The sequence below is a fragment of the Phymastichus coffea genome, unplaced genomic scaffold (assembly GCF_024137745.1).
Source record: "Phymastichus coffea isolate CEN01 unplaced genomic scaffold, Cenicafe_Pcof_1.1 PCOF00002, whole genome shotgun sequence".
Lineage (NCBI taxonomy): Eukaryota > Metazoa > Arthropoda > Insecta > Hymenoptera > Eulophidae > Phymastichus > Phymastichus coffea.
Genome location: NW_026706813.1, coordinates 14,738,680 through 15,027,037, shown reverse-complemented (window position 1 = coordinate 15,027,037; position 288,358 = coordinate 14,738,680). Strand labels below are relative to the sequence as shown.

The 288,358-nt window shown below is 37.7% G+C and overlaps 4 protein-coding genes across 8 annotated transcripts; 3 read left to right on the top strand and 1 right to left on the bottom strand.

The window, feature by feature from the left end:
• Positions 1–40,967: 40,967 nt before the first annotated feature.
• On the bottom strand, positions 40,968–41,672 carry LOC131663100 (uncharacterized). The gene is made up of 2 exons (XM_058933200.1): positions 41,370–41,672; positions 40,968–41,303 (listed from the first exon to the last, which is right to left on the bottom strand). Exons 1-2 carry the CDS (start codon positions 41,670–41,672, stop codon positions 40,968–40,970), a joined length of 639 nt encoding a protein of 212 aa, XP_058789183.1.
• An 8,465-nt stretch (positions 41,673–50,137) lies between these two features.
• LOC131663286 (proteasomal ubiquitin receptor ADRM1-like) lies at positions 50,138–278,384 on the top strand. Of its 2 annotated transcripts, XM_058933610.1 has the most exons (5): positions 50,140–50,534; positions 50,608–50,724; positions 194,793–195,129; positions 195,190–195,323; positions 277,831–278,382. In XM_058933610.1, the coding sequence occupies exons 1-5, from the start codon at positions 50,334–50,336 to the stop codon at positions 278,251–278,253; spliced, it is 1,212 nt and encodes a 403-aa protein (XP_058789593.1). In that variant the 5' UTR covers positions 50,140–50,333; the 3' UTR covers positions 278,254–278,382. The 2 variants fall into 2 exon arrangements, with proteins under 2 accessions (XP_058789590.1, XP_058789593.1); XM_058933607.1 differs by having other exon boundaries at positions 50,138–50,534; positions 194,793–195,323; positions 277,831–278,384.
• LOC131663291 (uncharacterized) lies at positions 51,076–62,515 on the top strand. Of its 3 annotated transcripts, XM_058933635.1 has the most exons (3): positions 51,076–51,118; positions 59,893–61,109; positions 61,209–62,515. In XM_058933635.1, the coding sequence occupies exons 2-3, from the start codon at positions 60,689–60,691 to the stop codon at positions 61,688–61,690; spliced, it is 903 nt and encodes a 300-aa protein (XP_058789618.1). In that variant the 5' UTR covers positions 51,076–51,118; positions 59,893–60,688; the 3' UTR covers positions 61,691–62,515. The 3 variants fall into 3 exon arrangements, with proteins under 3 accessions (XP_058789618.1, XP_058789599.1, XP_058789609.1); XM_058933616.1 differs by having other exon boundaries at positions 59,893–62,515; XM_058933626.1 differs by lacking the exon at positions 51,076–51,118 and adding an exon at positions 52,535–52,624 and having other exon boundaries at positions 59,893–62,515.
• On the top strand, positions 91,533–101,513 carry LOC131663305 (uncharacterized). 2 transcript variants are annotated; one of them, XM_058933647.1, is made up of 2 exons: positions 91,533–91,622; positions 98,891–101,513. In XM_058933647.1, exon 2 carries the CDS (start codon positions 99,687–99,689, stop codon positions 100,686–100,688), a length of 1,002 nt encoding a protein of 333 aa, XP_058789630.1. In that variant the 5' UTR covers positions 91,533–91,622; positions 98,891–99,686; the 3' UTR covers positions 100,689–101,513. The 2 variants fall into 2 exon arrangements, with proteins under 2 accessions (XP_058789630.1, XP_058789641.1); XM_058933658.1 differs by lacking the exon at positions 91,533–91,622 and having other exon boundaries at positions 97,724–100,107; positions 100,207–101,513.
• Positions 278,385–288,358: the final 9,974 nt, after the last annotated feature.

The following is a 288,358-nucleotide window of genomic DNA, read 5'->3' as shown; positions in this document are numbered from 1 at the left end:
CTGCCCGGCGATCCTAAAAAAACAAAAAACGAAACGGGAAAACTGCTGCGCGCGCACTTACCGGTGCAACGATTGTCGGTCTCACTGCAGATCCTCCGTCACCGCTACCGATTCGCGATCATCCTACTCGCGCACGCGTCGCGCCCTCCCCACAAGGGATGCCATGTAACGGAATTATTTAAGCCGACTATTCAAGGGAATATTTTGCTCGCGGCCGTCCGCACAGTATTTATCAAAAGGAGGGCTCGGGAGGCACGAATGCTCCCACGACTGAATGGCACACCGAGCGTGTGTGCCAATCGCGCACGAATTAAAGGAAAGTCGGGAAAACGAACGGGTTGACGCAAAATTTATTAATACGACACAATAAAAGAAAGTAAAAGAAAAAGAACACAAATTAATAAGTGGACGGAGCACGCACGCTTCGTCTCACAAATCGGCAAAACTCGCTAATCCGCTTAATCCGCTCAATCGGATTATCGGCAATCACTGCCCGATAATTCGACTAAGCCTATTCGCTCGCGAATGCACCCGCGACCTCAAAACCCGGCAACGGGGGCCGGCATCACTGCCCGACCTGCACCGTTGCACCCGTGAACACCCCCGGACATGCAAGAGAGCGAGGGAAGGAGAGAGAGAGAGAGAGAGAAAAACCGGCACCGACCTCGCCGACGGAGACTGCAACAAAGCTGGCCGCGCCCGGCCACCGGCTACCGCTCGCTACTGCTGCTACCGCTGCTCCCCGCTGTTGTTGCTGTTGTTGACAACCGGCCGCTGCCACCCCTAGTTGCTGCCGCCGTCGACCGCTGTTGCCAACCGGCCACTGCTACTCGCTGCTGCCGCTGCCGTCGGCTGTTCCCCAGCCGCTCGCCGAACGCGCGCGCGCCGGCGATACGGGCTTCGCCGTTACCCGCGCACACCGGTGCTGGGCGGCAAGGCTTGGCTGGGCGCGTTCCAGCCACTCACTCCACGCACAAGAAAAATTACCACCGATGCGCGCCCAGACACCGGATGCGCATCCTCAAACAAAACGACGACGAAGCACCGCACCGCTTCCAAAACCAACGGAAAAAACAACAAAATCGGCGACGAATGAAAAACAACGCGCGCACGCGATCGGCCAGCCCAAACGATACTGCCGATTTCCCCCCCGGTCGCGCACGCGTCGGATGCGTGCGTAGCCCGCGCTCTCCCCATCCCGCTCGCTCTCCCGCATGACGATCCTGGCAACGGATCGTCGCCTCGTCGGCCGCCTCCAGCTTCGCCAATGCCCGTTCGCCGCACCTCAAACAGAGAAAATGTAGGCATGAGAGTGTATACAAATACACCCTCAGCCCGGGCGCAACGAAAGGACGAGAGAGAGACAAAGGAGAAGCCGGCAAGCCGAAATTCTCCGTCACAACTGAACCACCATGAATATCTGTTATCGAGTCGTTACCGTTGGAATTAATACTACGTTGCAATAATAGATTTGATAATATATCATTTTTAAGTCTTTGGTTTGACAATAATATTTCTATTTCGTATTTTAAATCTAAAGATAAAAAAGAACTACTTGATGCCGATGATATTCTCTGTTTACTTTTGGATTTGATGCAAGTAATATATGTATTTTTTAAATTTTCTGTTACATTTGCCGATAATAACACTACTTCCAAACAATTAGTGCAATAATAGTGAGAAGTAATATGTTCTTCTTGTGTAGAAACACATTTTGACATCATGTATTTTGATAAACTTACATTACTGAATTCATTTCCAGCAAGAACTTTTACCATATCGCAAATTATTATTTTTCCTTCATCCTTAAGGCCTAATTTTAACGAAACTGCCAAAATAAGAACCATTACGTCGCGTACTTTTAAATTTGACTGAGGAAACATTATTTGATCAAATAACACATCTCTTTCATTTTTTCTATCGTCATTATTGATATCAAATTCACTATCTTCATCTATTTCACTTTCATCTGTGCTAATGGCGTACGTTACTTCATCATCCGAAACATCATTATCGTTTTCATTATGAGCTTGCAAAACATCATTTTCAATATTCAAATTTTCATCTTGATTATTATCTGAATAATCTTCATTGTTGGCATAAATTTCAAGTTGCAACGTATCCGACAATGATGGGTCATTTGATAAATTAGGTTCAATGTTAGATAAGTTTTCGCTGGAAGCTGCACCTGTAATGAAAAAATGTCATTTAAAAAAAAGAAAAGATTAATATCGTTTTATACATACATATAATTACAAACAGTAAAACGTTTCTTTTGAAAATACATCCGCTATAGCTATTCCTGTTAAAACAACGTTTTCAAACTGAAAATGAAAACCGCTTTAGGTGTTTCTTTGAATTCCACAAATATTTATTAAAACGTATTAAAGTGGAATCGATTTCAATCCGTTTCAATATTGTTTATCCTAATTATCTCGCTGAAATGTTAAACCTACCAATTTATTTTCATTGGATTTGCGAAGCTGATTGACTTAATAAGGAATATTAAATGTGAAACGTATTGAAAAGATTAGGATTCTAGCAAGCATTAATCGGGATATATTCTATATACTTTCATAACTTTTAGTAGGAATTAGTAGAATTCGGTAACAGAAACTAAACAAAGATTGAATTTTTAATTCGGTTCAATGATCTTCTTTTAGTCAGGAGGGTCCATAATTGCAAAACTCAATAAAATTATTAAATTTGCCAATTTTTATCAAGTATACTAGACATAAAAGATCAATTTTATAATATTATAGTAACTTTATATATCCTCGACTTTGACTAATTTACATATTATTATAATATTCTGCAATATCCATTTATTCAAAAACATTACAAGAGAACGTAAATATAGCCGAATTGGCTAAACTAGCTTATTTTAACTTTATTGTCATTTATGAATTTGAATGTCGATACTCTATCTTACTCAATATTTCTGTTACATGTATTCTAGTTATGTATAATATAGTTGGCTTCTGTATATGCAAGATAAAATAATCCACTGCTAATTGCACCGTTTAAAAGGCATTTTTGTAACTGCAATGATTTAACAACTCAATTATATATTTATAGTATAAATGGTTATATGGATTTTAGGGTACAACACTAATTCAAGTTGGCATATGCAATTTGATCATTCAGTTCAATTAAATAGGCATTCAAATTCAACCTTGTGTCGAATTAGGACGCAGAATTAAAAAAAATGAAACCTAATGATGACGATAGTGGCGGTATATATCATTCATACTTAAAATTTTAAACTCTATATAATATAATCAAATGATATTGCAACGATTACCGAAAATCGTTAGACTCGAGCGAGGTTAATGAGCGGCTAAACGAGAGGAGCCGCGTTCGGTTCGCGAGAGAGAGAGCGCGTGGGGGCAATGACCGGGAGGGGAGGGTCAGACCGGCAGTATGACTGTGTCACTCAGTCGGCCTACATTGTCGCTAACCTTTTTCTCCGTGCCTTTAACGCGTTTTCGTTTGGTGGTGCTCAAGCGAACGGCGTGACTTGTGTGCGTGGGTGCAGCAGCAGCAGAAATAGTAGCAATAGCAGCAACAGCAACAACAGCAGTAGCAGCGACAGCAGCAACAACAACAGCAGCAACAGTAATCGCGGCGGTGTAGCGAGCAGCGAAGCGGCGTTCCAGCAATTGGTTGTTCGGATACGGTTGGCCACCGTATCCTCATCGTTCTCGTGGTAGGTGCACCTTCCCCCCTTTTATTGTTGTAATTGGCGTGCGATCCCGCGCAGCGTGCGCGAGGAAATTAGTTGTTGCATGCGAGCGGTTAGTTCGCGGTAGTTGCGGTTCTCTCTTTCTCTCTCATTTAGCGTGTGTTGTCATCCGCGCAAGCGTGCGCAAGTCTCTCGGCAAAACCCCCGTGTAATTGAAACGGTTAAATAAAGTGAATATTAATCTTTATTAAATCTAGCAGTCGTTATTGTGTCTTTCCTTTGTCCGGAGGTCGCGTATATATTTGTTTACAGTTGATTCGAATTCGCCGGTAGCGTAGCACGAATCACGCGAATACCGGTAGACGGGAATCGTCAACTTAGGTTCCAGCGGCGGCCGCACGAGCGCTACTAGCAAGGGCGACAGCGCCGCCAAGCGGTGAGTTGGGGGAACCCAACTCGGAATAGTGAAGAGACTCTGCGCAGGCGCACTCTGAGGCAAGGTAGGTTGCTGTGCTTTGAGCACAGAGATAACAAGGCGTCGTTTAGTAATTATAAAGGTACGTTTAAGAGATTGTAGACTAAACGGCAGCCTGTTACAATATATATATATAAAATTTAAAAAACTGAGGTTTGATATTGTCAGTTTTCATATTAATGAATATATCCATGGTTTTTTTATACATATATTGTATTTATAAAATTCTTTATAATATATAGCTTAGATAGTTATTTTAAAAAACTATGAACTGTATATAAAAACGTGAACTAACTAAATAAAAGCATTTTAGAACCCACACTTGCAATCCATATTTATATAATTTTAAATGTCAGCACATATATCTAATTTTTTTTGTATTTAAATTAATAGTAGTAAAATAGCTTTTGAGTGTAAATAAAAATAATATATATATATGAATATATGTATAATTTCAATATATATATATATATATATATATATAATTTATATTATTAATAATATAAAATAAATTTTACGCGTTCCATATATATATATATATACATGCTTATATATTACAGTTTGTGCATATTATACTTAAAAGTTAATTTTTCCTTTAGTTATCAAGTTTTAATTCAGAATAAGTTACTCGAAATAAAATTTGTCATCGTATCTAGCAAATATTATTGTATGTCAATTTTAACTATATATCGATCTATTGTATATATACACATAATTATTAAACTGGAAATCAAATTATATATTATACAAATAATTGCAGGAGTTCATTAAAATTGTATTAAATTTTACTGAGTGAATTATCTGGAACTAAAAATTTTCAGAATTCATTTCAATGATGATTTTATAATAAAATTAAGACTCACTGATAAGTGACAACTCGCGCGAGTCGAGTTTGTCCCGTACGAAGGCTCTTTTAACAGCCGAGCGGCCTTAGACTCGGGCGGTAGTCAGGCTTTCGGGCACCCCGGCCCGTTCCCGCGTCGATAATGAAAGCCGTGTTCATTATAATTTGACACTCGATATCGTTTTTGTGAAATAAATAATTGAACGTTTATGACGTTCTTCAGTTATTTATTAAAAGCAAAATTGTAATAGCGACGCTCTTTAATATAGTGGGGAAGCATATGGATACACTTATAGATGTTTACAATTATAATATTTATTCTAGTCTCTTTTATAACATAAATAAATTAAGCAGAATAGAGATATATATATCCTCAGACGCGTAATTTTCGCGTTGCGATATCTAGTATTTTTTTTTGGTTACATAAAAATATAATAGTATTACTCACTTCGTATTATTATAGTAAATATAATTTGGTCGAAATTATTATTCGGTTCGTGATATGGCCAATCACCTTTCCTTTCAATCTGATCAGATTCGATCGGTCCAATATGTTTTTACAATGCTGTAGTGACGCGCAAGACAATGATAGTTGCTATGATTTTACTCGTCTAAAATCTTCTTTATCCAATAACGTAGTAACACGCAAAATAAAAATGATAATTCCTGTGATTTTCTGTTTATGCAAAATTATTGAAGCAATCGCACTCGATACTGCTAATTTTTTATTATAACTCAAAACAATTAAAACAACTCAGACTTTTATTATAGTTTTAGTTTCAGTAGGAGAAGAATATGCGGCCTTCTTAATTGAGCGCTCGCTTCTAACTGACTAATTCTGCTTCCTCTGCTTTCGCTGGTTTATTATATAGCCTTTGCCCTAGCATACCGTCTCTCTCTCGCGTATACGCTTCGGATGTTTACGCTTCTCGTGGCGGGTCGTCTTACCTAGCTAAGCACGCTGACTGCAGCATGCAGTCCCAGCATGCTGGCTCAGCGTGAATCAGCCTCTACCGCTCATTCCCACCGAGTCGCGCACACGAATACTGCTAGCTACGCTATGTCCGAGCGGAAATCCCGAGAACAAGGTTTTATTCGATAGTATATATTTGTAACATAATAAGACGTCACGTAACACTCACCATCATTCCTTACAGCAGCATCCAACTCTCCTACTCGAGCTTAGCTACAGGTTTATAATCTGGCATAAACATTTGTTTATATCGTTTACGGTATTGAGGGTTTTCTTCAGTACTGCTAGTACTTTCCGAATGACTATTACTACTACTACTTGACATGTTTGATAAATATATTTGTTATCAAAATTATATGAGGCAGCTAAACTCTTCTTTTTTAAATAAACTCTAATTTAAATAGTAGTTAGCACGGATTGCCGGTATATATATAATTCTAAGAAGCTCGGCCGGTTGTACGATATACAGTATATATATATATATATCTTTACACTATACAGCATAATCTATCAGTCCGTGCGCCGCGCATGCATAATGCACAGCTGCCAGACAAAAAATAACAAAGATGGCGTCAAATCGTATAAGTCGTTAACGTGATCGAATAGTGCACACTGTCTCATGGAAGTTCTTTTCATCAGAGATTGTATTATTATTAACATAAATTTATTTTAATTATATTGCTGTGATTGGTATACAACTGTGTAACTACTGTGTACAAGTACGAGGTGTGATCAAAAAGTAAGGTGAATTTTGAAATTTAGCGGGCTACGTCCGTTCGATCTTCGACTTTTTTATTTGGTTATGTCGGTACACTCGTCTAGAACATACGTTCCAAATTTCAGCTTTATACTATGTTTGGTTTGTTTGTGAGAGGCATCAAGGTTAGAAGTGTTTTGCGTGCTCCACGATTTGCTGCTGTCTAAAAACATGGATCAAAGAGTTTGCATTAAATTTTGTGTGAAAAATGGAATCAAATGTTCTAAAACACTTGAAATGCTGAAAGTGGCATACGGTGAGTCTACTTTAAGCCAAAAAAATGTTTACAAGTGGTATAAACTCTTCCAAGAAGGCCGAGAAGACACCGACGACGAACCTCGTTCTGGACGCCCCAGCACATCAACAACTGATGAGAATGTTGAAATAGTGAAGAAAATAGTGTTGGGAAATCGTCGAATTACCATTAGAGAAATTGCTGATGATATTGGCATCTCATTTGGTTCGTGCCAATCAATTTTGACGAGTGTTTTAGACATGAGACGTGTGTCAGCCAAGTTTGTTCCGAAATTGCTTAATTTCGACCAAAAGAAACGTCGCATGAGCATCGCCCAAAAGCTACTGAATGACGTCAACGATGATCCAGATTTACTCAACAGGATTATAACAGGTGACGAAACATGGGTATACGGTTATGACGTCGAGACTAAGACTCAATCGTCCCAGTGGAGGCATTCTGGATCACCAAGACCAAAAAAAGCACGCCAAGTTCGATCAAATGTAAAGGTTTTGCTTACAGTTTTCTTTGACTGCAGGGGCGTGGTGCATCATGAGTTCTTGCCACAGGGTAGAACAGTAAATAAGGAATATTACGTGCAAGTTATGCGCAAAGCAATCCGCCAGAAACGTCCGAATTTGTGGAAAAATAAAAATTGGCTTTTGCACCATGATAACGCCCCTGCTCATACATCGTTGCTTGTGCGCGAATTTTTGTCTAAAACCAACACAGTAACGATGCCACAGGCACCGTATTCCCCAGATCTGGCCCCCTGTGACATCTTCTTGTTCCCAAAACTGAAGAGGCCCATGAAAGGACGGCGTTTTGCCACGATTGAGGAGATAAAGACGGCATCGAAGGATGAACTAAACAAGATCACAAAAAATGATTTTTTGAAATGCTTTGAGGATTGGAAAAAGCGTTGGTACAAGTGCATTATATCCGAGGAGGATTACTTTGAAGGAGATAAAATAAAAATTGATGAATAAATAAATATTTTTTGAGAAAAATAAAAATTCACCTTACTTTTTAATCACACCTCGTATAGTGGTACATACAAATTTTGACATGGATATACTTTTACAAAAACAGAAATGGGCTTATGTGAGATACAAAGAAGGCACTCACAAAGATAAATTTGATATTATTTCTAATGAGAGAATAGATCATAATTTTGAATACAAACCTTTCAATAAAAGAATTAAATATTTTACAACAGATCCTAGTGGTGGTTTAGTTAAAAGTCAAATTTTTTACTATGAACGTAAGAATGAAACCTAAGTCTTAGTCCATTATCTATATACAAACACAATAAAGCACCCTAGCTGGCTTCCTTAATATAATACTGCTCAATGGCAATTGAAATTATTTTTATTTTTAATATAATTTTCTAATAATTAATTAACAGATACAAAAGAGTTGGTTGAAGAAAAAGTTGCCAATGCAAGTAGAAAAGATTTAGCTGTAAAAGCAGTTGAAACTGCATCAGAAGATGATTCGAACCATCATAGAAAAGTAACCAATGAAACAGCTGTGGCTGCTAAAATGAAAGAAAAGGTAAAATAATTATAAGTTATACCTCCCTTATATAACATCAAGTTCTTATTTTAAGCATCTCCTTTTGTGAGTGATATTATAATAAGAAATTTATTTTAATTATATTTCAAGGAAAACCATCGGGGGAAATATGCTAAACTTTTAATGGTAGAAAAAGACAAGCTGAATAACATTTTGAATGACAATAAGGTATTATTTATATTCTTTGATTGTAAATTCACTTACGCTTTGAATTATGTAGCAAAGTGAAAAATTGTTGTAAACTCATCGAATAACTTCTTAAATATGGATAGCCGTGAAAATTATCAAGATATTTGGCAAAAATGTCTAAAAATTCTATGCGTTGAAAACAGTCTGAAGAAACTTTTGTAAACAAGCGATTAATATGAATTAATTGTTAGTTACGTTTTGTGTGAAATTGGATTATTACTTAGTAAAATTTCTTAATAACCGACTATACGATGTTGCTGCAAACGATAAACAATTTTTTAAATTTTATATTATTGTAGATCATGCTGGAGCTTTTTTAAATAATATAACAACGAAAAAGATGCCATAACTTGAAAAAAAATCCACTTTTATTCATTTCAATCTCCGCAATTTGCACAATTGGAGTATATGGTTGATATATTTTATTGTTGGTTAGATAACAATTAAGACTGGTGGTGAGGATAATATCAATTTTGATGCTGCACCAAGTCAATTGAAAAGAAAACTTGAAATGTGCAGTAGTAACAGTAGCTTAATGCTACCAAAAATTCCAAGAATAAAAATAAAACATGTGTTAGATTTAAAGCCGTGAACTTCACACGATAGTAATAAAACAGATATCTCTACAAAAGTACCTACTAGAATTGAAAAAGAATCTTTACCTGATATTATTGAACCTTCACTTTTTGCTAGTGATAGTAATAGTAATTCTTCACTTGATCTTGAGGGAACATCTTTAAAAAGCAAGCTAAAGAGTGATAAAAAATCTGAAGATGTATTAATAATCGTAAATATCTTATAATCAATACCGTGCTAAACAAGGTTTGTTAAAAACGGTTAAAATGATTTCAAAACGAAATTTAATCAATTTTTATAGACTGAATTTTAATTCAACAGTTGTTAATCGTTTTCAATTAACCTTTATGCCACCTTATAAAACGTGTGTGACGTACATGTGTGGTTGTGGGTGCATGTGCATGTATATTATATGCAAGTACGCGTGTATTAATAAATTATGTTTTTCTTTTTTATAAATGGGTCATTTTAACCGATTAACGTCCAAAATGTCAAAATTTCTTGCACGTTTTCAAAGTGATTTTTTCCTATGTAATTGGCGTTGAAAAAATTCTTGAACCACATATTCTGATGTAAAATTGCATGCTCTTTCAGAATCCGTTGCCAGAATCATGATAAAACTCACAGGAAAAGAGATATGCTCGATTGAAACATAAAAAACACCTAACTTTTCGAAAAAAAAAATTTTTAGGATTTTTTTTCGAAGTGTTACGGTGAAAATATCACCTTGCGACCGTGATCAAAGGTGATCATGGGATTTGAAGTTTAACAGGGAATTTTTTTGTTTACCTTGAACCATCGCTTCTTTACAAAATGGCAGAAAAAACGAATTTTTTTTTTTTTCAATCTTCATCAACTTTTTTCTCAAAATCTATGGTCTTTAGAAAAAAATTCATAAAAACAAAAATGCCTTAGAATCGCTTGAGGAACATTCTCAAATTTTTTCAGAATTTTTTGAGACAATTTTTGATTTTCCGGGAAACTTGGGAAATGGAATTTTCAAAAATGTCTCCAAAAATTCTGAAAAAATATTAGGATGTTTCTCGAGTGATTCTAAGACATTTTTGTTCTTATGAATTTTTTTCTAAAGTCCATAGATTTTGAGAAAAAAGTTGATGAAGATTGAAAAAATAAAAATTCGTTTCGGCCGCTATGTTCTAAAAACCTATTGGTAAAAAACGATTTCTGTGCAAATTTTAGGAACATTTTTTTACTCTTAGCGTTACCCAGAGACTACGGCGTGGACGTGGTAAAATTCTGTCTCCTTTGGGGTGCTTTTTTCCCGTGAGTCCCCTTGCCTCTCACGTCTCGGGGTGCTTGTTTTCCGTGAGTTCCCTTGCCTCTCACGTCTCGGGGTGCTTGTTTTTCGTGAGTCCCCTTGCCTCTCACGTCTCGGGGTGCTTGTTTTTCGTGAGTCCCCTTGCCTCTCACGTCTCGGGGTGCTTGTTTTCCGTGAGTCCCCTTGCCTCTCACTTATTCATACTTTTAGCTGTGCTTTTTTAGCCAACATTTATTGCAAAATTTAAATTACATGTTTTGCAGAAAATTTTTGTTCTTATTGGACAGTTTCCATTCGAACAAATCCTCAATTTGTCACTATTACTTATTAACTGGAGGTCAAAGTATGAATTCTTAAAAATCTCGCGAATTCAGTGGTTAAACAAAACAAACGAAAGGTTAACCCCAGGTAACTTTCAACGGTGCTCTTTAATTTGTCCTTGAACCTCATTTTCAAGGTTATTTTGAGGTCAACCTCATTTTTTTTAATGGGTACCCCTATTTTTTATGACGGAATCGAAAAAAGTGAAGACTCTCACGTATGGATGAGTTGAGGTTTGAGGTTAATGTGACCTCTAGGTGTCAGATGAAGGTTAAACTGTGGCTTTGTAATAGTACCGGGATTTTAGTGGTACAAGGAAGCAAATAAAGGTCATGGAAACCCCCATTTTCGACAGCGGCAATCGAAAGAGCGGAAAATTTCACATCCAAATATCTACTTAGATCATAAGTCAAGGGCGAACTTAAAGTTTAAGGTCAGTCGAAGGTCATCCAAACTTAAAGACGCCCTAAAATTTTTTAAAGTTTTTTTCATAATGGAGAAGGGTATTTATTTAGTAATTGCCCATCGGAGATCCGTGACCTTGAATTTAACCTTCAACCTCATTATCAAGGTTTTTTCAAGATCAATTTTTTTTACTTATAGCGTTACCCAGGAACAACGACGTGGACGTAGTAAAATCTGTCCCTTTGGGGTACTTTATTTTCGTGAGTTCCCCTCGCTTCTCACGATCGGGGTGCTTGATTTTCGTGAGTTCCCCTCGCCTATCAACAATGATTTTTTACGCTTATTTTCTTAATAACTTGATTAGCCGGTTAAACTTTTTAAGGTTACTATCCCATACCTATTCATTGAAAATCCACTAACAATTTCACTTGGTTCTATCCTTAGGAAATGTACTATGCCTAACTTTATCGTTTTGAGCTTATTCTTCGGGACAATTGCATTTTCAAAAATTAATATTTAAAAAAGCAACATAATTGAAAAGATTTTACCATTCGAAAATCTCCATAAAGCATTAGTGCATTAGTCGGACTGTAGTTGAACTTTTTTGTAAAAGTACTCAAATTATAATTTTCATTTTTTGAAAACATTTATTTGGGTTGCAAACTTTTTGTTTTTAATTCTGATTGATTTTTGAGTAAATTTCGATTCGCTGACTTAAAATGGAACGCCTCACTGAACGAGAAAGAATATCACTTCTTATGATGAGAGGCTGGGGTGGAGTAGAAAGATCTTACAGGGCAGTGAGAAATCTTTTTAATGAGACATTTCGGGTTAATAGAACTCCAATTGCTGTGTCTACTGTTCAGAATACTATTTCAAGGTTTGTAAAATTTGGCCATGTCAGAAATCTACCTAAGTCAGGCAGACCACGCTCAGCAAGAAATGAAGAGAATTTATTAAATGTTCTATTATCATTCACTGAAAATCCACATAATTCCATCCGCAGAGTTGCTCAAGAGCATGACATAAGTACATTGTCCGTACATATCATTTTAAAAACAGCAAAATTCCATCCGTTTAAAGTACACCTGGTTCACAAGTTGAATGAAGACGATTTCGATCGTCGTGTTGAGTTTTGTGAAGATATGATGGCACGCATAATTGAAAATCCAAATCTTCCATCAAACATAGTTTTCTCTGATGAAGCAACTTTTCAACTTGACGGAACATTAAATCGACATAATTGCAGGTACTGGACTGCGGAAAATCCACACTGGATGCGAGAAGATAAATCGCAATATCCGCAGGAGTTGAATGTTTGGGCTGGAATAGTGAATAATCGAATCATAGGGCCATTCTTTATTGATGGTAACTTAAACGCTCAAAATTATGAAGAGATGCTTCGTAATCAAATAGTTCCAACAATTAGAGAAATAGCCGGAGACAACTTCGAAAATACATGGTATCAGCAGGATGGTGCTGCAGCTCACTGTGGACGTTCGAATTTACTTAGATGAGGTGTTTGATAATCGGTGGATAGGAAGGAGAGGCACAATTGAATGGCCAGCTAGGTCCCCCGATTTGACGCCTTTAGATTATTTCTATTGGGGTTATCTAAAGGATCGGGTATACAAATCTAAACCCCAAAACTTGGACGAATTACGTCAAAGGATCATAGACGAATCAGCTCTCATTCCCACTGAAATGATCCAAAATGCTGTTGATGCTTTTTACCACCGATTAGCTTACTGTCAAGAAGTGAACGGTGAACAATTCGAGCACTTAAAATAAGATGTGCTGATGTAAGATAAATCATACGTGAGAGGCGAGGGGAACTCACGAAAATCACGCACCCCGATCGTGAGAAGCGAGGGGAACTCACGAAAATCAAGCACCCCGATCGTGAGAGGCGAGGGGAACTCACGAAAATCAAGCACCCCGATGGTGAGAGGCGAGGGGAACTCACGAAAATCAAGCACCCCGATCGTGAGAGGCGAGGGGAACTCACGAAAATCAAGCACCCCGATCGTGAGAGGCGAGGGGAACTCGCGAAAATAAAGTACCCCAAAGGGACAGATTTTACTACGTCCACGTCGTTGTTCCTGGGTAACGCTAAAAGTAAAAAAAATTGATCTTGAAAAAATCTTGATAATGAGGTTGAAGGTTAAATTCAAGGTCACGGATCTCCGATGGACAATTACTAAATAAATACCCTTCTCCATTATGAAAAAAACTTTAAAAAATTTTAGGGCGTCTTTAAGTTTGGATGACCTTCGACTGACCTTAAACTTTAAGTTCGCCCTTGACTTATGATCTAAGTAGATATTTGGATGTGAAATTTTCCGCTCTTTCGATTGCCGCTGTCGAAAATGGGGGTTTCCATGACCTTTATTTGCTTCCTTGTACCACTAAAATCCCGGTACTATTACAAAGCCACAGTTTAACCTTCATCTGACCCCTAGAGGTCACATTAACCTCAAACCTCAACTCATCCATACGTGAGAGTCTTCACTTTTTTCGATTCCGCCATAAAAAATAGGGGTACCCATTAAAAAAATGAGGTTGACCTCAAAATAACCTTGAAAATGAGGTTCAAGGACAAATTAAAGAGCACCGTTGAAAGTTACCTGGGGTTAACCTTTCGTTTGTTTTGTTTAACCACTGAATTCGCGAGATTTTTAAGAATTCATACTTTGACCTCCAGTTGACCTCTAAGGGTTACCTCAACCTCATACCTCAATACATATCTGGACGTAAAATTTTCCGCTCTTTCCGATTCCGCAATAAAAAATAGGGGTTTCCATTTAAAAAAATGAGGTTGACCTCAAAATAACCTTGAAAATGAGGTTCGAGGTCAAATCCAAGGTTACCATCGGATTCCTCGTAAAAAGTTACTTCAAGAACAACCTTCATCCGGTTAAACAAATAACCGGCTTAGAAAATTTCTCAGGTGTATCGTTACTTTTTGGACACCCTGTATAGGTGAAAAGCTTGCGGAAAAGGTATTTCAATTTTAGATTTAGCCTCTGCGCTGTATCTTTTTGAAATAGATAGAGGATTGACACCTGCTGCAGTTGAAGCTATTGAGACAGGCTTCGAATCCATGATAGTAATGAAATTTATGCCACTGTTTACGTCGTGCTTCACCACATATGTCCCTCTTGGAGCTTTCTTATCAAGCACATTTTTTTCTTTGACTCGATTATCTCTGATAGTACCAGTGCATATCAAACGCAATTTCTTCAAATGTAATACCAAATCCATATTCGTGAAGAAGTTGTCAAAGTACAGAAGAAATTGAGAAATTTTGTTATAACTTATTATTTGAAAAAATGGTTGTAATAAATATAATACTACTCGTGAACCTAAAACACATTTAGATAACTTATCTCCAATTTGAGAATTCTTGCCGCAATAAAGATCCAAATTCAGTAGATAGCCGTCCGAAGTACACAAGCCCCAAAATTTCAGACCAAATTTTATCGGTTTTCCTCGAATAAATTGTTTCAAAACAGTTTTTGAATAGGATTTGGCCATCATCTCATCAACGGATAGAGCAGTTCTCCATATTCCGAATTTCATGATGTTATTTTGAAAAAGTTTCAGTAGAGAACGAACGCGCCATCCTCGATCATTTGAATCTTTGTCTTTGTTTTTTGAAAACTTCAATTTAGATTTTGTGATTTCAAATTGTTGGTGAGACATTGCAGAAGAAACTACTTCATTAGATAATTACGGATCAGATGACCAGTAATCTCTCTGTGATTTTCTGGGATTGAATGTAGAAAAAATAACTATTCCAATAAAAGTATCAAGATCTTTCAATTTCAGATCATAACCATTGTCTTTACCCGCATCAATAATATATTTTTTCATTTCAATAGAAAAAAAGGTTTCAAACAATTGAAAAGGTTCGCTCCTACGTATTTTCTTTTTTTGCGATTCGGACAATAATACTTTACTTCACAAGAATCAGGGTGTAAATTTCACCCTCAATCCAAGTGAATTCATGACCTTTTTCAAGTTTATCTTGTTTTTCAGAATAATTTGCACGAGCTTTATTGTAAGTGATATTGAGTATTTCATGTTCGCAATCTGAATCAAAATCGGAACCAGAATCATCGGAACCTGAATAGTCAGGATCCGTAATCAATACGTTGCGTTCTGAATCACTATCTGAAGAATCTGATTCATATTCAGAAGATCTTACACGTTTCCGCGACATAATATATGAAATGAATGAATTCGTTTATTTATCACTCATCCGTATGTACAAAAACACGAAAGAAGAGAACAAAAAAAGACGAATATTCATGAATACATAAGACCAAAAATTACGCTTATCTGCCGAAATGAAATGGAAATAAAGGATGAAATTTTTGTCGGAATCTATAAGTCTTTGAAAAAAAAATGAAAATAAGTTAGAATCATTCCAGCAATATTAAAATTTTTTCCGAGTTTTCGTAGACAGAACGTTTTTTTACCAATAGGTTTTCAAAACATCGGCCGAAACGAATTTTTATTTTTTCGACTTTATCAATTTTTTTCTCGAAATCTATGGACTTTAGAGAAAAATTCATAAAAACAAAAATGTCTCAGAATCACTCGAGGAACATTCTCAAATTTTTTCAGAATTTTTTGAGACAATTTTTGATTTTCCGGGAAACTTGGGAAATGGGATTTTCAAAAATGTCTCAAAAAATTCTGAAAAAATTTGACAATATTTCTCAAGCGATTCTAAGGCATTTTTGTTCTTATGAATTTTTTTCTAAAGTCCATAGATTTTGAGAAAAAAATTGATGAAGATTGAAAAAAAAAATTCGTTTTTTCCGCCATTTTGTAAAGAAGCGATGGTTCAAGGTAAACAAAAAAATTCCCTGTTAAACTTCAAATCCCATGATCACCTTTGATAACGGTCGCAAGGTGATATTTTCACCGTAACACTTCGAAAAAAAATCCTAAAAATTTTTTTTTTCGAAAATTTAGGTAATTTTTATGTTTCAATCGAGCATATCTCTTTTTCTGTGAGTTTTATCATGATTCTGGCACCGGATTCTGAAAGAGCATGCAATTTTACATCAGAATATGTGGTTCAAGAATTTTTTCAACGCCAATTACATAGGAAAAAATCACTTTGAAAACGTGCAAGAAATTTTGACATTTTGGACGTTAATGGGTTACGTTTAGGGATTTTTAACTTTTTGTTGTGTATGAAGGGCGGGTGTTCAGACAATCCTACCAACGATATATATCTATTTATAATCCGATTAGCGGTCCGATTTGGTTTCTTTTTAACAGTAAAGTTTTTAATATTTTTTTCTTATGTAAAAAAATCACCCAGCAATTCGGCTGTATTTCACAGCCAAATGTATTAAATTCCTGGAATACCGATTGTACTTATATGTATATACTTACTTATTTTACAGGATGACAATACAAAAAGAGCAACTGCCAAAGGCAAAGGCTCATTAATAATGACGGAAAAAATTAGAAAGCTTGAAAGAGAAATTAAAAAAATGACTGCAAAATATGATATCTTAATGAAAAAAGTAACAAATTTAGAAATGGAAAATGAGAGATACAAATCTCTAAACTTTGACTTGCAATCGCAAGTGCTTGATAAGCTAAGTGAACAGTTTGGTAAGCATACAATTTTGATTATGTTAATAGATCGATACTGCAGTTTGTTTGAACGTAATACTATTAAAACAAAGTACGTTTTACTTTTCCATAAAATTTGAGAAATATAGTAAAAATGTAAGTCGCTAATTAACAATCAATAACAAAATTAGTTTTTCGAGCTACGACAATGATTCTTTTTCAGCAAGATTGATCTTTTTGAAGAAGAAAAGATCTCTTGTCATACTTTCGTAAAATGCATACTTTAAAATTTAATAATACTGAATGTTAATAATGTTTAAAAATGTATAATTTTTTAAATATTATTTTTGTAACTGAATGATATTATGACTTTTCTATTTAAAACAGTTCGGCTTGTGGCAGGGAATTTCGGGGGTGTTGACCGCGCTCCGAGTTCTTTCGCCACAAGGCCTGTTTGGCTCTACCCCCGATTATTTAGGGCGCCAGACCGTCGGCTGATTACGGCGATCGTCGGGGGTAAGACCAGTAGGGTTGTCGCGTATCCCGGTTTGCTTAACGGCGACTGCGCAGAGTGGGCAAACGGGGGATACACGTTGTATCCTTACTTCAGGTCTTGCTGTCCAACTCTCGATTCCAATTTTTCTCCTTAAATAGGGTATGTCGGCAGCTCAGGTGATGGCTCCTTGATTCAGGTCGTGAATACGTTCGAAATCGCGCGTATGTTACCTATCGAGTGACCCGAAAATATAGCGAATTAGTGATACCCGATTATGACCGCTCGCGGCTGAAAATCACTAACATACAGTAGAGGTGGGATATCAAAGTAAATTATATGTACATAGATAATTAATTACTTTATTGATATTTTAATAATTTACAAGTAAGAGGTCGGAGTGAATAGGGTCGGTAAAAATCTGAATAACTATAAATCCGTAAGGATACAATTTAATCGGAACGTTAATGATTTTCCGGTCGGTCTTCGGTTAACAAAGAGAGAGGGTCAGCGCAAATAACTCAGTCACGAATTTCCTTTGTCTGATCTTACCGCTCACACTCGGTTCATAAAATGGCGGAAAGGTCAGCGCGAATATCCTCGATCTCAATTTTCATGGGTTAATCCTAACGCTCACATTCGGTTTGCGAAATGGCGGGAAGGTCAACACAAATAGCTAATCAAGACAATTTTATTCGATTAAATCTACGTTCGTAATGAATAACTAACGAAAGGTCAGCGCGAATCCTAACTCGCAATTTTTATTCGTAACATCTAACACTCAATAAAAGTTAACGAAAGGTCAGCGCGAATACTAAATCGCAATTTTCTTTCGTAAAACCGAACACTTAATAACTAGTTAACGAAAGGTCAGCGCGAATCCTAAATCGCAATTTTCTTTCGTAAACCGAACTCTCAATAACTAGTTAACGAAAGGTCAGCGCGAATCCCAAATCGCAATTTTCTTTCGTAAACCGAACACTTAATAACTAGTTAACGAAAGGTCAGCGCGAATCCTAAATCGCAATTTTCTTTCGTAAACCGAACACTCACTTTATATCTACGGAATGGCGGACAGGTCAGCACGATCCGATAGGCACCGGCGTTGACGGATCCACGCGTCGCGACGACCTACGGCACTGAACGATTTATTCCCGCACTCCGCGATTAGATAATAATGAGTGGCACTTTGCCTACTTACAATTTCTTTCCTGTGGTATTGGCAAACAAAATTGGCAAAATATCTGTAAAGGCGTGTAGCGCTAATAATTCGGCAGCGAGATTAGTTGATAGAGAGGCTCCTTCTATCTAGATATCCAGTGGCAAAATGGACGAGAATCGGCTTCTCGCGGTCAAAGATCGCTTTTCTTCTCCTCTTTCCGAGAAGAAATGTTATTATTGGTCGGTATGCTAATTCGGATATCGGTAGCGCCCTCCGAATATTTTATTATTGGTCCGTATGTAAATTAGAAGGATACAGCGCCCTCCTTAACTCTCCTACTTTCGTCGTTATTTATCCTCTCTCACCCCCACTAAGGTAGCTATCGTTAGTTGTTGGAAAAGATCTACCCCTACTCTTATCTATTTGTCTATCCGGACGGAAATCAAATTTTATTCTAATTTGCTCATTGGTCGTGACGTCACTAGCGAATTTTGTCAGAAGTTCGAATTCGGTCAGTTAAATTATTATTTAAATCTAAAGGGGGTAGTTGTCGCTCGCTATCATAATAGGGGTGTCGGTCGCGTGCGAATTTTACAATTCGATATTTGTTCCACGCTCATTATTTTCTAATTTATAATTTTAATTTTATTGTCAGAGATATGTATATAATATACGCCGTTTCATTTGTAGCGCCCTCATCTTCGCATTTGCATATTATTCTATCTATTATTTTATATCGTCTGTCTCGCTCGCTCTTGTTTCATCTATTTCGCTCGCTCTGTCTCGCTCGCTCTGTCTCAGTCTGTCTCGCTCGCTCGCTCTCAGTCTATATTGGCGCTTCAAGATGGCCGCTCAGTTCCTAGCGCGTACTCCTCGTGTTCTTCTGCCGGTTGTTGGAGCGCCTCCTGGGGCGCTCCCGTGTCGGTTCTGTGATGTTCCCCCGGGTGTTTGTGTGTGTGGTTGCTGATATTCGTGTGTGTGGCGCTCAGGATGTCGCCGATGGTGTTCGGCAGCTCGACACAGCTGATTGCCGGCTGCCACTTCATCGGCGATTTTCTGCTCGCCCCAGGAGTGTCAGTGCCTCGGGAGTGTTAGTGTTGGTGTCTGGGAGTGTAACGGATCTGCATGTGTCATCAACATGCATTTCCGTTGCATTTCCCAGTCAAGTTTTGCATTTTTCTTTTGCCGGTCGGCAACACGTGGTCGGGAGTGTATGTGAGTGAGTGTGTGCGTGCGCTCTCTTTTTCTGTGGTGCGCTCCTTTTTTTTCTGTCTGCTTTTTGAGCGTCCGTCGGATCGCGTTAGACAAGTTTGTTTCATCCATATCTCCGGCGTCGTCGTTCGGACATAAAAAAGAGTAATTGTTCGGTATAGGGCGCGTTTAACTTTATTTTATACAACCGGTTACGGGGCGGCAAGGGACGGGGATGGCCTTTCTGAGGTGTTGCAAATAATGCAGCACTCAGGAAAGGCCTTGTAAAGTACCGCATTACAGGCTTTAAAGAAAAATTTGTTTACAATATTTGTTTAGACAATTGGATTTTGCCGACGTTTCCCCAATTTCATAAAAAGCAGAATATGTTGCGGACACGCGACATTGAAACAAAGTATTTTTCGTAACCGAAATAATACTATAATTATACAAATTTATTTAGGTAATTAAAATTTTCGAATCACATTACTATAGTACATTAATTAACTAGTGCAGAAAAGTAGATACTTATCTCGTGTGATATGAATATACGCTCGAGCAAACAAAAATTATATTGTTCTTGTAAGATCCTACAGTAATTTCAATATAGACATTAGTCTCGGTTTTGAGTTTACTGCAAAAGGCTAGCAAAATTTGAATCATATACCTTTGAAGTACTTTAATGAAACCATGTTTCAAGTTTATAAACCGATTCTCATTTTTATTTCTCTTAACTGATATAATTTCTAAAAAAGTATGTAAATCTAATCATCTTGATCAATTATCGAATTTTAATCGTTGTAGGATTTTATAAGATACTAAAATATTGTTCTATATACTAGTGTCGAGGATGTTTGACATCCGGGAGCTAGTCCACGTCAAATTAATAGAAATAGGCAATTATCGACATTTTGGCATAATCTAGTAGTCTAATTCAGTGTTAATTTTTTTGTCAATTCCTTAGTCATTCACCCGTTCTTGAATAAATTGACAGGGTAAATAACTGAGATATAAAAAAATTATAGAGTGAGAATAATGGATTCGATGAAGCATTTTCTTATAAATTTATGTAAAAATATTTTTTAAATTGAATATGTATTATTTTTTTATCAAAAATATTATAAATTTGTTAGTTGGATATGTGGACTCTTTTAAGCATTAAGTTCGCATACATTTACAATATAGATTTTTTATACTTTTGAATCGATGTACACGGAGCAGACCATAAAATACCATTGTACATTTTACTGAATGAAAACTAGTTGATATTCATATAGATATACTAGGTAAATACAATGCAATAAAATATTGAAAAAGAATTTATATTTTCAGTCAATCTTCTCAAGAAGAATGAAAAGTACATGTTCCCGTTCTACTTATCTACATTTTGGGAAATCCAGATAGTAATAAGCATTTATCTGTATTTTATACATATTTTCTATTATAGTTTTGGTGGTTTATCGTTACATTTTTAGCGTGTGGTATATTCATATAATAGCTTTTTCTTTACACGTAAAATTGGAATGCTAAATGCGAATTTATTAATATATTGGCTATTCTGAATAGCCATAAAAGCCAATATATTATATAGCATAATAATTTAATAATTGCATATTGTTCCTTTCCACTCAAAAAAAAAATTCAGATAAATCGAAAGGACATTTTTTGCTCAAAGATAAACTAATGCTGATTTTTATTCTTTTGACATTTAGCATTTCAACATTGCATGGATGAACTGACATTTTATTTCATGCATCCATTTATAATCAACCTTCTAATTATAATTTTTATATATGGTTTCACATTTTTATTTCATTCTTAGCTGCTCTATTACAAAAAGTATTTAAATATATGCATGATACGTTTGTATATGAATTGTAATATAACTCGGTAAGGCATCTATATTAATCAAAAGTTATAAATTCATATAATCACGTAATACATTCAACTGTCAATGATCAGGTAAAGTAATATGCTTTGTGCTGGATTAGGGATTTTCAAACTATCATTTGATCTTTATAACTATCGCAATAAGTCTTAGGTTAGAATTCGAGCGGATTAAAACAGCCAATATAATGAATGTATAAATTCTAAAAAAATATATAATTTAATTTTATATTTTTATCTTAATATTGATACAATACAATGACAGCATGAAATCCAAGTTTTTTTCATACATAGTGCCACATATTGCTTGCATGCAAAATTAGTGCATTTTAATCAATAGTATCTGGCAGATGGCATAATCGATTGAAAATGATCTGAAAATTTATAGATTTGTTTATATCGTTGTTTATTTAAAAAAAAATGAAGATTCCATATTTTTATATAAAACTGTTTTAATACGTCAGAATATATCTTAATTATTTTGCATTTTCTTAAATGGTACATTAATAATAAACATTGAACTATGGTCAAGTAATACGTAGTAAACATCTTTCTTCGCATAGAATAACCTTTAGTCTTATTTTGATTAATAAATGCATAATATTCGTGTTATCAATTATGGTTATTTATTTGCAATTTTAAATTCAATTTCACATACTTATCCTGTGATTTATACATTTTGTGTATGTATATAGTTTTTGAAATTGAGTAAAGAATGTTTGCTATATGGTTACTATCGTTATCATAGTTTTTAATGATAATTATGCTTTTAGCAATCGAAAAGCAAATTGGTGATGCTTCTTTTAATAAGGTAGGAGGAAGTATTAGCCATGATATGAACTATGCTCCAGTCGGATATGAGTATAAAAGAACTAATGAGGTAAAATATTGTGAACGTATTTTATTGATATTGTTATTGTTATTGTTATTGTTATTACTTCAAGAACTACGTCCACGTGGAACGCTGCAGAGGTAAACTAAGTACCTGTACGCATTAGTCTTGGTTCCCTATAGTCATGAATATGCAGACTCACCTTTTCTATCATTTTTTTTAAATGATGTAGGAGGATAAAGTTGAACACAATCATGACTGGACCTACAGTTTAAGGTGGAATCCGAACCACCGGAATCACAGTAACACACATATGAAAATTTCATTTCTGAAAATCTTCACATATCCGGGGCTCGAACCCGCGACCTCTTACACAGAAGCCTGGGCTCTTACCCACTGAGCCACCGTGACCCCAAACCGCTTAATGTATTATTATCTTAATTGAAATTTACTTAATATAATAGATACATATTGGAAGAGGCAAAAACATTAGTACAGAAATGTACAGTAATTTAATGTTTAAATCTAAAACACCATATCAACATGTATCAAACATCTTAAGATCGCTATTCACAATGGAAGTATTGATAGCTAGTACTATCACTGGAAGGGTTAGTTATAGAACATTAGCAAACAAAAAGGATAAAGGGAAAGCTACCGAAAAATCAAAGCCAAATGCTTTGAACCCATCTAAGCTACTGATTTGTAAAGGTAAAATTTGTATTTTTTCGAATAATTTAAATTTAAATTGTTTTTTATTGTCGTATTTCCTGTGAATTGATGCCAAGAAACCTTTTTCTTTTTAATGTATTTTTTAATGTTAAAAAAGGACATTTTCAGATTTGTCTTTATATGTAATATTACATTTTTTGTATGAAATTCAGATTTTTACGAACATTAGATTGAAAATGAATTGTATGAAAATCCCACATGATCGAAACTAATCTGACAGTAATATATATTTAATTAGTATATATTGTCAAATATTTGATCGATACTTGTTTCAGTAGCCAACTTTTTGTGAATTTGAACGATGAAGATAAAACAGATGAAGAAATAGATAGTGACGATCTAATCACTGACGAGGATACTGATCCTCTTGCTGTGTTACCGCCATATCCTAGTTTTTTAGAAAAACAAAGGTCCGGCATATAAAGATCAACATGAAAGTCTCTCTATAAGCAAAGCTGGATTATTGGAAAAAAATAATAAAAATTCAGATAATCAAATAGAAACGATATAGTAGATACGGATATAAAAATAGATAAACCTCTTATTTTATTAACTATTTATTTTATATAATAAAGACAATTTTATATAATAAAAACACGAACCTTTTACATTTATTAAGTCTAAATTTCTAAATCCACAATCGGTATTAAAGTCGATTATAAAGGAATAAAAATCATTTATATGGATTAAACCGGATTGGTAATCCATTTTCAGTCTAAATTTGAACACCCAAAATCAGTATTAAAGTCGATTATATGTGCCATTTCTAATACAGATAAAAAAGCATTGAAAAATATTGATATATTCATAAAAATAGTATTAAAAGCGATTCAGAGGGATAAGATTCATATTCAGTATCAATACGATTCAATGATATTTAATTGCAATTCATTTGAATACTGTCACTTCTATGCTCTTTTGTCAATCAATTTTAATTGTTATTTTCAGGATTCAGAATTAGACTTAAAGATCAATGTCCTTGTTTTAGCAGGGTACACTGGTCATAGTTTTCGCAGAACATCTGCAACAGTATTAACTGATGCTGGTACAGGTATGGTTGAACTGCAAAGACATGGTGGATGGAAATCCAGTACGGTAGCTTATGGCTATATTGAGCAGTCAATCAATAATAAAAGAAACACTTTTAACAAAATAAGTAGTGGAATCACTACTAAACAGAAGGACAGTTCAAGTGAACTAAAATTTATTGACCCTAGTATGCCATCTACTTCCAAACATATAGGTTCACTTATTTATAAGGATCACATGACTTATCAAAAGAAATGTCATTTTAGAGTCCCAGTTGAAGATAGAACTAATTTAGTAGATCCTCAATATTCAACTTATAATAATTATTCAAAAGAAAAGATAACACAAGTAATTCATATTGAGCCTTCGATGGATGAAATATCAAATGTAGCCCATCGAAGAGAACCACAAGAAATTCAACTTGAACCTTCGATGGATGAAATATCAAATTTAGCCCATCGAAGAGAACTACAAATATCTCAACATGAACCTTCGAAGAATAAAAAATCAAATTTAGCCCATCGAAGAGAACCATAAATATCTCAACATGAGCCTTCGAAGAATGAAAAATCAAATGTAGCTAATTCTCATACAGAACAGATGGTACATGATAATCTCATGGTCACTGCAAAAATGGATCCTAATGTGCCAAAGCAAGTTTTTTATGATCCAGATATAGGGCTGTATATATTGGAAGATCCTGAAGATAAATGTAGTAAAACCTTCAATTTTAATCACTGCACTGTTACAATCAATGGGACAACTACGACATTTAATAGAAATAAAGGGGTACATCAGGCTGTTCAAACAGATGATTAAATTTTTTCTTAATTCAAGATTTATCTAGGTTACAACATTTATTTTTTTATATGTATAATTAATCTATATGACATTATTAAAGTTTAAGAATTTTAATTAAATATTTTGTGTACTAATTTTGTGTTTCTATATATCATTGATGTATTCTATCAAACTGAGCAATAAAACTATAATAATTAAGCTTTTGTTCTTATATTAGTGTATCTCATAGCCGTGTCTAAATTAGTAAACTAGCATTTCTGCACCAAATACATACGATATTTTATGCCATAACAACCTAAAAATAAGCTACGAAGTTATGATTTTTAAGTTACAGTGGCATAAATTCATTATTTCACGGTTTAATAATGATTCACTTAGGTCACGGAGAAGCGTGGCTTAAGTGCGGATTTAGGTCACGCAGTGCTATAAAAATATTAATATTAGAAGGATTACTAATATAAGGAAGACTTTAGACATTAATGTGGGAAAGAACCAAAGATTATTAATAAAATAGACTCGACGTGAGGGAGTGTTGGAAATATGTAAAGGCGTCTCGCCTATTTTGCTCTGCGCATGTGCGTGACTGCACGTCTCGCTCTCTCTTGGCGGCTAGCGGCGTTGCCGCTCAATTCGTTCTAGTCTCTTCCGTGACGCGGACGCCAAAGGCTTTCTCTTGAATAAAGCATTTCTTTTCTACAACTGTTTATTCACTTATTCTGCCTGCTTTACCCTTCCTTGCCAAAAATTGTATTACGCGATTTCTCCTAATGAAAGTCTTAACGCTCTGAAATTTCATGTAGGATAATTTTGTCGTGGCTTTATGCTAATTATTTGCTGAAGGGAATATTCCTCTGACTTGAAAGGAAATTTAATTACTTTTATATTATTCTTTATAAAAATATAAAAGTCGTTCTAGGACAGATAGCCTTATGAAAATTTTCTACTTTGTATCATACTTGACGAGTTTTATTTCCGTCGCTCAAAGATTCTCAAATCTCAATAAAAATTCGCTCTCTTCCTCTTTCCCTTTTATTTCAACTCTACTTTGAATATAAAATTTTTTAATCTCTACGTATGCTGCCAGTATTTTGATTACTCGTACTACTTCAGTCTACAGAAGTTTTAAAACAAACACGGCTTCATTAGTATACTTCGGGGAGCATGTGAGAGTGCATTCACAGTACAGCGCTAGAAACCAAATATGTATATGTCTGTACATGCACCTGCTAGCTACTGTCTCCTAGAAAAATTATTGGTTTCATAACAAATTTTACGCAGGTATATTAAAATCGCTTATAAAATATTTTAATTCTTCAAGGTATATGACGTCCATTGGATGGGCAATAATGGTACAGTACGCTGGCCAGTAAGACCTCCTGATTTGAACCCATTGGACTACTTTTACTGGGGGACATCTAAAGAAGCAGTTTATCACAATGGCGGTCTCAACGGCCCAAATGAAATGATTCAAAGAATCCAACATTACGCCCAGCATCTAGAACCCGAAAAAATACATGCAGCTACACATCAGATAAGACGTAGAGCTATTTTTTGTATTCAGCAACAGGGGGGGGCATTTCGAACAATGCTTGGATGGTGATGATGGTGGTAATGGTGATGATGATGTTGTTGAGGAGGAGGACGAGAATGGTGATGATGTTGATTGCAATGATGAAAATGGAGAAGATGATGATGATGATATGAACAACGATGTTGAAAATGATGGCAGCGAAGACGGTGAGGCTGATGATAGTATGGATGAAGATGATGATGACGTTGGCAACGATCCGGATTGGGAGATATGAATTTACATGTTTTTTATATTTTTTCTTTTCTACTAAGGTTTTACTAAAAACTAGTCAGCCTAATAGTAGACGAAATTCGAATAATTCGATAAAACGTTATACTCTGTGTAAATAAAGATGATTTGTTATATAAATCTGTTTTTTCAATCATCTCCCTTAGCTGTTTTGGTTGTTCTCAATACAGGCCTCAATTATTTAAATTTTCATACACCACTGAGTTCATCACAAACAGTTATGGATAAGTGGACTTATGAAATTTTTTTCTAGAATTAAGGTAATTAAATAAATAATTAAAAAGAAGAGTGATAATTTACTCGTTTAACTTCTAAAACTGGAATTAAGACAAATAATTGTGGGTGAGGTGACAGAATGTCAACTGACGAAAGGTCAAATAAGCGTAGGGTTGTGAGACCGTTCTCGTTATTCTACCTTTTTTTCCACTCTCGTCCTTCCTTTCCCGTATTTCCCAAAACATCGACTACGTCTAACTCTTGATCATTGACATTTATACCACAGCTTACCTTTAGCCTGTTGCATTACCTGTTCCGCCCGTTGCTTTTGTATTTTCAATATTATCTTCATGTCTTCTATGGCTAAACCAGGCCACACTGTGCTCCTTTACCTTTCTACCAAAGTCCATGTTTGACTCTGACTCTTCTATCAAGCAGCACTGAGCACATCGGCCCTTCACACAAATCTCTATATGTCTGACACACTTCTGAGACCGCTTTTTCTTCCGAGTCGTTGCTCTACCTTCCCATCTTCTTAAACTATGCTCGCTCCGCCCTATTTTTTGAGACTCCGTTTCGACTAACTCTTTCTCCAAGTCAGAATGGCCTCGTCCGCTCTCTTTTCCAAACCCAACTTCGTCTAACTCTATTTCAAACTTGCATTGGACAGATCCGTCCTCTTTTTGCTATGTTTGATATAATTTCTAGTTAGCAATATGGTCGTCTGGGGTCATTTTCACGCCCTTGCTCCGTCGGACCCATTCCTAAGACACTACTATGACCGCCTTATCTTGTCCCCAAGTCGCCTGCTGTTATTGCTCCTCGTTAACTGTCAATCCAAGTTAACACTATGCTCGATTGGCCTTTTCCAGAGAAGAAATGTGCTCGACCACCTTCTTATTCGAGCCCCACTTAGCCTGACCCTTTTCCAAGGCCACCCCCTGCTCGTCTAGCCTACAACTAGCGCCCTCGCTTTTATGTGCCGTTATTCCCAGTCAGCACTGCGTTTGCCTAAGCGTTTTTCCGTATCCTCACTCCGACTGACCCCTTACTAAAGCAGCACTGGGCTCCTTCACCAATTTTTTCGAGTCCGCACTGCTTGAATCTTTTGCTAGGCCTCCCCATGTTCAACTGGCTACAATCTATGCCAACCGCTTCGTCTGCCGTTTTTTCCATTCAGCACAACGCATCTGCACTCTTTTCTACGGACTCGGACACGGACATAGCCCTGTGCTCGTCTACGCTTCTGAACGCTACCCTCCCACTCGTCCGTCCATTTTCACCCAGCCCTCAGCTTGTCTGCCCTTTTAGACATGGCGCTTAAGCGTCCGCCCTATTTCACACAGCCCTCCACTCGTCCGCGCTATTTCACCCAGCCCTTGGCTCGTCTGCCCTTGAGGATGCAGCTGTCTGCTCGTCCGTCCTATTTCACACAGCCCTCCGCTCGTGTGCCCTATTTCACCCAGCCCTCTGCCCGTCCGTCTTTTTATACTATGCCCTCCGCTCGTCCATCTTATTACACCTTGCCCTCCGTTCGTCCGTCTTATTTCGACGAATCCCTTCCACCGTCCATCTAATTTCGACGTAGCCCTCTGTTCGTCTGCCCTTTATGACGCAGCCCTCCGCCCGTCTTCCCCATTTTACACAGCCCTCCGCTCGTCTGTCCTGTTTTAACATAGCCCTCTGATCGTCTGCCCTTTTGGACGCAGCCCTCCCTCGTCCGTCTTATTTTACACAGCCCTCCGTTCGTCAGTCTTGTTTTAACATAGCCCTCTAGTAGTATAGCAATGTATGTTCCAGCACACCTGCGGGGGGGTCTGTAACCCTTTGACCCCACCGGGCTTAACCCTTTGGACCCCCTGGCTTAACCATTTCATGTTAATAATAATTATTATTGTTAACAATTATTATTAACAATATTCGTGGGGGGGTCCCTTGGTTTAACCCTTTGATTCCCTGGCCTCTATCCCTTCCATGTTAATTATTATTATTAATGTTAATAACTGTTTATAATTTTTGAGGAAGGTTTCTAGGGCTCCTAGTCCCTAGGGCTCCTAGTCCCTAGGGACCCTATACCTAGTGCTTTCAGTCTAATTAAATTTAAATGTTTTTTTTTTAAAGTTATAAATATATATTATTAACAATTACTTGCTACATTGAGAATGAAACGAATAGAAAATAGCGACGATTTTTTGAAAAAAATGAAGAGACAGACCGGAGAATCGAACCGGAGTCCTCTGGGTTGGCAGGCTAGCGTTCTATCACTAGAGCCAATGCCACATGTACCTTAGAGGATGCATATTGTGTATATTAGCTACACACGCATACATTTGGTATAGGGCCCGAGCGTGCGGAGGAGGAGGGAAGCGCATGCTGTCTATAGTTCTGGCCTGATAGGGATGCGCTACTATAGTAGTATTAAATGTATGCTCTCTCTCTAGCTCTGACTCAGCGTGGTCCACAGTGCGAGGAGGAGGGGAGCGCATGATCAGCTATGCTTACTAACTACTCTATTATCTTAAGTTGATTATGTCTATCATAAATGTAGATCACAGCTGGTTTGAGGGTGATCAAGCTTCTCCACTACTTTCAGAAAGAGAGAGCATCTATGCTTACTACGTTCCCTCTTATCTTATGTTGCCTATGACTATCGCAAATGCAGATCATAGACGGTTTAAGGATGGTCAAACAAAACTCATTAGCGCGGACGCGTGACCTGCGTTTAATGTGTTTTTTGCGGATGACCATAAAGTCAGCGGGACGTCAAGATTTATAGTTTTTAGAAAGTGACAAACTTTCTAGCCTACATGGGGTGGGAAAGGGTACACTAAACGTCCTATCTCACTCAAAGAATGTCTACGTTCGTGTGTAGCGTTACATATATTGTAGAAAATTCGTACCTGATAATAGTGTGAGTGTTCAGTAGGATTTTCGTTGGTCAGTCTTAAAGGAAACTTCGAGCTGTTCACAGTGAAGTGCTAATTGTTTATTATTTAAACATTAGTAAGTTTTTATATTTTTTATAAAGTTCATTAATAAAAAATAAAAACAACAACAATGGAAAATATCATCAAAGCGTGTGAGTTTTTAGAAACTGTAAGTATAATTTTAAATAATTTAAAAATAATTAAAATAACTTTTAGAATTTTTTAATAATATTATTATTCAATTTCAGCTTACTATTCCTACCATGCAGAACGTAGCAAAAGAGCCGTTATATCGACTCTTAATTTTAATATTAATAACTGTAAGTATTTTTTTCTCATATATTTATTTATTTATTTATTATCATTTATTTTCAGTTGCAACGATTTGTGGAGGAGAGCAGTCCTCAAGGACTGCAAATCAGAGAAATAAAAGCTACGGTTCAACAAGTAAGTATTATTATAAAATTATAACAATTTATATTTTTTATTAATATTTAATTGTCTTATCTCTTTTCAGTGGATCAAGGAATCTATGGCGGCCAGAATGATGGCGCATCAAGTCGCGTATCAAATTGACAAGATTGTCAATGATCGCGTCAAGGCAAAGTTAGAGCAACATAAGCGTGCGGACGCTATGAGGAGGCAGCAAGAATCCGCTCGATTGGAGCGGAAACGGAAAGCCGACTTAGCTAAAGCGGAGCAAGACGAACTTGCTGCGAAAGTTAAGCGAAGGCTTTCAGCATAAACAAGATTGCTGCACCATCAACAACAGCCATGGTGAATCAAGGTAATGTGCCATTTTCGAGGATGTCAACGTCATCTGCGTCGATGACATTATCATCGTCATCAGCAACGTCGAGGTCAACATCACCAGCGACGTCAACAGCAACCTCATCTCAGCAACATCCGCAGGCTGTCAAAGAGGAGATGATACCCAAATCGATAAACCACTCGATTTAACTACTAATGTAAGTAATTACGTTATAGAAAGAATTAATAAATTTAAATTAAAAATAATAATTAAAAAATTTTTTTACAGAAAAAAATTCCGTTGGTAAAAAACGTTGAGTGTGTTCGACGGAAAGTAATTTTGATTCCGGCTCAACCAACAATGAGGAAGCCGACTCGCCCCTCTAAGGTCGTCGGATCAAAAAAAATTAAATAACAATAATATTAAAAAGAAAAAAAAATTGTATTTTTAATTTTATAAAAAAAGTAATAAATTAAACTAAAATAAAAAATTAATAATGTTTTAATTTACTTAGGATCTACCAGTGCCCCACCCCCATTCACCTATTCCACTCACCTACCTACTCTCACCCACTCACCCACCAACATTCACCTAAATAGGTTGGTAAGGTAGGATGCTGTAGAAGTTGGTAGGGTATTTAGTAAGCTGTATAATGGTCTCTCTCATTCTCCTTCTATAGTAGGGAGGATAGTAAGCTTATGCTGACTAAGTTCTCAGAGAGGGGGTAGCGTCTCTAACTTGCTAGGTGCGTACGCCGTTTCGTGTGGATGCTTCTCTCTCTCTCTTTATGATTATAGGTAGTTTGTATTAAATTCTAGCAATATATATATTTTATTTTCTTTTTATTGAAAATCATCGTGTACATTGAGGTCTTGTTAATTTTAAACTAATTTTTTAACATCACCACTAATTGGATTATATTGTACAATACGATCGTGTAATATTAAGCAGTAGGTTGCAGTATCTTCAGGAAAATCGGTCCGAGTTTCAAATTCTAGGCGAACATCGACTGGAGCACTTTTTAATGTTTCATTTTGTTTGGAGCAGTCTATAACTATTAACGGCACTTTATTAATGAAATCCTTTTTATTGAGTAACGGCTCGTTTTCTTTACCATAGTACGCGTTTTGAAAATTAGTATACATATCGTAGAGAACAGCAAACTGATTTTGATTGATATTTAAATTGAAATTTCCATACGGATAACATTGTGAATTGAGAAATAGCTTCACATTACTAATATTACAATGATCAAAATTACTAGAATTAACACTTGCTGAACTTTTACGTTTAGTTTGAAAAGCTAAAATAATAAAGCGAGGCTTTTCCAATTGATTGGAAGTCTTAACACTCCAAACATGCTTTGATGTACGAGGTAATTTTGGATATTCATACATTTCCCAAGTACGATAACTCATTGTAATTGCACGATCTCGTCCGATCTGATTGAGTAATTTGATTTTTTCTTTGTCTGCAACCATCACATATGGCATCAACCGTTCAACCTTAGTTAAAGTAATTTTTGTTTTTTCTAAAGCAGCAGGATTGCCTATTGGAGCACACAAAATAGCATTGAAATCATCTCTTGATCTTGTGAGAATAAGTTCATGCTTGACATTGACTACAATTTTCCGATAATCTTCAGCAAAGCCCATCAACGTACTGAGAGGTATAGTAACATCAAAAATCCTAGAGCATTACATATTAAAACTTCATTGTTATCACCATTCCAACCGGCATTTTCAGCGATAGAGCTCTGACATGGATTGAGTGAAAGCCAATTTTTCATGAGAGTTGTTAAGCCTACATTTTTCACTTTATCAATTTCAATAGCATTTATTTCATATCGTTTTTCCTCGAACAAATGACAGAGGGCGTTGTTGACTAATAAAGTGTTCTCCACTGGCGTAGTACCGTCCGGCTTGGTTAACCTACCTCAAATATGAATCATACTGCGCGATGGAAGCAGAGATAAATCTTGATGTTGAATTGCTATATGAATTTCATCGCTATTATTGAAATATGATAATGAATAAGGCTGATGCGCATGAACTTCATAATGAGCTATAGACTCATCGAAAGCGACAGTTGAATGAATGTCTAGAATTTCCTCCATATTGTTGTTGTTGTTTTATACAACACACTAATATGCACAATATTTTCTTCCACGATTTTCGACGACTTCTAGTCTCAAGCTTTTCAGGAATTGAATGTTCTGAGGTGTGAGCGGTCTGATAGCTCGCTGTTGACTGGTTGCTGTTCGACATTTTTGTCTTTTAATATAGCCTCGGCCGCTCTTTATATTGTAAATGATACCCATTACTAAGATATGGTCTTTATATGCACTCGCACTGTGATGACTTCTCCTCGAAAGTTAACTAGGTTTCCGTCTTGATCAACTATACGAATTTGAAAATGATCAATGCTCCTCACAGCGACTGGAAGGTAAATGACGTGAGAGGGAACTTCTATAATCTTATATCCAGATGGGACTGCTGGGAAAAATTCATGTATAGTATGTACTTTGCGATCGTTTATGTAAGAGCCTGTAGTAATATTACACTCTACACATAAAGCATTGACTTTGAGTATAGTGACGGGTAAGTCAGAACTATGTGTTTCGTTTTCAACGAGCGTGCGATTAGTGAAGCCTAAAATTGATCCAATAGAATCTTCTGGTTCAAAATGTATTTTTTGACTGCACTGAATGACACTACGTAAAGAATTATTATTTGGTTTTAGGCTAAACGATATACCTTTAGGTGCTAATTCGTCTATGAGAAAGCTTTCAATATCTTCTATTTCGTAGCTACCAGTCGGTAAAGTGATAGCTCCTTGACCTTCAATGTAAAATTTATTACAACCAACGTCAATGTTTGGTATTGAATTAAATGTCAAAAGCTCAACTAGACCAAGAACGTATTTTTTGTTTGCTATCAATTCGATCGGTGGAAAATAATATGATTCGAGTACGGATGATGTTCCCGAGAGACTCAATGTTAGTGTATTCTCCATGACAGATTCATATCAAATGACAGTCATTCTTTGAATGAGTATTTTATATACTAGTCGTCTTTTCTATAGTTTGTTTAAAAGAAATTTGAGACAAAGATGGCCGCAATTATATGTATTAAAATCTTGATATCTAATATAAGTATACATGATTCTATTAACTTTAAGATAAAGCAATAGATCTATAGGCGGCTGTAGATTACCAAACCTATCAAAATACATAACCTCATCGCCTTTCTTTTTATATGCTACCCAATGGGTACCTGGCCCCCGTTTATTATCCAAATTTACAATAGTTGTCTCTTGATATCGAGGCCTATCGGTCGGTAGAGCATCACGCATAAAAACACCTCGAAAATTTGCAATTTCTAGTATTTTAGCATATTTTCTTATATCATGATCTGTCAGTGCTCGATTAGGTAAAGTTATGTCGAGCTTTTTTTTTTTAAACCTTTTCCACTTGAATATGGTTTCAGATGAAGACCATAACCTTTACGATGTGGTTTCAAATAAAGTCCTTTACCAATAGCAATAGCTTCCATAGTTTTATTGTGTCTATGAGCTTCTTTCAATTCATTTTGAGCGGCCTTAGCACTGTTAACGGCTTTTGCTATTGAAGCAGCTCCTCCAGCTAAAGCTCCAGTGGCGCTCAAAGCGGCAAATAATGGAATTAAAAAAGGAAGAGCTCCACCCACTTTACTAGGAATTGGTAGAATACGAGGAATATTTATTTTTCTTCTTCCTCCAGCCTTCTTCACAGCTTCTTTAGCGCCTTTTATAGCCGAACGAATGACAAAGAGTGATTTATTACTAGGTACAACACTTCTCGAGGCAGCGTTAATAATTTTTTTCAATGCAATTGATAGATTTTTACTTTTTACATGTGTCTTTCATCGCTGTCGTTGTTGTTGGCGATTTTTTAATCCCTTACCTCGTTTCTTTCCTCGTTTTAAAATTTTAACACCCATACCAAGTGTACTTTTAACTTTCATTATGTTGGCTACAGCAAATGCAGCAACTTTCTCACCAAAACTACTATCTTTCGCTTGCACTCTATCCCAGGCTTGTTTAGCTAGAATTTTGTCGGCTTCGTTTCTCGCCTCAATGTTCTCTCGATTTTAAGAATAAGCAATATCGTGATCTTTACAAGCAGCGTCTAGCGGATTTTTTCCGGGATCACCACGAGCAAGGCGGTTTTTCAATTTAGTTCCCGGCCCGCAATACTGATAATCAGGCAAATGAGCTTCGAATGGTAAGTTATTAATGATCTTATTCACTAAGCCAGCACTACCAGTCTTTCTTTTGTGATAAATGATCATACCTCATCAGAAGACAAAGTCTTAATGAAACTGAAAAATATATAAACAGTCTTTTTATAGTTAGTAGTCTCATTCGTCCTTCGATCGGTGATTAGAAAACAATATGGACTTCAAAGAGCAACCACTTAAGTTGCAAGTCATAAATTTTGATAATGTGGTTGAGACGGAAAAACGAGAAAAAAGTCATGGTGAACTACTGCCTGACAGTATACGAGCAGTTTTCTGTGGTCCTAGTAACTGTGGGATAACTAACTGTTTGCTAACACTAATTACACATCCTAATGGACTTAGATTTGAAAACATTTATGTTTATTCAAAGTCCCTCAATCAACCAAAGTATAAGATTTTAAAAGATTTATTGGAACCGATTGATGCTATACAGTATTATGCATTCAGCGAGCATGAAGCAGTTGTTTTACCGGATAAAGCTAATCCAAATTCCATCATGATTTTTGACGATATAGCCACTAAAAAGCAGGAAAACGTGAGAGCATTCTTCTGTATGGGAAGACATAAAAAACTAGATAGTTTCTATCTCTGTCAATCATACGCTCGCATACCGAAGCATCTCATTCGAGATAATGTGAATTTACTAGTTTTGTTTCGACAAGATGACGTGAATATTAAACATATTTATAACGATCATGTTAACTCAGATATGACTTTTGAGAAGTTTAAAGCAATTTGTTCAAAATGTTGGAGAGACGATAATCATGGATTTATAGTTATTGATAGAGATAGACCAATCAATCATGGACGGTATAGAAAAGGATTCGATTCTTTTGCTATAAATATAACGGAGTGAACGAATGAAGATTATTTAACTTTAGAAATTGCAAGCGTCAACATGGCTAATTTTGAAAAAGAAAAGAAGATGCTCGAGCAATTATCTGAGGCTCGTGATGCCATCAGACGTAAGTATCAACTAATAAACCGTGACAAAGCTGATTTAGAAAATACATTGAATGAAACTTTTAAACCTATGGTTGATCCATTGAAGAAACTTGTGGAGGTAGCTATTGATAAAACTAACGATAATACTAAACAGGAAACGAACAAGGAGAAGAAAATTACGTTCGATAAAGTTTTCAAGTCAAAAACAACAGCTGACACTCCCTATAAATCTCGATATTTCAATAGTACTGTTAATGACTTAAATTCAACATTACATCCGCTTGATTCTACATTTGAATCCGCTATGTCTATTACTGATGATGGTGATGAAGAAGAATTTAGCAAGACTAGTGAATCAACACTTGATAGAACTGCAATAAATTTAGACAATGTTAGTTCAAAACAACAAAAACAGCTATTGGATGACTCGATTGTAGGAAACTATATTCGACTATTGCATGAACCGCAACAGAAAAGTAATTTAGACAAGACATTTGGCGTTCGCTTGCATGAAAATACATATGTCATAGGCAATTCTCCCATTTCTTTCCAAAACGATAATGTGACTGTGAATGCTAAAGCATTCAGCAAGACGCCTAAATTAATGGAACTTCTCTTTTGTAAAGAACCTAATTCTAAATTAATCAGTTCAACAGATATTGAAAATTATATAAAAATTCTTGAAATCACTAACGCTCATCGTAAGAGATATGAAACAAATGGAGAATATCGCAATAAGCGTGTAAATAAATTTAAAAAGGATATTGGTCCAAATTTATCTTTAAGTGGTAGTGCTAAGAAGCGAAAATTGACTATTGATGGAAGAGGTCTTTTTCCTAACTATAAAATAGCAAGAAAAGGAACATTATTTGATTATGTATATTGGGATGATCCAAACGACCTCGTTGATCGATTGAGATTGCTTATCGCCCAACAAACCGATGGTAATCCTAGTCATATTAATGAAATTCATTCAATCATTGAAGAATTACGTGAAGCTGGCTATATATATTAAGACAATTCTAAATATTCCTCAGTAATAAAATATGTGTTGATGTGTTTGGACGTACATTGAAAAAAAAGGAGGGTAATCAAGGTCCTCCTGGTATAGGGTATAATATCACTAAAGACGGACAATACGACGCGAATGACAAAAGAATTTGTTATATAGCCGATCCTCAGGAGAGTAACGATGCTGTAAACTTACGAACGTTGCAAAAAACTATTGAAGCTAACGTCGCTACGCTTACGACTACGATAAATAATCTGCAAAAAACTAGTAAAGCTAACGTCGATACGCTTACGACTCCAATAAATAATCTTAGAAAATCTTTAAATATAATAAGAACACAATTACGATCGTATGGAGAAGCGATTCAATATTTACAAACAAATAATTATAATGATAATAAGGAGAAAGAAATAAGGATTACGCCGTCTGACTTTTCATTCAATTATAACAAATAGATTGAAAAAATAAAACATCAAAGAGTGGTGGATGAGTTACATAAACCAGACGTCGAAACTATCCTCGTCGAAAAGTCGATATACGTGGAATAGATGAGACGTGGCAAGCTGATCTTGTTGAGATGCAAAGCTATTCTAGAGAGAATAAAGGTTTTCGCTATCTATTAACTATTATAGATACGTTCTCTAAATATGCTTGGGGAGTTCCAGTAAAACAGAAAACTGCTACAGATGTCACGAACGCAATGGTGTCTGTATTAAAAAAGGGACGCATTCCTAAAAATCTCCAAGTGGATAGAGGCAAAGAGTTCTACAATACAAATTTTCAAAGTTTAATGAAAAAATATAAAATAAACCTTTATTCTACTTATAGCAATCTTAAAGCATCAATTTGTGAACGTTTAAATCGAACACTAAAAAATATTATGTGGAAAAAATTCAATTTAATAGGAAATTATAAGTGGATTGACTTTCTCCCCAGTTTAATAGAATCTTATAATAATCATAAACATCGTACAATAAATATGAAGCCTAAAGACGTGACTAAAGAAAATGAAATGCAGGTCTTGACACGATTCTCTTACGATCAACGTCTTTTCAAAAAACCGAAATTCCAGGTAGGAGATAAAGTGCGAGTAAGCAAGTCTAAACACGTTTTTGAAAAAGGATATACGCCTAATTGGTATACAGAAATTTTTACTATTCATCGTATTTCGAGAACTAAACCTGTAACATATCACCTACTAGATTATCAAGAAAATCCCATTGTTGGAGGTTTTTATGAGCAAGAACTACAGAAAGCTATGTATCCTGATATTTATCTTGTAGAAAAAATTCTCAGAAGACGGGGTAATGAAGTCTATGTAAAATGGCTTGGCTTTGATAATACTCACAATTCTTGGATAAATAAGGAGACTATACAACAATGAATTACAAATATAAATTTATATGTATCTAGCTTGTATTTAAATAAATAATTGTTTTCATTTATAAATATTACATTGTTTTTTTTTATTTTAAGGATAAGAGCCCCAACCTTCGCTCTTACCTGTGAGGTACTTCCATTTTTTATATTCGACACTAGTGAGTCCATTAAGACAAGTCGAAACCTGCTTTAATAGAAACACTAATGACTCATTTACCTCTCCAGAATATAAATTTATATAATACAATCTTTATTGAGATCTAATAAGATATACAAATACATTTACTTAATATTAAATTGAAATCGATCACATCCATAATATTGAATAAATAATGCATATTTTTGTACTCTATCAGAAAGATAAATAAAAAGATCCAAATGATGAATTATCGCTCTTGACATTCGGTCCGGTAGAACAATTTCGAACTCACAATCAAGTTCAAGAATAATTCGAGATTCATCTTGTCTCATGAATGTTATTAAATAATTCTCATCTTCATGCAATTCATAATGACTTTTTTCAGGAAGTATATCGAAAAGCTTCATTCCAATGTTATTCAACATTTCAAAATTCATCTTGCTGTAGGTAAAGAAATCTAGAATGTTACATATTCTTCTTCTAATACTACTTCTACTACTACTACTTCTACTACTGCTATCACTGCTGTTTGTACTGTTACTGCTGCTGCTGCTACTGCTGCTGCTGCTGCTACTGCTGCTGCTGCTTTGCTCCCAAATACCTTTTCTAGAGTCTTTTTCTTCGTATGGAAGATGATGTATTTTAACATTCTTCGCAAACCATACATGCTTAGAAGAGGAGTGAGATCTCCTGTTGTCTCTTATAGCTGGCATGGCTAAGCTTCTACTACTACTACTACTACTACTTCTTCTTCTTACCAATGCTTCGAACAGAATGGTATTCCTATTAACATCTTATCGATATTTTTAGAATATAACCCCACTACTTCGCTTTTCGAGCCGCCGAAATCCCTCCCCTCTCTTTCTTATTTTTTGTTAGGGAATGGTGAGAGCCCCAACCATCGCTCTCACCTGTGAGGTGCTTCCACTACTAACATTGCTTATGAGACCTTTACACTAAGTCGAAACTCAGCAGAAAGAACGCATAAGTAATTACTTCAACCTCTCCAAAAAAAAAAAAAAAGGATTTGAAGGAATAATTAAATTAGGATTAAAGAGATAATTAAAATTTTAAATATAAATTTATTTACTATTTATACATTTACATATTATGCTAGATTAATTTTTAAATTCAAAATTCGAGCCTTCTCGATGGTAAATAAACAACTCCTTTCTTTCCATAGTCTCGAATAATTTTTTCAGCATATCTTCATCTTTTTCTAACGCTAAGCTTACTCGCTTACACGCTTACAACGTTGTAATACAAAAAAAAGAGAAAAAGAAAAAAAGAAAAAGTTGAGAAAGGGAAAAGTGACACGTACTACACTCACACACACACACTCGATTTTGCGAACAAAGGAGGCGTTGACGCACCATTGAGGCGATCGTGCAACAACCGTCCAATGCCGTTAAAAAGCGCACCGTTGAGGAGATCACTAAAATTGCCTACGAAAGGCAATGAGGTTTTTCGACACCTCGGAAAGGCGCGAATAAGGACTGCACTGGGCAGGACGTGTTTAGGTTAACGAATCTCATACATTAATGTGCTCGTTGTACACTCGATTTATCACACAATTCTTTGAGCGGCAACTCGGAAAAATGAGTCGAAAGGGTTGCGCAATACGTTGATTTGCGCCTTTGTGAGGGCTACTGGGGTAATACCGAAAGGTCCTCGATTGCAAGGCGAACCCGTGCGGTTTTACCGCTGTCAGTACGAGTACTACTTTCTTTTCGCGGCAATTCTCACGAGACCGGAAAAGTACTGTCACATAGCGTCATTAAACTGTCTCGCTCATGCGAACTCACCCATGCGCATTCACTCTGGCGCACGCACACACATACAAATTCCGTCACAACGGAACATACTCCCGGCAATAGCTGCGGAACAAAGACTCCAAATGACGCAGAAGATAGGATGATAAAAGGAGGATCGAATCAGAAGACCTTAAAAAGCAGAAGCGAAGTTAACATGAACCCTCGCTAGGGTACTCGCTCGCAGTTTATCTTAAACAAAAAAAAACAAACGAAACTAACTTCTAAATTAACGCTGGAGTAATTTCCGTTGGAGTGATTATCTCCACAGTGATCACAAAATTGACTAGCACGGAGTGCCTACAAGCTAAAGACTAGTTTCCGTTGGAGGGACTGGTCTGATGATCAGAATATCACAGATCGTGCCGTACGGAAGTGAACACATAAATTTACGTAATTGGAAGAAGACAGAGACGCGTGACATTGCGTGTATAAATGCCGCTCGCTGTCTTGATCTTCGCAACTCGAACGATGCCATCACTCCCAGGACACACCTCCGATAACAACACCCAGCGGCCATCTGGAGCAGCTGGTCACGTCGTCCATGAGGATTACCACCGAACCCAGTTTGAGTTCAGCAGTGGATTCGTGCCACTTCTGTCGAGTCTGGAGTTCATGGAGATACTCCTTATGCCATTTGTTTCAGAAATCCTGTCGGGCTTTGATGACGAAGTTGTAGGTCGACAGCCCATTATCTGGAACTGAAAGAACCAATTTTTCAGGTAACACATTAAAAGGTCGTCCGATCATTAGATGAGCAGGAGTTATTGCCAATGGATCATTGGGGTCCGAAGAAAGGGTATAGAGAGGACGAGATTTGAGAACCTCTTCAATCTCAATCAAAAGAGTGTTAATCTGCTCATAAGTGAGCAATTGATCTTTAAGAACTCTTTTGAAATGATGTTTGAAGCTCTTCACTGCAGCCTCCCATAAACCACCGAAATAAGGAGATAGAGGCGGATTGAAATGCCATTCAATCTGTTTAAAAAGAGCATAATCACCGATAGCTTCTTTGAACTAAGGAGTCTCAAAAAGGTCATAGACTTCTCGGAGTTCCCTAGCTGCACCAACGAAGTTGGTACCGTTATCCGAATACACATGCTCAGGAACTCCTCGACGACTAATAAACCTCCGAAACGCCGCTAAAAAGCCCTCGGTAGACAAATCGGTGGCCAGCTCAAGATGAACGGCTTTAGAAGCCAGACAGACAAAAACACATCCGTACGTCTTGAGAGTAGACTTGTTCCGGAACATTTTCTCTTTAATGAAAATGGGCCCGGAGAAGTCGACACCAGTATGACAGAATGCTGGTGACTCGTTCACTCTAGCCTTGGGTAAATCCGCCATGGCAGCATGAACAAGTTTGGGCTTGTTTCGGATACAAATCAAACACTTTCGAACCACATGCCGGACTTGATTCTTCCCATTCAAAATCTAGAATTTGCTCCGAAGAGCGTATAAGGTATTCTGAATTCCGGAATGAAGTTTCGAAAGATGACAGCGTCGAATGATCAAGTCTGTCACGTGATGTTTGGAAGGCAACAACAAAGGATGTTTTTGATCGAAAGGGATGTCAGATCTTTTGAGACGACCCCCGATCTGAAGTAGGCTTTCCTCGTCAACGAACGGATGAAGATATTGAAACGATGGTGAAAATTTCGAAGAAGAGGGAGTCTGATTGGTTTGGAAACGCTCGAAATTCGAGAACCTGGAGTAAATGTCTTCACCAGATCTTTGGATGAGAAGGCAAACGGCCTTCTTAACTCCAGGGACTTCAGTCAACGAGGGTGCAATTGATGGACGCCAATCAGACTCTGGGAATTTCAACCACGTGGGGTCAGACTTCCAAAGAGAATTTTGATGAAATTTGTTCGGAAGTTGACCCCAAGATAACGCGTCCGCAGGATTGTCCTCAGACCGGACGTGTCTCCACGAAACCTGATCGCTGATAGTTTGAATGTCAGCCACCCGGTTGGATTCAAACGTCCGCAGGAGATGAGGTGCCTTTCGTAGCCAACAAAGTACGATGGCGGAGTCCGACCATAGTGTCACTGACGAGACTGGAAAGTCAAGCTGGTTTTTGACTTCGGTATAGAGTCGCTTCAAGATAGAAGGCGCGCAAAGCTCTAACCGTGGGATGGTAATTCCTGTTAACGAAGCAACACGTCACTTGCTGGCGATAAGTCGAATTAGAACGTTTCCTTCTGAATCGACGGATCTCGCGAACAGACAAGCCCCATAACCATGGTTGCAAGCGTTACAGAATCCGTGAAGATCGATTTTGATGTGATTCGGAAGGACCAGTTGTCGAGAGAAAGATACTTCCTGCAGAATAGGAAGTTGAAGAGCGAAAGAATGCCATTTAGTATGGACGTCTTGAGGGAGGGACTCGTCCCAGGTCACTTTCGCCTTCCAGCAGTCTTGGATGAGGACCTTGGCATACAAAGTGACTGGTCCTAAAAGTTCAAGAGGATCGAAGATTTTTGAAAGCTCGGATAAGAGTTGTCGTTTGGTAGTGACAGTATGAAGCCTGATTTGAATCACGGAATACTGTATCAGATCATCTTGGGAATTCCAAACGACTCCCAAGGTTTTCTGAACAGTCTCTTTCTTGACTAGGCAATCGAGATCGAAGTTCCTGTGATCTAAAGAGCTCACAGCCTGGGGATGATTCGATGCCTACTTCCTTATAAGGAAACCTCCTCGCTTAAGTAGAGCGATGATTTCATCGCGGATAGCGGTGATTTCCTCAAGGGAGTCGGCTCCAGAGATAAAGTCATCGACATAGAAGTCGTGCAAGAGAAGCTTACTTGCACGAGGAAAGTCGTGGACCTCATCTCTAGCTAACTGTTGGATGGCACGGATTGCCAAGAAAGGAGTTGCTGACACGCCAAAAGTGACGGTATTTAGCTGAAAAACCCGAAGCTTACCTTGGTGATATCACACCACCCGTTAAAACTTCCTATCGTCTGGATGAACCAAAATTTGCCGGTACATTTTCTCAATGTCCCCGGTGATGACATACCGATGGGTTCTAATTCGTAAAATTTGCTCGAAGATGGTTTTCTGAACAGTAGGACCCACCATGAGCGTGTTGTTGAGAGAAAGACCGGTGGAAGACTTAGAGGAAGCATCAAATACGACTCGAACCTTTGTAGTCTCGCTGGACTCTTTGATCACGGCGTGGTGGAAGAGATAATAACCACCATCAAGATCGGCTTCATCACACAAAGTCATGTGACCTAAGGAGATGTATTCCTCCATGACCTTGGTGTATTCAGCCTTTAAGGAAGGATGGGAAGCAAACTTTCTCTCTAACGCATGAAAACGTCTGAGAGCTTGTTGCTTGTTGTTGTGTCCCAAGTCGAACTGGTTGTCTCGAAAAGGAAGACGCACCACGTATCGACCATTGGGATCGCGTTTGATGTGTGCAACATAGTGCTGCTCACACGCGACTTCATCGCGAGACTTGACCGGCTCATGATCCAAGTCTTCAATGATCCAAAAACGTTCAATAAGTTTGTCCAACTTGACCACATTACAGAACCCATAATTGGACGGGGCGGGGTTACTAATATCTCCTGCGATGATCCAGCCCAACAGAGTTTTTTGCAACACGATGGTGGACTTCTCGTGATGAAGTTTGAGTTGACCTATTGCTAACACAGAAAGGGTTGTGCTAGCGGCCAAGAGAAGGTCTATTCGACTCGGAATGTGGAAACGAGGATCGGCCAACCGAAGGTTATCAGGAATGGCAAAAAGATGACGTGGAAACAAATCGTTAGGAATTAAATCAGAAATATTGGGGACGACCAAACGCGTTACTTGCTGTTGAAAGTCTGTGTGTTTGGATCTGAACACTAGCTTCACCTGATGTTGTGCAGCGGTGCTCAGACCATCCACAGCTCCAATGTTCACTGAACATTTTTGTTTTGGTAATTTGAGAAGATCGACAAAATTCTTCGAAATGAGATTCACCGTAGAACACGAATCTAATAAGGCTCGCGCCGTGGTGAATCCCTTCTCAGAATTTTGGGCCTTGACGACGGCCGTTGTTAATAATTGGCACTCGGGAGAAAAAGCGACAGATGTGATCGAAGGGTAAGCTAGTCACAATGTCTCAGTAGACTTGGAGAGCTGAGGATTTTTCTGACTAGAAGCCCTTGGAAAATGAAGAAGCGTATGGTGTTTTTGATGACACTTCTTGGAACGCCCTTCGCTTTTGCGAGGATGATCATGGGCGACAAGGCAATTACGGCAAATATTATTGAATTTAGCGAATTTGAACCTGTCAGATGGGCTCAATCCTTCAAACTCTGGGCACTTGAAGAGACGATGATTGCCCTTACATCGCGTACAACTAGAAGACGAAGAAGAAGATGACGATCCGCCAGAGGAAGCGGCACTAGTCATGAAGCTACGGCTGGTGCGGGGTTTCTTTGCTTTGGACGGAACGGCTGCATTTGCCTTCCGTTTCTGGTTTTCAGAGTGGGACTCAGATGACTCTAAGGATTGTAAATCAAATATACAGCCCTGAAGAAACATAAAGAGTTCATCTGCTGTTGGCAGTTTTTCAATTACCAGACGGCTTTGCCATTCCTTCTGGGTGGATTGGGGTAGAGCACGTTCTACTAAGCGGACAACAAATTCATCGCCGGAACACCCACCTAATCTCTTAAGGATGTGGTAATGCTGCCGAGTTCTATCGAGCAACATAGAGAGATTATCGGCGGTGGCAGTTGAGACTTTTGGAAGGGAAATGATGGCATCCAAATGCTGGTTGATCACGATCCTTTTATGATCATATGAATCCAGCAGAGTCTGCCAGGCCTCAACATAATCCTCCTCACTAGGGTTGAAGTGCTTGATTTTCTTAAGCGCCCTTCCCGTGAGAGATCCGAAAAGAAGACCGCACTTGACCGCATCGCTGATGTCGACGCGAGAGTGCACGAGAGCGATGAATTTACTCTTATAGTGAGCCCAAGCTTCACTTTTTCCATCAAAAGAAGGTATCTGGACCTGAGGAAGTTTGGGAAGATCATGTCGTTCTGTAATAGTTATGTTGCTAGCGTTCAGAGTTGAACTGGCTAGCGCATTGCTGACTACCGGTTGAAGCTTCGCAACAGAGGAAACGACGCTGAAGAAGATGGATTCAATTTCATCAAACAAGGTAAGCTGAGCATTAGAGGAATCCAACACAAACAGTTCGTCTGTGTACCTCACCATGTCTTTGTATAAAGCTGAGATGAGATCAAGTCTTGCCTTTGCACTAAGATGATCTACTTGGACGCTCTGTAAATACGATTGCAATTTCCTGACTTGCCTTTCAAACGCTTGAATTCTTTGCGCAATATAGGCGGATCTCGCCTGGACGTCTGTTATTTTGGATTATAGAGAAAAAAAATAAAAATATACGCGAAAACCTAAAGAAGAACCCGTAAAGAGAGAGAAAAAATAAAGAATTCGCAACTTGCGGTTTAAATGAACGTTGATGGACGTAACCGCTGTTACGCCTGAAGAAATATAGATTTATTGACGTTAGAAACGAGAAAAGAAAGCGATCAAAAGAAACATCTATCTCACCAACTCTTCGGCCAGCCAGGTGATGAGGCGTCCTTTGGTGGGAGTGATGGTTGGTCGTAGTGCTGGACAGCTGATGTCTGCAGCGCGAAGCAAGTAAAGCACTGGCACAGTCTTTTGGCGCGCAACTTGTCCAAAACGGTTCGCGCACACAAACAATCACTCGCGCACACGTCAATTTCCAAGACAAAGAAATTCGTGAGATTTTACAACCTCACCGGAGGCACCATGAATAATTTTGAGAAGCTATCATGCCCTAGATGGCATTGACGCTGATTTTTATTTGAAAGGGAAGGGTAATTAAATGATTAAAACAATCCTTTTTTTGATTGGAAAAAGCTTAAAGGCATAAAAAATCCATATTTAATAAAAGAAAAAAAAGCGAGATACAACGTTGTAATACAAAAAAAAGAGAAAAAGAAAAAAAGAAAAAGTTGAGAAAGGGTTGCGCAATACTTTGATTTGCGTCTTTGTGAGAGCTACTGGGGTAATACCGAAAAGTCCTTGATTGCAAGGCGAACACGTGCGGTTTTACCGGTATCAGCACGAGTACTACTTTCTTTTCGCGATAATTCTCACGAGACCGGAAAAGTACTGTCACATAGCGTCGTTAAACTGTCGCGCTCATGCGAACTCACCCATGCGCATTCACTCTGGCGCACGCACACACATACAAATTCCGTCACAACGGAACATGTTTTATATTAAACGTCGGGCTTATGATTTTGCTGTATTATGGATTAAGTTATTCCTTTTTTAAGTGATAACTATGGTCTATAAATCATAAGAATAAGAATAATAATAATTTTTTGGTAAGAGCACTTTTATTCTATATTTTGCTCACACCAAAAAAAAAGTAAAACAAAAAATTAATTTTTTAGTAAAAGCACTTTCATTCTGCATGATATTATATATATATATATATATATATATATATATATATATATATATATATATATATATATATATATCCCTTCAATATTTCCATAGTATGCAATGGTGCCATCAGTTTTCTTGTAGAAATAAACTGTACAGCGCTAGAAGCGTTATTTGTTGAGATTTCTATGAAAGATTACCAAGTTTTTCGATTATTTTACTCCTCTGGCGCATTTCACGTTGAGCAGGAAGGAAAAAAATGGAACAAAAATGTCAAAGAAAACGGCATACGGGGATCCCGTTGGAATTAAAATCTGAGCTGCTCGGTTTAAGAAATGGCAGCAGCATTTGTGCAAAAATATTCAAACTCCCATTACGTGAAATTAGGTGACAATGAACTTTTACCCTTTGCGCTTAAACGGTGATTTTACTGAGAAAATTGATAGCACCATCGTATCCTACGTCAAAAAATACGTGGAAAACATGTATCGTCTTACTGGAAATAATTTTCGGTCGTCTTTACAGAAAGCAGTAAAGAAATACATTCAATACATGCCAATTGCAATATGTAATTTATTGTGTATAAAATATTCGCTTACCTTATTTTTGTCGCTTCAATATATTGTGTTCATAGCTCTAGCAATGAAATTTTGAATATGCTTTATTCCACTGACTAGTTTTATTCATTCACATTCTTATTATAACGTATCATTATGATAATAAATCAAAAATTACTCATTAACGCTTTTTCGAAATGTTTGTTCTGCATCACATTTTTATAATTATCTCATGAAATAATTTTCCCATTCACCTTGATTAAACTTGCTAAACATTCCTCGCCAGCATCGAATAAGTAGCAATTGGAATTAACTATTACCATTGGCTCTTATTAAACTTACCAGTTCTCCTAGAAGTTGCCATTATTTAATAAATAAGAGTCAATTGGATTAGACTCTTCCCATTGACGCTGATTCGACTTCTCGACGATAACATATTCAGTGCGATTTTTTCCAATAAGAATCAACCGGCTTTACCACTTCTCATTGGCACTGGTTCGCCTTACCGATAGCCTCGGAGTATTGATTTTTTGTCGAATGAGTTGCAATCGGGAGTGCACTGTTCCCATTTGAATGAGCCATTTGGATGAGCCATTTTCAATAGAAGTGAATAGATTTTTTGTGTCAGGGCCCTGCTAAAACAAGGACATTCAACCGGATTGAAAATCTAATCCGCTTCGAATGTATGTGATATTCGTATCACTTATAAATAAAATAATTCGAACTCTCGTAAACTAGCTAATGAGTAAGAATTTGTTTCCGATGATTTTACTCCAATTGTCAAGAGAATAGATAATGAATCAAATATAATAAATAAGTAAATCAAATATACATAAGTAATTGCAATATATCGAGGAAAGTCAGACAATGCCCTAGTTTCTTATGGTGCGAATTGTCCCATAAGCAGAGCTAAAGTCTTTCTTTGATAGGATATAATTCGGCCCAAGTTTCTTATAGCGCGAGATGTTCTATAAGTCGAGCTCAAATTATAAGGAAAGGATAGTCTTGCTTAGTTAATCACAATGAGAGAAAGAACTTAGGTGTTAATCCAAGTTTATTCAGACTCATGCGCTCACCTTGCAAGGCTAGAAGTGAATGATTCTAGCCTGTGCAAAGGTGGGCCTATTTATACATAGATTTTCCCGCTTATTATTGCAGGAGAGATTTCATCGAAAATTCGAGAGACATTCGCGAATTTTGAGAAATGATTTTTCTTAATTTACAAGTAAATAACCATTAATATTAAGTTTTTAACACATGTAAATTTTACAGAATTAGTTATTTGTTGATTTTATACAATGTACAATTATCGCCAATAGTGTCGTCAAAAGTTATTAACTAATAAAGTTAATTAACGTGATATTACATTATTTACAATAGAAATTTATTAAAATTACATATAACTTTATAGTTGATTAATTTTGGAAGTATTTTCCAAAATTAATTATTTAAATTAATTAATATCATTTGAATTATGACTAATTTTTCATATTTGTAACGGTTTTCTTCTAATCTTAATATGCGATCATCAGATTAGTTATCTAAGATTTCTAAATCATAAAATTATCATTATCAAGTATTAACTTAATATTTTCGTTTTATATATAGCTTATTGTTGAAATAAATTATTAATTGTTTATTTATTAATAACAGTTGTTATTTAGCTGTTATTAATGAAACCAATTCTTACTCATGTTCTATGCTTATTCATTTTACATATAAATTATTTATATTTTTCTAATATTTCATATGTTAATAAATAAATTAACTTTACATATTGATATTCATTATTAATTTATAATTGAATGAGATATTGTGGATCTGCATGTTAAAATCTATATAATCGATACTTTGTTATATTCAAATTATCTATAATTAACATATTTTTCTCAACATTATGGATCATTATATCTATGTCTATTATTTGTGACGTCACGTTGTTTGTTTTGACTCGACTCTTATTTGTATACAGTCGCGTAAACAGTGAGGTAGCGCCGCTTAATGTATTGTTTTGACTAAACAGATAAATACGTTAGACTAGTTGCAGTGATTTAATAAACAGCTCATATATAGGACCGTTACATAGCCCCCTCTTGAGACTGAATGATTTCTGATAAGAAGTCTCATGAATGAGTTCCTTATGAGCTTTTTATTATATATGTGTTTTAAAATTTATATTGAGGGAGGATCCAGAAATTGACTCAAAGTGGATTGGATTTTCAATCCGGTTGAATGTCCTTGTTTTAACAGGAGGTTATCAATCGTCATTTTGACAAACAAGATCGAGGATTGAAAACCATCGACTTTTATTCCAATTATTTTTAATAGTTTCCAATGGGACTTTTTCAGTTATCAAATTCTCATCACTGATCAGTCTGATCTTAACAGTAACGTGCCGTAGTTGGTGGGGTGGAAAGTATGGGCGCCATTTTGTGTTTGGCCGTGATTCAACAGTAATAGCCCATAACAATTTTTTACTTTTAATTATTGATGTAATTCATTTATCTCCAATTTTATCATAGGTTCTGTTAGCTCATTTAACGAACTAACGATATGTCCACGAATGATTTTTTTAAAAATACATTTTTTTCGATTTTACCGCAACTTTTATTAAGTGCTAGGACTCAACATCTGAGTTTTGTTTGACTTTTTTTAAATAGTTTTTTAAGGACGAACTAACAAATGGTATTAAAGGATGTGACTAACTTTTTTATGAACTATCTAGCGGTGTAATTAGTTTATCGATTATCTTAAAAAACTCATTCTCGGTGCTATCTTTTAAGACATGTTTCCTGATATTCATATATTTCTAAGTTATTGGCTTTACAGTAACGTACTTTTATGTATTTTGAAAAGTAGTAAATAGTAAATTCGTGACATTGTATTTTAATCTTTGAATAGTAATTTAATCATTCGGTAATTAATGATTATATAAGTACACGTGATATATGTTCTTAGTTATCTGGAAAACTGTTTATTTGAATCTACTGTAAAGATGTCGACTAGTGCTCTTTTTGGTAATAGTGCTGTTCGTAACGCCAGTAAAAACCTTGTCGAATTTAAAGCTGGAAAGATGATAATGAAAGGTAAAATAGTTTATCCAGACAGTAGGAAAGGTCAACTTTATGTTTATCAGTCAGATGATTCTCTTATGCATTTTTGCTGGAAAGATAGGTCCACTGGTGTTGTTGAGGATGTAAGTATCAGGCATTTTTTCTCTATTTCTAATTATTTAATACTGTTATCCTATTTTTATAATACTATTTCAGGATCTCATAATATTTCCTGATGACTGTGAATTCAAATATGTATCACAATGTAAAACTGGCAGAGTCTATCTTCTAAAATTTAAATCTTCGAGTAGAAAATTTTTTTTCTGGTTACAGGTATAAACTGTCTAATTCATGCAATTATTTGTTTTAAATTTATTATTATTTTCTATTTTGTAATACAGTTTGTATATATTTTACTATTATTATAATTATTTATACACTAAGATATTATTCAAACAGTGTTCACATACTTGACTAGCAAATGGTTGTCAAAAATTTAATGTTAATTATTATCAATTGATAATTATATGTGCAGGTAAAGGCTATAGCTATCAATTTATAGAATTAGTTTTGGTACCTATATATATATATATATATATATATATATATATATATACACACACACACACACACATGGACATAAAAATTGATGAATGATGTTTTGTCAAAGGTTATGAATAAATGCTTAATCATTAACACTTTTTGATAAACAGACACATATTGTTTGGTGAGTATAAAAGTATTATTAATTATAGTTCTTGAGTTTTTAAATTTCATTATATATAGGCAATTTTGACCTAACATTATTTATAGATTAATGGAGAAAGTAGCTCAGAAATTGTTATGTATAAACTTATAAATCTAACACTAACCTATCACTGTTGAACTGTTTAACTATGATAATTTTCAGGATTAGTTTGTTATGTGTATTTTTGAAAATATCTTATTTTTATATAGGTAGAAATTCATAATAAGATTTAGTTTATATATATCACTAAAATTTGTATTCAATTTAACACGTTAGATAAGAATAGACATTTTAGCTAATACTGTTTACTAATTCTAAATTTCAATTGTGCAGACCAACTCAGTTATAATCTGATATATCACTATTTAACATAGTCATGGACTGTGAATATAAGAATCTTGTTTAAAAATTCTATGCTGATTCAACTTTGAATTATCTCATAAATCAGATCTAATTGTGCTTTAATTTTGTTATGACATTGATCGAAATCATGATTTTCAACCCTATGCAAATTACAACCAAATTTGAAGTAAAGTTAGAGTTGATGAAGAATGAAATATAATATAATAATGATTAAAATGATTACAAATAAGTTTACAACTAATGTTACATAATAAATCTAATATATGTGTAAATATCATTAAATTAGGATAATGTAAAATACCATGCCAAAGAGTATATTAAACTTTTAAATAAATTTTCTTCTGGGATAATCTTTGATTAATGAAGAGCATTTGAAATTTTACATATTAATGAGCTTTTATCATGGGGAATCATCTTGAACATTTTTTTATATTTCAGTAATTGATATTAAATGAAATTTAACATTTTAATTTTACATATCACTGCTCCTATCAAACATGCTTTAAGTGATCATTTCTTGTTTTCATTCAGTAACATTCAGTTTCATGTTTAAATCAAATCAAATTATTAAATATAGTGGTATTAAATTATTAAATATATTATTAAATCGAAATAAAAGAAATCTAATATATATATGTAAATCAAGTCTATGCTTTGAAATGATTACTTTTTCCTGATAGCCAGCTGAAAATTTACACATGATTTATCATATGATCAATAAGGATTTGACCCTTTTGAATATTGATTATGTGAAGAATCATGATACAGCTCATATTGACCCATTTGAAAGTTGATCATATGAAGAATGATATAATGGATGATTTTCTAGAAGCATAAAATATAAAATAAATATATAATTGTAAATATAATAAGTATTAAATGAAAACTTTATTTACAGTAAATGTAATAAATAATGTTATTTCATAAAAAATAATCAATTTAAATATTTCTTATCTATGAAACAATTAAATAATTCTTTTTGGTTGCTGGACTACGATGAGATACCTGTTTAATCGTATGTCAAATGTATTATGTTAATATGTTAAAATGCAGTCTAATTACAACTTTTTTAAGGGGACAAACTTACGTTGGAATGCTGTCAAATTTGTTCTGTTATGAGAGGTAAAACATTGCATCATATAGAATTTTTAAAATAAAAATAACGTATTTTATACACAGTTATATTGTAGAGTCTATGATGATTTTACAGTGAAAACTATAGTTTTTTATAATTATTCAAAGAATTGTTTAATTATGTTTATTTATTTCAACACACTTTAGTCTCCTTAATAAACAAAATTCTAATACTCTGTGAACGTAACAAATGTTGTTAATTGTTTGGGATAAAATAACTTATACTGTATAAACACTGAATAAACTTTATGAGGTGAATACTTAAGGAAATACAGGAAATGATCTTAAACAAATAGTATCGTACAGAAAAAAGTCACATGATTTGTTACGTGATAAATCACGTGTCATTTTTTCGTGATAAATCATGTGATTTATTATGTAATATCACATAATTATTAGCTGAATCCAGGAAGACAGAAATGGTATGTGATTTGTTCCGTGGTCACATAATTAATTTCTAGGTCCCGATAGATGTAGAGCTACGTGATTTCACATGATTTTTCACGTGATATATGATTATTGGTCCTCGGGAGATGGAACTTTTGAAGTAGATGTATTTTCCTTATTTTCTTGTTTTCTGCCTATATGTACAACGCTTTATAATCCCTGATCCTGACACTCCTATTTCGATGTTTAAGCGTAAGAAGTATATTTGTTTACTTGACACGTATAAAAGCGGGTTAAGTACTGTCCGAAGTTTAGTCTGTTTTGCTGAGCCTAATGCGACCAGGTACATAGCGTGTACTGATTGCGATTGTTGTTATTCAAGTTGAAGAAATAAAATTATTATATTATCTTATCAATAACAATTCTATCGTTATTTATTTCAGCCTATTTAACAAAACATTAAAAGGAACGATACCCTTTTCATCTACCGGGACACAGTAAATAATTATGTGATATCACGTGAAATCACGTAGCCTTTCCATCTACCGGAACCTAGAAATGAATTATGTGATATCATCAAGGAGGCTTGGGCGCTTGCAAATAAAATTATGAATATTCCTGAAATTTTGAGAATATATAAATAAAATATCCTAGATTTATTTGCGACAAAGAAGTACTACGGTTGACGAATTAAATTTTGAGAAAAATGCAAATGAAATTAATATGTAACGTTATGGGACTCTCAGCGCCGGATTTAACTTTCAAAGGCCCATGGCCACGAATGATGTGGGGGCTTATGCAAGGGATTAAAAAATCAAAAATATTTCAGTTATAGTGAATATTAATAGTAGGTAAACCAGAGGGGCCTCAACTCAGAGGGGTATCAGCTCACTGAGTTGAAGCGTGTGAGTTGAGGTGTGTGCATGTTGAACTCAGCACTGTCACCTCACCTTCCTCCCCTCCCTTACTAAGCGGCCTGTGCATTGTCGACTCACCTCCTCCTCCTCCTACTGAATTATACCGGTGCGTATATACGCACTCCCCCCTCCCCTACTGAGTTGATCTGATGGCGTGCGTTCTCCCCCCCTGCTCTGCACTACCACTACCACTACCAATACCACTACCACTACCACTACCAATACCACTACCACTACCACTACCAATACCAATACCACTACCACTACCACTACCACTACCAATACCACTACCACTACCACTACCACTACCAATACCAATACCACTACCACTACCACTACCACTACCACTACCACTACCACTACACCGGTTGTTGTTAATCCAGCTCAAGACTCAACAGTTCGCTGGAACGACATCAATAGTGCGTTCAAAGGCAGAATAAAGACTGGTGTGATAACCAAACTGAAACATCTGGATTTAAATGCGTTTTTGAGGCATGCCAAACCATTATTCCATGCTCAAATTAAGGAGACCTTGAAGAAACATAGTTCTTTAAAAGTTAATGCCGTACTGGATGCCGAGTATGCAGTCGAAAAGAATAATTGCGATGAAAAGCTCGATGTGAAGCATTTCAATACGAAGATGGCGCCGATATACCTAACCACAGACATAGACGAGTGGTTCGTCGAAAACGTTTTACAACCAATTAGTAAGAGCACGGAAGAATTTCAAGAGCAAGACTCAGGCTGGTCTCTTCGCGTTATATTAAACTTAACCGTAAATATCAGCAAGTACAATCCTATGAGGACTGGTTCTTACGTTGAATTGCCCAAACCTATTAAAAGAAAGAGAGCCTGTGTGAACGTGCGGAACAACGACAACGAATGCTTTAAATGGGCCATCCTTTTGGCGTTACATCCAGTCGCAAGGAATGCATGCCGTGTCACTGCCTATACTGCTCATCAAGATAAATATAATTTCAAAGACCTATCATTTCCGGTGCACCCGAAAGAAATCGTGAAATTTGAAAAGCAAAACAACGTTTCAGTGAACGTGTACTTTTTAAATTTGAATAATGGGTCCTACGATGTATTGCCGCAACATTTGACCGATGAGAAAAAAGACAGGCACGTGAATCTTCTTCTAGTGGCAAATTATTATATCGATGTGAATGCCGATGTGAATGAAGAGCAGCTTTGGAACGAAGAACGTTTGGATAAAAGACTTATCTGGATTGATGTATCGACAGTTGTCATTTCGCAAATGTAAGTCGTACATATCCGATCGTTGCTTGCACTATTTTCTAACTAAAGAGAGATTGAAAACGCACGAGATCGACTGTAAAAATGTTAATATGTGTAAAATTGTGCTTTCCAGTGGCAAGGATAAATATTTACAATTTGAAAACTTTAAAAATGAGTGCGCGGTACCGTTCGTCGTGTACGCCGATTTTGAGAGTCTCTTGGAAGCGGTGTCCAACGACGAGCGGATCTATCAACGTCACAAACCGTACAGCGTTGGCTTTTCCGTCAAGTGTAGCTACGATGACTCTCTTTCGCGTTATCGAAGCTACAGACAGAAAACCGTCGATGACGTTGGTCCGGCCAAGTGGTTCGTTCGCAATTTTCACGATTTGGCTAAGTATCTGCACGAGTTGTACAGAAGCCCGCAGCCTATGGAAAATTTAACGTTCCAAGAGGCATTTAGCTTTCTTCGTGCTACGCTATGTCATATATGTAATAGGCCTTTTGTTGAGAAAAAAGATACAAAAGTTCGCGATTATTGTCACTTTACAGGAAAGTATCGTGGAGCTGCTCACAGCACGTGTAATATTGCTTATCAAGAATCGAGAACTATACCCGTTTTTTTTCACAATCTCAGCGGATACGATGCGCATCTATTTATCCGGGAAATCGCGAACGAATTTCCCGGTCGAGTGAGCCTCATTCCTCAAACCAAGGAAAAATACATATCTTTTACGAAGTACTAATCTTTCAAATCAGCGAAATTTTGCGCTGTTTGCGACAGCAGCGACCATACGATACGCAATGGCCCGAATGTGACATGCAGGCGTTGCAATGAAATCGGTCACTCAGTAAAATATTGCCCAAACGCGGACGAAACGAAAGAATGTAGATTTGCAATGTGTACAATCTGTAAAGAAAAAGGTCATGAAGCCAATAATTGTGAATTGGCAAGAATCCTGGTTAGCTATAGTAAGAATAATAGAAGTAACGATAATAAAATCAGTTCAAATACAAATTCTAGTGACGATAAACGCAGAAATGGAAATTTTAATCACGATAACGGACCTTCACGATTCAATAATTTTGGGAAAAGAAATAATAACACTAAGTGTGATTATTGCCACATGAATAATCATATAATTGACAATTGTTTGAAATTGACAGCTTTAGAAAGAAACGCAAAAACTACTAGTATTTGTACTTATTGCAAGGAATCAGGTCATAAAGTCGAATCATGTCCAATTATAAAATCACTAGAAAATAACCAAGAAAAATTTTGTACAATTTGTAAACGTACCGATCATACAGAGTCGACTTGTTTTAGACGTAATAATCAGGGAAACGAATAGATTCTTCCGAACATGAGTGCACGGAGGAAATAAATAAAAAGTCACTCGCTGCAGAATTAGGAGACGAAAAAACGACAACACGAAACATGGACATTAATGACCAAAATGAAACTCACGCATTAAATTTAATAGGACAATATGAGTCGCAAACCAAAACGGAAAAAAATAATAAAGTATGCCTCCAAAATGATAAACAAAAAAAACTTTATAATGAATATAATGACAATATAGAACTTACAAATATTATTGAAACTAAAATGTCAATGTATTTCCTAAAATTAAAAAATTTGTTACAATACATACAGGTACCGAATCCATTTTCGGGTGTTAATTTTAATTTACTTATAGATAGCGGAGCTCTAATCAATATCATAAAAAGCGATTGTATACCATCAAACGCTATTTTGGACTCAGAAAAAATTTCATTATCCGGTATTACTGATAAAACAATTCAAACATTAGGTTTGATAAAAATAACAATTAATGGGTTGTTAATTGATTTTCATATTGTACAAAGAGAATTTTCAATCCCTTATGACGGCATTCTTGGCATACCTGTTCTGAAAGAAAATAAGTTAAGATTAGATGAAGGTTATTTGGAAATAAATAGTAAGAAAATAAAACTTGTATCAATACCGTTGACTCAAATGAACTCAATCGTTTGTACCGAAAACAAAAAGAAAGAGGAATCAAGGATAACAGAAGAACAAAAGGGATTTTTAAGTCAAATTTTACATGGCATTAATAAGGAAAATAAAACAAAAAAAGAAAAAGAAAAACACTACGAAGAATCGAAAATCTTTGAGGAAAATAACAAATTTCATCCACTAGAAAGAGAAAATATACTAGAAGACCCCGAATCTGTTACATTTCCTTGCACAACAACGGATAAAATAAATAACGAAACAATGACTGTAAAGGATTTAAAAGTAGAACGCGAGATCGAAAGTTGTAAAAACTCATTACTAATACCTTTTTCTTCCAAGGGAATAACGAACTTGGAAGCTGAATTAGAGAAAGACCCTTCCAAAATAGAACACATGATTACCGATATAAATGTAGCAATGAGTACTGATGAAATGACTAACACAAAGGATGATTATGCAGACAATTATGATTATAAACAATTTATATCGGTTATAAAAAAAAATATAGGAATAGAATTCCCTTCGGAAAATACTGTTTCAGAAGAAATCCAAACATATCAATATTTATCTTTCGACTTAGAAAACTTTCCAAGCAGTATTGAACTAACGGAAAATATAGATTTCAATGTCAATGAAAATGAAATTTTATACGCGGGTAGCATAAACTTTTTAGGAGAGGAACAAAATAAAATTGAAGAAAATCAATTAAGCCACAAGGAAAGAGTATACATACGCTTCAAGGGGTTTGAACAAAACAGAACAGAATTATATGACTTATGAAAGAGAGGCTCTTGCAATAATTTTCGCTATTAAAACATTTAGAACATACTTATTCGGAAATAAATTTACGGTAGTAACGGACCACAAACCTCTACTTTTTTAAAATCGGCTGATAATAATAGTAGAGTACAAAAATGGCGACTAAAACTAGTTGATTACGATTTTGACATAATTTATCGCCCAGGCAAAGAAAACTGTCCAGCTGACTGTTTATCGCGGATTGCGGTAGAACCAAAAATTTGTGTTATGACACGAGCACAAAGAAAAAGAACCTTAGAAGAGGTAGTACAGACAAAATCATTAAATATTGACAAAAAGGAACAAATTACAAATCACGCATGCATTCAGGAAAAGAGCAAACGGAAACATACATACAAATCCAACAATATAGATAAAAAATGTATCAAAAATAGTAGCATTAATAATGATTATAATAGAGGTCATGTCATTTATAGCAAAAGTTCTATACAACTTCGTAATGATAACATTATCCATTTAATCTCTGAAAAACATGAGGGGCTGGACAAAAATACGAGTAACATACTTGCAGAGAAAAATTTGAAAATAAACAAAAATTTATCCAGTAATAATTTGGAAACATTAAACTATGGTAAACGAAAAATATTTATCTTGTGCCTGAACACTGCCGCAGCGACGGAAACAGTAAAACAAAATTTAGCCGAATTGTTCAAAAATTTGAAAAGACTTCTATTACAAAATAAGATCTCTATGCTGACTATTTCAAAAAACATTGATATAAGAAACATACAATGGTCAGAAATAGAAGAAATCATAAATGATACTTTCATAGGAACTAATATCAAGACTATTGTATGTATGAATCATGTTGAATATATATGTGAGTTAGACCAGAGAAATAAAATTTTTGAAATATATTATTCTTCGAGATTAGGAGGTCATTCGGGAGTGAATCGAACTTACAATAGAATTAAAGATAAATACTGTTGGGAAAACCTAAAGAACGACATACAAAAAAGAATTTCCATGTGTATAGAATGTCAAAGAAACAAATTAAAACGTAAACCTACACGACAACCAATGATTATAACAGATACACCTTTCAAAACTTTTGATAAAGTTGCCATGGATATAATGGGGCCATTTGATATTACAAAAAGTAATAATTGGTACATACTTTCAATTCAAGACCAACTTTCAAAATTTATCATATTAGTAGCATTAAAAGACCAAACAGCAGAAGCTGTAAGCGAAGCTTTTATAAAATGGTTTATTTGTACTTTCGGAACTCCAAAAATAGTACTAACGGACAGAGCACAAAACTTCAGAAGCAAAATGTTAAAACAAATTGCCAAAAGATTTCATTTCGAAAAAATTGAAACAACGTCGTTTTCACCTCAATCTAATAGATCTGTCGAAAGAGCTAACCATCCGCTTTGCGAATACATCAAACAATTTACATTACAAAAATGTGATTGGGACGAACTACTAGAGTTGGCCCAATTCAACTACAACACCAGCGTACACACTAGTCACAATTTCACACCACATGAATTAGTTTTTGCTTTTCCAGCTAAACTACCATCTAGTGTACCATTAAAAGAATCCGAACAATTACCAACTTTTAATGGATACCTAGAGAATTTAATAAAAAACATGAATATAATATTACACATGGCTAGAGAAAATCTAATAACCTCAAAACAAAAATCAAAAAATTATTATGACCGATTTACAAATCCAGTAAATTTAAAAATTGGAGATAAAGTATGGTTCATGAAAGAACCAAGACCGGGGAAATTAGAGAAAAATAAATATTTAGGACCTTTTGAAGTATTAAAAATAACTGAAAAAGGCAGTGTTGTAATCGATTACAATGGAAAACCAAAAACAATTCATGCCAATAAATTAAGCGTAGCAAAACAAGCATAGTAATCTTATTCTATTTCCAGGAAACACAATGGCGCAAAAATCAATGACTATCTTAATCATAATCACCTCCTTCTCAACAAGCAAAGGACTTATTGGCTCCAATTGCGGCTCAACGAACCCTACCATTACAACATATTCACTCTTGGATGCAGGGGAATGCAACTTTCAAGAAATTCAAGTAAATAGCACACAAGCCACTATCGAACTATTACAAAAAACGGAATTCAAATCAATGAAAATCATACAATGTAAAATAGAAATAAGGTGAACAATTTTTCATTGCGGTATGTTTAGTCATTTAGGCCCAACCGAAAATGCAATCCAAGAATACATTTACGAAATATCACACGACAACTGTAAAGCTATACATGATACGGGTATTTTTAAATATGATAATGCACACACAATAGCCGACCTAAGGATTAACTCGACAAAAAGTGTAGGTTTAGATCTAGCAGGAAACGTTAAGGGAAAAACTTGTTCAGGGGCAGCCTACGCCGACCGATTTGGTACGTGGAGCGATGTTCTCGTACAGGGACTTATAAAAATAACCTTGTTAGAAAGCTATGCAGCAGTCGAATTAAACAATGATAGATTAAGATTAAATTCGGGTACAGTATGTAAGTTTTCGGACCAACATTGTATCGATATGGAAGGGGGTTACACTTTTTGGTCATTACTACCGCACGAGGACTGTTTCGAGAATCAATACGATATACTGTATAGAGGAACGGTCACTAAAATAAGCTCACCCGATCATGAAACGATTTTTAGCATAAGTACGAAGTATCCTTTGCATTGTCAACTAGAGGGAACATGAGTTTTTGCAACAGAATCTTAATCACAACTGAACATCCAAAACTTTTTATATATGAACGAACCCAATTCAATATTTTGTACGACAATGATATTCAAACGAAGCAAGGGATACTTAGCTATGATCTATTCACGTATTTCAATAGCAAATTTGTGTATGTAAAGAAACATTTCAGGGTCGAAATAAAAAGCCTCTATATAGATATATTGCAACAAAAATGTGAATTGGAAAGGAAAGTCCTATATAACTCCTTATCCCTGGCGTCCCTCTCACCAGATGAAATTGCGTACAACATCATGGAGAAGCCCGGGTACATAGCTCGCCTGGCAGGGGAAGCCGTTCATATTATACAATGTACGCCTACAGAAGTTCAACTATTTCATACAGACAAATGTTTCTCGCAACTTCCAGTCATTTCAAGTAACGAAATATTTTACCTCACACCAAAAACACACATCTTAATGAAAACAGGAACAGAAATAAACTGTAACACAATCATTTCCCAATACTACAAAATAGGAAACGAATGGATAAATTTGATACCAACACCGAGAGGAACAACCAACGCAGTTCTAACCTTGAAACCGACCACCAAAATAACATGGAAACCGACGGAACTAGAATCATTGGCGACCAGTGGGATCTACTCCCAAGAAGACCTACATAAACTACAAAATCACATCTTCTTGCCCATGGAGAAAGCATCACTCCTCAACCTAATCGCGAGAAGTATGCGAGGCGACGAAAGTGTAGAGGGAGGATTAGTATCAAACCTAATACTGACAGAACAAACACTAACCAACATCGCTGGAAGCACATGGAACAAGTTCATCACCAAACTAACTAAATTTGGTTCTATAAGTTCTGCCATCATAATGATCGCCATTATATTTCAATACGGTAAAAGTTTAATCAATGTAATAATCAGAGGCTACACTCTACACTCTATATATGGAATTTCTGCATATTTGCTAGGAGCCATATTTAGTTCAATAACATAATTACTGGTGGCACTGAACAAACCACTGCTCAAACAGAGAAACCAAACTCCATTAAAAGATGAAAAATATGCATTGGATGAAATAATAATAGACAAACAAAAAAATGAGAACCCACAAGCAATAACCCCATTCACGAATCAGACCTCAAATACCACACCCCCCGTCCCTACTCCTAAAGAAATTTCCACCAGAAAGAAGCAACATATTCCAATTTTCACATTAGAATCACATTAGTTAAAAACACAAATCTGTTATATATATACATATCGAATCCTGAAATGAAGCTCTACTATACCACGATACGGAGTATTATTGTTCGCGTAGCATTAAAAGTACTATTAAGGCAAAATTAAAGCATATTCAATTGATTGCCGAATAACCAAGAGTAATGTACATTTATTTATTTATTCTGTTTGTTTTGCGTTGATATCACACCGATATACAATGATCTAGCCACGGAGGTGTTACGTCCTGAGACGTAAATATTTCTTCATTTTGATTTCATCAGCAATCGATTGAAAACGAAATAATGTATAAACGACGAACGGCATTTTCACGAAATACAAACTCAGCGAAATTAAAAGATAAGTAGTCCGAAAATTTGGGGCGCCCGACATTTTGATTTTCTGATTACTCAACACATTAATACGGGCCGAAGAGTCAATATAAAAACAGAGACTCGACTTTTCGGCAGCGGATTCGCGACGCGCGACTACTCAATAGCATTAAAATTTGTTAAAGTTCTTATGAGCTAATTCGCGAAGCGCGACGGCCGAATAATGTACAATTTACCTATTGTTATTTTTTTGAGAAATCATTTCTGTCTTTGAATAAATAAATAATTACTTGAATCGAGTGTTCGTGCATCATTACCGACCGACCTCACATATACTTCATCGAGATAGAGCTAAGCAGCCAATTTAACTCGAAATAATAACCCAGGTAAGTTCCTGTCACTATAATAATTTCTAATAAATAAATGATCATACATATTCTAAAACTACACGTCACGGCTACGTAGTCGCGACATAACACCGATGTGGCAGCGGCTCAGGGGAAGGCACGCGGAAGAGAGAGAGAGGCGAACAGGGCGAGCGAACTCAACGGTCAACTCGTCCGTCACAACATTAAGATTTAATAAATTTGCAAAAAAATTTTCGCAACGTGCAAATAACGTTATTAATTTTAAACAATCTCATTTAGTCTTAAGAGGCCCTCAAATACCGACAAACCCTGTTTTACCGTCTTTTCAAGGTTTTTCGAGTTTTTTTCAAAACATTTCACAAAGTTTCGAAAGATATTTATTTATTTATTTACCAGAGTATATATATATTAATTACATAGTCGCAATAAACATACATACATTACACAACTAATAAATTGTGTAATCCAGTAGAGGAAATAGTATTCCTTTGTTAACTTCAGCCATTCGATCAATTTCTAAAGGAATATATTTTGTAATGTTCTCATCGGGTGATGATTCCGGTTCTGAATGTAATGCTTTTAAAAATGTTATTGGTTTAAAGCCCTTAATGAAGGGTTTATAGGAGTCAACATTGTTTATATCTAGTATAGTTTTATTAGTTGTTATATTATATGATTCAGTGAATTTGTTGGTTATCTTAATTGTTTACCATTTCTTCAGTTGGTCTGTTTAGTATTTTTTTATAATTGTAAATGGTCATTCTAAAGTGTGATCTATTATTATGTAGGTTACAATTACCTTGAGCACATATACAGGGTATCTCATTTTAAAGGAACCACCCCGAAATTTTCGACGGTTGGCGTTGTACAAAAAAATTGTTCAGACAACACTTGTTTGGGACAATGGGGGCAACCTTTCTGTGAAATCCGATATGACCTTGAGATTCATTTTCAATGTCATTTGAAGGTCAATGTCATTTTTTGAATAGGAACCCATACTTTTGATCCCGGATTCGAAAAGAGCGGAAAAATCTACGTTCAGATAATGTATTATGTGTGAGGTGCGGTTAACCCCCCCCCCCCCTCGCCTAAGGTCATGTAGGGGTCAAATTTATGATTTTCTTCGTCTATGCACAGGGATGATCGGGCAAGAGTAGGGTTGATTATAATAACCCAATAACTTGGTAACCCGAATCATTTAGCAAAGAGAGAAACGTCGACCCCGAATACGCAGAAATCATCGTTGCAATATGATGCCGAACAACGATGATCCATGAATTCTCGTCGTTTTAGCAATGGTTGATTTGGATCATCATATCTCGTTGCGTGAAATTCAGAGACGTACTGGAATCCCAAGATTAACAGCCCCTAGATTTTTGATCACATAACTTTGACTCAAGCTTTGATGCCAGATGATCTCCGCCACAGACTGGAATTCTGCAATTGGGCACAAGCAAGGATTCGTGAAGATCCTGAATTTTTCAGATACGTCATGTTTTCGGACGAAGCTACATTTCATGGTAATGGGCAACTTAATTGCCATAATAGACATTATTGGTCTATCCAGAACCCTCATTGGGTACATCATGTTAATAATCAGCATAGATGGGGCCTCGTAGTTTGGTGTGGTATAATAAATGGTTATCTGATAGGACCTTATTTTTTCGATGGGAATGTCAACGGAGCAGCATATCTTGATTTCCTGCAGAATGAATTACCAGAATTATTGGAAGATGTGGACTTGGAAACCAGAAGACGATTATGGCTTCAACAGGATGGTGCACCGTGTCATCGGTCACTAATGGTTCGTCACCAACGATACCGAAGACGATGGATAGGCATTGGTAGTGTCATTACTGAGTGGTGTCCAAGATCACCAGATCTGACAAGTCCAGATTTCTTTTTATAGGGCTATTTGAAAAATGTTGTTTAAGCACAGCAACCAACAACACGGCAAGATATGATGTAACGCATCATACAAGCTTGCAGAGCTATTCCGCGTCACGTTGAAAATTTTGATCGTAGAATTCAACACTGCATAAATTTGAACGGGGGTATTTTTGAACATCTTATAAGATAAATGTTTGTGTTACAATCTTGACCATAACTCTATCTGTAGTTAACGTCTTGTCTTGATCGGCTGAGCATTCCCACCTTGCCTTCATTGGCTGGGTAATCAATACCTTGCCTTCACTGGCTGGGTAATCAATACCTTGCCTTCATTGGCTGGGTAATCAATACCTTGCCTTCACTGGCTGGATAATCAATACCTTGCCTTCACTGGCTGGGTAATCAATACCTTGCCTTCATTGGCTGGGTAATCGATACCTTACCTTCATTGGCTGGGTAATCAATACCTTGTCTTCAATGGCCGGGTAATCGATACCTTGCCTCCACTGGCTGGGTAATCAATACCTTGCCTTCATTGGCTGGGTAATCGATACCTTACCTTCATTGGTTGGGTAATCAATACCTTGTCTTCAGTGGCCGGGTAATCGATACCTTGCCTTCACTGGCTGGGTAATAAATACCTTATTAACTTCACCCTTTCCCCGGTGGGATGGGGGGGTGAACCGCTCCCCCAACATAATACTTTATCTAAACGTAGAATTTCCCGCTCTCTTCGAATCCGGGATAAAAAATGGGGGTCCTTATTCAAAATATTTCTCTGTTATTGGGTTATTGGAGTTACTGGGGTTATCGAGTTATTGGGTATTGGTGTTATTGGGTTATTACAATTAACTTTACCCTTGCCCGATCATCCCTGTGCATAGATGAAGAAAATCATAAATTTGACTCCTACATGACCTTTGGCGAGGGGGGGGGGGGGGTTAACCGCCGCACCCCACACATAATACGTTATCTAAACGTAGAATTTTCCGCCCTTTCCGAATCCGGGATCAAAAATATGGGTTCCTATTCAAAAAATGACTTTGACCTTCAAATGACCTTGAAAATAAATCTCAAGGTCAAATCGGATTTTACAGAAAGTTTGCCCCCATTGTCCCAAACAACTATTGTCTGAACAATTTTTTTGTACAACGCCAACCGTCGAAAATTTCGGGGTGGTTCCTTTAAAATGGGACACCTTGTATAAATAAATAAATATACAAATAAATAAATAGTAATAAATTAATAAAATATATATAATAAAATAGTATTTTACTAGGTGATTTCAACTCTCATAATGAGTAATGGAATTGTAACAACACAGATAACAATGGGAAAAATCTACACGATCAAGCTGAAAAATATAATCTGTATTTACACAATGCTAACACATTAACATGATTGAACATAAGTAATAATACTAAATCCAATATAGATCTTGTCTTTACTACAATGAACATAGCACATAACTTAACGTTACTAGTTTCTGATGATTCGTTGGGCTCTGGTCATTTTCCTATTTTCATAGAATACGACACTGAAAAAAGTATTATTACCAGAAAACATTTTAAATACAGTCTAAATGCATAAATTGGAGCGATGCTCGCGAATTACTTGAAAATGATTACAGTAAGTTTATTATGAGAGAATTTGATGAATTACAACCTTTAGAAAAGTATGATTTCTTTGTCAATATAGTTAAAGATTCAATAGCCAAATGTACGCCTAAAAGAAAAATAGTAAATAAAAACAAGCATCGAAATCCTATTCCGTGGTGGGACGCTGAATGTGACCGTATTAAGCGGCTTAGACAGGCTGCATACAAAAAGTGGGAATTTTCAAAACTTGATTCAGACTAGATTGAATATAAGGGACGGAGAGCATTAGCCAATAGAACGTTTAAACTTAAACAATGGGTAACTAGCTAGAATTTGCAGAAAAAATAAATTTTAATGTTAATTTAAGTTGCACATGGTGTACCGCGAAGTTACTCAAAAATAAATCGATAAAAGTCAATCTTTTAAGCCGTGAAGAGTTTAACAAAAAGACTGAAAAGATTGAAACGATGTTGGATAATATGTGTCCAGAATGGGTAGAAATTGACCCTAATAATATATACCTGAGGCTTCTGACAATGCTTTTTCGACAAGGCATTTAGTTACGCTGAATTCAATAGAGCGTTGAATTCAAACGGTAATAAATCGGCACCGGGTATGGATGGTATAAATTACGAAGTTCTGAATAATCTCCCTATTAAATATCATTTAATTTTATTAGATATTCTGAATGAATTATATGCGAATATATGTGAATATATGTGTTAATCCGAAAAGTTGGATTAACACATAAGAGGTGTGTTCAAAAAGTAAGGTGACTTCAAATTTCACGGGCAACGTACTTTCGATTATCGATTTTTTTGTTTTGTTATGTTGGTACACTCTTCCTGAACATCTGTACCAAGTTTCAAGTGTATAGCATTTTTTGTTTGGTTGTGAGAGGCGTAAAGGTTATAAGTGTTTTGCGTGCTCAGCGATTTCTTGCTATCGAAAAATATGGATCAAAGGATTTGCATCAAATTTTGTATAAAATATAAAATAAAGTGCTCCGAAACACTTGAAATGTTGACGGTGGCATACGGTGAAACTGTTCTGAGTAAAAAAAATGTTTACAAGTGGTATAAACTCTTCCAAGATGGCCGGGAAGATGCCAATGACGAGCCTCGTTCTGGACGCCCAAGCACGTCAACAACTGATGAAAACGTTCAAGCAGTGAAGAAAATTGTTCTGGAAAATCGTCGAATCACTATCAGAGAAGTTGCTGAGGATGTTAGTATATCGCTTGGCTCGTGACATGAAATTTTTTCTAACGTTTTGGGCATGAGACGTGTGTCAGTAAAGTTTGTTCCGAAATTGCTAAATTTTGACCAAAAGAACCGTCGCATGAGCATCGCTCAAGAACTGTTGAATGACGTTAACGACGACCCAGATTTACTCAAAAGGGTCATAACTGGTGACGAATCATGGGTATATGGTTATGATATCGAAACCAAAGTCCAATCGTCCCAATGGAATCCCAGATGAGCCAAGACTGAAAAAAGCACGCCAAGTTCGATCAAATGTCAAAGTTTTGCTCACTGTTTTCTTCGATTACCATGGCGTGGTGCATCAGGAGTTCTTACCATATGGACGTACGGTCAATAAACAGTATTTTCTTGAAGTTATGCGCCGTTTGCGAGAAGCAATACGAAGAAAACGCCCAGAATTGTGGAAAAACAATTCATGGCTTTTGCATCACGATAATGCCCCTGCTCACTCATCTTTGCTTGTGAGAGATTTTTTGGCCAAAAACAACACCACAATTATGCCTCAGCCACCATATTCACCGGATTTGGCCCCATTTGACTTTTTCTTCTTCCCAAAACTAAAGAGACCTATGAAAGGACGGAGATTTGCAACGATTGAAGAGATAAAGACTGTATCGCTGGAAGAGCTCAAGGCTATACCGAAAAGTGCTTATGAGAAGTGCTTTGAGGATTGGAAAAACCGTTGGCATAAGTGTATTGTATCTGAGGGGGATTACTTTGAATGGGACAACATAAATATTGATAAATAAATAAATATTTTTTCTTAAAAATACAAAGTCACCTTACTTTTTGAACACACCTCGTATATTCACTTCGTGGAAAAACTAAGTGGTAAAGGTCTGAGACCTTTAGCTTTAACGTCTTGTATACGTCAGGTTTTTGAACTCATGGTATCAAATAGGTACCGCTGGTGGGTGGAGCGTAATAACGTTTTACCTGCTAGTCAAACGGGATTTAGAAAGGTTCTATCGTATGCTGACAACCTAACTACGTTTAAACTTGAGGTGGAGGATGCATTAGATAAAAATGAGCACGTACTCGCGGTCTTTCTTGACGTTAGCAATATGTTTAATGAAGTGCACAGTTCCGTATTAATGCCTAAACTTGCTGATGCTGGATGCTCTACTAAAGTATTGAAATTCATCAAATTCCTTACTCATGTACGATTAATTTACTCTGAAAACAACGAAAATGTCCCTCGAATTATTTACAAAGGTGTTCCTCAAGGAGGGGTCTTGAGCCTCCTACTGTATTTGCTTTATGCAGCAGGTATTTTTATAGAACTAGGAATTGATATCAAAGTATTACAATTTGCTGATGATGTTGTAATTTATCTCAGAACAAAAGATCCTCAAGCTGGTAGGATTATCTTAGAAAAAGCACTAGTGCAGATTGTAAATGGCCTTAGATTAATTGGTTTGGACGCAGCTCCTGAAAAGACAAACTATGCTCATTTTAATAAAGACGACATCTACCCTGGTGAATCCGAAATAACAATATCTAATGAAAACGTTGTTTCCTCTCGTGATACTAAGCTTCTAGGCATTTATTTTCATTACCAGTTAAACTTCAACAAACACATACGATATGTCCTAGAAAAAGCCAATCGCACTCTAAACATTGTTAAGTTCTTGAGATGTATATGGCGGGGTGCTCATCCTGAAACCCTTTTAGTATTCTACAAAAGTATTGTCAGGACAATTGTTGACTACGGATCCTTTATATATTATCCTACAAAAAAGGGTATTAAAGATAAGCTGGAAAAACTGCAGTATTCAGCAATCAGAATGGCTTTAAGGATGAGAATGAGCACACCAATCAATATACTGCTAGGTGAATCTGAATTGATTATGTTACAGCTAAAGGCAAATAGCGTTGATCAGTCAATATCTAGAAATACAATTAAAAAGTTTGTGCCTGCTATAATCACTGATCATAGGAAAAAACTCAATGTACTTAAGCAATGCATTAGAAGTGTGGTTCGTGTTGAGCATTTAATACTTACAAATGAATTACCAAGTACAATATATACAATTATGACCATTCTATTATGAAAAGACACATTAGCACTAATATGGAAATAGGATACAGTTTGCTAAACAGTGACAAACCTTGTGATGTTCGTATCACTTATAAATAATAATAATTCGAACTCTCGTATCTAGCTAATGAGTAAGAATTTGTTTCTAATAGTTTTACTTTACTTGTCAATAAAAGAAATAGATAAATCAAATGTACTTTAATAATAATAAATAAATCAAATATATATAAATAAGTACAATGTTTCAGGGTAAGTCAGACGATGCCCTAGTTTCTTATAGTGTGAATTGTCCCATAAGCAGAGCAGTAGTATAGCAATGTATGTTCCAGCACATCTGCGGGGGGTCTGTAACCCTTTGACCCCACCGGGCTTACCCCTTTGGCCCCCTGGCTTAACCCTTTCATGTTAATAATAATTATTATTGTTAACAATTATTATTAACAATATTCGTGGGGGGTCCCTTGGTTTAACCCTTTGATTCCCTGGCCTCTATCCCTTCCATGTTAATTATTATTATTAATGTTAATAATTGTTTATAATTTTTGAGGAAGGTTTCTAGGGCTCCTAGTCCCTAGGGACCCTATACCTAGTGCCTTCAGTGTAATTAAATTTAAATGTTTTTTTGTTTTTTTTAAAAAGTTATAAATATATATTATTGACAATTTACTTGCTACATTGAGAATGAAACGAATAGAAAATAGCGAAGATTTTTTGAAAAAAATGAAGAGACAGACCGGAGAATCGAAACGGAGTCCTCTGGGTTGGCAGGCTAGCATTCTACCACTAGAGTCAATGCCACATGTACCTTAATGGATGCATATTGTGTATATTAGCTACACACGCATACATTTGGTATAGGGCCCGAGCGTGCGGAGGAGGAGGGGAGCGCACGCTGTCTATAGTTCTGGCCTGATGGGGATGCGCTACTATAGTAGTAAACGTATGCTCTCTCTTTCTTTCTCTCTCTCTCTCTCCTACGCTCTGACTCAGCGTGGACCACAGTGCGTGGAGGAGGAGGGGAGCGCATGCTGTCTATAGTTCTGGCCTGATGGGGATGCGCTACTATAGTATTAGTAAACGTGCGCTCTCTCTCTTTCTCTCTCTCTCTCTCTCTCTCTCTCTCTCTCTCTCTCTCTCTCCTACGCTCTAGCTAAACGTAGACCATGGTGCGCGGAGGTGAGCGTATGCTGTCTATAGTCAATACGTGCTTTCTCCACGAAGGGAACTGTTTTCGTGAGAATGCTAGAGACTACGAATGCCACCTCGACTCCACCGCTCGACTGACACCTCCTTGAGATGTTTCTCCTAAACATCTCTGCTAGGAGAGAACCTTATTCGCATCCATTCACCCTTTCTTACAATCGTTATGATTATTTTACTATTTAAATAAGCACACATTTATTATTTATTTAATATTTATTATTTTTAATTATACATTGAATAGAGTACACTTTGTCTATAATCTTTATGTTCAGTGTCTGACATAGCTATTTTTAAATATTCAGTTGAATTTTTATATGAATTATAGTCATCTGTAAATCTTTCGACTGTGTCAATACCTTTTTATTTTGCTTGTTTTTGTCTTTCCATCATCCAATCGTGTATCTTTTGTGTATTTACTGCAGCACATACTATATTCTCGCGATTTTGACTATGATATATGCATGATGGTTTAAATTCAAGATTTAAATCTTCCAATCGCGGACATCTCATTTCAGTTTCGATATCTAAAATATTTCTGTAATTAAAAAAAAAAAAAAAAACTAATTAAATTCGAATTTAGAATTTTGTACTATTGTATATTATTTGAACCTACTTTTCAGGAATAATTTTTTTGAGCCATTGCTTCTTTTGTAATCCTTTCACATAAATATTTCTACAATTATGTAAATGACTGCGTATAGTACAATTTAAAAAATTATATGGTAAAATACCATTTCTCCATAATATACCTATAAAATTGATTATATTAAATATTTCAAATAAAATCAATGTTAATTAACGATAATAAAAATAAATACCATGATGATGTAATTCCAACCACTTATTAACACTTTGATATTCAATAGACAATTTGAGCCAATGATATGGAGGTTTAAAAAGTAGTACTGTAGGTGAAGTATTAGTACATACTGATAAATTGGCAAACTCCTTACAAATAAAAATATTATTAAGACTCTGAAAGCCTTGAATATCTAAAATATAGTCCATCTTAGAGTATAAATCCCATTATTCTCTATGATATGTGTGCTGAATCGTATCTCAAAGCAATAATGACTATATTTTTATTCTGAAGATCTATATATAAACCCTTTAATACGAAATTAATAAGTTAGATGGTGCTACAGTCGGTTCACCCCCACTCTTTCGTTTGAGCTAATCCTTCCATATACTACCACAGCGCCCACACTTTGTAGGCAGCGCCCTCAGTTTGCTGACAGCGCCCTCACTTAACCTTTAAAAGTAGCTTTGGCCTAGCAAAAGAGCGCAATAAATCTCGAGACAGCCTGCGAGCTAAGCTTGCCTTACCTTACGCCATTTGCAAGTAGTTCCTCAGTAGTTAGTTGAATCCTTATTGATTTGTTAAACAAATCAATATGTTAAACAAATCAATATTCATTACCAACTGAGAACAAGTTCATTTTAGAGCTGTTCACTACCTTTTCCATCCTTTCATCATAATAATCCTTTATACAACTATAGACAAGTGTCTGTACAAGACAATAAAACTAGATAACTAACAACATGACTTCTATCGCCTATTTTGAAGAAACAATTAAAAATTTATGGAAAGCTTATAATCATTCGGACGATTTAGATATAGACGATTGTATTAGATGGAGAAATCTAACAGTTAATGCTATAATTTCAATTAATGAATTTATGAAACGATCTGATTTAAGTAGAGCAATTCGACAAAGGTGTCAAACTTGTGCTTTTCATTTGAATTCTAGTGAAGTCAATTTAAGTAAAACTATAAAAGTTGGTGGAAGTATACAACCATTAACAGCTATTCAGGATGAAATTCTAGGAGATGGAGTTGTTTGGAGACCAATTCATTCAGCCTTTGAAAATCGAATTAGTACAGTCTGTATAGTTAATCAACATCATTTAGATATAAAAACATTTCTAGTTGCCGCAAATCAACTATTACAAATTAAAATACCTCAATTTCTTGCTATCCATAATAACTTAAAAATAAATACAGAAATGGCATCACAATTTATCATAAAGAAAAATCAAGAAGAAGATATTCAAATCAAGTATTTCAATACAGAAAATGTTTGCATTTATAAGACTACTGATCTTGATAGATGGTTTCAAAATAATGTTAAAGATATTATACTTAAAGAAATCGAAGAATTTCAAGAGAGAGACTCAGGCTGGTTGTTAAAAACTATTGTTGGTCTCACTATTAATATAAATAAGTATAATCCATTTAAACCATACTCGTATATACCATTACCGTCAAGCATAGATAATAAAAGAGCCTGTGTTAATGTAAAAAATGAAGACAATGAATGTTTTAAATGGGCTATACTTTCATGCCTTCATCCAGTTGCAAGAAATCCAAACAGAGTAATTAAGTACAAGCCCTATGAGAATGAACTGAATTTTGATGGTATAAGCTTCCCTGTAAAAATAAAAAGTATTCCTAAATTTGAAAAGTTGAATAATTTAAGTGTAAATTTATATATACTAAAAAAATATGGATCGAAATATGAAGTCTCACCGTGCTATATAACGAAATTAAAACAAACTAAACATGTGAACTTACTCTTAATACAAAACGAATAGATTGATGAAAATGAGACTAATAGACCACGAATATCAATAGATGATGAAAAATTCAAATTAGAAACTCACTACGTATGGATTAAAACTTTATCTGCTCTCCTTCGTAGACAAGTCACTCAACATACTGAAAAAATTTATCTTTGCGAACGTTGCCTTCATTATTTTACTAACAAGGAAAATTTGAAATCTCATGAAGTTGACTGTTCCAAAATAAATAAGTGTCGGATTAATTTACCTGACGATGCTACTTTAGAATTTAAAAATTTTAAACATAAAGAGGAAGTTCCATTTATTATAGACGCGGATTTTGAATGTCTGTTAAAACCTATAGAAGTTCCGAATAGAAATCTCAATGTTAAGAGACAGTTTCCAAGAACATGAAGCCTATAGCATTGGATTATATGTAAAATGCCGTTATGATGATAGTAAGTCGATATATAAGTCATATAGAAAAAAATTAAATAAAGACGAATCACCAGCATCATGGTTTATAAAGCAATTGAAGTCCCTAGTGACTGAGTGAGAAAAGATATATAATAATGCTATAAAAATGGATTTATCATTTATTAATGAACAGACATTTAAAACGGCAAGAAGATGTCATATTTGCAACCAATATTTTCAAGATAACCAAAAACGAGTTCGTGATCATTGTCATTTAACAGGAAAATTTAGAGGTGCAGCTCACAATCATTGCAATTTGAATTATAAAAATGCTGCTTTCATACCAGTCGTATTTCATAACTTTACAGGCTATGACTCACATTTTATTGTAACAGAAATTGCTACTAACTCAGAATTTGAAGGAAAGATCTCTGTTCTCGCTGAAAACAAGGAGCGATACATATCCTTCACAAAAGAAGTTGCAAACAGTCGAATTAGCTTTCGTTTCATTGATTCCTTTCGATTTATGCCTACATCTCTAGATAAATTAGCATATTATTTACCTCAGCTAGATATTGTACTGAGAGAATTTCAGAAAGATAATTACACTTTAGAACAGATTAATTTACTCAAAAGAAAAGGAGTTTTCCCATATGAATACATACAAAATTTAAATAGACTAACTGAGACAGAGTTACCATCTATTGAAAAATTTCATAGTCAATTAACAGATAGTGATATTCTTACTGAAGAATATAAGCATGCTCAAAACGTATGGAATATTTTCGGTAGTATTTGGAAGAAAATAGATTTAGGAATGTATTCTGATCTCTATCTAAAAACTGATGTACTTTTACTAGCTGATATTTTTGAGAATTTTCGATCAACCTGTAAGAATGCATATGATCCCGATCCTGCTCATTATTACACTACTCCTGGATTAACATGGGACGCGATGTTAAAATATACAAATATGAAGCTTAACTATTAACAGATATAGATATGGTTTTATTCATTCAAAAAGGTATTCGTGGAGGTATTAGTCAATGCTGCAATAGATTTTCAAAAGCAAACAATAAATATATGGGTGAAGAATTCAATAAGGATGAGTCAAACAAATTTTTAATGTATTATGACGTAAACAACCTTTATGGTTGGGCTATGACTCAATCACTACCATTTGAGGGCTTCAAATGGGTTTCAAATGTGGATATGTCAAATTTTTTCAATATCTCTGATGATAGCGACGTAGGCTATATTTTAGAAGTAGATCTAGAGTATCCACAAGAGCTGCATGATGAACATAAAGACCTACCTCTTTGTCCTGAACATACTAAACCACCCGGATCAAAACAGAAAAAACTTTTGACAACGCTTTATGATAAAGAACGATACGTTATTCATTATAGAGCGTTAAAACAAGCTCTCAAATATGGACTAAAACTCAAAAAGATATATAGAGCGTTAGAATTCAAACAAAAACAATGGCTGAAACCATATGTTTATTTAAATACTGAAAAAAGAAAGCAAGCTAAAAATGAGTTTGAAAAATTATTTTACAAGCTTATGATTAATGCAGTATATGGAAAAACAATGGAAGACGAAAGAAAACGAATAGATGTCAAACTGATCAATCAATGGGGTGGTAGATATGGCGCTGAAGCTCGAATTGCCCAACCAAATTTCCATAGTAGTTCCATCTTTCATGAAAATTTAGCTGCTATTCAATTATCGTGGACAACTATCAGTATTAAAAAACCTATATACATCGGTCTATGTGTATTAGATCTTTCAAAAACATTAGTCTATGACTTTCATTATGGTTACATGAAGCAACGAATTGGTGAAAAATATAAATTACTTTATACTGATACTGACAGCCTCATTTATGAAATTCAAGATGTCGATATGTATGAGATCATGAAAGTAGACATTGATAAATTTGACACATCGGACTATCCAGCTGATAATCAATTTGGAATGCCTCTAGCTAACAAAAAAGTTCTTGGTGTTATGAAGGATGAGTGCAATGCTGCTATTATGAGGGAGTACATTGGGTTATGAAGTAAACTATACAGTATTGAAATAATAAATAAGGATCCCTTGAAAACGGCAAAAGGAGTGAAAAAACATACAGTAAAAAATACAATAAATCACTCAGATTATCGAAGGTGTTTAAACGAAATGGAAATTATTAAACGTACTCAATGTAATATTCGATCTAAATTACATCAAGTATTAACAGAGAGAGAGGAAAAGATAGCACTAAGCCCTCATGATGATAAACGATGTATTTTTGATAATAATCCGGACACACTTCCATGGGGGCATTATAAAACTCTCGAAATTGCTGAAATGAAAGAAAGAGTTGAACAGCTACGAAGAAAGAGGTATAGAGAAGAAGACGAAGTGATAGAACAAAATAGTAATATGAAAAGATTCAGATTTGAAGAAAATAATTCTAGAGGGCAGTACTAGCGAAAGAATTCTACTCCTTCGACTTAGATGACTAGTAATGGAGAGGGAGAAACAATGGATATCTGAGTCTACACAGTGGGAGAATGGTTTTAGATGAAGAATCATGAGAGAGGGGAGACTGAAAGAGAGGGAAGCGGCGACGGCGGCTTGAGCTTTAAGAGTGGGGATGCCACTTATAAAACTAAGAGCTCACTCTTGTTCGAAATAGTTGCTCAGCTCTCACTCAAGCAACAGTCTTACCTCTAATACGTCTTCCACTAACTATTGAAACAAGTAAGATATTTAAATAATTTTAGTTTATTAATACCTTAGTAATAAATAAATAAATAATTAATTCTTTGATTTTTTATTTTACAGAATGGATTTCTCAGCAATAAATAAAATTTCCAAGACGACTTTCCTTCCTCGGAAGGCGATGTCCCAACTAACATCGAACACATTATATCAAGTTACTAAAGTTAGATCATTAACAACGAAATATGGATTTAGCGTTGTTATTACAATTGATGACGAATTTGATGTGTTCCTGCCTAAAAGGGTTAACATAGTACTCGAAAAAGATGAAGAAATGTTGAACAACCTACATCAGACTAGTGAGAAGGATGAGTTATTTATTGACCATATTGTCGGTTCAAACTTCGAATTTAAACATAATTGTATTTTCAACGAATAGTAATTAAATGTATTATAATACTAATGTAAATAGCTACACTATGAATCATAAAAAAAAGAAAATATATCTAATTAAATAGTCTTCGTTCCTTTATTTAACTATCCTCTTATTTCCTTTTGTGGAGAGGTAAAAAAAAGTTCTTAATGTAGCCCTTTCCATTGAATTTTATCTCAATGTAAAGGTGACTCATGAGCGTTGATTCGAAAGGAAGTACCTCACAGGTGAGAGCGAAGGTTGGGGCTCTCGCTATTCCTATAATTAACCTTAAGTTCCGATAGAGGGCTGTCATTCGAGTTCTAATATATTTATAAGAAGAATGCATAGTTTGCTTTACCATCATTCAGTGAGAAGAAATAGCTATAGCAAGACTATCCTCTTGTGGTTCATCATGGCGCCTATTAGAAGAAACAAGAAGAGCATTCGCGCTTCGAAGTATGTATGGTTCTCAGATAAAATTCAAATTCATCATTTTCCTATTGAAGACAAAGACTCGAGAAAAGGAGTGTGGGAGCAGCTTGCACGAGTTCGAGAACTCTTCCAACGTCGTATTATGCAACTAAGTAGTATAATATCGCGAGCACTATTTAAAAAACGTATAATAATGATGAATCATATTCTTGAACCTATATTAAAAAATCATTGTATAGTATATACACTTAAAAAACTAAAAATCTAAGTGGAGGTGGAAGAAGCAGCAAGCGGAGGTGGAAGCAGTAGCAAGTGGAGGGAGGCGGCCGTGCCGGCTAGAAAAAGTATAGGTGGGGTAAAGGTCTTAAGAGAGAGAGAGAAGAGCTCGGAAAACGTCATTCTGTTAGAAGAATCATTACCAGTAGTATCCACTTCCTTCTCCACTATTCTCAAGTCTTCGATAGCAAGATGGACTTAGAAATGTTAAATAAAATTGCTATGAAGCCCTTTGATCCACTACCGGAGAAAAATCATTATGAACTTGAAGAAAATCATTGTTATTTAGTAACAAACTTTAAGGAAGAAGATAACACTCGAATCATTCTCGAGCTCGATTGTGAATTCCAACTTATTTTACCAGATCGAATTTCAAGAGCCATCATGAAACATTATGATCTTTATATATTACTTTCAGATCATGTACAAAAATATTGTTTACAGATTGAATATCATAGCGCTGGTAGATTCCAATTTATTATTTAATGTAACATCAATGTATCTTTATTTCAATAAAGTATGTACAATAAATTTATTATAAAATATATTGTGGAGAGGTAAATGAGTCACAGGTGTTTCTACTAAAGCAGGTTTCAACTTGTTCTAATGGACTCACAAGTGATGATGCTCAAATGGAATTACCTCACAGGTGAGAGCGAAGGTTGGGGCTCTTACCATTAAAATAAACAAAAATTATTTATTATTATTGTGATATTTATTTGAATAAAATTTACTTTACATAAACGTCTTTATTCTTTCATACGTATAAAGTCTTATCTATCCATGAATTGTGCGAATTGTCGAATTCCAACCATTTAACGTATACTTGATTACCACGTTTCCTTAAAACTTTTTCAATGAGATATACATCAGGATACATAGTTTTCTGTAGTTCTTGCTCGTAAAAACCTCCAACAATTGGATTGCCTTTATAATCTCTTAAATGATAAGTGATAGGCTTTGTCTTCACAACTCGTTGAATAGTAAAAATCTCAGTAGACCAGTTAGGAGTGTATCCTTTTTCGAAAACGTGTTTAGACTTGCTCACACGTACTTTATCGCCTACTTGAAATTTAGGGCTCTTAACGAAAAGACGTCGGTCGTAAGAGAGTTGTCTCAACACCTGCATTTCATTCTCTTTAGTTACGTCTTTTGGCTTCATTTCTATCGTACGATGTTTTCGATTATTGTAAGATTTCAATAAATCAGCTAGAATGTTGATCCATTTGTAATTTCCTTGAAGACTGAATTTTTTCCACATGACATTTTTTAGCGTGCGATTGAAACGTTCACAAATAGTTGCCTTAAGATTGCTATAGGTTGAATATAGATTTATTTTATACTTTGTCATTAGTCTTTGAAAATTTGAATTGTAGAATTCTTTGCTACAATCCACATGTAGATTTCTAGGAGTGCGTCCTTTTTTTAATATAGACTTCATTGCATAAGCAACATCTACACCAGTTTTTTGTTTCACAATAACTGCCCAAGCGTACTTTGAAAATATATCAATGACAGTTAATAGATATCGAAAGCCTTTGTTCTCTCTCGAGTAGCCTTGCATCTCTACAAGATCAGCTTGCCATGTCTCATCTATTCCGCGTACATCAACTTTTCTACGGGGATAGTTTCGACGTGATGGTTTATGTAACTCATCCACCACTCTTTGATGTTTCATTTTAAAGTTTTTTTTAAAATGTCAAACGGTCCAACAGTTTTTAAAATGTCAAACGGTCCAATAGTTTTTTCTTTCTCTTTATGATTACTAATATTATCTTTTTCTAACTGCGCAATAACTACTCGATGCTTTACTAATTCTAATCTTATTGTATCCAATGATTTTGAGAGATCATTTATCATACTCGTAAGCGTAGTAACGTTAGCTTCACTAGTTTTTCGCAACGTTCGTAAGTTTACAGCATCGTTACTCTCCTGAGGATCGGCTATATAACAAATTCTTTTGTCATTCGCGTCGTATTGTCCGTCTTCAGTGATATTATACCCTATACCAGGAGGACCTCTATTATCCTCCTTTTTTTTATTCAATATACGTCCAAACACATCAACACTCATTTTATTACTGACAAGGAAACCCCCCCAACCCGACCTCACCGATTTCAATAATCTTTTGATATGTTATAGTTCATCAAAAAATAAGACATACGTATTTTTTTTATCGGCGGAAAAACACTTTGAGGGGGTGAAAACAACCCTCAAAGTTCACCCCCAAAAATAGATTTTCCAATGTATCTCAGCATCTAATTGATATTTTACGAATATTATTTATAAACTACTCCCTTAAAGTTGAAAAACCACCCTTAAAAAATTGTTTTCAATACATTACAGGTGGTGTTGATAATTTAGTGTAAAATACGTTAAGCATCATTTATACTGTACAAACACAACTATCTCGTGCAGTTTCGACCACAAGGGTTGCAACCCCTAATTTCTGTCATCGAAATTTTTACCTTCTTTGTACCTATTTTTGAAGAAAAGTTCATAATGAGCTTAAAAAAATTAGAAAAAATTTTACCATGGATAGAATAAGAAAAAAAATTTACTTCTCATTTTTAAAACCACCCCTAATTTCGAAAAACCACCCCCAAAAAATTGTTTCCAATACATTACAGGTCCTGTTGATAATTTACTGTAAAATACGTTGCTCATCACTTATAATGCACAAACACATTTATCTCGTGCAGTTTCGACCACGAGGGTTGCAACCCCTAATTTATGTCATCGAAATTTTTACCTTCTCCATTCCTATTTTTGAAAAAAAGTTCATAATGAGCTTAAAAAATTGGAAAAATTATTATCGTGGATAGAATACGAAAAATATTTACCAATTCAAGATTATATCACCCAACAAGACCCAGAACTGGGACAACGTTTTTCCAAAGTATTTTGTTGCGCCGATTCCGAATCTGTCCGGAAAAATGATCCATCACCCAGTAGCAATTTCTAAAACTCCCCTTATATCCCAATGGCAATTTCCCGCACTAACCCGCACTATCAGAATGCTTACAACCCCCCCTAATAACCCCCTAAAAATCTCCAATGAAAATGCCGTTAGCCCCCCACTAATAGCCCGAAGACATAGCTGAGCCCCCTTGCAACCTTATGGCAATGCTTGCAACCCACCGAATAACATAATGGCAACGTTATCAACCCTGCTAACTACTGGGGTTATTAGGGGGTTATTAGGGGGAGGGTCTTATTGGGGGGGGAGTTATTAGGAGGTTAATGGGGGGGTTATAAGCAATGCCATTGGGGGATATTAGGAGGGTTATTAGGGGGAGGTTTATTACCATCGCCATTCGGTGATTAGGAGGGTTGATAGCATTACCATTGTTTTTGTTGGTTGAGTTTTTCTCCTTTCTTGTGACTAAAATTGTAAACTGCCAAGTAATATATATTTAATTGATTTTTATATGCGTTACTATATTTCATTCAGTTACCAATTAAAAACAATCAAAAAAATTAGGACGGATTTATTGTTCATACTTCTTACAATAATGATATTCTTCATAGAAGTGCTCGAAACATAATGATTTTTTGCACCAACCGCAACGTATAATAGCCACATTTTTGCATCCTTCTATTTCACAATGTGTATTGCAGGAATCTCCAAAACTGTAAGCAACAGGATTGTCAAAATTTTCTGGTTTTTTAGTGAGGTAACCACTCTTGAACCAGGAATATTTAAAAAGATTAGTATATCTTGGTGAAGATAATTGATTGTGGACTAACGACTGAAGTTTAATGATTTTGTTTCTTTTATGTAAATCCAAATCATAATTTATCAACAAAATTACGGTATCTGAAAATTGGCGGACAAAGTTCTTCCATATGCGAAATCCAAAAACATCAAGTGGCTGAATTTTTCCCGTTGTGCCAGTCGGTATTTTTTTAAAATTTATAATTTTATCACGTGGAGTTACAGTTTCTATGGCACTGTCACAATGACCGCTCCAGGAGTCAAGCAACAGCATCGTATTGGAACCTACATTAGGGAAATATACTTTTTGCAGCCATATTTTGAAGAGATCTAAAATCAAAAATCTTATTTGTAAAATCATTTATAATGACATTAATTGTAACTAGATGGGATTATGTATACCTGTAGTCAACTTTCCAGATTTAGATGCTTCTACGTAAACATTTTCGGGTCTAAATAAAGTGGTTTCAACAATGGGTCCAAACTCACCGCTAGATTCCTTCAAAACTAAAAAGAGTGGTGACAGTAATTCTCCTGCGGCTGATATGAGTGGCTGTATAGTATAACTGTGGGTTGTTGAAGAAACTGACTGTACTAAACACTGTACCTGCTTTTCTCCTTCAACCGCTAGCGTTCTTCCGGAGTGCATTTCCAGTTGGAATCCGCTCTGATCAGAATTAAACACATTATGAATTCCAATTATTCTTATGCCTGCTTTAACATCAGCAATAAAAGTATTTGCTTTAATCGTTAGTTCTGAATTACTTTCTAGTGTTTTCTTGGTTATAAACTTATTTATTTTTCGGGATACTATTCTATGAGCTTTCTTGAATTTACAAAGCCAGTTATCCGAAGCTTTGAATCTTACATCTTCTGATCCTATAATCTTTTGAGCTTGCAATGCCCATCGACGTATGTCACGATCATGAATGATGTAACCAGCGTCTACTGCTGCTTTAAAATTATCAAAAGTGTACTGACAAATTCTTGCAATTTTTTCTCTATAAGTACCACCTTTGTTGACTGTATGAGCCCAACGTTTCAACTGACTCACAGATGAAACTTTCTTAAATTTTTGACGTACACTTTCAACACTTAAATTTTTTTTTTTGCCACTTCTCCAGTATTCTACGGCTCTTTGCTTATATTCAAAACTGACATCTTCATTGTTTTTGATACAATGGTCGGTGGGTGCTTCGAAATCGTCAGGAAAATGGTGTTGAACTTCATCTTCTATTATTTTTGCAGCATGATCTTTGTAATCTTCTTGAAAATCTAATGTATCTTCAACGATCATATCTACTTCATTGAAATCATTCACGGAATCTATTAAAATGCTTTTAATTCTTTCCGACAATTGAATCTCTTTATAATTTGTCTCACTTTCAGGTATTTGTAGAGTTTGAAAGTAAGCTAATAATAAATTTAAAACGTTCAGAGCGTTAATTTTCATTTTTTAATCTGAAATAAAAAAAAATATATATATATATCTTATATATCTTCTATTATATTCAACAGAAGGCGCGAAATTCTCCGTGCGTCCATCCATCCATCCGTCCCCTTTTTTTCCTTATTTTTCCTCTGTATAGGTCTCTCCTAATATCGCTGGGGAATAAGAAATAAACTGAATAACAAATAAACAAATTAGGATAAAAACAAATAAATAAACAAATTGATAAGTAAACAATAATGATAAACAAACTTATAGAAAACATTCATGAAAAAAACTAATTAATAAATTAAAAAGTAAACATATTAATTAATAAACAATAATAATAAACAAATCAATAAGTAAACAATAATTATAAACATCATTAATTAATAAATCCTCATAATCAGTGTAATTTCAATTTTTTTAATAACAAATATTAAAAAGCCGTAAAATTATTTGCATATAAAAAATAATTTTATAGTTATACTTACGTAGCAGGTACTACGAAATACGAATTAACGAAATAGTATCTTATTATTATTTGTACTTATAATCTTATATTCTTATTACAATTTATTATGCTGTTAGTTCAATAGTCGATACAATACGTCCAACAACAAGAAAGTTGTGTTGGCTACTGATGAAGAATTATTTACTCATATTTATCAATCATGAAAATAACAGACAATCGTCAGATACACTGATAGTAGGACGTAAATAAAATTCTGATAATACTATCATTCATATACCAAAATTTTTGCGCATCCGAGAAACTATACTTATCTTCTAGGTATACTTATAATATTATATTATTCTTGACTTGTTTTTTTTATATAATAAAAGTTATTTATTTTTTGATAAAATTAATAAACGATAGAACGTAAAAAATTTAAAAGAGAGCAACAAAATAGCTATGGAATCATAGCTTATTTGATTTAGAAGAGATTGCAACGATATGTCAGAAACTTTTTTTAGGATGGTTTTTCAACATTGAGGGTGGTTTTGAAAATAAGTTTGAACAGGTAAATTTTTTATTCTTATTCTATCCACGGTAATAATTTTTCCAATTTTTTAAGCTCATTATGAACTTTTTTTCAAAAATAGGAATGGAGAAGGTAAAAATTTCGATTACATAAATTAGGGGTTGCAACCCTCGTGGTCGAAACTGCACGAGATAAATGTGTTTGTGCATTGTAAGTGATGAGCAACGTATTTTACAGTAAATTATCAACAGGACCTGTAATGTTTTGGAAACAATTTTTTGGGGGTGGTTTTTCGAAATTAGGGGTGGTTTTAAAAATGAGAAGTAAATTTTTTTTCTTATTCTATCCATGGTAATATTTTTTCTAATTTTTTTAAGCTCATTATGAACTTTTCTTCAAAAATAGGTACAAAGAAGGTAAAAATTTCGATGACAGAAATTAGGGGTTGCAACCCTTGTGGTCGAAACTGCACGAGATAGTTGTGTTTGTACAGTATAAATGATGCTTAACGTATTTTACACTAAATTATCAACACCACCTGTAATGTATTGAAAACAATTTTTTAGGGGTGGTTTTTCAACTTTAAGGGGGTAGTTTGAAAAAAAGCTTGACTAGATTAACTTTATTTTTGTATTTTATGTAGGGTAATATTTTTTCCAATTTTATTCGGGTTATTTTAATTTTTTTCATAAAAATAGCCATGAAATAGATAGTATTTTAAATAAAAAAAATAAGGGTTGCATCCCTTGTGGTCGGAATTGCATGTGCTAGTTTGCTTTTCGCATGAGAAGTGATATGAAATTTGTTTGGTCGTAAAATATCAATTAGATGCTGAGATACATTGGAAAATCTATTTTTGGGGGTGAACTTTGAGGGTTGTTTTCACCCCCTCAAAGTGTTTTTCCGCCGATAAAAAAAATACGTATGTCTTATTTTTTGATGAACTATAACATATCAAAAGATTATTGAAATCGGTGAAGTCGGGTTGGGGGGGTTTCCTTGTGAGTAATATTTAGGATTCTCTTAATATATATAGCCAGCTTCACGTAATTCTTCAATAATTGAATGAATTTCATTAACATGACTAGAATTACCGCCGGTTTGTTCGGCAATAAGCAATCTCAATCGATCAACGAGCTCCTTTGGATCATTCCAATATACATAATCAAATAACGTTCCTTTTCTAGCTATTTTATAGTTAGGAAAAAGACCTTTTCCATCAATAGTCGATTTTCGCTTCTTAGCGCTACTGCTCAAAGATAAATTTGGTCCAATATACTTTTTGAATTTATTTACATGCTTATTGCGATATTCTCCATTTGTTTCGTATCTCTTTCGATGAGCGTTAGTGATTTCAAGAATTTTTATATAATTTTGAATATCCAATGAACTGATTAATTTAGAATCAGGTTCTTTACGAAAGAGAAGTTCCATTAAACCAAGCGTCTTGCTGTATGCTTTATCATTCACAGTCACGTTATCGTTTTGGAAGGAAATTGGAGAATTGCCTATGATATATGTATTTTCATGTAAGCGAACACCAAATGTCTTGTCTAAATTACTTTTCTGCTGAGGGTCATACAATAGTCGAACATAGTTTCCTATAATCGAATCATCCAATAGCTGTTGCCTCTGTTCTGTAGTTACATTTGAACTACTTTTGTTCAAATTTATAGCAGTTGTATCAAGTGATGATTCGTCATGATCATCATCACTATCATCAATAGAAATAGCAGACTCAAATGTAGTATCAAGCGGTTGTAATGTAGAATTTAATTCATTAGCAGTACTATTGAAATATCTAGATTTGTAGGGAGTGTCAGTTGCTACTTCTGACTTGAAAACATTATCGAACTCGATTTTCTTTTTCTTTTTCGTTGGCCGTTCAGCAGTAGTAGCGTTACTTTTATCAGTAGTTGCCTTTACGAGTTTCTTCAATGGATCAACCATAGGTTTAAAAGTTTCATGCAATGTCTTTTCTAAATCAGCTTTATCACGTTTTATTAGTTGATACTTGCGTCTTATGGCATCACGAGCCATGGATAATTGCTCGAGCACCTTCTTTTCTCTTTCAAAGTCAGCCATGTTTGCGCTTCTAATTTCTGAAGTTAAATAATCTTCATTCACTCACTCATCTATATTTATAGCAAAAGAATCAAATCCCTTTCTATATCGTCCATGATTTATTGATCTGTCTTCGTCGATAACCAAAAACCCATGATTATCGTCTCTCCAACATTTTAAACAAATTGCTTTAAACTTCTCAAAAGACATATCTGAGTTAACATGATCATTGTAAATGTGCTTAATATTCACGCCATCTTGTCGAAACAAAACAAGTAAATTCACATTATCTCGAATAAGATGCTTCGGAATGCGAGCGTACGATTGACAGAGATAGAAACTATCTACTTTTTTATGTCTACCCATACAGAAGAATGCTCTTACGTTATCTTGCTTCTCAGTGGCTATATCGTCAAAAATCATGATAGAATTTGGTCGTGTTTTATCTGGTGAAAAAACTGTCTCATGCTCGCTGAAAGCATGATACTCTATATCATTAATAGGCTCTAATAAATCTTTCAAAAATGTATATTTAGGCTGATTAAGGGATTTTGAGTAGACATATACGTTTTCAAATCTATGACCATTAGGATGAGTGATTAATGTTAATAAACAATTAGTTTTTCCACAATTACTAGGTCCGCAGAAAACGGCACGGATACTATTAGGCAATAGTTCACCATGTCTTTTTTCTTGTTTTTCCGTCTCCACCACTTTATCGAAATTAATGACTTGAAGCTTAAGAGGTTGTTCTTGGAAATCCATGTTGTTTACTCATCATTGACACCTCAATGAATGAGTTGTTAGGTATAATAAGTCTGCTTATATATCTTTTATTTCATTATCATGCTGTCTTTCGAAGAAGTATGATCACGTACTATAAAAGAAAGACTGGTGGTGATCTAGTGAACGAGATTATAAATAACTTGCCTATTGAAGCTCACTTACCTGGATATCAGTATTGTGGTCCTGGTACAAAATTGAACAAACGATTGGCACGTGGAGATCCTGGTAAAAATCCACTAGACGTTGCTTGTAAAGAACACGATATTGCTTATGCGCACAATCTGGAGGATATTGCGACAAGAAATAAAGCTGACGAAATTCTAGCTAACAAAGCTTGGGAAAGAGTACAAGCTAAAGATAGCAGTTTTGGTGAGAGAGCAGCTGCCTTCACTGTAGCCAACATTATGAAAGTTAAAAGTAAGCTTGGTATGGGTGTTGCTATGAAGAAAGGTAGTAAGAAACAAGGTAGAGGATTTAAAAAACGTCATGCACGAAAGAAATGTAGAAAAATCAAACAGCCGTCAGTTACATTGAATAAAATTATTAAGACGGTCTCGAAAAGCAGTGTGCCTAACAATAGAGCTCTTGTTGTTATTCGTTCGGCTATAAAAGGAGCCAATGAAGCTGTGAAAAAGGCTGGCGGTAGAAGTAAAATAAATATACCCCGTATTTTACCTATTCCCAGTAAAGTTGGTGGAGCGATTCCTTTTTTAATTCCATTATTTGCTGCTTTAAGCGCCACTGGAGCTCTAGCTGGAGGAGCTGTGCTTCAATAGCAAAAGCCGTTAACAGTGCTAAGGCCGCTCAAAATCAATTGAAAGAAGCTGATAGACATAATAAAACTATGGAAGCTATTGCTATTGGTAAAGGACTTTATTTGAAACCATATCGTAAAGGTTATGGTCTTCATCTGAAACCATATTCAAGTGGAAAAGGTTTAAAAAAAAAAGCTCGAAATAAATTTACCTAATCGAGCACTGACAGATCATGATATAAGAAAATATGCTAAAATACTAAAAATTGCAAATTTTCGAGGTGTTTTCATGCGTAATGCTCTGCCAGCTGATGGACCACGATATAAAGAGGCAGCTATTGTAAATTTAGATGATAAACGTGGACCAGGTACTCATTGGGTGGCATACAAAAAGAAAGGTGATGAGGTTATGTATTTTGATAGTTTTCGTAATCTTCAACCGCCTATAGATCTATTGCTTTATCTCAAAGTTAATAGAATCATGTATAATTATATTAGATATCAAGATTTTAATACATATAATTGCGGTCATCTTTGTTTCAAATTTCTTTTAAACAAACTATAGAAAAGACGACTAGTATATAAAATACTCATTCAAAAAATGACTGTCATTTGATATGAATCTGTCATGGAGAATACACTGACATTGAGTCTCTCAGGAACATCATCCGTACTCGAAACATATTATTTTCCACCGATCGAATTGATACCAAACAAAAAATACGTTCTTGGTCTAGTTGAGCTATTAACATTTAATTCAATACCAAACATTGACGTTGGTTATAATAAGTTTTACATTCAAGGTCAAGAAGCTATCACTTTACCAACTGGAAGCTACGAAATAGAAGATATTGAAAGCTTTCTCCAAGAAGCATTAGCATCTAAAGGTATATCGTTTAGCCTGAAACCAAATAATAATACTTTACGTAGTGGCATTCAGTGCAGTCAAAAAATACATTTTGAACCAGAAGATTCTATTGGAACAACTTTAGGCTTCACTAGACGTACGCTCGTTGAAAACAAAACACATAGTTCTGACTTACCCGTCACTATTCTCAAAGTCAACGCTTTACGTGTAGAGTGTAATATTACTACAGGCTCTTACACAAACGATCGCAAAGTACATACTATACATGAATTTTTACCTGCAGTCCCACCTGGATATAAGATTATAGAAATTCCCTCTCAAGTCATTTACCTTCCAGTCGCTGTGAGGAGCATTGATCATTTTCAAATTCGTATAGTTGATCAAGACGGAAACCTAGTTAACTTTCGAGGAGAAGTCATCACAGTGCGAGTACATATAAAGACCATATCTTAGTAATGGGTATCATTTACAATATAAAGTCCGGTCGAGGCTATATTAAGAGACAAAAATGTCAATCAACAATCAGTCAACAGCGAGCTATGAGACCGCTCACACCTCAGAACTGTCAATTCCTGAAAAGCTTGAGACTGAAAGTCGTCGAAAATCGTGGAAGAAAATATTGTGCATATTAGTGTGCTGTATAAAACAACAACAACAATATGGAGGGAATTCTAGACATTCATTCAGGTGTCGCTTTCGATGAGTCTATAGCTCATTATGAAGTTCATACGCATCAGCCTTATTCATTATCATATTTCAATAATAGTGATGAAATCCATATAGCAATTCAACATCAAGATTCATCTCTGCTTCCATCACGCAGTATGATTCATATTTGTGGTCGGTTGACCAAGCCGGACGGTACTACGCCAGTGGAGAACACTTTATTAATCAACAACGCCCTCTGTCATTTGTTCGAGGAAATACGATATGAAATAAATGCTATTGAAATTGATAAAGTGAAAAATGTAGGCTTAACGAGCCTCATGAAAAATTGGCTTTCACTCCATCCATGTCAAAACTCTATCGCTGAAAATGCCGGATGGAATGGTGATAACAATGAAGTTTTAATATGTAACGCTCAAGGTTTTTTTGATGTGACTATTCCTCTCAGTATGTTACTGGGCTTTGCTGAAGATTATCGGAAAATGGTAGTCAATGTCAAGCATGAACTTATTCTCACAAGATCAAAAGATGATTTGAATGCTATTTGATGATTTGATGCTTCAGAAAAATCAAAAATTACTTTAACTAAGGTTGAATGGTTGGTGCCATATGTGAATGTCGCAGACAAAGAAAAAATGAAATTACTCAATCAGATTGTACGAGATCGTGCAATTACTATGAGTTTTCGTACTTGGGAAATGTATGAGTATCCAAAATTACCTCGTACATCAAAGCATGTTTGGAGTGTTAAGACTTCCAATCAATTGGAAAAGCCTCGCTTTGTTATTTTAGCTTTTCAAACTAAACGTAAAAGTTCAGCAAGTGTTAATTCTAGTAATTTTGATCATTGTAATATTAGTAATGTGAAGCCATTCCTCAATTCACAATGCTATCCGTATGGAAATCTCAATTTAAATATCAATCAAAATCAGTTTGCTGTTCTCTACGATATATATACTAATTTTCAAAACGCTTACTATGGTAAAGAAAACGAGCCGTTACTCAATAAAAAGGATTTCATTAATAAAGTGCCGTTAATAGTTATAGACTGCTCCAAACAAAATGAAACATTAAAAAGCGCTCCAGTCGATGTTCCCCTAGAATTTGAAACTCGGACCGATTTTCCTGAAGATACTGCAGCCTACTACTTAACATTACATGATCGTATTGTACAATATAATCCAATTAGTGGTGATGTTAAAAAATTAGTTTAAAATTAACAAGACATTATATGATCAATGTACACAATGCTTTTCAATAAAAAAAATTAAATTATATATATATACATATGCACTATATATTGTTAGAATTTAATACACAAACTACCTATAATCATAGAGAGAGAGAGAGAGAGAGAGAGAGAGAGAGAGAGAGAGAGAGAGAGAACAGCATCCACACTAAACGGCGTACGCACCTAGCAAGCTAGAGACGCTACCCCCTCTCCGAGGGCCGAAACTTAGCCAGCATAAGCTTACTATGCTCCCTACTATAGAAGGAGAATGAGAGAGACCATCATACAGCTTACTAAATACCCTACCAACTTCTACAGCATCCTACCTTACCAACCTATGTAGATGAATATTGGTGGGTGAGTGGGTGAGAGTAGGTAGGTGGGTGGAATAGGTGAATGGGGGTGGGGGCACTGGTAGATCCTAAGTAAATTAAAACATTATTAATTTTTTATTTTAGTTTAATTTATTACTTTTTTTATACAATTAAAAATACAATTTATTTTTTCTTTTTAATATTATTGTTTAATTTTTTTGGATCCGACGACCTTAGAGGGACGAGTCGGCTTCCTCATTGTTGGTTAAGCCGGAATCAAAATTACTTTCCGTCGAACACACTCAACGTTTTTTACCAACGGAATTTTTTTCTGTAAAAAAATTTTTTAATTATTATTTTTAATTTAAATTTATTAATTCTTTCTATAACGTAATTACTTACATTAGCGGTTAAATCGAGTGGTTTATCGATTTGGGTATCATCTCCTCTTTGACAGCCTGCGGATGTTGCTGTCGATGAGGTTGCTGTTGACGTCGCTGGTGATGTTGACCTCGACGTTGCTGATGACGATGATAATGTCATCGACGCAGATGACGTTGACATCCTCGAAAATGGCCCATTACCTTGATTCACCATGGCTGTTGTTGATGGTGCAGCAATGTTGTTTATGCTGGAAAGCCTTCGCTTAACTTTCGCAGCAAGTTCGTCTTGCTCCGCTTTAGCTAAGTCGGCTTTCCGTTTCCGCTCCAATCGAGCGGATTCTTGCTGCCTTCTCATAGCGTTCGCACGCTTATGTTGCTCTAACTTTGCATTGACGCGATCATTGACAATCTTGTCAATTTGATACGTGACTTGATGCGCCATCATTCTGGCCGCCATAGATTCCTTGATCCACTGAAAAGAGATAAGACAATTAAATATTAATAAAAAATATAAATTGTTATAATTTTATAATACTTACTTGTTGAACCGTAGCTTTCATTTCTCTGATTTGCAGTCCTTGAGAACTGCTCTAATAAGGATTTGACCCTTTTGAATATTGATTATGTGAAGAATCATGATACAGCTCATATTGACCCATTTGAAAGTTGATCATATGAAGAATGATATAATGGATGATTTTCTAGAAGCATAAAATATAAAATAAATATATAATTGTAAATATAATAAGTATTAAATGAAAACTTTATTTACAGTAAATGTAATAAATAATGTTATTTCATAAAAAATAATCAATTTAAATATTTCTTATCTATGAAACAATTAAATAATTCTTTTTGGTTGCTGGACTACGATGAGATACCTGTTTAATCGTATGTCAAATGTATTATGTTAATATGTTAAAATGCAGTCTAATTACAACTTTTTTAAGGGGACAAACTTACGTTGGAATGCTGTCAAATTTGTTCTGTTATGAGAGGTAAAACATTGCATCATATAGAATTTTTAAAATAAAAATAACGTATTTTATACACAGTTATATTGTAGAGTCTATGATGATTTTACAGTGAAAACTATAGTTTTTTATAATTATTCAAAGAATTGTTTAATTATGTTTATTTATTTCAACACACTTTAGTCTCCTTAATAAACAAAATTCTAATACTCTGTGAACGTAACAAATGTTGTTAATTGTTTGGGATAAAATAACTTATACTGTATAAACACTGAATAAACTTTATGAGGTGAATACTTAAGGAAATACAGGAAATGATCTTAAACAAATAGTATCGTACAGAAAAAAGTCACATGATTTGTTACGTGATAAATCACGTGTCATTTTTTCGTGATAAATCATGTGATTTATTATGTAATATCACATAATTATTAGCTGAATCCAGGAAGACAGAAATGGTATGTGATTTGTTCCGTGGTCACATAATTAATTTCTAGGTCCCGATAGATGTAGAGCTACGTGATTTCACATGATTTTTCACGTGATATATGATTATTGGTCCTCGGGAGATGGAACTTTTGAAGTAGATGTATTTTCCTTATTTTCTTGTTTTCTGCCTATATGTACAACGCTTTATAATCCCTGATCCTGACACTCCTATTTCGATGTTTAAGCGTAAGAAGTATATTTGTTTACTTGACACGTATAAAAGCGGGTTAAGTACTGTCCGAAGTTTAGTCTGTTTTGCTGAGCCTAATGCGACCAGGTACATAGCGTGTACTGATTGCGATTGTTGTTATTCAAGTTGAAGAAATAAAATTATTATATTATCTTATCAATAACAATTCTATCGTTATTTATTTCAGCCTATTTAACAAAACATTAAAAGGAACGATACCCTTTTCATCTACCGGGACACAGTAAATAATTATGTGATATCACGTGAAATCACGTAGCCTTTCCATCTACCGGAACCTAGAAATGAATTATGTGATATCATCAAGGAGGCTTGGGCGCTTGCAAATAAAATTATGAATATTCCTGAAATTTTGAGAATATATAAATAAAATATCCTAGATTTATTTGCGACAAAGAAGTACTACGGTTGACGAATTAAATTTTGAGAAAAATGCAAATGAAATTAATATGTAACGTTATGGGACTCTCAGCGCCGGATTTAACTTTCAAAGGCCCATGGCCACGAATGATGTGGGGGCTTATGCAAGGGATTAAAAAATCAAAAATATTTCAGTTATAGTGAATATTAATAGTAGGTAAACCAGAGGGGCCTCAACTCAGAGGGGTATCAGCTCACTGAGTTGAAGCGTGTGAGTTGAGGTGTGTGCATGTTGAACTCAGCACTGTCACCTCACCTTCCTCCCCTCCCTTACTAAGCGGCCTGTGCATTGTCGACTCACCTCCTCCTCCTCCTACTGAATTATACCGGTGCGTATATACGCACTCCCCCCTCCCCTACTGAGTTGATCTGATGGCGTGCGTTCTCCCCCCCTGCTCTGCACTACCACTACCACTACCAATACCACTACCACTACCACTACCAATACCACTACCACTACCACTACCAATACCAATACCACTACCACTACCACTACCACTACCAATACCACTACCACTACCACTACCACTACCAATACCAATACCACTACCACTACCACTACCACTACCACTACCACTACCACTACACCGGTTGTTGTTAATCCAGCTCAAGACTCAACAGTTCGCTGGAACGACATCAATAGTGCGTTCAAAGGCAGAATAAAGACTGGTGTGATAACCAAACTGAAACATCTGGATTTAAATGCGTTTTTGAGGCATGCCAAACCATTATTCCATGCTCAAATTAAGGAGACCTTGAAGAAACATAGTTCTTTAAAAGTTAATGCCGTACTGGATGCCGAGTATGCAGTCGAAAAGAATAATTGCGATGAAAAGCTCGATGTGAAGCATTTCAATACGAAGATGGCGCCGATATACCTAACCACAGACATAGACGAGTGGTTCGTCGAAAACGTTTTACAACCAATTAGTAAGAGCACGGAAGAATTTCAAGAGCAAGACTCAGGCTGGTCTCTTCGCGTTATATTAAACTTAACCGTAAATATCAGCAAGTACAATCCTATGAGGACTGGTTCTTACGTTGAATTGCCCAAACCTATTAAAAGAAAGAGAGCCTGTGTGAACGTGCGGAACAACGACAACGAATGCTTTAAATGGGCCATCCTTTTGGCGTTACATCCAGTCGCAAGGAATGCATGCCGTGTCACTGCCTATACTGCTCATCAAGATAAATATAATTTCAAAGACCTATCATTTCCGGTGCACCCGAAAGAAATCGTGAAATTTGAAAAGCAAAACAACGTTTCAGTGAACGTGTACTTTTTAAATTTGAATAATGGGTCCTACGATGTATTGCCGCAACATTTGACCGATGAGAAAAAAGACAGGCACGTGAATCTTCTTCTAGTGGCAAATTATTATATCGATGTGAATGCCGATGTGAATGAAGAGCAGCTTTGGAACGAAGAACGTTTGGATAAAAGACTTATCTGGATTGATGTATCGACAGTTGTCATTTCGCAAATGTAAGTCGTACATATCCGATCGTTGCTTGCACTATTTTCTAACTAAAGAGAGATTGAAAACGCACGAGATCGACTGTAAAAATGTTAATATGTGTAAAATTGTGCTTTCCAGTGGCAAGGATAAATATTTACAATTTGAAAACTTTAAAAATGAGTGCGCGGTACCGTTCGTCGTGTACGCCGATTTTGAGAGTCTCTTGGAAGCGGTGTCCAACGACGAGCGGATCTATCAACGTCACAAACCGTACAGCGTTGGCTTTTCCGTCAAGTGTAGCTACGATGACTCTCTTTCGCGTTATCGAAGCTACAGACAGAAAACCGTCGATGACGTTGGTCCGGCCAAGTGGTTCGTTCGCAATTTTCACGATTTGGCTAAGTATCTGCACGAGTTGTACAGAAGCCCGCAGCCTATGGAAAATTTAACGTTCCAAGAGGCATTTAGCTTTCTTCGTGCTACGCTATGTCATATATGTAATAGGCCTTTTGTTGAGAAAAAAGATACAAAAGTTCGCGATTATTGTCACTTTACAGGAAAGTATCGTGGAGCTGCTCACAGCACGTGTAATATTGCTTATCAAGAATCGAGAACTATACCCGTTTTTTTTCACAATCTCAGCGGATACGATGCGCATCTATTTATCCGGGAAATCGCGAACGAATTTCCCGGTCGAGTGAGCCTCATTCCTCAAACCAAGGAAAAATACATATCTTTTACGAAGTACTAATCTTTCAAATCAGCGAAATTTTGCGCTGTTTGCGACAGCAGCGACCATACGATACGCAATGGCCCGAATGTGACATGCAGGCGTTGCAATGAAATCGGTCACTCAGTAAAATATTGCCCAAACGCGGACGAAACGAAAGAATGTAGATTTGCAATGTGTACAATCTGTAAAGAAAAAGGTCATGAAGCCAATAATTGTGAATTGGCAAGAATCCTGGTTAGCTATAGTAAGAATAATAGAAGTAACGATAATAAAATCAGTTCAAATACAAATTCTAGTGACGATAAACGCAGAAATGGAAATTTTAATCACGATAACGGACCTTCACGATTCAATAATTTTGGGAAAAGAAATAATAACACTAAGTGTGATTATTGCCACATGAATAATCATATAATTGACAATTGTTTGAAATTGACAGCTTTAGAAAGAAACGCAAAAACTACTAGTATTTGTACTTATTGCAAGGAATCAGGTCATAAAGTCGAATCATGTCCAATTATAAAATCACTAGAAAATAACCAAGAAAAATTTTGTACAATTTGTAAACGTACCGATCATACAGAGTCGACTTGTTTTAGACGTAATAATCAGGGAAACGAATAGATTCTTCCGAACATGAGTGCACGGAGGAAATAAATAAAAAGTCACTCGCTGCAGAATTAGGAGACGAAAAAACGACAACACGAAACATGGACATTAATGACCAAAATGAAACTCACGCATTAAATTTAATAGGACAATATGAGTCGCAAACCAAAACGGAAAAAAATAATAAAGTATGCCTCCAAAATGATAAACAAAAAAAACTTTATAATGAATATAATGACAATATAGAACTTACAAATATTATTGAAACTAAAATGTCAATGTATTTCCTAAAATTAAAAAATTTGTTACAATACATACAGGTACCGAATCCATTTTCGGGTGTTAATTTTAATTTACTTATAGATAGCGGAGCTCTAATCAATATCATAAAAAGCGATTGTATACCATCAAACGCTATTTTGGACTCAGAAAAAATTTCATTATCCGGTATTACTGATAAAACAATTCAAACATTAGGTTTGATAAAAATAACAATTAATGGGTTGTTAATTGATTTTCATATTGTACAAAGAGAATTTTCAATCCCTTATGACGGCATTCTTGGCATACCTGTTCTGAAAGAAAATAAGTTAAGATTAGATGAAGGTTATTTGGAAATAAATAGTAAGAAAATAAAACTTGTATCAATACCGTTGACTCAAATGAACTCAATCGTTTGTACCGAAAACAAAAAGAAAGAGGAATCAAGGATAACAGAAGAACAAAAGGGATTTTTAAGTCAAATTTTACATGGCATTAATAAGGAAAATAAAACAAAAAAAGAAAAAGAAAAACACTACGAAGAATCGAAAATCTTTGAGGAAAATAACAAATTTCATCCACTAGAAAGAGAAAATATACTAGAAGACCCCGAATCTGTTACATTTCCTTGCACAACAACGGATAAAATAAATAACGAAACAATGACTGTAAAGGATTTAAAAGTAGAACGCGAGATCGAAAGTTGTAAAAACTCATTACTAATACCTTTTTCTTCCAAGGGAATAACGAACTTGGAAGCTGAATTAGAGAAAGACCCTTCCAAAATAGAACACATGATTACCGATATAAATGTAGCAATGAGTACTGATGAAATGACTAACACAAAGGATGATTATGCAGACAATTATGATTATAAACAATTTATATCGGTTATAAAAAAAAATATAGGAATAGAATTCCCTTCGGAAAATACTGTTTCAGAAGAAATCCAAACATATCAATATTTATCTTTCGACTTAGAAAACTTTCCAAGCAGTATTGAACTAACGGAAAATATAGATTTCAATGTCAATGAAAATGAAATTTTATACGCGGGTAGCATAAACTTTTTAGGAGAGGAACAAAATAAAATTGAAGAAAATCAATTAAGCCACAAGGAAAGAGTATACATACGCTTCAAGGGGTTTGAACAAAACAGAACAGAATTATATGACTTATGAAAGAGAGGCTCTTGCAATAATTTTCGCTATTAAAACATTTAGAACATACTTATTCGGAAATAAATTTACGGTAGTAACGGACCACAAACCTCTACTTTTTTAAAATCGGCTGATAATAATAGTAGAGTACAAAAATGGCGACTAAAACTAGTTGATTACGATTTTGACATAATTTATCGCCCAGGCAAAGAAAACTGTCCAGCTGACTGTTTATCGCGGATTGCGGTAGAACCAAAAATTTGTGTTATGACACGAGCACAAAGAAAAAGAACCTTAGAAGAGGTAGTACAGACAAAATCATTAAATATTGACAAAAAGGAACAAATTACAAATCACGCATGCATTCAGGAAAAGAGCAAACGGAAACATACATACAAATCCAACAATATAGATAAAAAATGTATCAAAAATAGTAGCATTAATAATGATTATAATAGAGGTCATGTCATTTATAGCAAAAGTTCTATACAACTTCGTAATGATAACATTATCCATTTAATCTCTGAAAAACATGAGGGGCTGGACAAAAATACGAGTAACATACTTGCAGAGAAAAATTTGAAAATAAACAAAAATTTATCCAGTAATAATTTGGAAACATTAAACTATGGTAAACGAAAAATATTTATCTTGTGCCTGAACACTGCCGCAGCGACGGAAACAGTAAAACAAAATTTAGCCGAATTGTTCAAAAATTTGAAAAGACTTCTATTACAAAATAAGATCTCTATGCTGACTATTTCAAAAAACATTGATATAAGAAACATACAATGGTCAGAAATAGAAGAAATCATAAATGATACTTTCATAGGAACTAATATCAAGACTATTGTATGTATGAATCATGTTGAATATATATGTGAGTTAGACCAGAGAAATAAAATTTTTGAAATATATTATTCTTCGAGATTAGGAGGTCATTCGGGAGTGAATCGAACTTACAATAGAATTAAAGATAAATACTGTTGGGAAAACCTAAAGAACGACATACAAAAAAGAATTTCCATGTGTATAGAATGTCAAAGAAACAAATTAAAACGTAAACCTACACGACAACCAATGATTATAACAGATACACCTTTCAAAACTTTTGATAAAGTTGCCATGGATATAATGGGGCCATTTGATATTACAAAAAGTAATAATTGGTACATACTTTCAATTCAAGACCAACTTTCAAAATTTATCATATTAGTAGCATTAAAAGACCAAACAGCAGAAGCTGTAAGCGAAGCTTTTATAAAATGGTTTATTTGTACTTTCGGAACTCCAAAAATAGTACTAACGGACAGAGCACAAAACTTCAGAAGCAAAATGTTAAAACAAATTGCCAAAAGATTTCATTTCGAAAAAATTGAAACAACGTCGTTTTCACCTCAATCTAATAGATCTGTCGAAAGAGCTAACCATCCGCTTTGCGAATACATCAAACAATTTACATTACAAAAATGTGATTGGGACGAACTACTAGAGTTGGCCCAATTCAACTACAACACCAGCGTACACACTAGTCACAATTTCACACCACATGAATTAGTTTTTGCTTTTCCAGCTAAACTACCATCTAGTGTACCATTAAAAGAATCCGAACAATTACCAACTTTTAATGGATACCTAGAGAATTTAATAAAAAACATGAATATAATATTACACATGGCTAGAGAAAATCTAATAACCTCAAAACAAAAATCAAAAAATTATTATGACCGATTTACAAATCCAGTAAATTTAAAAATTGGAGATAAAGTATGGTTCATGAAAGAACCAAGACCGGGGAAATTAGAGAAAAATAAATATTTAGGACCTTTTGAAGTATTAAAAATAACTGAAAAAGGCAGTGTTGTAATCGATTACAATGGAAAACCAAAAACAATTCATGCCAATAAATTAAGCGTAGCAAAACAAGCATAGTAATCTTATTCTATTTCCAGGAAACACAATGGCGCAAAAATCAATGACTATCTTAATCATAATCACCTCCTTCTCAACAAGCAAAGGACTTATTGGCTCCAATTGCGGCTCAACGAACCCTACCATTACAACATATTCACTCTTGGATGCAGGGGAATGCAACTTTCAAGAAATTCAAGTAAATAGCACACAAGCCACTATCGAACTATTACAAAAAACGGAATTCAAATCAATGAAAATCATACAATGTAAAATAGAAATAAGGTGAACAATTTTTCATTGCGGTATGTTTAGTCATTTAGGCCCAACCGAAAATGCAATCCAAGAATACATTTACGAAATATCACACGACAACTGTAAAGCTATACATGATACGGGTATTTTTAAATATGATAATGCACACACAATAGCCGACCTAAGGATTAACTCGACAAAAAGTGTAGGTTTAGATCTAGCAGGAAACGTTAAGGGAAAAACTTGTTCAGGGGCAGCCTACGCCGACCGATTTGGTACGTGGAGCGATGTTCTCGTACAGGGACTTATAAAAATAACCTTGTTAGAAAGCTATGCAGCAGTCGAATTAAACAATGATAGATTAAGATTAAATTCGGGTACAGTATGTAAGTTTTCGGACCAACATTGTATCGATATGGAAGGGGGTTACACTTTTTGGTCATTACTACCGCACGAGGACTGTTTCGAGAATCAATACGATATACTGTATAGAGGAACGGTCACTAAAATAAGCTCACCCGATCATGAAACGATTTTTAGCATAAGTACGAAGTATCCTTTGCATTGTCAACTAGAGGGAACATGAGTTTTTGCAACAGAATCTTAATCACAACTGAACATCCAAAACTTTTTATATATGAACGAACCCAATTCAATATTTTGTACGACAATGATATTCAAACGAAGCAAGGGATACTTAGCTATGATCTATTCACGTATTTCAATAGCAAATTTGTGTATGTAAAGAAACATTTCAGGGTCGAAATAAAAAGCCTCTATATAGATATATTGCAACAAAAATGTGAATTGGAAAGGAAAGTCCTATATAACTCCTTATCCCTGGCGTCCCTCTCACCAGATGAAATTGCGTACAACATCATGGAGAAGCCCGGGTACATAGCTCGCCTGGCAGGGGAAGCCGTTCATATTATACAATGTACGCCTACAGAAGTTCAACTATTTCATACAGACAAATGTTTCTCGCAACTTCCAGTCATTTCAAGTAACGAAATATTTTACCTCACACCAAAAACACACATCTTAATGAAAACAGGAACAGAAATAAACTGTAACACAATCATTTCCCAATACTACAAAATAGGAAACGAATGGATAAATTTGATACCAACACCGAGAGGAACAACCAACGCAGTTCTAACCTTGAAACCGACCACCAAAATAACATGGAAACCGACGGAACTAGAATCATTGGCGACCAGTGGGATCTACTCCCAAGAAGACCTACATAAACTACAAAATCACATCTTCTTGCCCATGGAGAAAGCATCACTCCTCAACCTAATCGCGAGAAGTATGCGAGGCGACGAAAGTGTAGAGGGAGGATTAGTATCAAACCTAATACTGACAGAACAAACACTAACCAACATCGCTGGAAGCACATGGAACAAGTTCATCACCAAACTAACTAAATTTGGTTCTATAAGTTCTGCCATCATAATGATCGCCATTATATTTCAATACGGTAAAAGTTTAATCAATGTAATAATCAGAGGCTACACTCTACACTCTATATATGGAATTTCTGCATATTTGCTAGGAGCCATATTTAGTTCAATAACATAATTACTGGTGGCACTGAACAAACCACTGCTCAAACAGAGAAACCAAACTCCATTAAAAGATGAAAAATATGCATTGGATGAAATAATAATAGACAAACAAAAAAATGAGAACCCACAAGCAATAACCCCATTCACGAATCAGACCTCAAATACCACACCCCCCGTCCCTACTCCTAAAGAAATTTCCACCAGAAAGAAGCAACATATTCCAATTTTCACATTAGAATCACATTAGTTAAAAACACAAATCTGTTATATATATACATATCGAATCCTGAAATGAAGCTCTACTATACCACGATACGGAGTATTATTGTTCGCGTAGCATTAAAAGTACTATTAAGGCAAAATTAAAGCATATTCAATTGATTGCCGAATAACCAAGAGTAATGTACATTTATTTATTTATTCTGTTTGTTTTGCGTTGATATCACACCGATATACAATGATCTAGCCACGGAGGTGTTACGTCCTGAGACGTAAATATTTCTTCATTTTGATTTCATCAGCAATCGATTGAAAACGAAATAATGTATAAACGACGAACGGCATTTTCACGAAATACAAACTCAGCGAAATTAAAAGATAAGTAGTCCGAAAATTTGGGGCGCCCGACATTTTGATTTTCTGATTACTCAACACATTAATACGGGCCGAAGAGTCAATATAAAAACAGAGACTCGACTTTTCGGCAGCGGATTCGCGACGCGCGACTACTCAATAGCATTAAAATTTGTTAAAGTTCTTATGAGCTAATTCGCGAAGCGCGACGGCCGAATAATGTACAATTTACCTATTGTTATTTTTTTGAGAAATCATTTCTGTCTTTGAATAAATAAATAATTACTTGAATCGAGTGTTCGTGCATCATTACCGACCGACCTCACATATACTTCATCGAGATAGAGCTAAGCAGCCAATTTAACTCGAAATAATAACCCAGGTAAGTTCCTGTCACTATAATAATTTCTAATAAATAAATGATCATACATATTCTAAAACTACACGTCACGGCTACGTAGTCGCGACATAACACCGATGTGGCAGCGGCTCAGGGGAAGGCACGCGGAAGAGAGAGAGAGGCGAACAGGGCGAGCGAACTCAACGGTCAACTCGTCCGTCACAACATTAAGATTTAATAAATTTGCAAAAAAATTTTCGCAACGTGCAAATAACGTTATTAATTTTAAACAATCTCATTTAGTCTTAAGAGGCCCTCAAATACCGACAAACCCTGTTTTACCGTCTTTTCAAGGTTTTTCGAGTTTTTTTCAAAACATTTCACAAAGTTTCGAAAGATATTTATTTATTTATTTACCAGAGTATATATATATTAATTACATAGTCGCAATAAACATACATACATTACACAACTAATAAATTGTGTAATCCAGTAGAGGAAATAGTATTCCTTTGTTAACTTCAGCCATTCGATCAATTTCTAAAGGAATATATTTTGTAATGTTCTCATCGGGTGATGATTCCGGTTCTGAATGTAATGCTTTTAAAAATGTTATTGGTTTAAAGCCCTTAATGAAGGGTTTATAGGAGTCAACATTGTTTATATCTAGTATAGTTTTATTAGTTGTTATATTATATGATTCAGTGAATTTGTTGGTTATCTTAATTGTTTACCATTTCTTCAGTTGGTCTGTTTAGTATTTTTTTATAATTGTAAATGGTCATTCTAAAGTGTGATCTATTATTATGTAGGTTACAATTACCTTGAGCACATATACAGGGTATCTCATTTTAAAGGAACCACCCCGAAATTTTCGACGGTTGGCGTTGTACAAAAAAATTGTTCAGACAACACTTGTTTGGGACAATGGGGGCAACCTTTCTGTGAAATCCGATATGACCTTGAGATTCATTTTCAATGTCATTTGAAGGTCAATGTCATTTTTTGAATAGGAACCCATACTTTTGATCCCGGATTCGAAAAGAGCGGAAAAATCTACGTTCAGATAATGTATTATGTGTGAGGTGCGGTTAACCCCCCCCCCCCCTCGCCTAAGGTCATGTAGGGGTCAAATTTATGATTTTCTTCGTCTATGCACAGGGATGATCGGGCAAGAGTAGGGTTGATTATAATAACCCAATAACTTGGTAACCCGAATCATTTAGCAAAGAGAGAAACGTCGACCCCGAATACGCAGAAATCATCGTTGCAATATGATGCCGAACAACGATGATCCATGAATTCTCGTCGTTTTAGCAATGGTTGATTTGGATCATCATATCTCGTTGCGTGAAATTCAGAGACGTACTGGAATCCCAAGATTAACAGCCCCTAGATTTTTGATCACATAACTTTGACTCAAGCTTTGATGCCAGATGATCTCCGCCACAGACTGGAATTCTGCAATTGGGCACAAGCAAGGATTCGTGAAGATCCTGAATTTTTCAGATACGTCATGTTTTCGGACGAAGCTACATTTCATGGTAATGGGCAACTTAATTGCCATAATAGACATTATTGGTCTATCCAGAACCCTCATTGGGTACATCATGTTAATAATCAGCATAGATGGGGCCTCGTAGTTTGGTGTGGTATAATAAATGGTTATCTGATAGGACCTTATTTTTTCGATGGGAATGTCAACGGAGCAGCATATCTTGATTTCCTGCAGAATGAATTACCAGAATTATTGGAAGATGTGGACTTGGAAACCAGAAGACGATTATGGCTTCAACAGGATGGTGCACCGTGTCATCGGTCACTAATGGTTCGTCACCAACGATACCGAAGACGATGGATAGGCATTGGTAGTGTCATTACTGAGTGGTGTCCAAGATCACCAGATCTGACAAGTCCAGATTTCTTTTTATAGGGCTATTTGAAAAATGTTGTTTAAGCACAGCAACCAACAACACGGCAAGATATGATGTAACGCATCATACAAGCTTGCAGAGCTATTCCGCGTCACGTTGAAAATTTTGATCGTAGAATTCAACACTGCATAAATTTGAACGGGGGTATTTTTGAACATCTTATAAGATAAATGTTTGTGTTACAATCTTGACCATAACTCTATCTGTAGTTAACGTCTTGTCTTGATCGGCTGAGCATTCCCACCTTGCCTTCATTGGCTGGGTAATCAATACCTTGCCTTCACTGGCTGGGTAATCAATACCTTGCCTTCATTGGCTGGGTAATCAATACCTTGCCTTCACTGGCTGGATAATCAATACCTTGCCTTCACTGGCTGGGTAATCAATACCTTGCCTTCATTGGCTGGGTAATCGATACCTTACCTTCATTGGCTGGGTAATCAATACCTTGTCTTCAATGGCCGGGTAATCGATACCTTGCCTCCACTGGCTGGGTAATCAATACCTTGCCTTCATTGGCTGGGTAATCGATACCTTACCTTCATTGGTTGGGTAATCAATACCTTGTCTTCAGTGGCCGGGTAATCGATACCTTGCCTTCACTGGCTGGGTAATAAATACCTTATTAACTTCACCCTTTCCCCGGTGGGATGGGGGGGTGAACCGCTCCCCCAACATAATACTTTATCTAAACGTAGAATTTCCCGCTCTCTTCGAATCCGGGATAAAAAATGGGGGTCCTTATTCAAAATATTTCTCTGTTATTGGGTTATTGGAGTTACTGGGGTTATCGAGTTATTGGGTATTGGTGTTATTGGGTTATTACAATTAACTTTACCCTTGCCCGATCATCCCTGTGCATAGATGAAGAAAATCATAAATTTGACTCCTACATGACCTTTGGCGAGGGGGGGGGGGGGGTTAACCGCCGCACCCCACACATAATACGTTATCTAAACGTAGAATTTTCCGCCCTTTCCGAATCCGGGATCAAAAATATGGGTTCCTATTCAAAAAATGACTTTGACCTTCAAATGACCTTGAAAATAAATCTCAAGGTCAAATCGGATTTTACAGAAAGTTTGCCCCCATTGTCCCAAACAACTATTGTCTGAACAATTTTTTTGTACAACGCCAACCGTCGAAAATTTCGGGGTGGTTCCTTTAAAATGGGACACCTTGTATAAATAAATAAATATACAAATAAATAAATAGTAATAAATTAATAAAATATATATAATAAAATAGTATTTTACTAGGTGATTTCAACTCTCATAATGAGTAATGGAATTGTAACAACACAGATAACAATGGGAAAAATCTACACGATCAAGCTGAAAAATATAATCTGTATTTACACAATGCTAACACATTAACATGATTGAACATAAGTAATAATACTAAATCCAATATAGATCTTGTCTTTACTACAATGAACATAGCACATAACTTAACGTTACTAGTTTCTGATGATTCGTTGGGCTCTGGTCATTTTCCTATTTTCATAGAATACGACACTGAAAAAAGTATTATTACCAGAAAACATTTTAAATACAGTCTAAATGCATAAATTGGAGCGATGCTCGCGAATTACTTGAAAATGATTACAGTAAGTTTATTATGAGAGAATTTGATGAATTACAACCTTTAGAAAAGTATGATTTCTTTGTCAATATAGTTAAAGATTCAATAGCCAAATGTACGCCTAAAAGAAAAATAGTAAATAAAAACAAGCATCGAAATCCTATTCCGTGGTGGGACGCTGAATGTGACCGTATTAAGCGGCTTAGACAGGCTGCATACAAAAAGTGGGAATTTTCAAAACTTGATTCAGACTAGATTGAATATAAGGGACGGAGAGCATTAGCCAATAGAACGTTTAAACTTAAACAATGGGTAACTAGCTAGAATTTGCAGAAAAAATAAATTTTAATGTTAATTTAAGTTGCACATGGTGTACCGCGAAGTTACTCAAAAATAAATCGATAAAAGTCAATCTTTTAAGCCGTGAAGAGTTTAACAAAAAGACTGAAAAGATTGAAACGATGTTGGATAATATGTGTCCAGAATGGGTAGAAATTGACCCTAATAATATATACCTGAGGCTTCTGACAATGCTTTTTCGACAAGGCATTTAGTTACGCTGAATTCAATAGAGCGTTGAATTCAAACGGTAATAAATCGGCACCGGGTATGGATGGTATAAATTACGAAGTTCTGAATAATCTCCCTATTAAATATCATTTAATTTTATTAGATATTCTGAATGAATTATATGCGAATATATGTGAATATATGTGTTAATCCGAAAAGTTGGATTAACACATAAGAGGTGTGTTCAAAAAGTAAGGTGACTTCAAATTTCACGGGCAACGTACTTTCGATTATCGATTTTTTTGTTTTGTTATGTTGGTACACTCTTCCTGAACATCTGTACCAAGTTTCAAGTGTATAGCATTTTTTGTTTGGTTGTGAGAGGCGTAAAGGTTATAAGTGTTTTGCGTGCTCAGCGATTTCTTGCTATCGAAAAATATGGATCAAAGGATTTGCATCAAATTTTGTATAAAATATAAAATAAAGTGCTCCGAAACACTTGAAATGTTGACGGTGGCATACGGTGAAACTGTTCTGAGTAAAAAAAATGTTTACAAGTGGTATAAACTCTTCCAAGATGGCCGGGAAGATGCCAATGACGAGCCTCGTTCTGGACGCCCAAGCACGTCAACAACTGATGAAAACGTTCAAGCAGTGAAGAAAATTGTTCTGGAAAATCGTCGAATCACTATCAGAGAAGTTGCTGAGGATGTTAGTATATCGCTTGGCTCGTGACATGAAATTTTTTCTAACGTTTTGGGCATGAGACGTGTGTCAGTAAAGTTTGTTCCGAAATTGCTAAATTTTGACCAAAAGAACCGTCGCATGAGCATCGCTCAAGAACTGTTGAATGACGTTAACGACGACCCAGATTTACTCAAAAGGGTCATAACTGGTGACGAATCATGGGTATATGGTTATGATATCGAAACCAAAGTCCAATCGTCCCAATGGAATCCCAGATGAGCCAAGACTGAAAAAAGCACGCCAAGTTCGATCAAATGTCAAAGTTTTGCTCACTGTTTTCTTCGATTACCATGGCGTGGTGCATCAGGAGTTCTTACCATATGGACGTACGGTCAATAAACAGTATTTTCTTGAAGTTATGCGCCGTTTGCGAGAAGCAATACGAAGAAAACGCCCAGAATTGTGGAAAAACAATTCATGGCTTTTGCATCACGATAATGCCCCTGCTCACTCATCTTTGCTTGTGAGAGATTTTTTGGCCAAAAACAACACCACAATTATGCCTCAGCCACCATATTCACCGGATTTGGCCCCATTTGACTTTTTCTTCTTCCCAAAACTAAAGAGACCTATGAAAGGACGGAGATTTGCAACGATTGAAGAGATAAAGACTGTATCGCTGGAAGAGCTCAAGGCTATACCGAAAAGTGCTTATGAGAAGTGCTTTGAGGATTGGAAAAACCGTTGGCATAAGTGTATTGTATCTGAGGGGGATTACTTTGAATGGGACAACATAAATATTGATAAATAAATAAATATTTTTTCTTAAAAATACAAAGTCACCTTACTTTTTGAACACACCTCGTATATTCACTTCGTGGAAAAACTAAGTGGTAAAGGTCTGAGACCTTTAGCTTTAACGTCTTGTATACGTCAGGTTTTTGAACTCATGGTATCAAATAGGTACCGCTGGTGGGTGGAGCGTAATAACGTTTTACCTGCTAGTCAAACGGGATTTAGAAAGGTTCTATCGTATGCTGACAACCTAACTACGTTTAAACTTGAGGTGGAGGATGCATTAGATAAAAATGAGCACGTACTCGCGGTCTTTCTTGACGTTAGCAATATGTTTAATGAAGTGCACAGTTCCGTATTAATGCCTAAACTTGCTGATGCTGGATGCTCTACTAAAGTATTGAAATTCATCAAATTCCTTACTCATGTACGATTAATTTACTCTGAAAACAACGAAAATGTCCCTCGAATTATTTACAAAGGTGTTCCTCAAGGAGGGGTCTTGAGCCTCCTACTGTATTTGCTTTATGCAGCAGGTATTTTTATAGAACTAGGAATTGATATCAAAGTATTACAATTTGCTGATGATGTTGTAATTTATCTCAGAACAAAAGATCCTCAAGCTGGTAGGATTATCTTAGAAAAAGCACTAGTGCAGATTGTAAATGGCCTTAGATTAATTGGTTTGGACGCAGCTCCTGAAAAGACAAACTATGCTCATTTTAATAAAGACGACATCTACCCTGGTGAATCCGAAATAACAATATCTAATGAAAACGTTGTTTCCTCTCGTGATACTAAGCTTCTAGGCATTTATTTTCATTACCAGTTAAACTTCAACAAACACATACGATATGTCCTAGAAAAAGCCAATCGCACTCTAAACATTGTTAAGTTCTTGAGATGTATATGGCGGGGTGCTCATCCTGAAACCCTTTTAGTATTCTACAAAAGTATTGTCAGGACAATTGTTGACTACGGATCCTTTATATATTATCCTACAAAAAAGGGTATTAAAGATAAGCTGGAAAAACTGCAGTATTCAGCAATCAGAATGGCTTTAAGGATGAGAATGAGCACACCAATCAATATACTGCTAGGTGAATCTGAATTGATTATGTTACAGCTAAAGGCAAATAGCGTTGATCAGTCAATATCTAGAAATACAATTAAAAAGTTTGTGCCTGCTATAATCACTGATCATAGGAAAAAACTCAATGTACTTAAGCAATGCATTAGAAGTGTGGTTCGTGTTGAGCATTTAATACTTACAAATGAATTACCAAGTACAATATATACAATTATGACCATTCTATTATGAAAAGACACATTAGCACTAATATGGAAATAGGATACAGTTTGCTAAACAGTGACAAACCTTGTGATGTTCGTATCACTTATAAATAATAATAATTCGAACTCTCGTATCTAGCTAATGAGTAAGAATTTGTTTCTAATAGTTTTACTTTACTTGTCAATAAAAGAAATAGATAAATCAAATGTACTTTAATAATAATAAATAAATCAAATATATATAAATAAGTACAATGTTTCAGGGTAAGTCAGACGATGCCCTAGTTTCTTATAGTGTGAATTGTCCCATAAGCAGAGCAGTAGTATAGCAATGTATGTTCCAGCACATCTGCGGGGGGTCTGTAACCCTTTGACCCCACCGGGCTTACCCCTTTGGCCCCCTGGCTTAACCCTTTCATGTTAATAATAATTATTATTGTTAACAATTATTATTAACAATATTCGTGGGGGGTCCCTTGGTTTAACCCTTTGATTCCCTGGCCTCTATCCCTTCCATGTTAATTATTATTATTAATGTTAATAATTGTTTATAATTTTTGAGGAAGGTTTCTAGGGCTCCTAGTCCCTAGGGACCCTATACCTAGTGCCTTCAGTGTAATTAAATTTAAATGTTTTTTTGTTTTTTTTAAAAAGTTATAAATATATATTATTGACAATTTACTTGCTACATTGAGAATGAAACGAATAGAAAATAGCGAAGATTTTTTGAAAAAAATGAAGAGACAGACCGGAGAATCGAAACGGAGTCCTCTGGGTTGGCAGGCTAGCATTCTACCACTAGAGTCAATGCCACATGTACCTTAATGGATGCATATTGTGTATATTAGCTACACACGCATACATTTGGTATAGGGCCCGAGCGTGCGGAGGAGGAGGGGAGCGCACGCTGTCTATAGTTCTGGCCTGATGGGGATGCGCTACTATAGTAGTAAACGTATGCTCTCTCTTTCTTTCTCTCTCTCTCTCTCCTACGCTCTGACTCAGCGTGGACCACAGTGCGTGGAGGAGGAGGGGAGCGCATGCTGTCTATAGTTCTGGCCTGATGGGGATGCGCTACTATAGTATTAGTAAACGTGCGCTCTCTCTCTTTCTCTCTCTCTCTCTCTCTCTCTCTCTCTCTCTCTCTCTCTCTCCTACGCTCTAGCTAAACGTAGACCATGGTGCGCGGAGGTGAGCGTATGCTGTCTATAGTCAATACGTGCTTTCTCCACGAAGGGAACTGTTTTCGTGAGAATGCTAGAGACTACGAATGCCACCTCGACTCCACCGCTCGACTGACACCTCCTTGAGATGTTTCTCCTAAACATCTCTGCTAGGAGAGAACCTTATTCGCATCCATTCACCCTTTCTTACAATCGTTATGATTATTTTACTATTTAAATAAGCACACATTTATTATTTATTTAATATTTATTATTTTTAATTATACATTGAATAGAGTACACTTTGTCTATAATCTTTATGTTCAGTGTCTGACATAGCTATTTTTAAATATTCAGTTGAATTTTTATATGAATTATAGTCATCTGTAAATCTTTCGACTGTGTCAATACCTTTTTATTTTGCTTGTTTTTGTCTTTCCATCATCCAATCGTGTATCTTTTGTGTATTTACTGCAGCACATACTATATTCTCGCGATTTTGACTATGATATATGCATGATGGTTTAAATTCAAGATTTAAATCTTCCAATCGCGGACATCTCATTTCAGTTTCGATATCTAAAATATTTCTGTAATTAAAAAAAAAAAAAAAAACTAATTAAATTCGAATTTAGAATTTTGTACTATTGTATATTATTTGAACCTACTTTTCAGGAATAATTTTTTTGAGCCATTGCTTCTTTTGTAATCCTTTCACATAAATATTTCTACAATTATGTAAATGACTGCGTATAGTACAATTTAAAAAATTATATGGTAAAATACCATTTCTCCATAATATACCTATAAAATTGATTATATTAAATATTTCAAATAAAATCAATGTTAATTAACGATAATAAAAATAAATACCATGATGATGTAATTCCAACCACTTATTAACACTTTGATATTCAATAGACAATTTGAGCCAATGATATGGAGGTTTAAAAAGTAGTACTGTAGGTGAAGTATTAGTACATACTGATAAATTGGCAAACTCCTTACAAATAAAAATATTATTAAGACTCTGAAAGCCTTGAATATCTAAAATATAGTCCATCTTAGAGTATAAATCCCATTATTCTCTATGATATGTGTGCTGAATCGTATCTCAAAGCAATAATGACTATATTTTTATTCTGAAGATCTATATATAAACCCTTTAATACGAAATTAATAAGTTAGATGGTGCTACAGTCGGTTCACCCCCACTCTTTCGTTTGAGCTAATCCTTCCATATACTACCACAGCGCCCACACTTTGTAGGCAGCGCCCTCAGTTTGCTGACAGCGCCCTCACTTAACCTTTAAAAGTAGCTTTGGCCTAGCAAAAGAGCGCAATAAATCTCGAGACAGCCTGCGAGCTAAGCTTGCCTTACCTTACGCCATTTGCAAGTAGTTCCTCAGTAGTTAGTTGAATCCTTATTGATTTGTTAAACAAATCAATATGTTAAACAAATCAATATTCATTACCAACTGAGAACAAGTTCATTTTAGAGCTGTTCACTACCTTTTCCATCCTTTCATCATAATAATCCTTTATACAACTATAGACAAGTGTCTGTACAAGACAATAAAACTAGATAACTAACAACATGACTTCTATCGCCTATTTTGAAGAAACAATTAAAAATTTATGGAAAGCTTATAATCATTCGGACGATTTAGATATAGACGATTGTATTAGATGGAGAAATCTAACAGTTAATGCTATAATTTCAATTAATGAATTTATGAAACGATCTGATTTAAGTAGAGCAATTCGACAAAGGTGTCAAACTTGTGCTTTTCATTTGAATTCTAGTGAAGTCAATTTAAGTAAAACTATAAAAGTTGGTGGAAGTATACAACCATTAACAGCTATTCAGGATGAAATTCTAGGAGATGGAGTTGTTTGGAGACCAATTCATTCAGCCTTTGAAAATCGAATTAGTACAGTCTGTATAGTTAATCAACATCATTTAGATATAAAAACATTTCTAGTTGCCGCAAATCAACTATTACAAATTAAAATACCTCAATTTCTTGCTATCCATAATAACTTAAAAATAAATACAGAAATGGCATCACAATTTATCATAAAGAAAAATCAAGAAGAAGATATTCAAATCAAGTATTTCAATACAGAAAATGTTTGCATTTATAAGACTACTGATCTTGATAGATGGTTTCAAAATAATGTTAAAGATATTATACTTAAAGAAATCGAAGAATTTCAAGAGAGAGACTCAGGCTGGTTGTTAAAAACTATTGTTGGTCTCACTATTAATATAAATAAGTATAATCCATTTAAACCATACTCGTATATACCATTACCGTCAAGCATAGATAATAAAAGAGCCTGTGTTAATGTAAAAAATGAAGACAATGAATGTTTTAAATGGGCTATACTTTCATGCCTTCATCCAGTTGCAAGAAATCCAAACAGAGTAATTAAGTACAAGCCCTATGAGAATGAACTGAATTTTGATGGTATAAGCTTCCCTGTAAAAATAAAAAGTATTCCTAAATTTGAAAAGTTGAATAATTTAAGTGTAAATTTATATATACTAAAAAAATATGGATCGAAATATGAAGTCTCACCGTGCTATATAACGAAATTAAAACAAACTAAACATGTGAACTTACTCTTAATACAAAACGAATAGATTGATGAAAATGAGACTAATAGACCACGAATATCAATAGATGATGAAAAATTCAAATTAGAAACTCACTACGTATGGATTAAAACTTTATCTGCTCTCCTTCGTAGACAAGTCACTCAACATACTGAAAAAATTTATCTTTGCGAACGTTGCCTTCATTATTTTACTAACAAGGAAAATTTGAAATCTCATGAAGTTGACTGTTCCAAAATAAATAAGTGTCGGATTAATTTACCTGACGATGCTACTTTAGAATTTAAAAATTTTAAACATAAAGAGGAAGTTCCATTTATTATAGACGCGGATTTTGAATGTCTGTTAAAACCTATAGAAGTTCCGAATAGAAATCTCAATGTTAAGAGACAGTTTCCAAGAACATGAAGCCTATAGCATTGGATTATATGTAAAATGCCGTTATGATGATAGTAAGTCGATATATAAGTCATATAGAAAAAAATTAAATAAAGACGAATCACCAGCATCATGGTTTATAAAGCAATTGAAGTCCCTAGTGACTGAGTGAGAAAAGATATATAATAATGCTATAAAAATGGATTTATCATTTATTAATGAACAGACATTTAAAACGGCAAGAAGATGTCATATTTGCAACCAATATTTTCAAGATAACCAAAAACGAGTTCGTGATCATTGTCATTTAACAGGAAAATTTAGAGGTGCAGCTCACAATCATTGCAATTTGAATTATAAAAATGCTGCTTTCATACCAGTCGTATTTCATAACTTTACAGGCTATGACTCACATTTTATTGTAACAGAAATTGCTACTAACTCAGAATTTGAAGGAAAGATCTCTGTTCTCGCTGAAAACAAGGAGCGATACATATCCTTCACAAAAGAAGTTGCAAACAGTCGAATTAGCTTTCGTTTCATTGATTCCTTTCGATTTATGCCTACATCTCTAGATAAATTAGCATATTATTTACCTCAGCTAGATATTGTACTGAGAGAATTTCAGAAAGATAATTACACTTTAGAACAGATTAATTTACTCAAAAGAAAAGGAGTTTTCCCATATGAATACATACAAAATTTAAATAGACTAACTGAGACAGAGTTACCATCTATTGAAAAATTTCATAGTCAATTAACAGATAGTGATATTCTTACTGAAGAATATAAGCATGCTCAAAACGTATGGAATATTTTCGGTAGTATTTGGAAGAAAATAGATTTAGGAATGTATTCTGATCTCTATCTAAAAACTGATGTACTTTTACTAGCTGATATTTTTGAGAATTTTCGATCAACCTGTAAGAATGCATATGATCCCGATCCTGCTCATTATTACACTACTCCTGGATTAACATGGGACGCGATGTTAAAATATACAAATATGAAGCTTAACTATTAACAGATATAGATATGGTTTTATTCATTCAAAAAGGTATTCGTGGAGGTATTAGTCAATGCTGCAATAGATTTTCAAAAGCAAACAATAAATATATGGGTGAAGAATTCAATAAGGATGAGTCAAACAAATTTTTAATGTATTATGACGTAAACAACCTTTATGGTTGGGCTATGACTCAATCACTACCATTTGAGGGCTTCAAATGGGTTTCAAATGTGGATATGTCAAATTTTTTCAATATCTCTGATGATAGCGACGTAGGCTATATTTTAGAAGTAGATCTAGAGTATCCACAAGAGCTGCATGATGAACATAAAGACCTACCTCTTTGTCCTGAACATACTAAACCACCCGGATCAAAACAGAAAAAACTTTTGACAACGCTTTATGATAAAGAACGATACGTTATTCATTATAGAGCGTTAAAACAAGCTCTCAAATATGGACTAAAACTCAAAAAGATATATAGAGCGTTAGAATTCAAACAAAAACAATGGCTGAAACCATATGTTTATTTAAATACTGAAAAAAGAAAGCAAGCTAAAAATGAGTTTGAAAAATTATTTTACAAGCTTATGATTAATGCAGTATATGGAAAAACAATGGAAGACGAAAGAAAACGAATAGATGTCAAACTGATCAATCAATGGGGTGGTAGATATGGCGCTGAAGCTCGAATTGCCCAACCAAATTTCCATAGTAGTTCCATCTTTCATGAAAATTTAGCTGCTATTCAATTATCGTGGACAACTATCAGTATTAAAAAACCTATATACATCGGTCTATGTGTATTAGATCTTTCAAAAACATTAGTCTATGACTTTCATTATGGTTACATGAAGCAACGAATTGGTGAAAAATATAAATTACTTTATACTGATACTGACAGCCTCATTTATGAAATTCAAGATGTCGATATGTATGAGATCATGAAAGTAGACATTGATAAATTTGACACATCGGACTATCCAGCTGATAATCAATTTGGAATGCCTCTAGCTAACAAAAAAGTTCTTGGTGTTATGAAGGATGAGTGCAATGCTGCTATTATGAGGGAGTACATTGGGTTATGAAGTAAACTATACAGTATTGAAATAATAAATAAGGATCCCTTGAAAACGGCAAAAGGAGTGAAAAAACATACAGTAAAAAATACAATAAATCACTCAGATTATCGAAGGTGTTTAAACGAAATGGAAATTATTAAACGTACTCAATGTAATATTCGATCTAAATTACATCAAGTATTAACAGAGAGAGAGGAAAAGATAGCACTAAGCCCTCATGATGATAAACGATGTATTTTTGATAATAATCCGGACACACTTCCATGGGGGCATTATAAAACTCTCGAAATTGCTGAAATGAAAGAAAGAGTTGAACAGCTACGAAGAAAGAGGTATAGAGAAGAAGACGAAGTGATAGAACAAAATAGTAATATGAAAAGATTCAGATTTGAAGAAAATAATTCTAGAGGGCAGTACTAGCGAAAGAATTCTACTCCTTCGACTTAGATGACTAGTAATGGAGAGGGAGAAACAATGGATATCTGAGTCTACACAGTGGGAGAATGGTTTTAGATGAAGAATCATGAGAGAGGGGAGACTGAAAGAGAGGGAAGCGGCGACGGCGGCTTGAGCTTTAAGAGTGGGGATGCCACTTATAAAACTAAGAGCTCACTCTTGTTCGAAATAGTTGCTCAGCTCTCACTCAAGCAACAGTCTTACCTCTAATACGTCTTCCACTAACTATTGAAACAAGTAAGATATTTAAATAATTTTAGTTTATTAATACCTTAGTAATAAATAAATAAATAATTAATTCTTTGATTTTTTATTTTACAGAATGGATTTCTCAGCAATAAATAAAATTTCCAAGACGACTTTCCTTCCTCGGAAGGCGATGTCCCAACTAACATCGAACACATTATATCAAGTTACTAAAGTTAGATCATTAACAACGAAATATGGATTTAGCGTTGTTATTACAATTGATGACGAATTTGATGTGTTCCTGCCTAAAAGGGTTAACATAGTACTCGAAAAAGATGAAGAAATGTTGAACAACCTACATCAGACTAGTGAGAAGGATGAGTTATTTATTGACCATATTGTCGGTTCAAACTTCGAATTTAAACATAATTGTATTTTCAACGAATAGTAATTAAATGTATTATAATACTAATGTAAATAGCTACACTATGAATCATAAAAAAAAGAAAATATATCTAATTAAATAGTCTTCGTTCCTTTATTTAACTATCCTCTTATTTCCTTTTGTGGAGAGGTAAAAAAAAGTTCTTAATGTAGCCCTTTCCATTGAATTTTATCTCAATGTAAAGGTGACTCATGAGCGTTGATTCGAAAGGAAGTACCTCACAGGTGAGAGCGAAGGTTGGGGCTCTCGCTATTCCTATAATTAACCTTAAGTTCCGATAGAGGGCTGTCATTCGAGTTCTAATATATTTATAAGAAGAATGCATAGTTTGCTTTACCATCATTCAGTGAGAAGAAATAGCTATAGCAAGACTATCCTCTTGTGGTTCATCATGGCGCCTATTAGAAGAAACAAGAAGAGCATTCGCGCTTCGAAGTATGTATGGTTCTCAGATAAAATTCAAATTCATCATTTTCCTATTGAAGACAAAGACTCGAGAAAAGGAGTGTGGGAGCAGCTTGCACGAGTTCGAGAACTCTTCCAACGTCGTATTATGCAACTAAGTAGTATAATATCGCGAGCACTATTTAAAAAACGTATAATAATGATGAATCATATTCTTGAACCTATATTAAAAAATCATTGTATAGTATATACACTTAAAAAACTAAAAATCTAAGTGGAGGTGGAAGAAGCAGCAAGCGGAGGTGGAAGCAGTAGCAAGTGGAGGGAGGCGGCCGTGCCGGCTAGAAAAAGTATAGGTGGGGTAAAGGTCTTAAGAGAGAGAGAGAAGAGCTCGGAAAACGTCATTCTGTTAGAAGAATCATTACCAGTAGTATCCACTTCCTTCTCCACTATTCTCAAGTCTTCGATAGCAAGATGGACTTAGAAATGTTAAATAAAATTGCTATGAAGCCCTTTGATCCACTACCGGAGAAAAATCATTATGAACTTGAAGAAAATCATTGTTATTTAGTAACAAACTTTAAGGAAGAAGATAACACTCGAATCATTCTCGAGCTCGATTGTGAATTCCAACTTATTTTACCAGATCGAATTTCAAGAGCCATCATGAAACATTATGATCTTTATATATTACTTTCAGATCATGTACAAAAATATTGTTTACAGATTGAATATCATAGCGCTGGTAGATTCCAATTTATTATTTAATGTAACATCAATGTATCTTTATTTCAATAAAGTATGTACAATAAATTTATTATAAAATATATTGTGGAGAGGTAAATGAGTCACAGGTGTTTCTACTAAAGCAGGTTTCAACTTGTTCTAATGGACTCACAAGTGATGATGCTCAAATGGAATTACCTCACAGGTGAGAGCGAAGGTTGGGGCTCTTACCATTAAAATAAACAAAAATTATTTATTATTATTGTGATATTTATTTGAATAAAATTTACTTTACATAAACGTCTTTATTCTTTCATACGTATAAAGTCTTATCTATCCATGAATTGTGCGAATTGTCGAATTCCAACCATTTAACGTATACTTGATTACCACGTTTCCTTAAAACTTTTTCAATGAGATATACATCAGGATACATAGTTTTCTGTAGTTCTTGCTCGTAAAAACCTCCAACAATTGGATTGCCTTTATAATCTCTTAAATGATAAGTGATAGGCTTTGTCTTCACAACTCGTTGAATAGTAAAAATCTCAGTAGACCAGTTAGGAGTGTATCCTTTTTCGAAAACGTGTTTAGACTTGCTCACACGTACTTTATCGCCTACTTGAAATTTAGGGCTCTTAACGAAAAGACGTCGGTCGTAAGAGAGTTGTCTCAACACCTGCATTTCATTCTCTTTAGTTACGTCTTTTGGCTTCATTTCTATCGTACGATGTTTTCGATTATTGTAAGATTTCAATAAATCAGCTAGAATGTTGATCCATTTGTAATTTCCTTGAAGACTGAATTTTTTCCACATGACATTTTTTAGCGTGCGATTGAAACGTTCACAAATAGTTGCCTTAAGATTGCTATAGGTTGAATATAGATTTATTTTATACTTTGTCATTAGTCTTTGAAAATTTGAATTGTAGAATTCTTTGCTACAATCCACATGTAGATTTCTAGGAGTGCGTCCTTTTTTTAATATAGACTTCATTGCATAAGCAACATCTACACCAGTTTTTTGTTTCACAATAACTGCCCAAGCGTACTTTGAAAATATATCAATGACAGTTAATAGATATCGAAAGCCTTTGTTCTCTCTCGAGTAGCCTTGCATCTCTACAAGATCAGCTTGCCATGTCTCATCTATTCCGCGTACATCAACTTTTCTACGGGGATAGTTTCGACGTGATGGTTTATGTAACTCATCCACCACTCTTTGATGTTTCATTTTAAAGTTTTTTTTAAAATGTCAAACGGTCCAACAGTTTTTAAAATGTCAAACGGTCCAATAGTTTTTTCTTTCTCTTTATGATTACTAATATTATCTTTTTCTAACTGCGCAATAACTACTCGATGCTTTACTAATTCTAATCTTATTGTATCCAATGATTTTGAGAGATCATTTATCATACTCGTAAGCGTAGTAACGTTAGCTTCACTAGTTTTTCGCAACGTTCGTAAGTTTACAGCATCGTTACTCTCCTGAGGATCGGCTATATAACAAATTCTTTTGTCATTCGCGTCGTATTGTCCGTCTTCAGTGATATTATACCCTATACCAGGAGGACCTCTATTATCCTCCTTTTTTTTATTCAATATACGTCCAAACACATCAACACTCATTTTATTACTGACAAGGAAACCCCCCCAACCCGACCTCACCGATTTCAATAATCTTTTGATATGTTATAGTTCATCAAAAAATAAGACATACGTATTTTTTTTATCGGCGGAAAAACACTTTGAGGGGGTGAAAACAACCCTCAAAGTTCACCCCCAAAAATAGATTTTCCAATGTATCTCAGCATCTAATTGATATTTTACGAATATTATTTATAAACTACTCCCTTAAAGTTGAAAAACCACCCTTAAAAAATTGTTTTCAATACATTACAGGTGGTGTTGATAATTTAGTGTAAAATACGTTAAGCATCATTTATACTGTACAAACACAACTATCTCGTGCAGTTTCGACCACAAGGGTTGCAACCCCTAATTTCTGTCATCGAAATTTTTACCTTCTTTGTACCTATTTTTGAAGAAAAGTTCATAATGAGCTTAAAAAAATTAGAAAAAATTTTACCATGGATAGAATAAGAAAAAAAATTTACTTCTCATTTTTAAAACCACCCCTAATTTCGAAAAACCACCCCCAAAAAATTGTTTCCAATACATTACAGGTCCTGTTGATAATTTACTGTAAAATACGTTGCTCATCACTTATAATGCACAAACACATTTATCTCGTGCAGTTTCGACCACGAGGGTTGCAACCCCTAATTTATGTCATCGAAATTTTTACCTTCTCCATTCCTATTTTTGAAAAAAAGTTCATAATGAGCTTAAAAAATTGGAAAAATTATTATCGTGGATAGAATACGAAAAATATTTACCAATTCAAGATTATATCACCCAACAAGACCCAGAACTGGGACAACGTTTTTCCAAAGTATTTTGTTGCGCCGATTCCGAATCTGTCCGGAAAAATGATCCATCACCCAGTAGCAATTTCTAAAACTCCCCTTATATCCCAATGGCAATTTCCCGCACTAACCCGCACTATCAGAATGCTTACAACCCCCCCTAATAACCCCCTAAAAATCTCCAATGAAAATGCCGTTAGCCCCCCACTAATAGCCCGAAGACATAGCTGAGCCCCCTTGCAACCTTATGGCAATGCTTGCAACCCACCGAATAACATAATGGCAACGTTATCAACCCTGCTAACTACTGGGGTTATTAGGGGGTTATTAGGGGGAGGGTCTTATTGGGGGGGGAGTTATTAGGAGGTTAATGGGGGGGTTATAAGCAATGCCATTGGGGGATATTAGGAGGGTTATTAGGGGGAGGTTTATTACCATCGCCATTCGGTGATTAGGAGGGTTGATAGCATTACCATTGTTTTTGTTGGTTGAGTTTTTCTCCTTTCTTGTGACTAAAATTGTAAACTGCCAAGTAATATATATTTAATTGATTTTTATATGCGTTACTATATTTCATTCAGTTACCAATTAAAAACAATCAAAAAAATTAGGACGGATTTATTGTTCATACTTCTTACAATAATGATATTCTTCATAGAAGTGCTCGAAACATAATGATTTTTTGCACCAACCGCAACGTATAATAGCCACATTTTTGCATCCTTCTATTTCACAATGTGTATTGCAGGAATCTCCAAAACTGTAAGCAACAGGATTGTCAAAATTTTCTGGTTTTTTAGTGAGGTAACCACTCTTGAACCAGGAATATTTAAAAAGATTAGTATATCTTGGTGAAGATAATTGATTGTGGACTAACGACTGAAGTTTAATGATTTTGTTTCTTTTATGTAAATCCAAATCATAATTTATCAACAAAATTACGGTATCTGAAAATTGGCGGACAAAGTTCTTCCATATGCGAAATCCAAAAACATCAAGTGGCTGAATTTTTCCCGTTGTGCCAGTCGGTATTTTTTTAAAATTTATAATTTTATCACGTGGAGTTACAGTTTCTATGGCACTGTCACAATGACCGCTCCAGGAGTCAAGCAACAGCATCGTATTGGAACCTACATTAGGGAAATATACTTTTTGCAGCCATATTTTGAAGAGATCTAAAATCAAAAATCTTATTTGTAAAATCATTTATAATGACATTAATTGTAACTAGATGGGATTATGTATACCTGTAGTCAACTTTCCAGATTTAGATGCTTCTACGTAAACATTTTCGGGTCTAAATAAAGTGGTTTCAACAATGGGTCCAAACTCACCGCTAGATTCCTTCAAAACTAAAAAGAGTGGTGACAGTAATTCTCCTGCGGCTGATATGAGTGGCTGTATAGTATAACTGTGGGTTGTTGAAGAAACTGACTGTACTAAACACTGTACCTGCTTTTCTCCTTCAACCGCTAGCGTTCTTCCGGAGTGCATTTCCAGTTGGAATCCGCTCTGATCAGAATTAAACACATTATGAATTCCAATTATTCTTATGCCTGCTTTAACATCAGCAATAAAAGTATTTGCTTTAATCGTTAGTTCTGAATTACTTTCTAGTGTTTTCTTGGTTATAAACTTATTTATTTTTCGGGATACTATTCTATGAGCTTTCTTGAATTTACAAAGCCAGTTATCCGAAGCTTTGAATCTTACATCTTCTGATCCTATAATCTTTTGAGCTTGCAATGCCCATCGACGTATGTCACGATCATGAATGATGTAACCAGCGTCTACTGCTGCTTTAAAATTATCAAAAGTGTACTGACAAATTCTTGCAATTTTTTCTCTATAAGTACCACCTTTGTTGACTGTATGAGCCCAACGTTTCAACTGACTCACAGATGAAACTTTCTTAAATTTTTGACGTACACTTTCAACACTTAAATTTTTTTTTTTGCCACTTCTCCAGTATTCTACGGCTCTTTGCTTATATTCAAAACTGACATCTTCATTGTTTTTGATACAATGGTCGGTGGGTGCTTCGAAATCGTCAGGAAAATGGTGTTGAACTTCATCTTCTATTATTTTTGCAGCATGATCTTTGTAATCTTCTTGAAAATCTAATGTATCTTCAACGATCATATCTACTTCATTGAAATCATTCACGGAATCTATTAAAATGCTTTTAATTCTTTCCGACAATTGAATCTCTTTATAATTTGTCTCACTTTCAGGTATTTGTAGAGTTTGAAAGTAAGCTAATAATAAATTTAAAACGTTCAGAGCGTTAATTTTCATTTTTTAATCTGAAATAAAAAAAAATATATATATATATCTTATATATCTTCTATTATATTCAACAGAAGGCGCGAAATTCTCCGTGCGTCCATCCATCCATCCGTCCCCTTTTTTTCCTTATTTTTCCTCTGTATAGGTCTCTCCTAATATCGCTGGGGAATAAGAAATAAACTGAATAACAAATAAACAAATTAGGATAAAAACAAATAAATAAACAAATTGATAAGTAAACAATAATGATAAACAAACTTATAGAAAACATTCATGAAAAAAACTAATTAATAAATTAAAAAGTAAACATATTAATTAATAAACAATAATAATAAACAAATCAATAAGTAAACAATAATTATAAACATCATTAATTAATAAATCCTCATAATCAGTGTAATTTCAATTTTTTTAATAACAAATATTAAAAAGCCGTAAAATTATTTGCATATAAAAAATAATTTTATAGTTATACTTACGTAGCAGGTACTACGAAATACGAATTAACGAAATAGTATCTTATTATTATTTGTACTTATAATCTTATATTCTTATTACAATTTATTATGCTGTTAGTTCAATAGTCGATACAATACGTCCAACAACAAGAAAGTTGTGTTGGCTACTGATGAAGAATTATTTACTCATATTTATCAATCATGAAAATAACAGACAATCGTCAGATACACTGATAGTAGGACGTAAATAAAATTCTGATAATACTATCATTCATATACCAAAATTTTTGCGCATCCGAGAAACTATACTTATCTTCTAGGTATACTTATAATATTATATTATTCTTGACTTGTTTTTTTTATATAATAAAAGTTATTTATTTTTTGATAAAATTAATAAACGATAGAACGTAAAAAATTTAAAAGAGAGCAACAAAATAGCTATGGAATCATAGCTTATTTGATTTAGAAGAGATTGCAACGATATGTCAGAAACTTTTTTTAGGATGGTTTTTCAACATTGAGGGTGGTTTTGAAAATAAGTTTGAACAGGTAAATTTTTTATTCTTATTCTATCCACGGTAATAATTTTTCCAATTTTTTAAGCTCATTATGAACTTTTTTTCAAAAATAGGAATGGAGAAGGTAAAAATTTCGATTACATAAATTAGGGGTTGCAACCCTCGTGGTCGAAACTGCACGAGATAAATGTGTTTGTGCATTGTAAGTGATGAGCAACGTATTTTACAGTAAATTATCAACAGGACCTGTAATGTTTTGGAAACAATTTTTTGGGGGTGGTTTTTCGAAATTAGGGGTGGTTTTAAAAATGAGAAGTAAATTTTTTTTCTTATTCTATCCATGGTAATATTTTTTCTAATTTTTTTAAGCTCATTATGAACTTTTCTTCAAAAATAGGTACAAAGAAGGTAAAAATTTCGATGACAGAAATTAGGGGTTGCAACCCTTGTGGTCGAAACTGCACGAGATAGTTGTGTTTGTACAGTATAAATGATGCTTAACGTATTTTACACTAAATTATCAACACCACCTGTAATGTATTGAAAACAATTTTTTAGGGGTGGTTTTTCAACTTTAAGGGGGTAGTTTGAAAAAAAGCTTGACTAGATTAACTTTATTTTTGTATTTTATGTAGGGTAATATTTTTTCCAATTTTATTCGGGTTATTTTAATTTTTTTCATAAAAATAGCCATGAAATAGATAGTATTTTAAATAAAAAAAATAAGGGTTGCATCCCTTGTGGTCGGAATTGCATGTGCTAGTTTGCTTTTCGCATGAGAAGTGATATGAAATTTGTTTGGTCGTAAAATATCAATTAGATGCTGAGATACATTGGAAAATCTATTTTTGGGGGTGAACTTTGAGGGTTGTTTTCACCCCCTCAAAGTGTTTTTCCGCCGATAAAAAAAATACGTATGTCTTATTTTTTGATGAACTATAACATATCAAAAGATTATTGAAATCGGTGAAGTCGGGTTGGGGGGGTTTCCTTGTGAGTAATATTTAGGATTCTCTTAATATATATAGCCAGCTTCACGTAATTCTTCAATAATTGAATGAATTTCATTAACATGACTAGAATTACCGCCGGTTTGTTCGGCAATAAGCAATCTCAATCGATCAACGAGCTCCTTTGGATCATTCCAATATACATAATCAAATAACGTTCCTTTTCTAGCTATTTTATAGTTAGGAAAAAGACCTTTTCCATCAATAGTCGATTTTCGCTTCTTAGCGCTACTGCTCAAAGATAAATTTGGTCCAATATACTTTTTGAATTTATTTACATGCTTATTGCGATATTCTCCATTTGTTTCGTATCTCTTTCGATGAGCGTTAGTGATTTCAAGAATTTTTATATAATTTTGAATATCCAATGAACTGATTAATTTAGAATCAGGTTCTTTACGAAAGAGAAGTTCCATTAAACCAAGCGTCTTGCTGTATGCTTTATCATTCACAGTCACGTTATCGTTTTGGAAGGAAATTGGAGAATTGCCTATGATATATGTATTTTCATGTAAGCGAACACCAAATGTCTTGTCTAAATTACTTTTCTGCTGAGGGTCATACAATAGTCGAACATAGTTTCCTATAATCGAATCATCCAATAGCTGTTGCCTCTGTTCTGTAGTTACATTTGAACTACTTTTGTTCAAATTTATAGCAGTTGTATCAAGTGATGATTCGTCATGATCATCATCACTATCATCAATAGAAATAGCAGACTCAAATGTAGTATCAAGCGGTTGTAATGTAGAATTTAATTCATTAGCAGTACTATTGAAATATCTAGATTTGTAGGGAGTGTCAGTTGCTACTTCTGACTTGAAAACATTATCGAACTCGATTTTCTTTTTCTTTTTCGTTGGCCGTTCAGCAGTAGTAGCGTTACTTTTATCAGTAGTTGCCTTTACGAGTTTCTTCAATGGATCAACCATAGGTTTAAAAGTTTCATGCAATGTCTTTTCTAAATCAGCTTTATCACGTTTTATTAGTTGATACTTGCGTCTTATGGCATCACGAGCCATGGATAATTGCTCGAGCACCTTCTTTTCTCTTTCAAAGTCAGCCATGTTTGCGCTTCTAATTTCTGAAGTTAAATAATCTTCATTCACTCACTCATCTATATTTATAGCAAAAGAATCAAATCCCTTTCTATATCGTCCATGATTTATTGATCTGTCTTCGTCGATAACCAAAAACCCATGATTATCGTCTCTCCAACATTTTAAACAAATTGCTTTAAACTTCTCAAAAGACATATCTGAGTTAACATGATCATTGTAAATGTGCTTAATATTCACGCCATCTTGTCGAAACAAAACAAGTAAATTCACATTATCTCGAATAAGATGCTTCGGAATGCGAGCGTACGATTGACAGAGATAGAAACTATCTACTTTTTTATGTCTACCCATACAGAAGAATGCTCTTACGTTATCTTGCTTCTCAGTGGCTATATCGTCAAAAATCATGATAGAATTTGGTCGTGTTTTATCTGGTGAAAAAACTGTCTCATGCTCGCTGAAAGCATGATACTCTATATCATTAATAGGCTCTAATAAATCTTTCAAAAATGTATATTTAGGCTGATTAAGGGATTTTGAGTAGACATATACGTTTTCAAATCTATGACCATTAGGATGAGTGATTAATGTTAATAAACAATTAGTTTTTCCACAATTACTAGGTCCGCAGAAAACGGCACGGATACTATTAGGCAATAGTTCACCATGTCTTTTTTCTTGTTTTTCCGTCTCCACCACTTTATCGAAATTAATGACTTGAAGCTTAAGAGGTTGTTCTTGGAAATCCATGTTGTTTACTCATCATTGACACCTCAATGAATGAGTTGTTAGGTATAATAAGTCTGCTTATATATCTTTTATTTCATTATCATGCTGTCTTTCGAAGAAGTATGATCACGTACTATAAAAGAAAGACTGGTGGTGATCTAGTGAACGAGATTATAAATAACTTGCCTATTGAAGCTCACTTACCTGGATATCAGTATTGTGGTCCTGGTACAAAATTGAACAAACGATTGGCACGTGGAGATCCTGGTAAAAATCCACTAGACGTTGCTTGTAAAGAACACGATATTGCTTATGCGCACAATCTGGAGGATATTGCGACAAGAAATAAAGCTGACGAAATTCTAGCTAACAAAGCTTGGGAAAGAGTACAAGCTAAAGATAGCAGTTTTGGTGAGAGAGCAGCTGCCTTCACTGTAGCCAACATTATGAAAGTTAAAAGTAAGCTTGGTATGGGTGTTGCTATGAAGAAAGGTAGTAAGAAACAAGGTAGAGGATTTAAAAAACGTCATGCACGAAAGAAATGTAGAAAAATCAAACAGCCGTCAGTTACATTGAATAAAATTATTAAGACGGTCTCGAAAAGCAGTGTGCCTAACAATAGAGCTCTTGTTGTTATTCGTTCGGCTATAAAAGGAGCCAATGAAGCTGTGAAAAAGGCTGGCGGTAGAAGTAAAATAAATATACCCCGTATTTTACCTATTCCCAGTAAAGTTGGTGGAGCGATTCCTTTTTTAATTCCATTATTTGCTGCTTTAAGCGCCACTGGAGCTCTAGCTGGAGGAGCTGTGCTTCAATAGCAAAAGCCGTTAACAGTGCTAAGGCCGCTCAAAATCAATTGAAAGAAGCTGATAGACATAATAAAACTATGGAAGCTATTGCTATTGGTAAAGGACTTTATTTGAAACCATATCGTAAAGGTTATGGTCTTCATCTGAAACCATATTCAAGTGGAAAAGGTTTAAAAAAAAAAGCTCGAAATAAATTTACCTAATCGAGCACTGACAGATCATGATATAAGAAAATATGCTAAAATACTAAAAATTGCAAATTTTCGAGGTGTTTTCATGCGTAATGCTCTGCCAGCTGATGGACCACGATATAAAGAGGCAGCTATTGTAAATTTAGATGATAAACGTGGACCAGGTACTCATTGGGTGGCATACAAAAAGAAAGGTGATGAGGTTATGTATTTTGATAGTTTTCGTAATCTTCAACCGCCTATAGATCTATTGCTTTATCTCAAAGTTAATAGAATCATGTATAATTATATTAGATATCAAGATTTTAATACATATAATTGCGGTCATCTTTGTTTCAAATTTCTTTTAAACAAACTATAGAAAAGACGACTAGTATATAAAATACTCATTCAAAAAATGACTGTCATTTGATATGAATCTGTCATGGAGAATACACTGACATTGAGTCTCTCAGGAACATCATCCGTACTCGAAACATATTATTTTCCACCGATCGAATTGATACCAAACAAAAAATACGTTCTTGGTCTAGTTGAGCTATTAACATTTAATTCAATACCAAACATTGACGTTGGTTATAATAAGTTTTACATTCAAGGTCAAGAAGCTATCACTTTACCAACTGGAAGCTACGAAATAGAAGATATTGAAAGCTTTCTCCAAGAAGCATTAGCATCTAAAGGTATATCGTTTAGCCTGAAACCAAATAATAATACTTTACGTAGTGGCATTCAGTGCAGTCAAAAAATACATTTTGAACCAGAAGATTCTATTGGAACAACTTTAGGCTTCACTAGACGTACGCTCGTTGAAAACAAAACACATAGTTCTGACTTACCCGTCACTATTCTCAAAGTCAACGCTTTACGTGTAGAGTGTAATATTACTACAGGCTCTTACACAAACGATCGCAAAGTACATACTATACATGAATTTTTACCTGCAGTCCCACCTGGATATAAGATTATAGAAATTCCCTCTCAAGTCATTTACCTTCCAGTCGCTGTGAGGAGCATTGATCATTTTCAAATTCGTATAGTTGATCAAGACGGAAACCTAGTTAACTTTCGAGGAGAAGTCATCACAGTGCGAGTACATATAAAGACCATATCTTAGTAATGGGTATCATTTACAATATAAAGTCCGGTCGAGGCTATATTAAGAGACAAAAATGTCAATCAACAATCAGTCAACAGCGAGCTATGAGACCGCTCACACCTCAGAACTGTCAATTCCTGAAAAGCTTGAGACTGAAAGTCGTCGAAAATCGTGGAAGAAAATATTGTGCATATTAGTGTGCTGTATAAAACAACAACAACAATATGGAGGGAATTCTAGACATTCATTCAGGTGTCGCTTTCGATGAGTCTATAGCTCATTATGAAGTTCATACGCATCAGCCTTATTCATTATCATATTTCAATAATAGTGATGAAATCCATATAGCAATTCAACATCAAGATTCATCTCTGCTTCCATCACGCAGTATGATTCATATTTGTGGTCGGTTGACCAAGCCGGACGGTACTACGCCAGTGGAGAACACTTTATTAATCAACAACGCCCTCTGTCATTTGTTCGAGGAAATACGATATGAAATAAATGCTATTGAAATTGATAAAGTGAAAAATGTAGGCTTAACGAGCCTCATGAAAAATTGGCTTTCACTCCATCCATGTCAAAACTCTATCGCTGAAAATGCCGGATGGAATGGTGATAACAATGAAGTTTTAATATGTAACGCTCAAGGTTTTTTTGATGTGACTATTCCTCTCAGTATGTTACTGGGCTTTGCTGAAGATTATCGGAAAATGGTAGTCAATGTCAAGCATGAACTTATTCTCACAAGATCAAAAGATGATTTGAATGCTATTTGATGATTTGATGCTTCAGAAAAATCAAAAATTACTTTAACTAAGGTTGAATGGTTGGTGCCATATGTGAATGTCGCAGACAAAGAAAAAATGAAATTACTCAATCAGATTGTACGAGATCGTGCAATTACTATGAGTTTTCGTACTTGGGAAATGTATGAGTATCCAAAATTACCTCGTACATCAAAGCATGTTTGGAGTGTTAAGACTTCCAATCAATTGGAAAAGCCTCGCTTTGTTATTTTAGCTTTTCAAACTAAACGTAAAAGTTCAGCAAGTGTTAATTCTAGTAATTTTGATCATTGTAATATTAGTAATGTGAAGCCATTCCTCAATTCACAATGCTATCCGTATGGAAATCTCAATTTAAATATCAATCAAAATCAGTTTGCTGTTCTCTACGATATATATACTAATTTTCAAAACGCTTACTATGGTAAAGAAAACGAGCCGTTACTCAATAAAAAGGATTTCATTAATAAAGTGCCGTTAATAGTTATAGACTGCTCCAAACAAAATGAAACATTAAAAAGCGCTCCAGTCGATGTTCCCCTAGAATTTGAAACTCGGACCGATTTTCCTGAAGATACTGCAGCCTACTACTTAACATTACATGATCGTATTGTACAATATAATCCAATTAGTGGTGATGTTAAAAAATTAGTTTAAAATTAACAAGACATTATATGATCAATGTACACAATGCTTTTCAATAAAAAAAATTAAATTATATATATATACATATGCACTATATATTGTTAGAATTTAATACACAAACTACCTATAATCATAGAGAGAGAGAGAGAGAGAGAGAGAGAGAGAGAGAGAGAGAGAGAGAGAACAGCATCCACACTAAACGGCGTACGCACCTAGCAAGCTAGAGACGCTACCCCCTCTCCGAGGGCCGAAACTTAGCCAGCATAAGCTTACTATGCTCCCTACTATAGAAGGAGAATGAGAGAGACCATCATACAGCTTACTAAATACCCTACCAACTTCTACAGCATCCTACCTTACCAACCTATGTAGATGAATATTGGTGGGTGAGTGGGTGAGAGTAGGTAGGTGGGTGGAATAGGTGAATGGGGGTGGGGGCACTGGTAGATCCTAAGTAAATTAAAACATTATTAATTTTTTATTTTAGTTTAATTTATTACTTTTTTTATACAATTAAAAATACAATTTATTTTTTCTTTTTAATATTATTGTTTAATTTTTTTGGATCCGACGACCTTAGAGGGACGAGTCGGCTTCCTCATTGTTGGTTAAGCCGGAATCAAAATTACTTTCCGTCGAACACACTCAACGTTTTTTACCAACGGAATTTTTTTCTGTAAAAAAATTTTTTAATTATTATTTTTAATTTAAATTTATTAATTCTTTCTATAACGTAATTACTTACATTAGCGGTTAAATCGAGTGGTTTATCGATTTGGGTATCATCTCCTCTTTGACAGCCTGCGGATGTTGCTGTCGATGAGGTTGCTGTTGACGTCGCTGGTGATGTTGACCTCGACGTTGCTGATGACGATGATAATGTCATCGACGCAGATGACGTTGACATCCTCGAAAATGGCCCATTACCTTGATTCACCATGGCTGTTGTTGATGGTGCAGCAATGTTGTTTATGCTGGAAAGCCTTCGCTTAACTTTCGCAGCAAGTTCGTCTTGCTCCGCTTTAGCTAAGTCGGCTTTCCGTTTCCGCTCCAATCGAGCGGATTCTTGCTGCCTTCTCATAGCGTTCGCACGCTTATGTTGCTCTAACTTTGCATTGACGCGATCATTGACAATCTTGTCAATTTGATACGTGACTTGATGCGCCATCATTCTGGCCGCCATAGATTCCTTGATCCACTGAAAAGAGATAAGACAATTAAATATTAATAAAAAATATAAATTGTTATAATTTTATAATACTTACTTGTTGAACCGTAGCTTTCATTTCTCTGATTTGCAGTCCTTGAGAACTGCTCTCCTCCACAAATCGTTGCAACTGAAAATAAATGATAATAAATAAATAAATAAATAAATAAATAAATAAATAAATATATGAGAAAAAATACTTACAGTAATTAATATTAAAATTAAGAGCCTATATAACGGCTCTTTTGCCACGTTCTGCATGGTAGGAAACTGGTAAGTGGTAAGCTGAAATTGAATAATAATTTTATTAAAAAATTATAAAAGTTATTTTAATTATTTTTAAATTATTTAAAATTATACTTACAGTTTCTAAAAACTCACACGCTTTGATGATATTTTCCATTGTTGTTGTTTTATTTTTTATTAATAAACTTTATAAAAAATATAAAACTTATTAATGTTTAAATAATAATAAACAATTAGCATTTCACTGTGAACAGCTCGAAGTTTCCTTTAAGACTAACCAACGAAAATTCTACTGAACACTCACACTATTATCAGGTACGAATTTTCTACAATATATGTAACGCTACACACAAACGTAGACATTCTTTGAGTGAGATAGGACGTTTAGTGTTCCCTTTCCCACCCGATGTAGGCTAGATAGTTTGTCACTTTCTAAAAACTATAAATCTTGACGTCCCGCTGACTTTATGGTCATACGCAAAAAACACATTAAACGCAGGTCACGCGTCCGCGCTATGAGTTTTGTTTGACCATCCTTAAACCGTCTATGATCTACATTTGCGATAGTCATAGGTAACATAAGATAAGAGGGACCGTAGTAAGCATAGATGCTCTCTCTTTCTGAAAGTAGTGGAGAAGCTTGATCACCCTCAAACCAGCTGCGATCTACATTTATGATAGACATAATCAACTTAAGATAATAGGGTAGTTAGTAAGCATAGCTGATCATGCGCTCCCCTCCTCCTCGCACTATGGATCACGCTGAGTCAGAGCTAGAGAGAGAGCATACATTTAATACTACTATAGTAGCGCATCCCCATCAGGCCAGAACTATAGACAGCGTGCGCTCCCCTCCTCCTCCGCACGCTCGGGCCCTATACCAAATGTATGCGTGTGTAGCTAATATACACAATATGCATCCTCTAAGGTACATGTGGCATTGGCTCTAGTGGTAGAACGCTAGCCTGCCAACCCAGAGGACTCCGGTTCGATTCTCCGGTCTGTCTTTTCATTTTTTTCAAAAAATCGTCGCTATTTTCTATATTCGTTTCATTCTCAATGTAGCAAGTAAATTGTTAATAATATATATTTATAACTTAAAAAAAAAACATTTAAATTTAATTAGACTGAAAACACTAGGTATAGGGTCCCTAGGGACTAGGAGCCCTAGGGACTAGGAGCCCTAGAAACCTTCCTCAAAAATTATAAACAATTATTAACATTAATAATAATAATTAACATGGAAGGGATAGAGGCCAGGGAATTAAAGGGTTAAACCAAGGGACCCCACGAATATTGTTAATAATAATTGTTAACAATAATAACACAGCTCCACAAAAAAAAATGAAAGTATTTTCCCCGATATCTGACTGTATGTAATTCCAGCTGTTTTGATTTCAAAAAATAGTGGTAATGCCAAGAATCCTGTTGTAGACGTTCTGGCCAATGAAGAAATAGGTACCGAAGAAGTACAAACAGAGGAAAGTGACAGCGAGATAGAGATAGACAAAGGGAGTGAAAGTGACGAAAACCAGGATGAAAGGAATAAGGAGCCTGCAAAATTTACGCAGAATGACTTGAGTAACTTAGAAAGAGAGTTAGGACTTTCAAAGGAAGCTCATGAACTTTTGGCTTCAAGGCTGAAACAAAAGAATCTTTTTGAAGAAGGTGTGAAGATTTCAATTTATAGGAACAGAGACCAAGAGTTTCGACGTTTCTTTACTAAAGATGATACAGTGGGATTGGTGTATTGCAATGATATCAACGGACTTATAAATAGTTTCAAAGTTAATGTCTACAAGCCGAATGAGTGGAGACTGTTTATAGATTCTTCTATTCGCAGTTTGAAAGTGATATTGCTCCACAATACGAATGTGCTGGCTCCAATACCCATAGCTCACTCTACACTTCTTAAAGAATCTTACCAAAATATGAAAATTGTTTTAGAAAAAATCAATTACAAAGAACATCAATGGAGAATCTGTGGTAACCTCAAAATCATTGGAATTCTTCTTGGGATGCAGAGCGGGAATATTAAATACCCTTGCTTCTTGTGCCTTTTTGACAGCAGGGATTGTCAAAATCACTAAATCAAAAAGGAATGGCCAACGAGAAATTCTCTGCAGCCTGGATCATCCAATGTCATTCAGCCGCCTCTTGTAGATACATTAAAAATTTTAATTCCTCCACTGCATCTCAAACTCAACACTCAAACATTGGTGGAAATTTTCCCGCAATAGGGAAACGTATAGTTTCTTTAAGACAGATGGAGTTACTCATGCCAAATCCCGTATAAAAGTACTATTTTTAAATTTTAACGTGCAAGAACTTAACATACTTAATTATTATCTATTATAAGTCATTAAATATATATATATATAAATAACAATCTGAGAGTTATATTTAATTTTCAAATGTTATTTATTTACATCTTTAAATATAAAATGGAGTTTAAATAAAACGTAGCTTAAATGGTAAATCGTACGACTTAACTTATCTAACTGCACAAACTACTCAATAAAATAAAATAATTTTCTAACTTTGGATGACTAAGCTAAACGGAAAATGAAAACTCGGTGACAAACGCATAAGAGGAGCTTTCTCTTTTTTTTCTGCATTCCATATAGGGTTTCCATATAGGGTTTAGACGTCGGCAGACCATGCTGTTTGTACAAGGACATCCTAAGCATATGGACGCACATAACAAAGTCGTAAAATTTTTTATACCTATTTTCTAATCGCAAACTATTTGGTCAGCTTGTCTTCTCTTAACATTTGAAGAAACCTTGAGAAGAGAGACTTTCCAACGTATTGTCGCTTCTCAAAATTGTGCAGTTTGATGCATTGACGTCGTAATACAGAAAAAAAAAATAAAATAAAATGACACTATTAATTATCGGACGTTACACTGGTTAGAATAATTATTTAATAATGGTACCACTGGTGCTCATCGCGTCACAGCACATGAAAAAAATAACGAAATAAATAAATAAAGTGTTAATTATAAATTATTCTACAATTCACTGCGCTAGTACAATTCGGAGTACGGAGAGCTGTCGCTGGCCTTTCCTGGACCACCTTGCAGTTTTATTATTAATTATCAAAGAGTCCTTTATACATCATCCCTGAAAATAAACTTTTTTTAATACCTCTAAAAAAATCGAATATTAGGATAATTGCAACACTAAATTGATTGTTATAAAATAGAAGTTTTACGACAATTATTTGTATTCTAAATAGTTGCAACCCCTAATTTTTCTAAGTAAAAATATTGCTTTTTTAAAAGAAAATTAAAAAATTTAATCAAGGTGTTTCAGGAATTTCATAAAAAAATCAATTATGGAGGTTAACTACTCATATATTTACAAAATTTCAAAGTTAACTAAAAAAATATTCCTTCATGGAATAGCTACGCAATTTAGTGATAAATTGGGTTTAAATATTTTTTAAAGTGTAAAAACAATAAAATGATAGTTCTGTGACGATTTTATTTGTATCCTAAAGTGTAGGATTTTTACACTTAAAAAGTTTCTATTTTCGTGAGTTAAATTCCTGTGATAACTCTTACTGATGAGATAAGTGCAAACAGATATTTTGATAAAGAAAAACAACGTCTGTGGAAAGCATCTAGTATTTTTATACTTTGATAAGCTGCTGTTTTCGTTTATTTAATTCCTCCAATAACTTCTATTCTTATCAGTTGTAACGGGGTAGATACCGTTTAATTATTTTTATTCGCGCAACTTTATTGAAAGGCGAATGTAATCATCTATGCTCAAAACGCAATCTGGAGAGCATGGGAAGACAGGCGTCAGTCAACCAGTAAATCTATTAACCTATGAGAAAGTGAGTGGAAGCAATAAGGAATGAGCCAGTTGAAAGCACTTGTTATGTCACGAATGGAATCTTTTATTACCTATCAAATGCTACATAAGGTCGGCTCGCGTGTTTGTTTACATCGACGCTCGCACGATGACAACATGCAGTGTCGGAACGCTCGCTGCTCTTTGTTGGAAGAGCTATTACATGCACGCTTGAGATGTCGGAAAAATTAATCGTTACTTATGCTATTGCATCGCGACCGCGAGATTAAGCTGGCCAGCTTACCTTAATATCGCAGGCGTACGAAGATGACACTGACGAGTCGCACAGCGAGAAGATTGTTTTATTGTTTGTGTCGCGGATCGCGAGTTCGCGCACACGTGGTTTCGCCCTCGATGGCGAAACCTCACACACACTCTCTCGATCTCTTCGCAGGCGACGCTTCTCCGTCGGCTCGGGTCTCTCCCCTTGGCGGTTGAACGGCACCTTGGCAACAGCGATCACTGCTAGCTGGTGCTGATCTGGGCGTTCTTCTCTCGGTTTTTGGTCTTAACGGCACACGGATCGACAATAGCGAAAAGAAAAGCGGGCGAACGTGATGATGGTCAGTGCTTCACTGGTTCGATTTCAATCGCGCGCGTTCCGTCTGCTCGCGCGCCGAACTCCTTCGTTACGTTTTTCGTCTCCCCGGTAGGTGCTGCCCTCGCAGGCAGCAATTAGGTTATATTATTAGCGCTAATCTGACGTTTACCGTCACAGCCCCCTTCCAGTCTGGACCTACGGGGTCCTTGACGATAATTCTATTAGCGCTGTCCCTTTAGAGGAGGAGAGGATAAAGGGTAATAAAAGGGTCATAGTCTGTGATAGGTTCAGTTTTAATATTTATTGCGCAGGGCAATGTATCGGTGGCCCTGCACACGGGGGCAGGGAAGGATCACCTGGCTGGTCTCGGCGATATCTCTTCTACTTGGTCGTTGAGTGGAGGATGACCGCGCACCTCCCATCCCAGCCTCTCTTGGACCAGGTCGGTGTGCCATCGCACGCGGGGGCAGCGATCCGTGCGGGTCACCCCGGGGTAATGGCCAACGTTGCGCCCTTCCCACTATGCACGGGATAGGGTGCCCCGTGTCTCGTTCCCTGGGGGTCAGCGGCAACCCGTCCCTGCGGTTCGGGGCGGACCACAACGGTCTTTTGACCGTGGAGTCCTCACCCGCGGGCCCTACTACCACATTAATGTGGATGGGCCCCGTTGCTTGACTGGGAGAGGCCCATGGGAAGGTCACTCGCCGGGCCCTCGAATGCCTGGCGGTGACGCCGCTGCACCTCCTTGAGTGCCGACGCGAACTGGCGACGGCGGGACACCACCTTATCCCAGAAGTCCATGTCGTCTGGGTGGTGTCCCGCAGCCGCGTACGCGTCGTATTCGGCGTACACGGCTCGTTGGAGGGCGTTGAGGGTCGCCCAGCCTTGTTCGACGTCCCTCAACCCCTCTACTATTTCCTCCCAGGTCCGTTCGCCAGACGGGAGTGTCTGGCTAGTGAACCTGGAGCGCCAGGTCCCGTCGGTGGCACCCTCCTCCGTTTGGGTGCCAACGGATGTCGTTGGAGCCTTCAATGGGATAGATCCCGCTGGGGGTCCAGGCAGTGGCGTGCTATCGCCGCGCGCGATGCCGGGAGTCGTCGTCGGTTGCGCGGTGTCTTCCTCCGCCGGGAGCTCTTCAATCAGCACGGACGACGAGCTCTCGTGAGCTCGCGCCCGTGCCTGCTCCTCCTCGCATCTTTTCTGCTCCAGCAGATGTAGAGCCGCGTGGATGACGCTTTCGACGGCGGGGCCCAAATCCAATCCGATGAGGGCGGCCGCCGCCTGCTCAAACTGTTCGAGGGAATCTGCATCCTGCAATAATTCTGCAAGTTACTATCCCGAACATTTTTGGATGTCGAAGGTGGGCGCCTGTTCGGCTGCCTAGGACCTTCGTCACCGGGGTCGAAGGTGGGGTCCTTGGCGTCGGTCTCCCAGGTCCTTCGTTCGCCGCGTCTCATGCATTCACGGTTGGCGTTCTCGGTGCCCTGCCCCTCTTCCTTTTCCCGACGATGGGAGGAGGGGCTCGAGTAGTCTGTCGATGTTGTGTAGTGTGTGTGGTTAGCGCCCATTTGCGAGGTCTCCCTCGTGGGCGCTTTGCTGTGTTAGAAGAAGAGGTGTTTAGTGGGGTTCGATTGGGGAGATTAAGACGGGTATGATGAGGTGAGCTCGGAGTTGTCGCGTCGTTGTTTTGGGGTGTGTTGTCCGCAGTGTCGGCGCTCCCGCTTCAGTGCATCGTCGTATCGCTCGCATTGGGCGGGACGTTCATCGCCATGGTTCCCTCGGTGGTAGAGGACTCGTCGTCGTCTCGTTGTCGGGTCCCATCTTCCGGTAAATCGTCATCTTGCCCATAATAGGGTTTGAGATCTTTGGCGTGTATTAACGCCGTGACTTCTTCCTGTTGATTGGCAAGGCGATATGAGTTGGCGCCGAGTACCTTGGTGACGATGAAGGGGCCTATGAACTTGGGTGCTAATTTCACGGAAATGCCCTGTGCCGCGCAGGACAGGACGTGATTCCTCTTCCACACCCAATCCCCTTCTTTAAACCTGTGGTCCCTACGCTTGGCGTTGTAATACCTTGCCTGCCTCAGGGACTCATCCGAAGCGCTCTCGTGAGCTTGCTGAACAGCGGAACGGCTGTTCTGCATGTGCTCGTTCCATTGCCCGATTCGAAGCAAACTCTCCTCTTGCGTGGCAAGCTCGTTCATTCGTCTCCGAAGAGTATTTGGGGCTCCCGGTTGTCTACCGTAGTTGAGCATGGCAGGGCTAACCCCGGTGGAACTATGGACGGCCGTGTTCAATGCGAACATGAGTTCGGGCAGCGCTCGGTCCCATTCCCTGTGATCCCCTTGCAGATACGATGTTATCGTCGTTTTCAAGGTACGGTTAACCCTTTCCGTAGGGTTAGCCTGCGGGATATAGGTTGGGGTGAAGGTCCGTTTTATCCCCTGATCTCTTAGGTACCCGTCTACATACTAGTTGCGGAACTTGGTGCCATTGTCGGACAAGAAGATCTTTGGCGTACCGAAACACAGGATTACCCGTTCCCGGAGTTCCTTCACTATCGTCTTGCCGTTGGCACTACGTATGGGTATACATTCGACCCATCGTGTGAATACGTCGGTGAATACCAGGACGTATTCGTGCCCTCGAGGGCTCTTCGGAAAGGGTCCAGCGATGTCGTCTGCGACCACTTGCCAAGGCATAGACCACGTTGGGTCCTGCATGAGCCCGCGCGGCGGTCACTGCTCAACCTTGCACTGTTGGCAGACCTGGCACTTTTGGACGTATCCCTTAACATCCGTGTACATTCCCGGCCAGTAATAGGATTGGGCGATGCGGGCGAAGGTCTTCTCGCGTCCCAAGTGTCCTGCCGTCTCTAGGTCGTGGTTCTCGAACAATACCGCCTTGCGTTCCTCCGGAGGCACAACGAGTTTCCATACGTCACCGTATCCATCTTCTTCTTGGTGGTCGTAGTTCGGCTTTAGGTGATACATCACCCGGCCGACAACCTTCCAATTCGGGTATTTTTCTGGGTGGCTCTCGACGCGCCGGAATTGTTCCGTGTACCAGGCGCTGTCCCTTGACTTCGGTTGGTCCATTGCGCCAACCTCAGCCTTTGTGGGCTCAAAAGCGCGTGATAACGCGTCGGGCAGCACATTGTCTGCCCCCTTTCGATATTCGACCTCGAAAGTATGGCCTTGGAGTTGCAAGGCCCATCGGGCGAGACGTCCAATTGAGTTCTTCAGGTTATATAGCCATTTTAGACTATTGTGGTCCGCCACCACCCTGAATATTCGCTCTTTTTCCCCGTCAGCTTCGTTAACGGTTGAGCGTGCGTGGGGAAGTCACTCAAGAATCGGCGGGTACCATGAAGCGACCCCCAGGAAGGTGCGCAGCTGTCGCGCGTTTCCTGGTCGTGGGTACTCCACGACAGAGCGCACCTTTTCAGGGTCTGGCCTGATACCCTCGCGGTTGATTAACAAGCCTAGGTACTTGGCTTCAGGCTTGCAGAAGATACTCTTCTCTCGATTAATCGAGAGGCCAGCTCTGCACAATATGTCCAATACGGTTTTTAAGTGTCGTAGGTGATCCTCGAATTTGGACGATACCACTATGATATCGTCCAAATAGGCGAAAGCGAATTCGCCTAGTTCGGGGCCGATCACGCTATCGATCAACCGTTGGAAGGTGGCGCTGGCGTACGAGAGGCCGAACGGCATTCGTACGAACTGGTAATGTCCCAGTCCGGGTACGGTAAAGGCCGTAATTGGCCGAGATTCGGTCTTGAGTGGAATCTGGTGATACGCGCTGCTGAGGTCGAGCGTCGAGATATAGCGTGCGTTTCGCAAACGTCTCAATATATCTTGCATAAACGGTAGGGGATACGCATTCAGCTCGGTGATCTTGTTGACCTTTCTGAAGTCAATACAAAATCTATACGAACCGTCCTTCTTGCGTATCATAACCACTGGACTCGACCAGCCACTGTCCGCTGGTTCGATTATCCCTTGGGTTAACATTTCCCTCACCAGTCTATGCATCTCCTGCTCGACCTTGTGCGATACCGGGTAATAACGCTGTTTGATTGGCTTCGTATCACCGACCCGAATCTCGTGCTCAATGTCTGCCGCACATCCCAAGCCCGCAGGGGCTTGCGATAAGGCCTCGTCAATGGTCTTCTGCAATATCGCCTGTTGGGTTGCCGTTACCTCGGCTAGTCCGATTGTAGCTAATCTCGGACCAGCCTCCAAGCTAGCTACTTCTAGCTCCATTTTGGCTTGTGATCCCTTGAACAGCAACGTGTTATCGTCGGGATCAAGTACCGCTCTGAACAACCTGACGAAGTTCACCCCTAAAATACATTCCTCGACGAGGGTAGGGAGGATGGCTACTCTCGTCGGCATCGTCAATCCTCCCACGGTGAATGGCAGCAGGGCGTGACCAACGATCGTTAACTTACGACCGTGTGGTAGTCCTGCTGTACCCGCGTGGGTGGTGTCCAATCTGACGCCTAGCACAGACGCTATTTGTAGAGCATTACTACCCATGGCTGTGGTGGAGGCCCCCGGATCATAGAGGGCCCGTATCTGGAAGTCCCCTATTTTCACCGGTAGCCACCAACGCGTCTCCTGTTCCGGGGAATATCGGGAAACAGTTTCGACGGCCACACAGCTTTGCTCCTTGTACACCATAGCGCTAGCCACTGTGCTCTCGCGTGGTAGAGTGACGTCACTTGTCGTCCGAGCCACCTTGGTTCGGACGATCGGAGTTTCCATGGGGTTACGTTTCGACGATTTATCTGCCGCTACCCTTGCCCCCGAGGGCGTGTGCGATCCATTTGCCACCACCTCGGCCGGTCTAGGGTCTTGGGCTTTACTAACGTCGATAACCGTTGACGATTTATCTGCCTTTGCCCGTGCCTCCGAGGGCGTGTGCCATCCATACGCCACCGCCTCGGCTGGTCCAGGGTCTCTGGCTTTACTAACGTCATTACCCTTCTTCTCCACGTGCACTCTACCGCCACGCTCGTCTTTGGCGTCACTAAGGGAGTTCTCGCTCTCGTCGCTCAACACGCTCGCTACTAACGGCGCGGGCTGTGTTGACGAAGGCCGCGAGATCTCTCCAACGGGGTTTGGGTTACGGGATGAAGGTGGGGTCAACCCCACCTATCCACTCCTTTGCTCGTTTCCCTTATTGCATTGGGGACAGAACTTCCTGCTGTACCCCAGTAGGCCGCACTCGGCGCATTTGATCGGCCCTGAGAAATCTCTTCCTCGTCTGCGAGGAGTCTCCGGTCTCTTGGCTCGGTCCTCGGAAGTCGGGTTTTTGCCGGCGCGAATATCCTTTATCCCCTCCGATATCTCCCTGAGAGACAGCAGCATTTGGTTCACTACATCGGAGGATAGGACTTTCTTTTCGCCATCGACCGATTCCAGGCTCGGATTAGGTGTCGCCCCCGAGGGCGTCGGCGTGTAGACGACCTGGTGCGTCACCTTCTCGAGTACCTTCTCCATGCGGTCCAACCTGTCATTAACTTCCGGTTTGTCACCGGACATAGATGCCACCTTGCCCTTACGACCCTTGCTCGCGTCGGTGCGGGGGTGGTATGCTAACTCAGGGTATAGAGTCGACTGAGGGTCTGGTACTGTCCGCTCCATCCTTCGCTGATGCAAGTTATTCTGGGCCGCCGTGGCCAGGTCGTTCAGGGTCCGTATGGAGTCTACTTTCGATCTCCGTATTTGTCTCTGGATTTCCTGGAGGAGGTTGGCATGCAGCAGGTCCAGTTGGTTCTCGTGCGTCATTTCGGGGGTTCAGCCGATTCATTAGGCCCATCATATTAGCGATGTAGACGTTCGCGGGTTCGTCTGGGCCGTGATATCGGCTTTGAACCTCTTTCGTTAAACGCTGCTGTTGTTGCCTGCTGGTCCCAAACCATGCTCTTGCGTCTGCTTCGAAGTCCGCGTAGGAGAACCATTCATTTCTCATTGCCTCGTACCAGACGAGTGCGGGACCGACGAGTAGCTCGGATTCTGCCAGGAGCATCTCGTCCTCCGTAAGTCCCGCACTGCTCCTCGAGCGGTCCAGCCTTGACAAGAAGGTGTCAATGCTCGCATTGCCCTCTCCGGAGAACCTGAGTTTCCATCCTCGGACAATGCGGCCGACGTCCCTTGTTGTCGACCACGGGTTTGACGTCTGGTGGGATGACCACATGCTCGGCGGGTGGTTGTCCACTTCAGTATTAACTCCACCGAGTTGATGCTGTCCACCCTCTCCGAAAGGGGGCGTCCGGTGGGGGGGTCCTGCCGGTGGCCCCCGTGGGCCTCTGTCTGGGTCCAGCTGGAGTGCTCTGGGGTAGCCTGGTGTCGTAATGGCATGTGAAGGTATCTTGGAATGCTACGCTCCTACGCGTGTTCTCCTGTTGCTGCACTTCGTTGGAACTATTCGCATCGTCTTGCCGTATATTACTGTTTTCGGCGTTTTCTAATGCGCTGATCCTGGCGGATTGACTGTCCAATTGGTCCTTCACATTGACGCTGTTGCTGAGGATATTTTCTAATATTTTTGTTAACCTTTTAAGGACGGGGATTTTTACGTTAAAATTTGACTTTTTTTTTGCACAATATTTATGCATAAAATGAAAGAATATGTCACGTGGAGTGCCTGACAAAATTGGTGGTCGATATATCGACCAGTCCCGTCTGGAACGTAAAGTCCAATGTTAAAAATTTAATTTGGCGAGTTAGGAATGCTTTTCTACGTATTTGGATGCACTGAATACGAAAAAAGTCATGAAAAATGTTCAGGAGACATTCTCGACCTTGAAAACCGCATTTCAAGGTCAAATTCGAAGTTGAATATAAAAATTTTGATTCGGTGAGTTAGGAGTGCTTTTAGACGTATTTGGATGCGCTGAATACGAAAAAAATATCAGAAAATGTTCAGGAGACATCCGAGACCTTGAAAATTGTATTTCAAGGTCAACTTCATTACTTGTACTATTTTAGTCCAAAAATGATATCTCTACGTTTTTGTATGCATTACATGCATTTTTATCACAAGAAAAGTATCAGTTTTCGCTCTCAGCATGACCCAGGATCAACAGCGTGGATGTGGCCAAAATTTGATCCCTTTGGGGTGCTTGATTTTCGTGAGTCCCCTTGCCTCTCACGATGGGGTGCTTGATTTTTGTGAGTTCCCTTGCCTCTCACGTTGGGGTGCTTTATTTCCGTAAGTCCTCTTGCATCTCACCTCTAAATATTTGACTTTATGATAATGTCTCTTTTGTGTGATATTCTTCAAAACATGGAGCTACGCATAAAGGAATATCACAATCAGAGCACATGTATTTTGTTCGACTAGTAATTTTACGTAAAGCACACAAGTGACACCTTCGACTTGTAGCAAACCTTGGAAAATGACGACCAACTAATCGAGTCGGAGGGCTAACAAGACGAGAAATGCTATCATTAGTATTATCCAATTTCAATAATGATCTAACAACCGATAATCGGAATGAAGGAAAGGGCATTGGTCCTTCATTTCTAATTTTATATAAAGAATAAGCATTAGATAAACTTAGATCAATAAGATGGAAAAATAACTTGCGATACCACTTCATTGTTTTTCTAACTGTTTCGGTTATAGACAATTGTCTATCTACATTGTCAACACCACCGATATTTCGGTTGTATTCATGGATGCATCGTGGTTTTATAATATCCTCATTGGTTTGATAGTGTTTCTTGCCAGTGGTACAGAACTCAGGTTCGTGCACAGTTGTAAGCATGCAAACACTACGCTTATCTTGCCACCTGATTGCCATCCACAAATTATTATGAGCAACTTGAATTTCCTCTCGCTCTAATTTATTTTCTAATTTTGGCATTCCTTTCCTATTTCTTTTTACCGTGCCACACATGCCTGTATCTCGATCATGCAAAAATTCTGCTAATATGGGAGATGTATACCAGTTATCTATGTATATGACATGACCCTTGTAAAAATAAGGTTGTAAGAAGTGAGCGACAATATCCCCAGTAACACCCAAATCAAACTTCTGATAATCAGTATCAGCGCCAGTGTAGACAACAAAGCCCAAAATGAATCCAGTCTCACAGTCTACTAATTCAAACAGTTTGATGCCAAACCGATTTCTTTTCAAAGGAATATACTGCTTGAATCGAAGCCTGCCCTTCCATAATACTAGGCTTTCATCTATGCACAAATTTTTGCCTGGAATAAGAGCTGCTGAGAATTTACATTGTAGATAGTCTATTATTGGTTTTATTTTCACTAAAGGATGGTGAGCGATTTCCGAGGTATCTTCATTATCATGAAAATGTAAATAGCGTAAGATTGCAAGAAACCTATCACGAGACATTATTTGACCGAAAATTGGAGTATAAAGCAGAGGATCTTTAGACCAATAATCTTTCAAGTCACCTTTTCGAATATGGCCCATTAGAATTGAAAGGCTGAAAAAACGTTCAAAGTCATCTTTTGTAAGAGGAGACCAAGTTTTCTGATGGGATTGCCGATCTTCACGATTCTGACCTTCATAGCGATTCGTCTCATCTATAATTCTTTCAATCAGAGGGGAATCAAAAAAGTATTCAAAATAATTGATTGGTTTATTCCCCGATATAGAGATGCTAGGATTTATTTCAGAAGTACCTTGAAAATCTTTGATTGATGGATAAAAATACGCGTTTTCAAAAATTTGAGTCTCATCATAATCACATTCTACCAAATCAACTTCATGAATTTCCTCATTCTCCAAATCTTGTATTTCAGGTTCAAACTCGTCACTACCCCAAGCTTCAATATCAGCCATTTTATCAAAAGTAATTGCTTGTAATTTTTTGATTACTTAGTCAATAAAGAGAATGATGAAATAATAAGAATATTATCAATAAAAAATCTTCCGCAAGGAAAAATAACTAAGTGTTCATCTGCCAAGAAACTAATAGTAATAAATAGTTCAAATAAACACTATGAAAATGCGTTTTATCAAACGCAACACTATTTGTTTCGTATTCAAAGCATCAAACTACGTTGGTATATCAATTTTCAGGTCGAAATACCGAATAAAAAATTTGAACTCACTATTTCAAGGTCAAATATGCTTTTTAGAATGATAACACTATGTTTCCTGTATTCGACATATAATATTACCCCCGAAACAATCCGAAGTGGTCGATATATCGACCAGTCCCGTCCTTAAAAGGTTAAATTGGACATATTCAAACTTAGTGAGTCGAGCAGCTTTAGTTTCTTCTCATTTTCTCTGGACCGGAAAATGAGGTCTTGGATCATCACCGCGAATGCCGGCGGGAGTTGGAACTGGCTGCCATCATCAGCTGTTATCGTAATACTCTTATTACTGTTCGCGTTCTCTCCGCTGTCCAGGACATTCGCGATATTACCTCCGCACTCTGCATTAAGTGGGCTAGCGGGTGTTCCCCCTCATGGTCGGATGCTGTGTGTTCCTGGCATAAGGATACGATTAGCTCCGAGCGTAGGGCGGCTCTTTTGGCTGGACTGCTGTGCTGGTTGTCGACTTCCACGAAATCTGCTGCGGAGTAGTCGCCGAGTAACCAGGTATGCAGTCGTGCAGCTCTCGAGAGCTTGGTCCCGCTTGTTTTGAGCTCCAGTTGTTCGAGGTACTCTTCGATTTCCTCCTCCTGGAGCGTCAACACCCAGTTTTCTACTTCTGTTTGAGTGCGGTCCATTTTTCTCTGTTAGTTGACTTGCGGCTAATTTTTATGCGAAATTTACACGTTTGTTATACGAGTGCGAGTGCTGTATTAAAATTCTTACGCAAAATGAAAATAAAAAAAATTTTATTAGCCGACACTGGGCTTGATCAAAGGCGTTTTATGATTTATCTGCCGAAAGACTCTTCGCTCGTTAATACGCAATATAATGATCCTACCTATCAGACGCACTAACTGTTTGTTAGCGCGGCTGTTTTGGTTAGTATCTATGATATTTTAACGAGCGCTTAGCGTAGTCATCAATAACCGCAGCTAATAATATTAAGAAAAAAAAACGTTTACTTTAAGGCAATCGATATCAAATAAAATTATCAAATTGGATTAATTTCGTTTGAAATTTGCCGGTGTTAGTTTTCCCCGGGCCAACGGGTACAATATTATTAATTTGCGGCAACTTCCAAAATTTATTGGTGTTTACGCTTCTAAGAGCCTTTCGGTCGCACTCGCACGCGTTTACAGTTGTTATTTACACTTTTACGCCGCGGCGGGCCTTCGCAAGCTAACTAACAGGCTATGTTTACTATTGTGGCCTTCGGTATCAAGTGTGCACAACAACACTTGATTGACACCTAAGTCGCTGGTTGACTGAGCGAAAGGTCACTATTGATAACCGGTGTTTTGAACAATCAAAAACACCGTAGGTTCTTTAACGTTGGGCGCCATGTAACGGGGTAGATACCGTTTGATTATTTTTATTCGCGCAACTTTATTGAAAGGCGAATGTAATCATCTATGCTCAAAACGCAATCCGGAGAGCATGGGGAGACAGGCGTCAGTCAATCAGTAAATCTATTAACCTATGAGAAAGTTAGTGGAAGCAATATGGAATGAGCGAGTTGAAAGCACTTGTTAATATCACGAATGGAATCTTTTATTACCTATAAAATGCTACATGAGGTCGGCCCGCGTGTTTGTTTACATCGACGCTCGCACGACGACAACATGCAGTGTCGGAACGCTCGCTGCTCTTTGTTGGAAGAGCTATTACATGCACGCTTGAGATGTCGGAAAAATTTATCGTTACTCATGCTATTGTATCGCGACCGCGAGATTAAGCTGGCCAGCTTACCTTAATATCGCAGGCGTACGAAGATGACACTGACGAGTCGCACAGCGAGAAGATTGTTTTATTGTTTGTGTCGCGGATCGCGAGTTCCCGCACACGTGGTTTCGCCCTCGATGGCGAAACCTCACACACACTCTCTCGATTTCTTCGCGGGCGACGCTTCTCCGTCGGCTCGGGTCTCTCCCCTTGGCGGTTGAACGGCACCTTGGCAACAGCGATCACTGCTAGCTGGCACTGATGTGGGCGTTCTTCTCTCGGTTTTTGGTCTTAACGGCACACTGATCGACAATAGCGAAAAGAAAAGCGGGCGAACGTGATGATGGTCAATGCTTCACTGGTTCGATTTCAATCGCGCGCGTTCCGTCTGCTCGCGCGCCGAATTCCTTCGTTACGTTTTTCGTCTCCCCGGTAGGTGCTGCCCTTGCAGGCAGCAATTAGGTTAAATTATTAGCGCTAATCTGACGTTTACTGTCACACAGTATAAGATTAATCGAATGAGACATTTCGACAATGAGAAACATCTATCAGAAGCTTCTGGCAGTAAATGTTTGTGTTTCAATTTTGTTAATTATAAGTATTCTTATATTAGACAACAATGAGAATCAATTCAACGAATATAAATAATCTTTTACTAGCAATAGAGAGCTGGAGATCTGTAAAAACGGTAAATTTACGCATTGACACTGTTAACCGATGCATAAAAAAGTTTCGTTAAAACGACAATTACGTCGTAGGGTCAATTACATTAATAATGGCGATATTTATATGGGAAGACTAAATGTAGTTTTTAAATTTATATTAAACAATTTTTGAAATTCTGTAAAAGTGGGGAATATTATTTATGATATTGCTCTTCGCAAATGGACATTGCAAACCAAAAATAATATCGGTTTCCAGAACGTACGATTTAAAGCTTTAGTTTCATGGATATATAGATTTAAGAAAGAGCATAGAATATTAGGCAAAAAAAATAGTACGTTACGATACAAGTGCGGAAAAGTAGATTCTTGTCTCATGTGGCGTTTACGCCCGAGAGAAGCGAGGGTAGAAAGGTATACGAGACGAGCAACTTTTCTGAACAACACTAAGCCGTACCATATTTTTTTGAACAACGTATGAAAAGTGCGATTTTCAACGTACGTTTTCTGCCGAGTATTCCGGAAAGACGTACCTTGTGCACAGAGTATCGAAAAATAAATTATTTTATTACAAGAAAGCTTTACGTGATGAGTCAAAGTTAAAAAAGGATGTAGACAATTTGTTGATAAAACACGAAATTATATCCGTCAGTATGGAGAAAATAACATCTATAGTTTTGATTAAAGTAAATTTAAGGTAGAAATTCATTCTATGCGAACACTAACAGAAGAAGGAATAAAAAAAATTTGAGTATATTATTCAATAAATTTCTGCAACAACCCACAACTATACGATACAACTAACAATAAAGGCTGCAGGAAAATTAATTTTGACCTTTCTTTTAGTTATAAAGGAAACACTCCACTAAGGTTTATAAACAACAGGAAGTTTGTTACTCCACTGAGGTTTATAAACCACAAATATTAACTACTATAAAAATTGTAGAAAGGCTTTTAGAAACAGACTATATAAAAACGACTTATGATAAACAAGATATCCGCAGTAAAATAACGAGAAAATTAGAAACAGCTAATAAAAACGTTAAACATATATCTATTGATCAAAAAGGATTCAACAAAAAATAAAATCAACAAAAACTTTTCTGATAATATATCCAGACATTATGTTTACAAACGCAGACAAAGGTAATGTCACAGTAGTCGTGTCGAAAAAAGAATATTTAGAAAAAAAGGATACTTTATTAGATAATAATATCACTTATATCAAAAATAAATCAAACCCTCTGAAAAAATTACAAGGAGACGTAAAAATAATAATTTTAAAAGATTGGAATGATAATGGTTTTCTGAATAAATATTGGCATAATAATGATTGGACTCAAACCGACACATCTATAGCAAAATGCTATGGATTACCAAAAATACATAAAGAAAATGTGCCACTACGACCAATAATGTTATCAATTAATAGCCATACTCACAAATTAGCAAAATTCTTATATAGTAGTCTTAAAACCGTTATAAATAAACCTAACTCTCACATTTTCAACAGTGGACAGTTAAAACAGAAATTAAAAGATATTTTTATTCCAAACGATCACGTTTTAATACACTTATCGCATAAATTAAAGAAACAAAAAAAATTTATAATTTTTTTAGCAATTTTCAACAGACTGTATTTCATTGAGAAATTGTCGTGCAGGAAATAAAAAAATACAGCTTTTGAAGCTTGAAGACTCTAGATTTCGAAATTTTTTGGTTACAAATTTTTCGGAACACCTATAGCCATGCAATTCTTGGATAAAGCACAAAAAAAAAATTTTTCCAAAATTTTTACATTATTATTTAACTCTACGGGCATGAAAAAATTTTTTCGAGCTAGACCGATGCATAGGTCGCATAGCCTGTTTATTCAGCTTCAATTTACTTTTTGCGGGAGTCAGATACGACCATTTGTCTTCGAGATATCGAATTTTGAATGCAAAAGAATTCTTTTTTACTCAACTGCCGATATCTCTAAAACTACTAGTCGCCCAGCGAACGGATAGGGGGTTTGGTTTTCTGCAGAACATTTCCTACAAAAATCTGTCATGGTTGATCGTAAGAAAAATTTTTTTTTATCGTTTTCAAGACAAGCAAGGCTTCTGATTGATTACTGATTTACCTCCGGCATTAGCGTTATTCAAAGCATACCATATGGAAGTTGCACGGTCGGATTTACACTTCATTTGTGCTTATGCACGTGTGTTAGATTCTTCGGAAAAAATAAGACCCTGTGGTTTGCCAGTTTCACAATACTTAACGACTCGAAACTCATTTTCCGAAGGGTGCGTGTGTCAGTGTCGTATAAGCAATTTTTAGAAGAAATGAGATCCCGTGGTTCGTCAGCTCCACAGTATTTTACGACTCCAAACTCATTTTCTATAGTGTGTAATGTGTATGTGTTCAGTATCGAATTTTCCCGCCTCTACTCCTAATTACAGCTTGCAACCTTTGTCGCATATTCGAAATGCAATTTCGGATTATCCGTTAAGGGATCTGACGCCAAACTCTTATTAGAGCATTCTCTAATTCTGCTAAATTATTTAGATAGGGATAATTTTAACGCAATTGGCGGCCCAATGTGTCCCAGACGTGCTCTATGGGATTCAGATCAGGACTCATTGCAGGATGCCTCAACAATCTGATGTTGTTCCTCTGAAAGAATTGATGGGTGATATTCGCTGTGTGAGGCCTAGCATTATCTTGCATAAAAATAAATCCTCTCCTATTTCGTGCTCACGGTAACACCTGAGGTTTCAAGATTCGGTCGATGTAACGCCTAGCATTAAGAGTGTCTCGAACAACTACTAAAGGAGTACGAGAATCCCGTGAAATTGCAGCCCAAACTATCACCGATCCACCACCGCAAGCAGCTATGGGACGAATAAAATACTGTTGATAACGTTGACCTGTACGACGCCAAGCTCGAGGTCTTCGGTCGTTACCATGCAGGCAAAACCGAGACTCGTCAGAAAAAAAATGCTGTTTCAATTTCTCATTGACCAGTTCAATAAAATTTTTTTTAGGAAATAAAAGGTTTGAATGTATCCATAGCTTCAACGAGGTAAGTCAGAAGTGGCCTCTTGGTTTTTTTTTAATTTTGAAAATTTTGAAAATTTAATTTTCCAAAAAATAAATTAGCGGGAAGTTACAGGGATGGCCTTTAGGGTGAGCCGTTTTCCACATTTTTTGTTTTTTATTTTTTAGACATTTTTTTAAGGAAATTTTGTAATAAGAAAGTTACGGAATTTTTTTAAGGGTGAGAAAAATTTTTTTTTTCACATTTTTTTTCAATTTTCAATAAAAATTTTTGAGAAAATTTTCGAAATATTTGAAAAAATTTTTTAAAAATTTTTTTTTCGTTAATCAATCTTCAGAAAACTCAAAATTGAGTAAAAAGTCTTAAAAAATGATATTATTGATTTTTAAAAAGATTAAGTTAAGTTTAAGGAATAAAAATCTTGTTCCCTTAATTTTTTCAAAATTTCTATTAATTGGTCCAGGAAAACCGATGATCCGATCGATCTAAAAATTTAGGGGGGTCTTTGGGGTACGTTAGACTGTAAAATTTTTTTCTAACCTAAGTTTTTCTTCCAATATTACTGAAGATACAGTCGATTAACCAAAAAAAGGAAAATTGTCACTTTTTTGCTCTTTTTTTCACGTTAACATTGCAGGTGGAAAAAAATTTGTAACAAAAGTCTTCAAGCTTCAAAAGCTATATTTTTTTATTTCCTATACAACAATTTCTCACTGAAATACAGTCTGTTGAAAATTGCTAAAAAAATTATAAATTTTTTTTGTACCTTTAATTTATGCGAGAAGTGTATCATTATATGTAAGTTCCTTAATCACGAACATATCTTGTGATTGACTCTTGGAGGGATTGGACAAGCGTTATGAACAATTTAAAAATTGTGAGATTCCAATGGAAGAGATTCGGAGAGGTATAACATTTTTATTTAATAACACATATTTTGTGTTCAACAAAATTTATTATAAACAAATATTTGGAAGCCCGATGGGCTTGCCTATCTCTCCTTTTTTAGCTTATATTGTAATGGAAGACTTACAAGGGAAGGCAGGGAGGTGTCCGTCACCGATTTTCATTAAACTTTGCATACGATTAGAGTATCGAAAAATATTGGACACGTATTTTTTTGTAGTGGCCCATACGGTAATTTAGGTGGTAAAAACAGGGTTGCCAATTATAATTATCTACATACGCTTGAAGTGCATAAGTTGGCGAGTCGCTAAATTCAAATTATCATATCTCGGTGAAAGAAAAAGATATCTGAACGATTCAAAATTTATTTTGAAGGGAAAGACACATACTTTAAGATATATTAATTAGTTTGACCGAAAAAAATTATCTTATGATCTTACATAACTTCAAATATGTATAAAAGTCGTGTTTTTTGCACTTGACAAGATTTATAGTGTTTCGTTTGTAATGTTTTTCGTTCTTTCAAATGGGAAACTCAGTTTTTTGGGTCCAATTCCAAAAACTGGCCCAAATCTGACTCAACTTGAAAATTTCAAATGGAAACTACTGTTGCTTATGGCAGTTTCGAATTATAGGGGAAATTAAACGTTCAAACGTGATATCAAATTTTACCGAAAAAATTTGTATTTTGAGTTCCAAAGTGGCAATAAAAAAACATTTTATTATATATTTTGTTTATTATAAATATTATTTATTTATTTTTTTTAATAATTACATTCATATACATATTAACATACAGGGTGAGTCATTTTAATTTCCCCAGTCTAATAACTTTTGAAACAAGCAAATTACGCAAAAATGTTTCAGACCAAAGTTGTAGGGGTTCAAGGGAGACATCTAGGGGTGACTTTGAAATTGACCTTGAGCTTGACCTTGACGGTTTTCTCAAGGTCATTTCTATTTTTTTAATGGAAACCCCTATTTCTGATCTCAGGATCAGAAAAAGCGGGAAATTTTACGTTCAAGTATCTATTTAGTTTTTTTTCATAAGAACATAAACAATATTTCAGTTTTTACTTAAGAAATTGAAGCCGCTTTCAAACATCAAAAGGTTTAACGAGCATCGAAGACCTTTGTCGTACTTCTATTCTCAATGTGAAGCAAAGGTCAAATTCTTGAAAATTCTCTTATTTTTGTTACATTTCGAGGCGAAGCTTTTATCGCATATGACCGTTGTTAAATAAACTTCCAAAGAATAAGGGACTGGCCATGTACTAACGATGCTGATGTTTAAGATCATAAACTTCCTATCTTTAGCACTACCCAGGAACAACGACGTGGACGTAATAGGATTATGTTCCCTCTGGGGTGCTTTATTAACGTGAGTCCCCTTGCCCCTCACGATTCGGGGTGCTTTATTAACGTGAATCCCCTTGCCTCTCACGATTTGGGGTGCTTTATTAATGAGTCCCCTTGCCTCTCACAATTCGTGATGAAACTAGAATAAACTTATTTCCTATCGGTTTTGCTCGAAATTATTACCATTTACGTCGATGCATTGCCTGAGCCTCTGTTCGAAGCTTTCAATAGTGCGCAGTAAGATATCTCTAGAGATTTGTCTACATGCAACTCTAATCCTTTCTATCATATTCTCCCTTGTTGTGGGCGCTTCGGCGAACACAGTATTTTTTAAGTATCCCCAAAGGAAGAAATCTGGGGAAGTTAAGTCCGGTGATCGTGCAGGCCAAGCAACTGGACCACCTCTTCCAATCCACCTTTGTTGGAAATTTCTATTTAAAAACTCTCGTACAATTAAAGCGAAATGCGGTCCTGCACCATCCAGTTGTATCCACATTCGACGTCTAGTCTCAAGATCTACGTCTTCAAGTAAAAGTGGGAGATGATCCCTTAAAAGTTCTAAAATAGCATTGCCGTTGACGTTTTCTTCAAAAAAGAATGGCCCGATGAGATGACCATTAACTATTCCACACCATACATTTACACTCCAACGATGTTGATTATCGACTGGTCTGTACCAGTGAGGATTCTGATCAGACCAATAATGACTGTTGTGACGATTCAATTGGCCAGTACTATGAAACGTAGCTTCATCAGGAAAAAGGACATAATTAAAAAAATTCGGATCCTGCAAAATCATCTGTAGAGCCCACCGACAGAAATTTACTCTGTTTCTCATATCATTAGCGTTTAATGCTTGCGTTAAGGTAATATGATACGGATGATATCTATTACTTCTTAAAATTCTAATAACGGTTCTCTGAGGTATTCCTGTTTCTCTCTCTATTTGTCGGCTGCTGATATGAGGATTTAGGTGAACCAATCCTAAGACAACCAAAACCCTAGCATCTCTATCATCATACTCATGTCTTGGTCGACTTCTTCATAGATGCCCTTGTCGAGCTCTTTCTTCAAGACGATGAATGGTACGGTGATCAGGATGGCGCCTTTGTGGGTATCGAATTCGATACAACCTTGACGCTTCACGGTAATTACCTCTACATTCTCCTAAAATCCAAATCATATCAACTATCTCTGTTGGGGTAAAATCAGCCATATTTAAAAGATTTTTTCAAAAAACCTCAATACAAATCAACAAAGGCAAAGATCATAGAAAGATGATACAAATTGAATATTACTGAAAACAGAGGCAATATTGTCCAAATTAGATTTCATATGATCGATGGCAATAAGAAAGGTCTCTTATTCAAATATGAAGAAATAATGATAGTGATACAATGAACACAAGCATGGTTAAAACAAAAGTAATATTTAAAGCTTTTTCAAAATTGAAATCACGACTGAACGTATTGCGATTACTTTCTAAACGACTTCCAAATGTAATAGATTCTTCATTGAACATGAAATTTATCCTTATGTATTTAACTTTTACTCTTATTTCTTTGCAGAACATCAGATTGATACTGAAATAGTTTCATTAATTTAATAGACTTGTAATAGCAAATTATTAGCAACAACTTCCAATATTTGAAATTTATTAATAATAATCATACAGTCCGGTGAAAAATAAAAAAGGATAGGGAACGGAAACAAGAATAGTCCCGTAAAATTTAAAAAAATTAAATTTAAAAAATTTAAAAATTTAAAAAATTTAAATCCTGTAAAATTTCCTGCTCTTTCCGATTCCGAGGTCAGAAATAAGGGTTCCCAATAAAAAAATACACTTGACCTTGAGAAAGCCGTCAAGGTCAAGCTCAAGGTCAATTTCAAAGTCACCCCTAGACGTCCCCCTTGAACTCCTACAACTTTTTTCTGAGTCATTTTTTCGTATTTTGCTTACATTGTTCGATTCTTGTTCCAGGATAGTTTTGACCTTAGCATGACCTTAAGGGTTTATTTTGACCCATGTTAAAAGATGTTATCTGGATGTAAAATTTCCCGCTTTTTCCGATTCCGAGGTCAGAAATAGGGGTTCCCAATAAAAAAATAGACTTGACCTTGAGAAAGCCGTCAAGGTCAAGCTCAAGGTCAATTTCAAAGTCACCCCTAGATGTCCCCCTTGAACCCCTACAACTTTGGTCTGAAACATTTTTGCGTAATTTGCTTGTTTCAAAAGTTATTAGACTGGGGAAATTAAAATGACTCACCCTGTATATAAAATACAACTTTCTATTTATTCCGTACATATGTTTGATATTTTTCAGAATTTTTTTATATAATTATAGTATATAATTCTTACAATAATGATACTCTGTAAAAAAATGATTGAAGCATAACTTTTTTTTACACCAACTACAAATTATAATTGCAATGTTATCTTCGTAGGTACATACAGGTTCTTCTTTTATGGCAAAGCAAAATTCAACAGGATTATCAAATTTTGGAGGTCTATCAATATAACTACTTTTGAACCATGCATACTTAAAAGTATTATGATACCTCGGAGAAGATAACTGATTATGTAAGAGGGATTGCATTTTTATGATAAAATTTCTTTCGTGTAAATTGATATTGTATTGCATTAAAATAATAAAATCAGATAGCTTTCTTACAAAATTCTTCCAGAATCGAAAACCATAAACATCCAAAGGCTGAATTTTACCTGTAGTGCCAGGCGGTATTGTCATTGCCATTAAACTTACTTGTTCCAGTACAACTTCTTGTACGGTATTATTACATTGCCCACTCCAAGAGTCTAAAAGTAAAACCGATGAATTCCCAGTATTTTTTAAAAATACTTCTTGCATCCACGTCTGAAGCAGTTGCTTAGAAAGCTTTCCAGATGTAGAAGCTCGTATTAATACATTTTCTGGTGTAAATAATGTCTGTCTAACTCGAGGCCCAAAGTCTCCACTTGCTTCTTTCAATACTAAAAATAAAGGTGAAAGCAAATTACCCTCTGCTGATATAACAGGTTAAATAGTGTAGCTTTGTGTTAAGGAAGACAGTGATTGTGCTATGCTTTGAATTTCTTTCAGTCCTCTATAATTTAATGTTCTACCACTGTGAATCTCCAAATTAAATCCGCTTTGATGAGAATTATATACATTGCTTGCACCGTATCTTGTAAGCAATTGTTTAATTTCAACTCTAAAAGTTTCACATTGATTTTCAATTTCATCAATATTTTTCAATGAATCTGTTGTAACAAATTTAGTGATTTTTCGAGATACTATATTGTTTTTTTTTAAATTGCCAGATCCACCAATTTGATACTTTGAACAAAGGCATAGCTATTTCAGCTTTTTTTTGGAAAGCCCATCTTTTCAAATCAATATCATGTACAGTCATCTTCGACATCATAGCTTCATTAAAATTATTAAAAACATATTCTGATATCTTGAATAATTTATCATATCTACTGCCTCCTGCTTCAACTTGCTGTTTCCATCGTCGTAATTGTCGCTCGCTAGTTACTTGTTTGTATTTGTGCTTTACAGTAGTAAATGAATAAGGCTTACCTTTTCCACTCAACCAAAACTTTACTGCTTCTTCTTTATATTTAAAATCAATTTTGTCTTGCTCACATGGATTATTTAATTCTTCTAGAAAATCGTCAGACTCTTAGTTTTCCATATACTCAATAGCTTCTGGATAAATTTTATTTTCATCGCAAAAATACAATGTCGTTTCTTCTTGAACATCAACATCAGAATTTTCTGCATGCTATCTTATTATTTTCTCCAGTATGTTGTGCAATTACATTTCTTCGTCACTGATTAAAAACTTTGGTTCGCCATTATTCCTCCGATCAAATGTCATTGAAAGTAAGGTTGTTACAACTTTTGCATCTACAGGCATTTTTTAAATATGTATAGTATCCAATATGTACGAATAATGAAAAGTCTGATTTGAAAAGTGACGCAATCAAATTCTGACCACAGAATTTTCGATGATAGTAAAACTAATTATTTTCAAGTAGTCTTAACAATTTTATGAACAATCTTTGATATGAATTGTATATCTAAATGCATTGGCACTTACTGAATATATACAGGTGTTATGTGATACAAGTACAATTTTAAACTAAACTCGACCTTTCATAAGACGTGTTTTTATATTTTTCCTTATGAGCAAAATAAAATAATATTATAAAGATAACAAAAACCGAACAACATTGTCAAAAATATCCAGTGGTTAACTATTGCGGCACTGCTTCCGCATATTAGTATTAATATGATTAATCAATCGCGGTTCCCGCATTTTCAGTGGTCAATAAAAGAATAACAACAAAGTGTCTGCAATATTTTTATTACTATTATTGTTATATATATATATAATTAATGCTGTCAAAATACAAAATTATTTATTTGGTGATAAGATTTTATATTCATTGCACATCAATGTAATACATGGATTACAGGTATACAATACGATGAGGAACATAAGAAAATCAATAACAATTCATAATAATACATCTTCTAATAATAACAATATAATAAAAATAATAATAACAGAAATCATAATAAACTGTTAACTGGTTGATAATAGTTTTTTCAGAAAAATTTTTAACTAAAATAAAATTATTTTTTGAGCCAGAAAAACTGCGTAAAAATTATTTTTCAAAAAAATTTGCATAATATTTATAATAAACAATAGAAAAAAATTAAGAAACAAAAACAAGCGAAGTTTGTGAAATTCAAAAAGTCCCAAAAACCACAGGTTTTTATTTTTGGTGCCACTTTTGGACTCAAAATACAAATTTTTTCGGTAAAATTTGATATCACGTTTGAACGTTTAATTTCCCCCATAATTCGAAACTGCCATAAGCAACATTAGTTTCCATTTGAAATTTTCAAGTTGAGTCAGATTTGGGCCAGTTTTTGGAATTGGACCCAAAAAACTGAGTTTCCCATTTGAAAGAACGAAAAACATTACAAAAGAAACACTGTAAATCTTTTCAAGTGTAAAAAACACGACTTTTACATATATTTGAGGTTATGTAAGATCATAAGATAATTTTTTTCGGTCAAACTAATCAATATATCTTAAAGTATGAGTCTTTCCTTTCAAAATGAATTTTGAATCGTTCAGATATCTTTTTCTTTCACCGAGATATGATAATTTGAATTTAGCGTCTCGCCAACTTGTGCACTACAAGCGTATGTAGATAATTATAATTAGCAACCCTGTTTTTACCACCTAAATTACCATATGGGCCGGTAAAAAAAAATGCGTGTCTTATATTTTTTGATACTCTAATAGTATGCAAAGTTTAAAGAAAATCGGTGACGGACACCTCCCTGCCTTCCCTTGTTAGAAACACTACTTGAACGTGTTGTGGAATAAATATCAAATAAATCCTGTTTTCTGCTATAAATATGTTGATAATATGAGGGTCGTTTGAAAAGTCCGTGCAAAGTCAGAGAGATGGCGCTACTAGTGCTTATCAAGGTTATTTTCAGTTAGTGGCATATCTTGGAAGAGCACACACCAAGTTTCAGCCAGATCGGCCAATTACTTTGCGTTTTACATTCGTTTCAATCAAAGAAATCGAGTGTTGTAAAAAAATGGACGAAAAAGAATGTCGTGTATTGATTAAACATTACTTTTTCAATGGCAAAACCCCGCAGGAGATTAAACAGAATCGTGATAAACATTATGGTGATTGTACACCTTCGATTAGAATGGTTTATAAGTGGTTTCAAAATTTTCGGAGTGGCCACAAAAGAGGCATATGAGCACAAAAGAGGCTGAACGTTCTGGACGCCCTGTTGAGGTTACCACTTCAGAAATCATTGATAAAATCCATGATATGATGATAGCTGACAGAAGAGTGAAGGTGCGTGAGATTGCTAGTACTGTAGGTATATCGAGCGAACGGGTACATAATATTTTGCACCAACATTTAGACATGAAAAATCTATTCGCTAGATGGATGCCGCGATTGCTCACGATTGACCAAAAACGAGATCATGTGAATTGTTGTAAGAATGGTTTGCAGCTGTTCCGGCTAAATCCGCAAGACTTTAAGCGTCGTTTCATCACTGTAGATGAAACATGGATACATCACTACACTCCTGAGACCAAAGAATAGTCTAAACAATGGGTTACCAAGTGGGAATCTGCTCCGAAAAAGGCGAAGACAATTCTTTCGGCCGGGAAGGTTATGGCGACTATCTTTTGGGATTCGCAAAGTGACCGCAAAATTGATGGATATAGGGTTCCAACTCATTTCACATTTCCCCTATTCGGAGGTGATTGCAGAAACGAATGCTTATTTTACACACTTGGACAAATCCTATTATTTGGAAGGGATTAACAAACTAGAGCAGCGTTGGATGAAGTGTATAAGCCTAAAAGGAGACTATGTTGAAAAATAAAAAAGATTTATTAAAAAAAATCAAGCAGTTTTTATTTTTCACGGACTTTTCAAACGACCCTCGTACATTGATGTGCGTTCCGAAAGATAAAATTGATTTAGTTGTCGAAACGTTTAATTCTTATCATAATAGATTACAATTTATATTTGAAATTGAAATGAATAATTTTATTCCATTTCTCGACTTCAAATTGATCAGAAATAATAATAAATTATAATTTGACTGGTTTAAAAAAACAACACAAACTAACAGAATTTTGAATTTTAACTCTGAACACATTCAATTCTTCAAAAAGTTAATATAGTTTCAAATTTAGTTGACCAGGTATTTTTACTTGCTGACAAAAAATTTCGTTCACGCAATTTAAAAATAGTTACCAATATCCTGAAAAAAAATAATTATCCATCTGAATTTATCAAAAAACACATACACAAACGGATTAGTAAATATTAAAAAGGGAAGAATAATTCTAAAAAATTAATAAATCAAAAACTATTTACAGTCACTATTCCAAATAATTGTAACATCTTTAAAAAATGTTCCTCTGTGTTAAAAAAAAGATGACATTACTCCAATCCCTTTATTACAGAAACCATTACACGAGTTCATTCGTTTAGGAAAACAAAATTTGATTTCTTAAACAACACTGGTATTATCTACAGTTTTAACTGCAAACAATATTCAGCTGTCTACATAGGTGAAAGTAAGCGATCCTTAAAAATTAGATTAAATGAACACAAAAAGAACATTGACTCAGATACAGTAGTAGCTACACATAGAAGAACTCTCTCACACGAATTTGACTGGGACAAAGCTAAGATATGGGATTATGAAAAGAATAACAAGAAATGCAGAATATCCGAAATGTTGCACATCGGCTTACATAAAAACACTTTAAATAGAAAAGAGGATATAAAATATCTTAGTGATATTTATAAACCTTTATTAAGATCGATGAGGAAGGGATGATAGATGAAGAATATATATATATTTTTTTTTTTTTTTTTTTTTCCGAAGAGTTGGAGAATGCGTTACGCACGATAGTGAGCCATCAGGACTCACCGTGTGTGGGACTCTCCAGCCTGTAAAAGGACTGGCATACCCACTAAACTCCCAACTCTTATTTTACCTGTCCCCCACGGCAACCGCCGTGAGGTATTACTTCGCGAGGGACGGCATCGGCTGTAGCAGCCCCTCCTAAGTCGGTGCATCTACCGCACATCTCGACACCTATCTAATTTCGATGGCTTCTTCTTTCTTCTTCATCGTCTTCTTCTTTCTTCCTCCTTCCTGATGGGACCCAGCCGATCGACGATGGTCGTTACGAGGGTCGTCACCGCATTCCATCCATCCTGGGACTCCAGGAGGCACGTACCAACACCCTCAGGAGTCTGAGGTCCTTTCCACAGTGCCTGGAATCGACTCCGTTCATCCTCAAACCGAGGGCCCTGAAGCAACGCGTGTTCCACGTCCTCGTCTGCGCCAGGACAGGCCGGGCATTCCGGGCTATCTATCACCCTAGTGCGGTGAAGGTAGCTGTGGAAGTTGCCATGGCCTGTCAGCGCCTGCGTTAGCTGGAAAGTGACAAAGCCATGGATTCTGCTCGCCCACTTTCTCACGTCTGGGATGATGCGATGGGTCCAGTGACCCACCGCGGCTAGGTCCCATCTACCCTGCCACTTTATCATCGTCCTCTCTGTCCATCGTACGTCTCGTCGGTCTCCGTCTGTAAGCCATTCTCCACGGTATCTTTCAGCCCTATCGGCTGCTAGCAGGTCCACTGATGGGATTCCTGCAACAACGGATAAGGCAATATCGGACACGGTTCGATAGGCACATGCAACCCTCAGCGCGACCACCCTGCAGGCTCTCCGGCATGGGTCGCCATAGCTTTTGTGCTTGTGCAGAGCATCTGCCCAAATTGGAGCTCCGTATAAAATGACGGAACTCACCACCGACGCAAGAAGCAACCGACGCGGCTGCTTTGGTCCTCCTATATTGGGCATGATGCCCGCTAGCGCCCGGGCGACGTTTACGGCTTTAGAGCCCGCATTCACCAAATGTTCCTTGAACGATAGGCGCGCGTCCAGAGTAACACCTAGGTATTTTAAAGTGTCTACCGACCGTATTTGTCTTCCTTCTACCATGAAGGTGGCGTACCTCCTTGCTTTTGTCCTAGAGATGAGCAACGCTTCCGTCTTCTCCGCTGCCAGATGTAAACCCTGGCCTCTCAACCAACCGGCTACTGCCTCGGTAGAAACATCTCCGAGATATTCTATCTCTTCGATGCTTTTCCCGACGATGACTAGCGCCACGTCGTCAGCAAAAGCCACCATCGAAACTCCCTCTGGCAGTTGCTGTCTCAGCAGTCCATCATACACGATGTTCCACAGTAGTGGCCCGAGGACCGAGCCCTGTGGCACGCCTCCTGAGATGTTATAGGAGTGCATGCCCTCATCGGTGTTAAAGAACAGGGTCCGATCAGTCAGGTAGCTCGAGATGATCTTCCTCAAGTAGAGTGGCACCCTGAAACACTCTAGGGACATCATGATGTTGTCCCATCTTGCCGAGTTGAACGCATTTCGAATACCCAAAGCGATGATCGCACACATACGCCTTGCGCTCCGGCCACTGTTGATGGCATTTGTGGCAACAGCCATCACCCTGCCTATGGCATCCGTAGTTGAGCGACCCTTCCTAAAGCCGAACTGGTTGTCGGACAGATCACCTGCCCGCTGTATGGCCGCCTCCAGTCTGGCATAGATTACCCGCTCCAGGAGCTTTCCCACTATGTCTAGCATACGCAGCGGTCGGTACGAGGATGGCTCCTCCGGAGGCTTATTTCCCTTAGGGAGAAGAACCAACCTCTGAGCCTTCCACTGTGGTGGGAAAAACCCTTCTGCCAGACAAGCGCTGAACGTGTGCCGAAATAAACTGGAGGCGTTCAGCGCTGCGGTCTTAATGGCCAGCCCCGGGATCCCGTCTAGTCCTGGCGCTTTTTGCACGGATATCCTAGAGGCCGCCTCTCTCAACTCGGCTTCGCTAACCTCTGGCAGCTCGGCTTCATCGCCTACTGCCATCAGCCTCAGTCCAGTGCCAGGTACCCGCTGTTCATGATTGGGGAACAAGTGCTGCACGATCCTGTCCAGCAGTAGTGGACAGGAAGGTGGAACCTGTCCCCTGGGCTTGATCCGGTGCATGACCGCCTTGTATGGTCTGCCCCACGGAGCACGGTCCACTTCTTCACAGAAGCTCTGCCAACACCTTCTCTTGGCTGTTTTGATGGCGGCTTTCAGCTCCTTTCGCTTACTCTCATAGGCCGCGGATAGCTGTTCGTGTCGCGGCCCGTTTCGAGTTCTCTGATGCAGCCTTCGGGTCTTCAGGCACTCACGCCTTATTTGGGCGATGTCCTCGTTCCACCAGTACACAGGTGGACGGCCACGAGAGTTGACTCGTGTGACCATGGAGGCATCGCAAGCCGCTGTTAGGGCTTTGGTGAGTATCTGAGCCCTTTCTTCCGACGTTCCGTCGACCATTGTCCCTTCTAAAGAATAGAGAAAGGTCTCTTGGTCGAAGGTTGTTGTTGCCCATCTCCTTTCTTTCTGTCGTGTAACTCCTCCTACTCTCCTGCCGGTCATCGTATGGAACCGGTACACGATGGCATGATGGTCGCTGCCCGTGTAGCCATCGCCAAGTTTCCAGTCAATCCCCACGCCCATTAATCTACGATCAACGAAAGTAAGGTCGACTATTGACGATTTACCGGCCTTTGTATAGGTCGGAGTCGTCCCTGAGTTAGCAATTTCCAGCTCCAACGACGCAAAGGTCTCGAGGAGTGCCCGTCCGCGTGGGTTTGTTCTAGTGCTTCCCCACTCGGTTGCCCAGGCGTTGAAGTCACCTCCAATCACTACCGGGAGTTAGGAGGACCTCGCACTAGCTGCAATGGCATCCAGGAATCTCAGGAACTGCCCGTCGTCCTCGCTATCGGTTCTCCTAGGTGGAAGATAGCAACTATACACACGCATACCCGCTACCTCTACTCAGGTGAACGTTGGTACGGCGTCTACCATTTTTTTAGATATGTGGAGGTTTCCACATATCCAAATGGCCGCTTTCCCCGTCGCGTCCTTTACCCAGTTTGATTCACTGAGATTCCTGTACTCCTCGCTGACGATGACTATGTCGGCCTTCTCCTCCATGACCAGCTGCGACAGCAGGTTTTGGGCTACTTCGCAGTGGTTGAGGTTTATTTGGAGCACCTTAGCCATTGCTGGTTGGTGCTGCTACCTCCATGGCTACGCCTTTTATAGTGGCAGTGCAGTCCACTGCCTTATGTCCGTCCCGGCCACACCGAAAGCACTGCTTTGAGCGGTCAATCTCGCTCTCACAATGCTTTGCATGTGTCCGGTTTCTTGGCACCTATAACACTTTGGTAGCCCTTCGCGTAATCGAACTCTGCAGTTGACCCAGCCGATTCTTAACTTCCCATTTCTTAGGAGCTTTTTTGCAGCTTCCGAAGGGAGCAAGACATTGGCCACTTGTGTCTCCCCGTATGCCTTCCTGAGTTTGATGCTACTAGTTGGCAGGCCAGAAAGACCGGTGACAGTGACGATGGCCACCAGTACCTCATCTTCTGTAGTAGCCTCATCTACGTCCTTGATGATAAGGGTCTCCTTGTGAGTCAGCATCTGTACATCAGCTGAATTTTTCAGCATAGATGAGACTACCTTTTGCACTGCAGGTGTCTCTTCCCCCTTCTGACCTAGCTCGAGGAGTAGCTCGCCCACTCTAGTCCGCCTGATTTTCGTCACCCTTTCCCCGAGTGCTTTTAGTTCAGGCGCCGCTTTGACCTTTCGTAGGAGGTCAGCATATGACACGTCGCACAATGCCTTTATCTTAATGGCATCCGGCCGAGGTACTTTAAGCATAGCACTAGCCTTAAGCTCATCTTCTCTGCACCTGCCTGCACGTTTCACTCCTACTGCTCGTTGCCCATCCTGTGGCTGGTTCTTCTTCTTCTGCTTCTTTCCGCTCTTTCTAACCACTGTAGTCCAGTCAGTGGTAAGAGCGTGAGTCGCTTGCTCCGAGGATGGAAGCGCGGCGCCAGGTGCCGTAGTCCGTACCTCCTTGCGCGCTTTTTTTGTCGAAACCTGCGCCAGTGTAGGCGGGGGTGTTCGCTCGCGCAACCTCTGGTTTCCAGGTCGAGGACGGAAGATGGGCGATGTCTGGCAAGCTTGGCATACGCTTGATATCAAGCTTTTTGTTCTGTCTCCCGCTGACTTCACCTTCAGGTATTGGGCAAGGGCTCTATCGGAAGCCCTTGTCATCTCCTTCAGTTCCTTGTGAATATTGTTCTTGCCTAGAACAAATTTCACAAGATCACTGAGCTTTACCTTTAGCAGATTAAGAGCGTTCTCCTCCTCATCTGCTCCGAGGCCTTTCTGTCTTGACTACTCTCTTGGTTCGTACATTTTGGCGTCCCCAGAATCCGCACCAGCACCGGCCACCGAGGCTTTCACTCGATCGGAACCGATGGTAGGATTGGCCTCTTTCGAGGGATTACCTACCTGGGGTATATTGTTGGTAAATGTACTATCCATCGTTGGTTTATCTTCGGAGCTCCTACTCCTAGTCCGTAACCCTGGACAGGGTTTGTGTTTGGTCCGCGAGAGGTATTTTATTTCCCTCAAACCCTCCTACTATTGGCAAGCCAATAGTAAGCGAGCCTCCCTATCCGCCACCTGGGACGCGCCACGTCGGGGTTCACCTCCTCGTCCACTTAGACTACTAAGTAGGTCCGTGGATGAAGAATATATATATATATATATATATATATATATCTGTGTATGTGTGTGTATGTGTGTGTGTTGAAATACTTGATTTTTTACTATATTGTAACGTGACTGGTTACGAGCTATTCGTTTTAGTCTATAATAATTTGACTACGAGAGAAATCAGGTATACATATATACATATAATTATATGCCATTAAAATTACATTTGCAACTTTATTCTTAATAATTTGTTCTTTTTCTGTTAATAAAGTCTGAAGAGGTCAGCAAACCGACTATGCAAAGTTGTTTAATACTTTGCGTAGATGAAAACGTATAGTTTCCAACTAGCAACTTTCATTTAATAATTTTTTACAGCCGTTTGAAATTTGCAAAAACATGTTTTTCGCGTATAAAAGCAAAACTATTGAAGTTAGGTATGTACCTCAATGGAATAAGTTATAGATAATAGAATTATCTATAAAATGAGCTATCGCTCATCTCAATCGAGTAATTAATAATCAATATAATTGCAAAAAACATCAAAATTGATCAAGAAAGGTAACATTTTAAAAATTCATATCTCCACATAGAGTGATGTTGAAAGAATTAGCTTATGATCTTTTGTAGATTGCAGTGTCTACTTCATGTATGCTAAATCTGAGCTATATATAATTATTACTTTCGGCACTACAGTAATGACAATTAAACCTTTTTTTTGTAGTACATCTTGCAGAATGTCCTGTGGCTCAGCCGTTAGAGTTATACATTATTTGAAAAAAGCTTTTTGAAGCTCAATAATCAAACTACAACTTTGTCATTTGAACTTTTGTTCTAAAATCAGTTTAAAAGGGTGAAATTTGCCGTTGAATATCGGCAAAATGCGCCCAAGCGTCAAAGAAAGCGAGCGGTGGGGGATACAGATCCCGCGGAGAGGAAGTATATATAGTAATAGAAAAGCCAGGCTCTCGGCGTTTGACTTTAATGTGTGACAGGGCTATAGCGATGCTCGCTGGCCCTGTGTGCGGCACTCTCCTCGCGTGAACGCAGCGACCAAGTGTACGCTATATAGCGACTACATACTTGTGTCGTTGCAGGATCTGGAGAGAGGAGCGCGACGATCGGCGAGGTGTCGCCGTGAGTGCGAGTGAGAGCGAGAAGAGCGAGAGAGAGAGAGAGCGATTTTGACTGATTTTTGACGGCGAGAGAAGTGGGAGCGCAGCGGCGCGAGGCTTAGAAATTAAGAGAGAAGAAGGGCAGTTAGACGCGAGCTCTCGAGTAATTAGGGCCGCCTAAGGAGAGACTGGACGAGAGGACATTTTCGGCCAGAGAGGAACGACTGCCAGGAGTGCGACTGCTATTTGCCAGGAGAACCAGGTGTTCCGAGCCGAGCCCGGACAAGCAGCGACCATTCGCCGTCCCCGGGGCAAAGGCCGTGCTGCGGCCTCTCCTGCGGCAGTCCCGGTCATCGCCAGGGCGCCGTTTCCAGCGGGCCTGCGCTTTCGCCGGCATCGTCTCTCTGTCGACGGACCGTCGGCATCCGGTGGGTCCAAAGCCAGTTTATCTCTCTCGCGCCAGCTCTCGCTCGATTACGGACATTAGCGTATTTCGATTTTATCGCGCACGCTGAGCGATCTCGCTCGCATGATCCCGCGAACTCTTGTCGCGGAAAGGCTGAGCGAGCGCGCTCGCCGCGGCGAAGTAAATCTTGTAGCGATATTTGTGAAAAGGCGTCAATAAATGAGATCGCCATATGTAATATCATTGAATTAGAGTGTCCGTTTCTTTGTATCAACCTTCCTCAACCAGCGCGAACTTCGGCCTGTGAAAGTCAGCGCCGGCTTTCTTTACCGAGAAAGAACCCAGAAAAATTAGCAGAGACCAGCCCATGGCGCACGGAGGCTGACCACTCTTGCAAATGTTACTTATTTTGATATATATATATTTACGCTATTTTACTGACATTTTTTTTATTATTCAAGTTAATTAAGTACGTAATCGATATTTGTTAAATAAATAATACGAAACATATAAATATATGTGTATATTTTATTATAATATAGGCAAATAGTAAATTATATGTATTTATAATACATTTATTTCCATAAAAAATGTAGTTATTTCATTAACATTTAAACAAAATACATGTTCATTTTTGGTAATTAGATATTTGTATTTATCACATTATAAGCGTCCCTAAAACGTAACGGTTATTTTTGAATGTACAGTATATACAGTATAGTATATACATATAGAATATGCTAGTTTTTGAGCAGTCTAGGCCAGCTGCTCAGTTCCTTTGGAAGATTCAGTCTGGCTGGTTGTGTTCTAGCTATTCCGAAATCTGCAATTATTAATTGTTATTGGTCATAGCACCTTCTTTAAATTAACCACATAACATTTAGGTAAGTTTCTGAAATTTTATTTATATTTAATATATAGACATTTGTTTTGTGTAGAATCGTAGAATAAAAGTGGAAGTGTAAATGTTTCTTTAAATTTAAATTTTAGAAATATAATATATACTTCGTACAGTATATAGTACAGTACTTATATATATGCACGTGTATTTGTATATATATAAATATATGATTACTTATTTCTAATATTTCAGTACATTTCGCGATAGTAGACAGTTCAACGTAAATTTTAGAAAGAAGTAACCAGCTTAGAACACTGGATCTGTACTAAAGGATGTCCTTTCAAAGACAAATGAAAGTTTGACCGTTCGAGAAGGATCCTGCTACCTGCTATTCATTAAATTTTTGCGTGTGGTGGTGGGGGTATCCTATCGTGGAGACGAAAAATTGATTGAGCTGCTAAAAATCGAATCGCGCCGTCAATATTGACTTATCTCTGCTTCCAATTAACCAAATTTGACGTTTTTTTTTTAAATTGATATAGCAAATCTTCACAAACTCAAATATGGCATTACATTAATTGTATTCTTATTAGTTAACGAGTTGTAGTGAAAGCATGCTCTTTTATATAATTTAATAACTTAATAATTTAATTATTTGTTAGATATAGTATATTTTTATAGAATATTTATGAAAAATGTAAGAAGACATTAACAATTAACATTTTTAGTCGCAGAAAACGTTTATCAAAAAAAAATTTGTATTTTTGTTTTGCTGCTACAGTCCCGCTAAATTGACTCTGACGATTTTAAACTATGCTACTTTGTTGCAAATTTAACGCTCTACAACTTTATTCCAGTAAATTATTTTCGTATCTCTAATAGATTTAGAGTAAGCAGCGCGCAAGTAAAAAAAAGTGCCGTTTTTCCCTTTTTTAGCTAAAAAAATGTATATTGCTAAACGCAAAAAGAAATTCGAGGTGACGGATAGGGGGTTTTAATATGCACTTTATTTAAAACTGATTCTACTGGACTGCTTCTTTCCTATTTATAAAATTTACTTGAAGTTATTGTAATTACAATGTATTAATATATTAATATATATAAATCATTTTTATATTCATATTAATATGTATATTACAATAAGTTCAGTACAATTAAATCAATAAATTCAGTGGTGTACTATGTACATCTTGTGAAATTGTTCTAATATGTTATTCATAACTTACAGATAATTAAGTTGTCTTTCATCTTGCAACTTTTCATTATAACTGCAACTGACGACTTCCATAACATAGCAGGACATTCATCAGAGGAAGACAATGACGTTGAAATCCCTACTCTAGAAGACATCGGTGAACAACCAGGCGAAAACGATGTAAACTTTTGCATACTATGTCATAAGGTACTAGATTCTAATAAGTCTTGTATAGTTAAACAACGGGGTATTGAGAAATTAGCAAGCGTTAGCCGTCGGAGAAAGGACAATAAACATGTAGATTTGGAAAAAGTCCAAGAAATTACTGTACATAGAGTTTGTCAAACAATGTATGTTAGGGAATCAAATATAAAAGCGGCACTGAAAAATGCACTCAAAATTGTTGAAGTAGGTAGAAAACATAAAGAGAAAGGGCTTCAATTTGATTTTTCTACGTATTGTTTATTCTGTTCGCAAAAATTTTATAATGTGGACAAATATTCTCGTGTATTGCAGCAGAGTACTATAAATAGCATTATAGCGCAGCTTGAAACGTATCAAGAAAATGAAATTAATTTAATGATATCGTCGCGTGTAATTTAAAAGACAAGAACGATGAATATTTCACTCAGGCAAATGTTTTTTATCATCGACGTTGCTTAAGCAAGTTTTATTTATATAGTCAACAAACGTGATAGGTAAACCTATAAGTGATGAAATATCTCATATAATATCATATATTATTAATTTTTTATTAGAAAATAGCGAAGAGTGCCAATTTTGGTTAAAAAAATTTTAAATCAATATATTAGTATTCACGGATCTACAGATTTACCACCGCTTAATCGTATTGAAGATGCTCTAAAAAAACATTTTGAAGATGAGATAGTTACTTATACAGTTACCAATGTTCGACTTATTTGTTTGAAAAGGTTGGGAGGATTATATAGTGAAAAAAATTTTTATGATAATCGTAAAAGTGACCCGCGAGAAGAAAGACTACGTATAATTACAGAAGCCGCAGAATTAATATTGCAAGATATTCGATCAATGAAATGCGATATTGATAGTTATAAATCGCCAACTACATTTTTAGATAATTTAACGAAGGAATTCCAGAAGCACGGAAAGTATTTCTCGACGTATTATTAAAAACAGATAAACGTACTCCCAAAAAAGGCCCTGATTTCAAATTAGATAATAAAATTGGTACTTTAGGCCATATTTTAATGTCTGTCGTTAGTCCACGGTCGTTTTCTTCTTCAATATTACTAGCACTTTCTTGTATGATTCACACTAAATATGCTACTAAAGGTATCATAGATTGTCTTCATAATTTAGGTCTTTGTGCTTCATATTTTGAGACAACTCGACTTGTAACATCGATTGTGAACTGTCCAGAAACTATAGATTTCATCTCCGATTCGTATTTGCAATTTGTATATGACAATGCAGATCACCATACTTTTACTATTGATGGAAAAAATACTTTTCATTCTATGGGCGGTATAATGTGTGTGACGACAAATACTTGTATTCCGCGTTTAAAAGGAGCCTTTTCGTTTGATTCAACTAATACATTCGGGTTTACACCATTAAGTACTTTTAATAATAAGAAGCCTTTTAATTTGCGTTCTATAACTGTAGATGACTTAGCATTAGATAGTATCGATATAATTGGTAGATTAAAACCTATCGATTTGTTGTGGTTCTATGGAAAATTTAGTGCACCACAACAAACACCAAACTGGAATAGATTCATGAACAAATTTTATTTATTGAATGATGAATTTGATACATCAAAAATTATCCCTTTGCTATTTATTAATGCTCCTCCAAGCGACCATAATACTATATTAACCTTATTAATCGATGCAGGGCAAAGAGCCGATATTAACAAACAAAAATATTGTTTTGTTACGTTCGACTTGCCATTGTTTATGAAAGCAATGGAAATCGTTTCCTCTATTGATCCTGATAACAATCCCCATAATCTGATATCATTATTTCCTCGTTTAGGCGGCTTCCATCTATTAATGTTTTATATTTCATCTGACGGATATATAATGGGTGTAAGTGGCCTTAAAGAAGCTTTTAGTTTAATTTATTCTGAATTATCTGCTGATAAAGTTCTTATTGGCCAAGCTTTTTCTCAAGCTGTGAGAGGCCATCTGTTAGTCCAAGCAGCACTTGCTTCTATCATTTTTAAACAAATAGATCTTGATGATAATGAAAACAATTTTTTAAATCAATCTCTATTAGACGTAGGAGGGGATAATTTTAACAATAAACTTGAATTTGTTATAGTGCAAAATATAAAGGAAAAATTTGTAGAACGCATCAATTATCTAAAAAATAATGGACCAACGTGTCAACTGTGGGTGCAATATTTTGAAATAGTTTATTTAATTCAACGATTTATAGATGCCGAACGTACTGGCAATTTTCTGTTGCATTTAGAAATTATTAAATTAATGATTCCAATTTTTTATGCTTCGGGGCATCATTTGTATGCCGAAGCTAGCTTATTGTATATACAGCATATGTTAAAATTAAAAGATGTTATGGACATTGTTGAGTATGATAAGTTTTGTAATCAGGGCTACTTCACGATTAAACGGTCTAACAGATTTTGGTCTGGCATATGGTCAGATATGACCATAGAGCAGATGTTAATGAGGCCAATCATATGTACTGGAGGTTTGACACATGGTCGCGGTGTGACAGAATAGGAAAATGGGTTATGTCTAGAGTAGCTGTGTTACGTCTTACGACGCATCCTTTTTGTAATAAATGTACATTCGTGAAATTCAAAGCTGCTAACCTACTCGCACGTCAGCTGACGAAACGCGAGGTGAATGACACTCCGAAAGAAAGTGTTACGGCTTACGACGCATCCTTTTTTGTAACAAATGCACATTCATGAAATTCAATGCTGTTAAAATACTCGCACGTCAGCAAAAAGCTGACGAAACACGAGGTAAATGACATGCCTAAATAAAGTCACCAAACGCAAAATTTATATTCAGCAAAAACAAAATGTCACACCATATCGCAATACTGACCTGAAAAGAGCTATAAAAGATATAAAAAGGAATGAACAAATTACTCAGGCAGTTGATCAGTAGTCCGTCAGTCAGTCAATAAGTACCTGTAAGACTCAACTCCGTACAGACCGGTCCGACAATTGATGATTACTTTACTTAATAAACTCGCGACTGTTACAAAGTAATATCGTGCAAGTAATTATTCAACAACCTACCCAAAACAATTCAACAAGCAGTTAGAGCCTGCTACATTTATACAATTCAACTAGCAGTTAGAGCCTGCTACATTTATACAATTCAACAAGCAGTTAGAGCCTGCTACATTTATAAAATTCTACAAGCAGTTAGAGCCTGCTGCATTTCTGTCAACAATTAAAAACTACGATTATCAAGGTAGTGCAATTATCAGACATACATTTCCACATACATTTATTATAAGTGAGACATATCCAACCACTAGTCAACATATTGGAACGTCTCATTCATTAGCTATTCGTAGTTGATGCACGAGACGTAACAGCTGTATTAGAAGTTAGTAGCGCGATGGAAAATTTCTGTAACGTTACATTTGCCATAAACTATTAAACTTTTTCGAATTCTATAATCCATTCCCAGACACAGACAAAATTATTGGTATATTTTCTGGCTATGTTGGTGATTTGTCTTCTGTAAATTGTTTTAAAGTTTTCGAAATCGGGAATGCATTAATGAAAAATACAGCTGATAAAACATATTCATCCTTAAAATTTAAGCGGAGCAGTAAAGTTGTTAATTTACAAACCACTAATTTAATAATAAAAAATATCAGCAGCGAAGTAGTTCATATATCACCGGAATTGATATTTCAAAAACTAGCGTTAAATATAAAAACTCTAGAAGATATTAGGGAATATAGCAGCAAATTTGAACTATCTTCAGTGCCATTGTCATTATTCGATGAAAATGGTATGCGGAAATCAAAAAAATCAGCATTTTATTCAAATTTTGAAAAAGTCGATATTATCGAGATCAAGGGCAAAACTACTCATGTAGTAGACGGGGGATTTTTTCTTCAAAAAGTCGTTAGAAAATGTAATGATACAATAGAGTGCATATTAAATAAGTATATTTCGTATGCAAAAATCCATTATGAACCCAATAGTTATATAGTCTTCGACGGTTAACCAGAAAATGATACAAATGTAACGAAATCGGTTGAGCGTTTTCGGCGAAAATTAAAAAATATAGGTAGCGAAATAGCATTAAAAAATCATACGAAAATAACGGTTAATCAGCAACAATTTTTGAGTAATGAAAAAAACAAAATCAAATTAATTGAAATATTATGCCATTTATTAAATGAAATAGCTTTCAGAATAAGAATTGCTTCTGATAATGCCGATGTTTTGATTATTCTATTTCAATTATTCTAGGCACAGATATAGATTTATTAGTAATAGTAACGCAAATAGGACAAAACGTGAGTAATATCTTTTTCAGGAAAGACAGTAAAGGTGTTCATAATTATGAATACTATAGTAATACTAGCTTTTTATATAAAGATTTGTTAAGCATTGTAGGCTTTTTGCATGCCTTTTGTGGTTGCGATACCACATCTGCTTTCTACAAACAAGGTAAAAGCAAATTGATGGAAATATTTAATCATCAAAAATTAATGGAATTCGCTTCAGTTTTTTATAAAAAAGATGCTACTCACGACGAAGTTGCGAGCAGTGCATTTAATTATGGGTATTTATAGCAGTAAGGCAGAAAATATTTTAATAGAAAAATCTAATGCTTTCTCGTTAAATGACCTTCGCTATTTGCATTTTAGCAAGGCCAAAGTCAAATCCAAATTTTTATTAGAATCTTTGCCACCAACCGAAGGAACAGCAAAAGAGCACGCGTTTAGTGTTTATTATCAAGTTCAACGATGGCTAGGAAATTCAAATGTAAAAGCAACAGATTGGGGATGGGAAATAGATAACAATAGTCTTTTACTTATCGGTACTAAAGAGCCACTTGTGCCGAAAAAATTGTTTCAACAAATATCTTGTTCGTGTAGCAAGAAAGGCTGCGTAGATTATTCTTGTACTTGTCGAAAAAATGGGTTAAAATGTAAAAATCTTTGTGCACATTGTCACGAAGAATCTTGTTTCAATTTTGAAAGAAACATTATTATCAGATGCGATAGTGATAACGAAAATGACGAAATAATAGAATGCGAAACTATAGTTGATAGTGTGTGTGATAATCTAGATAATATAGTAGACATGGACCAAGTACACTGCGCTAAAAGATGTAGATTTAATGAATAACTTTAATATTTAAATTAAGTATCTATAGTATTACCATAATAATGTCATAATTTTTAAGTATAATGAAACAAATTAAAATTTATTGTAAATAACATTATAAATATAATTATTATAAATAATATCTCAAACTGTTAAATTATATGATAATTAATGAATATGTAATGAATATATAATAAAATATACACATATATTTATAATATAATTTTTCATATATATAATATAATAATATCACTTTTATAATTACCAAAAATGAACAGGTATTTTGTTCAAATGTTAATGGAATAACTACATTTTTTATGGGGATAAATGTATTATAAATAAATATAAATTACTATTTGCTGTGACGGTAAACGTCTTATTAGCGCTGACAGCCCAACCATGCGGCTGCCTGCGGGGATAGCACCTATCGGTTGGGGAAAGATGTGACGAGGGAATTCGGCACGCGAGGAGACGGAACGCGCGCGTATGAAAATGAACTAGTTGAGGATTAGCTGTCGATATCTCCAGCCAGAGTTGAAACTCAGAACCTTAGCACGCCCCTGCAGCTAGTGACAAAGAGAGTTTTTCCCGAGTTTTCCTGAGTGTCGAGACGAGCTAATTAGGAGAGAGAGAAGCTGTGCCTTCGCCTGACGGAGCCGAGTGCGTGTGAGCGTGTGTGAGTGTGAGGTTTCGTCATCGAGGGCGAAATCGAAAGCGAGAACCACTTGGTCATAAAAGACAGACTTTCCCACAACTAGAGTGCGAAGTTTTTCCCTCGTTGTCCGTGCGTCTGCTAATAAGGTAAGCTGGCCAGCTTAATTTTGCGATTGTAGCAGAATTGATAATAACTAATCTCTCGTACTCAATAAGAATCGTGCATGTAGTAACTCGGCGAACAAAGAGCGGCGAGCGATCCGACACTGCATGTTATTATCGCGCGCGCGTCTTGTAAAAATAAACACACGGGCCGAATACATTGTAGACTTTAGAGGAAATAAACGATCTCGCATGTGATATTAACCGTAATTCTGATATTATTATTTTGTGTTAGTAAAAAGTTGGTTGACTGACACCCGTTCCCTTCTGCTCTTCAATTTTCGAATTTAAACATGTAGATAATCCCGCGCTCTCTTCGATGCGATCGCGCGCATAATAAATAAACGGATTTAGTATTAAATAAACGGATAGCTACCCCGTTACATTTCCTATATTATAATAAAATATACACATATTTTTATATGTTTCGCATTATTTATTTAACAAATATCGAATGCGTACTTCATTAACTTGAAAAATAAAAAAAATTTTAGTAAAATAGTGTAAATATATATATCAAACAAGTAATATTAACGTCAAACGCCGAGCGCCTGGCTTTTCTATTACTATATATACTTCCCCCTCGCGGGATCTGTATCCCCCACCGCTCGCTTTCTTTGACGCTCGGGCGCATTTTGCCCGATATTCAACGGCAAATTTCACCCTTTTAAGCTGATTTTAGAGCAAAAGTTCAAATGACAAAGTTATAGTTTGATTATTGAGCTTTAGAAAGCTTTTTTCAAATAATGTATAATTCTTACGACTGAGCCACAGGGCATTATGCAAGATGTACTAAAAAAAAGCTTTAATTGTCATTACTGTAGTGCCGAAAGTAATAATTATATAGCTCAGATTTAGCATACGTGAAGTAGACAATGCAATCTACAAAATATCATAAGCTAATTCTTTCAACATCACTCTATGTGGAGATATGAATTTTTGAAATGTTACCTTTTTTGATCAATTTTGATGTTTTTTGCAATTATTGATTATTAATTACTCGATTGAGATGAGCGATAGCTCATTTTATAGATAATTCTATTATCTACAACTTATTCCATTGAGGTACATACCTAACTTCAATAGTTTTGGTTTTATACGCGAAACACATGTTTTTGTTTCAAACGGCTGTAAAAATTTATTAAATGAAAGTTGCGAGTTGAAAACATATACGTTTTCATCTACGCATAGTAATAAACTACTTTGCATAGTCGGTTTGCTGTTAGTATTAATGTCACAAAATACCTCATTTTTGACTTCATTGATTAGCCTAAATAGAGTTGAACTCACCTTCAGTTACCTTACTTGTGACACTTGCTTTCTCTTAGGGGTACGGAGACTAATGTTTCTTTCCACTATTCCCTAGATGAAATCGGATTCAAAAAATATCAGGTGACGGATCCGTTAAACTAAAGGGAAACGAAATAACGTAATGCGGGGAACAAGAATCAAGACGTTTATAATAATAGAAGTTACAGTCTTTGGTGGACCGAAAGACTTGCGTACGTGTATAAGATTTACAATTATCCGGGAAGAGAGAGAGAGAGAGAGAAAGAATTCAAAATTATATCACAAACTATAACGCTCGGTGCGAATGCGATAACGGTCGCGTATAATAAAATACTTTCGGAATTATTTTGTCGCACTGAAAAAGGGAGGTGCACCTACCCTGCGGTGCAATTACAGTGATCATCCGTAATTGATGTCAGCAAACTTTTTGCTCCCGGGTGATGCTGTAAAGACGCTGCTCTTAGCCCCCGGATCGGTTGCTACTCGTCCGACTCCTCGCTGATCTTGGCTTAGTTACTTTTTCCTCGCTCTTCGCTATCACCTACGCACGTACCAAATCCAGAAAAACATTCTTTCGACAAACGGCAAAAACACAAAAGAAAATTTGGCGGTTTTCTGCACAACGGCTGAGGCTAAACTGAAATTTAAAATCGCGCGAGCGCCTCTCTCTCCTAAACTTTCGCTCTCGCACTTTGAGTATGTCGAATCGCGAACTTATCGATTGATCGAATCGACTACCGTTGCAACGTATTTTAACATCATACTATCCTTAAGAACCATATCATAATCAGTTACAAAAAATTCATGAGTCTGACAATGTATACTCAAAATGATAATATTTCATTCCGCTATTTTGAATTCACCTTAGATTTTAAAAAACGAAATTCTCGTTGCAGATTCATTTTATATTTTCGAATATTTTCGAGCACAATTCTTCATGCAAAAAAAGCTAATAGAAAAATCTGTGCTTCAAAGGGTTAATGGATATTCGAATTTTGAGAATTTCATGAATATAAATATTTTAAAATGCGATATCTTGGCGAAAAAAAAAGACATTTTGACAAACTTATTCGCATTTGAAAGGGGAAGATTTGTACTATAAGATGCTTTAAATAATTTTCTGTGGAAAAGTTTATTTACAATGCTACAAAATTCTTGGGAAATACTGTAGCTCACTAGGAAATAACGTTGTATTTGTTTACCTACGTTATTTATTTCTTGTGGACTCGGGAAACACGAATTCACCCTAACTATAAAGATTCTGTTGGGCCATGGGATTACTTACGCAGCTGTGGAAGATACAGGTGTGGAAGATACAGGAAGATACAGCTGGAAAGAGAACTAGAAGCTAAAGAAACGCTAAGCGATACGCAGATGGGATTCAGGAAGAAAAGAGGAACAAAGGACGCAATATATATATTAAAAACTATAATAGGGAAGGAAATAAGGAAAAAAGGAGGAAAACTGTTTGTATTCTTTGCCGACATGAAGTCCGTTTTTAACAGGATAACAAGGAAGAACATATGGGAAACAATGAAAGAGAAAAGGATAAATAGAAAAATTAGGACAAGAATAGAAGAAATATATAAGAAAACAGGGAGTAATGTAAAAGTTGGAGGAGAAATAATTGGAGAGTTCGAGACTTACAAAGGCGTAAGGTAAGGGTGCCCTTTGAGCACCACGCTATTTAATCTTACCTTCGCCGACCTGGAAGACAAGATCAAACAGGTGCAAGAAGGAGGGGTGGTGATAGGAAGGAAGATAATATGGACATTAGGATATGCAGATGACATAGTGATGATGGCAAAGAGTGAAAGTGAAATGAAAGCGATACTGAAAAAATTAAAATGATATCTGGAAGAAAGGGGATTAGAGCTAAATGTACGAAAATCAAAGATGATGAAATGCTGGAGAGGAGGAGGAAGGGGGAAGGAAGAAAAATTTGAATGGGAAGGTGTGAAGATAGAGATGGTTAAAGAGTACAACTACTTGAGATATGTGATAAGCAGAAATAACGGAAATCAAAAGCAGATAAAGAAGGTAAAAGGGAAAATAAATATAGGACTCGGAAGACTATGGGGGCTTGGAGAAAAGCTATTTAGAGAAAATTGGGAGCTAAGGATGAAAAAAGAAGAAAAGGAACTAGAAGAAAAGCTAAAAAGGTCAAGATACATAAACGAGTGGAAACAAGAAATGAAAGAAGAAATGTAAAAATATAGATTAAAGGAAGTTCAAGGAGAGGGAAGAATAGAAGGCCTACAAATAAGAGAAAGGTTTAGGTTAGGTAATGAAACGAGAGGAAGCAGGTATTGGGAAAAAGAAGAAATTAACAGATGCAGAATGTGTATGAAAGAGGAAGAAAATTGGAAGCACATAGTAGAAAAATGTTAAAAAAGCAAAAAGGAAGGGGAAGAATGGGAAAAAATAATAATAGGAAGCAAAGAAAAGATAGCGTGGATGATGGAGCTAAAATGGAAAAGATGAAGAAACGAAGAGGAGAAAGAAAAAGAAAAACAAGAAGACGAAATTACAAGACTAAGGATAGACGGAAACAGAAGACAGAGACACAAGACTCGCAGACACATCTACATACACAAAATACACGTACTAGCAACTACACAAGCGAGAGGAAGCAGGTATCGGATGACGGAGCAAAAATGGAAAAGAAGAAGAAACGAAGAAGAAAAAGAAAAATTAAAACAAGAAGACAAAATTATAAGACACTAAGGAATATAAGTGAAGTTGAGGAAATGAAAGGCAGAGGGAGCAATAGGAAATGAGAAGAAGGTGTCAAAGCCCTAATAAGGAGAAAGACAGGTGAGATGATTAGCAAGAAAGAGAGCAAAAGCAAAAGAAAGGCAAAGGTTAAAAGGCAAAAGAAAGTAGCAAAGGAAGAAGTAGAAAAGAAAATAAACAAGAAAGAGAAAAACAAGAGCTGAAAAGGCATATCTAGAAGAGAGAGAGAGGAAGAGAAGATTAATCAACAGAAAAATCGGAAGAAAAGCTGAACAGACAGAAGCAGAAGACAGGGACGCAAAAGTTTCAGACACACCTACATACATACACATACAGGGTGTCAATTAAGTCCCGGGACGCCTGAATATTTTCTGAAGTACTTCAGTTCTGAAAAAGGTCAAGATCATTCCTACAGTAACTTTGAACAAGGAATCCGATGGTGACCTTGGATTTGACCTTGAACATCAATTTTGAGGTTATTTTGAGGTCAACCTCATTTTTTTAAATAGGAACCCCTATTTTTTATTGCGGAATCGGAAAGAGCGGGAAATTTTACGTCCGGATATGTATTGAGGTTTGAGGTTGAGGTTGAGGTTTAACCCTTAGAGGTCAAATAGACGTCAAATAATGATATTTTAAGAATCTCGCGAGTCCAGAGGTAACAAAAAACAAACAAAGGTCATACCCTAGGTAAGTCTTGACGAGGAACCCAACGGTGACCTTGGATTTGATCTTGAATCTCATTTTCAAGGTCATCTGAAGGTTAATCTCATTTCTTCTAACAAAAAAACTTATTTTTGATACCGGATTCCAAAGAAGCCAAAAATTTAACGTCCGGATATGTATTGAGGTTTGAGGTTGAGGTTACTCCTAGAGGTCAAATAGAGGTCAAATAATGAATTCTTAAAAATTTCCGGTAAAAAAACAAATAAAGGTCATATCATTGGTAAGTCTTAACGAGGAACTCAACGGTGACTTCGAATTTGACCTTGAACCTCATTTTTAAGGTCATTTGAAGATCAACCTCATTTTTTCTAATGGAAACCCCTGTTTTTGATAGCGGATTCGAAAGGAGCCCAAAGTTTTACGTATCGATGTGTCGAAGAAGGAATCCAATTGTGACCTTCAATTTGACCTTGGACTTGACCTTACAGGTTATTTGAAGGTTAACTTTTTTTTTTAATAGGAACCCTTATTTTTGACACCGAAAATCTATAGAGCGGGAAATTTTACGCTCAGGTATGTACTTAGGTCGCAGAAAAAGTTTGACATTGGGGTTTACTCCAAGGTCATTTACCCACAACGGTTCAATCTCCACTTGACATTTAAGGTCATTTCAAGGTCAACTAGTTTTTTTGATTGGAAATCCTAGTTTTAGTACCAGGAATCGATAGAGGGGGAAATTTTTCATTCAGACAGCATTTTTTAAAATTATGACCTTACTATCGTCCTTATTCTTACTCTTTGCGTTACCCAGAAACAACGACGTGGACGTAGTAAGATCTGTTTCCTTTGGGGTGCTTGATTAGCGTGAGTCCCCTTGCCTCTCACGATGGGGTGGTTGATTAGCGTGAGTCCCCTTGCCTCTCACAATGGGGTGCTTTATTAACGTGAGTCCCCTTGCCTCTCACGATTGGGGTGCTTTATTAACGTGAGTCCCCTTGCCTCTCACGATTGGGGTGCTTGATTAGTGAGTCCCCTTGCCTCTTACTTAAAGGTTCAAAGTTTAATGGAGATGGTCAAACTGAAATCCTTCAACTTCTTGACAAAAAGCTAGACGATTGTAAAAATGAGTAACAGCATCGCGAATCATCGCTCTATCGATTCTTGCAGCCTCTTTCAGAATTCGATTGCGCAGTTCCTCTATGTTGTTTGGTTTAGTGGCATAAACTTTATTCTTAAGGAAACCCCAGAGAAAGTAATCGAGTGGTGTCAGATCCGGAGATCTAGCCGGCCACTCGATTTCACCCCTTCTTCCAATCCATCTTCGAGGAAACTGAGCATCCAAATATGCTTGAACATTTTGACCAAAATGAGCGGCTGCTCCATCCTGCTGAAACCAAGTTACATCGTAATCATCACCTGCTATCTCTCTAATTCGTTGTATTATTTGATCCCTAAGTAACTGTTCGTATGAAGCTGCAGTGAGATTACCGTCGATAAAGAAAGGGCCTACAAGAGTACCATTAAAGATACCAGCCCACACGTTCAACTTTTGTGGATATTGTGTGTGGTTTTCCAACATCCATGCAGGATTTGAGTCAGACCAATATCTGCAATTGTGTCTATTAACCTCACCATTTAAAGTGAAAGTAGCCTCATCTGAAAAAACTATATTGTATAAAAAATTAGGCTCTGCATCTATTCTATTCATCATCGTTTCGCAAAACTCGAGCCGACGATCCGGATCATCTTCATTAAGCTCCTGTACCAAATGGATTTTATAAGGATGAAAATGAATGCTTTTCAGAATTTTTCGTACGCATTCATGAGAAACGTCATGCTCATGCCCAGCTCTACGTAAACTAAGATGCGGATTTTCAATAAATGCTTGAGCAATTTCAATCTGCTTCTGCTCAGTTGCAACAGATGTTGGGCGACCAGTTCTCTGAAGATCACTAATAGTCCCAAATTCTGCGAAGCGCCGTACAGTCCTTTCGACTGTAGATTTTGAAATAGGTGTTTGTCCATCTTGATTACGGAAATTATTATTGAACAGTGTGCGCACTTCAAGGTAAGATCGAACTCGATCTTCCCAACCACGCATCATCAACAAACTTATCCGTTTTCGCTCCGAAAGTTTAGCATACGCCATTTTTTTTAATTAGATAAGAATAGTACACGAATTAAAACCAAAAGAAAAACTTATGAGCTGCAAAGAAAAACGAGTTGTTCAAAAAGAAATGTTTAGAACTCTAGAATGTTTTAAACTTTAGAATGTTTTTAACTCTGGAAAGTATTATGTTCGTAAACTATCAGCCGGAAATACAATCCAGGAACAACAAAAAAGATCAAATAAATTCTATTTTTTTTTGTAAATGCTTAAATAGCAAGAGTCGTTAAATTCAGGATTCCCTAACTCATATACTGTAATGCAAACTTCTGGACATTAATCTTTGTCTTTACCCACTTACAAATTTGAAATAAGTTTGAAAACGGTTTAAACAAACGTTTATTTTATCAACAATCATGTTCTTTTATAAACATTCCTTTTAACTGACTATTCTGGCTTGAAATTTCTTACTCGGGGGTTTTGGGGGTCGCTGAGTTCGAATCTACTGACAAAATTTAGATTTTATCAAATCCAAGATGGCAAATTCAAGATGGCGGATGAAAATAGAAATAGCACATTTTTGGCTGGAAATCAGTACTCGGGAGTTTTTGGGGTCACTGAGTTCGAATCTACTGCCAAAATTTAGATTTTTTTAAATCCAAGATGGCGAATTAAAGATGGCGGATGAAAATAGAAATCGCACATTTTTGGCTGGAAATTAGTACCCGGGGGTTTTGGGGGTCACTGAGTTCGAATCTACTGACAAAATTTAGATTTTCTCAAATCTAAAATGGCATTGCCATTAAACTTTCAACTTTTAAGTGAGAGGCAAGGGGACTCACGCTAATCAAGCACCCCAAAGGAAACAGATCTTACTACGTCCACGTCGTTGTTTCTGGGTAACGCAAAGAGTAAGAATAAGGACGATAGTAAGGTCATAATTTTAAAAAATGCTGTCTGAATGAAAAATTTCCCTCTCTATCGATTCCTGGTACTAAAACTGGGATTTCCAATCAAAAAAACTAGTTGACCTTGAAATGACCTTAAATGTCAAGTGGAGATTGAACCGTTGTGGGTAAATGACCTTGGAGTAAACCCCAATGTCAAACTTTTTCTGCGACCTAAGTACATACCTGAGCGTAAAATTTCCAGGTGTCAAAAATAAGGGTTCCTGGAAAAAAAAAAGTTAACCTTCAAATAACCTGTAAGGTCAAGTCCAAGGTCAAATTGAAGGTCACAATTGGATTCCTTCTTCGACACATCGATACGTAAAACTTTGGGCTCCTTTCGAATCCGCTATCAAAAACAGGGGTTTCCATTAGAAAAAATGAGGTTGACCTTCAAATGACCTTAAAAATGAGGTTCAAGGTCAAATTCGAAGTCACCGTTGAGTTCCTCGTTAAGACTTACCAATGGTATGACCTTTATTTGTTTTTTTACCTCTGAACTCGCGAAATTTTTAAGAATTCATTATTTGACCTCTATTTGACCTCTAGGAGTAACCTCAACCTCAAACCTCAATACATATCCGGACGTAAAATTTCCCGCTCTTTCCGATTCCACAATAAAAAATAGGGGTTCCTATTTAAAAAAATGAGGTTGACCTCAAAATAACCTCAAAATTTATGTTCAAGGTCAAATCCAAGGTCACCATCGGATTCCTTGTTCAAAGTTACTGTAGGAATGACCGTGACCTTTTTCAGAACTGAAGTACTTCAGAAAATATTCAGGCGTCCCGGGACTTAATTGACACCCTGTATACACAAAACACATACATAAACAAAACACATATAGTAGCATCTACACAGACTGGGCACGAGACACAAATGATGAAGAGGGAGGTGTAAATCAATTGTAACATAAGTTGCCAATAAAAATATATATATACTTTGTTTTGAAATTAATTTTGAAATGGTGTGGATTGGTAAAAGTAGAAAAAAATCGTAAAAATTTAGTTGTATCAAGTTTCGAAGGTCATTTAAAGGTCATATAATAGAACTATCGTCTCGATAGTATTTTTCTCGGATTGTACATCAGTCTCGGTTTCGTTTGCTTCCCGGCTCATATTATTGGATTCACTCTCGGCCGAGATGTTTGATTTTATCACACTCAAAAAAAATGGTCCATAGTGTGACGCGTCCGTACGTATATTCGTAAACGCGCCGTGATCCATTCGGAGGCACTAGTTTTTCGCTGCAAGCGTCGGCAAACTAAACTGCCGCTTACGACTGCCGATCCTCTTTCCATTCTCGCAGTACCTTCCCTTCGATATTCCGTTTTCTTTTCAATCGCCATGATGACCGTCGCTCTTCGATAACAGAAAAATTAAATTTGAATGCGTGTATACACGCTCACTGTTCGGTAATGACCGTGGAACGGCAATCGAGAGTGGACAAATAGTGCAATCAACTTGAAGAGGCAATTTCTCATCACAGCCTTTCTCCCTCCCCCCTAGTAACTCATTTTTCTGGGGACTTTCTCATTTCGTCCTGTGCTACCTCAAGGCCATTATGACGCTGGGCGATCGAGATCATAAGTAGTAACAATTACATAATAAAAAAAACTTACAAAATACAAAAGGAAAAAATAAAAAAAAATAAACAATGAACAGTTTTATGATACAAAAATAAAACAAAATAAATCCACATTCGGGCAAAGCAATCATACATAAACGTACAGACTCGACAATTAAATCCTGTTATCTGTTTCTGAGCGAACTACTTTTATGCAGGCTTGGGGCAAGTGCCGTATGGTCTGCCCCACCGACTTCACAGCGTTAAGGGCAAGCATTAGCCTGAAAATTTCCAACTTAGTATGGGAGAGGGGATATGTAGCACGAACGCAGTTATCGGATAGACCGCAGGTCTCTCGTGTGTCTGCTGTTCTACTTGCCGCCGACGCTCTCTACTGTCCAATCTATCTCTCCCGTTTTTATGCCTGTAATCATAGATGATGTCTCCTTATGACCCGATCCGACTCTCGCTCTGCAAGTTACCCATCCTGGTCCTCTTACTCGATGCTTCCATCTAGTCATCTGTTCTACCAGCCTGGAACTAAGCATCCTTGGCCGCAGCGAGGGCACCAGGTCATGGCAATCCAAAACCGACCACAGTCCCGACACGATAGTCGAGCGAAAACGAAAGACTGATACGAGTAACGTCTCACTGCGTGGTGCTCTTTCCCAAAGTTCGTACAGATGCCAGCTTGAAGATCGCAAATGGTGTTTCTCGGGTTTCAGCCACCTGATGGTAGCTCTCTCCGCTTATTTGCTCAACTGTGTTTACTCCCACAGCTCCCATACACTAGACACTTGGACCATGATTAGACATTTCCGACACGATGTTTTAGAAACAAGTGAATAACGATACAAAGTAATTTTAAAGTTAACTATATTTAGTGCAACACAATATGTATAAATTAGTCACTATGAATCAGTAGACAGGTCAGTCTGTACGGTACGGTAACTGGATTGGAGAATCAGTGCAGCCAGACAAAGTGTGATAGGCTACACCTAAGAGTTGGCTCAACTCCCTAAGACTTGGTAAAATGTTAGGATAGGAGAGGAACTCCTTTCAACTATCTAGCTGACTCTCTGAGTTTCGTTTTATCAGAGGTTATCAGAGAGAAGTGTGTACATCGTGAATTTATAGGGCTTGTCTTTATGCTAGCAAATCTTCTATTCTTCTAGTAGATAGGTGGACATAGGTGCCTTGCCTCCTTGTGATTTAAGGCGAACACGGTGACCATTGTCGAGCACCCATATTTGGATACGCGACGTCCTCCAGGAACCAAAGGTTAAGCAGTACGTTAAGCCCATTCAATTAACAAAACAAAGCTAACGACTATGGAATCAAGTCCACTGTCAAATTTCAACTTGTTGTTCTCAAGCCACATGTCAGTGCTTCTGAAGAACATGGTACCCAAAATCGAGAGTACCTGAGCATCTGCCAGGTTGTGTATCTTCATTTTAATTAAGAATCTTTCCGCCGCGGAGCCTTCTAAAAATTTTGGCCATACCTTGAATGCAGAAAAGCAGTAAAATTACCTGTTTGCATTTAATGAAAGCGCTACCGCCCTAATGTGCATCTTTCCTGTGAAACCAATGTTATCGGAGGCTTGCCCTTCTACGACTTCGGGGGATGACGGGATACAATCTCTAATTCTGATACCGACAACTCTGATTTACCATTTCTGCTGGATTATTCTTTCCACGACCGGTCTGAACGATGCTATTTTATATAATTTTAGTATAAGCTAGCCACATACTTCTGTATATATGAAATTATTTGATAGCCAGACTTGTAACGGGGATTCTGCTACCCCGTTAAGGGTGATGCTAAGTGGCTACTCGGCCTGCGGGTAACTCGTATGGGGAACACGTGGGATTCAGCCCAGCGGCTCAGATATGCCCCTCGAAGGCACTCTTGCCTTCGGCCCGCGGAGAGCGTCGTAGGTCAGGTAGCAGCGGACGGTGCAAGCCGGCGTGCGCGTAACACGGGAGGGAGGAAGTGCCGAGAGGAAAGACGCAGTGGTTAGCAGAATGAATATTTATTAAGACTAAGATAACAAAGGAAGCGTACAAATAGCATTCGCAGTGAGAGAGGCAAGCGAGAAGCAAGCGAGAGAGAGAGTCTTAAGATCGAACGGGCACTTACATGACAAGTTCGCAGTGGCCTCGGCTTTAGACTTGACACGCGCAGGTGTTCGGCCACGAGGCAGCTCTCTCGGGCTGACCGGCTAAGATCGGCAAACACACACCCACGCACGCACGCACGCACGCACACTGCACCCTTCGTCTTTATCGGTAAGAAAAACCCGAGCTGTGTAGCACAAAGCACTTCTTCCTTGCGTCGATCGCCGAACTTGCTTCCTCTCGCCAAGGCGGGCAGCCGATTCTGACTCGCACGCGGACGTGGTCCCCCTCTCTCGCGCTAGCTATTCGACAGCGGCGCGTCTCAGCCAATTAGGCAATGTGCGCGACACTCGGGCGTCCACGCTTACACGCGTACACGCGGGTCTCTCTCTCTCTCTACTCGATGCTCCCTGACTAACCTCGTGCCGCGTCCACAGCTACGGCAAGGCAAAAATACATAAAGAAAAGAATACATGGGTTATCAACGGATTATGATTAACTTAAGGGGAGAGAGAGACATAACGAGCCTCGGCTCGTTATATTCCCCTTCCCCAGACGCTGGTAGCGAGGTTGGTACCAGCTCGACCCACTCTCTCTCTCTCGACCAGGAAATAAATGCAATTAATGTGTAGGAGAATACGTTCTTTATTAGGAAGGTGAAACAGATTACAGCATGAAAATACAATTGTTGAGGAGGGGTAGCTTCGAGGCTTTGTCTCTCTTTACAATTTCCGATGAATAAGAGTGAATCTTTAAAACAAAAAGGGGCGTCGGTGCTCATACAAACAAAAAAAAAACAAAACGAAACACAATCCCGCCTTGGGATGCTTCGAAGCGACAGTAAGGAAAAGAACAAGGGGGGGCGCTGGAGCGGCGAGAGCGCTGACAGGCCAGCAGGCTAATCGCGCCGCCGTTCTTCATTCCCTGGTAGAGCTTCCGCGCCGTCCCGGAGTCGGTACCGGGTTGCAGGTCTCCGGATACTCGTATTTCGGGTATTTCCCGTTTCGGAACAGCTGGTGCAGGGCGTAGTTGGGGCAGTTGTCCGTTCTGGACACTTGGGTCAGGTTGCACACCCAACAGTACCTCTTGTACCGGAGGTCGACCCTTGGGCCATCGAATCTGCCGCATGGCTCGGTGGCTCCCTGGTACTGCAGCGCGGTCGGCCCTGGCCCGCGATGGGGCAGCTCCGCTGAAAGCAGCCTTGGGGCGTTTTGGCGCTCCTGCTCCACAGCGGCCAGTTCCGCTCGGAGGGCCTCCAGCTCTTGGAGCTTTTGCCGCTGAAGGGCCATTAGGTCCGCCCTGGTCTTGTCGGCCTCTTCGTTGGCCACGAATTGGGCCTCTGCGGCGTCCAGGTAGTCGCGCAGCCTGGTGGCTCTCTAGACCCGCTGCAGGAACTCCTGGGGCACCAAGGCTCTGGCACAAGCGTCGGGGTGGTCGGCGAAGGCTAATACCTCCCAGTAGGCTTGCTGTCCCTCCTTAGCAGCCTGCTGGCGAGTCTTGCGCCACTGCCTAGCCCGGCTTTCGAGCTGCGCCCACTGGGTTTCCAAGGGGAGGTCTGAGGGCCCCGAATCCTCAGCCCGCGAAGGCTTGGCGGGCGGCGCCGTAATGGCTGGCAGTGCCGGCGGGTGCCTAGTGGCTTCATTTAGGGCGCCCTCAGGCTGTCCCAACGGGAGCGCGTCGGTCGTTTTCTGGGCTGCGGTCTGGGCGGCATCCGAGGCTGGCAACGCCGGAAGGGCAGCAGATGGTGGCTGCGCAGCGATGTGAAGGAGGCTGGTCTCCCCCAGTATCTCCGTCAGGCTCACTGCTGATGGACTGAGAGGAACGGAGGAGGCGTGTGCCTCGAGGATCTGGCTGATAAGTAGCTGCATCCTGCGCAGCTCTTCTACAAGCACGTCGAGCCTGACCGTTCTATCGGTCCTTGCTGGCAGCATTCTCGTAGAGTTCTGGGGTTATATGAGCAAGGTTATATGAGGAGCGATACTCGAGATGAGTTGTCGTCCAAACAGGTTAGCAGTAGAAAGCGACTGAGATAAGCAGCTGGTTAGCGAAGCAAGCTGGTTAGCAAAGCAAGCTGGTTAGCGGAGGAGCGAAGGTAAGAAAGGGGGCACTCCGGAGGCGTAAGGGCCGCGAAGGGTGGCTGGTTAAGCGCGCGGTTCGCCCGCTCGGGTGTTCTTTGGGCGGAGGCGTCTCGGAGACGTTTCTATCGGCGGCGGAGCGCTCTTTTTCGAGCCGGGCGGCCTACCCCTTTTTCGAGGGGGCCGCCCCTTTTGCGCTAGCTCCAGCTTGGTGGCGTCCTGGTTGAGTGGCGGTCGAGGCAACGTTCCGCGTCGTGGCAGGGTTTCAGGTCGCACACAGCCACTTTACCTACGTCGACTCCGCTTTCGTTTCGAAGCTGGTAAGAATTCGGGCCTAATCGAGCGGTGACAACAAATGGTTCCGCATACTTGGGACAGAGCTTCGCGGCGATAGCCCGGGCAGCCGAGGAAAGCACGCGATTTTTCGCCCATACCTTGTCGCCAACGTCATAGCGAACATCGCGGTGTCCCTTATTGTAGTATTTTTCTTGGCGGGCTTGTGCAGCTTGGGAGCTTTCTGAGGCATGCGCGTGGAGCTTGCCGAGATTTCCCATCTTTGCCTGCCAGCTCCCGAGCGCGGCGGCCTCCTGTCTCCGCGTGGCCTCAAGTGTTTCTTCGCGCCTCGCTGTGTGGGGCGGCTCTGGGTTCTGCCCATAATTCAGGAACGCCGGGCTCGAGCGAATCGCCTCGTGGATGGCCGTATTGTACGCGAAAGCGAATTCTGCGATATGTTCGTCCCACTTAGTGTATTTTCTTGAATAAATGCCGCCATCATCGTCTTTACTGTCCGGTTCACGCGCTCCGTTGGATTAGATTTCGGAGAGTAGGGCGCGCACGTCGCATGATAAACGCCGTGGGACTCCAGGAAGTCGTCCACGAGCTTGTTCTTGAAGGGCGTGCTATTATCCGACAAGAATTTCTCGGGGACGCCAAATCGCAAGAAAACTCGCTGATTTAGCTCTCTCTTGATGGTCTTGCCGTTCGCCTTTCGTATGGGGATGCACTCGATCCACCGGGTGAACATGTCCATGAAAATCAGCAGGTACTCGTGGCCTTGTGGCGATTTCGGAAACGGACCCATCGAGTCTCCGCAAACTATTTCCCATGGTCGTGAAACTACATGCTTCCCCATTAGTCCCGCCGGGGCCACCTGCTCGACTTTCACCTGTTGGCACACGTGACAGTTGCGCACGAAATGAGCTACATCCTTATAAATGTTTGGCCAGTAATAGCGCAGGATCGCCCTCTGGTAAGTCTTGTAACGGCCGAGATGTCCCGCCGTCGGCTCGTTATGGCATTCCGCGAGGACCAGTCCACGTCGCTCCCGCGGTACCACCAGCTTCCAAGCATCGTCGTCTCGCCCCATCGCGTCGTCAATGACCGAGTCGGGGCGGCACACATACAGGCATCCCCCAACGACCTTCCAATACGGGTGGGCCCTTGGGTCGGCCAGGACCTTCTTAATCTTATTCCGGTACCAAGGGTCCTTCATGCCTTCTCCAACGCTGAGAGAAGCCGTGGCGGCTATTGCGTCTTCGTCTGTCTTGTACATGCGGGAAAGTGCGTCCGGCACTACATTATCCTTGCCGCTCCGATGCACGATGTCGAAGTCGTAGGCTTGCAGACGCAAGGACCAGCGACCTAACTTCCCGTTGGGGCTCCGCAAGTTTCGCAGCCACACCAGGCTGTAGTGATCTGTCACCACCGTGAAATGGTAACCCTCGATGTAAGGTCGGAACTTCTCGATCGACCAGAATACAGCGAGGCACTCTCTCTCTGTCACTGACAACCTTCGCTCTGGAGCAGTCAGAGCTCGACTCGCGAAACAAAGTACGCGATCCGCCCCCTCGACGTGTTGTAAGAGGACACTGCCCAGCCCCGTGTCGCTAGCATCACATTCAACGATGAATGGAGCGGAGAAGTCTGGCCTTGCGAGCACCGGTGCGGAGGCCAGCAAAGCTTTCACCTGCTCAAAAGCTGTCTCCTGCTTTGCTGTCCACGTGTACTTGCAATCTTTGCGGGTGAGTGCGGTGACCGGCTCACTCAAGGAAGCGTAGCCCTCTAGGAACTTCCTGTACCAAGAAGCCATCCCTAGGAAACGTCTCAGCTGCTTCAGGTTTCTCGGCGCGGGGTACTTAAGGATTGGCCGGACTCTCTCAGGGTCGGGACGGCAACCATCGCGGTTCACCAACAAGCCAAGGTATCGCACTTCTGTCATGCAAATCTTCGACTTTCTTCGGTTTATCGTTAGGCCCGCCTCGTTTAGCCGCTTTACGATACACGTCAACCACTTAATGTGCTCTGAGAAGGTTTCCGTTGCGATAAGGAGGTCGTCCAAATACGCAAAAGCGTAGGGCTCCATCTCCGGCGTTATGATTTTGTCGGCCAGCATCTGGAATGTTGCGGGCCCGCCCGACAGGTCATAGGGCATCCTGACAAACTCGAACAAGCCGAGTCCTGGGACGGTGAACGCGGTGATTGGTATAGACCTCTCTGTAAGAGGGATCTGCCAAAAAGCTCCGGAGCAATCTAACGCGCTTATGAACTTGGCGTGTTTCCGCAGTATCACGTCCATATAGGGCAGCGGATACGCGGGGACTCTCGTTTGCGCGTTCACCCTCCTGTAATCTATGCAGAAACGGTAAGTGCCGTCTTGTTTCGGGGTCATGACGACGGGGCTCGTCCACTCACTTTTCGACTTCCGGATGATTCCCATGCGCAGCATCTTCTGCACCTGCTCGTGCATCTCGTCCTCAATCTTCTTTGATACGGGGTAGTACCGTTGCTTGATAGGACGTTTGCATTTCAAGTCGATATCGTGCTCGATCCAGCTCGTACAGCCAAGCTGTTCACAGGGTGGATCGGGTAGCAAACTGTGCATTAGCTCGTCGATTTCTCTGCGCTGACTTTCGGTAATTTCCTTTATACCGAGTGGGCCAGTGAGATGAGTTCCTCATTGAAGAAAGCGCGGCCGGGATTGGCTCGTCACAGCCCTTGACCTTCAGCGTGTTCGCCTCCGGGTCGAGCATCGCTGAAAAAGCGCGGGTGAAGTCGGCACCTAAAGTGCACTCTGTGTCGACTTCGGACAGGATCAGAACATCGAGCCAATGCGTTAGCCCCCCTAAAGTGAAAGGTAGGCTTACGTTGCCCAAAACTGGCACGTAGTGTCCATCGACGGCTTTTGCCCCGGGGCCTACGTACGGATGTACTCGGCGGTTAAGCGCCGAGGCGATTTGTAACGCGTTTGGGCCGAGGACAGTGCGGGAAGCTCCGGTGTCGTACAGCCCCCTAAATGGATAGCCGCCGACGTCTACCGTCAGCCACCACCGGGGTGACTTCTCCACGACGGCGCTGACTACAGTACCTTCATCGCATGGCGACTGCGCGTCGGTCGGATTACTCAAGGCTAGCCTGGAGTCGTCCGCCGGGCTGCGAAGCGCCTGCGCTACTCCTGTAACGCCGTCCGTAGCGAAGGTCCGGTCTTCCCGAGGAGCGGTAGGGACCCCTACTACGCGCTCCCCCTCTCGTTCTTTGGCTCTGCTAGTTTGACTGAGCACTCCGGGCAGGAAAACCGGGTATGGCCGGGCCAGCTGCAGTTCCAGCAGAGAACTTTGTCGCCACTGGGGCCAATTTCTTTGTCCTTATTCTTGTCGGACTTTGGGGTGACGATCTGGGCTTGATTGCCTCCGGGACGGCCATCGCTTCTGCCTCCACGGTTTCCACCTTTCCCGCCTCGGCCACCGCCTGGCGGTCCTCCGGGCGCTGCGCCGGCCTCGGCCTTTGCCGCCGCCTGAGCACCCTGCTGGGGCTTTGCTGCAGCACCTTGGCTTCGGGTCGACGACGTCTGGGCTGTTGCCCTGCTGGTCGGCTTGAGTTTTTGCTCCAAGAACTCCCTGAGGCACGCTTCCCAATTCAGCTCCGCAGCATGTTCGCTGACCGAGGCAATGCCGGTTGGCTTTATCCTGGCCGCCCTCGACCTGGGCTTATAAGCCGCTTCTGGCAGCATGCTTTGTTCTGCCGGGGGAGGGGGCCTCCATTGGTCTACCTCATCGTCCTCTGCTTCTTGAGCTCTTTCCAGCAGCTCTTGAAAGTCGGTCAGGCAATCTTTGCACCGCTTTAGTCGTCGTAGCAGCCGTGGAAGCATGTTATCTATCACCAGGTTCACTTGATCCTGCGCCTCCCAAGGCTCCTCGAACCGGCCGAGAATGGTGAGCAGAGAGACGACGTAGTCTCTCACTGGCTCATTTTCCCCCTGAGTGCGCAGTTGAGCTTCCACGATCAGGCTCCTTCTGGTCCTTTTCGTCTTGCTGTACGTCTTGAGTGCCGCGTTCTTGAACTCTTGGTACGTCTTCCATGCGGGCCTCAAAGCCCGAAACCAGAACAGCGCAGGCTTCTCGAACAGCAGCGTCATCGAGTCCAGCAGTTCGTCTTCCGCAACTCGGTCTAGCCGGCGATTCTCCTCTACCTGCTCCAGGAACTCCTCAATACTAACTCCTTTTTCGCCCGAGAATTTTATCTTCCACTCCTGGACCGTCTTTCCGAGGTGCTTGCTCATAAAGCGCGACATCTCCATCGTGTTAAGAGTGTGAGGCGAGGGTCCCCCCGTGCTGTGGCTTGCTGCCTGTCTCGACACCGGGAGCGCGAGCGAATCGTCCGCCGTCTTCGGCGCAACCCCCCTCCCCCAGCTCGAGCTTGCGGGGATAAAATGGCCAAACGGCAGTGAGTGCGTACTTGCCGCTATAGTTGCCGTTTGCGGCCTCTCGTACTGATTTTGCGTGGACGGTCTCGTGGTTGAGTGAAATATCGGCGCTCGTGGGTTCATTGTTGAGGGCGATGGTCGTATCGAGCCATCGAATTGGCTTGACAGCTCGTAGTAGTTCAAATCGAACGTGTCTTGGAAATGAACTCCTTTGCTCGATCGTGTCGCGTTCCAACGTGTTTGGTTTTCGGCCGTCTGCTGTTGAGCGTTAGCGACTACGCTTTTCATTTGCGCCTGTAGATCGCTGTTTACTCGCTCTGCATTGTTCTTTTCCGATCGTAATGTGGCGATGGTTTGCAGTAGTTCCTCTATTCGTCTTTCTTGTTTTGTATTACGCAGCATTAATTCTTGCATTTCTGCTTGCTGCGTAGCCCAGAGGTCGTTCAAAATTTTCTTTTAAAGCACGTGTCTGGAACTCTGCTTGCCACGCCCGTTTTAGCTCTGCAGCTGCCGCCATACTCAGCCAGTGTTAGCTTTGATCGGGGAACATTACGCGCATTGTTCGGTTTGTAGCTGGAAAAGCGATCGGTTCGACTGTCGGCGTGACGTAATGTTATGCAGTATACGTCTCGCTGCTATGTTTTAAGCTCATTGCGCTTGCTGTAACCTGAGGCTCCGATTGCATGCTGGAGGTCACGATCGGCTCGCTCTGTGTGACGTTCGGTGAGTTTAAGAGATGGTTAGGTTTCCAGCTTTCGTTGGCTGGCGTCTGCGCGTGAGCTTTGTTTTGAATAATCGGTGCTATTTGCGGATTCTCTTCTAAGGTGAGCGACATGTCGATCGGCCCTGCGGCTCCTTGTGGCGAGCTTGTCGCGAAGCCTGATTGCTCTTTGTCGTCTTCTTTCTCTTCGTTGGCGCCTAGTGTCATTTCTGCCTCTAGCGCCGTACGAATATCGTCGACTATATCGTCCGGTAGGAATTCTGACTGGAAGAAGGTGCGCGCTAAATCGTTTCGCCTTTCTTCCGCTAGTGTTGGATTATCGAAGCGCGTTTGTATGAAGTCGCTTCCGGTGTAGTCGCCGTTTAATCGTCGATACAATCTGTTACCTCTTTCGTATATCGAACCGTCGTTTCGCAGCTCTAAGCGGTTTAACGCGTCTGCCATTACATCGCTTGGCAGCCCTTGAATCCATGATTTTAAACGAGTGTTGATGTTGTCTTTGAAAATTGTTAAGTTTTCGATTGTCCAGCTGTCGGTTGCCATTTCGTCCGCTCGTGGGGTTTGTAAAAAAAAATTCAAATAACCAAGGGGAAGGGAAGTTTTATACAGACCACGAGCAAAGGAGAATGGAAAGAAAAATAAACAAATAAGTGGGTTTAGTGATTAACAGAGCTTTGTGAATTGTCTAACTTTTCACCCGACGCTGGGCAATTACATCGAGCGACTTTAAACACGAATTGTAAGTGTTCTATCTAATGAGCTGCGTAACATACGTTTCGCTGTCGCTTACGTGCTTTTGGGTGTTGAATTTACGGTTCTTAATGTTGCGCGTAGTATTTATATGCGCGCGTTTTATTTAGTTCCCGGTGTCGCTTTTAATCGCAGTATGGCCTTTCGTAAGTTGCGACGTTGTTTACGTCGCTCCGTAGTGTGTACGATGCTTTGTAGCTACTGTTGTGTTTACGTCGCGCGTCGCGCTTGGAATGTAAACACGGCGGCTCGCGTACTAGTCTTTACTTGTTTTTGCCTTCTGATGCGCGCGTTTACGCTTGAATATATATTTTGACTTACATATTTAGCTGCTACATACCCAATATCGGTTGGGCGCCATTATGTAACGGGGATTCTGCTACCCCGTTAAGGGTGATGCTAAGTGGCTACTCGGCCTGCAGGTAACTCGTATGGGGAACACGCGGGCACTCTTGCCTTCGGCCCGCGGAGAGCGTCGTAGGTCAGGTAGCAGCGGACGGTGCAAGCCGGCATGCGCGTAACACGGGAGGGAGGAAGTGCCGAGAGGAAAGACGCAGTGGTTAGCAGAATGAATATTTATTAAGACTAAGATAACAAAGGAAGCGTACAAATAGTATTCGCAGTGAGAGAGGCAAGCGAGAAGCAAGCGAGAGGAGAGTCTTAAGATCGAACGGGCACTTACATGACAAGTTCGCAGTGGCCTCGGCTTTAGACTTGACACGCGCAGGTGTTCGGCCACGAGGCAGCTCTCTCGGGCTGACCGGCTAAGATCGGCAAACACACACCCACGCACGCACGCACGCACGCTGCACTTGCTTCCTCTCGCCAAGGCGGGCAGCCGATTCTGACTCGCACGCGGACGTGGTCCCCCTCTCTCGCGCTAGCTATTCGGCAGCGGTGCGTCTCTGCCAATTAGGCAATGTGCGCGACACTCGGGCGTCCACGCTTACACGCGTACACGCGGGTCTCTCTCTCTCTCTCTCTCTCTCTACTCGGTGCTCCCTGACTTACCTCGTGCCGCGTCCACAGCTACGGCAAGGCAAAAATACATAAAGAAAAGAATACATGGGTTATCAACGGATTATGATTAACTTAAGGGGAGAGAGACATAACGAGCCTCGGCTCGTTATAGACTTTAAGTGAAAATAAATTAATGCGTAGTATTAGGAGTTTTACTGGAGATTTAGAAAGTCAAAGGGAAAATTATATTATAAGAAACCGTTTGGTACAACATAATTTTTATTCAAGATTCATCAATATTAAAATTTGATTATTTAAAAATTGTAATTTCAAAACTTTCTTATTATTATTTATAATTCGAAAATAGGAGAAACTGACAATTATTTCGGTTGCTCTTACGTCTATATTATATGTATAATCCATCTTACAAATGGTTTATAAATATATCATTCCTCTATTATCATTTACATACTCAATGACTAATACGCAATGACATTGTCTATAAAGTCTAAAAAAATCTTTTTAAACTATGTTTCTTTCTGTATCTGCTTCAAAAAATATTTAGTCTGTATTATTTGTTCAGTTTCGTAAATTTAATAGCTGTTTAATTGCTGTTTGATGATTTTTATATCTTCTAATATTTTCATTTATAACTAGTAAAATATACGTCGTTTGTGTAATAGTACACATGATTTACCGTAGGATGTCAAGACTGAAAAAGATGAAGAATACTGTCGAAAAATCAATGAAGTTCTTAATAATCCGCCTGCACCAGGTTCACAGAGAAGCAGTGGAGCTAATCCTGAAGGAGATATCCAAAATTTACTGAGTAATATGTCGCAACAACAGCTGATGCAGCTATTTGGTGTAGGACAAATAGGAAGTCTTGGAAATTTATTGGGAAATATAAATAGACCTTTCAGTGGCAACAGAATTTCTACACCAACATCTTTGAATCCTGTAACAACAAGTGCCAGGTCTGCAGCCTCTCTCATTTCCAGTCCTGTTACAACGGAAGCGCCAACACAAAAATCTACAGGTAATAAATTACGAATAAAATTTAAAAAATTTATTAGTATTGACCTTTTTATCTTCATAGGAAATAACATATCTCATTCAACACGGACTGATACTTCTCTGTCATCATCGAATGATGATACACGGATTCGCTTAACTGATTTACAAAATTTTCTCTCTGGAATTACACCACATTGTTCAGAACAATCTTTTCAGGTATGGCCAATAAAATACATTTATTATTTGATATTAAATTACATTTTAACCGTTATTTTTTGTATTTTATCACGTCCACTTTAATGCCAATGAATAGATATATATTGCCTTACGTATATTCAAGAAGTTGTAAATTTACAAATATTTTTTGCAATATTTTCTTTCCGTTCGTCTAGATTCTTACATTATAAGGTTCTTCGTGTTAAGAAAGAATAATATTTCGTTTACATTTTTTTTAACGTACGATTGAAGGAATCAAATATATGCAAAGCGCAAATAAGAAAGAGAAAACCTCTATAATTAATAAACTAAAAAAATTAGATTGAAAATTTCATGATATCTTGGTAATTATTAGTCCTGAATAATAGCAATTTTTTATATAAATAAGTATAGAGTGGTGGACTATTTCCTATTGTTATGAGTTAAGTGTTGAAATTCTAGTTGTGGAATATTGTAGTGAAGAAAATCTTTACTTGAACTATATGTGAATATATGAGTAATAGATACTTAATAAAGTTTGTTTTAAGTCATTTCAAACTAATACAGATAATCAAAATTATCACAACAAAACCATCAATTTTTATCGTAATGAAGCCATTTTTTGATTTTGTAGGTGCTTATTTTTGTTACGAGGGGGGTCAATAAGTCTTTATAAAATCCAAGAGAAGGCACTCGTCACGCTAAAAATAAGATGTTTTTGGCAAGCAATACTACTAACTAGATATCGTACAAAGTTTCAGATCGATTCATTTAGTCGTTTTTTTGTGAGCGTTAGTTGAACAAAAAGTTATTGGTTTATTTGAATAATGGAAAAAACAGAGTTTCGAACGGTGATAAAATATTTCATTTGAAAGGCCTTACACCGAATGAAATCACAGTTGAGTTGAACGCCGTTCATGGCAAGTCTGCCCCTGCGTTTAAAACTGTTTATAACTAGGTAAATGAATTTAAACGCGGCCGTACAACAACAAAAGATGAACCTCGTTTAGGACGCCCTGTAGAAGTGAGTACGCCCGAAATGGTCAACAAAATCTACGATATGGTGTTGAGTGATAGAAGATTAAAATTGCGAGAACTAGTTGAGGCCACAGGGGTATCAAAGGGTACAATCATTTCAATTTTGCATGAAAAATTGGGGATGAAAAAAATATCAGCAAGATGGGTGCCACGTTTGCTCACTGTTGAAAACAAACGAACCCGCGTGGTCACCTCTGAGGCTCTTTTGGCGTAATCGGGAAGACTTTTGGCGTCGACTCGTAACTGTAGATGAAACATGGGTACACCACTATACTCCTGAAACCAAAGAACAGTCCAAACAAAGGATTACCGCAGGAGAACCAGCCCCAAAGGAGGCAAAGACAGTAAAGTCAACTGCCAAGATTATGGCCACTGTTTTCTGGGATGCGTATGGAATCATCTACATCGACTACTTGGAAAAGGGCCAGACGATCACTGAACAATATTATGCATCATTATTAGGTTAGCTGAAAGAAAAAATCAGAGAAAAATGTCCTCACTTGAACAAGAAAAAAATGCCTCTTTCTTAAAGTCAATGCTCGAGTGCACTCGTGCAGTTTCGATGGCAAAAATTAACGATTCAAAGTTCGAATTAATTGACCATTCACCATATTCGCCTGATTTGGCACCCAGTGACTTTTTCTTATTTTCTAACCTCAAAAAATGGCTTGCCTGACAACGATTCACGTCGGATGAAGAAGTCATCGCCGAAACTAATGCCTATTTTGATGGTTTTCAGAAATCCTATTTTTCTGATGGTTTAAAAAAACTGGAAGGCCGTTTGATAAAATGTATCGACCTTCAAGGAGATTATGTTGAAAAATAAAAAAAAATTACATACGCAAAACTTTTTTTTCCTTCTTTTTGTAAAGACTTATTGGCCCCCCCTCGTATGAGAAAAAAATTTGATCCAATTTGATGCATATTGATACCCCTTGTTGCTTTCTATAGAATCTCAAACATTCTTTTTATTCAAGAAATGTGATCGTATAACTTACTACCTGGAATTCTCCGTTTTTTTTTTCTTTTTGAAAATGCTACATAAACCAAGATATAGTGCACTTTTCAACAAGAAATGAAAAAATGTAGTATGTCCTATTTTTTTTTGAATATTTATATATTTTTTGGAATTATTCTTGTATTTTTTAACGAATATCGATAAAGTAAAATTCCGGAGATTTACTATCAGCAAGGATCGAATTCATCATCATTTTTATTATGCAGACTCAATACTGATAAAAAAATACTGTAAATCATAGGATATTATCATTAATTTTGCACTTTTTCAATTTTAGAGTGGATCAGAAAGCATAAATCTCTCAACTATATAACTCCCATACAAAAAAATCGTAGGCGTCTGTATAGAGTAAGATTTATAAACAAAGAAAAATTCTTGAGAAAAGGTTTAAGTTTCTTGTATCTTCTTTTTCATTGCAAAGAAATACAAGCGACGTTGTTTGTAATGGTAATAAATCACTGTTGAGAGCGAAGATCGGCACTCTCAACTTCCTCAAAACAAGTTTTTTTTTAATGATTCAAATCTAACTATCGAGCTGTTAGAGTTGTCGAATCTATGCCATTTCACATAGTTTTGATTTCTTTGCCTCTTGAGCTTTTTTCGAACTTTGTACACATCCAGATACATGGTCTTTTACAGTTCTTTTTCGTAAAACCTGCCAACGATAGACTTACGAGGTCTTTCCGGAAAGTATCGGGCCTACCTTTATATTTTCGTGCTAGCGTTATTCTTTATCATCTGGTGGGTGGCATCCTTCAAAGTAATCCACACTTGATTAAATAACACGGTTCCATCGATGTTTCCACTTTTCGAAACAGTCCTGGAACTCACTTTTAGGGATAGCCTTAAGTACACTCGTCGCATTGTTTTCAACCGTTGTTTTGTCATCGAATCGGTGTCCTTTGAGTGGTTTTTTTAGTTTAGGAAATAGCCAAAAGTCACAAGGGGCTACGTAGGTCGGGACTGTATGGAGGTTGTCGAAGCAATGCGATACTGTGTTTGCTCAAAAATTGCTCAAAAGTCTTGGCGATTCAGAATACTTCCACCGTTAACATTGTTGTTTTGTTTCAGGATCATAACCATCAACCCATGATTCATCACCTGTAATAACTTTTCTAAGCACATTATCATCATTATTGACCATTTCCAGATTGTCCAGAGCGATTTCTAAGCGAATGTTCTTCTGCTCTGCTGTGAGCAATTTTGGGATGAATTTCGTACACACGCGTTTAATTCCTAAATTTTCGGTTAAAATTTCTGAAATGATAGTTTTTGGTATCCCAAGGTCTTCTTCTAGTTCTTGCACAGTCATACGACGATCTTGTTCGATTGCAAGTCGCACCCGCTCCATATTATCTGCGGTTTTTGTCGTCGAAAGTCGGCCGGAACGAGAATCACTATCGACAGAAGTGCGACAATCCTTGAACCGTATATACCACTCTTTTATTCGTGTTTTGCTCATACACTCGCTTCCGAAGGCCTTTTGCATCATTTCAATAGTTTCCGAACTCGTTTTTCCGAGTTGAAAGCAAAATTTGATGCGAATTCGTTGATCTTGTTTTTCAGTCATTTTTGACAATATCAAAATCCGACGAACGCGAACAAGGCACTGTAAACAAAGACACGCTGCGCATGAACTATACGTCCGGCTGGTGTCAGTAAGTAACCAATAGATTCGTCAGGCTTTACTGTTGACGTTTCTGTCCGGTAGAGGTCGCTTGAACACTATGGCGCGAAGATATAAACGTAGGCCCGATAATTTCCTGACAGACCTCGTATATCGATAATCGTGCAGATGGTAAGTTACCGGCTTGATTTTGATAATTCGATCAATAGTGGAGATCTCAGTAGACTAATTAGGTAAGTACTTTTTTCCAATACATTTGTTGACTTAATTACACGAATTTCATTGCCATATTTGAATTTGGCTATACTGAACTGCCGTTTATCACATTCAAATACTCTATATACTTCGATTTCATTGTTAGCAGTGACATCTACTGGGTTTATTTCTATCATCTCATGATTTCTATTATTTTAAGCTTCTAGCAAGTCGGATAATACGGGGGAGGGGGTTAATAAGTCTTTACAAAAAGAAGAAAAAAAAAGTTTTGCGTGTGTAATTTTTTTTTAATATTCAACTGCAACGGTAGTCGATTCAATTAATCGAACCGTTCGCGATTCTGAATTTCGCGCGTTAGTTCTAAGTAGTGAGAGAGAGAGGGGGCGCGCGATCTTTCAAATTAGCAGTTACGTCTCAGCTGTTGTGACAAGTAGATATCGCCGAAGTTATTTGCACTGTTTTTTCTCGCCGACTAATAGTTTCTTGTCCATAATAATTACGCGCGTGAGTGCAACAACGAGACCTACGGATTGCAGCGTTTTGGTAGCAGCAGATTTGCAGCTGATAGGTGGTACGAGGCAGCACAGCTGATAACCTAGGACCGGAGGCAGTTGATATTTTGCTGACATCAACAATTACGGCTGATCACCGTAATTGCACCGCAGGGTAGGTGCACCTCCCTTTACTATCGCCTGTCTAAATATATATATTATTTTGTTCAGCCGCGTTAGCGTTGATAATTTTGTATTCGCGCCGAGCGTTAGATCGCGCCAATTTTCGTATCTTCTCTCTCTCTCTCTTTCTCACCGAAAGTTATTTAATTGTAAATCCTGTTCGCGTGCGTCAGTCTTTCGGCCCGATAAAGACTGTAGAGATTTTTATTAATAAAATCTATTAAAATTATTCGCAGATTTCGTCATATAATTTTTCCTAATAGATTAAACAATTGAAATAGGCTTAAGTTTTAATCTGATCATAGCTAGGGGATTAAGTGGATTAGGAGCAAAGTCGATTACACTTAAAACTCATCGTGTGTCACAGGGCACGTGACTTAAGGTGAGTTCAACTCCGCTTGATCGAAGACAACCAAGTTAAGTCAGCTGACGTTAAGGCGAATACACGTAAAAACATACATGTTAACGGAGCGGCGGTTTGCTCTGCATCGTGGGAGTTTGCTCTTAAATAAATTTCTCATTTTGCAGGTTTATCCCCCCGTTACATGGCGCCCAACTGGTATTAAGACCCGTGTCGTGCGAATAGGATTGTGCGTCGAAGGTAATCGACGCACGAGAGAGAGAGACGATTGCGCGAGCGCTGAGGAAGGTTTGAGCGGGTGGCAGAGCGAGATCGTGAGGTACGCCCTCTGCTGGGGAAAAAACGAAACCACTTCGAACCTTTGGTTAAAAATTGTTAAGATTATTGTAAAAAGGGCCGAAAGCGATAATTATTGGTAGGTCGAAGTGATTTCAGATCGTACGGGAGAATCAGGTGTTAACCCATTTCAGCCACAGTTTGGTGGATAAAGAGGGGTTGGTAACACCTCATCTACGATAAAGCAGAGAGCGCGACCCAAGCGTGCAGTCCAAATATTAGCCAGGCGGGGCAAGCAAACAGCAGGCTCCGACCTTAGGTAGGATATTTTTATAATATTTATATAAAGTTTGCGGAGACTGCACGCGCTCATAATCTCCTTTTAAAAGGCCTTATAAAAGGAGGCATTAAAAGTAGTAACACTAAATAGTGTACACCCCGCTCATACCTTGGGTGATAGGAAGCGGTAGTGGTCGATTAGGCCGAAATTTAAACCTCAACCGCATCCTACACCCGTGCGGAGGTAAGATGGCTCTGTTGTCAGCTCAAATCGACAATTGGGCATTAGAGATAACCTCCGCACAGCGCGAACATTATTTAGCGGATTTGGAGCTGCGCAAGGATGGAAGTGTCATCCAACAGGCGGCTAGGCTTGGGAGATGGTTGCTGGGTGAGTACACCGCCACAGATTTTCAAGAGACCACGCACAGCAAAGAGGTAGCGGGGCGCAGGAGGCGATCCCGACAAGCGTGGCTCGACACAGTCTGTGACGAGTTGGAAAACTCCACCACGGATGATAACAGCGACCATCCCCTCAGGATCATCAATAGGGGGGGAATATCATTGACTGACATGTCAAGGACATTCACCTGCCCGGATAAGGACTCTGAGAGTGAAGCCAGCCGCCAAGAAGAGGATGAACTCATCCAGAAGGCCCTCAGTACGCAAGAGCAGGAGAAGGAGGAGAGGAGACGGAGCAATCCGGACCCCAGGTCGCAGGAATCCTGCACTCGGAAGGAACCTCAGGAAGAATTATCCTTGAGTGGAGCCTTCCGAGAGATAGAGTATCTGAAGGAGGGAATAGACCATAACCAAAAGTTGGTAGGTCGAATCCTAGAAACCCTTCAGACTCTGCAGGGATTACAGGTGTGTGCGGAGCGCGAGGCGCAGGACATGCGCATACGAATTCGAGAGCTGGAAGACGCAATGCATGATATGGCCAGTGCTAACCGTTCTCCTCAGCGTGACTCGGTTCAACCGCGCTCCGGACGTAATGTGGACTTTCAGGACACATACACCTGTCACTACGACTCGGGGATTCCGGGGAGTACACCGGCTCCTCCAAGACCAATACCTAGGAGAAGGGACGTCACCACACCGGAAGTCCTCTAACGAAGAGGAGGTGAAGAGGATTCTGAAGTTTATGGGAGATCCGCACCCGTTCGACAGAGGAGTCAAAGCGGATCATCTGGCACCGGACATCAGATATTCTCAGGGCTCTCCACAACCCGAGATGTTGGGAAAATTGTCCGCGGATGGAAATTGAGGTTTGCGGGCAGTAGGGCACAGAGCGTAGATACGTTTCTGTCGATGTTGGAGGATCTGCGCGTAGGTGCAGGACTAACTGACGACGAAGTGCTTTGTTCCGTATCAGAGATCCTCGAAGGTAACGCGAGGACCTGGTACGATAACAACAAGTACCAGTGGCTCAGTTATGACGAATTCGTCGCGGATGCCCGGGATTGGTTTGGCACAAGTACGCAACAGCAACAAAGGCTGTTGCAGGAAGCCCAGAACCGGTTCCAGGGTGAGGACGAACTAGTGCGAGACTACGTGTCCAACCTGGTGGCTCTTGTCAATCGACTAGAACCACCCATGCCCTTGGAGAGGTTATTAGACCTACTCCATGCAAACCTCCTTCCAACCATCCAAATCCAGCTGCGTTGGAGCGAGATGACGTCAATACGCGAATTCAACAGGAGGGCGACCGAGGTACAGAACACCTTATCTTATGGTCGCCGTCCACGTGTATTCGCTGACCCCAACTCGACGATCTTCCCTCAGCACGCCTACCAGCCGAGCAAAAGAACGGCTGGTAGTAAATCCCAAACCGCTGCAATGGCCAGCGTAGGAAAGGTGCGTACGAAGAAGGAGGGAGATCCGCAGCGCGGACTGGGCGTGGAGAACCCCGTCAGGAGGCCTACCGAACAAGCATCGGTATCGGCTACGCAAGCTCCCACTTCTGATAAGAAGATGGAAGAACGCCTGGAGGGCATCGAGTGGATATTGCGCAAGTTGGCCGCTGACAAGCAAGCCAGCCCTCCAGAACAGCGTAAGAGCCGATGGCGTGGAGGAAGGAAAAATTCTCCTTCTTCCAGGTCTCCTGGCGAGCGGCAAGAAGGGCAGAGGCGGAAGATAGACTTTACTAAGCCTCTCCAGTGTTCCGCTTGTGGCAAACTGGGTTTTAGTCCCAAGTTTACAGTGGACCAGGGGGTGCAGACCCTCAAGTCCGGCGTAACCCTTACGTCGGACAGTGCAAGCCAATGCCCAGGACCCAGGGAAACCTGTGGGGCCTCGCACTGGGTCTGCAATCATCCCCGGATCCGTGAGCAGCCTACTCTCCTCCTCGACTTCAGACACGTGCGTCTGGGGATCAACCAGGTGGGGAGTGCCTGGCGGTTAGCTCAAGAACTCCAGTCTCAGGTGCAGGAGCACCTGAGACGCTTTTTGAGCCGCCAGGGCGCAGAAGAGTTGCTCGGGGAGTGGGCCGGGATGGCTCAGCGTCAGAGGGCCTATGGAGAGGCCCTGCTGCGGGTGGATAACGGACAAGAGTCCTCCGCAGCGCTCCCGGCGCCGGCTCAAGAGAAGAGAGCCCCGGGAGCTACTGACGCTGGACCGACGCTCACGGTCCATGTGGACGGGCGCATGGCTCCTGATACCACCATCGTGGTTAGGTCGCAGGATGGACGTGCGACCGCCACGGTGGGAGGCGTGACCATCGTCGCCTCACAGGGAGTCAGTGCCCAGCAGTCCCCTCTGGCTGCTGAGCAGCCATCACAAGGACGGGAGGCTGCTCAATCTCGGTCGCAGCTGAGGGGCTGCTACATCTGTGGAGAGCCTGGGGTGACCAACTCCCAGCGGTGCCCGAAGAAGGCTACACACTGGCGCTACCCGAAACATCGCGCGCCAGGTGTAGCCAAACAATGATGTAGGCCCTGGAGGGCAAATAAATTAGCCGAAATAAAGAAGGGAGTGTTTATTTTGTTTCCTTTCCTTCTTTATTACTTTCAGGTTCCTGATGGCAGCGAATCGCGGGTATTCGTCCTGTCCGGGTAGTCAGGACTTGGAGGGGGCTGCAACGGTAGTCGATTCAATTAATCGAACCGTTCGCGATTCTGAATTTCGCGCGTTAGTTATAAGTATTGAGAGAGAGAGGGGGCGCGCGATCTTTCAAATTAGCAGTTACGTCTCAGCTGTTGTGACAAGTAGATATCGCCGAAGTTATTTGCACTGTTTTTTCTCGCCGACTAATAGTTTCTTGTCCATAATAATTACGCGCGTGAGTGCAACAACGAGACCTACGGATTGCAGCGTTTTGGTAGTAGCAGATTTGCAGCTGATAGGTGGTACGAGGCAGCACAGCTGATAACCTAGGACCGGAGACAGTTGATATTTTGCTGACATCAACAATTACGGCTGATCACCGTAATTGCACCGCAGGGTAGGTGCACCTCCCTTTATTATCGCCTGTCTAAATATATTTATTATTTTGTTCAGCCGCGTTAGTGTTGATAATTTTGTATTCGCGCCGAGCGTTAGATCGCGCCAATTTTCGTATCTTCTCTCTCTCTCTCTTTCTCACCGAAAGTTATTTAATTGTAAATCCTGTTCGCGTGCGTCAGTCTTTCGGCCCGATAAAGACTGTAGAGATTTTTATTAATAAAATCTATTAAAATTATTCGCAGATTTCGTCATATAATTTTTCCTAATAGATTAAACAATTGAAATAGGCTTAAGTTTTAATCTGATCATAGCTAGGGGATTAAGTGGATTAGGAGCAAAGTCGATTACACTTAAAACTCATCGTGTGTCACAGGGCACGTGACTTAAGGTGAGTTCAACTCCGCTTGATCGAAGACAACCAAGTTAAGTCAGCTGACGTTAAGGCGAATACACGTATTAACATACGTGTTAACGGAGCGGCGGTTTGCTCTGCATCGTGGGAGTTTGCTCTTAAATAAATTTCTCATTTTGCAGGTTTATCCCCCCGTTACACAACATAATCTCCTTCAAGGTCGATACATTTTATTAAACGGCCTTCTAGTGTTTTTTAACCATCAGAAAAATATGATTTCTGAAAACCCTCAAAATTAGCATTTGTTTCTGCGATAACTTCTTCATTCGACGTGAATCGTTGTCCGGCAAGCCATTTTTTGAGGTTAGGAAATAAGAAAAAGTCACTGGGAGCCAAATCAGGCGAATATAGTGGATGGCCATATAATTTGAACTTTAAATCGTTAATTTTTGCCATTGAAACTGCACACGTGTGAACTCGAGCATTCACTTGAAGAAAGCAGCATTTTTTTTTGTTGAAGTGAGGACGTTTTTTTCTAATTTGTTCTTTCAGCTAACCTAATAATGACGCATAATATTGTCCAGTGATCATCTGGCCCTTTTCCAAGTAGTCGATGTAGATGATTCCATACACATTCCAGAAAACCGTGGCCATAATCTTGCCAGCTGACTTTACTGTCTTTGCCTTCTTTGGGGCTGGTTCTCCTGTGGTAATCCACTGTTTGGACTGTTCTTTGGTTTCAGGAATGTAGTAGTGTACCCATGTTTCGTTTACAGTTACGAGTCGACGCCAAAAGTCTTACGGATTACGACGTATGCGTGCCAAAAGAGCCTCAGAGGTCACCACGCGGGTTTGTTTGTTTTCAACAGTGAGCAAACGCGGCACCCATCTTACTAATATTTTTTTCATCCCCAATTTTTCATGCAAAATTGAAATGATTGTACCCTTTGATACCCCTGTGGCCTCAACTAGTTCTCGCAATTTTAATCTTCTATCACTCAACAACATATCGTAGATTTTGTTGACCATTTCGGGCGTACTCACTTTTACAGGGCGTCCTGAACGAGGTTCGTCTTTTGTTGTTGTACGGCCGCGTTTAAATTTATTTACCTACTTATAAACAGTTTTAAACGCAGAGGTAGACTTGCCATGAACGGCGTTCAACTCAACTGTGATTTCTTTCTGTGTAAGGCCTTTCAAATGAAATATTTTATCACCGCTCGAAACTCTGTTTTTTCCATTATTCAAATAAACCAATAACTTTTTGTTCAACCAACGCTCACAAAAAACGACTAAATGAATCGATCTGAAACTTTGTACTATATCTAGTTAGTAGTATTGTTTGCCAAAAACATCTTTTTTTTAGCGTGACGAGTGCCTTCTCTTGGATTTTATAAAGACTTATTGACCCCCCTCGTATATCTAATGACTTATATTTGCCTCAAACACTAAATTTTTTCCACAAATTTTTCTTGATGCAATTGAATAATTTATAAATAGCTGCCTTGAGATTACTGAACGTCAAAAACAAAGTAATCTTATGTTTTTTCATCAATTTTTGAAAAATATTTATTGTGAAACTTTTCCTCGATCGATATATAGATTCTTTCATTTACGACCTTTCTTTCGTATCGACACAAAGGCTTTCGACTAGTCTTAATCAGTTTTGCTCTTTACTGGATCTACCCATGCATGCTTAGAAAAAATATATACAATTATCAAGAGATATTGCAATCCCTTGTCTATTTGAATATGCCTGTATTTCAACGAGATCTGCTTGCTAAGTCTCATCTATTCCGCGAATATCGAATTTTCGAATCAGATAGTGATGGTGAACCAGCTTGACTAACAATTACTCTTTGATGCTTCGTCGTTCAATACTTTACCACCATCACCACAAGCACTACTATTAGTCTTGTATCCCCAATTTTTCTTTTATAGATCTAATGTCGCTATAAATTGTCAATATCTGCTGATCAATCTTGTCTCTACGTAAATCCACTTAAATATTCAATTCGTTCAATTTCTTTTGTAATACTGCTGTAATAAGAGCGATGTCGTTAACTACCATATTAATTATTTGTTGAACAGTATTCAAATTCACTGCATCTTTTAGTTCTTTAAGGTTAGTAGTATAGCAGAGTTTCATGTCCTCTCCGTTGTACTGTCAATCCGTAGTAACCTTTCGAGAGTCCTTTCGTTCCAACTGACATTCGAATATATCGATGCTCGTGATGATAATAACTTCAATGCTATAATATTTCAGAATATATTGTAACGTTCAAACAGTAACATCCTTTAATCTAATAGTTATAAGCACGTACACTAGGGGACGACAACCTCAATGCTTAAAGAATAGCATACTCAATTTTATAAACTAATTCAAAAGGTCAAAAGCTTATCTAGAATTAGTTATAAGTGCGACCAATAGGTGGCGTTGGCTGCCCTCTATATAAAATAGGTATCACTGTAATATATCTCTCCAAAGTGTATCCCAGAGAGAGGGGTGGAGGTAAGCTAAACTCGCTACAGTTTGGGCATTTGGTCTCCTAAGACCTCCTACACTCATGAACAAAAAGTGAGTCTAGATCAACAAATTTTGGATAAATTGTTCTACGACACTTGATGGTACTGTCTGGCATTCTTGTCCCCATATAGATACTAAGTGGAGTAAACGATTTATCTCAACACCTTAGTTTCGTCTTTCTATGACACTGAAAAGCTAGTTTTCCGAGTCTTTGGGAACAAAAATATGTCGTATTACTCAAATATTTTTCTAATACGTTTCTAATACGTGTATGTTATTGAGAGTAGAATAGAGATAAGCATCTCTAATATAACGGACACATTTCTTAGGCCGGGAACATAATAAAAAATCTTATAATATACCTTTCCTCTAGTAGTTCCTTAATGATCAAGTGAATTTCGATTACGAAACTTGGATTACCAGTTGATTGTTCGGCGATTAGAAATATGAGCCAATCGATCAACTCATTAGGATCGTACCAAAAGACATAATCCAATGACGTATCTACTTTAGGTACTTTATATCGAAATATTATACCTTCTCCAATGATTAATTTTCTTTTCTTGTTTGCTGGATTGACGCATGAAAGTATGAAAGTTTTGAATTTTCTACTATTTTTTTTTATACTTGATTTCTTACTGTATTGTAACGTGACTGGCTACGAGTTGTTCGTTTTAGCCTATAATAATTTGACTACGAGAGAAATCAGGTATACACATATACATATAATTTACCTTTAAAATTACATGTGCAACTTTATTGTTAATAATTTGTTGTTTTTCTGTTAATAAAGCCTGAAGAGATTAGCAAATGTGCTTACGAAACGTTGCTGAATATAATTAAAATTAAGTGAATTTCCATCTCTCACCATTTCCCTTCTTTCCGTTATTACAAAATTTATCATTGGATAAAACTATAAGGGAATCAAGACAGTATGTTACGTATTTTTATTTAAAAATCTGCATTTTCTTTGTATTGTTTCTTAAGTGCATTCGTTTTAGTAAGAATTATAATATAATTCTTATTATCTTTATTTTCAATCAATGAAGTTGTAGGCTCTTTTGATACCAAAGTTCCATTAGACGAACTATTCTTAGATGTCTATTTACATGGACTTTGATGCTATCTTGTTCGAAAGTGATTAATAACTTACCAATTACATAATTTTTTCCCTATTTACGCATTCCATTTGATCTATCCAAAAAATTTTTCTTTTATCAATGAAATAACAGTTCTCATGATCATTATCATTATCGATTTCACTGTCAGTAGTTTCAAAAGAAGTATCATGTGCTGGAATAGTACCGTTAAATTCATTAGAAGTTTTGTTCAAATAGTTACAATCGTTGAGCTCAAAAATTTCATTGGCATCAAAGGTCACATTTAGTTTAGATTTATCGTTCTTTTTGAGAATTAAATTTTTCTTTGTTTCTTTAGAGCTGCTACTGCTCACTGTAGCAAGTTTTTCTAAACAATCAATGATCGCTTTGGAAATCTCGTTCAGTGTCTTCTCAAAATTGACTTTTCCTTCCTTCATCAACTTATGCTTACGTTTGATAATTCTTGCGTCCCTGTCTTCTGCTTCTGTCTGTTCAGTTTTTCTTTCCATTTTTCTGTTGATTAATCTTCTCTTCCTCTCTCTCTCTCCTAGATCTGCCTTTTCCTCTCTTGTTTTTCTCTTTCTTGCTTATTTTCTTTTCGTCTGCTTTCTTTGTTATTTCGTTTGCCATTTCACCTTTACCTTTACTTTGCTTTTGCTCTCTTTCTTGCTAATCATCTCACCTGTCTTTCTTCTTATTAGGGCTTTGACACCTTTTTCTCATTTCCTATTGCTTCCTCTGCCTTTCATTTCCTCAACCTCCCTTATATTCCTTAGTGTCTTATAATTTTGTCTTGTTTTAATTTTTCTTTTTCTTCTTTGTTTCTTTTTCTTTTCCATTTTTGCTCCGTCATCCGAAACCTGCTTCCTCTCGCTTGTGTAGTTGCTAGTACGTGTGTTTTGTGTGTGTGTGTGTGTGTGTGTGTGTGAATGGTATGTTTGCGTATGTGTGCGTGTTTTGCGTGTATGTTTGTGTATGTAGATGTGTCTGCTAGTCTTGTGTCTCTGTCTTTTGTTTCCGTCTATCCTTAGAGTCTTGTAATTTCGTCTTCCTGTTTTTCTTTTTATTCTCCTCTTCGTTTCTTCTTCTTTTCCATTTTAGCTCCATCATCCACGCTATCTTTTCTTTGCTTCCTATTATTATTTTTTCCCATTCTTCCCCTTCCTTTTAATTTTTTAACATTTTTCTACTATGTGCTTCCAATTTTCTTCCTCTTTCATACACATTCTGCATCTGTTAATTTCTTCTTTTTCCCAATACCTGCTTCCTCTCGTTTCATTACCTAACCTAAACCTTTCCCTTATTTGTAGGCCATCTATTCTTCCCTCTCCTTGAACTTCCTTTAATCTATATTTTTACATTTCTTCTTTCAGTTGTTTCCACTCGTTTATGTATCTTGACCTTTTTAGCTTTTCTTCTAGTTCCTTTTCTTCTTTTTTCTTTAGATTTTCTCTTATTTCGTCTCCCTCCTCCCTCTCTATATATTTTACTTTTTTCTAGTTTTTCCTCTCTCTCCTCCTTACCCTTTTTATCTTTTTCATTTCTTTCCCTTTTCTTTAGTTCTCTCCATGCTTCTTTTTTATTGAGTCATCTCTTTCTTCTTCATACCTTCAATTAATTAATTCATACCTCATTGCTCTTTCTAACGCTGTTTCTTTCATTTCTTGTCTATCTGTTTCCCATCATATTAAGTACTTGGCGTGTTTCTATCTAATCCCAATATCCACTTTATGTATTTTAGTTGTAATCTCTCTATTTCTTCATATCTCTTCCATCCCCAGATTTATGCTCCATACATAATCACGCTCTTCGCCAGTGCGTCGAACAGGTTCATCCTTAGCTCCCAATTTTCTCTAAATAGCTTTTCTCCAAGCCCCCATAGTCTTCCGAGTCCTATATTTATTTTCCCTTTTACCTTCTTTATCTGCTTTTGATTTCCGTTATTTCTGCTTATCACATATCCCAAGTAGTTGTACTCTTTTATCATCTCTATCTTCACACCTTCCCATTCGATTTTTTCTTCCTTCCCCCTTCCTCCTCCTCTCCAGCATTTCATCATCTTTGATTTTCCTACATTTAGCTCTAATCCCCTTTCTTCCAGGTATCATTTTAATTTTTTCAGTATCGCTTTCATTACACTTTCACTCTTTGCCATCATCACTATGTCATCTGCATTTCCTAATGTCCATATTTTCTTCCTTCCTATTACTACCCCTCCTTGCACCTGTTTGATCTTGACTTACAGCTCGGCGAAGGTAAGATTAAATAGCGTGGTGCTCAAAGGGCACCCTTACGTTACGCCTTTGTAAGTCTCGAACTGCCCAATTATTTCTCCTCCAACTTTTACATTACTCCCTGTTTTCTTATATATTTCTTCTATTCTTGTCCTAATTTTTCTATTTATCCTTTTCTCTTTCATTGTTTCCCATATTTTCTTCCTCGTTATCCTGTTAAAAACGGACTTCATGTCGGCAAAGAATACAAACAGTTTTCCTCCTTTTTCCCTTATTTCCTTCCCTATTATAGTTTTTAATATATATATTGCGTCCTTTGTTCCTCTTTTCTGCCTGAATCCCATCTGCGTATCGCTTAGCGTTTCTTTAGCTTCTAGTTCTCTTTCCAGCTTTTTCTTCAGTATTTCCGAATATATTTGATATCCCGTGACCATCAGCGTTATTTCTCTATAGTTTTATACTTCTTCTTTCCTCCATTTCTTATATATTAGTACTATTATGCCCTTCCTCCATTCTTTCGGATATCCTTCTCCGTTCCATATTCCGTTAAACATTTTTTCATATCTTTTAACAAGCCTTCCGTGCCTTCCATCCACGCTTCATTTGCTATACCATCTTCTCTTGTCGCCATTTTTTTTCGTTTTTCTTATTACCTGTTTTACTTCTTTTACTTTGATTTCTTCATCTTTACTCTCCTTCTCTGTCTTCGGTTTCTTCCCATTTTCTTTCTACCTTTTCTTTCTCTCCCAGTCGTCCCTTGAAGTTCTTTAACCATTCTTCTTTTCCTATATTTTCATCTAGTCCAATTCTTTTCTTCCTGTTGCTATTCACTTTATCCCAGTATTTTCTTCTAGTCTTATTTTTTTTATTTCTGCTGCCACTCTTTTCCCCTCAGCTTCTTTCGCTTTTTTTATTTCCTCTCTGTATTCTCTCATTGATTCTAGGTATTTGCCTCTGTCTCCTTCCCCTTTTCTTACCTTTCTTAATTCTGCCATCACCCTAGCCCTTTTTATCCTACATTCTTCTCTCCACCAGCTTTATTTCAATCCTTTTCTTTTCCTTATTTTCTTTTTTACGACTGCGTTGCTTACTCTATTTTTTATCTCTTTCCATTTTTCTCTTCCCTCATTGCGTCTATCCATCTCTGATATTCTCCTATACCTTCTTCACTCCAGTCGTCTATCATTCTTTCTTCCCCTTCTTTTCATTCTTCTGCTATTCTGTCTCCCAATTCCACTTCTGCTGGTAAGTGGTCCGACTTTAACCTCTCTTTTATTTGAACCCTTTTTATTGCCTCATCACCTTCCTCGTTACCTACTACATACGCTATCGTTGACATTCCTCTCACTCCTATATATATTATTTTTCCCTCTTCATCTCCTTCTTTTCTCCCATTTGTTATCACTAGACCCATTTCTCCTAACCATTTCTTCTCCCTCTGCGTTTAATACGTTATCCTTGGCCTTTATTTGTTCTAGATTTTCTTCTCTCTACCATTCTCTCTCTTCATTTCCCGTTCTTGCGTTGAAATCACCTCCTATAATTATTGCTTTTCCTCTGTTCTCCTCTATCTCTTCGCTTAGGTATTCATAGTTTTCCTTTTTCTCATGTTACATGTACACCGTTGCTATCATGTATTTCCTCCCTCCGATCTTTATTTCTCCCGCTATTACCTCACTTGTCCTTTCTTTCTTACATTCAACCTTACCCATCCCTTTCCTCTCTCTTACCGCCATTATTTCTCCCCTTATTTCTCTCCCCCTTCTTCCTTCCCTTCTTGAGTCTCTCTACTCTTTGTTATATCCTTTCAGTTACTTCTCCACCCCAATTTTTGTGTTTTTTACTTCTTACCGGCCCTCCTCTCTGCTTGCCTTTCCGGCTTCCTAATTTTTTGTCTTAACCTCAACTTTTCTTTTTTTTCTTTATTCTTCTCTCTTTGCTTTTTCCTGCTCTTCTCCTATCTCCTCTCTCTCAACTCCACTTCTCTTCCGACTCCACGCTCTTTTCACCTCTATCTCTCTCCTTAAACACTTTTCCTCTCAAATTTTCTCACCAAAACTCGCACTTACAGTCAAGACACGTCTACTCCCTTCCACGAGTCCTATATATATCCAGTACTTATGTATAATAATGCTCTAATTATATTTCTATATATCAGATTATTCGATGATCTGAATTTAAGTTTTCTTCCATGGGTATATGGTATCTTTGATCAACCTCTGATCAACGGTCATTTAATCCTTTTTAATATTATATTTAATATTGATGTCTAATTAAGTATTCACTTGACCTAAATCTTTCATAGCGAATTTATTTAATAATTCAGTTTTGACCCTTTCTAGTCCTTTTTTATTCTTTCCGCAAATCATCTAATCGTCTACGAACAATATCAAATAGATTTCATCATCTTTTTCATTTTTTGTATACAAACAATAATCACTCTTACTTCTTTTGAAATTCATTTTTTTAATATGATCATTAAAATAGTCGTACTAAGCTCTTGGGCTTTCTCCCAAACCATAGAGGGCTTTTTCAAGTTTATATACTTTATCTGTTCCATCCTCATAACGTAATGGTTATTTCACAAATACTTCTAATTTAACATAACCGTTTAAAAAATCTGTTTCTACAACCATTTGCATAATTATAAATCTGTTTTGACAACAGTACGACAAAAATAATTTTATGCTTTGTACTCTAGCTACTAGTAACTATAAATCTCCTAAAACTTCAGTTTGTTAAAAATCTCTTGCAACAAGTCTTGCTTTCTTTCCATTATCAGATTTATTTGTGAAGACCTACTTGTGATAATTTGTTGTTATATATAATCTCCACGCACGCCTAATCCCATGAAAATAAATCCTCTTGGAACAAGAGGAAGCCGCCCGATCAACTGATGATCAACTCATATAAGCGCATATAAACAGCCCCAAGATTTTCACACAGATTTTCACACACGGCAATCCGGACCGACACTCTTCCAGGAAGCCAGGCGACGAGGAAGGTCGCAGTCGATTCCAGCTGATCTGGGACAATAACAGCAGACAGAAACATCACGAAAACACACATTCATGATCCGCCCCATCCCAGAATTTACTGAAACCGCACTCAAACACACCCACACGATTAACCTCATGCGCACCAGAAAGCGACAGGAACAGCGGCAACGTTAAAGCGGAGCAGCGACCATATTAGATCGCGACCGATAGGAGAGTGACTGAGCGCTAGAGGTAATGGGTTAGGATATGCGTGTAAGCGAAATAGATGCTACCGATCTTCTCGTAGGTGAAATTGGTAGGACTGGAGAGCGCGCGTGAGAAAGAGATAAGTAATAGCGACGCAAAACTGACCAATGCGCGCGACTAGACCAACCAATGACAAATAGGATAGGGGTATGCTAACGAATAGGGTAAAACCGACTAAACTTAACTGACAAATAAGGAAATTAGGTGCCAAAACTCGACCAGTAATAAAATTGCGCGGGCTAAAAGGTTATTATAGACGGCGTTGATGATCAACTTGACGACAATTTTGACCAATCAAATAAAACCTCGCGACCGTAAGGGTAGGTAATCGAAGAGACGCGATGCGATGCCGCGCCAGTAGTAGCTGCGGCAGTAGTAGCTGAGCAGCAAAATAGTTAGAAGTGCAGACAATAGTGTTGTGAGATTAGGACAAAAGTCCTGATTATTGCAGAGAGAGACACACAGAGCTTTTCGACATGGTGATCCGGAGCAGTACAGCGGTATAGAGCAAGGGAACCACGGGAATAAAAGAGTGAGTACCCTCCTTCTCTTTCTTCCTTGCTTCGTGCCCATTCGCAACCGAAACCGCTGCCAACCGACCATAGTGCCGCCCCGACCTTCGCGATACCACCGATGACCCACGAATTAACGGGAGCGATCGCTTTACCGCTCATTGTGAGCTCCGCAACGTTGGCCGACGATCCGCAAGTTAACGATAGTGCACGAGACCTTTCCGTGGCCATCGTTTACTTGATTTTTCCTGAATCTCCTTCGTTTCCCTTTCTATTTCTGACCCGAGCTATGCTCGCCGCGAAGGTAGATTGCGATCACGTCGTGGTGCTCCATTCGCGGAATTTGCAGTAGAATCTGGGCATTAGTTAGACTATCGTGGATAAGCCCTGTCGCGTCAACCGGAGAATCGATCTTGGGCTTACAATTTAATTAATAAATAATAATTTTCGTGAACTCTGTGTTATCCTTTAATTAACCTTGTGCCTTAAGACTCCACATTCTCTCATAGCAGCCTGAGCCAACCGACCTGCAGCGCTACCCGCCCTCCTAACGCGAGGACGGTAGCTGGCGCCCAACAAAATCAAGCTGCAACGATTGGCTGACTGCGCCGCTGGTGGCATTTGAGGCCACGGAAGAAATAAAAATTACTTTTCCGTGTCCCCCGTCTTCCCCGTCACATACTTTAAATCTATATCTCTAACTTTTACATTTATTGGTTCAATTAAAATTACTGACTCGCAAAAGTAAGAGACATCATTTATGATGTGATCTGTACATCCACTGTCTAATAACCGAATAACCGAACGAAAAACGACTTTGAATTTTCAAAATCTTTCAATTTAATTTTATCTAACTTGTTTCTTATATATATCTGTAACGCCGAAAATTATAGGTCCCGATGATTCTTTCAAATATATCTGATCGAGTTTCTTTATTATATCTTGAGCCGTTTCTTGATCGCTCACAAATTCCATTTGATCATCTGTCATACAACAATCGAGATAATTCATTGCTTTTAAATTCTTGTCGTCTCATGCTGCTTGAATTTCAGTGGCCTGTTTCCCTCTAGTTACAGGGTCATCACATTATTTGTATTTAAGATATAACAATATTCTCCTCTTCCATATGCTGTAATTCTTACCATCAAAAATCTGAGGTTTGATATTATCGTTGATTGCCATTTGTCTTCTTTTTTATTTTTTTGCTTTACTTCTTCTTAAATTTCTTTATTTTTTATTGTTTCTGAATTCAAATGTTGTAGTAATTCTCTATGGTCCTGTCTATCTGTATTAGGGATTTCTTTCACAAATAATGTTTTTTCCGCTTTTTCTAATTCTTTTATTTCTTCTTTCTTTTTTTTTCTAATGCTATTTCTATTATCTACTTGATAGCCCTTCTTAAATCATCTAGCTTCTTGTTTTTCTCTGGTATTTTTGCACACTCTTCTAAGATCATCAATGTTAACAAAGTTTAACACTGTTTCTATTCTAAATTTGCATACGTAGTCAATTAATTTTTCTTTTGGAACTATATAAGCCCATCCAGGACTTTTTCCTTGTACATACCAGTATTTGTCTTCACTACTCCTCAAGTAGCTTTTCTCAGTGTTTGCTTGAACTTGTTACTTATCCTTGGCACTTTTTAACCATAGAAGCTCCCTTTATAACCACGCTCTGCTACCATGTTGAAATAAAGTATAAGTAAAACGGATTATTAATTCTTATAGGTATTTAATATACTCGTATTTCACGAGTAGCATTACAGACATTCACACTAAAATTAGACGCTTGACTTCGGAGCTTTTCTATTCAATAATTGCTGAATTGTAATTACATTGTGGCTCAGTGGGTAAGAGCCCAGGCTTCTGTGTAAGAGGTCGCGGGTTCGAGCCCCGGATATGTGAAGATTTTCAGAAATGAAATTTTCATATGTGTGTTACTGTGATTCCGGTGGTTCGGATTCCACCTTAAACTGTAGGTCCAGTCATGATTGTGTTCAACTTTATCCTCCTACATCATTTAAAAAAATGATAGAGAAGGTGAGTCTGCATATTCATGACTATAGGGAACCAAGACTAATGCGTACAGGTACTTAGTTTACCTCTGCAGCGTTCCACGTGGACGTAGTTCTTGAAGTAATAACAATAACAATAACAATAACAACTCACCAAAATTTCAAAGAGTGCATCGTACTGCTAAGCAATACATTCTATGCAGTGCATGGTACTGCTGAGCCTAACATAAATTTATTTCATATTCTAACATAGATTATTTACGTGTTCGCGCGAATAGTGAAGGTTTATGGAATAATACAGATATACGGAATAGTATAGAATTCACGTACAAATATACGGAAATAGTATAGAATTCAATAGCGGAAGCAATAAAATTATCAAAAATGCTGTAAATCAAATAAATTAATTAAAAAAATGTAACCTCAAACAATGAGAGATATCAACTCTTATTACCGATGTGTTGGATAAATTATTTTTCCTTTTTTTTTTGTTCAGCTGGATGTAATATTTTCTTTATAGTGTCTGCGTCTCAGCTTCCTTATTTTATGTAATTACTGTTATATGCAGCAACGATTGCACGAATATGCCATTCTCAGCCAATCATGCTTAGTACAAGTTCGTCGAGGGATTGGTGGAATAAACGGCAATTATTAAATACGTGGAACTGCCGGTTACACTTGTGCGATTAGATATTTATTTCTCAAAAGACAACAGAATGACAGAAAAATAGACTTAGAATCAAGCGGTATCTAATTCAATACTTATCGAACGAGAGATATACTACTTGATCGTGATGTTCGAGCTAGACAGACTATTGTTGAAAAAAATTCATCGCAGGAGCGCTATTTTCTCCACCTTGGCTTATTGTAAGTTAGGGAAATTAGATATTTGGCGGAGGTAGTGCGCCCCACTTTTACTGACATTTATGTAGGTGAATTCATTTTACATCAAGAGTGCGCTGGTGAATCGATTGTGATTTTAGCAGCATTAACTAATATCGACCGCCTTTGCCGTTCGACTTCGTATGAAGATTTTTTAAGAGCCCTTCAAAAGAGTCAGCAACAAAGGCATATAAATTTACGGTGTCCTTATATCGACCTTTCCTGTGTAAGCTTTATCGAGACGTAATATCCATACACTAAAATGCTCTAATGTTGTCTTAAATGGCAATATCGTCGGATATTATGATAGAGTTAGGTCGAGCTTTAATCTATGAGATGACTGACTCATATTCGCTGAATGTAAAATAATTGTTGCCATCTGTACACTTCAAAAGTCTTTTAAAAAACTTGTATTCCAGTTGATTACGTGACTTGGAGTAGACGAAGATATTATCTAACCTTAGGCAATTCCGATGAATGATCAGGCTAAGTAAGTTGTTTGTTTTTCCACAGTTTTATGGACCACAAAATATTACATGATAATATACTATTTGATAACAATTCCCCATGTCATATATATTATGTTTCTCTTGTTCCACAACGCTGTCAAAATTGACGACTGGAAGTCTCAGAGACTGCTCCTCGAAATCTATGTGTATCATTCTATATCGCGATTACTACTCAGCTCAAATAATAAATATGAGCGCTTATATATTGTGGAGCTCAGTGACACAGCGACGTGGCATTGTTAACAGACTTATCGACTTGTTTCCATTTAAGCTTCATCTGCCAGAATGTTATCAATTCTATGGTCCAGAAACGCGACAAAAATAAAAGATTAGCACGTAGTGATCCGGGTATTAATGTTCTTGACGCAGCATGGAAGAATTACGATATTGCGTACTTGCAAAATCGAGAAGACATTGGAGTAGATCAAATTTTGGCTAATAAAGTCTAGAGCAGACTACTGACAATGGACAACAACTTTGGTGAAAAAGTAGCAGCATATATAGTACAGTGGAAACGTTATTAAGATTAAAAATACATTCAGTATGGGTATCAAGAAGAAACGTGTTTCTGCTTTAAAGAATAAGAAAGAAGTTTCGAAAAATAATGGATCTAGATTAAAATGGAAGGAAAAAAGCATTACATTGAAAAAAGCTACGGCAATACCGACTCATCAATTAATTTTATGCACTCAGCTTTGAAAACTGCGAAAGAAGCTATGAAGATAGCTTGTGATCAAGGTAGAGGCATAAAAACTCGAATTTACCAGTTTCAGGGAAACCGATGCTCTTGCTGGAAGTGCTGCTGGTATAGCAAAGGCTGTCAATGATTCAAACGTAGCTAGAAAATAATTTGAGGTATCAGATACTGGAACTATCACTATGGGTAAAGGTTTATTTTTGATAACTTATAAAAAGGGATTTGATATATATCTGAGACTACGGTCGGAAAAAGGTTTAAAGAAATTTTGAGTAAATGAGATTGCCTGAACGAGGACTAAGCAACTATGACTTGATAAAATATACAAAACTAATGAAGATTCCAAATTTTCTTCGACTATACATGAGAAATAATCTATGTGCTGAAGGTCATCACTACAAGAAAGCAGCCTTTATTAATTTAAACGATAAAAATGGGCTTGGTATGCATTGGGTGGTGTATCGCAAAACGAAATCGCAACAAAATCAAATACAATTATAAGAGATATCAAGAGATATCATATTTATAACTGCAGCCATCTCTGTTTACAGTTTTCATCCTTATGAAATAAACTTAGTGAACGTTGAGCTACAGTTGCGTGCTTTGTTTTTTTTTGGTCAGTTTTTGGCCAGTCTATACTGAAATTATCAAAAATTCAAAGTTTTTTTCAAACCGCAAAAAACACTTTTAAAATTTTGAAAGAGTGTGCAGATTTTAAAAAAATAGAATGGAATGAAGACGTATTTGCCTCCTCTTTAAAACGAGTAAAACAAAATTCTTTTTTATCGACCCGATCTAAAATTACGCTGATTTTATTTTGTAAATCACTCTTTTTTCAAGTTCGTCTATCTTTGAATGAATACCCGTAGAAAAAACTTCTTAGACAAAAAATGTTTGTTTTTTAAAGAAAAATAAGTAACTTCTTTTAACCCTTTAATATCCAACTTGATCAAAATTCGTTGCTAGCTTGGGTCTAATATTTTTTAATGAAAGAGTAATTTAATATTATTCCGAAGTATCTTTCCTAACGTTCTTGGGTCCGCTCTTTCCGAATCCGAGATCAAATTAACGCAAAAAATAGCTTAAACGATAGTTTTTTTAATGTTTCTTACAAAAAATTGCCAATTTTACTAGTCCATTCTTTTTAAAAATGTGACTTTAACTTCGATAAAATTATACAACAATGATAAAATCTTTCCTATCGTGGTCATTGATAGTTACTCTTGAGATATGAATGGTTCAGCGATTTGTTTCCGTCATAATAAATAAATATGGCGATTTTTTTTGTGTGACCTCATTCGCATGATACGTTATGTGTATTTACTCGACGAGAATGTATTTTTATGAAAAAATCATAAGTACAAAAGGTCTTTTGTTTGTTCAGATTATTTCAATTATAATCTCAAAACTGGAACCCGATAAATTTTTAGGTCCGGTGAGGCCTAAAACACGTTTTTTCATTAAAAATACTCAGATTTCATGAAAAATAACTTTTACATTATCTGAGGCTTTCCTATTAGTTATCCTCAAATTGGGCCTGATATAAATATTGGAGCCTATAAGGCCCAAATCATGATTTGTATTCAAATTTTATACCTATCTTATTGACACTTGGTTCTTAATTGGTTTTTCGTTCTAAACCTATAAAAAAAGAAAAGATAATCCATACTTTTTCGAATTCAACATTTTTGAATACTTTTAGCCGTTGCTGAGTTAACGTTGCTTGGTTTTCACCACGTGGAGGTAAGCGTTCATTAAAAACCTTTGTTTTCGTCTTTTTTGATTTTGTTTTGTTTTGTTTGTTTTTTTTTTGTATTTTTTATATTTATTAAAAAAAGAATTTTTGTAGAAACTCTTGCAAATACTTTTTTTTGAAACATGGTTCACAAAAATATTCCTCATAGTATCTTTCGCAAGACTTTGAACTTCTTACTTTGCATACCGAGCAATATGATCGTTTAGTTCCTTTTCCAAGTTCATGCTTCATCAACAAAACTCTCTCTAAATAATATTTGCTTATTTTTATAGCGAATTCTTTTATGCCTCATTTTTGTCTGGTTGAATAGTGTTCCACAGCACAATTTCATTTGTAATAGATGATTGGATTATTCGCATTTAAATGTTCCATGTCCATTTTTTAAACCCAAAAACGGGTAAGCCTCTGTTGCAATATACTGATCATGGATGTCAACTCCTCCCATGAATTCTTTATACATTTATAAACATTCGAAAATGTAATTTCTGTTTTCTATTTTTCAGTTTTACTGTATCATTTCACAGCACCAAGGGGGTTGACACCTGCCGCAGTGGACAGAATTGAAACAGGCTTTGAATCTTGTACAGTAATAAAATTCATTCTACTACTTTGGTCATGTTGTAAAATATAAGTTCCTTTAGATGCTTTTTTCTCCAAGACATTTTTTGCATTTACCCGATTTTCTCTGACTGATCCTGTGGGTTGAAGCCCAACTTTCTTTAGATAAACTAACAAATCTGGGTTACAGAAAAGATTGTCGAAATAAATATCACAACTCTGCTACCTAAAGCACAATTTTCGAATATGTCACTTTCCATTTTTTCCACAGTAGATGCCAAAATAGAAAAGGTAACCAAAACTGCTACAAGGAGTCCAAAGCTTTATGCCAAAATACTTTACCATCATTTCGTCGATGGCAAATGCAGTTCAAAAATAGCTAAACTGCTTGATATTTCTGTTATTGCTCGAACACGCTAAACTCTGTCCGACTCATTTTTGTCTTCCAACTTTGAACATTTCAGAAATTTTTTTATTTTTTGGAACTTGTTGCGACTCGTAAAGTTGCAAACTATATCACTTCTCAAATACGGGTCAGTTGACCTATAATCTCGTTGAGCTGGTCTCCTGTTATATGTTGAGAAAATGATTATACCTAAGAAAGTATTCAAATCTATCAGAGATAATTCATATCCGTTCACTTTTGTAGCCTCTATAAGGTAATTTTTTAATTCTGTAGAGAAAAAAAACTCAAATATCTCTGTAGGAGAGCTATTAGAGATTTTCCTTTTGTCTGATTCGTACAAGAAAATCTCATTCTGAAAAGGATGATCGTACATCTTCTCTCCTTCTATGCAAACATACCGATGCGCGTCTTCTAGTTTTTTTGACTATTATTCTAATCATCATATACTTAAGAGTATGATCGAGAAGGATATTGAACAACATTTCGTCGACAACATTTTCATCGAGATCATGTTTGCTATCTGACCAATCACTGTCTAACTCTCCTGAATCATTCAAACCAGGAATGAATGCGCATTCATTGTGATTTGTAAATAACAAATAAGTGATTTCATATCGACTTTCTCTATTCCTCGACATTTTGATGGCGTTCATAGATATATGTCTAACAGGAATGTTAGTGCACGTATTCAGAATATATGTATGATGAATCACGAGTGTACAATTGAAAGTACAATAGATGTAAGTTGAAAAGGGTTGATATACAGGGTGACCCATTGTAAAGGAACCACACCAAAATTTTCTACGGTTGGCGTTCTATAAAAAAATTGTTCAGACAAAAGTTGTTTGGGTCAATGAGGGACACCTTTCCCAGAAATCGGATTTGATCTAGTGATTTATTTACAAGGTCATTTGAAGATCATAGTCATTTTTTGAATAGGAACCTATAATTTTGATCTCGGATTCGGAAAGAGCGAGAAATTCTACGTTCAGATAAAGTATTATGTATGGGGTACGTTTAACCCCCCCCCTCCCGCGCAAGGTCATGTAAGGGTCAAATTTATTATTTTCTTCATCTGTGTACAGGGATGATCGGGCAAGGCTAAGATTAATTTTAATAACCCCAAAACTCAAATAACCCAATAAACCAAACCCAATGACCCCAATAATCAAATAATCAAGTCATTTTTTTAATAAGAACTCCTATTTTTTATCATGGATTCGAAAAGAGCGGGAAGTTCTACATTTAGGTAAGGTATTATATGTGGAGTGCGCTCAACCTCCCTTCCTATCCAAGGGTGAAGTTAATAATAATAATAATAATAATAATAATGATAATAATAACCCAATACCCATGCTACTAGAGATGGCCGCGAGGCAGGAACTAGTAATGGTGAACGAGGGAAAGACGGCGACATTTAGACGACCAGGGTGGGGTCAATCTATACCAGACGTGACCTTGGCCACAGACAGACTACTGACTCGAATAAGTGGATGGAAATTGATCGAGGAATATACAGCCAGTGATCACCAATACATCATCTTTGAAGTGACAAACGAAAATACGACTAAACGAAGAGGTAACGTGTTACCCCCTCTATGATAGGACACGAAATACCTGGACAGAAAAGAACTCGACAGACTACTGCAAAACTCAGAGCCTTTTATGAAAACCACTCGAAATGGTACGGACCGTGATTCGGCGGAGAAGTCAGCTGAGGAGACGGAAAAATACCTCCGTCACCTATGCTAAGCTACGATGCCGAAAAAACGATACGGACGTAACCGGCGACAGATGTACTGGTGGACGCAAGAAATTGCAGACATCAGACACGAATGTCACCGGCGACGTAGACAGGCACGAATACAAAGAAACAGACATGACGAAGAAGCCTCAGAGGCATACAAACTTGCCAGAAAAAGGCTGAGACAAGCTATAAGGGACAGCAAACGATAATGCTGGACACGACTGACAGACGAGGTGGACTCGGACCCGTGGGGAATGGATTACAAAATTGTGACCCGGAACCTAGGCGTCCGAGTTCTAGTCTTGAAGGATTACTTAAATGACCGAAGACTGACGTATGAAACGACGGAAGGACGGAAGTACCGGAAAATTACAACGGGGGTGACACAAGGATCCATACTGGGTCCCGACCTCTGGAATGTACTGTACGACGGACTAATAAAGCTCGACATGCCCCCGGACACGCGTCTGGTCGCCTACGCTGACGACATAGCAACCGTAATAACGGCCCGCGACACATATCTGGCTCAGCTCAAATTGAGCCAGGTGATGAGGCGTTTAGATGTGTGGCTGGCGGACTACGGACTGAGCCTGGCTCTTTTTAAGACAGGCTTACTGCTACTGACGATACAGAGAATAGACACGATAATACCGATGACCATAGAAACACAACGACGGGAGACCAAAAGTGAGGTAAAGTACCTGGGGGTGACTCTAGATACGAAACTGAACTTTTGGCCCCACATACGAACGCGACCGCCAGAGCCAATGAAAGGACCAAGGCCTTGATCAGGCTGATGGCTAACACGAAAGGACCGAGACCGAGTATACGAAGACTGCTGATGAGCGTAACCCACTCCATCATGCTTTACGGAGCAGAGGTATGGGCCGATTCGTTACGGGTGAGGAGACGAGCAAAGACTATGACGAGCGTACACAGAACGGGAGCGCTAAGAATTGCGTAGGCGTACCGAACAGATTCGGAAAACGCGATATTCGCGATCGCGGGCGTTATCCCGATCGACCTCTTGGCAGGCGAGAGGAAACGCATGACGAACGCGATGTTGACAACAGCCGACGCATGGCGTAAGATCGCGCTGTACGTTACGGATGTGTTACGAAACAAAACGACGGATGTATCCTTGGAAAATTGAATAAATGAGAAAATTTCAGAGCCTATTAGGGAATGAATGAGAATTAAAGGGATGAATGTGTGCTTGGACACGCAATGACAGCCGCCCAGTCTGAAGTAATGTGATAAACAGTTCCGGGCTGGTTGCGGTGCGATGAAGGAGAGATATGTTTGATGGGTATTGGTGGCCTAAGCTACTGAGTCCCACACTTGGCAGGTTGCTGTGCATAAACAACACTTTTTAAATAGCCCCATAAAAAGAAATCTGGACTTGTTAGATCTGGTGATCTTGGTGCACCGTCCTGTTGAAGCCATATTTGTCGTCTTGTTTCCAAGTCCACATCTTCCAATAATTCTGGTGATTCATTCTGCAGGAAATTAAGATATGCTGCGCCGTTGACATTCCTATCGAAAAATGAAGGTCCTATCAGATAACCATTTATTATACCGCACCAAACTACGAGGCTCCATCTATGCTGATATCAACATGACGTACCCAATGAGGGTTCTGGATAGACCAATAATAACTATTATGGCGATTGAGTTGCACATTACTATGAAATATAGCTTCGTCCGAAGACATTACGTATCTGAAAAATTCAGGATCTTCACGAATCCTTGCTTGTGCCCAATTACAGAATTCGAGTCTGCGGCGGAGATCATCTAGCATCAAAGCTTGAGGCAAAGTTATGTAATACGGATGAAATCTATGGAGCAGCAAAATTCTACCTGCTGTTGTTTTTGGGATTCCAGTACGTCTCTGAATTTCACGAAAAGAGATATGATGATCCAAATCAACCATTGCCAAAACAACGAGAATTCGTGAATCATCGTTGTTCTGTTTCATAATATGACGACGATTTCTGCGTATTCGTGGTTGACGTCTCTCTCTTCGTTCAATGATTTGGATTCTCACGTGGTTCAGGTAGAAGCCTCCCTGGGTAATTTTGACGGCAATATCTTGCTGCAGCACGATATCGGCCTTGACATACCCCGAGAGATAACAAATGTCAACAATTTCGTTTTTCGAATAATCTGGCTTATTTGGACCTTTTGAGTCGCCAGACACTAAGAAATTTCCACGTGAACTATCCTGAGAAGGACTGTTCGCAAGACCTTACGCGGGGGGGGGGGAGGTTAACCGCACCCCACACATAATACCTTATCTGAACGTAGAATTTCTCGCTCTTTCCGAACCCGGGATCAAAATTACAGGTTCCTATTCAAAAAATGACTTTGATCTTCAAATGACCTTGTAAATAAATCTCTAGATCAAATCCGATTTCTAGGAAAGGTGTCCCTCATTGTCCCAAACAACTTTTGTCTGAACAATTTTTTTGTAGAACGCCAACCGTAGAAAATTTTGGTTTGGTTCCTTTACAATGGGACATCCTGTATACTTTTCTATGAAGTTTTTCAAATATTGCAGAAATACGAGGGTGGTCCGATAAGTACTTAGCCTACAAAAGAAAAACGAAAATTTTGGAAAAGTGGCGTTTTATTTTTCAACATAGTCTCCTTTTAGTTCGATACACTTGGCCCAGCGATGCTCCAACTTCTTTAACCCATCTGAAAAATACGTTTCCTCGAGTTCTGAAAAATAGGCTTCCGTGGCAGCGATTACCTCCTCATTCGACTCAAATTTCTGCCCGGCGAGTGACTTTTTCAAGTTTGGAAACAAAAAGAAGTCGCACGGGGCTAAATCTGGAGAATACGGTGGATGGGACAGCAGTTCGTAGCCTAATTCGACCAATTTGGCCATGGCGACGGCGGAGGTGTGAGCCGGTGCGTTGTCATGGTGGAAGAGCACTTTTTTCTTCGCTAAATGGGGCCGTTTTTTCTGCAATTCGACGTCGAATCGGTCCAATAATTCGGTATAGTACAACCCTGTGACCGTTTTGCTCCTCTCCAGGTAATCAATGTAGATCACACCTTGTGAATCCCAGAAAATGATGGCCATCACCTTTCCGGCCGATGGGGCAGTCTTTGCCTTCTTCAGAGCACTTTCGCCCGGTAAAGTCCACTGTTTCGACTGTTCCTTGGTCTCTGGTGTATACCAGTGTTTCCATGTTTCGTCGACTGTCACGAAACGACGCAGAAACTCCTTCGGATTGCGCTTAAACAGCGTCAGACATTGCTTTGAAGTTGTCTCAAGGTTGCGCTTGTTGTCCGGAGTGAGCAAACGCGGCACCCATCGCGCCGACAGCTTTCTCATGCCCAAAATTTCATGCAGGACATGACCCACACGGTCTTTTGAGATGCCTACGATCTTAGCTATCTCGCGCACCTTCAATCGTCGATGTGCCAATACGAGATCGTGAATTTTTGTCACGTTATCCTCCATGGTAGCCGTTTTCGGAGCACCTGTACGTGGCTCTTCAAAAATCGACGTGCGACCTCGTTGAAACTCGTTAAACCAATTTTTGACGGTCGCCATCGAAGGAGAAGAGTCACCGTACACAGTATCCAAGCGCTTTTTGATTTCGCTGCGCGATTTCCCTTCCAAAAACAAGAATCGAATCACTGACCGATACTGCTCTTTTCCCATTTGTCAAAAGTCAACGGACAGACTTGCTTTCACACGCTCTCAAAAATAAACAACTCCGATCCGGCTGAAATCTTGACGGTAACCATCGAGAAGGTTGTACTACGTGATAGAATATTTCTTTTGCGAGAGTGGCGCCATCGGGCGGTGAGGCTAAGTACTTATCGGACCACCCTCGTATATTGAGGAAGGACACAAGACAAAGAACAACATTTTTCAGTTGGGAAAAAAATTTTAATTTCAATTCTGGTAGAATTCGTGTAGTTGGGAATAAAACCAGATTGAAAAAATTATTATTCCGCAAAGTGCACAAATGACAATAATTTGAAATCTCGCAATTATTCTAAGGAAAGTATTATCAATCAATGCAAAGATGAAAATGTATATATGAACTCTCACGAGAATCTGAAAATGTATATTTATCGGATGATTTTATATATATTTGAAAATTAGCCAACGACAATGATAAATGATAGAGCTGGTCAAGTATCACGGTGATAGTTATAAAATTTGAATATAAAACATGATTTCGACCCTATAGGCCCCAATATTCATATCAGGCCCGATTTTACGACAACCAACGGGAAAGCCTCGGATAATGTAGAAGTTTTTTTTCATGAAATCTGAATATTTCTAATGAAACACCATGTTTTGGGCCTCACCGGACCTAACAATATATTCTGCCGCAGTTTTGGGACTATAATTGAAAAAATCTAAACAAACGAAAAAATCTTTTGTACTTATGATTTTTTCATAAAAATACATGCTATATAAATAAAAAAATAAATATAACTAAATTAACTAAACAATAAATATAACTATATAACTAAAAAAATATAAATATACTATGAATGGTATAGTTAGTTTGACGCTATAGGTCATGGATTTTGCTTGGAAATTGACATATAGAGGTGAGCCTGTCTAGCCTGTAATTTTTTATTGCCGTTCGCTCTAACAATTTGTAGTCTGACCAAAATTAATGAATTAAACTGATATAACGTTTGATTCTTAACCTACATTATTGAAATAAATAGTTCGGACTCTAAGATATATTCATAATCGCGTTTCCGAGAGTAAGCAAGAAGTTGACACGTGAAAGTTCTTTGAGTTTTGATATTACTACAATCAATGAATAGCAAACACAGTGTTATCCACGTAGTTCGCCGCTTCGATGAGCCGTTTGAAATACAATTGAGTACTGTTCCATCTATCGAGGGAAAGCCTGACAGCGCCGCAGCGAATATTCAATTTAATTTTTAGGCAATATTAATTTTGGAGAAGAGATAATCTAAGGCTGTTTTTTTCTCTCTTATGAGTTGAGCACTTGGATTATCGTGTAGAAAAGGAATAGCAGGCTAACCACTGAATAATGAAAATCAGTCTCAGGAAATAGCTGAGTCTTTATTTCAATCAATGCTCGCGTTGCTAGGCAAGGTAGGATTCTAAGTCCTCTTGCCGCAGCGATAAGCGAATTTATACCTGCGAAAACGGCTCCTTTCTACGCTTGGTAGCCCCTACAACGATATTTTTGATATTCGCATAAGCTTTGTACAGGTTTTGTTGTAAAATACCTCGCTCGAATTGGAAAATGAGTGAATTAAAAAATCAAGTAGAAGATAATGAATTTTTTAATATAAACCATATTCAAGAAAAAATCGCCTCTTAAAATTATACGTGATTTAAGTTAGATAAGTGAATAACACGAAATTTATAATAAATTTACGGAAAACTTTTACATTAAAAAGTCACTCGCGATAAATGGAACCTCATTCAAAATAAAAACCACTAAGTTAACAATCCGTTTTTGAATAATAGCTACTAAATAATGAATTCGTAAATTCCTCTTTTAGTCATTATAAAATCAACAAACAGGTAACAATCGTTATTAGTAATTTTATAGGTATGTACAGTTGAATCGCTATCTCGCAACGCAATTTTAATTGTTTAAATAAATTATAAATATTTTATTTATTCATATCTCAGACGAAAATCAGTTATCAAAGCGTCCAATTCTTGCTTCTCTTTCTTAAGGTGCTAGGATCCTGATTGTATATTCGAATTTGTATTTTATTTATTTTTTTGCAAAATTACTAGCGATATTTACTTGTAAATTAAATTAAGTTACCAAATATATGTAGAATTATTATAATAACTCGAGATTCGAGATTAACGCATGGAAATTGACTGAAAAATGTTTGTGTTCGTAAAAAAAACTTTGCAGTTATTGATTTTGCATCGTAAACAATAAATTTCCCATGCTCGTGATGTCACGCTCCTTATATGGTCTTGTTTTCGCCGACTTTCCCTAATACATTTACGCGTATGTGAAGAGCTCCTTAGCTCTGATATCGCTTTTCTTTAGTTTTCTTGTGTATGACGGGTTGCTGTTTCGCAGTGGAAGACGAAGGAAAAGGGAAATCAGAATGGACCGTTACACTGAATAATAAATAATTTTCGTTTTTAGCCTAATTTTATAATATGTAACGGGGGGATAAATCTACAAAATAAGAAATTTATTTAAGAGAAAACTCTCACGATGCAGAGCAAAGCTCCGTTAACACGTATGTTAATCCGTGTATTCGCCTTAACGTCAGCTGACTTAACTTAGTTGTCTTCGATCAAGCGGAGTTGAACTCACCTTAAGTCACGTGCCTTGTGACACTCGATAAGTTTTAAGTGTAAGCGACTTTACTCCTAATACACTTAATCCCCTAGCTGTAATCGGATTAAAACCTAAGCCTTTTTCAATTGCTTAAACTACTAGGAAAGTTATATGACGAAATCGGCGAATAAGTTTAACAGATTTTATTAATAAAAAATCTCTACAGTCTTTGTACGAATAGGATTTACAATTAAATAATTTTCGGTGAGAAAGAGAGAGAGAGAAGATTCGAATATTGGCGCGACCTCACGCTCGGCGCGAATACAAAAAAAATCAACGGTAACACGGTTGGACAAAATACTAAATGTATTTTGTCACGTAATAATTAAGAGAGGTGCACCTACCCTGCGGTGCAATTACGGTGATCAGCCGTAATTGTTGATGTCAGCAAAATATCAACTGCCTCCGGTCCTAGGTTATCAGCTGCGCTGCCTGGTACCGCCTATCAGCTGCAAATCTGCTGCTACCGTAACGCCGCAATCTGTTGATCACGTTGTTACACTCGCGCGCGTAATTATTCTGGATAAAAAAACCATTACTCGGCGAGAAAAACAGTGCAAACAAACTTCGGCGATATCCACTCGTATCAACAGCTGAGACGTAACTGCTAATTCAAAAGATCGCGCGCCCCCTCTCTCTCTCAATACTTAGAACTAACGCGCGAAAATCAGAATCGCGAACGGTTCGATTAATTGAATCGACTACCGTTGCAAATATAAATATAAAATCTGCTGTTTAATAATAATCAGTTCTAATAATTAATTCGTCAGTATCTATGGAATTAACCTTTTCTATTGATATTATTTTCTTCATTTCTATAAATTAATAATTTTTTATTTGTTAATAACAATCGTAACTAAGTTGCTATCAATGAAATGAATTCTTACTCAAATTCCTTAGGTTGTCATCTCATGATCAGAGTATCCGCTTTATTATAATAATTAATATTCGCAAAATTATAAATAAATGAAGTTTGCACATTATAATTCAGTAATATTCAAGAGTTTAAAACATCTAAAAACATAATTATTGAAATCTTCGCAACAAAATTAACACAAAAAATACTTTAGTTCATTCAAATTACAATTTTTAACGCATTTTAATTGAACAATAAAAATTAGCATGTCTATATTTATAAGTAGAGTGACATCACGCTCCTTGTATGATCATCCAATTTGACTCTTGCCCTAAGACAATCGTATAATACGTGAGGTGGTACCGTTCTTTATATTAATTAATAGGCATAGATTCGCGAGTTTGGAGGTTTGCCGTGATAAATTCGAAAACTGAGAAAATTGTCTAGGAGCTTCTAGATATAACCGTTACATTCCTCCACTTCATTTCTAAATCCGGCTCTTCTAAAGTACGACCCATTCGCTGTACGTCGTGCACCTGTAAATTCTATCAGATTCTTTTCAAGAATCGTTTGAAATGGTGGATCAAGCACAAAAATTACTTTCCCACACCTAACACGGCTTTAAACGAGGCAAATCGTGCGCTGATAATTTAACATACTTAAGAATAAGTATACAACAAGCATTCAAGGAGGTAGGCAGGCTCTAGCCGCATTTCTTGATGTGAGCTGTTTTCAACAATGTATGCATCGACATCTTAACTCAGCAACTAGTTGATATTGGATGCTGCACTAGCACAGTAACATTTATTAGACATATTACGTATACCGGACGTATTTACTTCAACTTTTAAGATAATTCTAGTTCAGTTTATTAATGCGATCCACAGGGCAAAGTTGTAAGTCCTATGTTATATATTCTGTACGTTTCCAAAATACTGCAGGGTATTTGTAGTAAAGTAATTATTTTACAGGTTGCGGTAAACATCGCCATATTTATTGAATTCAAAACTTTAAAGCAAAACCAAAGAATACGTGAAAATGCGATTAGTGTGTTGAGGAAAAAGTTGAGAGATCTCATGTTGGACCTATCCCCTAAGAAAACGGTACTTGTTCATTTCAATAAAAAAAATAGTCAAACCAGGCTCAGCACATATCCATGTTGACGGTACAGAGATTACCTCAGTTGCTTGTGCTCGATTCCTTGGCGACTTCTTTGATTACAGACTTGCGTTCAAGGTTTAGATTGTTTCAGTGAGAGCTAGATGCGTTAAAGTTATGAGTATTATGAAGTTCTTATGCTATACTTGGTGGGGATGCCATTTTTCGACTCATTATTTTATATAAAATTTTAATAACATCTACTCTTGAATATGGTGTTCCAGCATACTTTCAACAAGCTAGCAATCTAATATTAAAGTTAAAAAAGATTCAGAATGCAGCCATTCATATATCGAAGAACCACTTCCAATAACGTTCTCCTTGCAGCATATAAAATTCCTTCCCTCTTTCATCGTATAAAATTCCTCTTTTGCACACATCTCAAAAATCTAGCTATCTAAAATCCACTAAGTCAGAAAGATAAGATACTTCCACAACGCGGCAGTATACAACGGCGAACGGAACAACCTGCTTTAATCCTACCTATCTGATGTGCTTAATATAAAAATGAAAGTACTGGTCAATAAACCATTTGAATAGACTTATCACTTCTTTTTTTCTCAGCTACCAGTAGGTCTGTTACGTCTTAAGCGTCATCTATCTAGCATTTACCTTAACATTCAAAACTTTTATTGAAAGAGTCTAGTAACTTAGACTCATTTTATCTATATTTTCATCTATATTTACTTGAATTAATATTTTTATATAATTGTTACTTCTCACTTTTAAATATAGATTACAGATAGAGATACGTGCATCAATTTTTGGCCTGTCTATGCTGAAATTATTAAAAATTCAAGATTTTGTTGCTCTCTCGGAAATAATCGTACATGAACCCATGGGGACTCATTTTAAAAAGTAAAGCAATACCCTTCACATTTCGCTAGTTTTTTTAAATTATTGAAAATAGTATTTTTTACACTAATAAAACTAGATCACATTTTTTAATTTTTTTCAAACCGTAAAAAACACTTTCTAGCTTTTGAAGGAGTTTGCAGATTTTTGAAAAATAACATGGATACATATTTTCGTCCTCTTTGAAATGAGTGTAACAAAATCCTTTTTTATGAAGCCGATCAAAAGTTACGCTGATTTCATTTTTTAAATCACTCTTTTCTCATTTAAAAAAAAATTCTTTTAATGGAATTTTAATAGTAGATACTTATTTTTTTTGAAAAAACAAACAATTTTTGTTATAACGAGTGAAACTTCTGACTCGTTATGTCTCTCTCTCTCTCCCTATTTCTGATACAAGGTAAGTGAGGTGAGAGAGAGAGATGCGAATACGCAGGAACACTTCCGTGTGCGACAGCAAGGCACGGAGAGAGAGAGAGAGACAGATATAGTCACGCCTTAGCGAGTGACCGTACGCACTGATTGGCTCACTAAGACGGAATCGTGAAGTTGAGCCCGTAGCGCGAGAAGTAGCTGTTTCGACACACGAGTGAGCGGATGGAGTCCTATCGACTGTTTTCTTCTGCCGATTTTCAGCTTTGACCTTCTGCCCTTTTTCTTCGCTTCTGAAGTTACGTGAGAAACGTTTGGTGTTCAACCTAGCACGAGCTTTCTCTCTTTGTAAGCGTCTCCATTAAGGGAGCTAATTGCGACGTCGCCTGACTCCTGACTCACGCCGATAACTGCCTACTAATTACCGACTTTCGCGCTTCTTAACCAACACGACGAATCTGCGCTCATCTGACCGTCCTGTCACCGACGAACACCGGACCTGGGACGACAACTATCAGGAATAGAAATTAGGAATAGACATTTCCGACGTAAAATTATCTAAACTTTTGATCTATGCTGTTAGAATTTTGAAAAAATGCGTGCGTGTGTATCGATTTCAGGTTCGTGATCAGCGACCCCAATACTACTGAGTAACAATGTTCGAGTGAATTCACTGAATAAAAAAATTCGTGCAACAAAGGGTTAACGGATTTTCGAATTTTGAGAATTTCATAGATATAAAAATTTCAAAATGTGATATTTCGGCAAAAACAAATTATATGTGTTTAAACTCAACGGCATTTAAAAGGAGATGATTTTTAGTTTAAGATGCTTGAAATAGTTTTTTGTAAAAAAATTTATTTATGATGCTACATAACCTCAAATGTCTCAAAAAAACAGTGTTGTTTACACTTTTAGGGTTAGAATATCTCAAAAACCTGACGTGATGGAACAATTCTAAGGACAGATTTGGATTCAGCGCTTCAAAATCCTTTGGGAATACTATAGCTCGCTTGTGATATAAAACCTTGTGTGTCTGTGTCATTTTTACCATCATTAATCATAAAAGAAGTCTTAGAACATATCTTTACATTCCTTTTGTTATCTTTTATTTGTTTTTTTTTGTTTTTTGTTTTTTTTTTAATCTTTTTGTTATAGCTTGATATATTACTTCATGAAATTTTGTTGGAGTGATAATTTTATTAATCAAAGTCTGGATGTCGAATACAACTCCGATCTTTTAATAACAGATTTTGCAAAACATTCATGAATGATTGTGCCTGTGATTTCTGCAAAACTTGATTGTGCACTTAGCACAATAAATTTCAGTCCTCACAAAGCATGTTTCCGTTTGACATTTTTTCCTTACTCCAATTAGCATCTGATGTTCCTCAGCCGAAGTATGACTTGCTTTCTGTCATTTTGGTCTATGAAATTTTTGGAATTTTTGAATGTAATATTAGTAGGTAAACTAGAGAGGCCATAACTCAGAGGGGTGTCAGCTCACTGAGTTGACGTGTCTGAGTTGAGATGTGTGCATCTTCAGCTCAGCACTGTCAACTCACCTCACCTCCCCACTACTAAGCGGCCCGTACATTGTCGACTCATCTTCCCCCCTTCCTACTGAGTTATACCGATGCGTTCTACGCACTCCCCCCCCCCTACTGATCTCATTCCTATACTGTGTGTTGATGTACTCTAACGCCCGTGCATTCTCTGCACTCCCCCCCCTCCCGCCCCTACTGATCTAATGTGTTCTCGATGCGCGCGGTCTGTGTTATGCGTTTTGATTTTTATTTTGTGTGTGTGTGTATGTGTGTCTGTGTCTGTGTGTGTGCCCGCGCGCGTGTGTGCGTGCATGCGTATGTGTGTGTTTGTGTGTGCGCGCGCGCTCGCGTGTCTCATCTACCGCAGATGGTTTAATAGAAAAAAAAGTGCAAGTACCTGTGAAGACAAAGATGAAAAAAGTGCAACACAAAATCCTGCTTACTTTCTTTTTTTTATTCATAAAAAATACATGTTATTCTACAAATTCTTAACTTAAAAAAACAAAACAACTGTAGAAATTCTTCCACGACTTCGTCGCTCTCTTCCCAATCCATACAACAGCCGTCAATGTAAAACTTTTTCATTAATTTAACGTTTTGATGTGCACATGTCGTTACGTATTTTCCGTTATGATTAGGGCACACGGTAACTGATTTTAATCTTTCGAAAGGTGAATAGTCCTAATTATTCAAATCGAAAACTTTGAGACCATATCGTTCTAACCACTCTTTTTTCAAATCTCCGGAAACGAAAATTTTTGTGGCATTCTTGAGTGTATCTGTGATGATGAATTTCTGCTCTTCGTATTTATAATCGCCAGAGTTCAATGATAATCCATAATAGTAGAGTTCTAACCAGAGATTTTCTCACTACTGTGGAAATTTGGTCGAGCTATCAGAGCTTCGGTACCGGATCGCCCCTCCCACTTGTTCACTAACTTCACGTCGATGCGTTTCTTCTCGTTTTCCATGGTCTTGCCGTACACCCCATTGTTGAACAGTTTGTACAGCATTTTTTGGAATTCGTTTGCCGCTTGTTTACGCAACTCGCTATTCAAATCGATGTACGTCTTGAGCCATGGGCTCTGCTTAAACTTTAAAGCCCGATGTATCTTCGCGAGGTGCAAGCCATGCCTTATTGCTTGTTTCAGAGCTCGTCATCTTGCTGAAAATGTCGCTCTAGAATATCCTGTTTTTCCAAGTACGACGATAGTTTGTCGAGCGAAGACGTCATAAATCGAAACGAATCGACGAAACGAAGCTTTATATCGGTACCTTCCACGTACTTCGTAAAAGATATGTATTTTTCCTTGGTTTGAGGAATGAGGCTCACTCGACCGGGAAATTCGTTCGCGATTTCCCGGATAAATAGATGCGCATCGTATCCACTGAGATTATGAAAAAAAACGGGTATAGTTCTCGATTCTTGATAAGCAATGTTACACGTGCTGTGAGCAGGTCCACGATACTTTCCTGTAAAGTGACAATAATCGCGAACTTTTGTATCTTTTTTCTCAACAAAAGGCCTATTACATATATGACATAGCGTAGCACGAAGAAAGCTAAATGCCTCTTGCTACGTTAAATTTTCCAAAGGCTGCGGGCTTCTATACAACTCGTGCAGATACTTGGCCAAATCGTGAACCACTTGGCCGGACCAAAGTCATCGACGGTTTTCTGTCTGCAGCTTCGATAACGCGAAAGAGAGTCATCGTAGCTACACTTGACGAAAAAGCCAACGCTGTACGGTTTGTGACGTTGATAGATCCGTTCGTCGTTGGACACCGCTTCTAGAAGACTCTCAAAATCGGCGTACACGACGAACGGTACCGCGCACTCATTTTTAAAGTTTTCAAATTGTAAAATGTTATCCTTACAACTAGAAAGCACAATTTTACACATATTCACATTTTTACAGTCTATCTCGTGCGTTTTCAATCTCTGTTCAGTTAGAAAATAGTGCAAGCAACGATCGCATACGAGGGTGATCCGATAAGTACTTAGCCTCACCGCCGAATGGCACCATTCTCGCAAAAGAAATATTCTATCACGTAGTACAACCTTCTCGATGGTTACTGTCAAGATTTTAGCCGGATCGGAATTGTAGTTTATTTTTGAGAGCGTGTGAAAGCAAGTGTGTCCGTTGATTTTTGAAAAATGGAAAAAGAGCAGTATCGGTCGGTAATTCGATTCTTGTTTTTGGAAGGGAAATCGCGCAGTGAAATCAGAAAGCGCTTGGATACTGTGTATAGTGACTCTTCTCTTTCGATGGCGAACGTGAAAAATTGGTTTAACGAGTTTCAACGTGGTCGCACGTCGATTTTTGAAGAGCCACGTCCAGGTGCTCCGAAAACGGCTACCGCGGAGGATAACGTGACAAAAATTCACGATCTCGTATTGGCAGATCGACGATTGAAGGTGCGCGAGATAGCTAAGATCGTAGGCATACCAAAAGACCGCGTGGGTCAGATCCTGCATGAAATTTTGGGCATGAGGTCTTCATCACCCCAATTTATGTTATTATATTCTGAATCTACGTACTAAAATCTATATAATATTACTTTGTTATATTAAAATTATCACTAATTAACATATTTTTCTTAATATCACAAATCATTATATATATATATATCTATTACTTTGTGACGTCACGCTATTTATTTTGATTTGACTGTTATATGAATACAATCGAGTAAACAGTGAGGTAGCGCCGCTTAACCCATTAAGGCCCATGCCAAACCTGGGAAAGATAGCGCCAAACTAACTATGCCAATCGTAGCTAAATCGAAAAAAAAAATACCCGTGTTTTTTCTTTTGCCATTTTCAATTGTTTATAAAAAATTATTTAAACAAATTATCAAAAAGTTATTATTTTCAAAAAACTGATAGCGGCAATCGATTCTACGGGAAAAAACATGAAAGAAATGTATATAACTTTTTTTGTGAGACGTCAATTTGTTAGTGTAAAACGGCTATAAACAATTGCACGTCTGTCAGGTACATGTGTATACGCCAAATCCCAAGCAAAATCTATTGCCGATAACGCCAAACTAACTATGCCAATCGTAGCTAAATCGAAAAAAAAAATACCCCTGTTTTTTTCTTTTGCCGTTTACAGTTGTTTATAAGAAATTATTTAAACAAATTATCAAAAAGGTATTATTTTTAAAAAACTGATAGCGGCAATCGATTCTACGGGAAAAAAACATGAAAGAAATGTATATAACGTTTTTTTGTCAAATGTCAAGTTGTTCCAAAAACAAATAATTGTAAAATAAATGTACTAGAAATGTTCAAATATACTAAAAACTTTTGTAATGAAAACTGAATCCATAATATTACATAAAACCGTTAGCCCGCCACTCAAACGTGATCTCTAACACGGTTTCAATAGAAAAAAAATTTTGCAAACTCTTTGCAACTTCGTAACCCAACAATTACTATGTTAGTCAAATTTCCAAATGTACAATTTGTGAAAATTCAAAGTTTCTGTCCTATTTTCTTAAACAAATTGACGTCTGACAAAAAAACGTTATATACATTTCTTTCATGTTTTTTCCCGTAGAATCGATTGCCGCTATCAGTTTTTTGAAAATAATATCTTTTTGATAATTTGTTTAAATAATTTTTTATAAACAATTGCAAACGGCAAAAGAAAAAACAAGGGTATTTTTTTTTTCGATTTAGCTACGATTGGCATAGTTAGTTTGGCGCTATCGGCAATAGATTTTGCTTGGGATTTGGCGTATACACAGGTACCTGACAGACTTGCAATTGTTTATAGCCATTTTACACTAACAAATTGACGTCTGACAAAAAAACGTTATATACATTTCTTTCATGTTTTTTCCCGTAGAATCGATTGCCGCTATCAGTTTTTTGAAAATAATAACTTTTTGATAATTTGTTTAAATAATTTTTTATAAACAATTGAAAATGGCAAAAGAAAAAACACGGGTATTTTTTTTTACGATTTAGCTACGATTGGCATAGTTAGTTTAGCGCTATCTTTCCCAGGTTTGGCCTGGGCCTTAATGGGTTAATGTATTAATTTGAATAAACAGATAGATGCGTTAGACTGGTTGCAGTGATTCAGTAATATAATAAACTAGCTCATAGATAGGACCGTCACACTGCACTCCCGAAAGTTCTCCCGCTGTGCGCCGGACGTCCCGATCAATTTCGCTAATTCCCTTGAATAGCCCCGCGGGATCATCCACAACGGTGCTCATGCGGGATCTCGTCATCATGGGGAAAAAGCGCCTGTGCGTCATGGACGACACAGTCGACAGCGCCTCGCGCTATAAAGTAGCTAAATTTTTCCCCGCTAATCACGACGACGACGACGACAGCGACGACGAAGACGACGACGACGATGACGATAACGACAACTAAGCGTCAGTTTTTTATAAATTTTCACATGTATAAGCTCTTTTATATTTTTGTATTTTTTATACTTTTTATATTTTTATATAATAAATGATTATTAATAATAATATGTCTTTTTATTTTAACGATCAGACACACACACAATACACAAACACACACACACGCGTGCGCTGCGCGCACATTGAACAGCAAAAAAATAATTCGTGATATATCAATTATAATAAATATTTATGTAAAATATTTATTATAATTAGTATATTTAATAAATTTATTATTATTTGTATGTATTATCGCTTGGTCCCTCTCCCATATATCAATCGTGTAGCCAATATATATACACACTAAGAATCGTACGTGGTACCAACGACAGTGGCTCCAGCGGTAGAGCATCCGCCTGCGGATCCGGAGGACGCGCATTCGATACCCCGATCCGTCAGTTTTTTTCCGATAAATCTAAAAATTTAACACACACACACGCACACACACAATAGAAAATCAAAACGCGCAACACAGACCGCGCGGATCGTGAACACATCAGATTAGTAGCGGTGTTCGGGGGTCGGGGGAAGTGCAGAGAACGCACGGGCATCATAGCATAGTAGGAGAGGGGGGGAGTGCGTAGAACGCACGGACATCACTGAACAGTAGGGCAGGGGTAGGGGGGAGTGCGTAGAACGCACTGGTATAACTCAGTAGGAGGTGAGTCGACAATGCACGGGCCGTTCAGTAGGGGGGGAGGTGAAAATGCACACGCGTCAGCTCATGCGTCTCAATTCAATGAACTAATACCCCTCTGAGTTATGGCCCCTCTAGTTTGCCTACTAATATTTATAAACTTCTTTCATGTTCTGAGACATTCTTTTCATTTGAACGAAGTTTATTATGCACAGTGGTATTAGCTAATGAAACTCGAATGAGTCGCATCAATAGACACTACGTCTACTTTCTACTTCAAATGGTAGGCATAAGTGCATTATAGTGAAGATCTACTCCATCTATATACGTGATATACTTTGAAAATGCTTGAGGGAAGAACATTATTTTGTTCTGATTTTTCATGCCATCTTTCCATTTCAACTTTTGGTTTGTTTTTGTATTGAATTGACAGAAATGATACGGTTTTTGAGTCCATGATGTGTTGTAGTTCAGTTTGAAATTTTGCTTGTGGGCTGAAACTGTGGTTCCTCTGTCCGCTTTGTTTGGTATATCAATTTTAGCTTTCAAACGATTTTAACGAACTGTTCCAGTTGCTGCTAATTCAATCTTCCTGAAGTGAATCATGAGATCTGAAGATGTAAAGAAGTTGTTAAAAAATAAATGGTATTTCTTGAGATCTTCTAATTTAAGCGTTTTTAGTCAATTTTGCAATAATTATATGACTACTCTGAAATCTAAACAGACAGAAACTAAAGGAATGCGATCATCCGTACCTCATTTGCCCGTATAGATATCAAATTTATATATAGACATATATAAATAAAAATAATATTATTATTAATAATTAATTAGGCTATTCGTCTTTAACTTGCTCTTATTATTAAAATTAAGAAATAATATTGATTTATATATATATATATATATATATATTTACATCAATCCGGTAGTTTGACAAGATTCTTTTGACGAATTGGGCAGTTTGGAAAGATTTCTGGTAGTTTGAAAACTTTCTCAAAGTGTCGTTCATAAAAGTATCATTTTGAAAAGAGTCCCAAAATGCCAAATGAGCAGTTCGAAAAAATTATAAGTAAATAAATAAATATTCTCGTGCACGGTGTCTCATCGAACAGGAAGTAACCCTGGTACCTAGACATCTTCTTTAAGGAAGTCAGATTTTTTTCCTTAGATTTTTTCTCATGGTTCTGCGCAAGAAAAAGGCTATTCGTCTTTAACTTGCTCTTATTATTAAAATTAAGAAATAATATTGATTTATGCCATATTACTAATATATAATAATATGATTTTTGCCGAATTTCGATATGGTTTCCAAATTCAATAATTGACGAAAAGAAAAGAAAACATAGATTATAATACTACTTAATATATTAATTAAAATTGGTACGCAATGTGAAAGAGAAAGTAGAAGCGGTCGATGATCTGGGTTGCAGTCGGCCGACTGTCCATTATAAACAAACCGTTGTTTATTTCATTAACGAAGACTTATTATTTTTAGACCATGCATGCCAAGAAACTACGCCGGCGCATCGTTTTGGTGGGTACAAACAACATTGCGTATAATGAAAACTTTTATTTTAGTACAGCTTATTGTTTGGAACACAGTGTTCCTGAAACATGCAAAAGTGGTCCAAAAATAGATCCAAAATCCGCTAATGCAGAAAGTTTCTACATCATTTGTAGATGAAAAAAATGAAAAATTGAAAATCCTAAGTGATCGGTTTCGAAAGTTACGGACGTTTTTGTATTTACGCTATGCACGCTAATGAAGTGTTATAAGTAGAGCTTTCGAGGCCATATGTGGAATCCTTTTTTAACTATAAATCAAGTAAATTAAGCTTTTATTCAGTATTTATTGTTAATTATAGTATTTTTTCAACAATTTATTGTTATGTTAATAAATTATTTATTTGGCTTAATGAACAATCCAAAACTTGAAAGGTTTAATCTTCCATTTATCTCAAAATGCTTCAGCTAATTTTGATAGAGTTCTTGTTTTTTTCTAAATATATGCCAATTTTCAGCTTCTATTTATACCACTAGGTGGCGCATGCTAATCTGTAAGAGAAAAATTCATGTTGAAGTAACATATATACCAAAGAAAAATCCACAAAACCTCTTTGAGTTGCATTTTGAAACTTATGTTTCAAAAATGACTCCGCATCAGGATAATTGAAAAAAAGTATGTGGCTCCTGTGGTCGAAAAATTATCTATGGAAAAATTAAGCCAGACAAATTTTTAATAAGTCAATCTATTGAAAAACTTATAAAAAAGTTTATATCTAAAGAATTTTATTTAAATGATGAAAAATATCCTTTGTGCATATGCAGGTCTTGTTATTTGACACTGCTTGATTTTGAAAAAGAAATTTTCAATCGGCAATTACCAACTATGCCTCGTTATGAGGAATTATTATTATTGAAACAAACTCGCTTGAATAACGATTGTGATTGTTAGGTGCTTGACTGCCAGGTCCAAAGGGCACATTAAAGTTGAGAAAGGCAGAGGGAAATTTAGAGATATAAATAAAGAAATTGATATTTCTTCTGGCTTTTATGAATCACACAAACTAGAGAAGCTTTCATTGAATAAAAGTAGTGATTATGTTGATCTTATTAAATATTGCAGCAAGTGTTATCAAGAAATAAAAAGAGGTAAAACTCATACTTGCAATAATCTTAGGGATAATATAATAAGCTTCGTTGAGAAACTCCCAACAGCAAATTGCAACGCATGTTATTAAAAACAATCTAGAATCTCAACCTGATCTAAATGGCAGACGAGTCAATGTCAACTTGAACTTAAGTACTACTGGGCGAAGTACAAGGATCACAGTAAATAAGATTGATAAGACAGTGTTCTTCGATGAAGATAAATTAGATCATTTTCGAGTCCAACTAGCAGCTTCACAAAGAGAAATGAAAAAAATTACAAATTTTATAAGGTGTAATATGGGTAGAATGTCTATTCCAAAAAACTACAGAGAGCATATGTCAAAAAAGTCTAAAGAATTAAAAGATGTTTACAAATCAGGTGTACATGAATTTGATTGTGAAAGCGGAATAGATGCAGAAAAGCAATCACGCCCTGTTGTCTATGCCAACGCAGAAGAACTTTTAGACAAAGTTATCGAAAGTAGAGGATTAGTGGGCAATTTTTGTATGAAAGCTATGGCTGATGATGGACAAAATTTTTTCAAAATTAGTTTATGTATTATGGCTGCTAGTTATTCACCTAAAAATGAAGAAAGTTCCATGCAAGAAGATTGTTATGACGAAAGTGATCCAGAAGATTCAGTTGATTTCAATTATCCCAAAAAAAGAACGCTGTACTCTGAGGGAGGTCTCTTAAGCAAAAAAGGTAAGCTATCAAGTGTCAATCGGTTGCTATTGTTGTGTGTGGATCCTGGAATCAAAGAAACTCACGCAAATATTCAGATTTATTTGATTTGACTAAAGTTAATGATATCCCCTTTAAATTTGTTGCAGACTTTAAGCTTTTGCTGATTGTAAATGGTCAACAAACTGCAACTTCGTCATATCCTTGTCCGTACTGCTTCGTCTCTCTAAATTAATTGAGACGCAAATCGACTCTAGATACAAGTTTGAATGGCAATACTACTTCAAATGAATCTGATGCACTGGAAGTCGCAAATGCTACGAAGTTAAAAACATTTGGCGATTTAAGAAGAGATTTCGATAGATATCAACTTTTAAGAAATCAAGGAGAAGAAAAGGAATGTCGTAGGATGTGTCACCGCACAATTAATCCTCCCATTTTTGATGAAAAAGATGATGTTTGTGTTTTGGAGAAATGTGTTATACCTTAATTACATGTCCTGCAAGGTTTCGTAAACCACTTATTTTGGCAAGGTTTGGTTTCCCTTTTAGGCTTAGAAAAAGCTCTATTATAGCCACACAAACTCAATGTTATTTCAAAAAATTATCATGGCGATGCTTTTGAAGGCAATGCGCGTAGGAAGCTTGTGAAAGAGTCTGATAGACTCAAAGATATTGAAATATGTGGAGAGGTAGGTATTTTTAAAATTTTACCTTTTATTGCAGCTTTTAAAGCTATGGACAAGGTGGTAAACTGTTGTTTCACCTCTAGAAAAGTAGGATCTTCACTTGATGATTATATTGAAGAATTAAAACAAGCTTTGGAAAGTATTGAACAGCTTTCAGAGACATTAAAAATTCATATTATTCTTTCACACGTAAAAGTAGGTTTTAAGTTTATTGAAAACAATAATGGCTTAGGTTTTTGGTCAGAGCAGAGTGGTGACTCAATTCATCGTGACTTCTTAAAGTTTTGGGAACGTTACAAAGTAAATGGTTATCACCGTGAAACTTATTTACCAAATCTACTAAAAACTGTAGTTAAATTTTCATCACTGCATCTTTAACTATTAATTACAAATATTTAAAGAAAACTCTATTACTCGTTCCATTGTTGTTAAAGAAAAAATTATCAAAAGCTCTATTGTCAATTTACGTTTATACAAATTAAAAAAAAAAAAAAAAATTAAAAACAAAAAAAAACAACAAAGGGATCAGGTAACCACTACGTCCTCGTCGTTGATCCTGGGTCGCGCTAAAAGTGGGTTCAGTACGTTAATTCTGAAATGATTATTTCAAAATTTATTTCAGCCAATTTTTTAATTACTCAATTTGTTGTTGCGAAGTTTGTTAAAAACGAAAACAATTTTTTTATAGTAAAACATTAATTGATCGAAAAAAAAAATTGTTTATGCATCGTAAGATTGACACTTAAGTCATGGATTGTTCACTAAGCCAAGTTAATAATTTATTAACATAACAATAAATTATTGAAAAATACTATAATTAACAATAAATACTGAATAAAAGCTCAATTTACTTGATTTATAGTTAAAAAACGGATTGCACATGTGGCCTTGAAAGCTCTACTTATAGCACTTCATGAGCGCGCATAGCGTAAATACAAAAACGTCCGTAACTTTCGAAACCGATCACTTAGGATTTTCAATTTTTCATTTTTTTCGTCTACAAATGATGTAGAAACTTTCTGCGTTAGCGGATTTTGGATCCATTTTCGGACCACTTTTGCATGCTTCAGGAACACTGTGGGAAGATATCATAAGCATTTTGCATCATACTACTCTCATTCGCTGCCGATCCCTAATTCTGCTTAAAGATTCATTTATATTTTCCTTTAGCAATATGCATGATCTATTTTATTATATAAGTCCATCCTTAATGATTTTTAATCTACAACCACAATTTAAGACTTCAAATATGAATTAAAACAATATATACAGACGTTAAAAAGGAATGCGGCTGCGCAATGTCTTGGAATCCCATTGTAATCTAACAGCAATTAGCCTTTGTTAATGAACGGTTGTTTGATTTTGTAATAATTTATTGGCAATGCCCAGGAAATTGATTGAACAAATGTGGAAATAAAAGGGTTCAGTCAAGTATTTTTTCCCAGAAATATTCTTTTTATTAAGGGAATGACGACGTGTCAATATAAAAAATAGAAGTGGAATTGTGAACAGAAATTAACTGCCGTCATGATGCATAGTGAAATAATTTCTAGGGATCCGGGGAGCAATTTTTCCATCAGAAACGCTTAGCAGAACTGTAGAACATACCATAATATTTTCTATAATCCGGAGGTCTGTCCGGAAAGTATCGGTCCTACGTTCATATCTTCGCGCCATAGTGTTCAAGCGACCTCTACCGGACAGAAACGTCCACAGTAAAGCCTCACGAATCTATTGGTTACTTACTGACACCAGCCGGACGTATAGTTCATGCGCAGCGTGTCTTTGTTTACAGTGCCTTTTTCGCGTTCGTCGGATTTTGATATTGTCAAAAATGACTGAAAAACAAGATCAACGAATTCGCATCAAATTTTGCTTTCAATTCGGAAAAATGAGTTCGGAAACTATTGAAATGATGCAAAAGGCCTTCGGAGTCGAATGTATGAGCAAAACACGAATAAAAGAGTGGTATAAACGGTTCAAGGATGGTCGCACTTCTGTCGATAGCGATTCTCGTCCCGGCCGACCTTCGACGACAAAAACCGCAGATAATATTGAGCGGGTGTGACTTACAATCGAACAAGATCGTCGTATGACTGTGCGAGAACTAGAAGAAGACCTTGGGATACCAAAAACTATCATTTCAGAAATTTTAACCGAAAATTTAGGAATTAAACGCGTGTGTGCGAAATTCATCCCAAAATTGCTCACAGCAGAGCAGAAGAACATTCGCTTAGAAATCGCTCTGGACAATCTGGAAATGGTCAATAATGATGATAATGTGCTTAGAAAAGTTATTACAGGTGATGAATCATGGGTTGATGGTTATGATCCTGAAACAAAACAACAATGTTAACGGTGGAAGCATTCTGAATCGCCAAGACTTTTGAGCAATTTTTGAGCAAACACAATATCGCATTGCTTCGACAACCTCCATACAGTCCCGACCTACGTAGCCCCTTGTGACTTTTGGCTGTTTCCAAATCTAAAACACTAACTCAAAGGACACCGATTCGATGACAAAACAACGGTTGAAAACAATGCGACGAGTGTACTTAAGGCTATCCCTAAAAGTGAGTTCTAGGACTGTTTCGAAAACTGGAAACATCGATGGAACTGTGTTATTCAATCAAGTGGGGATTACTTTGAAGGATGCCACCCACCAGATGATAAGGAATAACGCTAGCACGAAAATATAAAGGTAGGCCCGATACTTTCCGGACAGACCTCGTACAATAGCGTGATAGTGATTTTTATGTATAGTTGGTACTATTAAAATTTTTAAAGATTAGTACGCGTTTATGCCCATTTGTACACATTCGTCCTCATATGTGTCCCGGGCCTGATACAGTCAGTCAGTCAGTCAGTCTTGTTACGAATGCTCGCTTTTAAGTGCCGCAATTATACCTTGAATTCATCCCCGCCCCCATTTCAGTCTACATAAATTATAAAAAATTTTTAAAAAATTGTTAATAGATTTCAATTTATACCATTAAAATGTGCCATCCAATTTATAATGACAAATACATTTAGTTATACACTAAACAGTAAAATAGTTTACTACAATATATTTTATTACTAAAAAACGAAAACATACGTTGTTAAAAACTGCTCACAAAACTCAACGACCTGCTTTAAGCGAAACTGTTCTGGTTTTTTATTTTATTTTTCAACGTTTACAGCTTCTTCGAAAATAAATAAATGGCAATCTTTTTTTCGCTAAAATTCAATTTTGTTCCTTTTTCAGCATATGCACTTATCACGTACCAATGCGTTTACAACTCGTTACGTGATGATTATTATAGGTAACAATAATTGATGTATTAGACATGCCAAACGTTGTAACTGTTGATGATCTATTCACTTAAAATTCATTTAAACGTTCCTTGCAAAATAATTAAACCAACTATAAAAATGCCGCACAGCCTTAATTGTGTTACGCATGCGCAGTACGTAAAAATGTTTGATTTACTTGACAATGAATAGTTGATAAATGGTTAAGAAAATACTATTGAAAATTGTTTATATTATTTGATTGCGCAATTTAAATCGACTCAGGGAAAATTTATTTTTTAATTTCCTAATTTTATTTACGGTGCATTCCAACCATATATAGATACTTGTAAAGAACCATCTCTTCGTGCCTGTGGGAAATTCTTGGCAAAATCTTCTACAAAATCTAGAATCACTATAAATAATATCCAAAAGTGGGTACATCTAGCAATAAAAATGAAATCTACATAGTCAAGTAATCAAAAACCAAGTCCTAATCTTTCGATTTAAAATAAGATACAGTATTGAAGTTTAATATTTTCTTCTATATATATAATATTTATTCATCTATTTAAAATTTATGTAGAGTATGTATTTATTTTAAATAAACAAGCCGTAATGGTTTATTTATTTTTGTCTAAAATATCATTTATAAATCTTTATTATGTAACGGGGTGGGTTAGCTAGTACAAAAGGAATTTATTAAACCACAAACTCCCACGATGCAGAGCTAACTGCCGCTTCGTTAAACACGTATGAGTACGAGGTGTGTTCAAAAAATACCCGGAATTTTTAAATTTCGCGGGTCTGGAGAGTCCGATTGTCAAATTTTTTTTTATGGTGTTGGTATACATGCCCCTGAAGTATGATAAAATTTTCAGCTATATTCACTGTTTACTTTGTCTGCGGTAGTCGCTAAGGTTTGACGTATTTTTATGAGCTCGGCGATTTTCGTTTTTTAAAAAAAGCAAGTGTTTACGAGTGGTATAAGCGTTTCCAAAATGGCCGCGAAGACGTTGAAGATGACGAACGCTCCGGTCGACCCAGCACGTCAGCAATCGATGAAAATGTGAAAAAAGTGAAAAAAATGGTTCTGAATGATCGCCGAATCACAATTAGAGAAGTTGCTGATGAAGTTGGCATATCAATTGGCTCATGTCATAACATTTTTTCAAATGTTTTGGGCATGAAACGGGTGGCAGCAAAATTCATTCCAAAACTGCTGAACTTTGACCCAAAAAACAATCGCATGAACATCGCTCAGGAGCTGTTAAACGACGTCAACGACGATCCAAGTTTGCTTGAAAGGATCATAACTGGTGATGAAACATGGGTGTACGGTTATGATGTCGAAACCAAAGCACAATCGTCCACCTGGAAGCATTCAACGTCACCAAGAGCGAAAAAAGCACGTCAAGTTCGATCAAATGTGAAGGTTTTGCTTACAGTTTTCTTTGACTGCAGGGGCGTGGCATCAATTGTTGACGTGCTTGGGCGTCCAGAGCGAGACTCGTCATTGGCATCTTCCCGGCTATCTTGGAAGAGTTTGTACCACTTGTAAACATTTTTTTTACTCAGAACAGTTTCACCGTATGCCACCGTCAACATTTCAAGTGTTTCGGAGTACTTTATTTTATTTTTTACACAAAATTTGATGCAAATCCTTTGATCCATATTTTTCGATAGCAAGAAATCGCTGAGCACGCAAAACACTTATAACCTTTACGCCTTTCACAACCAAACAAAAAATACTATACACTTGAAACTTGGTACAGATGTTCGGGAAGAGTGTACCAACATAACAAAACAAAAATCGATAATCGAAAGTACGTTGCCCGTGAAATTTGAAAAGTGACCTTACTTTTTGAACACACCTCGTATAGGTATTGTAACGGGGTGTGAATTCCGTTTTAATTTCTTTGTCTCGCCCGATGCGCAGTCGTACCGGAATGCGCGCGGCGAGATCGAAATAATCAATTCTATTAACTAACCGGAGAGTAGTAGAGGACGGGTGTCAGTCAACCAACTTACTAATAGCAAAGACAATAGATTAACGTTTCAATCATGTATAGACTAGTTTATTCATCAGGTAATCTACAACCCACTTGGCCCGCGCATTTACGCTTATACGGTGTGCGCGACAATCTTAAGTATCGTCATTTCATTTACAATCATTCATTTGCGATATTCGTTTGCATGCTCGCTACCGATATTCTTGTCTTCGCCGGTGTGAGGGCAGAGCCAAGATGTTACGCGCCGTCGCTTATTAAAACAATAACGCAAATCTGGCCAGCTTTCCTTATGCGATCAGTCGCGCTCTCAAGGGGAGCAGTTCAATATCGTAGTTTAGCGCTTGGCTCAGGTTGCCACTTCTCCACTTAGACACGAGGCTCTCTCTGTCGTCGCGCTGCTTCCGTCGGACGGATTCAGCAACCTCGAGGCTGGCCTCCGATGGTGTCTCAGCTAGCCACTCGAACTCGCAGCAACAACAAAGGATGATCGACCGTTTCACGTTCACGCTCCTTGTGGCGTTCACACGCACGCACGTCGTTGCCGGTGCTAAAGGCACTCCTAAGTTCGGGCACGCTATTCACGACTTTCGGGTAGCTGAACAATTTTCGTGTTAGTATTCCCGGACACCTGCACGCTGTTGCTAGTATCAAAGGCGCTTTCCCACTTGTCCTTTTCTCTTCGCGCGTGTTCTTACCCATTTCGGACCGATTTCCCATTTTTGACTTACCCAGACCGGTAGGTGCTGCCCTCACAGGCAGTCGCGCGATCGAGACGGTAGCGCAAACCGGTCGTTTACGTCACAGTATCTATATCTATATTGTGACACATAGGTATCTATGGGAAGCTAGAGACCTTAACTAACTACCAATGAAGTGACAAATTCGATTCCGTCGAATAGAATAATTTTATTTTATAATTTTGTAAAATGATTATTTTTGGTCAAAATTTCTTTTGTTTCGATTGTAGGTGGCTTTGTAAAATCTGCTGAAAATGGGAAAATATTAAGAAAAATTACCAAGAGTATAGAAAAAATGAAAGTTTATTAATTTTAGAATATATATTAAAATAATTATTTTACGATTTAAAAAAATGATGTAACATTTTAAAACAAAGCATTTAAAAGCAATATTTTAAAATTTTGTAAACAGCTTATCCAGATAACAACGTCTAATTACATGATATTTTTCATTTATTTTAACACGATATGTTTAAAATAAATTGAAAAAGACATGAAAATACGATAAACATTTTTATATATAGGAAATACTTTGAAACATAAAAAATTATCAATAATTGTAAATTTCATTAGATATTCTTTAGGAAGTAGTTGGGTTCAATCATCGACAATATTCCATCATTGTATGCTTTAAATTATATTACTGATCAAACGCGTACAAATTTTTGAATATATTTGTTATTAACTTGCATTTAAAGAGAATTTAACTCAATCATATATCATAAATTATTTGTTACTCAAAAAAAAATTAATCTTTATATAAACACGAAAATGTCATAATAATGATTGTGTGAATAATAAAAAGCAACTAGCAGTTGCTCCTATTATATATTTCGATCAAAACGACACACACCGGCCTATTTATACATAGTAGCGGAGTGCGAATCTTCCCCCACTACTTAAGTTACAAGTAACTTTGTTTTCGCATATCGAAAATTGTAGAGAACCGTTTTGCCTATGAACTCTCGCAATTTTCCATGTATTTCGCTTTAATAAATAGAATTTTATCAGTTTCGATACAGCCAATTATTTATTAAACTCAGTAGTCGTTGACTTATAATTAGTTTATAGATATCTACTCATTTTCAATGACTTATACGTATGCGAATAATGCAGCGAATATTATTAATCAACATCGATTAAAGTCAATCTTAGCTGTTTTTCAAGTTATTTGTATTATTTACAGATGTTCATGATAACTTCATGAATTTCTTTAATTACATTTCTTAGAGTTCATGGCTTTTTAGTTCATACAATACGTATATCGACTTAATAACTAGTTTTGTTAATAATTGTAGAGTTAAACTGTTATGGACGTTCAAATTCTCTGTAATTGCAATTTAAATATGAGCGTAAATTTGCATTAAGTACGTTATTCGTTTGGTAGATTAAAATTCGTTTCTATATACGTAAAGTATGATTTCTCCTTAGTATGTTTAATTTGGAGGTTAACGGAACCTTAAGCGGTCTTTCACCTATTGTGCTTATTTGATTTGACTTTTCGCGCGTGACGTCATAGCGAGATTCGCTATTTTCTAAGTGCGGTACGTCTGATAGATCATTGCCTATACTCTAATACAAATCGTCCGTTACATCATTTTTCAAAAAGCAGAACGAGTGCTCACAGCTGAACTAATTTTGGTGCCCACAACCGAATTTGCCAGCTATCTTGAGAAGTGGTGAAACAAATTGTTGATGTGAACATATTGGTTACAATGGATATTGTATCACAAAATAGGATTAAACTTTTACTGAATAATTATGCATTATAATCACCTTCATTGATTTACTTCAATTTGTAATACTGTTGAAAAAATTTTAATAAGTTTTGCTGATTGTTTTTCAAGCATAAAAAAATTAATACGCTCACAGCACAAAGCAGACGTATTTGTTCACTTCGATCGTTGGTTTTGCAACGGTAATCGATTAAAGGTATCGAACCGTTCACGATTCGATAGTGATCGAGGCGCGCGGGCTAACTAATTGGAAAGAGACAGCACGCGTACGGTATTTAAAAGTAGTATCGTCTGAGCCAGTGTCAAGTACACAACGTTAGTTTTCAGTCCTGATTGAAAGAGGAAAATCCGTAAGTGAGGTGCTGAGTGACAACCACCCCGACAATTAGCAGCATTTGCAACAGCAATAGAAGTGTCAATAGCCAGCGTATGGTAGCTGTATCGGTAGCGGTGTCAACGGCATCAGCTTCCAAAAAACAGACGACAATAGCAGCAGCATTGCCGCCAGGAGTATCCAGGAGCCCTAGTTTAGATTATCTTTAACGGTTACAGCTGATCACCGTAACCGCAACAAAGGGCAGGTACACCTACTTAATTCGTGTCACTATTTTTGAATTAAGATTGCGCGATCGGTAGGGTTAGCGCTAATTCGCCGGATAAATAACGGAACCTTGTATTAGTTTGCGCCCTTTTAGTTTGGTGTTTTCTCTCTCTCTCTCTCTCTCTCTCTCTCTCTCTCTCTCTCTCTCTCTCTCTCTCTCTCTCTCTCTCTCTCTCTCTCTCCCCGATATCATTTGTAAACCTATGCGCGCGCAAAAGACTTTCGGCCCGTTTTCAGTATATCAAGTATTAATAAGATTAAAAGGATTATCGTTTTCACTCGCCGTATTGCATACTCTATTCATCTTCATATTTAGTAAGCCCGTTTCCCGGAAATATTTGAACAATTTGGTCTAGGGAATTGTAGCAGATCAACATTAGCATCTGTTGCACACGATACGGAAGATAAGTATTGCAAGTCAAGTGACTAAAGGTGAATTCAACTGGGAAAGATCGATGAGGTTGGAGCATATGTCAATCATAAAGGCAAAGTCACGTATACTCTATACGTGCTTAACAGAGTGGTGGTTAGCTCTGCATCGAGAGATATTATACAAATATTTTTCCCGTTTGCACGACTTATTTCCCCCTGTTACAGTTTAAAAAAACGTACTTCCATAATACATAAATGATATTTGTCGAAAAAAACCTCATCTACTTTCTGTCAACAATAACCCAGGGATGTCTACAATCAAAACATACCCACAATCGAAACTTTTAACCCTAATGAAAGTCAAAACAATCATTTTGCAAATACTTATTACGTTCATGGCTGTTCTCACACAACCTTAAAAACAATAAAACAGAATCTCTCACGACATTAAAAAAAAAAACAAAAAAAATTAACAATAGTTAGGTTAAAAATGGATCTGAAAATATCAATTTTAAAATATTTTAAAAATCCATCTCGAAGCAATATTTACAAATACACAGCCGGTCAAGCACTTTAACCCCTTGACGAGTAAAATTAATAAAATTAGTACATAGACGGTAGTATACTCGTACATAATTGATCGAAAGTACTATCATTTGAACTCATTTTCATCAGTCTCATCATGAAGTTAGGGGTAGTATTTTTTCTCACGATAGCCAAAAGTAAAAGGTGAAGGTGCAACTTTGAGGTTCAAATAAAGAAAAATTGCTTGTATAATTAATAAATTTCGTAAGTATAATAAGTTTACATACTACCTACGTTTTCACAAAAGTAGAATTATTAGAACTAGTAATCAATAATTATTAAGTAGTCATGCAAACTAATGTAATTTACGTAGTAATTCACCATGACACCTAAAGATTTTGTAGATGATAGAATCAAAATGGGTATCAAATATATATATATATATATATATATATATATATATATAATTCGTTTTCAAGGTAACGTATGGTAATAAATTGGCCTTCATTATTTATAATTTTATGTCCTTGGTTATTAAATATTAGTCGTTTTGTGGTTTGAAGATTATTATTGGTCGACGAGATCATATGTTCGTTGCTTTTTCTGATAGGCATTACTTCCTTTACATTTTTTGGTAAGTTACGTGAAAGGGAAACTGTTATGTACTCGTAGTTTTTTTATCCTGGGCTATAGCGAACGTCAAAGTCGTATTCTAGTAGTTTATAGTACCAATGCTTAACCTAATATTAGGCGTTTTGAGATTGTGAAATCAAATGAAGGGTTGGTAATCTGTTATGACAGTGAATTGTCGGCCATAAAGATAATAACGGAATTGCTAGATGCAATATACTATCGATAGAAATTTATGTTCAATCGTACTATAAATGGTTTCGGGTTTAGTGGAGACTCTAGAGGCATAGCAAAGAGAAAGATATTTGTGCTTATTTTTTGCTCTAGGTACCCGGCGGTAGCGTACTGTGAAGCGTCTATCGTCACAAAGAATCGTTCGTTGAAATCAGAATTTATGAGTATCAGCTTAGTGGTTAGGCAATTTTTTAGGTTTCAAACGCATCTTTTTAGACGTCTTGTCAAATAAACGGCGCATTCTTCTTCATAAGTTCGGTAAGGGGCTTCGCTATCTTTTAGAAACCAGGAATGAATCGGCGATAATAGCCGGAAAGATCAATGAACTTTTGTATATTTTTGATAGTTCTTGGTGTCGGGAATTCATTGACGGCGCGTACTAAAACCTTGGTAGGGTCCGGTTTTAGACCGTTTGAAGTTAAAACATTATCTAAATATTTGGCCTTATTTCTGTATGGTCTATGTTTTTTAGAGTTAAATTTTAATCCTGCATCATAAAAAAGTTCTGTTACGTGCAGGTATTTCTCGTTATGTGCAACGATATTTTTCACAAAAATATTTAGAATCGAGGGCACGTGCCAGTGTGACGAGCAATCGTGAGGCGATGAGAGCGGCTCTGAACTCGAGCCTCGGAATAGTCATCCGTGCGGGTGCGCGAGTGGGAGGCTGAAGACTGCGGATGAAAGCCTGCTTAGTCTTAGCTCCGAGCATGCCGACTGTCGGCCACCCACCGTCCGAGGTCGTACGCGAGTATACGTCGCTGGCCATCGCGCGTCGAGTGGCGTCGGAGAACGCGTGAAGCTGGATGAATTGACCGCGCATGTATCCAAGCTAGAAAGGGATGACGAGGCCGCTCATGGAACTCAGACTGCCCCTTATCGTGTCCCACTTGTCGGTCCAGATCCGAGGAAGCTCTTCGTCCCAGGTGAGTTTGGCCCTCCAGAGGTCCTGGATGACGAACTTAGCCACGAGAGTGACTGGTGCCAGCCCCCCTAGTGGGTCGAAAATTCGGACCAGCTCGGCCAAAGCTGGTCTCTTGGTGAGGAGGGTTTCCACCTCGGCTGCAGGAGACAGGAACTTTAATTGGTCCTTGACGGGATCCCAGGCCATCCCGAGCTCGTTGCCGGGCCCTTCTGTGGAAAATTGCATCCAACTCGGTCGTAGACGGTCCTCACTTGGTACATCCTCTAGTAGCTAAGGCTCGTTGGCGACCCATTTCTTGAGGGCGAAGCCGCCCGCCTGGAGTAGGGTGATGAGCTGATGACGGCGTTGCTTCGCCGAGGGGATGTCGTGTCCGCAGTTGAGAAAGTCGTCGACATAGAGCTCGCGTTGTATGGCGTCGACGGCGTTTGGGTACTTGTCGCTGTCGTCGACGCTCAGCTGCTTCAGGGTGCGGATGGCAAGATAAGGCGCTCAGGTCTCGCCATACGTCACAGTTAGCAGCACATAATGCTCCGGGGAGTCGTTTGCCGAAGAGCTCCAGAGGATGCGTTGGAGGTGCACGTGATGGTCAGTGACGAGGATCTGACGAAATATCATTTTGACGTCAGCGCAGAAGGTATATCTGTACCTTCTCCAGCGGCTGAGGACGTCCGAAATGCTGCTATGAAGTTTTGGGCCTGCATGGAGGGCGTCGTTGAAGCTGCGGCCGGTGACAGTGGGTCTGGAGGCATTGAACACTACCCTCAGCTTGCGTTCATTGTCACCCTTCTGCCAAATGCCGTGGTGCAAAATATAGTGGACTGGTGTGGATAGATGGGCCAGTTCAACAGGTGATACGTGTCGCATATGGCCTAATTGAAGGTTCTCGCTCATGAACCTCCTGTAGTGGATCTGCAAGTCAGGATCTCGAAACATTCGTTAATGTAGTGAGATAAGTACTGCCCCAGCTTGTGGCAGTCCGTCACCGAGCGAGCCCAATGCCTCGGCTTTGACAGGCTGGGGGACGTCGTAGCGTCTCGCGAGTGGCCGCTCGCATATGACTCCTCGCACTCGCAGACGGCAACCGAAATCCTGTTGGCGTGTGGTACCTCCTCGGTCTCCCAGAATCGTTGAACCAGACTAAGCAATTGTTCGTAGCCAGTGTCTGGGGTGGGATGAGTTGTAGCGGACGTACACACATGACTGTTGGAGGAGCGGCGGTCGACGTTGCGATCGCTGGCTCCAGTAAGCGTCCATCCGAACACCGTACGCTGGGGCAGCAGCGATCCATATCGCTCAACTCCGGGCCTCATGACTCGCTGATAAGCATCGGCGCCCAACACGATGTCTGTAGGTCAAGGCTCATAAAAAAATGGATCGGCAAGTGGCAGCCTCCGACGTCTCTGTCGGCGTGACATTGCCGATGGTGTGCAGTACGAGGGCGTCGAGGTTCCAGTGGCAGTTGGTTGATGGGTCGATGAGGCGGATGAGCGTCTGGAAGCGAGCAATGTCCATGACGGTACCGGATACGCCCGTAACTCCAACGTTGACACGGCGAAGGCTGCAATTGAGGCGTCGGGTGATGACAAGGCAGACGAACGTATCGTCGGAGCACGGATCAAGCAGCGCTCGGACGCTCTCCCTCCTCGAGTCGAGGTCGCTGAGAGTCATTGCAGCGGTGGGCAAGATCGATAGTCATGCGGACTTCGACTTGCGAGTGGGACTCTCTTGCGTGACCATGTTTGGGTTTGGGTCCTTGTTCGTTTCGCTTCTGGATCCTCTCGGTCGCGTTAAGTGGGTCGCTTACCGGTGCCGTCATGGATCAGCGTGTGGTAATATCCGGAACAATTTCGGCAGGATGATGTTGACGGGCAGTTGCGAGCGGTGTGGCTGCTGCTTAAGCAGTTGTAGCAGAAGCCACGGTCCGTGACGAGGCGGCGACGCTCGTCGAGCTCCATCTCGCGGAACATGAAGCAATGCTCGATGTAGTGCGCTTTCTTGCACGCAGGGCAACCTCGCTAGGTAGTGGTTGCGTGAGTTTTGGTGAGTCGTGGTGTGCGAGCGGATCCGTTGGAGCTTGACCTCACCGCTTCTATTGATCGCAGCATGCGGCATCGGCGTTCCAGGAAGTCTGATAGCTGTTCGAATGTGGAGTCGATGTCGCGGTCATCTCTCTCCTTCGCCTCGATGAACTCTTCCCAGGCTCGTCGGGTGATGCTGTCCATCGCCTCGTAGCCAAGATAGACAAACCAGTTATGCCACGACTCAACTGGCCGGCTGAGGGCGAGCAGCTGGTTACGATGGCGTCTGAGCTCGTCCAGCAGATACTGCAGTCCCTTTGCCGACTCTTGTCGGATGGTGCGCAGGCGGAGAAGCGCTTTCATGTGCTCCTGGATGAGCAGTCGTCGTTGGTCGTAGTGAGACTTGAGGGCGGCCCACGCGATCGTGTAGTTGGTTTCAGTCGATGGCAGTTCCTCGATAGCGGCCTTCGCGCGTCCACGAACATGCATAAAGAACAGCCTGTCCACGTCGCTGAGGTCCGGCTCATTGTGGTAAACAGAGGTAAACAAGTCGCGGAAGGATCCTCAGTCCTTCTGCTCTCCGCTGAATCGCTGGATCTCAATGCGGGGCAGTCGTGCAAGTCGTCGACTGGAGACGGTGTTGTGAGCAGCGGCGCCGTCGGAGTTGTCGCCCCGTTGGGTGTCCGGCGAGAGCCGCTTGTGGAGGTCATTAAGAACGCTCTGAGCTCGAGCGTAGAAGCCCTCCGCCTTCTCGTAAAAGTTACTGTTGAGGTAGTCGGTGATCGCTGCGTCTCCGTCGTCAGTGGTGAGCAGCTGCACGTGATTCGCCGAGAAATTGAAACGATACACTTGGCCCAGCGATGCTCCAACTTCTTTAACCCGTCTGAAAAATACGTTTCCTCGAGGTCTGAAAAGTAGTTTTCCGTGGCAGCGATTACCTCCTCATTCGACTCAAATTTCTGCCCGACGAGTGACTTTTTCAAGTTTGGAAACAAAAAGAAGTCGCACGGGGCTAAATCTGGAGAACATGATGGATGGGGCAGCAATTCGTAGCCTAATTCAACCAATTTGGCCATGGCGACGGCGGAGGTGTGAGCCGGTGCGTTGTCATGGTGGAAGAGCACTTTTTTCTTCGCCAAACGGGGCCGTTTTTTCTGCAATTCGACGTCGAATCGGCCCAATAATTCGGCATAGTACAGCCCTGTGACCGTTTTGCCCCTTTCCAGGTGGTCGATGTAGATCACACCTTGTGAATCCCAGAAAACGGTGGCCATCACCTTTCCGGCCGATGGGGCAGTCTTCGCCTTCTTCGGAGCACTTTCGCCGGGTAAAGTCCACTGTTTCGAGTGTTCCTTGGTCTCTGGTGTGCGCAATTACAGAATTCCAGTCTGCGGCGGAGATCATCTAGCATCAAAGCTTGAGGCAAATTTATGTGATACGGATGAAATCTATGAAGCTGCAAAACTCTACCGGCTGTTGTTCTTGGGATTCCAGTACGTCTCTGAATTTCATGCAGGACACGACCCAAGCGGTCTTTTGAGATGCCTACGATCTTAGCTATCTTGCGCACCTTCAATCGTCGATCTGCCAATACGAGATCGTGACTTTTTGTCACGTTATCCTCCGTGGTAGCCGTTTTCGGAGCACCTGGACGTAGCTCTTCAAAAATCGACGTGCGACGACGTTGAAACTCGTTAAACCAATTTTTGACGGTCGTCATCGAAGGAGAAGAGTCACCGTATACAGCATCCAAGCGCTTTTTGATTTCGCTGCGTGATTTCCCTTCCAAAAACAAGAATCGAATCACCGGCCGATACTGCTCTTTTTCCATTTTTCAAAATTCAACGGACACACTTGCTTTCACACGCTCTCAAAAATAAACTACAACTCCGATCCGGCTGAAATCTTGACAGTAACCGTCGAGAAGGTTGTACTACGTGAAAGAATATTTCTTTTGCGAGGGTGGTGCCATCGGGCGGTGAGGCTAAGTACTTATCGGACCACCCTCGTAAAGCTATTCCGCGTCACATTTTATTGTCCACAGTTGAAAACTTTGAACGTAGAAGTCAACACTGCATAAATTTAACGGCGGTATTTTTGAACATATTATGAGATAAAAGTTTGTGTTACAACCTTGACCATAACTCTATCTGTAGTCATTGTCTTGTCTTCATTGGCTGGGCATTCCCACCTTTCCTTAATTGGCTGGGTAATCAATACCTCGCCTTCATTGGCTCGGCATTCCCACCTTGCCTTAATTGGCTGGGTAATCAATACCTCGCCTTAATTGGCTGGGCATTCCCACCTTGCCTTAATTAGCTGGGTAATTAATACCTTGCCTTCGTTGGCTGGGTAGCCAACGTCTTGTATTCATCGGCTCAGCATTCTCACCTTGCCTAGATAGACTGGACACTCCCTCTTTGGATATATTGGTTAGATTGGTTCACGTTACTAAATGTGGCACGAACACACGTAATGATTAAATCAAAAACGACCTTGATAATCGAACTTTTATTTATCTTGGTTATTGCATTATTATTATCATTATTATTATTATTATTTTTTTTTTTTTTTTTAACAAGGAATTGCGGAATCCTTTTTGCGGATTCCCCTTAGTCTTGATATCTAAGGGGGTATGTGGGACTCCCCAAAAAAAAGACAGGCCTACCCACTAAACCGCCATCTCCTTCTTGTCCTTCCCCCAGCCAGGGACTATGTTGATATTACTTCTGACTGGGGGGTTCTGTCTGTGTTCGTTCGTTCGTATCGTTTCACCGTGCGTCGTTACGTCGCGTCAATCTCTCTGCTCAGTCGTCCTTCAAACAGTCGTCCGCGTTCTTACGTCTTAGTATGGTTTCCGTATAGGTAGCGACTAAACGCCACCATTCGGGTTTGTGCAGCATCACTTCTACAATATTATCGGGGGTGATGTTGCCAACTTTTGTCTCTAGTTCTCGTCTGAGTCTTGTCCAGCGGTCACACCCGAAAAACTTGTGTTCCACGTCGTCTCGTTCGTGTCCACAATACTTGCAGTCGGGTGTTCGTACTCTGTTCATATTGTGGAGTTACCGTCGGAAGTACCCGTGGCCCGTCAAGAGCTGGGTGACGTGAAAATTTACATCACCAAAATTCCTTCCGAGCCACGGTCTCACGTCCCGTATCAGTCGTCTCGTCCATTTGCTACCTCGTTCTTCTGTCCATCGGTCTTGCCACATGTTGATCGTCCTTTCGCGTTCAACGATTACCGCGTTCTTTCGTCCTATGTCTGCGCTGGTCCCGTAGATCCTTTTGCGTTCAGAGGCAAGAAGATCCACGGGTATTACGCTCACCACCACCAGGACAGCCTGCGCAGAGACTGTTCGGTAGGAGCAAGCGATTCGCAGAGCGCCCTGTCTCTGTACCATCGTCATTGTCTTACAGTACTTCTTTGTCTTCAAGGAATCTGCCCATATTTCCGTGCCGTATAAGAGGATCTAGTGAGCTGTCGCCATTAGCAGTCGCCGCTTTCCTGGTCTCGGTCCCGTCGTGTTTGCCATCAGGCGGCTCAAAGATGCTATCCTCTCTGCCGCTTTTCGAGCTGTCTTCTGTATGTTAGACCAGAAGGTTATCTTCGTATATATCGAGGGTTACCCCAATGTACTTGACTTCCCCTTGGTTTCCGTTTCGTATGTACCCACTCTCATGAGTAGTATCGTCTGTATGCGTCTTCTCGTGAGAAGCATAAGTTCCGTCTTTTCTGTTGCGAGTTGCAGTCCGTGTTCTGTCATCCATCGTCCAACTCGTCTCATGGTCTGGTTCAACGTCAGCTCCGCCAGCTCGGGAGATCTCTCCGTGATCACCGCCGCCACGTCATCAGCGTAGGCGACGAGGGTCACTCCGAGTGGCATCCCAAGCCGAAGCAGACTATCCTAAAGACCATTCCAAAAGTCGGGTCTCAGTATCGACCCCTGAGCCAACCCAGCGGTGACCTGTCTCGTTACCTATCCTTCGATCGTCTCGTACGTTATTCGTCTGTTTCTCAGATAATCCTCCACAACCCGAACCAGGTACGGTGGGATCCGAAAGTTGCTTTACAGCACCTCCAAAATATCCACCCACCTTGCCGAGTTAAAAGCATTTCTGATGTCGAGCGTCGCTAGCAGCACAATGGCTCGCGCCGCATGGCAGTGTCTGTCTAGTTCCAGGAAAGAATCAATCATCTTTTGGATCGCTCCAATCGTCGACCGACCCGTTCTGAAGCCGAATTGCAAATCTGAGAGACCCCCTCCGGCCTGTATCGCGTCCGTCAGTCTCGGTCTGAGTAATTGTTCAAAGAGTTTATCAGTACTGTCAAGTAAACTCAACGGTTGGTAGGCCGAAGCCGTGCCAGGGTCGCCCTTACCTTTTGGGATAAGAACGAGCCTCGCCTCTTTCCACCAATCGCTGAACGTTTCTGTCGTCAAGCACGTATTGTACAGGTCGAGAAGTATCTCCGGCCGTAGACGAGCCACGAGCCGGAGAATCTCGGCCGGTATTCCGTGTGGTCCCGGGGCCTTGCCCGTCTTCATTGCATTCGCTGCTCTGATGAGATCCTCAGCGGCAAAGACGGGGGGCGCCGATGCGTCAGCGTCGTCCGTCACGTTCTTCCGAATCAGATGCGTCGGAAATAGTTCGTCAACAATCCGTCCTGTTGTTTCGGCATCTTTGTGTTCGGGTGCAACTCGGACCCCTAGTTTACCAGTCACAATTTTGTATCCTGTCCCCCAGGGATCCTCGTTCACCCCCTCGCAGAGCTTCCTCCAGCATCGCGTCTTGCTGTCTTGTATTGCTCGCGTCAGCGTCTTTCGTGTTTTCTTGTACGCGGCCTGAAGGTTTTCCCTTTCGGGTTCACTTCCAGCCCTCGTCGCATGTCGCCGATTTGCCAGGCATATCTTGCGTAGCTCGGCTATTTCGTCCGTCCACCAGTATTGTGGCCGTCTTTTTTGTATCTGTCGTCGTTTCGGCATTGTGCTGGTGCACAAGCTGTTTATTAATTTCGCCGTCTCGTCTGTCAGTCTTTCCGTTCTTCGCCGGCCCGTTAGCTCAGGAGGAATCTTCGACCCTGGGGCTGATGCCGCCATCAACTCCTCCGAAAATTTTTGTCAGTCAAGTTTGTTAAGGTTCCACCGCGGGGGTTGGTGGATTCTCGTTTGTCTAGTTTCTGACCGTCCCGCCACTTCGATAACGATATATTGATGGTCGCTGGCTGTATAGTCCTCGACCACCCGCCACCCCCTCAGCCGTGGCAGGATTCTGTCCGACGTCATCGTCACGTCAGGGATGGAGTCTCCAATCCCTGGTCGTCTGTACGTCGGCGTGTGTCCCGTATTTACTACTGCTAGGTCCAACCTTGCGGCCATTTCCAGCAGCAGTCGTCCGCGTCGGTTCGTATCGTTCATTCCCCACTCGATCGCCCTCGCATTGAGATTCCCCGCAACTATGACGTCTCCGGGCAGGTCCCTGATCCCGTCTTCTAACAGCGCCGCCTTCCTTTCGAACTCCGCCGCAGTGTAGTTGGGTGTCAGATAGACGCTGACATAAGTGACAGCGCCGACTGTAGCCCAGACGTAGTCGTCCCCGACTCCGCGGTTGGAGACTCTAAATTGAGCGGCGCCCCTTACCCAGATAGCAGTGGTCTCTGTCTTGTTTGTAATGTATGTCTGGGACATCCTTTTCCTGTATGGTTCACACAGGATCAGAATGTCCGCGTCATGTTCGTCGGTTACCTGCGGTAGGAGCATGTCTGCAAGTCCTACTTCTATTCAGGTTTCCTTGTACTACTCTGTCCGTCTTCCGGCACGCCTCCTGCACTCCTCCAGCGCGGCCCGGAACACGGCACACCTGCCGTTTCCGGCGAGGTGGGCGACGTCCCCATGCCCGGCCTCAGAGCACATGGGCAGACCGGTTCTCCTTTGCATTCCGTCGCGTATGTCCGGATGCGCCGCATTTGCGGCAGCATTTCGTCCTGTCCTTGCCCGTACATTCGGCCTTCACGTGGCCGAAGCCCAAGCACCTGTAACATTTCGTCACCGTCAGTCTTTTTCGGACGCGGCAGTGCACCCAGCCAATTCCGATCCGACCGCGCCGGAGCAGCGCCTCGGCTTCCCACGATTCCATTTCGCAGACCGCCATATACTGCTCAGCACGGTTAGGACCGAAAATGTGGACCCGAAAGTCTGTGTCTCGCCCAGACTCTCGTCTGAGCACGTCCGTCACGTCTTCCGGAGTCGCAACGCAGTCCAGATCCATGATCTCCAATTGTACCTTGGAAGTCATAGCCCTGACACTGCCCGCTTCCCCGATGGCCTCCTGGATCTGTCGTTCAAACACGTCGCGTCCGTCTGGTTTGTCTGCGTCTACCTGCAGCTTCAATAGGCACAGACCGTTCTTCGTCTTCCTCAGGGTCGTCACCTGTACGTGACTCTCCTTCGGATCGATCGTTGTCCGAATTTTTCGTACGATATCGGAGTATGACGCGTCTGTCTCCGGTTTGACGAGGACAGCGAGTCCCCTTTTCTGGTGGGCCGGTCTGTCCTTGTCAGGTCGATTCCTTGCGTCCATTTTCTTTTTTGTCTTTTTCCGTGTAACGGTCTGCCAGTCTTTAGTCGAATCTGTCGTCGGTGGCCTCTTTTGTGAGGGCTCCGGCGTGGTTCCGGTCAGCGAACGTTTCCGTTTCGTCTGTGGCGTCTCTGCGTTGTTGTTCGTCGTCGTGCTTGTCTTGTTGCTGTCTCGTCGGTATCCTTCCGGAGCTGTGTCCATCCGCTTGTGCAGCGCAATGTCCACAGTCTCGATTCCAGTCTTCACTGTCATATTCATGTTTTTTTGTATGTTTGCTGCTTCGGCCATTTTTGTCGCCGTCTCTTGTATTAGCCTTAGCAGTTCAGTCATGTCTCGTGTTTTGTTTGTCGTGGATGTTCGTCCTGACGTCTGTTCTTGGTTGTCTGTGGCGGAGGCGTAACTCACCCCGCTGCCGCCACTTGATACACTGTCTGCCCTCTGTCGTTCTGGTATGTTCAATATATTTTTGTTCGTATCGTTTTGTTTGGTCCTCCTCTTCGCCATGCACAAGGTACGGCCCTCAAAATCCTTGCCGCTGCCCGTGGCCACCGGGGCTTTCACCCGATCGGAACCCGGGGTGGATACTCCCTGAGAAGGGATTACCACTTGAGGTAAATCAATATTTTCTTTGTGCATTTTCCATATTTTTCTGTCCCGTTATGCTAGAGGTCCCTCGTGGTCGCGACTCCACGAACCGCGCTGGGACAACGCACGGCCCCTGAGGTCCCCCCCACTGTGTGTTTACCCTGTGTGTTCAGTGTTCCCCCCTGTGGTGTGTGCGTGTATGTAAGTGCCCATGGGCAAAACCGGGCTTCGTTCACTGGGAGAGCCCGTTTAGAGAGATCCCCTTCACTCGCTTTCGGGCGGCTCCGTTTATAGGAGTCCCCTACCATTCGCTTTTCGGTAAGACCCGTTTATAGGGTCGCCGAGCATTCACTTCCCTGGTTTGCCAGAAGGCATATGTGTGTGAGTGTTTGCGTAGTGTTTGTGTGTGTATGTGTATAAGTGATTAATGGTTGGACACATCGGCAGAATACCATTATCTTTTGCATCATTTGTGAGCTATATCTTCCTCTTGGCCGACTGCGTTATGGCGTTGCTGCTCAGAGCATTGACGCGACGGACAACGTTTCCACCGGGCACGTCGTGGACGTTGGAAGCTAGCATTTGCCCAGTGAGGTGTTACCACTCACTGGACCAGCATTATTATTATTATTATTATTATTATTATTATTATTATTATTATTATTATTATTATTATTATTATTATTATTATTATTATTATTATTATTATTATTATTATTATTATTATTATTATTGTCTAGTCTCTTGTGCTTCTTTCAGTCTTTTCTTACTGGTACTCAATCTCTGCTTTGCACAGACACTACGACAACTGACAACAACTGACAACAACTGTAACTGACTTTTGGGTCTTGTGCATCCCTCTTTATATCAGGTGGGTGGTTGGGCGATAAGTCCCTCTCTTAGCCTCTCGGTTTCGGGAGGAGTGGAGTAGGCAGTGATGTGTTCATTGGTCCGTTTGTTTCTTCTGATTTTCCTCGCTGGATTTTCGGGCCCTGATTGGAGCGAGGGCATGGAGAAAATCAGGGGCACGGACGCAAGGGTACAGGCCTTAGCTCGTGAGATGGCTCTTCAAGTATCATTCGCGGCCAAGATTAGTTTAAAATTTCGTAATTATTAATTAACTGAAGTCGGAATAAACATAATTGCCCAATATATAGTTTATACACTACTTATATTAACAACCAATATTATAGTTAAATTCGCCGCAAAATACAGTTCTCAATAATTATCTAATAATAAAATATAATAAAATAGAGCGATGCTTGTTATCTCGCACGCTACGTTGTATAAATTCGTAGATTAATTTATTATAATAAAAGTTCACTAAGTAACAGTGAAATCATTAGAATTAACGTATTTTTTTCTATTTTCTGCTTAAATTGAGCTCCGGAGCGGAAACTCGATAAGAGGTTTTGAGAGGCCAAAATTATTTCTGATATATTGTTGAAGTCTAAATATTCAAGTTCAAAAAATATTATTTCATAATTTCTAATGCCTACTTTCTAGTTGGAAAGGGAAAAATTTGTTAGTCATAATGTGAATAGGATGCAGACGCGATCCCATGGCCCTCTTCTCTTATCGGCATCTCGGCGCTCACGTGTTCCGAGCCTGCATGCACTTCATATACTCGGTTCCCACAGCTCATGGGAAACGGTTTCACCTCTGCCGTTGGTCTTAATACTAGGAAAAATTATTCTTTTGAAATTTTGAAAATTTTGATTATATGTCCCGCCGTCACAATACCTTATCTAAACGTAGAAGTTCTCGCTCTTTCCGAATCCGGGATTAAAATTATAGGTTCCTAGCCTATTCAAAAAATGACTTTGACCTTCAAATGACCTTGAAAATAAATCTCCAGGTCAAATCCGATTTCTGGTAAAGGTGTCCCTCATTGTCCCAAACAACTTTTGTCTGAACAATTTTTTTGTAGAATGCCAATCGTAGAAAATTTCGGGGTGGTTCCTTTAAAATGGGTCGCCCTGTATATTGTTCCGTAATACGATTCGGCTTGTTGTTCAAATGTAATTCTAATGGTCTGAAGTTTGTTGTTTCATGATACGTTTCGTTTATTATTTGTAAAATTATATCAATATACAGTGGCGTGCATAAGTATTTGGCTAAATAAAATCATTTAAAGTTTTGCTGCTACGTCTAAAATGGTTGTAGAAGACCGTGCGCCGGTTCATTTTGAAAAGTAAAGCAATTCCTTCGTATCCCGCCGGTATTTCTTTTATTAAATTAAATATTATGTTTCTTAAGATAAAAAAACAAATTACTGTTTAAAAATTTTTTTTTTACATTGAATCGGTTATAACTTTTGAACGGCTCAGCAGATATTAAAAATCGAAAGTGTAAAAGTTGTATGTTTCTGTTATCTTTAAAATGAGCGCAATAGGATCCTTTTTTATTGAGCCGATAATCAGTTACAACGTTTTTTATAAAACAATTGCCTTTTTTTCATCTTTGATTATTTCGGAAAATATACACTGTAGAAAAAATCTCCAAAGAAAAAAAAGGTTGTTTTTAAAAGTAGAATAATTATTCACTATCAAAATTGCATGTTCTAAAAAAAAATTTTTTCATGTTTTCACCGTGGGTAAAATGTCACTATCGAATGACTACAAATAAATAATATAAATAATACTTTTCCATCTTCATGTAATTTTATTACAGCTTCACAAATTTGTAATTTCGTGCATTTCGGCATCTTGTTGATGCACTACTAATCAGTAAATGACAAATTTCGAATTCAATATTATCGCAGAAATGTAAATACGAGTATACTATTGCTTAACTCTTTCCTACCTAACGTCCCTTGGGAAGGACATGGACTAACAATGAACTTTTTGAAAAATCAATCAGGTTTTTGAGAATTTCTGAAAATAAAGATATTTGTAATATCAAATAAGCTTTACTTATGTTTATTATAGTCTAACCGGACATTTTTAGCCTTTCAAATTTTCAAAGTTTGAAAAAATGAATAAAATTTTTGGTTCAATTTTATTGAAAAAATTAGTTATTTATAGCTTAAAAAATAGCTCAGAATGTGAGAGCATGCTTCAAGAAAATTCAGGTAGGAAAGAATTAAGCTATTACTCTAAAGTTAACACGAGGTCGCGAAAAAAAATAAATTGTACATAATGATTTGATTACTGTTGTAACGATCCAGTCTGATTTGCCTTTTCTTTCGTTTCCCACTACGAAACAGCAATCCGTTATAAATAAGAAAATTGAAGAAAAACGGTATCAGAACTAAGGTGCTACTTCACATGTATACGTAAATGTATTAGGGTAGTTCGTCGAAAATCAAGACCATATAAGGAGTCCTGTTTTTCACTTATGTAACTTTAATTACAAATAATAATTTTAATTATAACTTTAAGAGACGATTTTTCCTGAAAAAGCGATTTATACTAAAAAATTTGTTATCTTCGACTTGATGTTTTAAATCACTAATTTTTTATTTCGAGCGAGCCATTTCACGACAAAACCTGTGAAAAATTCATGCGAATATAAAAAATAGTGTCGTAGGGGCTACCAAGCATAAAAAGGAGCCGTTTTCGCAAGTATAAATTTGCTCGTCGCTGCGGCAAGACAACTTACGATCTTGCCTTGCCTAGCGACGCGAGCACTTTTTGAAAGACATAGCTAAATGATAAATTTTGTAATGATGTAACGAAGGGAAATAGTGATAGATGGAAAATCACTTAATTTTAATTATATTCAGCAACGTTGCGTCAGCACATTTGCTGACCTCTTCAGGCTGATTTCTCTCGTAGTCAAATTATTATAGACAAAAACGAATAAATCGTAGCTCAGTCAAAATTAAGGTCACTTTAATAATTTGACTATGAGGGAAATCAGCCTGAAGAGATCAGAAAATGCGCTGACGAAACGTTGCTGAATATAATTAAAATTAAGTGATTTTCCATCTATCACTATTTCCCTTCGTTCCATCATTACAAAATTTATAATTTAAACAAATCATAAGGGAATCAAAACAGTATGTTACGTAAAGACTCAGCTATTTCCTGAGATCTAATTTCATTATTCAGCAGTTAGCCTACTATTCCTTTCCTATATGATAATCTAAGTTCTTAACTCATAAGACTCTCTCTTATGAGAAAAAAGCAGCCTTAGATTATCTCCTCTTTCAAACTTAATATTGCCTCGAAATTGAACTGAGTATTCGTTGCGACGCTGTCGGGCTTTTCCTTGATAGATACAACAGTACTTAGTTGTATTTCAAACAGCCCATCGAAGCAGTAAACTACGTGGATAACACTATGTTCGCTATGCGTTGGTCGTAACAATATCAAAACAGAAAGTACTTTTACGTGTCAACTTTTTGCTTACTTTCGGAAACGCAATTATTAATATATCTTAGAGTTCGAACTATTTATATAGATAACGTAGGATAAGAATCAAACGTTACACTGTATTCATGGTACTATGATAAATACTGTAATTCTATGTTGTAAAAGTAATGATGTAATTCTATGTTATGAAAGTACGATAGTAATATTTTACCCACGGTGAAAAAATGAAAAAAATTTTTTTTTACAATATGGAAGCTTAATAATGAATAATTATTCATTATTAAAAAATAATTATTTTACATTAAAAAGACAACCTTGTTTCTGTTTAAAGTTTTTTTTTTACAGCTCATAATCTCCGAGATAATCAAAAATGAAAAAAAAGGAAATTGTATTACAAAAAACATTGAAATTTTTATCGGCTCAATGAAAATGAATCTTGTTACACTCATTTTAAAGATAATAGAAATATACAGGGTGTCCCATTTTAAAGGAACCACCCCGAAATTTTCGACGGTTGGCGTTATACAAAAAAATTGTTCAGACAACAGTTGTTTGGGACAATGGGGGCAACCTTTCTGTGAAATCCGATTTGACCTTGAGATTTATATTCAAGGTCATTTGAAGGTCAAAGTCATTTTTTGAATAAGGACCCCATTTTTTATCCCAGATTCGAAAAGAGCGGGAAATTCTACGTTTAGATAAAGTATTATGTTGGGGGAGCGGTTCACCCCCCCCCCCCCCCATCCCACCGGGGCAAGGGTGAGATTAATAAGGTATTGATTACCCAGCCAGTGAAGGCAAGGTATTGATTACCCAGCCAATGAAGGTAAGGTATTGATTATCCAGCCAGTCAAGGCAAGGTATTGATTACCCAGCTAATGAAGGCAAGGTGGGAATGCTCTGCCGATCAAGACAAGACGTTGACTACAGATAAAGTTATGGTCAAAATTGTAACACAAACATTTATCTCATAAGATGTTCAAAAATACCCCCGTTCAAATTTATGCAGTGTTGAATTCTACGTTCAAAATTTTCAACTGTGGACATCAAAACGTGACGCGGAATATCTTTACAAGCTTGTATGATGCGTTGCATCATATTTTGCCGTGTTGTTGGTTGCTGTGCATAAACAACATTTTTCAAATAGCCCCATAAAAAGAAATCTGGACTTGTCAGATCTGGTGATCTTGGACACCACTCAGTAATGTCACTACCAATGCCTATCGATCGTCTTCCGTATCGCTGGTTCAAGAAGTGACGAACTTCTTCATTAGTGAGCGATGACACGGTGCACCATCCTGTTGAAGCCATAATCGTCTTCTGGTTTCCAAGTCCACATCTTCCAATAATTCTGGTAATTCATTCTGCAGGAAATCAAGATATGCTGTGCCGCTGACATTCCCATAGAAAAAATAAGGTCCTATCAGATAACCATTTATTATACCGCACTAAACTACGAGGCTCCATCTATGCTGATTATCAACATGACGTACTCAATGAGGGTTCTGGATAGACCAATAATGACTATTATGGCGATTGAGTTGCCCTTTACCACGAAATGTAGCTTCGTCTGAAAACATGACGTATCTGAAAAATTCAAGATCTTCACGAATCCTTGCTTGTGCCCAATTGCAGAATTCGAGTCTGCTGCGGAGATCATCTGGCATCAAAGCTTGAGTCAAAGTTATGTGATACGGATGAAATCTGTACAGCCGCAAAAATCTAGCGGCTGTTGATCTTGGGATTCCGGTACGTCTCTGAATTTCACGCAACGAGATATGATGACCCAAATCAACCATTGCTAAAACGACGAGAATTCGTGGATCATCGTTGTTTGGCATCATAATGCGACGACGATTTCTGCGTATTCGGGGTCGACGTCTCTCTCTTTGCTCGATGATTTGGATTCTCACGTGATTCGAGTAGTGAACCCTCCCTGGGTAATTTTGGCGGTAATACCTTGCCGCAGCACGATATCGGCCTTGACATGCCCCGAGAGACAACAGAATATCAACAATTTCGTTTCTTGAATAATCCGGCATATTCCCTCCTTTTAAGTCAACTAAGAAAATTACACTTGAACTATCTTGAGAAGGACTGTTCGCGAATCACTATTGTCATAAACAATACTAAAAAAGTGTTATTAAACAATTTAGTTGAAACTTTGTAGGCTTGTCCGGAATCACACCAGAAAAAAGAATAGAAATAACATGTTATCCCACAAAATGCAAAATGACACTTCTCGTGAAGGCTTTGAATACATGAAGTCAACTTTGAAAATCAACCTGAAGTTTAAGCTCAAGGTCACTGTTGTTTGACCCTACAATTTTTTTGGGATATTGGGGTTATTAAATTATTGGGGTTATCGGGTTATTGGATTATTGGGTTATTTGGGTTATCGAGTTATTGGGTTATTACAATTAACCTTACCCTTGCCCGATCATCCCTGTGCATAGATGAAGAAAATCATAAATTTGACCCCTACATAACCTTAGGCGAAAGGGGAGGGGTTAACCGCACCCCACACATAATACGTTAGCTGAACATGAATTTTCCGCTCTTTCCGAATCCGGGATCAAAAATATGGGTTCCAATTCAAAAAATGACTTTGACCTTCAAAACACCTTAAAAATAAATCTAAAGGTCAAATCGGATTTCACAGAAAGGTTGCCCCCATTGTCCTAAACAACTGTTGTCTGAACAATTTTTTTGTACAACGCCAACCGTCGAAAATTTCGGGGTGGTTCCTTTAAAATGGGACACCCTGTACGGGTAGTACGGGTAGTACCCCGTAGCTTTTACACTTTCGATTTTTAAAATTTACTAAGCCGTTCAAAAGTTATAACCGATTCAATGTAAAAAAAAATTTTAAAGAAGTAATTTATTTTTTCAACTTAAAAAACATAATTTTTTATTTAATATAACAATTACCTGCGGGATATGAAGGGTATTGCTTTACTCTTGAAAATGAGATGGGCGCGGACTTCTACAATCATTTTAGACGGAGCTGCAAAACTTCAAATGATTTTCTTTTTTTTTTTGCCAGAAACTTATACACACCACTATAGCTCGCCCACCCTTCATTCGAATTTTACATGTAAAAATGAAAAATCGACTGAATTCATGGTAAATTCGGTAAAAAATATATGACTAAGGGTGACGAATCTAGCCTTAGTGTTTTGTTCCTTTGATTTATTTAACCATGAGGTATGAGAATTTTATTTACATTATTTACATACTTGTAAACTAGATCATTTATTATTTTGTAATATGTTAGTGTGGAATTATTCTTATTTTATAATTTTGTACTAATATTTACACAAAGATTATCACATTTTTACGAATCCACGAGATTTTTTAGAAGATTTATAGTATCTTTTTTAACTCAAGTTTAGCTAAAGTGTTTATGATTATATCCGTGTCAAATCTATTTTTGTATTCAGGGTGCATTTGTCGACTCAAATAGTCACTGGAATTATTTTTACCTTGTATGTAAATAAATTCAAGATACAAATCTTGTATTGCCAAGCACCAACGCGTCATACGTGCATTATTAAATTTACTTGATGTTAGGAATGTAATTGCTTCGTGGTTTAAGGTATGACTGTAATTTATTTACCAAATCCATCCCGATTAGTTCTTTTTCTGTTGTAAAATAATTGATTTTGCTACTTTCCAAAGTTCTGCTGATAAACCATTTTCATCATTGTTGTCATTAAGTTACGATAAAATTGCTGCAATAGCATAATTACTCGTTTTAGTTGTAACAATGAATGATTTATATGATTCAACATATGAAATAATGATTTTTTGGTCAAAGACTATGATTATTTTGTGAAAAGTTAGGCATTGTTCATGTTTCCATGAAAATGTAACATCTTTCTTTAATATTTCAAGGAATGGTAATGTTAATTCTACATAATTATTTGTGAATTTTTCTTAGTAATTTATGAAACTTAAAAATGATTGTAATTCAGTAACATTTATAGGTTCTTTGAAGTATTTAGTAGATGTTAATTTTTCAGGATCTGGCATAATACCTTCCGTTGTCAAGAAATAACCGTAAAATTCTATTCTGTCATGACAGAATTTTAACTCCTTGGAATTAAACGTAATATTATGGTCGATAGTCTTTATAAACAATCTTTCTAATTATGTCAAAAGTCGCGGAGCGAATCTTTACATCATCCACAGTAGTTAGAAGGAAATTTTGAAAATGAGCAATAATTTTGTTCAAATCTTCAAAATGTACCAAATGTACCGAAAGCAGAAACATTGAATTCAAAAATTCGTTTTAGGGTTATAAAAACTGTGTTTTTTTTTAGTATTTTCTGTAAGTCTAATTTGCCAATAAATCCTTGTTAAATCCAAGCTAATCAGAATTTCTTTTTTATGCAACGCATTAAAGGATTTCGTCAACTGACGGTGAAGCTTTGTAATCGTCGAAGAGTTTTGCATTTAATTTTTGCGCATCAAGACATAATCGTATTTCTGTTTTGTCCGCTTTAGAAACGATTAGCATTGGGTTAATATAAATACTTCTTGATGATCTTGTAACGTAGTGCAATTTCGCGTCCGTTCCTAATTCAGGTAGCTTGCGACTGCTCGCACAAAATTATTTAAGGTGGGGATTCGGAAAGCGTAAACGTTTCCACGACTGAATAATCCACCGAGCTAAACGGATCAAAACGCGCGTTAATAAATTTTACGGAATGAAGAGTGATTTGTAAACTCATTCAACAAAAATAATGATAACCTTAATTAACGAAAACAACTCGAAAACGTAAATATAACAATAACAAAACTCCTGCTCGTCACGCGATCGACAAAATCTCTCCGCACCCGCAAAGAAGTACGAATCGGCGGCAAGACTACCACCTTATCCGCCTTCACTACTACTCCAGCGCTTCGAAATACACAATAAAATCGTCTCACAACTTATCCTATCAACGGTCGCTCATACGCACACACTCGTGTCACCTCGCCGGAAACCTCACGCACAGTGGCGTAGGTTTCTAAGCGATTAGTACCTGAACGCGACGCAGCCAATTTTATTCTTAGCACTAAAACAGAATCCCGCATATCGAGCGTGTATCCTCGAAATTCAAATCATAAATATCGGCGAAATCGAGAGGGTGCGTGACGGTCCGTACTAATAGCTAGTACATATTGATCTCCGAATCGACGCGAGGATAAGCGCGCAACTTCTTCCTTCTCTCTTCTGTCTATCTCTCTCTCTTTCTCTCTCTCTCTCTCTCCCTTTGCACTTATCTGCCTGTCACCTGTGTTTTCCTTCACCACTTCCCTAGCATCACACTTCAGAAAAAAAAAAGTGCATGAGTCTGTGCTCGCAACGCACACATTCGCAGCCTGGCGCGGCTCGCCGACCCCGATGAGAGCCCGACGGCAGAAACGACGGTCTTACCGGGATTCTCCGTCATAATCTAATTATATTGAATTTTCACATTTTATTTTTTTTTAATGTTAATTTTATCTATAGGGAATTGGTACTGGAAGTTGTTTTATAAAAAATCATTAGTCATTTTTTAATCGTAATTCATGCTCGTAATCATTTGTAAAATCGGACTTTTTTTAAAATGCTTGATTGTTTTTTAATATTAAAATTTTTAGTTTTTGTATTTAATATTCATTTAGCGTAATGCTCATATTTATTTTTGTTTGAATTTCATATTTTATAATCAGTTAACATAATTAACTAGACTAATTAGCTGACATAATTAGACATGACTAATTAGCTCACATGTCCACGCCTAAGCATCGCTTCGAGACCTCGCGAAAAAGATTTATCAGGATCCGCTCGATCTACGTGCACCATCCTTACATCCGTGCACACACAATCTTATACATAGCAACCCCGACCTATGCTTCCCCGACGAAAAAGATTACAGCTATCAGCTGATACGGATAGGGTGGCCAAAGGGCAGCACCCCACACACTAGCACTGAACAACGTCCAATCAACGCATCCAAAACACAGCCCCGATACACACACACGCGCAGACCAACCTCGCAAGCACCGGAATGCGACCAAAGAGAGCGGTAACAACAGACAACTTCGATTTCAAAATTTCAAAAACTTGCTTACTGCAAACTAATTTATCTATTGGCTAATTTTTTTCAGATCTACAGCTCGATAATTTATACCCTAAAAGTTAGTTGCAATAATAGATGCACGCCGCATTATCGCACTTGTCGGCCGTAGTTATGGTGAGAGTAAGAGAAGAGTGCTTCCCCTCGTTGCTTTTTTGGGCATCTTACATGTTAAATTTGTAACGGAGAATTAGCGACCGTTCCCGTCCGGGTAGCTCGCGGCCGTCCGCAAAAATGATGTATTCGGGGATTCGGGAAGCAAAAGACGTTCCCACGACTGAATAACGCGTCGAGCATAAACACGTTAAGCGCACAGATTCGAAGTCGGGATGAGAAGTGATACAGCAGCGAATAAACACAACAGCGGATTAACACACTAATCTTTTACTTGTCAACAATCGATTACAATACGGCGATCTTACGTCTATACACTACGAGCGGCACAATAATAAACGCGAACGCGAAGGTGACTCGGTGGCTGTTCAGCCTGCCGATTCCCTTGTTAGAACTAAATGTTCCAACAAATGCCCGACAAAACACTTTCCGCCGTTAATCTATCAACGGGGTAGCCAGCAGATCTGCCGTGTTACCACCCATAAGCTGGCGCCCAAACATACGAAAGAGAGCGAAACAAGATAAAAACACGGCACCGACCTCGACCTTCAGCCTCTCCGACGGTTGGAACGCTCTACAGTGTGACGTCACTGGTGCGCACCTTCTCACTGACCATATCGCTGGTGTTTGCTATTGTAGCTATTTACCTTCTTGCTCGTCCTTTCGCTCGCTCCACAATACTGCCTTAATCCGTTTGTGACGAGAGCAGGCCGTGTGCCGGTTTCTCGTCTGCGTTTATCCCTCCTTCTCCACTCGGCAAGGCGTGGTGTCCAACGTTGGGCGCATTAAAGTATGCGCCTAACACTTGGTCTTTTTGTTTCAGCGCCAAGGACGGGCCAGCGCAATTGAAAAGTTGAAAAGCGCGGAGAGAGTGAGAAAGAGAGAGAGAGAGAGAGAGAGAGAGAGAGAGCATTAGGCCTATGCAGAGATAGGCAGGCGCGCGACGTGTGACCGATAAGTGGCGCGTCGCGTGCCGCCTAACTAATAGGTCAAGAAGGGATAAGAGCGAGCGCCGCTGAGCGGCCGCGAGACGAGCGAGAGAAAAAAAATGCGTGCGCGAGTCCAGTCTAGTTTAGAGTGCAGAGAGTGCAGGTTTTGGAATAGTTGGAAGAAGGCCAGCTCTACCAGCAACAGCTTTATCCTCGATTACGGCCAGTCCCGCTTGCAAGGAGAACCGTTGTCGCCTGCAGATTTTGGGTCTACAACCTCGACCGACGTGTCCTGCAGATCTTCGCCAGCAACTACAGCCAGCATCGTTCGGCAGCAGCCTGACCAGCAGCGACGACCGACACTCCCTGCAGCAGTGCTTCGTTGGAGGTTCTCTACGTTGCGAGGAACATTAACAAAAAAAAAAGGTCAAACCTTCTTTTCTTCTCTCTCTCTCTCTCTCTCTCTCTCTCTCTCTCTCTCTTTCGGAGACAAAAAATAAAATTTTAAGTACGTTTTAAATCTTGAGTCAGATCCTTCAATCAGTTATTATTTTAATTCGTAATTAATAAAAAGAAATTGTATCAATAAGCTAGGGCCATTCTGTGTTAGATCTTATACATATTTATTGATACAGCAATATCAAAAATAAATTTAACAGTGGTGAACGCAGTACGAGCGTCAGACTAGGGATTAAGCGATTTTCGAGTGCATTTTAAAGAAACTTGAAACAAAAATTAGCTAGACCAGGTACTGTACTCTGAAAAAAATTCTGAAAACGAAAGGGAACTTCGAACAATTAATCCGTGGCTAATCGAACGTGAGAGGAAAGGGGAATCGAGATAATCTAGCACTCTGACGTGAGAGGCAAGGGGACTCACGATAATCTAGCACCCCGACGTGAGAGGCAAGGGGACTCACGATAATCTAGCACCGGAAAGGAAACAGAACTTACTACGTCCACGTCGTTGTTTCCGGGTAACGCTAAAAGTAAGATAAAATAACTTTTGTTTTGCTTTTCTTGTATTACAAAAAGCCACTCATGTCTGAAGAAGAATCAGCAATCAAACAAAGGTTCCTAAATTTACGTTGATATGATCTTCTGAAAGTTAGGTTAAAATCTAAGAAATCTCTGTCATCATGTAAGAAGTTACATTCTTTTAGGACCTAATATCATAAAACAGGGACTGCAGTCAAAAATATGGTTTACCAATAAAAAATGCGTTATAACCTTCAAATAACCTTGAAAATTGATGCCAAGGTCAAGCTAATCAAAGTAATTAACACCATTAGAATTTATTGATCTTTCACAAACATTATGAACGGTAATATTACCAAGAAAACCACGTTATTTTAGAAAAAGTACGAATAATCGTTTTTTCAGACATTTGACCTTCATTTTTGACCTTCCCAAGGTCACAAAAATAATTTTTGCATAAGACAATTTTGATTTAAAATTTTCCGCTCTTCCCAAACCCGCACTCAAAAATAGGGGTTCCCATTTGAAAAAACCATCTTGACCTTGAAATGACCTTCAAAATTAGCTTCAAGGTCAAAACTAATGGTACCGTCAAATGGCCCCCTTTGTCCTGACCAACTTTTGTCTGAAACATTTTTTTGCAGATGTCGTGGTTTAGAATCAATTCGGGTCCATAGATTAAAATGGGTCACCCTGTAGATAGTAACCACCCTCAACGCTACTTAACTTTGCAAATCAACAGAGCATCTCTAGTATACCCTAAAGTGTTGGTTTATAGCTATATTATATATCCATATAATATAAATTTCAATTATTAAAAGCTTGTTTCACATCTCAAGTAATCAAAATTAATCAAATTATCATTTTATCATAATTCATTATAATTAATTAGTCAAGTAATCATAACATAAACCGACAAGATTTTACAGTGGAATGTAATATTATATTCTTGTAAGTTTTCGAAATACTGAATCGGAATGCGGCTTCAGAATAGGTCCATCACCTAAGATTCTTGAGATATCATAACCTAAAATCGTGAAAATTACAATATTTTGAAGACATTTGAATAAATTCTTTTTCTAAAACCAAGTAGAGTTATGACAAAGCAACATTCTTGCCCATTAACACCTATATTTTTTATTAGAGTTATTTCTTTTCTTCATCATGATATCATTGATTGAAGTTAAGTACTTTTGAATCTCGATTGCCTTAACCCCCGATCCCTGTAACCTGTGATGATATAGCCTCAGACTCCTGAACGCCAATTCCATTAACCCTCCACACTCATGTAAACTGTGATTTTAATGTTGTTACAAACTTGTTAACATACTCAACATCAATCAATAATATGTCGATGAAAAAAAAAAAAATTCTAATCCGAAATATGAGTTTTAATAGGTAAGAGAGCTTCTCTGTCATGACTCTACTTGTTTTTGGAAAATAATATATTCATGGTGTTAGATAATTTTGAACATAGCAAATAATCGTGAGTTTTACGCTTTTAGGTTAAGATATCTCAAGAACCTTAGGTGATGGATTAATTACGAAGTCAGATTCAAATTGAAAGCATCGAATACCTTTGTATATATACTATTACGTTTCTGGAATTTTTTGGATATCTACCTGTGTAATTAATCAGATTATCATTTTATACGAATGACTTTTAAATTCATTAGCGATGATTTTTGTTTTTTCTAACCTTAAAACCGTATTGAATATTAAAAAATTGTATTTTATTAAATTTTATTAATCCTCATTCATCTCATTTCTACACAAAATATTGAATTAAGAATTTAATCTAAATATATTTTTATATTTATTAATAAGCACCCTTCATTCAATAAAACTACACCTCAAATATGTAGTATATAAATCGTCAAAATGAAAAATATATACATTAATCCAAAATTCGTCAATTTGCGACCATAAACGTTATAATAGTGTTACATGTATCCTCCAATCGCTGTCATAACGATTGAGGCATTAAATTTTATCCACACCGGTTAACATAGTTATCCTTGTTTTCACACATAATAAATTTTATTATTTTTAATATTCGATGAACTTTTATTTTCTATATGTTGATGCTAAATATATTTTGTTTTTCATTTTATATTATGCTTCTCTTAATTTTGACACTCAATTCACCACGGGATAATTTTTTCATAGGGAGGCATGCCCAACGAGCTAAGCACAGTTATTTCGGCAGCTTTTGTGGTAAATGAAAATCTTGAAAAAATTACAAGTAAATATCTACCACCTGGAGACAATCTTTCGACAACATTATCTTCACCTCAGTTTTCTCAAGCTTTATCTTTGTTTTGGACTGCTTTGGAATCTGGACAAGCCGCTCCTGTAATTCAACAATTTGGTTTGAGTTCAGAAGTAGTCAAAGCTGCAACAACCGGTAACATTCTACAATTTATAATTGCCCTTGAAGATGGAGGTGAAAGCCATCGTAAGAATTCTTCAAAATCTGTTCAAGAAGAAAATCAAGACAAATCACAACAGCATCAGCAATCCTCTCAAATCTCCGGTTCTTCATCAGAACCTAAGAAAGATGATGATGACGAAGGCATGGCTCTTGATTAACTTTACACTTGAAATTCTTTCAAAATCTTTTGAAAAATTTATTAATTATATGTCAGTTTTATATTTATTCATATTACAGAAATCCCAATAAGAAAATAAACTCTTGACATTCATATCATTAGTTTCATCGTTTTTTTAAAATCTTTTATACCGTAAATTATCTTAATTAAATAGTCATTACAAGAATCTAAATCACGATTATTAGAACTAGGAGTATCTTTTAATGAGGCACATTAATGAAATTGCGAGAACATGTGCACATATATGCATGCTAAAACCATCTATAAGTTTCTGACAATGTACGATAGGATGAGATAGAAAAAAATACATAATATCAACGGCTCATAAGCTTTTAGTACACAAGGTTATTCTGTTTTGTTATTACCCATATAAAATCCAGAAGGACTGTTATATTGTAAATGCAATAACAATAACCCATCGGTTGCATGGGGTATCAATAATATGGTATTATGGTGTTGCCTAATCCGTATGTAGGCTTTATAACGAGTTTAATGTTAAACTTGTTATGTCTCTCTCTTTTCTCTATTCATACTTATATTTTGAAGTATAGTTCTATTTCTATTCTAATTTATACATCTATGTATAAGCAGCCGATACGATGACACCAGGTAAGAATGAGAGATATACAGCGTTATATTGTATCATCGAGGGCCTATAGGCAAAGAGAGTTGCATGTGCGAGAATCTATGAGAGCGTATACACATAGTGTGCGTGTCTCGCGAATCGTTCCTATAGGACGAGATCTATGCCGTTTTTGCGAGAGTAGAGAAAGTGGGAACGCTCCCCACGGAAATTAGCTGGCTGACAGTGTGTCGTCTATACGTGTTCTTCTGTTGCGTCTTAAGGCATTTTCAAATACCCGTGGATATTTGTCTTTCTTCAGAGAAAATCGACTTGCTCAATATCAACGTCGATGCGTGCTATAGTAACGTAAGAGTAAACTTTACTCCGAGAAACTTACTCGTAGCCATTACTTCGAGTACCACCACAAGGCAGCGTTTAAGTCTAGTCATCGGTGCACGATAATCCTGGCATATTAGGAGAGCCTTACAATTATTATAAGTACCGACTCGATCCCTGATATCTCTCTACTTAGCTTTACTTCTCTCTCTTTCTAGCACTGTGCTGTTACTCTATGTAAGCTTACTGATCCATTATATAAACTTTCATTTGTATTTCTCCGTTCTATTTACTCATGTCTAACTCTCATCCTTCTCACCTACGATCCCTTTATACCCAATATACTTGGTCACGAATAAAGCTATTCACCCACAATGCTCGGACTACGAGGTCTAACGGCTTACTGAGTTTTCAAGCGCTACACTTGGCTTTGCACCATCGCACTAGTTTAGTGCTGCATAAGTTATCTTCCTCTCTTTATTAAAATATATGTACCGGCCTTTTCATCTTTATAGATTATACATTTTAAGTTGATGTCTATATGAGGTATGTAAATCTAATTCGATACAAGAATGCACAAATGTTGAAACTTTCGATACAAAATGTGTTGGTTACCGCATAATAACTCGTTTGACACCTAATAAAAATAACCGAAATAAAACATAGTATAATTGATTTTATAATATCTAGCCAAACCAGGATACGCCAAAGTAGCCCTCCTTTTAATCGAGTGCTTTAGCTGCTCCGATAGTGTATTTCGAACGGCAAAAACTATCAGTTTTATTTTGTTCCATTCTTACAGTACGAATCATCTATGTTCAATTAAAGCACGCGTTTGTAAGCTTTTGAACGCATTTTGATAGCTTTTTATAGCTAACTTGTCACCCTCCGTGAAAAAACTAACAAAAATTCAAAAATAGACATCCCCGTATGACTGAAAGAGATCAGTGTTATTTGTAAAAAGTAATTGCAGTTTAATTAAATTAAGTACTATTTGTATACAAAACTGATTCATAATTTTCTATTTCGGTTGATGTTAGGTACATTCGTATATACGTAGCCGTATACATATATATGTGCGATATAGAGTGCGAGCGATGTGAGTACAATCGGCACAAGACATAGTCATTCACACTATGATGAACGGAGAACCAGGTATAATCATCATCTTGGAGCAGAATGATGCCATCTGATTTCGAGATAGAAGATGTAACAATATACGACTCTAACGGTATTTTCGAATTACGTGATTTTCGACCGCTCAGCAAATCAAAAACTGCTCATAAAATTGAATTAAGGGAGATTGTTCGGAGTGCGCGAATACATTCCACCTTAAATCTGGATGGGCAACTGGATTCCACAAAGATATTAGATGGTTTGACTTAAGATTGAGAAAAGATTAAATAATTCACACGGGCACTTTTAACAATAACATTTCATTCCGCAATAACAACACAACAAGGAAACTAAACAACGAGCACGTCGACGCATTATACTTGCACGCCACGTGAAGGCTCGTAACGCAAACGGCCTACTTGATAAAACAAAGCCGCGACATCAAGCCAACCACGCACTATTTTGCTCAAAAATTGCACGGCTCGTTACGTTAACACAGACTCGATTGCAGATCGCACACTCGGACGCGAAAACAGAGAGAGAGAGTAAGCTTCACACTAACCATCGGCCCAATGCTCTCGGGAAATCCTCGAACAGCTGCTCCTCTGCGTCCTTCGGGAACTTGTGACAGCCACATGCCGAAGTGCTTCATCTTTACATGTCCTCTCTCTCCTAACATTAAGTTGTTGCTGTAATGGTTGCTGTGACTGTTATTGCTGTTTCTTTGTAGTTGCTGCTGTTCATTCTCATTGCTGTTGGTGTTGTTGTTGCTGCTGTTGTCGCGCGCAACAATTTTCCTAGTGAACACAAACTTCCTCAAGCAAGAGACGTCCTACTGCGGGTGTTATGCCTTCGTCTCAACTGCTGATATCTACCTTTCTGTCGATTGTTTACTTCACCAGACGCCCCCTCCCAAGTAACTTTTCCACTCTACGTATCTCTTTCTACGTTCAAATTCGTCTCTATCTTTTTCCGCCAGATCATCTAGGAGGGGCAGGATGGTAGTTGATACTTCAACAGAATAGAAAACCAAGCTTGAGTGTGTGAGAAACAAACACACTCTCACAGCGATAACACATGGACGGAAGGGATGAGCTGAAATAGCGTATTCAGAAATCCCCATTACACGTCTCTGATAATCAATTGTATGACGCTAGAGAACTGTCAACTGGAAACGGCTTTATAGGCATGGCGTTAGAACAGCTGGTTATACATAGCCGTTAATTTTCTCCAAATGCTGCAGACGCGTTGATAAAGGTAGATATTGCTGTACTAATGCGGGAAATGGGCTAGTGGAAAGGATACACCATCGTTGGCGATTTTAACACCAAAGTTAGAACATGAACAAAACTTTCTCAAGTCTAAAAAGAAGACCTTCTAAAATAAATTATCACATATAACCTGACAACAGTCAATACATCAGGAAAGTACATTTATAAAAAAGGAAACTCTACGTTTGTGCTGGGCGTAAATTTGTATCTTCAGAAGCAGTGGAGGGCATTATGGGATCTGGAGTTTTGGAAAAAGAATCACTTAGCGATCACCATTATGTACTCCCCAAGATTGCACGGAGCAGAAGCGAAAAGAGGAGGTACCAAACAGAAAGAAACTGGTGCCTTCTAAAGATGAATAGAGAGGTCTTCCTACTGAAAATTAGTGCATCAGTAATCCTGAAAGGTATACAATCTTGTAGAACAGATTATAGAAATACTCATGCAAGTTATAACCGACACTTATGATACGTAGTTACCACGCAAGTCGTCAAACAATCACCAGAAACTAGCGTACTGGTGGAACAAAGAGCTAACAGAACTGAGTGTGTAATAAATAGTTCAAGTAATATTTCACGGCATAACGTTGAATTTTTCAAAATTATTACGTAGAAAAAAAATATTACCGTGTACGAAATGAAATTTTAAATAAAGTTTTTATTTCGAGGAAGTCGGTACTAGAGGACAAACATACGCAAAACAGTTTATAAAGTTACAAAATCAGTTTTCAAATAATTAAAATAATATTGCTTCTATAAAAAAACTTTAAATAAGAAAGTCATACGTTATAAAAAGATCTATCGACTACATTTCTTAATAATATCAATTACTTTACTGCTTTTTGAGATATATCCAAATTAAAAATAGACATTTGTAACTTGTTAACGGTTTTATTGCTGTAATTCATACTTATAGATGACGGTCAGCTAATAAAATCCCTTTTTGCAAAATTCAAAAATACAAATTATTTTTTCAAATAGATTATTGATGAAAAAAATCCTTTCGAAAATTTGTTAAATCTCAGCCGCGTATTATCCTACAGAAAAGATTAACAACGTGTTTTGTTCATAAACTGTGGTACTACTATATTGTTAAATATTTATTAAAAATTTATTAATTTCAAAGTATAAACAATAACATTTTAGAAATCGCGCATTTTAAGGTATGTTTTTTGATAAAAAACTTTTCCAATATACGTATTATTAAAATAACATCTATATAGATAGATTGTTACGATTATTTTACGAACTGAATAAAAAATAGTGTTTTGCTACGATCTTCTATAGCCAAGTTTTTTTTCTTTAAATATACAGGATGCAGTTAGTATTTTACAGCGTTCGGTTCGCTAAACGTTGATAATAAATTAATAAGCCTTCGTTTATTTGTAGAGCTCATAACAGGTAAAATTGGGCGTTTGGTGCGAAATGTTTCTTTTAGAGCGAGAGAGTGAGGGAATATGATGTGTGCTATTTCGGAAAACTAATACATATCCCTGTAACATAGTAATTGTGTTCTTTATTACAAAGTACAATTTTTTCTTTAGATTGGGACCTCACATGTGATTGAATAGGTAGCTGAGTTGAAGTGTGTTTTTAGTATTATGACGAAAGAAGAATTTATCCATCAGAAAAGCGTTGGTCTCTAAAACTAAATATTACGATAATTTGAGTGAGAATTCTATATATAGAAGCTCGCTACGGCATCAACGCAGTCGGGACGGGAAGGCGAGGTGCCTGGTGGTGCTGTAGAGATTTCTATCACAGTTATCACGCTACTCCTAATGAAGGAAATAAGGAAATTTTAGAACAAGAATATTCCACTGCTATCAAGTATTTGTGGGGCCAGTAAGCCCAGAGGAACGACTCACAGGGAGGTAAGGACTTTCAGTAGGGAGCAACGCATTCAACTCAACGATCAGGTGTTTAGGCTGATTTATTAAGGACAACATTTGCTCGACCTTACTGGACTATAGCTAGAGCTAGACTGATTTCAGCTCCTCCTGTTATATTCGTTATAACCACTGGAACCTATTACACTCAAACGCCCTTTCTACGCTCTTTTTGATTTTATAATTTTACAAATTGAGTTGTAAAACATTAAATATTTACATTAGAACTCTGCTTTTTTCATTAAAATATATTTTTGTTTACGCTTTAATTTCATGTGAGTACAGATTATATTATAACAATGTTGGTGTATTTTATATATTGGCTTAAATTTATAAATAATGACATCTAGAGTTAATAAACTGTAATTATGGTAGAAATTCATATGTACTTGTAGCTTATAATAAAATGAACCCATTTGTCAAAACAGAATGTCAAAAATTACTATTGATTATGAATTATGGAGTTTTTTCACTTTTCAGTTTGTTAACAAATTACGATATCTCGGCTTTAGCTAACCTTTCAACTTAATTCAAATTTTATTTACCTACTTGATAACCGCTTATTCATTATGTAAAATTAGTTTTGCTTAAATAGTTGTTGATTTTTTTATTTATTAATAATTTTTATGTTATTAATTAACTTTAACTCAACTTTCTATGGAAATGTATATTGAATCGCATAATTTCTTTCCATGATGTTTGTTTCATGACAATTATTGTTATTTGTTCATAATGAGTAAATAAATGTTTGCAATTAAAAAATCGTAATAATAAATAGATAATTTATGAAAAATAACACATATTCGTGAAGTGGAAGCCTTATTCTACAAATTTGACTGACGAATCTTTTGATAATTAATTATAATATATTGTTTTTCAAGAAATATAGGGAAATAGTATACTTATACGAGTACAGCTCATTAGGAAGCAAAGAAATAAGTACGTATAGTTAAATAGCTTGTAGTATAGCAGATTGTCTACATACAGGCACTTTCACAGAATGGGAACCAAGGCACAAGCGTTACACCTCCTTAATTCTGCGTGCTTGCAAAATCTGTAATATCTCCGGTATTTTAATACTTAAAAAAATCGTTTAGTACTTAATCTGGGATAGCTTGATATGGTAAACTCTAATATTATAATTGTTGTAACGGGGTGGTTAATCCGTTCTGTTTCGTTATTTCACTCGACACGCAATCATACCGGAATGTGCGCGGTGAAATCGAAATATTCGCGTTTATTAATCGGAGAGCAGGAGGGAACGGGAGTCAGTCAACCAACTTACTACTAGCTAATAATGACAACAGAAAAATTATCGTTTCAATCAAACGTGAATTAGTTTATTTTCCGATACTCTACAAGACGCTTGGCCCGCGTATTTATGTTTATGTGGCGCGCGCGACAATAACATGCATCGCCAGATCGTCCGCAGTTCTTTGTTCGCAAAGTTAGTTTACATGCACGCTACCGATTTTTACAGAGTCGCCGGTTCGAAGGGATAGCAATTAATTAAGCGCAGTCATACATTAAAAAATCGCGGTACTAAACTGGCCAGCTTACCTTAGTATACGGTCGCACTATCAGGGGGGGGACAGGATCGTATTGCCGCTTCCGGTATCTCAGTTTTTTTTTTTGAAGAAGGGGATTCGCACCCTCGGTATCGCCTACGATGGCGAAACTCCTCACCCACACATACTCGTAACGGTGGCGAAACTCCTCACCCACACACACTCGTAACGGTGGCGACAAAAGTATAAGTTTTGGTAACTGTCAGCTGGATCACATCTGCATCTCGGAAAACTTGGAAAACTCGTAATACTATAGTATGCAGCTGTATGCTCGGATTGCTAATCCTCGACTGGTTCTTTCATATTCGCGCGCGTTCCGTCCCGTCTCGTACCGAGTTCTCTTTTTCTATTTTCCCCAACCGGTAGGTGCTGCCCTCGCAGGTAGCCGCGTGATTGAGACGGTAGCGCAAACAAGACCTTTACCGTCACATTGTTTTTGTCTTATGAGCAGGTAGTAATATATATATATATATATATATATATATATATATAAGTCATTCTTTCTCAGCGAATGACCCCCTACAAGCTAAAAATCATTTTGTTTATCAAATTTCTTTAGGTAGTCAATGAGAAGGTGTGATGTTCGTATCACTTATAATAATAATTCGAACTCTCGTATCTAGCTAATGAGTAAGAATTTGTTTCTAATAATTTTACTCTACTTGTCGATAAAATAAATAGATAAATCAAATGTACTCTAATAATAATAAATAAATAAAATATATATAAATAAGTACAATGTTTCAGGGAAAGTCAAACGATGCCCTAGTTTATTATGGTGCGAGTTGTCCCATAAGCAGAGCTAAAGTCTTTCTTGGATAGGATATAATTCGGCCCAAGTTTCTTATAGCGCGAAATGTTCTATAAGTCGAGCTCGAATTATAAGGAAGGAACAGTCTTGCTCAGTTAATAACAATGAGAAAAAGAACTTAGGTATTAGCCAAGTTTATTCAGACTCATGCGCTCACCTTGCAAGGCTAGAAGTGAATGCTAGTCTGTGCAAAGGTGGGCGTATTTATACAAAGATTTTCCCGCTTATTTTTGCAGGAGAGATTTCATCGAATATTCGAGAGACATTCGCGAATTTTGGGAAATGAGTTTTCTTAATTTACAAGTATATAACCATTAATAGTAAGATTTTAACACATGTCAACTATACAGAATTTGTTATTTGTTGATTTTATACAATATACAATTATCGCAAAAAGTATCGTCAAAAGTTATTAAATAATAAAGTTAATTAACGTGATCTTACAATATTTACAATAGAAAATTATTAAATTTTTATATAACTTTATAGTTGATTAATTCCGAAAGTATTTTCTAAAAAGATATATTTAAATTAGTTAATAACATTTGAATTATAACCAATTTTCATATTTGTAACGGTTTTTTTCCTAATTTTATAACGCAATTATTAGATTAATTATCTAAGATTCATAATTCATAAAGTTATCATTATTAAGTATAAAATTAATGCTTTTGTTTTATATACAACTTATTGTTTAAATAAATTATTAATTGTTTATTTATTAATAACAGTTATTATTCAGCTGTTATTAATGAAACCAATTCTTACTCATGTTTTATACTTATTCATTTTGCATATGGATTATTTACATTTTTCTAATAATTCATATTTTTAGCGTAATAAATAAATTAACTTTGCATATTGAAATTCATTATTATTCAATAATTAAATACAATTTGTGTTATTATATTCTGAATCTACGTACTAAAATCTATGTAATAAATGCTTTGTTATATTAAAATTATCTCTAATTAACATATTTTTCTTAATACCAAAAATCACTATATCTATATCTACGAGAGTGGTCCGATAAGTACTTAGCCTACAAAAGAAAAACGAAAATTTTGGAAAAGTGGCGTTTTATTTTTCAACATAGTCTCCTTTTAGTTCGATACACTTGGCCCAGCGATGCTCCAACTTCTTTAATCCGTCTAAAAAATACGTTTCCTCGAGGTCTGAAAAGTAGGCTTCCGTAACAGCGATTACCTCCTCATTCGACTCAAATTTCTGCCCGGCGAGTGACTTTTTCAAGTTTGGAAACAAAAAAAAGTCGCACGGGGCTAAATCTAGAGAATACGGTGGATGGGACAGTAGTTCGTAGCCTAATTCGACCAATTTGGCCATGGCGACGGCGGAGGTGTGAGCCGGTGCGTTATCATGGTGAAAGAGCACTTTTTTCTTCGCCAAATGAGGCCGTTTTTTCTGCAATTCGACGTCGAATCGGCCCAATAATTCGGCATAGTACAGCCCTGTGACCGTTTTGCCCCTTTCCAGGTAGTCGATGTAGATCACAACTTGTGAATCCCAGACATTGCTCTGAAGTTATCTCACGGTTGCGCTTGTTGTCCGGAGTGAGCAAACGCGGCATCCATCGCGCCGACAGCTTTCTCATGCCCAAAATTTCATGCAGGACATGACCCACGCGGTCTTTAGAGATGCCTACAATCTTAGCTATCTCGCGCACCTTCAATCGTCGATCTGCCAATACGAAATCGTGAATTTTTGTCACGTTATCCTCCATGGTAGCCGTTTTCGGAGCACCTGGACGTAGCTCTTCAAAAATCGACGTGCGTCCACGTTGAAAACTCGTTAAACCAATTTTTGACGGTCGCCATCGAAGGAGAAGAGTCATCATACACAGCATCCAAGCGCTTTTTGATTTCGCTGCGCGATTTCCCTTCCAAAAACAAGAATCGAATCACCGACCGATACTGCTCTTTTTCCATTTTTCAAAAATCGACGGACACACTTGCTGTCATGCGAACTAATAATAAAATAATATAGTTATCTCCTGTAGCTAAGAACATATGTCATACACGCGTATTCGTTGCACACGCGGGCCGATTGAAGTAGAAGACATAAGATAGGCCGAAACAAACAAACTGTACGCGGTAAATACATGATAGACCAGAAATGAAATAGAACATAGACAGCTGCAAACCTAAATAAACAATTAAGCTATGTGACTCTCTCGGTTCCCAGGATATACTTATTCCTGAAGGAAGTGGTAGGGACTTATCTTAAGTTTGTGAGCCCCCGAGAGGGACAAGCGCAGTCAGTCCTGTACACGATCTCGCCTTGTAAAGACATCTCTCTGGAGCTCTGTCACTTTATAATAAAAAGTATTATTATATAACGGCCGACTTCGACGCCTAGATTCCTGCAAGTACCCACACGCGCCTTATAACTCGACCATCGCTACCGTAGCGTGTAAAACTTGCCGTGACAATCATCAAAATTGGATAAGATTTGGTGGCAGCAAGGGTGGAATAAAGAAAAAACGGTTAGAAAAAAACTACCAGTAGTATAA

Coding starts and splice junctions, on each gene's coding strand:
- LOC131663100 (XM_058933200.1), bottom strand. CDS start 41,672: ATGGCGGATTTACCCAAGGCTAGAGTGAACGAGTCACCAGCATTCTGT. Junction 41,304..41,369: donor CAGCTAGGGAACTCCGAGAA/GTCTATGACCTT, acceptor CTTTTTAAACAG/ATTGAATGGCATTTCAATCC.
- LOC131663286 (XM_058933607.1), top strand. CDS start 50,334: ATGTCGACTAGTGCTCTTTTTGGTAATAGTGCTGTTCGTAACGCCAGT. Junction 50,725..194,792: donor AATTTTTTTTCTGGTTACAG/GTATAAACTGTC, acceptor GATTTACCGTAG/GATGTCAAGACTGAAAAAGA. Junction 195,324..277,830: donor GTTCAGAACAATCTTTTCAG/GTATGGCCAATA, acceptor ATTTTTTCATAG/GGAGGCATGCCCAACGAGCT.
- LOC131663291 (XM_058933616.1), top strand. CDS start 60,689: ATGAGTTTTTGCAACAGAATCTTAATCACAACTGAACATCCAAAACTT.
- LOC131663305 (XM_058933647.1), top strand. CDS start 99,687: ATGAGTTTTTGCAACAGAATCTTAATCACAACTGAACATCCAAAACTT.